This window comes from Gavia stellata, chromosome 10 (genome assembly GCF_030936135.1).
Source record: "Gavia stellata isolate bGavSte3 chromosome 10, bGavSte3.hap2, whole genome shotgun sequence".
NCBI lineage: Eukaryota > Metazoa > Chordata > Aves > Gaviiformes > Gaviidae > Gavia > Gavia stellata.
Genome location: NC_082603.1, coordinates 29216923 through 29429405, shown reverse-complemented (window position 1 = coordinate 29429405; position 212483 = coordinate 29216923). Strand labels below are relative to the sequence as shown.

At 39.8% G+C, this 212483-nt stretch overlaps 3 protein-coding genes across 6 annotated transcripts; 2 read left to right on the top strand and 1 right to left on the bottom strand.

Annotated features, from left to right (window-relative positions):
- The first annotated feature begins 1958 nt into the window (after positions 1–1958).
- On the top strand, positions 1959–58261 carry RAB3B (RAB3B, member RAS oncogene family). Of its 2 annotated transcripts, none has more exons than XM_059821608.1 (5): positions 1959–1982; positions 10062–10289; positions 45054–45172; positions 54261–54385; positions 58074–58261. In XM_059821608.1, exons 1-5 carry the CDS (start codon positions 1977–1979, stop codon positions 58259–58261), a joined length of 666 nt encoding a protein of 221 aa, XP_059677591.1. In that variant the 5' UTR covers positions 1959–1976. The 2 variants fall into 2 exon arrangements, with proteins under 2 accessions (XP_059677591.1, XP_059677592.1); XM_059821609.1 differs by lacking the exon at positions 1959–1982 and adding an exon at positions 4029–4049.
- A 4723-nt stretch (positions 58262–62984) lies between these two features.
- Positions 62985–92441, top strand: NRDC (nardilysin convertase). The gene is made up of 31 exons (XM_059821611.1): positions 62985–63196; positions 67914–68238; positions 68431–68512; positions 69157–69310; positions 71099–71172; positions 72376–72471; positions 73411–73533; positions 75049–75106; positions 75665–75738; positions 75928–75997; positions 76400–76477; positions 76903–77023; positions 77102–77160; positions 77770–77824; positions 80480–80584; positions 80859–80982; positions 81519–81605; positions 82209–82328; positions 83073–83124; positions 84236–84386; positions 85543–85670; positions 86033–86195; positions 87473–87504; positions 87808–87946; positions 88406–88453; positions 88823–88875; positions 89511–89594; positions 91149–91239; positions 91534–91650; positions 91891–91980; positions 92224–92441. The coding sequence occupies exons 1-31, from the start codon at positions 63000–63002 to the stop codon at positions 92419–92421; spliced, it is 3348 nt and encodes a 1115-aa protein (XP_059677594.1). The 5' UTR covers positions 62985–62999; the 3' UTR covers positions 92422–92441.
- Positions 92442–93230: 789 nt separating this feature from the next.
- On the bottom strand, positions 93231–159974 carry OSBPL9 (oxysterol binding protein like 9). 3 transcript variants are annotated; one of them, XM_059822323.1, is made up of 24 exons: positions 159807–159974; positions 149091–149141; positions 145080–145158; positions 132430–132506; positions 121363–121458; positions 119270–119317; positions 113143–113172; positions 112228–112278; positions 108204–108242; positions 105116–105209; positions 104461–104562; positions 102011–102170; positions 101160–101272; positions 100758–100876; positions 99213–99298; positions 98787–98965; positions 97191–97268; positions 96815–96925; positions 96376–96439; positions 96125–96265; positions 95120–95198; positions 94687–94778; positions 94115–94250; positions 93231–94011 (listed from the first exon to the last, which is right to left on the bottom strand). In XM_059822323.1, the coding sequence occupies exons 1-24, from the start codon at positions 159915–159917 to the stop codon at positions 93937–93939; spliced, it is 2211 nt and encodes a 736-aa protein (XP_059678306.1). In that variant the 5' UTR covers positions 159918–159974; the 3' UTR covers positions 93231–93936. The 3 variants fall into 3 exon arrangements, with proteins under 3 accessions (XP_059678306.1, XP_059678307.1, XP_059678304.1); XM_059822324.1 differs by lacking the exon at positions 108204–108242; XM_059822321.1 differs by lacking the exon at positions 149091–149141 and having other exon boundaries at positions 159807–159946.
- Positions 159975–212483: the final 52509 nt, after the last annotated feature.

Below are 212483 nucleotides of genomic sequence, written 5' to 3'. Positions count from 1 at the left end.
TTGATCTGACCTAAATTAAGACTAACCTGACCAAAAAAAAAAGGGGGTTAATTTTAACCTGGATTTTCCCTTGGCCAGAGATGATATAAGGCCGTGGCCTCAGAAGTTTAATTCATGTTTCTGTGCGCTTCCTTGGTGGCAAACCTGGTTTCAACCTCTCCTGCTTTGTTCCTCATTGCCCGCTCCGGACCCAGTGCTACACTCTTGGTTGTGCTAATAACAGTTTGTGGAGCTTCATAGTAGCCTGGATAAGCTCTGGGTTTTAACAAAGCTCCTCTTTTATGGGGAGTTTTTTCCTCCCTCTTCCTCCCAAAGTAAAAATGTCAGTGGAACTATAGTCTTCATTTGTGTATTTGAATCTGTACCCCGATCATGGGAGCGCTGGCATTGGATTATAGTGAGTACAAGGTTGAATCCATATGCTGCCATATGTAAGTGTATAACTAAAAGGCTTTTATTTTCTGTTATTTGTGCTTGCTATCCTGGAAGTGGTTGTATGTGCATGTACTGAGACCTTGGCGTGTTCACTGCTTTCAGGACTGTTTTATCAGGATAATTTGTAGTGTAAGTCAGAAGAAAGGCAAATAAACCAATCTGTAAATCAAACTTCCTTTGCAATTTTGACAAAACTGTGCTGCCCTCTTTGCAGATCTGGTATGTTTTCGGGTAACAAATTGAGAAGACTTACTAGCTTTAGGTTTTAATAGCAGCAGTTCTTGCTACACCTATGTGTAGCAAAGTAATGCATGTAGTATTCATTAGCATGCTAGTTGTCGTTGTCACGTAATAGTCATGTTAGTTGACTTGCATGTGTTTCAGATAGTTTTTCCTACTTTTATTTTCACACAATCTGATGCAGCCCCAGTCCAAAATGGGCAGGTCACAGATCACGTTTCAGGGTCTTGCCTCATGCTGACTGGTCTTAGTGCCACGGAAGGGCACTCACGTCCGCCTAACCCTCCCAGCAAGTCCATGTCTGTTCTCTGTTACTAGTTCGGCCTGAGGAAATATTTTTTTCTGAGGCGGTTCTTAATGGCTAACATTGAGAAATGTCCTGTACTGGTAATTTCAGATACGCTTCGTGCTGTAAAAAATGTATCTTGTGCTTAAAGTTCTGCAGTACTTAGTGAGCTCTTGTAAATGCTTAGCTTACTGCAGCTCAGTAGTATTTGATCTCTGACGTAAGCAATAAGACGTATGTTTGGAAGTATTAGCTAATTAAAACATGGGAATCGCAAGGGTGCTTAGCAGGTGGCTTACTTCACAGCACAGAGAACATAGCACAGAGAAACGAAATAACTTGTTCATCACAGATTTTCCGCTTAGAGGAGGAGGACAAGAGGCAGCAAATTAAACTTATCCTGCACTGCAGAGGCATCCTGAGCTAGCCCTGTGTCCGTGTGGTTTACAGGTGGTTACTACAAGACAATACCAGTCTCCAGTCACCTGATTTGGTCAGGACAGCAGCTTGCTTTTGCCTGTAAATGAAAGGTTTTAGACCTGGTGATGCAGAGAAATCTGTAACTCTCTTGCATGGCGGTGGAGGGGTGTCTACCCGAATCTGCACGTGGCCTGACTCTAGCTCCAGATAGTATGAGTTCCATCATGTACCTGAACTTGCCTTATCTTCCACCACCGTGGGAGGGCATGGTCACGGCTTCCTCCGTGGAGGGCTGTATCCTGACGCAGAACGTAGCTGCGTCCTGCCTTCCAGCTGGGGAAGGGCCAGCGGGGCGTTAAACGTGTCTTGTAGCAGAGTTGGTACAGATTCGTCTTGTGTGTTGCTCTGAGTGCTTTTACGTCACTCCTACTTCAATGTATTCAGCAGTGAGATACTCAGAAGTATTTCACTATTGCCAATTCATTCTCGGAGAAACCAAGGCAGAACTGCAATGCTGGAGAGCCGATGAGAAGGGGACTGAAGTCCGTAACCTCGGCCATCGCTGCGATGTTTGTAACAGGAAGCAAGGGCTTTAATGACGGTGAGTTTTGTACTAGCGATCAACCTCTCCAGCTTACACTGTTCTCTGGAGACAGGGCTGGATTCAGGGTCAGGCTCAGCTAGCAGTTCTGTAGGTCTAGAAATTGGCTGGCTCCTGGAGTTCCCAAACTCAATGGAATATTCAGGGAATTGCGGAAATCTTCTCTGTATCCGCACTTTCGGGCATAAAGAGGTTGTAAATCTCTTGTTCCATGCATCCTTTGGGACATAGCTGCGCTGAGCTTGGTCAGTGGCTCCTCTTTAGAAGGGGAGATCTTTGTACTGTTAAATATTTTTCTCTGTATCTTCTGGAGTAGCGTGTCTGCTAAGAGGCATGGAACTATGTGATGATAAAAGAGCCGCAAAGAAAACACTCATAGAAGAGAGTAAAAAATGTGGGAACTTTTACTTCTTTACATTTTTTGCCATTGTAAAATTAGAGTGACTAATTCCTCTTTCCTGAGAGTTTTGTTGTGGCTCTAAAATGGACTTGAAGGATGTTGAACATTATGCAGGAAATGGGAGAGGCATGGCTCCAGATACAGACGTTTGGCTCGAGGAAATCTTTCTAACGACAGTCCCAGCCTGCTGCCTAAGCAAATGTGGTTGCAAAGTTGGAGAGTTGATGGGAAAGGGGTGATATCCGCAGGTTCTTGGCATTTGTTCCACACCCAGCAAATTCTTACAAGACTCTTTAAAGCCTGTGTTCCCAAATCTGAACGGGTAATAATAATAATAAATAACCACCTGTGTTGTTTAAATGTTTTTATCCTTCATTTGTTATGCATATATTTGAACTCATTTGTAGCATACGAATTCCAGACCAAATCCACTACAACCATCTTCTTGCAAAGACTTCTGGACTCATTAATAAATCAATTTTAGGTTTTGCTGTCAAGGTGAGGGGCTCACATTTTTAAAGTAATAAACGTAGACTTAATTTTCTTTCTGTTTACACTGTTGAATTATTTTTGTTCTAGGTCTATCAATTAAGTTATTTGGATGACACCTCAAAATCAAGTTCTGGACAGTACTGAAGTGTGAGCCAGAGGCTGTCACAGGGCGCAACTGTTGCAGAGGGCAGGGGTGTGAGAACAGGAGGAAGTGTAACCGATGCTGAAAAATGTGCAATACTTTGGGCAAGAGCAAGGTGCTGTCTTGTTGCCAAGTGAGGTGATTGTCAATTGTGTGGATCGTGAGAAAGGATTTGTCCTTGTTCGATCCAAATTCTGACCTGGAATAGGTAGTTGCAGCTTGTTATTTACATAAGGTCTGAGTTTGTCCACGTGTTTTGGCAGTCTCCACAGGGCAAGATAATGTAAGTCAAGATGACAAATGGTGGTTTACCTTTGTTTACTGGAGAGGAAATGCACCAGAGACAAAGTGGGCCTTTAGATTATATTAGCCATGAAAAAAGAGGACTAAATGCTGTTACGTTTTTCTGCTCTAAATCTGGAATAACTATTACTTTAAGGCAGTTATTTTTGTATAGATGTGCTATAAGGGAGGTAGCAGACATTTCCACATCCTATTGTAGTTTGCCTTTGCAGCACAGTAGACTTTGACCCAGGTTTTGTGCAAAACACCAATGTATACAGATGTATTTCGGCTGCTCCTTGCTTCCATTTACTTTGCTGCTTTTCTGGAGGAAAGGTGTAACAATTCCTACCTAAGGTCTTGCATCCACTTGTAGGATTTATCTGGAACTTTTATTTTAGATTAATCTAGATGATGTCCCTTTAATAAATTTTAAACTGATGGCTCCAAATATCTGCTGTTGTCTTAATACCTGTTACTAACTCAAGCGCTGTTTCTCTTCTCTTTGTACTCTGCAGGGCTTTCCCCTTTACCTTCAGTGAAGGAAGCTCAGACCTTTACACAGCAGTGTGTTCACAGTCTAACCTGCCTACCCATTAGTCTCTTACATAATATTCTCATTATCCATCTTTACCGTAAACATTGTAATCCTTTTGCTTCTACATCACAGGTTCAACAGTGTGACCACTCTCTTGATTTATATACTCACAGCAAAGCCTCCATCTGTCTCATGGATTATAGATCTAAATTGGTAACTATCACTTGCTTGCAATATTTATTAGCAGTTATGTTAATTGCTCATGCTATCTTTTCTGCTTCTGATAAATCTCTCTTGTAGTACTAGCATTTGTATAAGACTCCTTAAGGTTATGGCCTTATTTCCTTTATGAGCTTTATTCTTAGGACAGCATACATTGGCTGTAAAAAAAATTCCATTCTTAAATTAAATCCTGAATCAGATTTCTATCAATTCCTGAAAAATAAAAACAAATTTTTTTTTCAGATGACAGAGCACATAAAGGAGTGAGTTTTTATAATAGAGAATTGACATAGATGTGTAATTTGTGAACTAGAGTATTTTTAATGTAGATGGACTTTTTAAGACTTTTTTTTTGGGGGAAAAAAAACCCACAAGGTATTAATTCTTTTGAAAAGAAGTTATGCTGCATGTCAGTAATGTCTCTCATGGATTGCTGCTAAGCTGTAAATATAAGAGATGAAGAAATCTTTTGGTTTAGCTACTTTTTGTTTTTTCCCTACCACATAACTTACAGAGTAGTTTCCACAGTCTTTTAGCATCTTCAGAGCTGTCTACAACGCTCCTGCCCTATGTTTCTGTAAGAGCCTTGGCAGGTGTGTGATCTATTTGACTTTAGCACAATGTATGGACTTTAGCACTATGTACGTGGGGTCTTTTTTAACGTCTACCTTTATTTAGCCTCATTATTTCTGCTTTTACTAAATGAGTGTATCTAGTAATCTCTTGCCTATGGATAGCCAGGAGTCTAACAGGTACAGCTGTGTTTGTGACTGTGCCCCTTCTCTTGTTGCCTGCTGTTACCACTTACTCCTTCTAGACTGATAGTCATTAACCTCTTTCTCGGTTTTTCTCTGTTGGCTGACCTTGAGCACTGGAACTCAGGAACAGTAAAACGGAAGTAAGAAAAAAGAAGTTTGGGCTCTGAAATAAAGGAATGGTTTAACACTGGTAGCTCTGTAAAGCAATAAAATAGCATGTCAGGAGGAACAGCAGAGGCTGGGTTGGTGAACACACACAAAATGAGCTGGACCCAGCCTGGAGTAGCGTGCTGTCTGTCATAAGATCTTTGACTCTTAGAAATATAGAGGGGCGGTTTCACCCCCATCTTCTCATCTGCCTAATAAAAGAAACGTGTGTGCTAGCGGATGATGGTGGAACAGTTGAACAGTCACATTTAAATTGCCACTGGTCCTATATAGCACAAAACATACGTAGTAAATTTCAGTTTTGGCTTTAAAAATAAAGCAGTGACAAATATTAAACAATGTTTTTACTGTTAGAAATGCACAGAATACACAGGTTCATGACAAGTTGAAATTGCAAATATGTCTTCATGCATAGTTTGAAGTCTTAAGTTCCATCAGTGTGACAGTGTGACCACGTTTCATGGTTAACTGAGGTGACTGACAGCAGGCAAGGAGACCCTTTTCCAAAGGTGATTCAGACTTCTTCCTCGCAATGTGGTGAAAGACAGTGGGATGTAGAAACGGCCATGTCTGTGAACAGAGCCACGTGATTGCTAATACAGAGGTGCCTAAACTTCCGAGGTAATGATTAGATTTCTTGTTTCTTGTCTGTGAGTGGATAGAAAAGAACAGCCCACCGTTAGTTTGTAGCCAAAATGATAAAGGCTGGAAACACTTGAATTCAACATTAGGTTTTTTCTGGAAATAAATGGATGGCAAGATATACCAGTTGATTTCTAGCCAACACCATCAGCTTTAGGCAATTCATGTACTGCTTTTCACTGAAATTGGCTGTAGGCAGGAAATACTGCAGAACTGGGGCAGCAGTGACCACTTCCAGTGATTTGTAAGAGCAGTAACACTTTGATGGTTCGTGTTGCACTACAAAACAGTTTGATTCTTCACCATGATGCTGGTCACAAATTAAAGAGCACAGCTGTGTGGAGCCATCTGTATGACACATTTCAGTGAGTACTGAAAGCAATGAAGACTGGTTTCCTATGGAGGTGTCTTATGGTGATAGGTTTCTTTTTTTTAAACTTCATTATACCAAAATAGAAAATAAAGGCAGGAGAGACACCTTGATTGAGGAACGTATTCTTTGGTGGCTAATAAGCTCTGATTAAGATTTTATTGCTTTAGAGCATTTGTAGCAGCATCCTCCTATGTGGTTTCTCTGTCTAATAAAAGACGAGCTCACACTGCTGGCTTTTTCCTCAACAGGGAAATAATAAAGTATCTCATAGCTACGTAACTGCGTATTCTCGCAAAACTAGCTGGAAGTTGGGTGTGTTTGAGACCTCGTTCCCTTTGCTAAAGCCTATGGGGAAAACAGGTTGTCAATATTAATATGCTCTTAACTACAAAGAATTGGGATACACAGGCAAAGAACTAAAAGATGCAAGTTCTCATACTGAAGTGTTCTCAAGGACAACCTGATTGGCAGCTTTTTCTTCTCCTGTGTAATAGGTTTTCTCTAACATAGCTAAATCTTTCCTGTATAGGTATTTTCTTGAGAATTATTCCAAGGCAGTCCAAATGGAAAGAGTCGTGAGCTTCTCTTTTTTACTGTGCGTGCCAGTCGTATTTGACTTGGTCTTCTGAAACAAAACCCTAGTTAGTCTGCACGTGCTTGTAAAACAGCAGAGATGCTGCTCTCTTCGGAGTCATCCTAAGCAAAGAGCGTACTTAGTTGTGTACCCAGAGAGCAGGGATGTACGCTGCCAACTAAACGTCCTTTCACCAAGAAGGGAATAAAATCCTCTGGGAGTGATGGCTGTGCGAGCTGTTCTGACGAGTAGGACAGGAGCTGCCCGACATGGGTGCGTCGTTGCCTTTTCCCTCCGCTGCTGATGCTGAATCTGTGCCGGGTGCGGAGGGCCTGCAGGAGATGTGATTTCCTGGACCTTTCTCTCGGTAGCATAGCAACTGCCATCGCTTCCCACCGCTCGGTCCCCTCCGCTTGGCTCCCTCAGCTGTGCTGGATCAGGAACTGAATCAACTTTAAAAACAGCCCTGAAAAACAGGAGAAGTTGTAGGAGGATTTATTTTTAACTGGGATCTCTCTGTTCTCTGAACCAGCTCCCTGCACGGTCCTCAGGACTGGCGTAACTAGGGAGCCCTTGGAGCAGGGGTGCGACAACAAGTGGGAAAGAGGAAGGGAGAGGTGGAGAATTGGGAGAAAGGTTTCCTGGTTCCTGGCTTCAGGCTTCAAGCACAAATTCAGGGGCAGCCCTGTGAGTGCTTTCAGCCCAAATGCTGGTGGAGTACATCTTCAGTAATGATCTGCTATCAGAGGAGTAATCAGTAATTAGTACTGAAGTACTTTCAGTTTCACTCTATTGACCAAAGGAGGGGAAAGGGAAAAGTCACATTTAAGCAAGGGGATGGATTTTTCCTTAGAAATTTTTGTGCTCTGATGCTGCCTCTAATGATTCAAGGAGCCGACCTGCAGCATCTTCGGTGTAGCGCAGTGGCACGCGCAGGCCAGCAAGTGTTGTGCTTCTATGACAACAGCCCCGCGTTCGGTGCAAGTATCGTTTGATCTTATTTTCTGCATTGTGGTTCTAACAAAGCTGCTCTAGCTGGCCGCATTCTGTAATTGCTTTTTTAACTGAGATATGAAAGTCGCATTTGTAGCCAGGTACACTTTTGATTATAGCAATCTAGGGGGGTTAATAGAAGCAGCAGTGTTTCATTTAAAAGATCAGCTTGGAGTGTGCAGATGGATTCTGCGAAGGCAGGGGCAGAAAGAAGATATTGATTCCTGTATGATTACTGGAATACTTCTTTGTTAAAGGTCAGCCTCTGAATCTTTAAATGACCAGGCTTCAAGTGATGAGGGCATCTGACTTTTTTCAAGCCTCTGTCAGTGGAATGGAGAAGTAGAGATTTTTAATTTTTTTTTTTTCTTCTTTAGTAAGTGCACGTGTGTTCTCAATGGCATTTGTGGAAGTTATGTATGTGTATGAGGAAGATAAATTAGTCAAATACAGAACTTCTTCCTGTCTTCCAGCTTGGTGATGGTACAAATAAACTAATCATCTGGATTCATAATTATTGCAGCTGAGATTTCTAACATTTGAATTGAGGCAGTGAATGCATTGGCCTGAGTGTGTGCATGGAATTCACTGATGTTGAATACTTAATTTTAGAAATTCCTGTTATAAACCATAAGACACGGGTAGAAGAGCCCTTTTCTGATACACTGGTGAGAAGAAAATTTGTAGTTGGGTTTTTTGGAGTGCTTGCAAAGGACTGTAGTCGTACTGAAGAGCAGCTGAAGTTCAGAAGAGTGTGTATCAGAACTGTGTTCCATCCCACAGAGAATCACTTGTGGGAAGGTTTTAGTGCATTCAGTGCAGCTGTTGACCATTGAGCTACTGATAAAGTTCTTCAGAAACTGTCCTCATTAATGCAGCCTGTGAATGAAATGTCTGCTGCACCAGCCCTTTTCTGTGTGTGAAAGTTGCATGTGTTTAATCAGAGATAAACCGTCATGCATATTTCACTGAAGTTTAAACTGGGTTGGTTTTGGTTTGTTTCCCCTCTGTTGGGAATTAAAGTTAAACTGACATCCCAATTTAAATTGCCTTTGGAAAGCATTTTGCTTTATAGCTGTTTAACTACAGTGAATTTTGAACTGTTTTTGTTTTTTTTTTCAGTGAGTGAGTGAAGTCCTGTGTGCAGGTGAGACTTGCTAAGAAGGAAAGTATTTGGGCACGTGGTGAGAGTAGACATTGGTGGGAGTTTTGTTCCCAAATATGCCCATGAATCAGAGTTGAGGGGGAAATTAACTTATTTCTTTGGATGCTGCGGGAAGAAGAGCACCACTCGGTGCCTTCTGACACTGCACACAAGTAGCACGTGTCATAGTTTGGTGGACGAGTAGCTGCTAATCAGACCCACGCTGTCATTGCCCCAGTTTGCACAACCCCCTGACTGGTTATAAGGAGCCGAGGTATGCTTGTTTGATGTGGAGTAGATTTTGAAAGAGCATTACAGATGAAAAGTGTGGTGTATCTGTTACAAGGTGAAGTTTCCTTTTTCTCCTCTCTGTAGTAATTTGGTCTGTGTAGCTGTCTTCTGCTCTGTACAAGCAGAGAAGAAAAGGCAGGGACCTGCCTTCTCCCATGGAGTGTCTGAGCTGTGTATGTTAAAGCAGCCAGGGCTGCTCAGAGAGTTCCACCCATCTTGGTATTTCAGACTCTGCAGTTGTTTTTTGTTTCCGAATCCAGTTCAGGGTCACAAGAGAAAGGAGGGATCTCTGAAGCTGCATCTTCCCCTCTCCCCACCCCACTAACATCCCCAGCTCTCACCTCCCCCATAATCAAAAGGGGTATTTCATCTCTTCCAAATGCCCCCTGCAGCCCCGCTGAGCCATCATGTTTTATGCAGGTGCTGTTTATTTTAATTGCAGTCTTGAGAGTAGATAGGTGTTGGATGGATTCAAAGTTTTCAGCTGAAATTCCTGGTGTTTCATCTTCTCCCATTGCTTTTTTTTTTCTGTAGATGTTGAGGACAGAACTTTTCTAAGGATAAAATGGTGGTGATGCATATGCTAGAAATGCAGATTTTCCATAGCAGTCATAAAAGGAATTATTTAGGTTTACCTGCCTTGGAGGCTGCTTAACGAATTGCATAGTTGGATGCACTGTCAAAGATTTTAATTCTTGGTTGCAGTACTCCAGTTTATTGGAGCAACAGAAGTGGCACCCTGCCACAGGAGTAAAGAATGCTGTTTCCCCACTAGTATTTGAACAAGCTGCAATAGCCATCTGTTATTCTTTTAAACACAAAGCGGTGCAACAGGTGTATTTCTTGGGTTTGGAAATCTTACCAGTACAAGTGGGTAATAGAAATTTAAAGCCAGGATTTAAAAGAGTATTTCAAGGTGTGTTCCTCTTTATTCAGCAGATATAGTGATTATGATATTAGAAAGAAGAGAGATAAGCTAAACATATGGTACATAGTTAAGGAAAACAAATGCTGAACTGCTCTTAAATCTGTTCTTTTTCAATGTTTGTCATTTTCTTAGATGGCTTCAGTAACAGATGCCAGATACAGACAGAAAGATACTTCAGATCAAAATTTTGATTACATGTTCAAACTCCTGATCATTGGCAACAGCAGTGTGGGCAAAACATCCTTCCTCTTCAGATACGCTGATGACACTTTCACACCAGCCTTCGTTAGCACGGTAGGAATTGACTTCAAGGTGAAAACAGTTTATAGGAATGACAAGCGGGTGAAACTGCAGATTTGGGTAAGTGCCAGTGTTTTTAAAAATGCTTTATATTAATCCCAGCAAAGATATGATGGTAAAAATAGCTTGTTTGGAAGAAGATTTTTGGATTAATACAGATTTTGATTGTTCGTAAGTTTTGTGTGGCTGTATCATTTGTATCCCTGCAGTATAGCTGAGTAAGTTCTCTTTGTATTGCTGTCTCACTCAAGTGGTGGGACTCCTGATATGGTCTTAAGCTGCGGCTCTACGTTCTCAGGAGTCAGTGTACTATTAAACTGCAACAAACCCAAAGCAGTCTTCAGGTTGGACTCGATGATCTTACAGGTCTTTTCCAACCGTACTGATTCTGTGATTCTGTGATTCAGTCTGGAGCCCGTTAGTAGCACTTTTTGAGTGACCACTAGTAGATGAAGAAATTCAGTCAGTGCTTAATGAGTGAACTGTAGGCATAGTTTCCACTATCAGCTTATGTCCTCCAAAGAAGATACTTGTCTCTTCTTGCAACTCATGTGCCTGCTCAGCAGCGCCAAGCCAGCTCACTTCATCCATCCTCCTTCCTCAGGCGGGAGACAGAGGTATGCTTCAAACCATCTCTGCTGACAGGACTTCTTGGTAAATCAAATGGGAAGAGAGCTTGTGCAGGTAAGCTGGAGGCTCTCTCTGCTCAAATACCCAGTTGTGGGACCTCTTCAGCCTTTTTGAATTACAGCATCCTAACCTAGTTTAAAAAAAAAAAAAAGAGTTTGTGAGCTTCAGAGTGGCAGACCAAGCCCAAGCAATTGTGTCAGTAGCTCATGACGTTCCTTTTTATGGAAAGTAAGTGTTTTCTTTTATTCTACTTGCTGGTAAATGACTTAAACCCTACGGTGCAAATGCAATTTATCCTGATGGTGCTTAAACCCTCTGTGTCCCAGTGAATTACTCGGCAATCTGAGCCTAGATTTTTTAAACATGCTGTGTTTTAAAGTACCACGGGGCTCCAGCTGGAATTCCAGTTAGCAAGATTCTTCTCGTCTGTTTTGCGTAAAAAGATCTCAAATAGATGATATGAGGCTAATATTCTCTTAAATAATTTCGAAGGAGTTAGCTCACTAACTCGAAGTAGCTGCCTACTTAGTGGTTTCTCCCACAAGTTAAGCTTCAAGTTCAGACTTGAAGATGAGTTGAAACTGTATAGCATTTCTGTGCAAATTCTGCCCCAGCTAAGAGCATAGTCTTCTAATTGATTTGTATACACTTGATTTATAATTAATCTTTAATTATTGCATTTAAATGTGATATAGTAGTAATCACATTTTTTATTTATTGTGATGATCTTGAATAGTCACAGTAAATCAGTGAGAATCTAAAATGAGGAATTTTTCTTTTTTACGGCTTTTTTTACTGTTGTCGGGTACAAGGTACAACAAATTATTTAATAAATGATCCTTTTCATGTTGTAGAATTCTGGCATTGAAACTAATGTAAATAACCTGACATGAAACTGTTTGATTTAATTTAGGGTTTAGGTAATAAGAATGTTGGTATTTCAGGCCCTGTAAGCAACTAAAGATGATTTCCATCCAGTTTGTCTGTCTTAATCTTGGAACATGAAATTCTCTAATAAGTTGTGTAAGAGCAAGACAGAAAGCACCATGAAATATTTGGGTTTGTTGCAAAGATACTGGGACTAAAATGAATTAAACAATAATCTTAATTAAATCTGTTTGAAGGCTTTGGGGGGGAAAAGGCTTAAATAACCTTAAACTTATGATAAGAGATGTCAGGTGGATTCCTCAGAGGGTGCTATCTATAGGACCTGTAATATTGGAGTTGTCAACAACACTGTTGATTTAGAATTTATTTTCAATAAAAGGTTCATGTAAGCGTTTTGACAGTTTCCAGAGTGACTCGTGTTCTTTTCTTCTATCTTTCTGTGCTCCTTGCATGGATCCCTGATATGAGTCATAATTTAAGGACCTTAACAAAAACATTAAGTGTGTACCTCTATAAAAACCACAGTATTTGAACTTGTTTACCTCCTGCCTGTCCTGAGACTAAACTTGTAATTTCAATGTATTCTTCAGGGTACATGTAGTAGTAGTGGGGGCCATTAGCATACCAAAACTATGCGTTCCTGTGTGTGGGAAGGAAGAGTTTTCTTACCAACCTGGCTTCCAATTACTTTTTTAAATGATTTACAGGTGCTATTGAGTTTCTGTGAGTGTGTGACCCTGCGGCTCCATTGAACACTTTGCTTTTACTTACAACTTTCCGGTTATGTTGACATTTTTTTAATTATGCTCCCCCTAAGCTTGATGTTAAGTCTTACCTGAATCAGGTTTAATGTGAAACTAAGTGAAGAAGGAGAAGGTACAAGTGTTTAAATTAACCACTTCAAATGTCTTTATCGAATCCAGAGAGGAGCACTTCTAGGAACCTGTAATGTTCTTGGCTCCGTGGAGCCAGGTCTCCTTCAGTTCATGGGTGCTTGTGGAGCTCTTAAGTGTATGCAGCTGTGGCGGACTGGAGGTGCTCAAAGGCTGTCCACAAATAACCTTGGTTTGTGTCCTACGAATCTCAAGGTGGGGGGGAGGTTACTACTGCTGCGCTGTGATCCAGTGAGATCAGTGATCAGTGGGACTTTCTACACTGACTTTTGCCTGTGTTGAACAGAAGAGCAGAATATTTGGGTGTAGGATCCCAGCTACAAAGAGCTCCTTGGGTTTTCTTAAAGCTAAGAAAAATTGGTATTGCTTCAAGTGCCAAGCAGCTGCACGTAAAGACTGACAGTACGTCACTGTGTCAGTAAATGTCTTTCTGGCCTGTCTCACGGTTAGTACCTCTGGTAGAACCTGATGAGCATTTTTAAGCTAGAGATCTAGCTTTTGTGTTTGTGCTGAGTTTGAGGAAGTCCGTATTTTGTGCATCGGGATTTGACAAGCTGTCAGATGTAATGATCAAAAAAGAGTGCTGCTCTGTTCAGTTTTGATGCCATTAGTGGGCCTCTTGCTTTGTTGACATTAACACCTCAATCACCCAGATTGATATTTTAATAAGAGTCCTATCAGTTGTGCTAGTTACCTAGCAGTCTGGGAAATGATCTGCTTGTTTGACAAGACTTAAAAGGAGTATCTCTTGTGTTTGGGAGGGATGGAACATGGTAAAGGTATCATGGTGGTTTTAAGGTAGAGTGATAGCTCTGCTGCTGGAGAACAAAACAGTAAAATGGTCTGGAGAGGGGTTATGTGAAATAAGGTTTTGTGGATTTTTTCTTCGTTAAAGAACTCCAAGATCGGTTGACTGTGTTTTAATTTCAAGTCTTTTCTGTCTTGTTTAGGAATGGTGTTTTTATGTAAATTGAATTTGAATTGAATTGAAATTGAATTGAATCAGTCCTTTACTGAGAAAGTTCATTCTGTGGTTGGATGAAGTTTGGTAATTTAAACATATTACTTACTAGAATACCTACATAATATATTTACATATATACATGAATGTAATTCTTGGATTCAGATTTTTTTATGCCACTGCCATCTGTAATAATACTTTCATATAAAGCATTTCCCTTACGATATATTTGTAAGGAGCCAATTTATAGTATCTTTCTGCACATGGGGTGTACATGTGGATTATTTCTTTCTTGACCAACAGTTTTGTATTCCCAGAGTTGCTAATTACTGATTACTGAAGGAAAGCTATTATATTTTCTGCTAGGTATGGTTTTTTATTATAAATAAATCTCAAAGGTAACATTGTTATGTTCTCAGGAAATGCATACAGTTAATACTCAATGCAGCGTTCAGGTTGCCTAGCAGCTAGAGAAGGCCACTTTGTCCAGATCCAGATGGAAGCAGGGTGAATGAATAAAAGTGATTCTGGTTTTAGGTGAGAACAATGTGAGATATTTTTTTTTTCCCTTCTTCTGTGCCTTTGTGTGTCTATTGGTGGTAAGTAATAATGGTGGTAAGTAGTAATAACGGCAGAACTCTTCAGCAACGCAGCATTGAGTTTAACTGCTGAGGAGCAAACTCCGGTCCTTCACGCTGGCCCAGTCTAGGTTAATTCCATGAGCTCTTTGGATAGTAGCACAAGTTTACTGATGGAAAATCATTGGCAGTGTTTAGCCGAAAACACTTGCACACTACAACACTTTGCACACCACACTATATGTGCTTTGTGTGAGGAATTTCATTACACTTTCATTATACTTTTGTACAGCACCCTGCACAGTGGAGCCTCATTTTTGTTGCGCATACTATAAGCACATATGTGATTAATAATAAACATAATTAAATACAGGGATTGGCAGCTGATATTACAGTTGACACTACTTTCAACCCCCTTTTTTAAAGGCACGTAGTGGTTAAATTTAACTTCAGGATAAAAGGCAAAAAGGGTGTGATGTTCAGATGGAGGCAGCATATTTAGACTGCAGTATGATTTTTCTTTTAAGGTGCTGCTTATCAGATTTAAACTGCTAGGATGAGTATAGCTTTTTCTTTCCCATTAACAAAAATGTTTCCATGGCTTAACTGTTGAAACCTGTAGGGGTCTGAGATTAGCTGTAGTGGATGTCTGAAACACGTATTACAGCTTTCAGGCACAGCTGGGAAGAGGGTGCAAAGGAACATCACTCTCTTTTTGTGGGAAGGATCTTTACAAACAGAAATATAACAACTTCTAATTATGCTGAGTGGCAGTTACCATTACAAAACAAAAAAAGTGTAAACCAAAATAAAACCCAGGCTGCGTAGCCATCCAGAAGGCAAATACATAGTGTTTTTAAAAGCTTTTTGTATCGGTTGTCACCTGGATGACAGGATGTTACTGTGCAGTTTGCCTCATAGGGAAGGGATTCAAAGTAGTAACACTGGTAACTAAGTTAATTCTTTCATTTAAAGGAGGTAAAATTAGAACACCGTCACACTTGATTGTAAATTTTAATGTTAATTGCACACTTAACCAAAAGCTAATTATGCATTTCAGATGAGACAATCATCTGTTCCCCTGGCATCTCATTCCCATCATGTTTTTGCTAAGTTCCTTATAAGCACTGAATTTAAACTTGAATGCTTGCACAAAACCTGTTTCTAAAAAAAGAGATAGTAAGAGTTCTGTAACTTAATATACAGATGCAAAAGCAATGGATATCTCTAAAGATCTAATGGGCTTGATTCTGCTCAGTAGATTCACAGCTCTTGCGAAATTCTCTGATTTGCTGTTTGTAGACAAAGGACTAAAATGGACAAAAGCATGATAGTGGAAAGAACAGGTCGATCCTTGTAAGAGAGGCAAGGATTACATCTTATTTGCAGCACTGAGGATTTACTGGGTCCCAGGAATGAAAATCATCAGGGTAAGTGGATGTAAAGCACCACTACTGATGTTAAAACACAATGCAGAATATTTGACTGGAGAAGATATACAATAATAGTGTCTGTAATTCAATTCCAAGGCCTTGGTTGTATCTCGAGTAATAATACTCTTGCTTTGGGAAGAACTTGCTGCTCATGCCACTCTGAATGGTCTTTAAGATTAGAGTTGCAAGAGTGATACAAGGGAGAGAAATAAGAACTTAACTAACCACTCAGGTTTTTATTTTTATCCCACTCGCTATTGAACTTATTTAACAGCCCAGGCTTGCTGAGCAGGGCATTCCTGCATTTGCAGTTAAACAGTTGACATGGAAGGTTTATTTCTGTTTATAGTTAATCGCCTCAATCCCATTGTTATCTCATTATAACTCTACGTTACAGTGAAGGCCAAATTCTATTTCCTTCTAAGCTCTGTTAGCACTGGAGTTATTCCTGCTTACAATACTGGATTTACTCTCACTGCAAGGTGTAGTATCTCTTTTCATGCTCCATCTTTGCAGAGTTACTAGGCATATGGAGCATTTGCCCTTGTTCGGTGCATTACAGTAAAATGAATAAAGTTACAGTATTGCATTCAGAGGTACCAGACTGTATCCAGGTGCAGGGTTGAGTGTATTTGTGTTAGTTAAGAGCTGCTGATAGTTCAAAGGTTTGGACCTTTTCTAGAGCAAACGGAACAATGTTAACTAGTTGCCCAATAGGGAAAAGCTGTACTTGGAAAACTTCACGGGGAATTCTTCAGCTGATGTAGTAAGGCAGTTGAGCTTTGAAAGGACAAATGGGTTGCTGACCTCCTGACATTTTCCATTTAATGCTTTTTACAGCAGAAATTCAGAACAGATATTTTGGTACTTTCCAGTAATCATTTTACATAAGGTCTTAGACTCATGTGCCTCAAAACATTTTCCGGTTGTCCTTCTCTTATCAGAATCACCCTTTCTATGATTTTCTTTCATAGTGTTATCTTCTACATAATGACTAGGTATATTCTATATTTAAATATGCTTGATTACACTGTGATCAGTTATGAGATAATACAGTGGGTAGAATTTATGAGTTCTCATAGTATTTGTCTCAGTGAGCATGTACTTAAAACTGTGTCATCAGTTTTTGGTCAAATAAGAAAATACAACTTTTTGTTGAGCTCATTCACATTTCTAACTTTCATGCATTGTGTTGTCTACTGCAGTGTCATGTTTATGCAACACTTATGAGCAGGCTGAATGGCTGGTTTTAGAGAGAAAAACAGGAACCCAAGACCACAAAAACTGTTTTTCAGATGTGAGAAATTGTAGCCTGTAGCACAGCTGGAGTACCCAGGAGTTTAGCAGTGGGGACTTTGTAATTTATTTTCTGTTATCTAGCTATTTAACGTCATCCTGATTCATTAAACAGCATGAACTAAGCTCCCAGATGTTGAGCACTGATTTTCTGTATGGGAAGGGCTATTTTAAGTCATGTGGAGGGAAGGTCGTATGAGGATGTCTGAAGCACCTTTTGATTTGTAAGAAAGGTGAATGAGTGATGATCCTTCCAGCACAGGGGAAATGGTGACTCTATTCCCTAGCCACAACATAAAATGGTCTGTGTTTTGGTTTTTTTCTTTTAATAAACAAAATGACCTCTTATCTGGTAATTGTAGTTACATTGTGCTGATGCTGCAGTGTAACCACAGTGTGCTCAGAGATTCACCTAACTGCTGTGTGTAGTTGTGTCAGAGGGCAGCAGCGCTGGACTCTGCAGACGCGTATGGTGCTGACAGAAGGAAACACTGGTGAGAAGCACCAGAAACAACAAAAATGCGGCACACTTCTGCAGTGTGGAGAACTGGGAGGCCTATGGCTTGCTGGTTAGGTTCTCCCATCTGCAGAACAACATAATGTTTACCAGGAGACACTCTGATCTCAACCTAGATTTCTGGTGAGCCGTTCTGGCTGCCCAGCAAATATTAATGAGTGGCAAAGTGGGAAACATATAAATCCTGTTTGGGGATAGATACATCTTTCAATAGCAGCTTAGCACCTTGCATTTTATAGTCAGGGGCCACTGTAGCCCGAAAGTGCATCCTGGGCATCCTAGTGTATCCTTCTGTGCTTCTGTCACAGTCCAGGCTTTGCTGTGTTGCTGAGGTGTTCCTCATTCCAAATGGAGCTGCTGGTCCCAAGGGTTTTGCCTAGCTCACACATGGCATCCTGTGCTTCTGTTGTGCACTTTCACCTTGTTTGAAAAGTCCTCTACTTTTGCTAAGTCTGCTTCACATCCATTTCTTTGCTAATCATATATCAGATGCTCACTGCTTTGCTACTAATTTATGTTAGAAACTGAAACAGAAGGTGGCAAGAGTGTTTGAAACTTGGGGGGAGCAGCTGTAAGTAGAGCAGATAAATGCTCTATGTTATGAGCTGCTGTGCTTTATTAACTGAAATAACTTCATGTGGTGTAAGACTCAAATGATTAGACTTTGTGTATTACTTAAAGAAGGCTCAATGATGGTATTTTCTCAGCCAGATTCTGGCTGGCTAGTCGCTCTGACAAACTGATACAGACATCTGTACCAGTGCTAGAGGGTAAAGTCATGGAGAGAGCGCAGTGGGTGTAGATATGTGTGTGTACATATGCTACTGATGTCTATCAGGTGTTACTGTCTCTCTGCTTTTCTTGTAGCCAGAGCGACAAAATAGAACATACAGGGGATCTGTGCAAAGGATCTTTACTAGGCAGGGTGTTCACCCTAATGCAGTTTTTGCTTTTGCATACGCTTATTCAAAGATCCACCTGCTGCTTCCTCTCCTTTGGTCCCCACACTGGTGATAACGCTGTGGCAGTTCTGAAGTTACCGAGTGTTCGAGTGCCATGGTAACTGCATCCTGCTCCGCTGACTGCCAGCGGGCACTGAGCCCTTCCCTGTTCTGAAAGGAGACAAGTGCTCCGAGTGCCAAATTGTGGTAGTCTGGTGTGAGTCAGCTTTGATAAGTCTATGCAAAGTCCTTTACCAAGTGGTCTGCAGGTCTCTCTTCTTTTTTTTTAAGGGAAGAAAGAGAAATAACTCCCATCAAATGTGTTTTGGATTTTTTTTTAAACTCTAAAACTGTCCTACATTATTGAAAGGCTAAAAAATTAATTCCCATTGGAATTACCACCAAATGCTAAATTGCTTCCTTGCTGTGCATTTTAGCCTCATGCTGTACACATTTCTGTAAGGCTATTCCACTTTTCCTATAGTTTTCTCTTGGCTCTGTGTTATGCACCCTGGCTTGCTCTTGGTGAAATCAAGTGTTTACCTTTGTAAACACTTTTGCATTAACTGTAAGGATAGCTCTCGCAGAGTACTGTTGTAACAGAATTTGAAATAATGGAGTTATGCATAAGAGTGAACAAGAGAGCTGGGGAAAAGAGAGGAAGTCAATTTACTTGTTTCCTTTTTAGAGAAGAAATATTCTGACTATAATATAGCACGCTGGTGCATCAATTGATTGCATGGAATAACAACACTGGAAATTTACAGCTGAGCAAGGCTAATTAATGAATGCATTTTTGAAGTCTCTCTTGCGTAAGAGCGGAATGATGATGGACCTTGACCTTTATGCTTCTTCTACCCTCTCTCAGCCCTTGCTGGGTTGTAGAACTACCAAAACTGTTAAGAAAATCAAACCTCACGATGTTCATGTGTATGTGTGTGCAGTTTCCGAAGAGACACTCAATAACTTCTGTTGTTGTTATCAGCTTCAGCTACAAGAATGGTGACAGCCCCACAGAGATTAACTGAGGCTAAGTGTGATTTGGGGTGTGTAGTCAAGTAATGGCTTGACAACTTGGTGGACATTACAGGTGGACAGAATCAACCCTCTCTGGATTTGTTTCCGCTGTCATCAGGTGTAAACACTTCTTGTTCCGTGTTGCTGTAAAACACAGTCGTCTTCAGCTGGAATTCTTTTATACCTGCTCTCTGCTCCCTTTGTAGAGGTATAGCTGACTAAATGGAGGGCAACAGAGGACAGGGAAACAAGAATAGTGCTACTCAGGGGTTGGAAGGGGTGATTAAACTTCCTTTCTGTTACCCTAATTACTACAAACTGCATGTCCACTGCAATGCAGCATGGCAGGGTTTGTTCCAGTTCCTAATGGGATGAACACAAAGTGCCAGTTTCAGTCCTGCTACGTGTCTAGTTTCTTCCCATCTTATTTCTGAGGTGCCCAAGGCTGAAGGCTTGTCACACATTGTTGGGAATGTTGTGCTATTTCAGAAATTGCTGCTTGCAATACTGTGGAAACTTGTTTATGATTGCCAGAGAGCAAGTTCTGAATGTGTGCAGCCATGAGAGAGAGAAGCTTAAATGACAATTTAAGGTATAGAAGTTGAAATGCCATTGAGCATTTGGATTTACAGTGTTTTTTCTCCCATCTCCAATCCCACAGACACAGTGCTAGCAGTTACCAGAAAAATAGGGAGGGTCTTTAGATGTGATTCTAATCTCTTACATTGGTGTAAACTTGGAGGATCTGCAGGACAGGCTTATATCACACATAGGGTTTAATGCTGCACTAACCTGGCCTGGTGCATCCAGCTGCTCAGCAGTATAGTAAAACACTGAGGGGAGATGCATTGTCTGAAAGCAAGAAGGTTGTGCTTAGTGCAGCATGGCAGGGGCTTGCAGCAAGCCTGATTTAGCTTAAGCACAGCTTTGTGCTGATGCAGCCGTGCCATCTCCACTTCTGGAGCTAGCTCTGTCTCTGGTAGGTGAGGGCCTGTGTAGACAACTCCACTGCGCAGCACTGATGTGCCCTAAAGCCAGCAAGTGAGCAGAGTGAAAACTGGCACAAAAGTAGAGTAGAACCAAAGCGGGACCATGAAATGAAAACCAAAAAAACCCCAGTGCCATTAATTACAGTGGAAAGCAACACCAAAGAAGCCGTGCTCATAAATGCTGGCTTGCAGGCAGCAAGGAGTGGCCCCGAGCAGCAAGCCCAGGAGCGCTGGGCTCTGCAGGGATGGAACTGCTGTCACAGAAGTGTCAGTCTGCACCAACACCATGTGGATTCCAGCCTTCCTGCAAGGTGGTTGATGTCTGGGCATTGCACTTCCCGAGACGAGGAATGTATGCATTTGGCAAAGCTCTTCAGCCTGTTTTTATACACCCTTCCTCACCAATGCTCCTTCCTAGGTTGTTTTCCTAAGTGTGAGACATGGTGTGAAGCAGGGACTTGAATAGGTTGGCTGATTATAGGAGCTCGGGGTTCCAGATGAACAGTATTTCTATACTGATGCTCATTCCAACTGTTGCGCTATAATTATGCGACAGCTGAAACTCCACACCTGTTTAAGGCTCCTTATCCTTTTTTATAAGAATGCCCTTCATCTTGAAAATAGCATGCAGGAAAAGTCACTACTGCAAAGATATTAAATGAGGTAAATTTGTGAGAACTGCTTAATACCTCCTGAGTCTTCAGGGATTGGAAATGTAAAATTAGTAATTTCCTTTCACTTCTCCTGGTTAATGATTTACTTAGGGAAAAGCAAACTCTTCCAAGGGAAGAATCTGCATCAAGTTCTGCCCCCGTGATGTAATTGCTACTGCTCTGCGCTGTGTATGCCCTGCTCCACAGTAGCGTGTTCAAAGCTGTGGCCGTCATTCTGAAGTCTTGGACATGTTTGAAATTATTTCAGATTTCCTGCTAAAATTCTGTAACTATGCATAGGGGCTACTTACTATTCTATCAAGAGACTGCAAGAAATCTAAAGGGAACAAATTCAGCAAAAATCATCCCCACCATTGTCATGGCAAAACTGTGATTTGAATAATCTCTCGCCTAAATCTGGAAATGGTCTTGGTTTTCCAGATACTTACTGTTTTAACGGGAAATTTTACCCGACTCAGTGGTACTTGCAGAATCTGGCTGTAACTTAGTCACAACAGCATCTTTGCATCACTGCGTTGTTGGCTTGAAGTCATGTGGCAGTTCTCCCATCTGCAGCATGGGCTGTGGAAATCCTCTCCACACAGCTGGGAGACCGGGAAGCACAATAGCTCCAGTTGCGAGTCAAAACCTGATGTTGCTAAGTGATGGCAAGGTAGTCACCTGCCATAGCATTTACAAAATCCAAGTGCTTAAACAGAAGGAAACTAATAGCTTTATTTTCCACTAACTGCATACAAGATGTTTATTTGCTTTGGTACTGAAAGCATCAAACCTATGCGTCCCTTTTACTCCAGATGGGATCTTCAGAATTTTCAAGTTCTTGCAATGGCAGCTGTTTATCCTGCCTGAGGATGTGCCCTCCAAACATATAATACTATGTTAGCCTACAACTGCGAGAGTCAGTGCTGTCAGTTTGATGATTTAAAAAAACCCCAGAGTTTAAAAAAAAAACCACAAAAAACAAAACCACCCCAAAACAACAAAAGACCCCCAAAAAACAAACTGCTTTTTATCACCTAATACAAGGGCAGAGAAGAGGTTGCATTTGTTTTGTTGGTTATAATGTCAGAATCCATGCAATGTGACCCTCTTTTTTGTTTTCTTTTTATTTTTTTAAACTATAGTCTGCATATCGGAGAATCATTGCAGCATTGATTTCTTTTCTTAATATTCTCACCTTCCTTCACAAAAAATGTAAATCCAGGCTATCATATTTGTTAACTACTCTGGAACTGTTACTAGGAAATATGAGAAGCAGATTTTAACTTCTACTTTGTCTACTTATTTTATGGATATAAAAAAAAATTAAAGATTTAATTGCCCTCATGCCACAGGTGAGTCATGTATGTTCTGCTAAAATCTGTCTGCTCAATAAAGTATTTGTTCAAAATAGTCTCTCAAAGGGAGACTTTTTCAGTCATGACTCATTGGATCTCCATTTTTTGAAGTGAAAAGATGCCCAAGACATGTTAATTTTAAATCTCATCTATTAAATTCTTGCTTAATAACAATAAGCGTGTTAATTTGACAGCGTGTCAAGGCTTGAGGGATTCGTATGACTGGTGTTCCCTTTCCAGAAAAGGAGAGATTGTTTTTTACCAGAGGTGGACTTGCACAGACCCAGGCTTGGAACTAGAGACCACCATCTGAGAGAGTGGAAGCACTGCAGTAGATTGTCTCCCTGTGAGGTGCAATCAGGGATGCACCTCCCCATCGGCATGGTCTTCCCTTCATCCAGAGGATGTAGAGCACCCGAGTATCTGCAGAGGAAGGGACAGGGGTTTGCAAGAATGAAATCTGTATTGGCAAATGTGATTACATCCTACTCCTCAGAAATGAGCTCTTTTCAAGTTTTGCACTTCTGCACAGTACAGATTGCACTTTGAATTGGGACTTGCAATTTGGAGCTGTTTCCAGCAGGGACTTCTGACTCTAGAGGAGCGTTCTCCCAGAGTTGGATATGTGTGTTCTGTGTAAAGAAGCGTTCTCTGTTGAGAGGCTTGATGCTTTGGTTCTTTGCTTTGATGGTCCCAAAGTTTTGCACAACTCTTGCAGATCGCTGCAAAATCATATACATTTAACATGGCTTATATAATTGACCTCCTCATTCACTATGAGTAATGAATGAAACAGAAAATTGTGTTTCTTTTGTTTTATGGAGTAATGAAAGAGAAAATTGCGCTGCTTTTACTGCACAACCCTTGCCAAAAATAGCACCTGCCTGTATTTTATCTGGCTCTTTTTCTTTACTATTATTTTACTATATTAAACACAGTCTTTTTTTCCCTTTGGATTTCTTTCCATCTTTGTGCCCTGAAGCTTCGAATATCAAATTTTGTGAGTCATATAAATGTTCTGAGACATCAAATTAAGTAGAAACTGGAGAATGAGTTCTCAAAAGGTTGTGAATGCTGCTGACGTCAATCTCAGATTGAAATAAGAAAGCAGATATAGCTGGTGGATCCTGTGAGCAAGACTCTAAGGGCGTTTATGCTAATTCTGTTGTTGGAGCAGAAATTGTGTTTTTATAAATGAAGGCAATAGTCCCAGATGAAGATTTAGCAGGCATTCATCTTAGTAACTAGATGATCTTGAGCTTTCATACTTTACATTGAAATTTGCCTTCAGCAGATTCAAACGAAATTACTTGGAAGTGACTAAAATGAATAGCAGCATGCTTTCTGCTTCTTCAACTTGTAATACAATTCAGTTTTCCAGCTCTACTTTTGCAGAATTCTTCCTTCGAAGTAGCATTGCAAAGTATGGGTTTTTTTAATGAACAGAAGGCTATGAACCTCTTGAGAGATTTTGCTTGATTGTCTATGGGAGAGAACCGAATTTTGAAAGTAGCAAGGAGTCATGAAAGTCAATATGCCTTAAGAATTATTTTGATAACATGAAACATTTACCTTTTAGAAAGCAGTTAGTAATACTGTTTTTGAAGCTAAATGCATGCAGATTGCATACCCATATTGATTTGATGTTGCTATTGGAACTTCCTATAGGTGCAGTGAGAAGAGTGCAAAAAGTAACTAAAGGAAAAGGATGTTTTCCTTGTGGAAACCACAAAGAAGGAATTTGTTATTAGCTTATCAGTGTAGAATGCTTTTATGTGTATGCATGTTTTGACTTTAACAAATCTGGCAGTTCAAAGTTGACAGATAACTGATACACTTGTTGACTACTTTATCCTACCTCCATTCAGACAGTTCACTGGAAGCCTGCATCTAATTGTTAATTTACAGTGCTGCAGCAATCACTCTGAGTCTAGATGTGTTTTGACTGAAGGTTATGTTTCCACTGGTGAAATAGGAGTTGAAGATGTTCAGCCCTTTGTAAAATCAAACTCTATTTTGGAGAGCATCTTGCAGCAGCAGATGCAATAGTCTCAAGTTCAGAGAGACCAAAGTGAACTGAAGTGAGCCCAGACGTATTGAAGGAGCAAGGTAATGTGATTGCTGGTTAAATAAATCAGGACAGCAAAGTGAATGCCTCCATCAGGTCATCTGTATTGCTGTGCTCAGGTGCCTTTCTGATGCTGTGAAGACGACCTTTCGGCAGATTTCTATGGGAACTCAATTTACAGATCAGTGGCATAGCATGTACCTGTGCATGAAATATTGCGGTCAAGGCCAGTATGAAAATAAACAAGAACTATGGCTATAAATTTAGACATTAAATACAGGCTGGATTTACCTGCAGGTAGCCAATAGGACCTCAATAGGAAGGTAATGAAGAGAGGCTGTCTAGCTGGCTACTCAGTGCAAAATGTACTTTTGCTTTGAAGCTGAGAAGAGTGCACGGGAAGACGTTCTGGCTCTTGAAGCCTGTCCACAGTGTTCTGTGAACAGAAATACCAAAGAAGAGCAGCCCCAGGAGCTGGCGCTGCTGCCACCTGCGGGGACACCAGGGCTCGCCCATCCCAGGGCTCAGTCTCCAGCCACAGGCTCCTTCTGGGAGGGGGACCAAACCCCATCAATTTGCAGTCCTCCTTCTGCCATAACTCCTTGGTTACCATTGAAAGGGAGAGGCAGGCAGTGACGATAGATAATTTGACTGAAAATTTATCAGCCAGTGGGGTATGAGATAACTTACCTGGTGTATGTGATGACAGTGGCTTTCTAAGGCTTACGACCAAGAATGATCAGGGAGCATCTTGTAGTCACGGTATAGAGTTTTACCGGTGAGGGAGGGACCTGTGAGAGGTGATGTCCTTTAAATTACGCCTATAGGGTTAAGAAAAAGTTTTGAATTGAGAGCATCATGGCATAAAAAGAGCTTGTAGAATTTGTCTGAATCTGCATGTTTGTCTGTACAGGCAAGGGAGGAAGAGAGGTTTCAGTTATACATGAAACAGTATTGAAAAGGATGTCCACCACAAGCTGGTTTATTGGTGATTGGCTTCTAAGTTAGGAAGGTGTGTTTCCCCTGTTGGTAAAGTTTTATACAATTGTACTTCACTGCAATTTTGTATCTACTCCAGAAACATCCATTTCTGATCGCTGTTTGGATCAGAAGCTTGTACTGTTCAGGACCAGGTGCTGAAACACTTCAGCTGCTGAGCTGAGATGGCATGGTGATTTCTCTACACCGGTGAATGAGCACAGTGACAGAGAAGCATTTCTCTTTTCTGAAGCTGCCTGTTTCTGGTTAACTAGCATAAAAATGAATATCTGCTGAATTGGTGCTTATCAGAATTCCTAAACAACTCTTCTGCCTTGGGCAGTGACACTCGATTATGTTTCTCATTCCTAAGCCTCTTAGAGGTTTAGCATTTATGAATCTCTTATAATACTGTTTGCTTGACACATTTAGTTAGACATATGACAGTGATCGGTCGTCTCATCGAGTACAAATTGGGGCTTCTAGTAAGGAGAGTGGAAAGGCAAGCAAAGGTTTCCTGCTGTTTGGAATCAAGTTAGAACGGGGCCATTAAAATAACTGAAATGAGTTTAATATAAAAACGGGCTATATGCCCGCTTTCCAGCCAACTTCAGACAGTCCACTACAGCTGGTTTTGTTAGCCATTGTAGAGAGGCTGAGGACTGACTGGACTATAGGGTGGCTCGGCTCTCACCTAGTCCCTCAGGATGCGCGAGCACACTGCTGGTGTGTAATCTTAAGCTTGATATTGATTCTGCAGCTAAATTGTGGGGTAAAAAACAAACGCGGATCTGCAAAGAGCTGTCTGCCCAGTGTCTTCCATGAATGGAAGGTAGACGGCCTAGTAGGGAGGAGGCAACTGTAGTGCTGATTGGGGTGGTGGTTCCTGCAGCCCCGTGGCTGTGAGCGCTCGCTGCTGGTCCTCCTGGCCAGATGTACCTCCAGCAGTGGCTGGAGGAGGTGCTGCTCGGCCAGCCTGTTACCGTTCTGCAGTGCCTTCATGATGAAGGGTCCTAAGCGTTCTCGTAATACAAATGATGTTAAGAAGTAGTTGGTATTGTAAGCAGGTGCATTCCAGCTTGGCACAACTTGAAAATTTGACAGCAGCCAGATGTTTAACTAGGTGGAGTAACTGATGACTCTAAATACCATCATATAAATCTTGCAAATGCTACTGAAGCTGAGCCTCCGGATACGCCTTGTGAATTGTGATTTCTCAAAGGTCCTATTTGATCAGAGAGTAAACTCTTGTGTTTAACCCCTGATTGGACCCAGCAGAGACAGCATGTATTGTGACGGGTCACTAATGACCAATTTCAGCAGGTCAGTTAATAGATCCTTTGGACCTACGCAAGGCTGATTGGAAATAGTTATTCAAAGATTTATTTTTTTTAGTATTTTAATGGAAGTTGACCCAATGTTGCTGTTAGATGTAGCTGCAGAAAGAAGCTTTCTACAGCAGCACAGTCTTGCTTTGGTATACATTTCAGCCAGCATATGGTATACATTTTAACTGAACGCGTGGAGAACTAATTTGATTTAAGTTGATTGATTTTGATTACTGACCTGAGGATATGCTAATGAGAAACAATCCATCATGTCTAAAAGACCGCTTCAATTTCCAGCACAGCTGATACATAATGTTTGTATGACATGCTTGAAAAGTACAGTAAAAATGTGTTGGACTATTTTGAAATTTATCTCAGTGGTTACTCCTTGATGAACAGGAGGAGACACATAATTGTGATAGCAGCTTGACAACATGTTCTTCTGTTAGTACAAATTAAGACATTGAATATATCTAGCTAGGATAGATATATTTCTTTGCCTCAGGAAATTGGTAATACTGGTAGTCATGTTAAAAAAAAAAAAAAAAACCACAAACCAAAAAAACAAAAAAACCCCAACAACCCACCCAAAAAAAGACAAACAAAAAGACAAACCACGTCACCAAAAAAAACCCCCAAAACCCAAAACCACACACACAAACCAACCAAAAAACCTGCTAACCTGGCAGTAGTATGGAGTCTGGGGACTCACAGCTTTGCATCCCCATGCTGAGGTGTGCGAAAACTTCCAGCTGCTGGATAGTAGCAGCCTTCAGCTGCCACGCTTTGTGGAGGAGGGTAACCCGGTGCCATTTTTCAGCAAAACTTCTGCCTGTGTGTCAAGAGGTTGCATTGCCTGGACAAAGTGCCAAAATAACCTCTTGTATCTAAAACGTTTCAGAAGGAGGTTGTTCAAATGCAATACTGAACTCCCACTAATGATGTATGAGGTCTAGGCACCCAGCTCAGACCGATGTCTTTTGAAATTGGTCCTTTAGTTTTTAATTTACTGGAGCCTGTTCATTTTAGATGTGTGTGTGTACATGGTGCATAGGGAGAAAAAGCGTAATATCACAGTGGAGAATTTTCAGAGAAAGCAGTTTGTTGGATGCAACGTCTCAAACCTGGGGCTAAAAACTTCTTGTGAGCATTCAGTTATGGGTAGGAAGCCTTCCTGTTGTATTGCGTGGGTATAAATCAGCCAAGGTATGAAGTGCTGTTCTTTGTAAAGTAACTAAAAGTGATAACTCCTTCCTTGATGTAGCTATTCCTCTTGTGCTCCCCAAAAGTCGCATCAACTTATCTAAGTTGTGATCCTGCAGATGCTTGATAAATAAGCTCTACTCTAAATACACAAGTTAGAACAACCAGCTCCACTGTTCTTACCTGTATGAAAATGGTATTGAAATAATTTACTGTCCATTTGGAAAGATTTTTAAGTTGTGTCTTAGCAAGTCAGCTGGTCTCCTTATGGGAGACCTGGCTGATGTCTAGGCCCTAAAACGTTTTCCACCTAGCCAAAAATACCCACTTCGTCAAGGAGGTAAAAACCTAATTTATATAAGAACATTAAGTGATAATCCACCATGTAGTCACTGATAGCAACTGATCTGAGTGACTTATGCAAATAATCCCTATAGCCACAGCTGCTGCAGGAGGAGAAGAGTGGGATGTTTTACAGCTATCTCTGCGCGATGTTTTTGATACAGCATCTGAGTAATCACACTGCCTGTGCTACCAAGGTGAGCCGTACAAATAACATTTATTTAAGTAGACAAGAGCCCCCTGTATTGAGCCTGAGCAGGAGGAGGAGAGCTCTGCTGCTTTTCCTCCCCCCCCCAAGTCCCTTGCGGGGGTGAAGCGTTGTGCTTGGGCAGGAAACTATCCCCCACGGAGAAGAAACTCACAGGTAAGGGGAGCTGGCAAGTGCCCGCAGATGGCAGAGCTGCAATTGTTTTCTCCCAGGACGGCTCCAAGGCGGGCACAGTGCTTGTTGCGCTGTTGGCAGCAGAGCTGGCAGTAGTGCCAGTGAGGCTGCTCTGGGGACTCTGGAGATGGAAAAACTCTGGAGTTCTCTCGCCTTTAGGCAATGTGATGTGTTGAGAGGAAGAGATGGCACTCCTGTGAAGAAGGAAGTCCCACTGATGTATGAAGGGTTGCTCTGTAGCTCAGCGTGGTGTTCTCCGTGGACACAGAACGACGCAACCTGACTTCTCTGCTTTCGCTGTATGTTTTGCAGGAGTCATTCATGTGACATGAGCACAGTTGCTAAGATCAGGAAGAGGTTTGGTGATATTTAATCTGCTCCTGTCAAGCGGCAGGGTGGCATCTCCTCCTAGACGTAACAGATGACAGCCTTGATATGTCCATGAGGCAGTTTGTATATGATATTTGGAAAGTATAGCTTGTCAGTTAACACCTGTATTCATTCAGCTGGGTAAGCAGACAGGCAGTAATGGCAAGTGAAGTATACTCTTACGGCGAACCTATGAAACCTAACGTTTCTCTGTGGCCAAAACAATCTGTATTTCCATATAAATGAATAGCTACCTCCAGGCTGGTGTTTCTTTTCTTTTTCTTTTTTTCTTTTTCTTTTATATATCAGCTCTTCATTCCTTGAAACTGAATTCCTGTTTTACTTTAGGAAGTACACAAAGTAGTCCTGGACATCACTTTGTCATACCTGTGTCTACAGATGTCTGTCTCTCACATGCCCCAAATTCAGCTCTTCTCTGCAAGGACAGTTTGGGATACAAATAGGTCTAGGGCACTGGAAGTGGCCAGAAGTAATCAGTAGATGCAGGAAGGTAATTGTATAGTTGGGAGGAAAACACTTGCTAGTAAAAGGTCAGTGAAGAGAGAAGGGTCCTTGCAAAGGCTCAGCAGGACTCCTAAAAGGTCCTGGCGATGGGCCCTTGTCTCCCTTGCTTTAATACCATATGACATGCTTTCTCTTCTCGTTTTCCATGCTGCCACTCTAGCGTTGTCACTCCAGATGGACAGGAGCATGCTTTGTAACTGGCAGTTTTTTGTCGCTGTTGAGCAAGTGAATAAACAGTAGATCAGCTGCTAATCTCAGCTGAGATCAGACAATCCCAGAAAACTGCAGCTTCTACAGCAGCACATGCGAGAGCAAAATCTGGTTCAGATGCTTTGTCTGAAGTTACCTTGGAAAACTGCGTTCAGAAATTATTTCACTTTCAGATTGTGGAAACTATAATGAATTATGAATAACAAGCTGGCGACTCCTGTGAACAAAGAAATTCTGAAAAAATCCTGTGCTGGTTATTGCAGCTTCCCACAGAAAAGGATGAATGAGTTTGCAGTGGAGAAAGTACAGCTCCATAGTGCCTTTAAAGTATTCAATTTTGTGTTGAAAACATGAAGCTGGAAGGAGCAATGGTACCATGGTAACTTGTGATCTTTTTAATCTTTCTTACAAGATTGTAAAACCGTTTACCATGGCAATATCAAGTTAATACAGCACATTCTTTCTGAATTTCTTGTTTTCCCTTTTATTATAAAGGTGCGTTTGAAAACTCTCTGGTGCTATACACTGCTATTGAAGTTTTGTGATACCTTCAGTAAAACAAAGATGCTAAGTATGAGCATTTTTGTTACTGCATTTTTTCCTTCACTTGTTCATTTTCTTTGTTTTAACAAACCTATTAACACCTAAGAATTCTGACCTAAGCACAGTCTAATTGAGACACAATGTGAAGCCTGTAATTGAGTTTCTGTTTTCATTAGATAATTTCATTAATTGTATTTCCATCATTTGCTCCTGAAATCTGAGAATGATGTCTGAGAAATGGCTTTTCAGTAACCATGTGGACATAGAGGTGGTGACAACACTGCTTCTCTGGAGTGTGGTTATACTTCTCAGTGCAGTCTGTGCACTAATCTGCATTACCGTGCTATGAAATTATTCAACGTTCAGACTATGTCACAAGCTGACAAAATGGAAAAGCTCCAAGAGGATGCTGCTGCATGCTACAAGCATATGTCACAAGGTATCAAATCCTGACCTGAGTCTCTTGGATGCAAACAGAGCATGAACAAAATGCATCTTCAACTTTGAATATCTTAAGCTTTACCAGATTTCTTCAGAACTCTGTGGGTACTGAGTTTGGCCAAACCCCTGAAAGTGACAGAAGAAACTCTACACAAAGATTTAAAAACCAACCAAACAAAAAACCCAACAACAAAAAAAAAAACAACCCACCAGCAGAAGCAGAGGTCTGTGGTTACGAAATAAAAAAACTGATTGAAGAGTTTTTCTCCTCCATTGAAAAGTTAAATAGTGAGATGGGCACAAGTCCTAGACCCAGCGAGATCAACAGCAGTTCTTTCATCTTATTGACTATGACAAGGATAATATCACTTTATCGTCTTTAGTTTCTAATGTTCCTTGGGAACTGCAGAAGCAGAGAGTCATTCAAGCTCGAAGGAGAGACTTCCTGAAGATCTGGTCCTGCCGATCTCTGGCACAGCTGAAAAAGCCTGTCCCCTGCCCAAGGAAACTGCATTGGTACTTAGTTCATCCAAACACAGCTCACCTTTCCGATGTTTTTTAATAACCCAGCTCTCCCATCATCTTTTTTGCTGTTCTTTTGGCTCATTTCAGTTTGTCCTTTTTTCCTCCACCACGAAGTGTCACGAGGTGTCTCCTTCCCAGTAGTGCAGTCTCTGCAGCAGATCCCATTCCCTCTGGAGAAGTTCCAGTGTATTTCTAGTATCATCCCTCCCATCTTCTTTCATGGGCACAGAGATGAACCTCTGTGTTTGCAAGATACACCTTTAATACCTGCTGTTTTTCTTCTTTCTGCACAAAAATGCAGCCTCTTCCATTTTCGAAGTGGCAGAGCAATGGACGTAGGACTGAAGCAAGTGTGGATGAGAGGTTGTTCTGGCAGCTCTCGTCAATAAGCTGTTTTGAAAGCTTGGGCATATGTGGAGGTCATTTATGTTTACATTTCATTTCACGAGATAGACTGCAACTAGTCTGTTCATTAATTAAAAGGAAGTAAACATGTGCCAGAATGTTGCCTGTTCTTATCTAAGAGATTTTATATAACATTTGCTGTCTGTTGATACAACTGTCCTAATGAATGCAAGGCTGATTTTATATGATATCATTAGTGATGTGGAAGGACACTTTGAGATTAGAACAGAGTGTATATTTTTTATCATCTAATACTTATTGTCTGACTGTTTGACTCCAGGAAGAGTACATACCGTAGATGAAACTTTGCAGCATATTTATTTATGCCCCACTTGATGAGGGTAACTAGAATCCAGGAAATTTTTAGTCACTAAGCATCAGGAAGGCTGGCACAAAGCACTGCTCAGCTGTGGCAAAGAGTCTTTATGGAGGATTAGATCTTGGGATTCCCTTCTCTCAGCTGCAGGTGTTGGCAGGAGATGAGCTCTGATGCTACCACATGGTCTGCCAGAAGGGCCTGGCTAAGGCCGTCTGAGATTTATGGGAGCTCTCAGTTTGTAAGACAGGATGCACTTGCCCTCACACATGTGCCTTGTCATTGTGCAGTGAGTGCTGGTAGGACAGGGATGAAGTCTTCTGCTTTCCCTTCAGGCTTCATGTGAAGAACTAGCAAAAGGAGACATCTAAGCAGAGAGATCTGGATATTATTGTGGCTTTCATAATTTTTCAACTGACTCAGAAGATGAAAAGAAAACCTTTGGTCAAGAGAAATTGCTTTCCCTTTGGTACACTGGATGGAGAACGAAGACCTGGGTGCTATGCGAGGAAAGAAGCTGTTTTTTTTTCCTTTCAGTTCTTTGTATTAATTTTATTAATGCTTTAAATGGGGATACATTTTGTTCTCTGGACTTTGTTCTTCCGAGGATGGTGACTGTGGTATGAGTATACCAGTGAAATGGAAACTGTTTCCTGCAAGGCCAGAAATCATTCTGTTCTGCAGAAAGGCCAGATACTGTCACTGCCTGAATCTTGGCGTAAAGCCTTAGGGTAAGGTCCAGACAGCCAAGACCAAAGCTTCCCCTGCTGCTCTAGAGCCTCCAAAATTGGTTGGAGTTATAATTTTTTGACATCAGAGTAAGGCAAAATAGCGGCAGGCAGGAAGTGCAGTTCATTTAAGTGTAGTTTCATCATGTTTTGAAGCAGTTATGCTGTTGCTGAAGTCATGTCCCCTTAGTGTTAAAATGTCTTTAGCTCATCGGCAGATCTAATTCTGCTCACTTATACCTTATGCTTTGTTCCAAAGTTTTCTTTGGCACCCTTTCGGTCAAGGGGAGTGATTTGGACTGGAGTGTGACCAAGAACAAGTCCCAAGAGACTTCTTTTGGTTTCTGTCATAGTAAATAACTTGTATTCCTCAAAACATCAGCTTGTTGCACCTTCTCCAAACAAATCGTGTAGCTACACGTGAAAGCAGAGGAGCTCAATCAGCCCGGAGGTTAGTTCTCACTAAGGAAGCTGGTTTCATTTGCTAAATATTTCAGTATGTGTTTTCCCCAATGTAATAGGACAAATTCATTCCTAAGCTGGGAAGTGTTTCTAAAGGTGCGATGGTAATGGAGTGTAGAGTTGCCCTTCGCTGAACTGAGCCGGTGGTGTGACGGAGAGAAAGACTTCACTGTGAGGTTCAAAAATACAGGTGGTCCAGAGAGTCTGTTCTCAATTTTCTGCTGGCTGACAGTCTGGGTGGTTTGGGAAGCAGCGTAATGCTTATGCGTGAACTTGTGCTTGTATTGTGCCTGATACTATGATTGCTTCAATTACAGATTTGTTGATAGACCTTTGCTTGCTTGGGGTGATGCTGTGCAGTTTCCCTATTTTATGAAGCTATATTAATGTAAAATTGATAGAATGTAATGGAGAATGATGCCACCACATTTTTCTTGATCTGTAAAGCATCACACACATTTAGTGTTCTGTACAAATATGATCTCATGCTGTCCTTGTTGCACATAGGATTTTAATTCACTTTAAGTAAGACAGTCTGGAGTTGTCATTAACACCTCTTCTTACAGCCTTCTTTCCTTGGGCTGAGGTCTGTGTTTTGAGAAACAGATCACATGGAAAATGGTGTGTCTTCTCTTCTTCTTATTGAGAAACTTAGTCTCATAGGAGAGAAATCAGGACCTCTCTGTATGCAGGATTCTTCACTGAGGTCACTGGATGCAGGCAGGACCTTACAATTCTTCAGGGCTTATTTTATATCAAAGTTCAATTGCCAAAAGGCATCTCCCCAAATCTGAGCTGAACTTGAGTGGTCCTGGTAAGCACAGGCAGTGGGCTGTGCTTGAGAGCCTGACCCAAGTCCCACTGGGGTGAATGGCTGGGGACAGATGAACCTGGAGGCATGCGGCAACAGAGCTGCTCTCCATCAGAAGAGCAGGTAAGTGCACCATGTGGGACACCGGCAGTCCCTGTAGCACAGTCTTATCTGCCCCCAATAAAAGTAATTCTGTTGCCTTCAGCAGAAGCTCACTCTAATCCTGCAAAAAGTGTAAAAAGTGCTGCTGTAGCAAACCTTCTCTGCAGCTAATATTTTTCCTGCTAGGGTGATAATTCTTTGACCCTTACCAATTGTGTACGTGTGCATATATTATCCTAGCAGCGAGTTGAGTTTGAAATGGTCTGTTGCTTTTGTGCCTCACATTGTGTACTAAATCATTAGAAATGTTAGAGTTCTCCACCAGTATTTTTCTTGTCAATATTCGTTCTTTATATTGGTTGACTTCAACTATGTGAGATTCACACTGATGCAAGCATCCATTAATGCTCGTTTTCCAGCTGATTATACTCAAAGGCAATGTAAGGTGGGCCCAGCAGCATCTGTCCGACCTCAATTTGGGCCAGGATTTCTCCCTGAAATCCTGATCGTCTGAAGTGCTGACATGATACTCTCATTACTATCAGAGTTGTGGACCTGCTGCAGAACATGCTGTGATTGACCCAGCTGTAGTCTGCTTGCTAAATCTGTTTGAAATGTATTCTGGCTTCTTGGGGTCTTTAAAGATTTTTTTTTTTTCTTTGGTTTTTTTCCCCTTTAGATAGGGCTTCCTTTCCTCTGTTTGCTGAGTTCCTTGGCAAAACCATTTGTCCTTGAAAAAAGGACTAGAGGAATGGATTTTGGCTTGGTTTGCTCCTAAATGAACTTAGATGCAGGATCTTTAATTTAGAAGAAACGCAAAGTGATTTCTGTCAAGAAGAGCTGCTAAAAGTCAGTTTTCTAAACAGCTGATGAAGGCAGTAATTGGGACATGTAAAGTAGGTAATGGTGCTAGAGAAAATCTGATTTTAGCCCCATTTGATCTTAAGAGCAGGGAGAAGTTCTTGATAAGTAGGGGTTGGCTAGGCAAGCATTGGAACTGGGTTAGAAGTTTCTTAGAATGTCAGATGAATTAGTTATATGTCCTTCCTTTTTTATGATGCCAACAACATGTTTTCTTCAGCTGGGAAATCTGCTGTGGTTTTCCTCTATGTTTCTAAAAAGGTAAATATGAAGATGTGCTTTTCATCAGTGAGATTTGGGCCACTCGGGCACTTAGTGTGTCCACTGGCCAAAGGCTAGGAAGCAGTACATGGCCTAGACAGAGCAGGGAGGTGTCATGGTGATGAAGTGATTAGTACACAGTTAAAATACCAAACAGCAAAACATCTCACATGTATGTCTAGAAGTATTTTATAGAAGAGCAACTTGGGGAAGAGTGGCTGGAAAGCTGCCCTGTAGAAAAGGACCTGGGGGTGCTGAACATGAGCCAGCAGTGTGCCCAGGTGGCCAAGAAGGCCAACGGCATCCTGGCCTGTATCAGAAATAGTGTGGCCAGCAGGAGTAGGGAGGTAATCGTGCCCCTGTACTCAGCGCTGGTGAGGCCGCACCTCGAATGCTGTGTTCAGTTTTGGGCCCCTCACGACAAGAAGGACATTGAGGTGCTGGAGAGTGTCCAGAGAAGGGTGACGAAGCTGGTGAGGGGTCTGGAGCACAAGTCTGATGAGGAGCGGCTGAGGGATCTGGGGTTGTTCAGTCTGGAGAAGAGGAGGCTGAGGGGAGACCTCATCGCTCTCTACAATTACCTGAAAGGGGGTTGCAGAGAGGTGGGTGCTGGTCTCTTCTCCCAAGTGACGAGTGACAGGACAAGAGGAAATGGCCTCAAGTTGCGCCAGGGGAGGTTTAGGCTGGATATTAGGAAAAATCTCTTTACTGCGGGAGTGGTGAAGCATTGGAACAGGCTGCCCAGGGAGGTGGTGGAGTCACCATCACTGGTGGTGTTCAAGGAACGTGTGGATGTGGCACTGTGGGACATGGTTTAATGGGCATGGTGGGGTTGGTTGATGGTTGGACTTGATGATCTTACAGGTCTTTTCCAACCTTAGTGATTCTGTGATTTGCTCATGACGCCCTTTCCAAATGGAAAGGAGGAGATGGCATCACCATAAAGGTGTGTGAACTTAAAATAGCGTGCAAAAGGACCTCACACCAAGAAACCCGTAGGCACTGTAACCACATGACAGCCCTGTAGGGACCTCACAGCTGCTTACTGAACTGCCTCAGGAGTGCGGCAGAGCCATCTGCCGCTGCTACACAACGAAATTTCTAATTTAATATCTGGACTGTGTGGTTATAATAGAAAATATTACGGTAAATAGTAGCAGATTGTTTTCTTTGTCTTGTGCTATTACTGAGCATTGTCATGTGTGTACTGTTGTGGTTGACAAAGAACTTAAATTCTAAGCCTCTATTTTGAGATGCTTGTGACTACTCCAAAATAGCTGTCCTTTAGCTGAAAGTCTTCCTTTCTATTCTCAGCAGAGATGTGGGTTTACTTGGAAAGTTTCAAATTCCATTTGATTGGTTTTTTTAATTTTTGTAAATTTAAACAAAACCCCTTTAATGTCACCAGTGAAGAAGTGTATCAGATATATTTATTGCATTGCTTTTCAAGGTATGTGCACATTTCTGTCAAATATAAGCTTATGACATAGAGGAATCTGTTATTGCTAATTCCAACATTTGTAAAATGTTTTTCAAACTCTACTGAAGTGAGATACATACCTTTTTCTTTTCCTTTTTATTTACCTTCTGATTTACAAGTTTCAGATTGTTCTTGGGGTTTGTTGTCTTTAAGCTTTTCTTCTACCTTCTTGAGTGCTAGAACCTTAAATGTCTTTATATTTTTGTTTAATGTTCACCTGAATTCAGCAGTGGGCCTTTTTTCCTAATTTGAGAGATAGTAAATTGGAAATTGCCTGATCAATTCTTAATTTTCACCAAATTTTGAAAAATTACACATTAGGGTTTTAAAGACCTTAAAAGATTATTATTTTTTTTTAATTGGTGTGTGGTTTTTCATATAAATTATGTTTGGTTATCTTCTTTTTGTCTTGCTGCTGCCCTTCAATTTAAAGCACATGTTCTTGCCTCATGGTTGTAATTTGATTCTGGTATTTTAGAAATATCATAAACACCATCCCAGAATTTCTGAGCACTTTGTCATGTATTATGTCAAGGGGGCCAGTTTTCTCTAGGGGGTTCTTCTGAAGTGTGAGGCTCAGATTTAGCCCTAACCCACTACTAAATAAGCTGAAATCTTCCCTTGATAAGAACAAGCCCAAGGAATGATGCTCATAGCAGAGCACTGTTTTCTTGCCATCAGGGGTACTAACAGGTCTTCCAGGCACAAAGTTATTGAGCTTCATAAACACCTTTGGACGTAAATATTGGCTTTGTAAATGAGTTAACTGGTGGTCTTGCCAAGACCAAGAGTGGTGCGGCCGGGGCTGGGTACCACCGCCATGCTGCCGGGGGACCAGCCTTGCCCAGAGCGGAGCAGCCCCTCTCGCTGCCTGGCTCTCTTGCTGGTTGCCATGACATTTGATCACCTAGAAATAGGCTCCGGGAAGTCTGGGTCTTGTTCTGCTGCTCTCGGAACTGGGATTTGCTCTGTTTTGCTTGCATGCGTTTGAGGGGGAGGAGGCCGATAGCACTGTAACGCTAATTCCCTCCACCTGTCCTTGTTCCTGTCCAGATCAAAGAACCAGGCTACCGAATTTAGACAGATTTGTACCGCAGATCATTTAACTTCCTCCTCACGGATTTTGCATTTGTTCTTTTGGCATCTGATTCCTAATGTATTGAGATTTTCCTTGCTGCTATACATCCCGATGGGTTAGCAGACTGCCGTTAGGACCCACACAGTGGTAGCTGGACCATAGCACATCTGTCCACAGGACCATTTAGGTTGTCCACACTTGCTCATTCACAGTAGTGTAGTGCTGCTTCTGAAGTACTCTGGCTGTGATTAATTTATCTGCTTCTCAACAACCCTAGCTAATTAATAATGCTTATAGTGGCTAACATTGCTCAGACATCTGTACAATGCACAGATGTTCTTACAGTGGTTGATAAACAGAATTAAAGGATATATGTGGGACGACCAAAAAGATCTAGCAAAACTCGCGCAATATTCTTATATAACAATGCATTCAGTACCTAAAATGCTTCTTATTCTAGGATCTCAGCCTCTTAAAATTTTCTTAAATATTTTTTTATCATAGCAGTGATGGTTTTATGACTTGCCCACAGTGGAGGGGCTTTCAAATACATTATACCTCTTGAACTTTGTTTGCTGTTTATTTGCAGCTAGAGAAGTGGAAGTTCGAAGTAGGCATGTGGTGTAGATGCTGCATGTTTTTATTACTGCTATTTCTTTATTTTTCTATGAAGGTAACTGGATCAGGAAGAATCAAAAAAATATCAGACTGATCTTCATATTAATTCTAAGTCATGAAAAATAAGACTTTTCCATTCTATAAGATTTAAGAAATGTGCACAATGAACTTAATCTTTGTGTGTACCTATTCATGTGATTTCTCTTTTGCAGCCACTGTCTTTTAAATACTCTAACAGAGAAACTCAACCTACAAAAAGATGAGAAGAGCAGATAATGTTCATAAGCAAGCAGCCCTATTTCAGTCCTCCTTACCGTTTGACAGATCAGGAAGGGCAACTGCTGCTAATCTTCACTACAATCTCAAGGCACCTGGGAAAATGGAAATAATTTTTTTAACATCTTAGTAGGTCATGAGGAGTAGTGTTAATCACAGTACCTTGGCCTGATTCCAGTTTGGAAATTGCATTCTGCTGAGGAAATGCACCCCGTTGCGTTTTCAGTGATTCACTTTTTGTCTTATATGGTGTGGAGCTGCTGAGCAAAGTTACACAGCTGGGGCTTCCCAACCACCCAAAATGTTTTAATGGTGGATGAGGTCAACCTACACTAATTTTTCCTCCTTGTCCATCAGCTTAGTTTACAAAACTACTTTAAAAAGAAAATAAGTGCAGTGCTTCACCTGAAGGGACCCTCAGCCACTGAGTTACGGGGGACAACTTCAAAAGTGTGTAGGGGAAGACTGAGGCCTCTGATGACTGAGCAGATGCTGGTGAGCTCTTGTAGGCTGTGCATGTATTAAAAGTCTCTTTTCATAAAATTTCCGTCTCCCTGGTGGGAGCAGTTAGTGTGGGAATGTTAGAGAAAACAGGGTGGTAGGAGCTTTTGTACAGGGTAAGCAAAATAGGATGGGAAAAGTGAAGCTTCTGCAACTGGCGGTACTGAAATTATCCAAGGATTCTGGTTTTACTACCTCTAAAGAGTTGAAGTGAAGATAGCCATAGTGGGGAAACATTTAAAAAACACTTTGCAAGGATAGAGCCTTTTGTCAAAGAAAACAGGGGTTTTGTGTTGGTTTTTTTTTCACAGTAGAAATGTTTTGCTGCATATTGCTAATATTGCTCAAATGAAACTGGGTCTGAAGGTATCTAAATGTGTCTGACTAGGTTCCAGTGACTCTTGGGCAATGGGAGCACTCAATAACAAGAGAGGAAAAGAACATGCTTAATATGATCTGTTGAACTGGAGCATTTTAATCAGAGCTGAGGTTTGAAGGAACCAGGTGTTATATTGCTCCTGGCAACAATTGAAACTTCACAGGCTTTTCGTGACATCACGTCTTTTCCATGTCTTAACCAGTGACTCATCATGCTTGCCTGTTTGTTCCTATTTCTAGCTGCCAGCAAGAACAATAAGCTCCATGTTAGCATTCTCTTATTAATGGCACGTACTAGTCTGCCCAAAGTCACGCTCTTCACTCACCCTTGTGCTTCTTGGTGGGTTGGTTTTTTTTCCCTCTTTCTCAAGGTCAATAATATTGACCAAAACAACTAGAATTGCTGGAGGTCATGAGAAATTTAACACTTCACATTGCAGCAGTCTGGAAAGGTAAGGAAACGCTGCTTTGAGCAGCTAGCTAGGTCCAGCGAGGAAGGCAGAAGAGGTTAGCAGCGGAGAAGGCTGCATGAACAGTTTGAGAGATCTGCCTGGAGGTGGGAAGAGAGCGGAGGTGTGACGGAGTTTATGGATGGCAGAATGGCACTCTCACTGTTCACAACAGACATACCAGCATAGCTCCATGCGAGCATGAATGTTTCCTCATCCATGCAGAAGGGAAAGTAAACTGGTCTTGGATGTAAAGGGGTTTGAGTATTACTGAGCCCCAGATTGGCCTGTAGCAGGACAAACAGCCCTCTGCCTTCAGGATGTGCCTTTATTTCTTGCTTATTCAGGTTATCTGTCATGTAGAGAACAGGAGCTGAGGTGGCCAGTCTTGCTGAGAACTGAGCTGTGTTTGCAGGGAGTCAGATGTTTCCTGACACTTTGATGTCTAACAACTTGCTGCCCCTATAACTATGGGGCCATGAAGTCGATTATCCTGTCTCCAGCGCTGATCAAACTCCAAACAAGGTGCAAAAAGCTATAGCGTAGCTGTCACAATGTGATTCTGAACAGCAAGGAAGAAGAGGTCTCTCCTTCACCACAGCTGATGAAGCCCCAAAATTGTGGTTGGTGCTGGTCATTGGGGTTGACGTAGTCTCTGTTCTGACTCTGAGCAGCCTAAGCAAGGACAATGCTAAGTACATGCATCTTATTTTCATGTATTATTCTTCTTTAAAAAAAAATAACAACATCAAACCATAAGCCTTTAAAAAGAATCGAAAGGTTTATTTCTTTAGCGGCTGTTTGTCACATACGCTGCTAGAACAGTCATGGTGCTAAGGGGATTAAATCCGGTACAGATAAGGAGTTTCAGTGACATTTTATTTGGAACAAAGAACTTGTGGCTGGAAATCTTCACTAGAAGACTGATGGTTCAGAATCAGGGATTCTGATTTTTCAGACCTGCAGCAAAGAGCATCTGTCGTGATTTAAAAACTCAAATGTGTTTCCTGTGTAAGTACCTTGCTGTTTCTGCTGAGACAGCCAAGTAAATTTAAGAAAAGCTGTTTGTGCTTCTATCGTGAATGTTTACGTGATGGATCTTGTGAGTAGAGGGCATCTGCATATAATGCAAATGCATTTAGGTCTTTTTCTTTTCTGATAAACACTGAATTTTGATTGCTTATTAATGCAAAACCTTCAAATTTTTATTTCAAGCTACCAACTAATGGTCTTGTGGGGGTTTCTAATTGTTTCTGTCAAGGACAGGCGCATGTGTGAGCTACAAAAGAACAGAGTTGTTAGCACATTAGTGTTAAGTATACCTCACAGAGACCCTTCTGTGCTTGGTTACAACCAAGCTTTCCGATTTCTCATCAGGGACAGCCAAGCAGGCTTCTGGATGCTGAAGACTCAGGCTATTCTTCCTAGGCATTTGCTAGACTGTTAATTGGAGCTGCTGATCCCTGCCTGTACCTCACCTACTTGTCTTCTAATGAGTTTGTGGTCTACCTGGAAGTCTTGCAAACACCTTGGGGGGAGCAATCCGCATCAATTATTTTCTCCTTCATTAGGTAAACGTCTTGCACATAAAAAACTGAAATGCCTAATTACCTAAGGTTTGTGGTGTTTTAAACTGAAGTAAGGGCAGCTACTGTAAATGCTGAAGAAACTGAGCTCAGATTTTGCAGTTTGTTTTATTTTATTTATGTTGAAGTATCAGGGCGGGTGGGGGGTGCTCACTGAAGCTAGCATAAAACATGGTGTAAGTCAAGAAAATTAAGCCAGTTTATAGCTGTCTAAGAAGCTAACATAACAGGAGGAAAAATTTCACTTCAGGGTGATATTACAAAGATTCAAATGTATTTGGAGAAATGCAACTAAAAACCTTTAAGGGGAGATGACATGCTTTGTACCTGTACAGTAAAACAGAGGGAGGAATCTGTCAGTGACTCACATAGAGATGAATCACATCTCTGCATTGTACCACATGGCTACCAGGGCAAGGTTATGAATAAACTTACTTACCATAAAATATAGGACGCCTTTCCTCCCCACATCACCCCTCTGATAACCTGAGAAGGCAAGCACCTAAGTATATACTAATGAATATGCAAATTACCTTCCTAATGAGGTAAGTGCATTGTCCACCAGAGAACAGGTTATGACTAAGCAAATGCCTGTAGCCCTTTGGGGTTCTCTACCTCCTGCAGCCACGTCCCTGTCTCTTGCTAACGTATAAATCGGGGACTACCCCCACACGCAGGGGGGTTGCAGGCAGAATACTGAAATCAACAAACCAGAATTACTAAATTTCAGACCTTTCAGGCAATAGCACAGTTTGCCTTTAACACAGACAAAATCTGTGGGCTGAGTCCAGTTTCTCATTGAGCCGAGGCACTGAGATGGTACCAGGGCAGGTTTTGGAAGATACCCTCAGAGTCTCTTGGGGCTGCTTCCCAGGACAGCCTGGGTGTACTTCCTCAGAACTAATTCCTTGCTCCAAGCTGTTGTAAAATTCAATTTCTTTCCAAATTTTTCTGTGTGTAGCTGGACAATGCAGTTGCTTACTGCCTGGTGACAGCCTCATGCCCTAAGCCAAAATGAGCGCTAGTTAAACACAGAGCAGAAAACAGAAGATGAGATTCGGGAGGTAGAAGAACCTGGGAATGCAGGTATAAAACAATAACGCTGTGAGCATGAGAACTGAAGAATCCCAACTTCCTATGGATTTGTTTCTTTTTGTCGGTTGCAGGATCTGAGAAGTCACTACTACTGATTTAGGTCTTTCTCCTAGTGAGGCACGAAGAAAGCCTCTCCCCAGTGGATCCTTTGGTGTCAGAAAAAGATAAGCATTGCACTTAAGCTTTTTTCCCCCCTGCTAAGGTATGCTTAAGGTCTCTCTTCTTCACCTTACCAACTATTTTTGTGACATTTGTAAGAACGTACCTTTGAGACCATTTCCCCTCAGTCAAATTTGATCAGAGTTATAATGAGAATGTGGGGACTGATGATTTAATAAGCCTCATGTCCTTAGGAAATCAGGCTAAAATAAAGCAACTATCATGTCTCTGAATAAACAGAACAATACTGTTGCTGCTGAGACCTTTTCCACTTGAAGAAGAATAGTTAGGATCTAGTTGGCACAGCTGGTTTAGCTGTTCAGCAGCTAAGTGAGGATGTGGTGTCAGTGAATACAACAGTGCTCTGTGATGGATTTATCAACATCAGGAGAAGAAATGGTCACTCAGGCTGCAAGGTGTAGTCCACCTCATTCTGGTACTGCTTGTCAGGAGGGAACAGGAGGGCTATTTCTCAGCCAGTGTGCAATGCCTTGCTGGGGTCAGCCAGTGGACTACCCTGTCTTGGTAGCGCAAGTTTCATGGAAAAATTCTTTCTTTTTCCAGAGGATTGGTGGAGAAACAGCAAGATTCCTGCTGCATAATCTCTCCACTGGGAAATTTGCAGTGTGTTACAGCTGTGGATAGTTTCATGGTAGTGCAATAGGCAGAGCCTTTTAAGCAAGCTGCAGGGAGCTTATTTACAAGCGCTTTCCTCCTACAGAGAGCCTCTGTGATATTCTGGTGTGGAACAACAGGTGATCATTGATGTTTTCCCCTTTCATAGACTGGTTAGCATGTGTTCGGGAAGGGTCAACACTGTCTCTTGCATGCGGCAAAAACAAAGCTGCATGTATGGGAATGATGGACAGGAGGATTTTAAAGCTAGGTAGTTTCCCACTCACTGCACCTTGTGTGTTTTCTGGGGTTGTGGTGATGTGCTGTGTCTGATCAGAAACTGGCTCTATACTCCTGCAAGAGTGCTCTGCATGGATTTATTTTACTCCTCCAACTAGCTATGTGATTGATAAGTCCTTTAGGGTGTTTTTCTCTAGAGAAGAGAAACTTTAATCACATTTTAAACGAGTGGCAGTAAATGCTTTCTTAAGTGTGGATTTTGGAGGACTAAAGGACCATTCATTTCAGAACTGCTGACCCGTAAGAGTAACTAGCAGTCATGCTTATGCTGAACATGTGCCTTGAAGGTAAGGCCTTTTGCCTCCCTGCAGCTGTTTCACAGAGTTGCCATTTGCCAAAAGACAGATGAAATGTGTTTGTTCAAATGATAGATACCTCCCAAATGACAGATACGTTAAGCACATGACTTGTCTCCTTGGTTCAGAAGGCAGGTCCAGAGGGAATGGATTGGCTGCAGGACTGCTGATCTGATGTAGAAATATTCCTCAGTTTAAAAGCAGGCAACCAAAATGTGAGGAATAAATGTTGTTGGCATCCGACAGATGGTAGCTGACCTGTTTTCCAGCTGTCACAAGTCTTTTGAAATTCTTCCGTTGTATACGGCAGAGTTTCACCTTTGTGCTGCCAGGCTGAACATAGAAATGACAACTGCAGGTAGAGATATTCTAAAGCACTCTATAGGTAAGGAGAATTAAGCTGAACCAACAGAAGAGTATTAGCAAATCTTGAATTAGTATGTGCACCTTAGACATCGTGATTGAGATATTCCACGTTAAATTCACTTTGTAGAATAATTTTCATTGCATCAAGTCTTTAATTGTTTTCTCTAGCCTCAGGTAAGAACCAAGTCACCCGCAGCATCTATCTCAAGGACATTTTCCTGACCGTGACACTAAATTGCAACACATAAATGTCTTTTGCCTCGTACAGTCCTGGACTGTTTTCTATTGCCTCTGCTTTCAAGTGTCAGCTTTTAGTGAACTCTGCTAACATTTTATTATTGCATTGAGGCTGAGGCAGAGAAGAGCAATTAAAGGGTTGACATCTTTGGTATTTTTTAATAGTACATGTGTCAAAATGCATTTAACAAGTCATAGTTGATGCAAAAGCCCAATTAATGCTAAAATGTAAGTAAAGTTCATTTCATTTGGGAGCAAATGAGAATTTGAAAATGTATAAGAACAAAAAGTGGTTGCCTTTAGATATAGGACCTAACTACAACTCCCGTTTCTGAGAATTGAAGTCTTAAAGCCCAAATATTCCTTTCTGTTCCAGGATACAGCTGGACAAGAAAGATACAGGACCATCACTACAGCCTACTACCGAGGAGCCATGGGCTTCATCCTCATGTATGATATCACCAGTGAAGACTCCTTCAATGCAGTGCAGGACTGGTATGAAATGTTGTTGTTGTTGGCTGTTTGTTTTTTGGCCAATTCTCTCCTCACAATTGTTTTTTCAGAACATTAGACACCCCACCCCCCACAGTGCTTTGCGTCAACATATTCTTTCCTCTTCGTCTAAACTCTGGGATAAATAATTTGTTTTTTAAACTCTCCTTAGAAAAAGTTCCACAGCTTCACTTTAATGAAAAAGTTAAATTTCAAATATAGTAGTTGTTGCTTTTAAAAGTTCTAATTTATTGTAAAGAAATTAATCCTTTAATGCATTATTTGGGCTTATGAGGTTTCTGGCTATGCTGCTAAAACAATCCAGTTTAACAGTGGTTGTTCGAGTCAAATCTCATTTAAAATCTAATAAGGCTAAATATTTTCAAACTGCCTTAAAAAGTGTTTGGGGGTTTTTTTTTTTTGGAACCTACAAGTGTACACACATGGAACAGTATTCACCTTGCCTAACTTGAGATAATTAAAAATCTGACTTTACCCATTTAAAAGTTGTGAAGTTTAAATTAGTTGTAGTTATAGTAAGAGGAGGAAGAGCAAGGTGTAGGACTGAAAGCAAGCATACCCCTTGGAAGGGGCCTGTCTCTTACCACTGACTACAGAAAGCATCTGAACAACTCTGTAAGGCAGTGCTCAGTGTGGCATGGTGGGATGGGGAGAAGAAGTTACCTATTAAATGGGAAGGGTGGGGACTTAGCCCTAAAACTAGGTATGAAACGGATTCTCAGCTGTTATAAACTCCTCTGGCTCCACTGAATTCAGTGCAAATGCGGAAACACCAGAAAATTATTTCTGGACTTTCTGATGACAAAAAGGCAGGAAATATTTTTGGCTTATAGTGAAAAAAGAAAGCACCAGGTCAGTCACTTTAAAAACGCCATGGCAGTATCAAAGCTGCATTGGTACCCAGGCTCATCTCCCCCGCATTTTGGCATCCCCTTCCCCACCTGGAGGGTCCCCTTGTAGCTCATACCACCCGTCTTCTTCCTCGGGAAGAAATGTCCCATCTCACCCCACACTGGGATCTGATTTTGCAAGCAGAGCTGTGGCCCAGACCTTCTTCCTGCTCTCCTGCCTTCCAGACAAGTACATGTACAGAGCAGGAAGACCAGAGGTCTTCCCAGAAGAGCCAGAGCACATGTCGTTTCTGTGGCCATGGGCAGTTCCTGCAGCCCCCTCAGAGGTAGCTGACGGGAGGTGTTTTCTCAGCAGGCACCCAGCACAGTGCCTGGGGTGAGAACATCTGAGCCGCTGCTGTGAGGTAGCAGCTGCAGGCACAGCACAGGTAAGCAGAAGGATAGACCCTATTGCTGAAACTCACGTTCTGACACGGCATCCTCTCAAAGGAAATACGAGGCATGGGGAGGCAGGGGAAAGGCTGTGTCTGTCCTCAGGAGTAGTAGTACCTCAGTGGCTCCCCTCAAATGTCTTTTCTGCTTGTTACCCTGTTGCTGTATACTGCAGATAGGTATGGTCAGCATGCAAAGAAAGGCAATGTAGTGGTTGATGTAATCTCCGAAGTCTGATAGATTGATTTGCAGTGATCTCAGTGACCTCCCAGGAGCATAAAACAGCAGCACGTAAGGTGACTTAAAAATTTTCTTACCTAACAGATCAGAAGAGCCTCCTTCTCCTGGAACATATGCTGACTATGGCACTGGCTCTTAGCATCCAGCTCAGTCTGGCATTTTGTTAAACACCTATTCTATATCCCCTAATCTAGGTCGTAACTCAAAAGCCGCAACAACGTGGTTTGTTGTTTCTAATAATTTGGCCTTCTTCCAAGGCTGCTCATTATTTGTTCTCGTTGTCCATTGCAGCAGTTGGTCATGATTATCACATCTAAAGATGTATCACAGAATCACAGAATCACTACGGTTGGAAAAGACCTGTAAGATCATCAAGTCCAACCTGAAGAAAAAAAAAACAAAAAAAACCAAAAACCAACCCACGCAAGCCAACCACCACACAACAAGGCACAACACACCAAAAACCAACCCACCCAACACCACACAGCACCATGTCCATCAAGCTACATCCCACAATGCCACATCCACACGCTCCTTGAATACCTCCAGGGAGGGTGACTCTACCACCTCCCTGGGCAGCCTATTCCAATGTTTCACTACTCTCTCAGTAAAGAACTTTTTCCTAATATCTAGCCTGAACCTCCCCTGGCGCAACTTGAGGCCATTTCCTCTAGTCCTGTCACTAGTCACTTGGGAGAAGAGACCAACACCCACCTCTCTGCAACCCCCTTTCAGGTAGTTGTAGAGAGTGATGAGATTTCCCCTCAGCCTCCTCTTCTCCAGGCTAAACAACCCCAGCTCCCTCAGCCGCTCCTCATAAGACTTGTGTTCCAGACCCCTCACCAGCTTCGTCGCCCTTCTCTGGACACGCTCCAGCACCTCCATGTCTTTCTTGTAGTGAGGGGCCCAGAACTGAACACAGTATTCAAGGTGCGGCCTCACCAGCGCCGAGTACAGAGGCATGATCACCTCCCTGCTCCTGCTGGCCACACCATTTCTGATACAGGCCAGGATGCCGTTGGCCTTCTTGGCCACCTGGGCACACTGCTGGCTCATATTCAGCCGGGTGTCGATCAACACCCCCAGGTCCTTTTCTGCGGGGGAGCTTTCCAGCCACTCATCCCCAAGCCTGTAGCGTTGCCTGGGGTTGTTGTGGCCAAAGTGTAGAACCCGGCACTTGGCCTTATTGAACTTCATCCGGTTGGTCTCAGCCCATCGATCCAGCCTGTCCAGATCCCTCTGCAGAGCCTTCCTACCCTCAAGCAGATCAACACTCCCTCCCAACTTGGTGTTGTCTTGCCAGTCTCAGTCTCCACTTTCACCCCATCTCCAGTATCATGACACCATGCTGCAGAAGGTGAACTGCAGCACCTTCCCTGAGGTGTCCTTCAGCAGCTAATGATAATTTTTTTCCTGGCTAGACACAGAAACCTGAAGGCTTTGCCAAAACCAGGTTCCTCCACGTGGCACACCCTCCACCAAGCTCAGATGAAGCTGTTTCTCTAAGTGTCTGCACAGGGATTTTTTCCATAGGGGTGCAGGCATGTCAGCTAGGGCAGTATCTTTCACTAAACTATAAACATTTTCAGCTTGCTTCCCTCTTGAAACAAGGTATATATGACCAGTTCATCTGTCTGTCTGTTGGTTCCTCTCTAATGTTTTACTTACCAGTCTTAACTTACCCAAAAAATACCAAACCTCAGTCTATGAGCCACCACTATGAGATACTATTTTAAAGTTTGCACAGGTGAAGTTTAACCTGGGGCTTTGTATTGGAAATGGTCTAACATCTGTTCCATCAAAGGCAATGGTGCAAGAGTGTAAGAATTGGGAAAGGTTGGCTTTGTGTATTTGACTTCATGTTTCCCTGTGCCATAGGAGCTGCATGAGTATCTTTGCTAAGAGCACCTTGTCAGTCAAAGGACAGAGGTGAACCATCACTGCTGGTTTTTACTTTATATGTCAGGAATCTTTTCAACCATCACTTTTAAGATTCTGAGCCCACGTGATGTCGTGGGGCAGATAAAATCGGCCTGTGGTAGCCCGTTTCCATCCTTTCTGAAGCTTGTCCACAGGAGAGGAGAGGAGGACTGTAGCAAAGCCAGCATCGCCGTGCCAGCAGAGTCCTCTAGCGGCGATGCACCTAAGAGGTGTTTTCCTTTCCCAGTCTGCAAAATTGCTTTCTAAACTTCCGAAGGGACAAGAAATGGAAACAAAAGCCTTTGTATGGTGTTGATGCTGCTGTATCAGCCTCTGCCATTTGCTAGCATAGTAAGTCGGTAGGATTTTTTTGGTTTTTTCACCATGCTTCAAAGAAACATTACACTGGATCTGGTGTTCAGTCAGGAGCTGTACTCTCCCTGGAAAATTAAGGTGTCTACTGCTTGAGCTCCTTTAGCTTAGAGCCTTTATCTCCATGAGCCTAGTCCCTTCTTCAGGTCAAGTGCGAGATAGCCGCAAGCCTAATGATAAAAACAGAGCACTAGCAGTCCTGCAGCGCTTCTGTTGGGTGCTGCGGAGAGCATGGAGTGGCAGCAATTGGGAAGCTGCACAGGCTGCAAAGTCAGTGGCATGCCCCTGATGCTCAGCCCTGCCTTGTCTTGTCCATCACGTGTGGATAGTACAGCCTTCCTGCTCTGCCTGCTGTGCCCAAGAGGGAGGACCTCCATACGAGTGAGAAAGCTGGAGCCAGAAGGTTTGGGACATGAGATGGTCTGACGAGAGGACAAGTGCCTGAACCACCTCTTTTCCCCTAATGAAGCTGTTACCCTCAGTAGTGTTGCTCCTAGATTCCTAGGAAGTGGCAAAGTTGCAAGCTGTTTTTTACCTTGCAAAGAAGGTGTATGGCCCGATACGTGAGTTGCCTGTGTTTGCAGAGGTTTAGGTGAGACTACCACAAACCACGCTAGTTCTAAGACCATACTTCAACCCTTGCTGAAATTAAATGGGGCATCCACCTGGAATATACGCAAAAGCTAACAGCAAAGCTCATCCCAGCTCTTCTTACATCCTGCAAATTTCCAGAAATTACAGCAATTAATCCTACACATCCTTTCTCTCTTTTAAGTATCTAGTTATGCGTTCTTCAGTGTCCAGCTACAGTAAATAAAGAATACTGTTAAGTTGAATGTTTTGTCATAAATGCAGTGTGATGCAGCAGATCGGCTGACCTTTTAGACATTGAGAATAAATCAGCAGTAGTCAGTTAATGTGAATTAAATCCAGTAAGGAACCTGTTAACCTTCCCAGTTATTTCCAAAATAGTGTTTGTGGATGGAATTTGAGTGTTTCTCTGGCATAAAAAGATAAGTAAGCCATCTGCCATGTGATCATGGGACTGGGTTCATAAAGCAAATGCAATCAAGCTTAGGAGGATACCTCAGGAAAATCATCGGTAGATAAAATATGGAGTGATGCCTCTTCCACTAACTTTTGGCTGCTTTCCATCCCAGTCCATTCTCATTGGCTGGTAAGAATTTCCCACCTGAACATAATTCCTGGATCCTAAAATTGTACCCATTCACAAAACCTTGGAATGGGTCAAGTTATGTACAGTAGTCATCTATGTGTTTTATAGTAGGACATTGTCTAGTCTAAAGCTTGTTCCTTCTTGCTGGTGCCCTGCCTATTGCTGTTTAGTGGTTCAGGTTTTTTAAGATGCTGTGTAAGCAAGCTGTCAACATGAGTCTCAGCCCATCTCACTGCTTTCTCTTGTACCGTCTCTTCCTGCAGAGTTCCCTACAGAAAACAAGCCAAAAGCATGAACAGCTGAACCAGAGACCTAGCACTCCAAGTAAGCTCTTGCCCATGGCAAACTCTTACCTTCTGTTGAGCTCATAGGGGTGTGCATAGATCTCAAAATTCATCTTCATAATTACACTGAAATTATGGGAAGGTAGCCTTGTGCAAAGTCAGCTCTCCATCAGAGAGGTCTTTTCCTTTCTAGACCTCTCCAGCATCTTAGAGCTTACATCCTCCCTCTAGCTGGGAAATTGCCACAGCAGGTTGTGCTCACTAGCCTTATTATTCTCCAAGCCTTTTCATCAAGCTCCAACATCTCCTCTAAAACTGCCTCCCATGTATGTATGGTGCAATTTACCTCTCATCTCTGGCTCATTGGCATATGACTGTTCTAACAGCCTCCTGACCTGGCCTCACCTGCCCACAAGGGAAATGAGAATATCTCTTCCAGTCTGCCATATGATTTCTTCCTTGGGTGATCTTCTTACTGCACCATTCTTATGGGTGGATGTCCTAAAGAGGATTCTGGTTTGCTTTGTGCCACTCCAGAAATACTTCTCCTAAACCAAGTAAAGGCACTCTTTCTGCTGAATGAGGAGGATCATGGCTGTGTATCAGGTATTTAGACAAGCTCTTGGGGTAGTATATGAATGTGAGGTACAGTCTTTCCTTCATTCACATGAATCACCGTAATTAATGATAATTATCTTAAAGCAGCTGAGAAAGAGTAAGATATACAATGTAAATGCATTTGGGAATATATAGGATATGACCTCTTCTTTTGTTCCTTCACTGGGAAAGGTACAGCAGATTGTATGAGAAGTCTTAAAAGATTAAGCCTGAGTGATTTTTCCTTACTGCAGTGTGGCAAGAGTGGAGTCAGGTTATTTTAGAAGAAAAAGCATAAATGGGCAAAAGCAAAGATGGATTTTACCTGATATTTGAAAATAATTATTTTGTTTGAATAATAAGATGTCTTTCCTGTAGGGTGAGTGAAAGGGTTAAATGAGCTTTCATGGCTTTCAGCTCAGTTTCTAGATATTTTTTTTTTAGTAGGTTCCTCTGACAGTTATTATTTGACATTGGCTTGATAGTTTCGTGTGTAGATAAATCAGTGGTTTATACCTCATTTGAAACTGTGTTGAAACTAGAATATACTCAGCATTTGATACTGTAAAATAAATAGAAAATATTATGGAAACTCTGCTTTGGACAATCTAGACAATTTCATAGAAGGGAAGAAATAATTGGTTAAAGTCAACTTAGATTTAAATGACAGCTGGGTTTGCAAATCATCAGCTTTATTTATCTTTAAGGCTGATCTCCAAATTAGGCTGTTGATATATCCATGAGCTGTGAACCTATTTTTCTTCTAAGCATGACGCATAAAACCCATGCTTTACTGTTAATTTGGGGAATTCAGCACAAATAAGGCACAGCATTGTTATTGTGTCACAGAAATATATTTTTCCCAGTGTGTGTATTGGACTGCCCTGATGGTTGTTGAAACATCTCAATTGCACAAGCCTTTTATTTATTTATTTATTTACCTTTCCCAAAGCTTCTGGAAATTTGCTGCCTTTCTTTTTGTATGGGGATCAGGATTTCTTTTAGGTGTTCTTCTTCATAACTTTTGTTTGTTTGTTTTTATTCCTGGTAAGTGTAAATGGCAGTGTTTTGCAAGAGAGGATTTTCACTAACTTGTACAAAACAAGGAGAAGGATGAGTTTCTGTGGGAGATCCTTCATGCTTTTTTCTTCTTTTTCATTTTCTAAGTAATTCTCTTTAAATAGCTAAGATTTGGCAGTGTGTCCCCATATAACCCCCCAGGGGCTGAAATGAATCCAGAGAGAGGAATTGGGGTCAGAAGAGAAGCCTGGTTATAGGTGCTTTAAATTGAACCTGGAAAGACTTTCCTTCTCTGTATTGCTTATAGAGGGAGACTGTGGAGATTTCATCTTCCTGGGCTTTGGTTGATTTCTGAGGTCATCCCTTTCTGTGATGAGCCTTGAGAAACGCCAGAGTACCGCATAAACTCATCGCAGACTCACATTAGCTTTCACGGGGCTTGTCTACATGGAGGCACTCAGAAGGGTGAAAGTGGAGTAGCCAAAATTGGGACTGGAGTGAGTGCCTTTCCGGGAGCACGCTAAGAAGAGTAAGAAGTTTCACTGCACAAAGTCCTTGATTATTTTTGCGTGTTGCAGTATGGGTCTGGGCTTGTGCAGTGGGCTTCGTTTAGGTTTATGTTTTCCAGTGCAATCCAAACAGGCTGCTGCTTAAAGGCAAGTTGCACAGTGAAATGACCCCCTTTTTCCTAGACACATGTGGAGTAACATGACTGTCTGCTTTCTATAGAAAAGGCAAGTAAACAACTCAAACTAATTAAAAAATATCATTAGTAGATCGGAGCTGGAGGCTGCTGCTAATTCAAAAGAGAAGGAATCAAGTGCTTTATTGTTAAGGAAGTTCAAGGAAACTAAACAGAAGTAAAAATCTGAGGGGAATCCTGGCTTTCCTGGGAAAATGGCAGGTTTGTCTGAAACTCGGTGTCCTGTATGGAAGGGGGGCGAGTAAGGACAAAGCACGGGAAAGTGAGTTAGGGAGTGGAGGAGGGAGTGTATCGCTTCTGGCAGAGCAGCCTAATTATCTTTGGGAAGAAGGGAGTCTTAAAAGATAGAGCTAGCTTGTGGAGATAGGATAGGTTGGGCCAGTCTGAAAAAATGGATGAAAATGAATGCTACCAAGCTAATGCTGTTCTGTTGCTGGCTCTGTGACACCTCACCAAGGATGGTGGGAAAGGACTGGCCCCTCAGGGTAAATATAAAAAAAAAAAAAAAAAAAAATCTCTGTTTTGTCATTGAAAAACTATAAAGAGGCCAAATGTAAGGTCAGACTCCTGGGATCCACAGCTAGCTCCACTCCAGTTTCGACACATGAGCCACAGAGAGCTTTAGAGACTTTATGTTCATCCCAGTGCTCGTACTTAAGCTCCCATGCACTTGATCCATCTGTCACTGAAGTTAGCATTTGTCTGATATTGCAGTCTGTCATTGCATCTGCTGTTTCCTGCCTTAGATATCACTTAATCCTGCTGGGTTCAAATATTAGCTCACAGAGTCTTACCTTGATCCCGTATCTTCCCAATTTGCTAACTTTATGTTTCTTTTTAGCAACTGTTTCCATGTTTCTATGCAATTTTCAGTCTCCATGAACCAGTTTTCCTGTTAAAGGTGACTTGATGCTTCGATTTGTTTGACTCTCAAAACACAATTTCTTACAGTGTTACTAAAACTCTGCAGCAAATGAGCATCTTTTTTGTCTGCTTTGAATTATTGTTGTTATGTGTTTTACAAGAAGTTGTAAATCTAGTGTGAAGTGTGTATCTATTGTATGGCTTTCTCTATAGGGACAATATCCTTAAGAGGTGTAATTGATTGTCGTTCCTCTGACAGATTACAGCTGAAGGAGAATAAGCTTTAGAAGAATGCTTTTTTGTCCCTCGACTTCAGAAATTATTCAGTTCAGCTTTTTGTCTGGATCTCATCATCTTTAAAACACTTGCAAAGCCTTAACAAGAAGATTTATTGTCACACAGAGTTAAGGAGTAGTAAAATAGAATGGTGCTATAAATTACATAGTCTGCATTCTTGCTGAAGGTGTAAGCTTGGTCATTTGTCTTTTAACCAACATTACAGTCTTGAGATGTTGATGCTGTCATTAATGGTACTTGTTTTCATACTTAATATACGATTGTATTTCGGCACGGCTGATGGAACGTAACAATCTTTTTTGACCTGCTGTAGGGCCACACAAATCAAGACTTACTCCTGGGACAATGCACAAGTGATCCTGGTCGGAAACAAATGTGACATGGAGGATGAAAGAATTGTTCCCGTGGAGAAGGGGAAACATCTGGCGGATCAGCTAGGTACATGTCAAAGCTTTTCTTTCTACTCTTTTTTCCTCTGCTTCTTTGTACTGTGTTCCTTTTAATTTCTACAATAAAAAGTCCTTCCAGCGGTAATACTTTAATAATGGTATCGCAATTAAGAAGCGTAATATATTCTAGGTCCATATTTTACTTGCTTAGCGCTGAATACTACCTTCTTGTCGTGTTGCTGTATCTGTAAAGTTAATATCTAAGGATGTAAGGAAGATAAAGTTTGTTTAGAGAGAACAGCTTTTATTAGCTCAGCAGAATGAAAAGAGAAAATGTTTTCATAAACACAATTCTGTCTCCAGGTCTCTAAGTACCATATAGTCATTTTCAGAATGCAAACATTGATTTTTGTAGAAGAATATCTTTTTTGGCAGCTAAACAATGAAAAAAAAAAAAGTTTATACATCAGAACTGTAGAGTTGGGTAAAATATATTTTTAAAATGTACCAGGCTTCTTTATCCAGGTAGGGAAATGGGATTATGTATTGATATGGGATAGAAAAAGCAAAACAGTTCCACTGAGAGGAAGCTGGGATTGCAATAAAAATTTTAGAATGAACAGCAAAATAAACTCATCCTAATTTCTCATTTATTTATCATTTTTCATTATATATTATAGCATATATAATCTTTTTAATATGGAATAATATGGAATCAGGGCTTCTGTGTTAATATTTAACTATACTGTTGTCTTCTTTCAAAGAATTCATAGTGGCAAGTAAATCCTGTTAAAATTTAATTTGCTTAACAGTGGAGACTCTTACAATGGGCATACTGTAAATATTTGTTTAGCTTGTAAGACTAGAGAGTCTTACCAGAATCACCACCATCCCCAATTTATAAAATCCTATGTTGTCTTCAATTCTTAAGCAGTAATTGGAGGGAGCATAATATATTGTTAAACTAGGGGTACTGGAGTTCCAGTACACACTGTATACATCGTTGTAGTTTAAAGTGTGACCTTGATCAAATTGCCAATTATGGTTAAAACTTAGATAATGAGGTTTTATTAGTTGGGGGTTTTGCTGTTGCTTGTTTTGTTCTTTTTTTTTTTTTTAAATGAAGAGAAGGTATAGAAACCCTGCTCATAGATGAGTATAAAGTATAGCTTTGTGATAGGGACCTGTGTGATATAAACAAAAAGATGGTCACTGTTCCAAAGAGTTAAGAGCAATCAGATTATCTTTTCATGTTTCACATGGGGGGAAAAAAAAAAAAGCATGTCTGCAAAGGCCTGTAGGTTTAGAGCCTTCAAGTGGAAATGCTACATATGGTAAGCACAAAGGGGTCCCATTCATGACTGGAGCCTTGAGTCACTTTCATGATAAACAAATAATGAGCAAATATCAAACTAAAACCTCTAATTTCCCGTCATTATTATTATTGTAATAATATTTCTTTACATGTAGGACTAGCAAAGCAAACACAGACATGGTTAGTTTGCAAAATCAGTTATGGGCTCTTTTTTTACACATCAGAATTTAATTTGCTTTTGAAAATATAAATGTGAATAAACTCGGTTCCTGGCTTGCCGACTTTCAAAACTGTTGTGAATGCATGTGTGCGCATGTATTTTGCAAGAGTAATTACACTGTTAGTAGTTGAAAATTTGTCCAGAATAATGTAACAGCAAATAGACTTTTACTGGAACTCCCACTCCTATTTGGATTTCTAATGTTTTTTCTCCCCCAAAATTAATCTGTTTGTTTAAATACAAACCTGTCATCTAGAATCTGTATCCTTTACTTATGGGACACTTCAAAACACACAGGTGCACAGAACTGCCATAGCAACTGACTCCATCAGTAGGAAACTCTTCTGCTGAAGAATCCCCAGTTCTGCCCCCACCCTGTCCTCGCGCTCGTCCAGCTCACCCGGGAGAAACCTACCCCAGTGCAGAGCAAAACAAAAGCTAACCATGCCTTTGGAAAGTGCTGCCCCCGTCCTCCTCTTCTGTAGCCTCCCAAAATACTAAATGCTCTTTTTAAAAAGGCTGGAAATATGTATCTGGTTTTATTAGTCAGTTTTTCCTTATATTAACTGTGCTAATGTGTATAGCATAACCTGAAATTACTTTGTGTGTTAGGTGGGAGGAATCTCTTTAATTGACTATCGACTGCTTAAACTGCTAGCTTTCTTCGTAATGATCCATGTAAAGGTTATCCTTCAGCATGTTTGTCTAAGTTTGTATAGTGACATTAACATCATTGAAATAATTTCCTAATCAGATTAAGAAACTGTTATTGGCCTGAATGTGAACTAAGCCAAAATAGATTCAGCCACAGCAGAAGCTAAACCAATGTTGGATGGACAGACGCCAGTTCAGTTCTCTGATTTCTTGTGCCTTTTATATACGTTTTTAATCATCATCAAAGACAGCAAATGGGGCAGCCAGAATGCTCCTCTGATGCAGGACAGCTGTCCTTATTTAGTAACGAGGCAGACAGCCCCACCACCACTTCACCCCTTGTCCCATGATTTTTAAAAAGGGTTACAATGGGGTAGATGCCTACTTGTTATCCCTCACATCAAGGTGACTCGGTCCACCAGCAGTGGCGGACTAATCAGTCAAGATGACTTACCTTTCTCTTCGTTTGTGGCAGAATCAAAGAAAACTGATGCAATGCAGAGTATCCCCAAAATGAAGCACAACAGAATGCAGCTTATTGCAAAATAAACGCTCTGTGGTGCTTGAGCTCTTGCTGTTGGCAATATAATAACCTGGCAGAACAGAAGCAACAGCCATTGTAAGTGCTGGTTGGCCTTTGAGGCCCCTGGGGTTAGAAAGATAAAGAAATGCTTCACAGTTCAGCACATTTCTGCTGGCTGAGGCAGGGTTCAGGCTCGTCTGTGAGAAGGCTGGTTCTTGTGTTGTGCAGGGTGTCAACGTGAGGCAGCAGGAATAGCTGTGTGCCATCCCCACCTTGGCGTAACGCCAGCCTTACTGAGTTTTTTCTTTTTTTAATCAGAAAGGGTCAGTGTTTGAGAATCTGTACTCATCACTGCAGCTAGGAGCTGGTGACTGGACACTGAAATTACTCTGTAGGAGGCACTCAACATTATTTGAAATTCAGCAGTGCTGAACAGCCCTTGTCAGGATGGGTGCTCTGTCGTGACATGTGCTGTACAAGTATTAATCACCCTGAAAAGCTTTCCATCTAATCAGACAAAGAACAGGAAAAACAGGACCAAAATTGTGGAGCATTTTGCTCACAAGTGCAGAAGTTTGTCAGCAGAAGGAATACAACCACGATCTTGCTTCTCTTTCTGGTCTCTGCTCTTGCCAGGGTGCAGTAGTGCTTGGTAGAGTAAGCCTGGCCCTGTCGCGCAGGGGCGCGTGGAGCCCAGGAAGGCCCCTCTGTACATTACCAGTTAGTGGCATTGGGAGAATCTGACTCCCTTGTCCTGAGTTTATTCAGATCTGTATCATCTGCAGATGTGTTTACCAGGGCTATGGTAGGAATCCATTTATGCCTTTGACTCTTAGTGATGCTTGATAAATTTTAGAAGTATTTATGCTCAGTATTCTGAGATTGTGGGAATCAACCGAGCTTAAGAATTGTCTGATACCTTGTTTTCTTAAGGTGAATTCTGAAAAAAATGGTTAGTATTTTAAAAACCATCTCCATTATCATCTGTCTCTATTGATTATTTTTTTTTTCACTTTTTCTCACAGGTTTTGACTATTTTGAAGCTAGTGCCAAAGAAAACATCAATGTAAGGCAGGTGTTTGAGCGTCTTGTGGATATAATCTGTGAAAAGATGTCGGAGAGTATAGAATCAGACCCTTCCAGGGGCACTTCAGGAAGGAGCATGCGACTCACAGACAACCCACCCCCTTCGCAGCAGAACTGCTCGTGCTAGTGACCTTTCTCGCTGAGAAATGTCCTTCTCCTTTCCTGACTACATTTTATCTTTTCATTTGTGGTGGTGTACTATCACGTAGTCCCAAAGGCAGAAGTCTTTGTTGTAGGAAACTGGTATGTTTGTTTAATGTGCTGGAGTGTTAATATTATATATTTCTTCATCCAATAATTTAAAAAACAAAAATCTGAATAAATATTGTAAGTGCACCTAGTGTTAATGTGAGTTACACTGAAGAAAAAGAATTGTACAGTGTTGCAAGTGTCATTTCCACAGAGAATGTTGCATTTTTAATTATAAATTCCTCTACTGCAGAAAGAGTTTTTATGTCAAGAACAGCAGGAAACATAAAAACCCATCAGAAGGGGACCAGGTCTAAAAGAAAATGGGGACAAAAATCTCTTATAAAGCAAGAATATGCGCTTTTTTTAACGTTAAAAAAAAAAAAAATTGTCCGCAGGTATTTTGCATCATTGTTGTTGTCCTCTAGACATGGACCTCAGTTTTTCTGTATGATGGAGCAGAAAGCCGTTTATTTCTGTCTGACAGTTTGAGGTCCTCCAGAAAGCCAAGAGCATGGGGGGTGGATTTTGTGTCAAGCCCCTAAATGGAGGAAGAACACATGGATGAGTCAAAGCTGCCAGGCAGGGGAGGAGGAGGAGAAGGCCTTGCAGCTGTACCTGCTCTTGGCTGGTGCAACCTTCTCCACAGCCACCAGTAATGGCTTGTGGAGTGCTGGGGGTGTTGCTGTGTTCGGCACCTTGCTGCCCCTAAGTTGTTTGTTTCTAGAAGTCCATGAGCTGACTGTCCTGCAGCTTTTCCCTGGTATCCTGTAGTTTTATCCTCCAGGTTTGGATCTGGTCTGTTGGTGGATTTGTTGCAGGACAAAGGAAAGGAGGAATTGGCTGCTGCATGCTTAGTTGGAGGCAAAATCTGACAAATAAGACTTGGAACACCACTGTCTCAGAAAGATTAAAATATCAGGAGCCAAAATGTGAGTGTTGGCAAGTATTAGTGCCAATATTATTAGATTTTTCTTTCTGCATTTTGTTATTTTTTTAATTTTGTGCTAGTTGGATGCCTGTGTGGGGATAGTTTTTCTGGTTTCAGATTCAATCACCAAGTATAATTTAAAAAAAGGAAGATTGATTAATAAAACATAACTGCAAATGAAAAATGGCAAAGACGACCTGTTAGAGTTATTCTATGGACGTTTGTTGCATCATCCTTTGAAGGGAGGAAAAATTTTTAATACTTAACAACTAAAATATACTCAGACTTCCAACACCTCTAAAATTACAAAACTTCTACATCTTTGTGTAGAACTCTGTGTGCATTTGCCACAGGCAGAGCTTGTATTTCTCTGAAATATATGGAAGAACTGCTTTTGCGAATCTGTGAAATTATATACACTGTATGCCTTTGTTTATGATCACGCCTTTGTGCATCCCAGCTCTAAACGGTGACTGCAAATTGTGTTGGTAAATGCAGATTAGGCGGATACGGAGAGTTTGCTGTCTTAAACTGAAAATTCTGAAGAGCTTCATGGCTTCACCTTAGGCCTATGAACTCCTCTGACCGAGGAGACTTTCTGATGTCAGAAACTGGAGTCGAGTATCTGCCCACTGCACTGTAATTTGCTGGATCATGACACTAGTGAATGCTTTGTAATTTTGTTCTATTGTGTCTCAAGAGTGTAATAGTTCTAAGAAAAAAGCACAATATTCTAGAGAAAAATGCAACTACATCGATGTAGTTTGAGCTCATTGTGCGAAAGGCTTGATCCCTTCATTTGTTTGTATGTTGCTTTCAGAAATCTTTACTGTGACATATTTTGGGTGTGTATGATCTAGTCCTGAATGTGTGATTTGTGCAGTGCTAGGTGTGTGGTTATTGTATCTAAACCCCTGAAACTGCAAAATAAAGAGAAATGTAGTCACTGGGTGTGGCCAGAGACCTTGTGTGAGCTGCATTACTAGCACATTAGGCAATCGTGTGCATGTGTAAAGAAAGGTATCTTTTTAACGCTTTTAAAATACATCAGACTACATTTATCTTTTTTGACAGGGTGATGACCCTTGAGCCCATCAATCTGGAATCTGTGCGGATTTAAAACACATTGAAGAGAAGGATTATTTGGCCAATAAACGTGCAGTGCAGTGTTTTAATTTTGTAGCAGAAGCAGGTTTTAGGCCAACTTGTGTACCTAGCAAAAAGAAACAAAAACTTCCACAGCAGGGAGCGATGATATTGAGCTGTGCAGGGATAATGGAGTACCTCAGTGCAAATAATGATTTGTTAGCTCAGCAGCTCAATGGTAAAAGAAAACTGATTCAACAGAAATGAAATTTCAGTTCTTTTGTTTTACTTACTACTTTTTTCCTAGCAAAAAAGACTTTTCCCTTTTCTACCCAATATATAATTGTGTTTCATTGTGTTCCAGTCATGTCAGATGTATTTTTTTTATTTTTTTTCAAAGAAGAATACAAGTACATTCCAGGCCCTTCAAGCTAGGATGGGCAGAATTGGTTTTTACAGCACAAGCCAGCAAGTAGCTACATGGCAGTACAGTCTGAAGAACTGGGACATGGCTTAATGGGTATGGTGGTGGGTTTTTTTGGTTGATGGTTGGACTTGATGATCTTACAGGTCTTTTCCAACCTTAGTGATTCTGTGAACTGGAAAAGACGGTTATGACTTCTACCCTGCCCTATATTGCACACAGGGAGAAACCTAGTATTTGGTGCAGAAATCCTGCAGAGTTTATTCCAAATAAGAAATCAAATCATCACAGGCAACTGATGCATAAATTAAATATTAATGGAGAGAGGTATCCCATCATCTCTTAGATTTCCATTAAAAGCAGTGAATGAATACAGAAAAAGCCTTTTGCTTTAAGTGGCACGCAGCTGTATCAACGGTGAGTCAATAGTAATTGTTACTTGTAATTGTTACTTGTAATAACTTGTAAGAGGTAATGGCAGAATGCAAGACAATAATTTGTCAGGGCAAGGGAAATAACAGACTTGCTTGCACCAAAGACAAACCCAAAATTCTTCATGCGGTTTTTGTATAGAACCTTTACTTTGACTGGCAGTGGCCTAGGACAGTAGTATTGATAAAATAGTATGATTACAAGATTAAAAAAAAGGGGTACTAGAATTTGAAAGGAAAGAGGTGACTGCTCTTCACAAGCTTCTCTGTGGCTTGTACAATACAGCACTGTGTGTGCAATTCTCCATTAAAAGCTGTACAGGAGGCTCTGGGTTAGACATGGGTCTTGGCTTCCATCTTGTGGAGAAATAAAGCAGTGAAACACTGGGTAGACATCCAGTCTAAATGATCTTACTTGTATTTCAGACAGCGCCCCTCATTTGTATTAGCCTCTGACCCTTTTACTTGACTTTCATCATTGACTTTTGCAGTCAATGTAGACTTACACAGGCGCACAAAATAACTACAGGAATAGCAGAAAACTGAACAGATGTGGAACAATGCAGAAGTGATGTTACAGGTGCAACAGCAAACAACAGCTCTCAAAGCATTACAAGAAAAAGGACGTTGGCAATATATGCCATTTGGAAACGCCAGCTTCGAAGAGATGCAAGACAAGAGGAAAAGCAGCATTCCTCTTGTCAAGACTTGAACTTGCTCCACTGACACTGCAGTTTCACAGGGAAAAAAAGTATATTCACAAATCGGAAAATGCTGAGACCTACTGAACTGCAAAGGCTGGGCCGGATCAAGAATAGAGACAGTCTTTTCTGTTAAATAGCCATGGCTGCAAACTTTAAGCTATTAAGGATACCATTAGGGGAACAACACAAACTCAAAAAATCAGCAGTCATCAGTCTCCGGTTCACCGCGTTTGGCTCGGCCCAACCGCCGGATTTCACCGCCGGTGCCGGAGCTGCTGCCGGCGATATCCGCTGGGGAGCTGGGCCGGCAGACGGAGCCTTGGCCCTGCACGTCACCGGCTCGGTCTCAAGCTGGGCCACGAACACCGGCTGGAACGACCGGCCCCGCCACCACCGCGAAGGGCCTCACCCTGCGCTGAGGGACTGCGCGTGACGCCCCTCCTCGGGCAGCCTGCGCGGGCTGATTGGTCTTGTCAGGAGTGAGCGACAGCCACTCGGACCAATAGTTGAATGAAATGAGAGGAGGCGGCCGGTCTTCACCAACCGGGGTTGGACTATTCCAACGGAAGAGCGGGGGGGGCAGCTAACACGGCAGGCGGGTATAAATGTCGGATCGCAACGGCATGGAGAGGAGTTCCCGGGATGTGGCTCTATATTCTGTCTTTCTCTCCTACCTCTGAGTTCTCTGTCCTCTCGGTCTGATTTCTGAAAGGGGCTGCCTTTCCTTCCGTCTCTCACCCCATCTATGGTTTCTCCCACCCCTCCCACGCCACCAGCTTTCTCTCCATCAATCAGAGAACCCCCCGACCAAGTGAGGGCTTGGGATTGGTCCGTTTTCCCCACCTGGCACCGCAGCGGGCGGTGACTGGTGCGGTCTCGAGCCGTCGCAACCGTCACCGCTACTTCCTCGTGCGGCGGAAGCTGGCCGGGTCGCGGGCGGCCGCCGCCGCTGGCGGCGCATGCGCAGTCTCGCGGCCGCCTTCGCACGGAGGGGCCGAGCAGTGTGGGTGGGGGCGGCGGCGGCGGCCCGCGGCCTGGCGGGAGGCGGCCGGTCGCTGCGTGCCGTTGCCCAGCCGCAGTGGTGTGGTGCGACCGCCGCCATGCCCGGTAGGAACAAGGCGACATCCAGCCACAGCTGCCCGGAGCTGACGGTGGGGCAGCAGGCCGGGGAGGGCAGCCGCGACTCCAGAGGCCGCTCGCCTCACGGGGAAGAGGAGGACCGCGGCGACATCGGTCCCGGCGCCAACCTCGGCGACCCCGACATCGTCAAGTCCCCCAGCGACCCCAAGCAGTACCGGTGAGGGCCGGCGGCGTCGAGCCTCCCCCCGGAGGCCGTTGGCCCGGGAAGGCTTAAGGAGGGCTGGGGGGAGGACGAGCCGCTGCCGTTGAGGCAGCCCCCGGTTGGTCTCTGGGGTAGGCTGGGGCCTCCCCTCCCCGCCTGCCCACGGAAAACCAGCCCCGGCCGGCGGGAGGAGGGGGGTGCGGGAGCGTGCGGGGCTGGGTGCCGGCCTGCCCCGAGCACAGCGGGCACTCCAGCACGGCTGTAGCCTCAGGTGCTTGAAATCGGGCTCACCTTGGTGACCGGCGGAGTTAGGGGCCTCTCTGTGAAAAATGGGGGTTCACGGGTGTGTTTCTTCTGAAGATGGGCTCTCTGGTTTGTATACAGTAATAGGCTTGGGGCTTGCATAGAGAGAAAAAAAAAATCAGTACTTGTTCAATGACTCTGCTGCGATGCTACGTTTTCGAGGCACAGCGACATCGAATTGTTAGTTTGCAGCCGTTGTCCAGGCAGCTCCATTCCAAAAGTGTTAAGCTGAGGTGTGAAATGTGGTTGAAGTATTACAGAGCAGATACCAATTTAAAAAAAGGCTGTTACTCTTCCCATTTTAGATGGGCTTCCAGATTTTAACACAAATGTTAGTGACTTTAGACAGAAATTACTTTCATGCTGCTGTCTTGCTTGTGTCTTCATTTGTATATTTCTGAGTAATACATCCGAAAGTCCCAAAAAAGATCACCTTCCCTGAGTGCAGCACACAGCATTTGTGGCCTTCTTGCAGTGAGAGATTCAGCTGAGAACAGCCAGCGGAGGTTGAGCTCCTGGGATGCTGTAAGGCAGTCATTCTTGAAGGGACACTATTGTAACTTATTTCTGTTAGGCAGAAGATTGTTCAGCCCTTGTTAGAGATGTGGGGGATTTTTTATCTTTACTCTTCATGATGTCTAATCTGTGCAGCCAGTGGAGAATCTGCCTAAGCCTGGAACTGAATTTTGGATTTGCAGTGACATTGGTTGACAGTGAAATTCCTTGCTGGCTGCGTGAAGAGGACTGTGCCCATTGGCTTAGGGAGAAACTTGCTCCCTCCCTTCTTGCCCTACTTCCTTGCTCATTCCTCTGGATCTCTGCTTGCCTCTCCTGCTGGCATTCTTACGCATGTTACTTTGCAGGAGGCTCATCTTCCTGGAGAGTTCACAGTCACAGAGACTGTCAGCTTAGGAAACGTGTGCCTTTACTACCTGAAGCAGCGCAGTTATGAAGCTTGGGAAATCCATTGAAAACTGTCACTGGCTATCTATTTAGAGGCTCAGGAACCTCCTCTGCATGTAGAGAATTGGACAGTGTGTTTGCTTGTAGCATAGAATAAACTAATACCAACATTCCCACAAATCCTACTCTCTGTGCTTAACAGATTTTTTTCACTTGGAAGCAGAGTGTCACATCTTTTCAAACTGACTTCCATTTGTGGGAAGTGAGCCTTGCACAGAACAGACACAAGGAAGGAGAACTTCAGTGTGGCTGAAAGTAAAACATACCTATGTCTGCTAACTATATACCAAACCTCCTAAGTAAACTTAATGGCAGGTGATTTGATGATGCATATACACCTTCTCCTCTGTTCATGCATTATTGATGATGTATACTGCAGATCAGTCACAGCGGGCTTAATGTGACCGTCTGGTGATGTCAGTCTTAACTTAGTGGAAAATGTTATATATTATCTTCTCAAATACAGTGATCATAAAAACAAAAGAGTTCTGACAGATTGCGGAACGTATTTTCAAAAGTGAGTTTGTTGGGACAAAAATTATTGTCATAATCAAAGTTGGTTTTGTTCATTAGAGCTATGAGTGGGTAGTTATCTTTACCGAAATGTATATTGTATTTAAATTCATCTATATGTGGAATTTCATGGGCTTGTATTGCTTGTTTTGGGTAATTTGGGAAATCAAAATGTTTCTCTAAGTGTTCACTGTGCATTGATATGTATTTAAATAGTTACTTAACTGCTAAACAATTATCATTGATGTAAGAAAAATCTTGGTGTGAGAACAATCCTGTTTAAACTTGTCCAGGGTGTTTAAACGGTAGCTTTAAGAACTTGAATTTTATTTTATATTTAAGCCTTATTTGTATCAATGCCGGTACAGTCCTTCAAAAAAGCCATTGGACTACGCTTGCTTTTGTTGCTACGTTGATTGCATTTTTTTGTCCCGTATTTTGCATGCTAATGGATACTTACGTATTGATTACACTTGTCCTTTTCCATTGGACTGAAACATGGAAAAAGTAAAGAACACCTGTGTCAGTTGGTGCCTCTGCTCAGTATAACCTAAACTGTTCTAGATTCTCCTGAAGTGGAATCTGATAGCCTTCAACAGCGGCTTAGTTCAATCGTTGCCTTGCTACTGGGTGCTTTCTGTCCTAGTATGTAACACCCACAAGCCTGAAGATGAGTAATGTAAAATTAGTATAATCTGCTCCATTAGTTTAATGGCGGTATGTGGAAAGGATCAACAAGAGCTACTGGATACACCTGGCTAAACAGCTTTATGGCAAATCATTCTTCTGGAAGAATAGTGCTATTCTGTTCTCTGCTTTCTGTGACTATCTGTTGATCACTGGGAAGCCATTATTCTTTATGGGCCGTGCAAACCTGAAGATGACAGTTGTATGCAAAGGTGAAGAAGATGATGGTTGTGCTGGAAGACACGTTGTAGCAAAGTTGACTTGTCACTGTCTGGGGTTCTTGCTCTGAGCTCTCCCACAGGCTGAAGTGCCTGAACGTACAGTGTATCTGTTTTTAGGACCCCTGTTGTGCATTCAGAAGTGCCGCAGCTACATAATGTGACCCAGGTGTATGATGCAGTTAGCAAACAGGCTTTCAGAACGTATGGATGATTAACTTTGTACCCAGACATTAGCATGGATCTAGTACTATTTGTACCTCCTGCAGTTAGTCATAGCATCTCTGCAAGATATACACTATGTGCTGTAGTTTGAGCAAAAATGCACTTGTGCTTTTGATTGGAATAAATTTGTACTGCTCAGCAGTCCTGTAGCAAGCAAAACGGGTGTGGTAATGATTATGAAACCCTGGCCCAGAGTAAGTCCTATCAATTCCTGTTGGATGAGTGTCATCATTCATAAACTTAACACAACTATTAAACATTTGTTCTTTAGCTTTTTTCATAGACTTGGTAGTCCAAGAAGTGTGGTGTTTTCTTTGTCTCAGAGCTGCTTAATTCTTGTCACAATACCCCCTTTCCTCCAAATACATCCCCATGAAATTCAGTTGGGAGAGAAGTACTCAGAGTAATTTGTTTCCAAGCTGGTCTGTGCTTTGCAGAGCTATAGCAGGTGGCCTGCAGCTCTAGTACAAAGCAAAACTTACACTGACTTCATGTTTTGAATTGGAATATTGATAATAACACATGCTTTTATTGCTGGGAAATATTGAAATTGTGTAATGATAACCATGAATGAAACATGTGAGAAACTTTGGGAACCATGGAGTTGGAAAACACACTCTGTGCCTTTCGTTTTTCTTTTGGGTACTTACCGTGTAGCTTGAGCTGCAAATCTGCTTTGAAGTTTCTGCTACCTAATTACAACAGTGGCCACATTGCAAAGCTCTGATCTGGTATAAACTTGGGGGTTGGACTAGATGACCTTTAAAGGTCCCTTCCAACCCAAGCAACTCTATTATTCTGTGCTCTGTAACTCAGATTTTGCTGGGAGTGTGGGATGTGACCATGGGTTTGTTTTATACTAGCTTTTTTTTTTCTTTTTTTTTTTGTTGGATCAGATACCACCTGGCTATATCACACTAGTTCTTAGGTTGGATCACATATTTTCTGGATCCAGCATTCCTTCCTTTCTGCAGCTGGCGTACTAGCCGGTGCAAGTTCCTGGGAGGGGTGCTCTGGCTAATTTGACGAACTGTGACTGTCTGTTCTGGATCTGATGGGAGAATACTGCTGAGAGATCTTGTGGTGCAGAGCATTGGTGCTTGCAGTCCTCAGTCTGAAAAGTTGTAGAATGGTGCTGGACAGAGGGCTTGTGGTTTTTTTTTAATATATATATACACACACACACACACATATATATATATAAAAATTCTCTGTGTGTATACACACACAGAGAACGCTGTGTATATTGCTTCTTGATAGTAACCCAACCAACCCACTGTGACTTATTTTATTAAGCCTGCAGAGGAGAGCTGTCCTTTCTAACACATACCTGCTACGTCTGTGGACCCCATTTAGTAAAAGCATTGATAAAATCTACTAAAATGGAGATTCTGGTGCCTATTTAGAGGCAAAGACTAAGATTCTGTCATATAATAGAGTTTCCAAGAGTGTGAGAAGCATAACAAGCTATTGAAGTTTGGATTTGCCTGTTCTGAGTACCTGAAGTTTTCTCTGAGTGGGTGCTAGTAGCTTAAATATTTCATAGAGAGAGAAGTAAAAGCCCTAATCAGTATCCCTGATGTTATGAGCAGAAGGGCTTCTGCCACTACCTTGAATTGCTTGTTATTCTTATAGCTGTTGAATAGCACAAGAGTGTTTTTACTTTCCCACTATAAAACTGCTCACCTTCTTAGCTACCATTAGATTTTCATTAGGAAATCTTGGTTGAAGAACACAGAACTATTAAATCCAGAAATTTTTGTGATTCTGAAAATTCAGATTTGGGAAATGAGTGTATTCATTGCAAATAATTCTTCTTTCAGGTATATCAAACTGCAGAATGGCTTATGTGCACTTTTGATTTCGGATTTGAATTACTTGGATGGTGCCCCAGCGGCTTTATCTTCGGAGGAGGAGGAGGAAGACAATGATGATGATGAATCTGAAGAGGAAAGTGATGAAGATGATGACTCTGGAGCTGAGATTGAAGATGGTAGAGAAGGTTTTGATGATGAGGACTGTGATGAGGGGGATGAGGGTGAGGACAATGATGGAGATAATGAGGATTTCAATGATCCTGATGACAGTGAATTAGAAGAGCTAGCTGAAAAGGAAGAGACAAGAAAGAGAGGCTGTACAGAAAAGCAGGTATGTACTTAAAGCTGTAGGGTGAAAAAAATATATAGTGAGCTTTCTTGTGCTCTGAAACCTTGTGATTAGGCATTCAGACTAGACCACCTTTTTATTGTGCCTGTCCTGATTGATTTATCTTATACTTCTGTCACTTTCCTGAAGTGTTTCTTGAAGCAGCTTTTACTGAGAGTGTTGTATTTTCTCTAGTCTGCAGCAGCCCTCTGCGTTGCTGTTGGCAGCTTCTCTGATCCCGAAGATCTGCCTGGATTAGCACACTTCCTGGAACATAGTATGTATCTGCTCCTATCTCATCTTCTCCAGCTTCAGTGTAAAATGAGTGCTATCTAGCTCTGTATTTCTGTAGTATTTTAGTATAATTTTCTGTTTCAGCTATCCCGGAATTTATTTTCATTAGTTAAATAAATTTGTGATTTTATAAAAATACTGACTCAGTAAGGAACTCTTAATATGGGAGAAGGTGTCTCATAGACCCTTTGGCAGGCTATGCATTAACATATATTAACATTCTTTGTTATCCATTAGATATGGGGGCAAGCATGTTACAGTTTTATAAACTAGACTGGAGCTACAGACCTTTATCTTTCTAGTAAAGGATGGTGAATTAGTAACACAGGTGCAGAAAGCACACGAAGTTTCTGACCAGATGTATCTTAAAATGCTACTCTTGAGTAATGGAGGCCAGTTGTGCCTAGAAAGGCACTGTTATTTCCAGTCTATCTGGGCTTTCTGCTAAAGGCAGATTACACTAGTTATTGGGCAGATTACATGGTCTGTTGCTACTTGGTAGTTAGCCTCTGCATGGGAACTGAGGGTCAGGTGTAGGTAACACTGTGCTGAAGAGGGGTTACTATACCTGAAATTAGGAGTAACAAATTAGTGTCATCTTGGTAATTTTGCTGATTTTTGTTCCAGTGGTTTTTATGGGCAGCTTGAAGTACCCAGATGAAAATGGGTTTGATGCGTTTCTGAAAAAACATGGGGGCAGCGACAATGCTTCGACTGACTGTGAGCGGACAGTCTTCCAGTTTGATGTGCAGAGGAAGTACTTCAAAGAAGCGCTTGATAGGTAACTTCATATAAATGGTGATTAGGTGTTAACAAATGTTTGTGTGTGCCTCAGGAGGTTGGTTGTAGCTGTTCAGTTCTTCATTTTGGGGTGATTAAGGCTGTTGCTGAACTTGTGCTATCACAGAGGATATTGACTATAAGGAAAATATTATTTCCCTTTGGATATCTTATTGATTTTTGAGATAGTGCCTGTGTAGCTGCTGTGTGATTACTTGGGATCCATGTGTAAGTCTTAATGCATGTAGCCTTTTGATTGTTTTACCACCCTTAAACTAGTAGCATTGATGACAGGAGAAATATTATGCAGTGTGACAGCTATTCAGAGGGGAAGTGCTCCTAGAATCCCAGTGAGTCATGCCTTGAAATATTTGTCCTGATAGAGTTAGTGTTTTTTTTTTTTTAATTATTGTTTTTTGGTTCCAAGTCCAATCCCTCAAAGTGAGTGGAGGGGCAGCCTTGAAAGTTATGGTACAATGTGTGCTTCAGAAGGATACATTTAACCCAGTCGAGGTTATTCAGTCAAGTATGTATCTTTTGCCAGAAAGTATTTAACTTACTCTTTTGTGCTGTGGGATATGTTAGGACAACAGAGCTCCACCTGTTGGCATAGTTTCCCTCAGTGAGAGGAAATTACTCAGTCATAGGGGCAGGCTATGAGCTATGACAGCTGAGTATTCTTGATGCTGTAAAATATCTCAGGAGGAGAGTGGACTCCACTGTGAAATTACTTTGATTAAAATACATTTCCGTGATGATGCCAAGAACAAGTGTTTGCACGTTTTACCAAGTATTGCCTAAATTTTACTTTACTGGGCCAAATTCAGCTTTCACTTGCAGATTAGTCCAGCTTTTAGATGTTTGGAAGTGCAAAGGAATCAAAAAATACAATTGCAATCTGTCCCAACAGCTCACTTAGTGAAGGGGAAACACAGAAATTATGAGTTCTGTAGAACAGCATCTCATACAAAGGAGATAAACGGATGCTGCTGATGATTTCTGCTCATTCAAGCACTTGGTGGATCTAAAGAAATTGAAAGACGTCACCTTTCAATAGTCTTTAGCTTAATGGGTCGGGTAGCTGTAAAACTCTTGTCAACAATGTGTTACTGTTAACCTTTTGCTTCAACAAGTTCAGTGCATCATTAAAAAACCTTAAAAAACAAAACAGAAACATTACATTCTCTGGCAGCCTTCTGCAGAGTTTCCATTCATTGCAGATTTGTCCCTTTCCATTGTTCTGCTCTCTTATGGGTACAGGAGAAGATATGTATCTGGATGACTTTTATAGTAGATAATAAAATTGTAATGGATATAAAAACTTATGTTTCAGGACATAAATCAACAATTTGTTGCCTGGAGTTAGGAAGAAACTTTCCCTATGGTCATGTTGTTCCTAATGAACAACCGAGGATTTCCTCTGAGGCATCTGATACTGGTCCCTGTTAGAGCCAGGAACGAGACTAGAAGGATCACTTGTCTGATCTGGTATGATCATTCTTAGGATGTAAAGGCAGATGCTCCTGCATCCATTAGTGTCATACCCTACTGTATCCAACCAATTCATTCCTACTCAATGGAGCATGGGAGCCCTGCCCTTTGGTTTTTGATGCTATTACAAAACTGGCTTTTATCTTTGCTTAAGACAGTACCATCAAGAATGTCATAATCTGTAGTAAGACAAGCAATGTTATAAACTGAAAATAGTGGATGTTGTTTTTAATTGTTGGGTTTTTTCCCTAGCTTGATAGACACTGAACAAAAGCATATGAATTTTTCTGTTTTGTAGGTGGGCACAATTCTTCATTCACCCGCTAATGATCAGGGATGCAATAGACCGAGAAGTTGAGGCTGTAGACAGTGGTAAGAATATCTTTTTCTGTGTTTAGCCCACCTTCTTGAAGAAATAAACAGTGAAAAACATGCCTATAGCTCCAGCATAGCCCCAGTGGTCTCTCCAGTCCTCTGTGGAGTAAATACAATAAGTCGAGGTCATTGTGCTTGTCTCCTTATTCTAACACCTTAATGACTACAAATTTGCTTCACAGAAGGAAATTGAACCTGGCATAGAAGTGAGTGGAGTGTTCACCTGATGTTCTAGTATGTTATGAATACTTGCAGGCTGCCTAGAAAAATTCACTGTTTTAGAAAAAAAAATGTTATTAGCAGATACACTAACTGGTTCAAATATGTATTCCAAGTCATCTTCATCTGTCCTCTGACAAGGAAAACTGAGCAATTTGATCTTTGAATTTAAGTAAGTGTCAATATAAACAAGGACCTGTCTTTGAGTTTTAGGTGTGGTTTCTTCAACAGCTTAAGCCAATTTATACCTTCACTTGCACTGCCTTCATCATGCAGATCCACTCCTTCCCTTGTACTGACACTGTAGTAATGAGCTGCCCAGTAAACTGTGTCAGCTTGATGAACTGGCTGCAGACTAACCCAGCCAAAATAATTATTTTACAGCTCTCCTGTGCATATTTCTTATTACCAGCAAAACCAGGAATAGGAAAATGCAATTCGAGAGGGTGAATTCTTGATTTTGGCAGAATCCCGTATTTAGATTAGTGTAAACTGATTGTAAAACTGCATTTCTGGAAACTATCTTGCTCAGTTTTCAATTTGTTACTTCATTATTAGGCTAAAAGTTGTTCTATGTGATATATAGAAGAAGCAGGTTTGTAATTGTTCTCTGGCCCTTTTCTGCAAGGCCTGACTGTGTAGAATATTGATGGCCTTGTGTTCCCATTAAATTTATCGTATTGAGAGCTTTCAGGCGGGGCAGGTTGTGGCTTTATATGCTTCCCCTCCTTATCCCTTTCTGTACTTCTCAGCAATAAGCTAGTTTTCCTCTTCTCTTGACTTATATTCATTACTGCTAGCAAGTCCTGTTTCTTTATCCTATTTCACTACTTCATCATACATTAAAACAAAACTATTTCAGTCTACCTCTGTGTGGTATGTCTCCTTTTCAGTTTGGTTGGGGTTTTTGCTTTGTTTCATTTTGTGGGAACAGGACCTCAAATTTTGATGCATGCCACTGCAAATTCTTTACATTAACAGAGTATCAGCTAGCAAGACCCTCTGATGCAAACAGAAAGGAGATGCTATTTGGGAGTCTTGCCAGGCCTGGACATCCTATGAAAAAATTTTTTTGGGGTAAGTTCTGAATTTGTGTTATAAAGTGGTGATAATACTTAAACTTTTAACCACTTAAAAGATGCACTAACATGAACTACCTTATCACAGCAAACACTAGCCTTGCCTAGAAGTATTAGAGCAGTTACTCCTTTTACAGTAAAATATTTGGGAATAAAAGCAGCTGTCTGGTCCTTAAGATACTTTTCGTTCTGGTACTGCTTTTTGCTGATGTTAAAGCTAGGTTGCCCTAGGTGTATAAATCATGTAACTTTCTGTTACTGTAAAGGTGGTGATCTCTGAGTCATCTCTGTCTTGCTTAAGCTTGTTTTTTGCTATTAAAATTTCCTGGAAAAAGAAAGTATTTCTGGATTTGTGTCTAAGGAGGCTTTTCAAAGTAAATAATTGACTGTTAAACTTGCAGAAGTAGACCTTCACACACAGCCATGTGAGCGGAGCAGAAGGGAAATTTGTCCTTCCTCTCCTGGACAATACAGAGTCCTAGCTCCCTCACCTTTGCGGTGCTGGTGAGCGTGTAAATTGCAGTGTGATGCGTAATAGAGTTAGCCAGCTTTGAAATGTAGATAACTTTTTTATAAAGTTCTGTAGTGACATTTACTGAACACCATATTTTCCTCCCCTGTTCTGCAAGTTCTCCTGGTGAGGGAGTAGCTGGCAACACACAGTGAGCTGTGCAGTACATGGTATGGGTGATCTGATAATGCAAGAGGACTCTGCCCTCCCTTGTTATAGAAATATCACCTGTCCTTATAATAGGAAGCAGAAATTGGAAGATACTAAATTTCAGTTAACGTTCCTTTAACTCCAAATTTCTATTAGGCATATTTAATGTGCTTACCATGACTAGACTCAGTGCCAGGGGAGGAAAAGAAATTCTCGGTATATCTGGTCTTGACTTAACCAGTGTCTAGATAACTAACCACCTTTTAATGTTTACAGGTAATGCAGATACACTCAAACATGAGCCTAAAATGAAGAATATTGATACCTACACCAGACTGAGGGACTTCTGGCAGCGCCATTACTCTGCTCACTATATGACTTTAGTTGTCCAATCTAAAGGTAACATCAGTTGTTCCTTAAAAACAGGCTCATTGCTGCTGATGGTGTAGTGCTTTTGGCACCAGTTCAGCTGTAGCCCAAGCCATTTTAGTGGATTGTCCAGTCCTGCAGGAGGTATTTATATGTAGATTTTAGCCTGGTTTCCAAATGAAACTTGAGCAATTGTGCTGTGTCATTGTCATCCTGCCACTTCTTGAGAAACTTTTTAACAGAAACTGTTGAATAGGTTCCAGATTAACACAGAATGTAAAATCTCAAAGATAAATTTGAAAAAGAATCTTGCAGGAATATAGAGTCAGACCACTTAAATGACTTAATGCTGCTGGTTTCTCTGCCATCAACAGTGAACCTGCACAAAAAATAATGAGGAGACTGAGACTGGGTTTCCCAGTTGTCTTGTTCTGTTTGGGGCTCTTTCGAAAGAGGTCTTAAAATAAAACACATTTCTCTGGGAAGAATAGAGATTCTAATTTTTTTCGCTATAGACTGAAAAAATCTATGCAAATGAAATTGAGTTTCATTTCAGCAAACAACTTCAGACCTATAAGTTGTTTCTGCTGAGAATAAAAGAAATAGATTTCTTAGAAGTGAAGCATGTAGTAGAGACCTGTGCTGAAAATAAATAGTTGTGTGCATTCAAATTAGGCTTGTGCTTAGGGGTTTTGTTGAGTGCTAAAACTGTTTGCAATTCCCATCTGTAAAATGGAGATGGTAATAATAGAGGTGGTAATTCTTTTCTTCTCCTATGCTTTTCTTTTCTGCCTAGACTAAAATTCTTAGGGCATTGAATGCCTCTTGAATAATCGTTTACGTAGCGATGGATTGTAATGTTGTTTCTTTTGGTGATTGGGAAGAAAAGCATGGGGACTGATAGTCAGCCAGCTCAACTTTGTCTTTCTATCTGTGTTAAAACAAAAGAAACTGTGAGTTCTGCCTTCTCCCCTATGCCCGCGCATTTTCGTTGTTGGTTAGCATATACCGCATCACTTTTGGAATACAGAATGCTCGCTTAAACAAGCAATCTCTGACTGGTCATTTAAAAAAAATTAAGCTTCTGGTTCTTGACACATTTCCTTTAGGAAAGAGGATGGGAATTCTTAGCACTGTAGGACTGTGTTTAGGTGTGAAAACTGCTGCGTATGTTCTGGACATAGAGGGATGGAATGAGTCTAGCAAGCACTGGTGATTTTGTAGATCCCTATGTTGGTAATTCCTTTTCACGGTCACACCAGATACTACTGAATTTTTAATCCCAGTTGATTAAAATCCCAGAATCCCAGCCTCCCATTTCAGCAGTATGTACAAAACCAGAGCTATGACCAAAGATGTAGTTCAGTGAATATTAAGAATTGGCTCAAACCAACAGCTTTGAAGCTTATAATTTAAACTTTGTAATTTTAAAATATACTGACTTGCAGCCTCATTAAAATACCTGAACTGGTGAGATAAGATAAAGAATTTGTCTTAGATCATCAGGAAATTACATTTCTGGCTTTTTTTTTCTCTCCTTATTAGAAACACTGGATACATTGGAAAAGTGGGTGACAGAAATCTTCTCGGAGATCCCAAATAAGTAAGATTCTTTTGATCCATAACGGCATTACAAATTATAAAATTATCTGTTCTTAAAATGACTTTTTAAAAAACATCCCTTACTGGAGAAGCTAAGGAAATTAACATTTCTTAATGAACATCCTTATACAGAAAGAAAAGGCCAACTTTGGAAATTAAAGACTGGCATTAATTGTTTCAGGAAGACTTTGTTTATGCTTCTCGCTCTTCCTTCCCCACAAGACAATCCATCAGGATTTTGTGAATCCAGGGCCAACTCAGGAAGTTGTTTACTGTGCTTGGCTTTCCTTTGTTATCGCCTTGGACAGAAAGAGAGGGAGGAGTTGACATGGTATCTAAATCTTGGGTAATTACTCTGTTGTGTGGGCAGAGTGGAAGTGAATCCCAGGTTGCCTTCCACTTTGGGCTGGGTGGATCCTGGGCTGCACCCTTTGTCAAGGGCCATTTTCTGGTTGTCTGGTGTACCGCCTCTGTCACGACAGAACTATGGATGCTAACATCTTGTGATTATCTCAGTGTAGCCTTGCCAGTAACATCACACTTTAATTTTGCTTTTAAGTGGTTTACCCAAACCCAGCTTTGGCCATCTGACTCAGCCTTTTGACACACCAGAATTTCATAAGCTTTACAGAGGTAAGTAAAATAGAATTGTTTAAATGTTTTGAATACATAACTTCATATTTCCTCTGTGTGATCTGGATATTTATAGAATAATTCTGTGTGGTTCTGAATAAATTTTAACCATTCTTTCTGCATTATCTAAAATTTCTTCTCTATGTGTAATCAAGTATATTTATATTCAGTAAATTTATTTGTGTTCAGTTGTTCCAATCAGGAAGGTTCATTCATTGAGTATCACTTGGGCGCTTCCCCCACAAGAACAGTATTACAGGTATGGTGGTGCTGCATTTTACTTCTGTCACGGTTATGTTCTGAATAATTTATTGACTTTCACAACAAACGAAAGAATCTCATTGATTTGTGTTACAGATTACTTTGGTCCAGCTAGGGGAACATTTTTTAAATGAATTAAACTGATGCAGTTACAGTTCCTTTTATAAATTGAGTGGAATTGGTACACAGCTGATTTAACATCATTCCTCACTGACTCAGATCAGTCATTATGTTCTGAACTCCAACATTTTTAGCTTATTACCCTAATGCTTCCTGAAAATGCAAAACTTGCCATGAAGAAACAGACACTGTATATTTTAGTCATTTGTCTAGTGATTTGAGTTCTTTCTGTGAAATGTATTATCTCCTGGCATTTAATGTCCTTCAAATTTTCTTTTAGGGTGAAGCCTCTTCATTATATTTCCTGGTTGGTGGGACATGAAGGCAAAGGCAGTGTTCTTTCTTTCCTTAGGAAAAAGTATGTATTTTTAAAGCATAGTTACTAAATGCTTTGCTATCGTTAAAATAAAGGCAAACTCTATTTTGTGTATATGTATTTTCTGTATATATAAAAGCAGACCAAGTCTGCCTTTTTGTATCAGCTTTTTGTAGTGATATTCTTGAAATTGATGATACACCCGAGTAAGAAATAAGTGGTTTCTGGTCTGTGATCAATGGATCAGCAGTATCTGTGACTGATCTTTAAGAGCTCTCCAAAATGTAACTTAGCTTTTTCACTGTTTTTCTTAAATTCTGTATCCTGAGGTTCTTATGATGGAAAAGCTTTGTGTAAACTGTGAATAGACTGAAAGCCATTGAAGTAAAGCTGTGATATGCTAATTGTAACTAAGCTCAAATAAAACTGAAATGAGTAATCAATAAGTACCTTTAACTCTTCCATAGATTTTGGGCTCTTGCATTATATGGAGGAAATGGCGAGACAGGATTTGAACAGAATTCCACTTACTCCATCTTCAGCATTTCTGTGACTTTGACTGATGAAGGTTACAAGCACTTCTATGAGGTATGGTTTACTGTAGCTTGGTTTTCTTAGTGTTTTCCTAATGTTTGGAAAAATTAATCTGTTCCTTTCTGTCTGCAGGTGGCCCATGTTGTATTTCAGTATGTGAAGATGCTGCAGAAAAGAGGGCCGGATAAAAGGCAAGTGTTTGCCACTACATCAGATATTTACAAGATTGTCCTTCTCCATTAGCCTTTTATTTCTAGTGTTTTGCACTTTTTGTGGAGTTACTAGAGCATAAACGGTGTGTCAGTAGTAAAGCTTGTCTGTGTGGGAAATGTATCAGTTTAAAAAAGTTTAAAAATGAATTTGCTAAATGTTTATGCTTGTTTCTTGGTGCTTTTAGTTTGATTTATTGTCATCCAATTTCTAATTTAATAAGCTGAACTAGTGTAGGTGTTAGGTGCGGTTTTGCGTTTATTTAAATAAAATTGTTGAGCCAAATCTGTGGAAGTCAGGACTGTGATGTTCTGGTGTTAGCCTTTATGTTAATTTGGTATCAGATTTTGACTCTCTGCAGTTAAGTCTCTTCCTCTTTGGAAAATAGCAGAACTGTCTGCCAATTGAGAAATGCCCTTTTGGCTGGAAGGGAAATGCATGTAATACTGGCGTCTATGTCTTGTACCTGAACGAATCACTGAACTCACCCTTGATGCCTTTCCTAGAAGACTGCTTTTTTTCAGATTCTCGATGAATGTTGTGGAATAATGGAGGAAATCCACTTTTATTCTCTTCTCCCTCCTTTACAGAATATGGGAAGAAATACAGAAGATTGAAGCTAATGAATTTCACTACCAGGAACAGGTATTCATCCACTGTTTTGTGTTGATATAGGTAAACTATAAAAAGGATTTCTTTTTAATTTTGAAACACATTTTCGAAGTTCTATTCAACCAGAAATAGATTATGCACCTAATGAGGCTGTATTTTGCTGAAAGAATTTGTATTCTAGGCAGAGAAATATTGTGACTTTTTGCTTAACAGAATTAAATGTTACTTTTTTCATTCTCTGCCTGCTAGGTAGGCTCTTGTTCAGTTTTAATCATTAGGCCCTTGTGTGTGAAGTTCTGTGCTCATTAATAGTGCTGTCCAAATTGTTTGGGGCTTTTCAGTATTTTTGTCTAATTTCACTTTTTTTTAAGCTGTTTTGGCACTGCTGATTTCTGGGAATAGAAAAGCAGCGTTGTATGAAAGGTGTGGCTTGCTGGTGACCTGGCCGCACAGAGGCTAGGGTGCTAATGACCTCCTTGCCTGCTGTTACAACATTACACTGTTAAATGTGGTTTTCTGTCAAGTCTTCCTTGGCTTACTGAAATAGCAATTAGCAAAAATCTTACTTGTTTTTATTAAAGATAAAGAAGGGAACATAATTTAGATAATTTGAGAAGCCTCACTTCATTGACTTCTTACTCTTACTACATTTAGCCATGTTCTGTTTCTTATTAGGTAACTTGGTTTTCTTCAATGGCACTAAAATTTCCTTTTGGGAGAACAGATCCATATACTACATATATGGCTTGAAAGCATCACTGAAGTTTGTTGGTTTCTTTAAGGTACACAGGTGCAGGAAGGAGGAAAAAAAAAAAAGAAAGTAGTAATACTGAAAGTGGAGTATTTTTCTTTCCAGATGCTAGCGACAGGACAAGACGAAAAGGCCTCAAGTTGCGCCAGGGGAGGTTTAGGCTGGATATTAGGAAAAATTTCTTTACGAAGAGAGTGGTGAAGCATTGGAACAGGCTGCCCAGGGAGGTGGTGGAGTCACCCTCACTGGAGTTGTTCAACGAACGTGTGGACGTGGCATTGCCAGACATGGTTTAGTGGGCATGGTGGGGTTGGGTTGATGGTTGGACTTGATGATCTAGCAGGTCTTTTCCAACCTTAGTGATTCTGTGAAGTATTTTCAGACACTGTTAAGACCTGCCAGTCTGCTGTGAGCATCATGATGTTGGAAATGTCATTTTTAGCAAACCCTTGCATCTGTAGCTCTGCCTTCAAAATAGCATATGGAGGATATTGAGTGTCTTGAGCGGCCTTTGAATACCAGAAGTGGTATTTGCAAGTGATACAGACAGCAAGGACTCCTGCCAACAACCCCAAGAAATAAATAACAGAGCAGTGGATTTCTTTGGTAGAAATCAGTTTAGACTGATTTACAAGTGCATATTTTTAAATGCCATGTTGTGGGTTTTTTTGTGGAATACAACTTTTATGAATTTGTTAGCAAAGTTCAACTATTACAAGATTACAACAGACTGTCTTCTCCTAACAAAAGCTTTCCCCAGAACAGTAGAGAAGAACTAAAAATCTGAGAAGACATCAAAGTGAAGCTATTTAGTCCTGAAAGGTTCTTATTAGTCGTCTTGGTTCTTTTTGGTACTCCCAGCTAGAATTTTATGTTCCCCAAAACTGTTACTGCTCTAATAAATTATGTACTTCCTAATAGCAAGCCAGGTGGGGATAGAAAACACCTGAATTTACACTAGGGAAATACCTACTGTTAAGAGTCCTGCCTTTTTGGCCAGTTGATTTTGAGTGGTCATTAGGAGATTACTGACAGTGCAGGGATTTAACTCGGAAAGCGAGGAACAGAGAAACATATGTGCTTTTGTGACAGGGTTGTACATCTTAGGGACAGATGAATGACTTTAGTCGTGGCACCCCACTCTTCTGGTTAATGGGAAGAGCTGGTACGTGGCCATCCTAAAGAATAATGGTAACAGAGGCAGGTTTTGGGATAAGCGGTTACGTGCCCCAAGAGAGGTTTAATGTTTCCTCAGGCGTACAGTATCCTAAGAAATTCTTGGTCACGTTTTTCACTACATTTGTAAGACACAGATATGTCAAACTCACCTCTTTTCAGGTGAACTGTGGTCTGTATCTGCACCCAGAATCTTTACAGTATGGTGCTGGCTGGTTCAAAAAAACCCAAAAGCACCCATCAAGAAGCTCTCTGCTAGGCGGTCTTACACCGTTAAAAGTCAATCTATACTTTCATGTCCAAATAGGAGAATCTCTTCCTCCTCATCGTAGCAGAGAACATAGGAAGTGAGCAGAATCGGAGATACTCGTGCAGCAGCAGCAGTAGTTCCTTGGCTTGCTCTTTCCAGGTTCCAGATCAGTTTAAATCTTGAATTGCAGGACTTTGCTTGGGTTCCCTGGAGGCAAGGAGTGCATTCTACTGGGTCTTTAACCTAGTAGGTTTAATGACTGTAAACTGCATGCTCAAGGTTTCTTCTACAAAGATGATGTGTCTGATATTTCAGGATTCTCAGAGGAGTCCTGAGCATTAGATACTGCTATGAAATATATTCAGTTTAATAACTGAAACTAAATGCTGTAACAAGCACAACATGCAACTCATGCTCAACATACCTGACCCGTCAGGCTCTTCTCAGAACAGAAAATTGATGTTTTAGTTTTCTGATTATGTGAAAAATAGCTTTATTTATTTGTTTACAGACAGATCCAGTTGACTATGTGGAAAGCCTTTGTGAGAACATGCAGTTGTTTCAGAAGGAGGATTTTCTGACAGGAGACCAGTTGTTGTTTGAATACAAGCCTGAGGTAAATATTCTTTGAACTCTAATTACATGTTTTGGTGTAAGGAAAATACAGGTATACTGTATAATGTAGGCACATATATAGGCATATAATTAGGCGTAATACAGGCACAGGTTTTGTGTTAATTGAATCACTCTTTCTACACTCAGAAAGCAAATCTCCTTTTTTGTAAGCTTGTTATGTCTTGTTCTTCGTATGTTCAGATTTTAAGAAGTCTTTGCTGGGTCAGGCAGAGCCAGAGTTGCATTTGAACTGAAATCTTGTCTTGAACTTGTAGATCATTGCTGATGCCCTTAACCAGCTCAGTCCTCAGAGAGCCAACCTCGTTTTGCTGTCTGCTGCCAACGAAGGCCAGTGTCATCTAAAAGAGAGGTGGTTTGGAACGCAATACAGCGTGGAAGGTAAAACAGCGGCAGGAACTTAGAGAATGGCCAATTCATGCAGTAGAGATACTAAAAGGGTGACAACACAAAATGGAAACACAGGGAAGTAGGGAAATGAATCCTATGCTAAACTGACCTCATCATTAGTCAAATATTCTGTCCTACTCAGTAATTGTTCCTCTTTGTTTGCTATCAGTTGATTCCCACTCCCTAGTTTACGATTGTTTTAGGAGGCCGGGATCCCAGCGAGCCCTCTGCTTGGCTGCAGTTCAAGTCCTGAACAGGGAAAAGAACACAAACAATGAAGGACAGGGCGTGTTGGTAGCTGGATTACTAATGCAGGCAGGCTTGATTTACTTCACTGCTTCGGTCCTGCTCCAGGGGAATTCGTAGGAAGGGATTTAGAAAGAGTCATGATGAACCAGGTGATGTTCAGAAACTCCTATCGTACTGCAAATCTTCATGGAGACAGCTAAGAGATGAGATGACTGGTCTATGAAATAGGCTAGCATTACCTTCCTGTTGAACTAAATGCATTTCCTGTTTTTTAATAGCTATTGACAAGTACTGGAGTGATTTATGGGCCAGTGACTTTGAGTTAAATCAGGATTTACACCTTCCAGAAGAAAACAAATACATAGGTAAGGCACCTGAGCATGAGTGAAGTCTTCCGCCAATAATTTATTTGAGAATTTTCTATGATTTAAAAACAATCTTAATTTCCATCTGAACATCAACCTGCTTTTGCAAATTAAAAAATATGGGAGCTCTGTTCACCTGAATTTTATTTAACGTTCTTTGATTTATAAGAACTGAGTTTTTCTAAGGTGTAAACTTACAGATCATATAGCCATAACAGAGCAGGCCTCGCATAGTCAGTGAGAGTTAACACAGAGCTCTGGACACCCTAGAAGAACGATTTTATTTGCTTAATCCTGCTGTGATTGAAAGCATCTAAATACTATCTGGCTTTGTCACCAAAACCAAATGAAAACAAACCCATAACTTGTATCCTGGATGGAATGCAATATCACCATTTCTGCACTGCTTCTGAGCCGCTATTCTGGTGTGGAACTAAAAAATAAATGTTCTTTGGGTCCAGGAAAGCATTATCACATATTTAGCAAACTGGGATGGTGAAAATGTATTTTGTTGATAATTTTGAAGTCTTTCATGCACGTAGCCTGGCTGTCTCTGTGAAACCCTCTAACTTCTGGTTTTGGTTTGTTTTTTCTTTTCATTAGCCACTGACTTTGCTTTGAAAGTTGCTGACTGCCCTGAGACAGAATACCCAGTCAAAACACTAAGCACACAACAAGGCTGTCTCTGGTACAGGAAGGATGATAAATTCAAAATCCCAAAAGGTAAATGCCTTAGGGCTTTCTGAAGAATGGGAAGTCCCTGTTTTTACCAGCTGGTATTTATTTGAACACGAATAACCTGCGATAGTGTTCACCATTTAAACTCCGTGTTTACTGTCAGCTCTTCCATGGTCCTTTTGATATGTTTATTAGCAACAAAGAAAGAGAAGCAGGTAAACTACCTTGCAACAAAGAAATCTTGCTGATACCTCAGGTTAAAAAGTGGAATCACTGAAACATACTGACTTCTGAACGTCTGACTATGGACAGAATTGGGCAGGCAGAATATGATACTGAGACAGGGCTTGAGAACAAAGGAACATATTAATTAGAAGAGACTATAGTCTTTTCTACAGAAAGAAGAAAATATAGCCTGGCTCTGAGACAAATATGGAAAATACATTGCTGCTTTCAAGCAGAATGTCACAATTTTTAGCGTCCATTAAACAGATGTTTTGTGGAGTTTTCATTTTGATTTATACTGGTCACATCATGTCAGTTAGTATTCTGCAAAGCACCGCTTTCTATTTTCTATTATTTGGTATTTTTAAGGGAAGTTTTTGGCATGAAAAAGAGAAGACATTTGATGATGACTTGATATAAGCAAAAATATATTCTTATAGCTGAATGACCTTTTTCATTAGACTTAAATTCTGACCAAAGAATAACCCAATGGAAATATACTTGACTTTCAAAAGCTGTCGCTTTTTATAGAATTGCTCATTTAAGTTTCTCTTTCCACACCAGGTTATGTTCGTTTCCATCTGATCTCTCCATTGATACAACAGTCTGCAGAGAAGTAAGGATTATATTCTTTTGTACTTATCTTGCAGAGTAACTAAATTCCCATACCTAGTGAAAAACGATGAAGAGAGATTAATTTTAAACTGGAATAGAATAAGGCTTCCTTTACTCATGTTCTTAGACTTTCCTCGTGGTTTTATCTGTAGTTCAGCGAGAGTGGTTCTGCAGCAGGCAGTTACTGTAGCAAACAGATGCATAGGAGTTTCATGGTGTGTTATTCCCTCAGTGCAAGTTTTGGAAAAATGAATATAACAGCAGCAGTGCAGATATCAGAAGGAAGTGTGTAGAGAAGGAGTCGGTCCTGAAAGGAGCAGTCCACAGTCATGCCCTGAGTCAGCAACTTGGGAGCCTGCAGCAGCAGGTGCAGAGACTATCCGCAGCATTTAGAAACCAACTGTTCATTAGACAGACCTTGATATTGTAGCGCTGCATGTGCCGCACTTCTGCTAGTCTTAGGCTAGCACTGCCATTTGTAACAAATTTCATAGTGCTTTTATCATAGGCCTGCTGAGACCTGCACAAGTAATGTTTTGGGAAAGGCTTTATAAATCTGTTTTCATCAGGGCTTTGAACTGGAGTCCAGGCAATAACAAAAATCTGAAAGCACGGACTGCAATTTCCACATTGTTTAGCCTGATTTGCTATAGCTTATTTTTTTTTTATCTGGATAGTTAAATAATCATCTCATTACTCAAGTCTTCAGCATAACTGTGTCCATCCATCCCCCATTCCTTTACACAAAGTGTAATAATCTCATTTTCTGTGATTATTCAATGTTTTGAGCATTGGCATGTTACAGTGTGCATTCCTACCTTGAAGAAATCTTAAATTATGTGAAGCTGGAATCTTATTCATTGCCAAGAATAGTTGAATGTTAAAGTAATTGTTAAGTGGTGTCATGTGCTTTCTAGACAAAGGGGAACTTGCATTCTGTATTTCCAGGTTTGTTGAAAATTTATTTTTGAATCTCATTTTCCTCAAGTATTCATTTCTGTTGAAGAACTTCTTGTGTGTACCATCAAACTCATTGGGCTTGATTTTTATCTTTCTTCCATTCCTTCCTTTTTTTTCTTTCTTTTTAACCCTCTGCCCTTTTCTCCATCCAGCATAGTTTTGTTTGATACATTTGTAAACATCCTTTCCCACAATCTTGGTGAACCAGCTTATGAAGCAGACGTCGCTCAGTTGGAATACAAGCTAGTAGCTGGAGAGCATGGCTTAGTCATTCGAGTGAAAGGATTCAATCATAAACTACCTGTGAGTACTGCTGATCTTCTCGATACTTTTACGCATGCTGCTTTTCAGTGCATGTGCTTTTTGTCCCAGCAGCTGGAGCCTAGCTGGCTGGAGCTTTGAATGTTTAGATGGGGTATTTTAAATTGGAAAATTTGTGTCTCTGTTCAGATCCAGGATAATGCACCAAATGCTTTTTCATGTGCTTACATGCATAAAAATGTAGTTTTATTTGCTTAGATAAGCTCAAATTTACTGACCTTAGGCTGACTTAAGAGAAATCTTCTGTTAATTAGTAACTGTATCTCCATTAAGACTTTAACAGCTTTTCCTTTAAAAAGAGCTATGAGTCTCCCATGTCACTTTGGAGTGTTAGAGCCTCTCCGTCTGTAAGCCAAGGCTATTTGCATGCTGTCTGGAGAAGTATGTCTGAAAATAGATTTTGTTTACAATTTGACTTTGGAGAAACTGCTTCTGAACACACTCATTTTGGGTGCAGTTTTTCTTTGTTGGGTTGCTAAGAGCTTACCTTAGGAGGGTTGGGGGATGCCTGTTCCCGTTCTCTAAACGCTGGCCGTGTAAGACATGACAAGCACAGACAGAGAAGATGCAGTGATCGGAGAGGAGACAACTGCTAGGCTTCCTTAGACTTTCATTGCAAGAGCTTGACTGGAGCTTTAACAAGACTGTCAATCATCTGTCAGGCTTATTAATGTCAGGTTTAACAGAAAAAGCCAGAGGTGCAAATAGCATGGTCTGAGTATTCTTTTTCAATCATGAATGTTGCTCTGTTGTGATGTCATTTGTGCTGGTCAGCTGTAAAAGGAAAAACTGGAATATCTAACACAGAAATGTTGGAGTTACAGGCTAGGTTTGTTTCAGTAGAATGTGGAAACTCCTATTGATTTGGAATATTGAGCTTATTTCATTCACTTTCTAAAAATGCTGTTCTTATAAAACTGACTGTAATTTGGTATAGAATTGTTTAGTGAAGAACATCTAACAGAATTGAGGAATGTGCTTTAGTAACCCTGTGTGTCTCTTACATTGAGCAAATAATGATGATTTTTTTTATTATTATATAGGATTAAGTTTAAATTGGTTCTTAAAAAAAACAAAAAAACCCCCAACAACAAAACCAACAGCCGCCGCCCCAGACTTAAAACTGTTCTCTTTACAGCTTCTATTTCAGCTCATCATTGATTACTTGTCTGACTTCAGCTTTACTCCAGCAGTTTTTGAAATGATAACAGAGCAGCTGAAGAAAACATACTTCAACATCCTCATCAAACCGGAGACTCTGGCCAAGTGAGTTCTGGGGGAGGGCAAAAAGTGGCTGCACAGTAAGTGTTGAGGTTGAGCCGAAGAGCTCGGGAGTCGCTGCTCTGTGCTCATGGAGGCTTGTTCCAGGGTTAGCTTGTGGCTTAGAGAGCTCAAGCAGCTCTGCAACCAGCGTATCAAACGTGTGTGTCAGATTGGACATCCAGGTAGTTGCTGTTCTGAAGCGACCTATACCCAACAGCAGGTGCTGAGGGAGGGCAGGATCAGCCCACAGCAGTGCTCCTGGGGTCCATCTTCTTGTCTCCAGTACGATCCAAGTCAGAAATGGGATCTTTTACATTAAACAGCTCTTGACGGCCTGTGGTTTTGTTTTCCTTCTTGCATTGCAGGGATGTGCGTCTCCTGATTTTAGAACACGGCAGGTGGTCCATGATAGATAAATACCAGACGCTGATGAACGGCCTTTCCATTGAGTCTCTCTCATCCTTTGTTAAGGCTTTCAAATCACAGCTCTTTGTGGAGGGTCTCGTACAGGGAAACTTCACGAGCAGAGTAAGTACAGCTTCAGCAGCTGACGTGCGCTCAAACTTGTTCTTAAAATGTGCTTTAACACGGTTGCCACAACTCCAGCACTGACTGCCTCTTCTGTACTGGCAATCTGGAGGCTCACTGGTACAGGGCAGCTTCAGCTCTAATAACTCAGGAGTGCTCATCTGGATAAGCCACTGGGGAGTCCGTAGTTGCCAATTTGAACAGAGGGGGTTTTTTCACGAATTTGGATTTAAACTGCAGAGAAGGGAAGATGTGGTGGAAATACGCCTGTAGCCTCTGCTGCCCCTGGTTTTTATATTGTTTGCTGTATTGGTATATTTGATACTGAGGAATTGCCGTGGTGGTGCCACAGGAGGTGGCTTCCCTCAAAGTACATTTATCCTGGAAATTTGATTGCCAGCATGGTTTGATCAAACCTGACGGAGGTCCGGTCATCTTCAGTCTTGTTAAATGCCTGCAGTATTCATCGAAGTCTTCTACCCTGGGACTACGTCACACAGAGTCCTGTCAGGCTTTTCAAAATGGGGTTGTAATGGGGCTTAGCTCCAGGTATCCGGCATCACTGAGTGCCTGGGTGTGGCACGGGAGAGGAACCTTCTGCAGTTATGATTTATGCCAAGGGGTTTGTCTTAGCTGGTGGTGTTTGTCCTCAAACTGTTTAAAGCCTCCTAAAGAAAACGTGCTGATGTCCTTTGGGAGGTCAGATTCTTGTAATGTCAGCTGTCCCCTCCTGAGCTGTGGGACAGAAGGAGGTCTGAGAATCTAATCATGATTTGGTAAGAACCTTCACTGAAAATGCTTGTATTGCTGCTGCCTCTGTGCGAGCTAAGCTCCTTTCACAGTGTGGCACGTGCAACCCTGTAACTCCTACATGAGTTTTACTGTTTCTCTTAATCCTCCTATTTCTTCCACTTAAGCCCAAGAGTCTCCTTCCCAGAGTTCCAACTTCATGCACAAGAGAGGGGCCTTATCTCCTCCTGTGTGCACCCTTTGCTGTTGTGATGGCTTATGCTATTTTTCTGGTTTCTGCATTCTCCTTCTGGAGGAGTTACAGTGCAAGGAACTGCCTGGAGACTGTTTGCTTTGCAGTTTGGCGCAGAGGTGTCTGGAGGGACTTGGGATAAGGCGAGGGGGCAGGGATGTAGATGGCATGACAGAGCTTGGCTGTTCTTTGCTTAGGGGTCACTTTTCTCAAGCGATGCACTGTGGTGTGTGGCTGTGAATTGGGGTAATAATTACCTTCTAAATAAAGCTTATGTTTATGCTTTCTTTCCTAGGAAGCGAAGGATTTTCTGAATTATGTTGTTCAGTGAGTATCTCTTGACTCTTGCACCACTCATGATGTGGAAACTATAATCAAGTTCAGATTCTTTTCTGGAGGAGGGGGCCAGGATGGGAGTGATGCAGAAATTCTCTTCTCCCCTCCTGGATACAGTGCTGCCAGTGTTTGCGGGATGTGACCGTTCATTGTGGCAGTTCAAGCAGAACATTGTTCTGGTTTGGGGAAGGGGAAAATAATGTCAGACCGAGTGTGTAAATGCCTGGGTGTCATATTTGTTTTGGCCAAGATGTGAGCGGGTGTTTGACGCTTTGCTGTCTGTACTCCCTTCAGAAAGCTCCAGTTCGCTCCTCTGGCCCATCCCTGCCCTGTTCAGTTCCGGGTGGTGGATTTGCCAAACACGCATCTGCTCTGTAAGGTGAAAACTCTCAACAAAGGTGATGCCAACTCTGAAGTGACAGTCTATTACCAGGTAATGCGTTAGCTTGGTGTATACTGGTCTATTCCCTCTGGTAGCTGCTGATGCTACGGTTGTACTTATGTCACAGCCTTGGGAACAGTCTCTGGACAGGGATGTTAGAGAGAGCGCACTGAAATCTCATCACACGCCCTGGGCCTAAAACCCAGGTGGGCTCTCGCACCGGCATCTTCCCCTCCTGGCTTGTGCTAGTGCCAGTAGCTGGGTTTGTGCCTTGGTGATTTCCTGGTGTCCTCCCCACTGGTGTCATGGTCCTGGGCTGAGCCCCTCCCCGCTCTTCTGAAGGCCATATTGAGGCCCCCGTGGAAAACAAGAACTTTCCAGCTGTCCCTGCTGAGAGTTGCAATTCAGTGCTGCAGTTCAGGCTGAGGTGTGTGCCACAACTGTCACCTTGGTCTGAACTATAGCATTTAGCTCCACAAAATCGCCCTAAATTGTTCATTTTCTTTCTAGTCAGGTGCCAGGAACCTAAGGGAATATACCCTTATGGAGCTGCTTGTGGTAAGTTAGTGTGTTTGTGTCTCCTAACTCCTCAAAGCGTCTTCCCTGAAAACAGTGCTTGGAACTACAATAAGGCCATGGGGCTAAATGGTACAAAGGGGACAGCATGTATCTATTGCTCACTCTGATTGAACTCCTGAGTGTTTGGGACAGGATCCCCAAACTGCTGCAGTGACGGACAGTACAGAAGACTGTTCTCTTAGTTACCGACCCAGAAGACCGAGACCTCTCTTATTCAGTGGGGGTGTGGTTGGAAAGGCAGCACTTCAGTTGTTTTCCCATGTGTTGTGATGATGTTTCTGCATGAGCCTGAGGGGTGGCTGCGGAGAAGCATCGCTTCTGCTGTAATGCATTTGTGCTCCGTTTCAGATGCACATGGAAGAGCCTTGCTTTGACTTCCTGAGGACCAAGCAGACCCTCGGGTGAGTTCACTGTAGGAGATAGCTCCTAGGCACCTACTTTTGCTGTTCCCTAGTATTTTTACTCAGGAAACCCTTCCAGCACAGTGGCTAATTCCTCAATTTTTGTAATGGAAACAAGAACATAAACACATCAAAACCAAGAGCAGCGATCAACACAAGCTGCAGCCAAGTTGCTTTTGAGTCCTATAAGAATTGGATCTGTTGCTAGTGTCTTAACTCAGAATTATTCAGCATCAAGTTGTTCTTTCCACTTCCTAAATCAGCTCCCCATTCCCCAGGGCTGTTTTCACAGCGTCTCTGTGGTGCGTAGCAGCCTCCCTCAGAGGCACCCTTCTACCTCAGGAAACTGGAACAAGCTTTTCACAGCTATAGGTCTGTCACTCTGATGAATTAGTTTGCAGGAACACAAACACAGATACTTTGCCAAGTTTAAAAGGATTTCCTAAAAATGAGAAAACACTGAAGTGCAGTGATGCAGGAAATAAAAACGACTATTGAGAATTTATAGCTGAGATTTTTCTTTCTAAAGTACCAACACTATTTTAACTTGTAGCATGTCCTGTAAATGAAAATTTAACTGTGCTTGTGGAATGACTTAATTGTCGCCCCCCCCCCCCCCCTTTTTTTTTTTTAAGCTACCATGTGTACCCTACCTGCAGGAATACTTCTGGGATTCTTGGCTTCTCGGTCACAGTAGCAACCCAGGCAACTAAATACAAGTAAGTGCGTGCTCCATGGTTAATGTTCGTCTCCACTTCCAGGCTTGTGCCATGGGAGTCACCCCTGAGCTGCCAGCGCCCATTTCTGGGGACCTTACCTCAGCGTCCTCCTGGCAGAGGCTCAGGCGGCAGGGCCTGGCTGATGCAGACCGTCTCTGCTCGAGGCGGCGTCTCGCAGGTCTGCCAGCCGGGGCCTCGAGGAACCAGCTGGCCGTTCCTCGCTGTATTTGGCTGTGCAAAGCATCTCTGGAAATGGCAGCTGTTGCTGCTGTCATCTGAATAAGGAGGCCTTCAGCACAGGAAACTTATGGCAGCTGGTTTTAGAAAAGTCAAGCTTAACAAGGTGGCCAGTGGACCTTGCATGCATTCAGGCACTGAACCTCCTGGGATATAGTGAGGTATCAAACTAACTATGTGACCACGCTTACATGTCGTATTTTCTGTAAGTAAGCGGTGTATTTACACAACCTCCAGCTGAAGAATTATTACTGAGTTTCACTTAATCTACTTGTTCTGTTACATCAGGTCACAGCTGATGTCAGTTTGCTTTTGCTTAAGCTTTTCTGTGTACCTGCTCTTATGTAAGGAGGGTTCACACCTGTTTCAGGCCATGGAGGTGTTTTGTTGTTTTTTGGGTTTTTTTTTATTCCATAAGGAGAGTTACTTAAAAGCCCAAAGGGTATGTCAAAAGAGTAGTCCTGGCCTCAGCTTGTGACACTGCTGACAGCTGTGGCAGTGACTGAAAAACACCACCTAAATAAAGCAATAGCCTTAAGCTGCTTAAAACTGCAGCAGTTCTGACTTGAATAGGGGAAAGTAATCCAAAGACTAAGTAAAATATCCCACTGCCCTTTTGAAGATATTCTGCCAGGAGAGCTAAATCCAGCATAGCTGTTCTTTCTGGGTCAGTTTCAGCAGACAGAACAGTATCAGGGTTTTACTCAAAGCTGGGGCTAATTACAGGTATTTGACCTGCCCAAGTTGAAGGAGTATAGGAAAAATATGCAACTTACTTACAAAAAATTATACCGTGTCAGTGAAAGTTTAATTAGCACAGAGCCTCTAATTTTTACATTTCGATGACACTTCATTACTGAGGTCAGTGTCATCTGTGATGGTTTTAATGTTTTGGAAACCTCACAATCTATCATGTCATATTATTTTTCTTTCTTTTTGTCTTAATCCAATAGAACACAACTATTTGTTCAACTATGTGCAGGGCTCAGGACTGCAGTTGGGGTTCCTGACACAGCACGCCCTAGCGCATGCTGCTGTTGGGCGTACCACAGCTTAGGTCCCTGACAGCATCACAGCAGCGACTCCTCTCCAATGTCCCTGTGTTTGAACAATACTTAATACAGCTGAAAATCAGAGCACCTAGCACTAGGGAAGATAGAAAAATGGTGTTCACAGATGTGTGAGCGTTTCAGGGGAAGAGGGAAGCGAGCCTGTCCCAAACATTGCCTCGTCAATTGGGGGCTCTTCTGCTACTTTACCCCTGAATATTGTTTTTTTCTTTTTCTTGCCTGATTTAATTATTCAACTCTTTTTTAGTTCTGAATTGGTTGACAAGAAAATAGAGGAGTTTCTTTCTTGCTTTGAAGAGAAAATCAAGCATTTAACTGAAGATGCTTTTAGCACCCAGGTAAAGTTTGATCTTGAAAAGCTCTTCCTTGAACTTCCTTAAATGACACCTTAACTGGAGAATTTGGTTACATCTGTATTCTGGCCGAAGGATTCACACTTAAATCCTGCCTTTTACTTTGTTCTGCAGTCATTCTCTAAACACTTGCTCTCTGGCCATTTTTACAGTTAAGTTTTAAAGCAATGAACTACTTTGTTAATGTAATGTGGGTTTTCTTTCATCTTCAGTGAATGTGATGATAAATTAAGGTTTTAAACCCTTTGAAACTAATTTTTTTGTCTTTTTCAAATGTAGGTTACAGCTTTGATAAAACTTAAAGAATGTGAAGACTCCCATCTTGGAGAAGAAGTAGACAGGAACTGGAATGAAGTTGTGACTCAGCAGTATCTCTTTGACAGGCTTGCCCGTGAGGTTGGTGGTCCCTTCTTGTTGTGACGTGATGCCAAATGGAACACTCACACATTGCTTTTTGCAGGGGCTTTAAATGCAAAGCATCAATAGGGGGATTTATGCTACTAGTAACACACTGATTCTAAAACTACATGCTATTTTAAAAAGGTTAAAAATGGGATATAGTTTTTAGAGAACCATTTTTATGTTTAAAATTACTTGAATCACCCCTGTGCTACTTAAACCTCATTCCTGTTTCAGATTGAAGCTCTGAAGTCTGTTACAAAATCAGACCTGGTCACCTGGTTCCAAGCTCACAGAAGCAACAAGAAGAAAGTGCTCAGCGTACACGTGAGTGTCAGCTCCATGTTGCCAACTTCTGAAATACCGAATTTTGGTAACCTCAGAGAACCCATAACTTTTAATGTGGTGGTTATCCACATTACTCTTCGTATTTTCTACATTTCTAATTATTATTGTCATTTGAATTGCATTTAAGTATCTGTATGTAATTGTCAAGGCAGATGAACATGGCATGAGATCCAAATTATAGAAGCTTTGAGCCAAATTTACTTTTTGGTAACTTTTTTCCAGGTGGTTGGATATGGAAAACATGAAGGGGACTCAGAGGTTACAGCTGTCTCAGAAGTACAGAATTCTTCATCTGGTGAAATACCTCATCTTATTTTCTTACCCCCATCTTCTTTGATGACTAATGTTACTTCCATCAAGGACATCAAAGCTTACACGTCAACTCTGAATGTTCTCCCTTACCATAAAATACTAAAATAAAATTGACATCTTGCCCTGCAGTGATGTGTAATACAGGTACTTTCTGCAACATAGACATTACAAACCTATTTTTATTAAAACGGGGCTGTAGTGTTAGCTGGGAAGAAGGTGGCCACTCACTTGAGGAAAGCTTCCTCCGTATCTAAGTTTCCAGCCAACTTTCCTCATTCCTCTCCCACGTTCATTAAGAACAGGCACAGCCCTGACTTCTAGCTGGAGCGAAGGGAGAGTTTCCCCCAGCACCAGAAAGATGCCCTGTTCTCCTCACCAGCCGGCTGAAGGGGTGGGCTGCACCTTTTTCTTCAGACTGTCTTGTGCATCGTTCCTGCAGTGCTGTAGCAGTCGCTTAATGGCAGTTACAGGTCCTCAAAGAAAGGACTGCGCAGTTCTCCTGGAGGAGTTAGTTACAGAGTGGGTGGGTGGGAAAAAAGCCTAAGGCTTCCATCTCACGCTGCTTTTTTTAGTTTTTCTGTATGTATGTGCAACACAGACAAAATTGAGATGAGATCAAATAAAAGCCAGATTTAATTGTGGAAAGAAAAATAGTCTGATCACCACATATAGCTACTTACTTACTCAGCCATTATTTAACTTCAAGCAAAAGCACAGAAATGCAAAAAGATTCCTGATGTGCTGGCGAGCTAGTAGAGACACAAGGCTGGATGTAGATTCCAGAAAAAATCTACTGTGGGTGCTGCAAATTCTGCTCCTTTCAGTAGTTCATTAACTACTTTAAGAAGTAGGTTTAGCTGCAAGGATTCCCATGGGGAAAAAAAAAGTAATACTAATACATTTCACATATAAAAAAATTGATCATCACTCAGCTGAAAAAACAGTCTTGGTGCAAAGGTTTATTATGAAATAAATAAAAAGTCCATAAGAGAAGTTTGAAAAAATCTATTTTATGAAGCTTTAAGATGCATTGAGTAGAATTATCTATGGTTACATTTTTTAACCTCAAAATAACAAAGTTATTTTGGGCAAGACACTGAAATGCCAAAAGATTTGATTATCATACAGGTGGAAGATAACATTTACGTAGCATTTTCTAACAAATTGTCCCATCAAAGGAATCCTCATATTTACACATTGCAAACATTAGCTAGATTTAAATGATGTCTTGCATTTTCTTTCTTGTTTTTTAAATATGTAGGACCCAGGAATATTATGCAACTGATACCAAATGCCACGGCCTTCACAGTGGTTATACAAAGCGTATATGCTTCACGGCCCAGATTCTCCATGCTTTAGAAGCATCAGTAAGCGGGCTCCAACAGCCTGCCTTTGAAGCCTGAATACACGTCCACTATAAGTTACTGCCCAGCCAAGGCATTTCTTGTTTCATTTAATTGCTTATCTGCATCAGTAAGTCCAGTATCCCTGAGATAGGAACCACTGTAGTTGGAGGGGTCGGGTTCTCCAAACGGTACGTACGTGATAACTGATGACTATCTTGGTATCAGATGTAAACTTTGCTAAGCCAAGGCTTGTATGTTTTCTGGTTTTATAACCCACTTAATGTTTACTGGCAGCAAGTCGTTTCAGCAGCGGCTCATCATAAACCCAGCATTCTCCGTCTTCATGGAATAACTAGAAAAAAGGGAATAAACAGATGTAAACTTTTTATGACTCAGCTGGAAAGGAACAAATGCTACAGGTTAGAGGGCATTTACACTGTTCGAATAAAGCTCACCCTTGTTTCCCATGAGGTCTCATTCTCCTTTCTGGCTCTGGCTTCAGCTCTTTGTCTTTCTTCAAGTGCGTGCTTTGCAGCTGTGGCTGCATCGATGTCTCTAATTTTTAAGTTGTAGGTTACATCTTTCCATAAGCTTAAAAAAGAAATTTGAATGGAGACTGCTTTATAGAAGCAAAGTGCTACGAGGCTGTAGAAACGTATTACTGGCTACTAGTCACCAATACTTGTTTGAATTAAGGTAGGTCTCACTTTATCAAAAGGGCAGAAACCCCCCGATATATTATTAAACCACAACTGCACTGTCTAGTGCGAGGAGTGGGGAGGCTGCAGTGAAACCCTCTGGACCTCCCTGGAACATTTGGTCCCAATGAGGATGTGACCAAGAGCTACAGGTCTCCTCTTCCCCATTAAAACCCCAACCTGCTTGTACCTTGGCTCTGTCCTGCAGCAAAGGCTAATGAGGAGCACAGTTCAGTACACTTGTACCATTAGCCAGACTATGCACTGCCAACTTGGGTCTAACTAAAAAAAAAAAAGTCTTAATTTGCCCATTTAATTAAAGTTCTTACCAGCGAGACTCAAAGTCGTCTTGGTCCTCCAATTTCCTTACCTTCTTCTTAATTGTAGGCATTTTCTTGGTATCTATAAAGACAACATTCTCCTAGAGAGTGAGATTTAAAAAAAAAAAAAAAAAAAATCAGTTCTATATCTAAAACTTAAAATTTATATACCCTCACACTCTAGTACACTGGTTGTCAGGAAATACATAAAAAACATCATCCTTTAGGTGCTGTTCTTGCCATAAAAATCAAGTTACCTTAAAAATAAATGAAACAAAGTAAATTCACAAGTTTTATCCTGAATTCAGCATTCATGTGATCATCTGGGCAGCTTCATAGAAGTTCCCAACTAATTGGAATTAATTTTTTGTTCAAAAAAAAGAAAAATTTTAAGCACAATCTTCCATTTCTGATGAAAAGGAAAAAAAAAAAGCTGCTTTACCCCTGTTGTGTATTTGGCATACATGACACCATTCCATTCTCCTTCAATTGAGCAGAAGGGTTTCTTGTCATTAGGAGAACTAAATAGAAAGAAACAGTCATTTCTCAGTTGTATTACAGTAACTGAAATACCCTAAAGGATCAAAACTTTATCCTAGATGCTGTACAGTGTTTTCTATCAGCCCTTAAAATGTCCATCACCAATACAGAAAAGATGAGGGTTCTGTTCACAAGTGAGAAATTTTGCATGAATTAGTTCAACTGGATAAACCTTAAAACGAAGTGCTGTTCCAGGGTAAGACAGGTCTTGCCTTAGGGCTGTATCTGCATTTAGAGTTTAGGAAACTAGTTACAGGCTTTCGAAACAGATTTAGAGGGGTAAGTTTAAGCTTAAAAAGGTTTCACAAACTCAAAAGCTTCTTCCCCAGACTACTGGGAAACACAAACACTAGTTCACAAATGACGTCTATCAATGTGTGTCAAGAAATGATTTAAAACCAAGTTGTGGACCTCATTTTGTCAGCATCACTTACTGACGTTCCAGCAGATCTCCAAATAAGATGAGAATCTCCACTGATTCTCTGCTCTGGGCATGTCCACAGGGTCTAACCATAATCCACCAAACCACAGGTATAAATAAGTATGTACAAGTCTGCAGCAGAGCTTTAATGACACGCTACAAACAGCATTATTACAAGGCTTGCTTCAGTATTTTAATTTTTAGGAGAAATAATGATGAAGACCTTTCGGATAATTCAGGAGTGAAAATTTAAATTCCTTTTGGTCAACAGCTGAGAATGTTTTCAAGCAGGACAGGGTAAGATGCAGGCCTATGCAGGTTTCCTCGCACAAATCTTGGCTATAAAATGGCATCCCGTGACAGGTAATCATGAGCTAAGTTATTGGGTGTAGCTGTTCCAATATTTTACACTCCTGACTGTCTTGAAAAAACACTGTCAGCATTTAAGTAGAGAAGAAGTGAGATTAACTGAAGAAAACTGCTTACAAAATCTCAGCTGTAATTCTGTGCTTCTTTCCTCCATAAAATGGTTTTGTGTGGAAGACGATGGAAGCATTATAACCTGTCTTTGAGCAATTAATACTGCATTCTCCACCAAGTTCTATCCACGGCACAGTGAGAATAGACCTGCAATTATAAATATATATATATATTTATAACCTTTTAACTGATAAATATTAAGCATGAACTATTACAAGGCACTAAAAATGAAAATACCAAATAGAGCATTTACTTGCCTTCCATAACCATTAGGAAAGGTCAAAATATAGTGTTCATCATAATCTAGGCATGTGACACATCCTATCAAAGAAAAATAAAAATATATTTAAAAAACCTCCAGCAAAACCTCTACATAACTTTTCATAATGATCTCCTGAAATAATTCACTAAAAACAGGTACCATAAAAAGGAAAGGTGAAGAGCTGTATTTAGATGCTGAGAATGCCTAGTTTCCAGAGAAGGCAGGGAGAGTTGTGTTTACGTGAAAAACTGGGCCCTACATGATTTCAGCACACCAGGTGTGCAGAAGGAATCACTGATTCCTAGATACATAAGCTCAAGTTACATAAAATCAAACATTCCTTATGTTTAATAGGATGCTTTAAATAATTTCTGCAAAAATTCTAGTTGCAGAATGTAAAGTTATCTTCTATTGTTAAATTTGCACACACATACCTTGCCCTATGTTATGAACCCCAATAGACATTCCTAAGAATTTTGACTTGGTCCATATGTGAGCATTGAACTGTATCCTCTTGCTAAAACACTCTGCGTAAAATGCTGAAACTGAAGAAAAAAGTATTAAAAATAGCAGCATGAGACATTAATACTATTGTTTCCAAATGCATTCATCAGGAAATATCTCAAAGTGCCTCACACTTACATGGCAACAGAGTTTGCAATTTGTTTCTCACAAAAACAGTTTATAGAGAAAACCTTCAGCTTTTAAATTTGGAAAGAAAACGTAAGTCCAAAATTTAAACCAAGAGCTGACTTCACTGTTGCTCCTATCCAGATGCTATCTCCCTTAGCAAAGTTATTGTCCACTTACTTGGAGGATGATGAGAGACCTGCTCTGCCACAAACGTTACACTGCCTTTACTGACCCAAGGAACTGGTCCTTCTGAAACTGGCTCCTGCATGACAGTAGAGAGGATTTTCGTCACTGACAGTGTTTACAAAACACTGGATGCTTCCAAAAGAAGTTGCTTCCATGTTTAAAGGCTTCTAAAAATGTATTGCAGTGATTTTAACGTATTTGTCAGTTTGCTAATTTGATGGGGAGTAACTCCTTACTCCTAAAATTATGATGCTTTCTAAATAACATGCAGCTTCTACACTCTTGTTTTTAAGTATAAACGTATTTGGGGAGATGCCCCCAAATACAACAGTTAAACTGAAAAGGTCAGGTATAAACCCAATTACAAAGTAATACTTAAATCCACTTAATTTCTTATTAACTAATAAGAAATGGGTGGCATGAATAGTTTTCATTTTTGCTTCTGATAAAGTCTGATATGCGTATTAATAATGACCAGATTATATGTATCACAAAGCCATAAAACAACATTCATTTCCCGTGGCAAATCACGAAAAGTCATCATTAGAAGCAAAGGAAGCACAAATACAATATGGTCTTTATGCCAGCAAACAGGAGTCCAAACATGCATCTCAGAAACAAGAAGAAGATTTGAGCAACTAACCAGGGGAGAGAAAAGCAAATTAAATGGGAAAAATACATGTTTTATACCTAAACTATTATGTTTAGATATACTACACTGAGGCTACACAAAGTATCTCACAACAGCACTTCCCACATCATCGTTTGCAACTTCCCAAGGTGAGAAGCCTAAATGAGATGTTAAAAAAAAAAAAAAGAAAAAAAAAAAAAAGAAAAAAGAAAACCAACAACACCCCCCCCACCACCAGGCTGCACTGCAAGCGCTAGAGCTTTTCTCTAGAATCGGCGAGGCACTGGGTTGACTATGGTTCATGTGCATAAGTCTGATTAATCCTCAAGTCTCATTGAAACTTGGGCAAATAAGAGAAAAGCTGATACACTGGGAGATGAATTCAGATTATGAGAGTGGCACTACTGTTACTGTGTCCTTCACTTCACCAGACATACTCCTACAAAGTACAAAAGGAAGAGTAGCGACCAGACACAGATGTACAACTAACACATTATCCAAGCTCAGAATCCAAACTTCAGAAGTATACAAAAAGATTTTAAAAGGATAATTAAATATACTGGAGAAATTGCATTGCTTTCTAGGTTGTAAGTGAGGAAAAGAAACCCCACTGTTAAAAACTCAAGTGTTTAGAGAAATTAAAAAAAAATAAAAATCGGAACTTTGGAAAGAAAGGAATTCATACTCAGTGCTGTGAAACAGTTCAGGAACAAGAGAACATTTTCAACATGTCAAATAGTTCTTAAAAAACTAATAGCTCAAATTCTGTTGTGCAAGGTATTTTAAACTTCTGCCCAAAGAAAAGGAGGAAGGATGAGGGGAAAAATCAGTTAAGAAATTGCCACAGTTTGTCGATTTTGCTACACAGCATAAGCCATTTCAGTCAGCAAATTAATAAAGCTTCGGGAATTACTTGCATGCATCCTAGGCACCAAAAAAACATACCACAAGAAAACTAACCATGTCATCTTCACCTTCAGTGCCTGGTAACACCCAATGACATCGGAAGATTTCGCCCAAAATGGGATTGTAAGGCTTTTTAGCAACTGACCCTTTTCTTCCTGCATGAAAAGCTGAGAGGTACCATTTAACCACTTGAACCATTCGTTCCTTTGGATCCTTCTGGTCACTAATGCTACATGGGCCAAAACAGAGAAAAGAAGGATAGGCAAGATGAAATACAAGCAGGTACCTCAAATACAGGAAAGCTTTTTGGATGTTTGGTTGTTTTACAAGTAGAAGTTTCACTACTTTGACTATTTTTCAAGTTTAGATTGAAACCCAAGTAATATTCTTCAAAACTACCAACTTACTTTTGGCAGCCCACATGGGCCATAAACAATATGAGAACCAGTTAATTCTCTACTTTAAAAATCAAATACCTGACAAATAAGTCCGGATGTGCAAAAAAGTCAGCATACATTTCCAACAGTGATCTTCTTTCCAGGATAAAAGTTGGAAGAACCACCTGGGTGACGAAAAACAACTCTTCTAAATCAAGATACTTTAACATCCTGCACAAAAGCATTCTACATACTAACTGTAAATAGCATACAGAGCACCCAAGACTTTGTGTGCCTGTAAGCTGATTGTGTTCCCAAACTCACCAATGAGTTCTGACACATGCGGGTCAGTTGGCATCTTCTACAAAACCAAAGGTTTAAGAGGAACTGTCTCTTGTCTTACGTATGTTCTAGTCCTACTTAGAGCATATGCAACTGCATGGCCAAACTTATCAAAAGCTGTTCTTAATTACAGTAGCACTGATTATTTAATTTCATCTATATGTAGACTGTCAGTTTTCAGTTATGGTTAAAATCTCATTCCATGTAGTCACATCCTCTTCTATGCCTCTCTATCAAGATAAAGGTTAATCTCTTCCCTACTGCTTTTCTTCCCAAACAGCATTTGCAGGTTCCATTCTTGTGGATCTGCTGTCTGCTTCAGTGTGGTATAGACCACTGTTGGAAGCGGTGTTGATTACTGTTGATGACTAAAGTGATGCAGACAAAGATGCACGCTCATGATGCTTCTTGGCAGCTTAAGTTGAGATCAGTAATTTTCAACTATTCCAGGAGTTCCCCAAACAGACACATTTTGGATCAATTCCTATTCAGAACTGCCAAAAACCTTCTGTAGTTTGCTTGTGAGCTGCTGGCTATTTCTCCAGAAAAGTTTTAAGTTTATCTTTTTATTGTCTATTGTGAGTTCCAGACTGGACAGTTAAAGTCATCCACTTAAAGAAACTAAAGATAGGATTGACATCTCCTACTCTTTTTCTATCTGGAATTACTTGTTTAAATTTAACCAAGCTGCCTAGAAAGATCAACACCTTCAGAATGCTGTTCATTCAACCTTAAGACAGACACCAACACGAATCACATTCACGAAAAATCCAACTCTCTACTTGCCAGACGTACATGTAGCATTTTAAAATACCAAAGCAACTTATTCAACAAGATCCCAATTAAGCAAAGCATTTCACTATATTCTTAATTCCCCCTTTTATTTTATTTATGTCTTATTGAATGTCACCATACACTGGGATCTTGTAGGTCCCTTTCTTCTAGGAAGCTAAAGACAGGAGGGACATTATTACTGCATGGAGAAACATTACTACTGTGTACAGCATTCCTCTTACCCCAACTTTACAGGCACTCCAAGGATCAGCTTCAAGGAGAACAAATAGCTACTTTCCATAGCAAACTATTTTCCCAAACAGATCTTAGCAGTTGGATATATTTATTCTGCATTCCTTTTTCCCCTCCCAGTAGCAACTCCAATTAAAAAAAAAGCTAACGAGATTATAGCTTAACTAGCCCTTAGAACAAATATACAGTTAAATTATTACTTTAACATCAAACTGATTTACACAGAATTAAGGGTTTACTCTCCCTCCCTTCCCCATGAACAACCAGCAAGTTTACCTTTGTTAGATCCATTCCTAATCTAACTTGTGACAATAGATGCATAATAACACTCTTATGTTCTTCCACTGATTCTCCTTCCCCATCATCATCTCGATCATCCGGAGGATCGAAGAGATCTAGAAAGACCAAATTGCTTTTCTTTTTCTCTAAACCTCCAAAAGACAGACTGTATTTAATTAGCATATATATTGGCTGCCAAAAAGGTCTTATTCTTAAAAGTCAGGTTTTTAAATCCTACAGTTCAACAATCTTCCCATAATAAAGAAACAGTAGATTTTCTATTTTCCAGAAGTACCCTGACATATATATATATATGATCATATATATATATTTAGACACAGTTTACACTCAGATTAACAATCAAGAACTCCTTACTGAAAGTTCACGCAGTCCACTTACCAGCATCATTTGTCCCATTAGACATGGAAGAATTGAGGGACTCTGTGGTATCTGGACGTTTCAGACTGCTTCCTGTGCTGCTCCGAGTTAGGACCGCAGCAGACCCTGAAGAACTGAGGAAGAGTCATACATTCTCACAATTCACAATGAACTAACTCAGACCACATTATTATAATTTGATATACATAGACATCAATTCCCTAAGGAGTTTACTAATAGACATTAATATATGCGCTGCATGCTAATTCACAGAAAACTTAAAATGGACTGTAGCTGAACAAATGGGAAAGCCTGCAGTCTAAGATAGTAACACCTGAAAGCATAAACCAGATGAAAATTCCTCTTTAAAATATGTTGCATCTCTTAAAATTAATTTTCCAATTAATAAAAAAGGAGAGTAAATAGAGATTTTGGGGAAAGGTAGTCAACTTCAAAAAATTTCTTTTAGTAAATGTGAGAGGGAATTGGTTATTTACCAAAAGCTGCAACAAACGTATGTGAAATAGACCATGGTCTCAGATTGTATCTCTGAGCTGGTGGCTTCCCAAGTTTGGTTTATGTTAGAGTTTTGTCAACATATATACCTGATGAAACGGGAAGGAGCAGAGGAGGAAACTGTATCCCTTACAGACGACTGTGCTGGGAGAGGGGGTAATCTTATTCTGTTACACAGAGTGGCTTTTTTGCCTCCCCCGCATTTTTTTTTGTTTGGGTTTGTTGTTTTGGTTTTTTTTTAATGCCAGTGTAGCTTATTCACTTATTTAGCTTAACTAACTTCTACAAGCAGACAAGCCATGCCCTTGTAGATAAAAATTGTATTCAGCATGCACTGCATAATTTCAGCTACTTACTCCATACATCGCTTTGGGGAAGAACTGCTCTGATAGAATTCATCAGCATCATAGAACTCATCCTCACTGCTTGAGTAAGAAAAATCTGGGACTGTATTTGGAGACAGGTTGACATGGCTTGGAGAGGTAAGACTGCTGCTCGGTGCTGATTGCCCACTTCCTATGGAGTATTAAAAATTACAGACTTAATAAAAACAAAGAAATCCTTTCAAAATCCACCAGTTCTAACTTATGAGTAGGATTGTTCAATAAAGTCAATAAAGACTAATGCAAACTCAGAAGGTACGATGTCTTACAAAATCAGAAGGAATTATTAGTCAGGTTCATACCGAGTTTCATTTAACAGATAACAAAAGAAAGGTCACAAGGAAAATTGAGAACACAGAACAACAGTAAAGTATAAGGACATGTTTTCCCCAAAGCTGTTGAATAAAGGCAAAACAACAATACTGAAAACTTGTATCAATTCATAGTATGATTTATCTTGGAAGGGATCTCTGGAAGTCATCTGGCCCAGACAAATTCAAAATTAGACCAGTTTGTTCAAGATCACGTCTAGTCAGGTTTTAAATATCTCTCAAGATGAAGATTCCGTAATCCTTCTGGGGAACCTATTCCAAAGTTTGAACCACCTCACTATAAAACTAAAACATTTTCTAGTATCTACTTGGAATTTCCCTTCTTACAACTTGTGTAGATTGCCTCATCCTTTTGCTGTGCATCTCCAAGAGGAGCCCAGTTCTACCTTCTTTATACCCTCGCAATAGTTGGCAGAAGACAGCAGTAACATCCCTCTTTAGCTTGATCTTCCTAAGGCTGAACAAACCCAGTTCTGACAGCCTCTAGGTACGTCATGGGCCTCCGCTTCCTAATCTTGGCAGCCCATGTCTTTGTACTGTGGAACCCAAAACTATACATAGTACTCAAGATGTGGTCTCACAGATCCCAAATAGAGAGGAACAATCACTTCTCTTAACCTGCTCTTTACACTCTCACTAATCCAGCCCAGTATGCAGCAAAACCTTCATCACCACAAGGGCACGCTGCTGACTCATGTTCTACTTGTTGCTCACCTGGACCCCTGGCTCCTCTTCTGCCAAGCTGCAGTTAATCCCATGCAACAGGGCAGGCTGAGGGCTATTCCCAATGTAGGCGGGTGGAGAACTTTGCGTTTGCCTTCACCAAACTTCATGAGGTTTCTGTCAGTCCACTTCCCCAGCCGGTCACAGCCCTTCTAAATGGCAGCCCTGTCCTACCCATTGCTCTCCCCAACTTGGCAAGGTCCGTGTCTAGGTTATGTGAGGTGTTAAGCAGTATTGGACAAAATATCAACCCCTGAGAAACACCATTAGTCACTTGGTTGCCATTCGGACCTCATACAGCTGATCACAAGCCTCGGGCCTAGCAGTCCAGCCAGTTTTCACTCAACTTGAATTCCACTTACCCAAAACATCTTTTTCCAATTTAGCTACAAACATATTTGCGACAAAATGTAATGAATACAGTTTCTAAATTGGATTACATGAATCCTGTCTCACCACTAACTTGCCATTTTTCAAAAGAGTCATAGCCATAAAGACAAACCAGGTTAATACTGACACAAACCTTTTGTGGAAGCCTAGAGACACAACAGAGGTTATTAAGCATGCGAAGGTATTTACGCAAACAACAATCATCAGAAACTAACTAGAAAATGAGATGCATAGAGTAAGACTAAAAAAAAGGAACTTCTTTTCTTGGCAGGAGAAAAAGCCAGCAGGGGTATCCTTCATTTTTCAGACTGGGGCAAATACTGTTTAACACCTGTATTAGTGTTATGGGAAGGAAGGGTAGTAATAAAGTAACAATAAATCATTTACATACAAGCATAGAAAAAAACTTGAGAGGGAACTGAGAGAGTTTTAGCATGATTGGACAATATAATCCATACAACTGATCAGGAAGTAACAGTCAACATAGACATAAAAAGTATGTTAAGTATGTAGTTACGGTTTAAGAAAAACCCAAAACTTTATTATAGGAATTGTAAACAGATAATTATAGCAACTTCATATATATATTATAGCACCTTTTGCTTGAAAGCATCTATTGTAGTTTTAAAAAGCCCAATGGATGCCATTATTTAAGACGGAGAGGAGGGAATCAACAGATTAAAAAACTCAAAGGCCACACACGATGTATTAACTGCAAAGTTTTTGTGCCAATTACTGCAAGATTGCAGTGATGGAGACAAGAAAGCAAGCTGGTAATACTCCTATGTATTATGTATACATGAGGGGGAGAAAGAGCAGAATAATTGATTTTAACACAACACTGAAATGTGTGTTGATTAAAAGCAAGATGTAAGCCAATAAAATGTTGTCTTAACAGCTAATAACATTAGGTTACAGACAGTATATATTCAGGTTTTGTTTCTTGTACTTCAGTAAGACAGTTACACAGAACTGTACCTGTACTATTTGGTGTTGGAGTCTGATTTCCAAGTGATGCTACTACAGGTCCCACTGGCAAAGATGAGGGTCGCTGCTCTGACTTGCACAACTGAGCAGGTTCTAGGGGATATTTTGATATGTTAAAACCAAAATTTACATTTAAATATGAGAATTATACTTTTATTGGGAAGGAGATTCCACATTATTTCACCTCACCTTCAAAAATTAAATCCTTTTCTATAAAAACCATTCAGACAGAAAAACATGTTTCCATCATTGTTATCTCTTTTTCATTATTAAGCAAAGATGGCATTTTTAAAAATGGCAGTTATTTAGCTAGAAAACATTCATCTTTTCTGAAAACTATAGTTTCATTTATTTTAAGAACGTATATTAGAAGTGTAAGCTAGTAACTTAGAGCAAGTAAAATATATAACCTTATCCCCAGAACTAGAGCAGATTTACCTGATGGCTGAGGAAGCTCCATGCCTCCTGCTCCTTTCCCTTCCTTTGCACCATGGTGGTGAGTGTGCACCACTAAGGGCAGTGTGCACCTGTACTGCATATGTGACACACAAGCTATCCACCATTACGCAGCCCCTCCATCTAGATTGCAGCTGCATCCTGCTCTGCTTATGAATATTTCTGCTGAGGTTCTGTCTGTACACCATACCTGGAGGTATAACCGCTTGGGAAGGCATTGTGCTGATCACTGACTGTTCCAAAGGACTCGGTTGATATACTGCGTCAACAGGGTTTATAGTGCTCTGAGACAAAAGAAACAAAAGCACATTTTTTTCTCAATTAAAAAAAATAATAAATAAAGCACAGATAGCAAGAACATTGTGAGCACAAGAAATGCCCAAATGCAAGATAGCAAATTCCTGAGAAAGAAAGTGAAACACAAATTGACAGTTGAGGACATAAGAAATACTTTCAAAGTGGTAATACTTTAATCCTTTACACAGATTTTACACTAAACTGAATTTGCTACAGATTTGATTTGTCCTAAAAAGAATGCTTATTTCAAGTTCTAGCTTCTGGTATTCCTTCCCATGCCCATTAATAAATATTGCATGCAAAGAGTAGAAAGTTAGATGCAAATTATCTGGATAGGAAATCTGTATTTTTAAAACCATTTTTTTCAAAAATTAATTTATCCAGACCATACTAAATCAACCTATAAATTAGAACAAGAATCATCAGCATGCTTACAGCTATGAAGTGGCTTCGTGGCCAAAACTCTTCGCAATGCAAGCTGACAGTTTTCAGTGCATCTCCAGTAGAGGACATTTCAATCTACTTATGAACGTGGGCACTTTGAAAAGGAAGCACCAATTCAACTCGACACTCGCAACAGTCACTGACTTCAGTATATGTTATTGGCTTTCGTACAACAAGCCTCTTGTAAATCTAAATTGCAATGTCTTTTAATCCAAACTAGAATGATTTTGCCTTGCTTCACTGGCCTGTAATTTTGTTATCACCTAAGCATTGTTTGTTAGATATGTTTACATACAACAACCAGTACTTCTACGTTGTTCTGGGTTGTTAGTTGGATAAAAGGCACATGAAACCCTTTTCCAAAACATGTGCAATTTAAAACCATTGATCTATGTCAGAACTGTGAAAATCTTTGCCTCAATATTGCTAGGAAATCTTGCTACTGTGCTTAAGTTGAAGAATATCAAGCACAAGAAGGTCATACAATGCCGAGTTCTACTTTAAAAAAAAAGTTCTGTTTTTTAAAAAGCTAGATGAGCTTTGCCTTCAAATTCAGTCAGTATGTTTATTCCTATCCTCTTTCTAGATCAATATTTAAAACATTAGAATAAGAAGAGAGTCTCCAACTGTTCTTCCCCCCCTTTAGTCTATTAATTTCTATTTGCATGCAGACTGAGTGAAACAGCGTCATTTTAACCTTCCTCCTCCTGTTTTCCTACAAAGGGAAGACTTCTTTCTTGCCTCCTTTCCTGGTTTACTGTTATTCTGAACTTTATCCTACATTTAAAATAATTTTTTATTATTTTTTATAGCACAAGATTTATTTAATTGAAAACAAAACTATTATTCCCCGGTTATTTTTATTAAATCGCCATTAAAAAAAAAAGGCATAAAAATTCCTTTCTACGTTTTCGTTGGTGTTACTAACTAGTATACAAATAAATAATCCAGTACATATACTGTTACTCCACTGTATTCTAGCATAAAATCAATGTCCCTTACAGATTACTTCAACTGCTTGTGCAATTATGCATGCAACACAGGTAGGTCCCTGTCCCACGTATTTCACAGTTTAAAATCATGATCCCATTTTCAGAGTTAAGAAACTTAAAAATCAAGGTGGTCCTATGATACACAGGATGCTATTGCTATCTCTAGTTCCCCTGGGCTTTAGGGAAAATAATAATATATATGATACAGAACACTGGTGGGATAAAGGGAAAAAACCCCAAATTACTTTGTATGCAGAATTGAAACCTTATCCTTTAACAATTCTCCACACTGCAACATGAACTGGAGTTTCTTGTTAGATATTTTGGGGTATGCCTTCATGGTTTAGAAACAGATGAAGGCAGACCTGAAAGTTTCCTACCCTGACTTTAATAACAAGTTAAAAACAACCACGCAGAAACAAGACCGTCATCCCACCATGGTATCACACATTGATCATATCCCTGCCTAAGTTTAAAGTGAAATCCTGACCTTTAGCCCAAGCTAACGTTGACCTCAATAGCATCAAAAATTCAGTCTTCACAATCACTGATGCATCAGTTAATATATTCTTACAGAAATATTTTTTTTCTCCCCAGCATAAGCCAGCCCACAATTAGAATAGTGGCTAATCAAATTCAGACTATAGTAAATTGTAGTATCTATATGAAATTTCTGAGTTGCAGATCTAACATGCATACCACCTCTGCCTGTGGTAGTGTCTAGCTGCATAACGTCTCCTTTCCAGGGCATGCAAGAGAACCTATTCCATTACACTAAGACCTGAATTACGTGACTCTCCACAGGGTAACTGTTTATCTTATTTACAATAAGCATGAAACCAAAATCTCTATGTGCATCTTTACTCCAAAGTTCATAACAGAAAATCATACTGCTAAAAGCTGTATATACTGGAAAGACAAATAAAGCTTGGGAATTATTGTCAGCTGTAATGAAAACAAACTATTATTTTTAGAGTTATGTTTTACTGAAACCAATCTCCTATTAAAAGAATCTGAAACGTACTTTAGTGACAAAAAGAGAACGAACAAAGAGAAGTCACATGTGACTGAAACCAAAGATGACAGAAGTTACATTAAAAATGCAGAAGTTATATTAAAGAAGAAACATTGCTTAAACAGACATAATACAACTTTGCACCAAATGAGCAGCACTGTGGAAAAGACAAACTACTTGAAGCACACGGATAGCTGGTCTATTTCACATATAAAGATACTTCAGATGGAACACAAAACTATTTCTATGCCACTATCACTTTCATCTGTTCACATGGCAGGTTTTTATCTAAGTGGTCAGTCATAACACTGCCTTTTAAGACATTCAGTATAAAACTGATCACTGTATTTTCTAAAGGCAATGGTGTTAGCTAACCTCAGAAGTTAATGACTCAACAGTAATTTTAACAAGACACTTGAAGCAGTAAATTAGAGAAAGGAAGAAGTATGCTGCAAAATGAGTGGAAATTCAGGTCTCTGTTCACATGTTCTGCAGAAATAAAGGGAGATAAAGATTAGATTTAAACTTACTATAAGTCCATCTGCGTGCTTCTCCTCATTATTTTGGTCCTTAAGGAAAAAATGTTAAAAATATCAACATAACAATCTTGTATGACTTATCAGTTCTGTGTTAAGCGAGAACAGCGAGTTTCTCTCAGGAATGTTTACATTTTCAGCCATAAAATGTTCCTCATCACGTGATACAGTAACTAAACTTAGAAGAAACAATTCTATACATAGTCACTGCACCTCTCAAGATTAGAGTTTTCCAAGGATCTGTCCGCAAAAGTTCGAACAATTTTAAAAATAAGCTTTCTGCACTGCAGAATACAATTATGCTTTACAATGTAGGTTCTTCCCAAATATGGAATAAAACTGTCATCAGGGGAAATTACACTAGCAACAGACAAATTAATGCCAATCTACAGTTAGCATAGTTTTAACACTCTACCAGCAACAGTACAAATTTTACTGAACACTAAGCCAAATATCTTCACTTCTGCTGCAAAGTTCATATTACCAGTATATCAATCCATAACTTTGTTCAGTGTAAGCATTAAGACTTGTGTGCGGAGTATTTCCCCAGATTTCCAGTTGTTAAAGTTAAGAGGAACAAGGGGGGGAAAAAAAAAAAGCTGTAAATAGTATTAAGTTGGCACATACTTATGTTTTGATACTTTATACATTCTTCCCTAGCTTATATAGTTGGCAATAGGCTGCTCAAATTTCATGCCTGCTAGCTGACATTTCTTAAGCAAGGCTTTCCATGACAAAAACGACACTAAGGACAATGAGTTCCATTGGGTTGCAAACTTTCAAACAAAGAAGAAAGAATAACACTGGCGTCCAAATATATTCTTTTTTCAACATACAAACTTTCCATGTTATGCTATCATCTCTAAGACCTAAGAAATAAAACAAAGATGCTGCATTCGTACTGAAGCTTGCTATCTTATCTCAGTAATGCACAATCAGCAATGTGGCATGTTGATGAGGTAAAGAAGGCAGAAATGTCACAAAACTAGGCAGGCAAGACTGACCAGATATGATGGAGTGAAAAAGGGAAGGCAAGGATTCAAAACTACATATCTAATATAAAAGCTACTTCATAAAACATATTATATCTACTTCTAAGTCTGTAGTTTACCAATGTGCTGACAGACCACTAGATATATTTTACAACATGCACATCAGCAAAACTGGACATCTTCAACTGTCATACATGTAAACGGGACAACGCAAGCCAAATGCTCCACCTATCCATCCCACTTAGTTTATTTTGATTGCTTTTTGATAATCAATGTATGTATTATAACAAACTCCTATTTAGCTGGTATTTACTTCATTATTTTGAAAATGCCTTGGGTCACCTCAAGTACAAATAGCATGATTACACACTTCATTTACCAGTAAGTTCAATGAAAATTTAACTGTCCAAGTCCTAAGGCAGATTGTTTTAAGAGTCCATGAAACCGCTCAACTTAACACACAATTAAAAAAAAAACCAAAACACTACCACAAAAAAAACCCCAAAATGCTAAAACCACCAAAATCCAAGGTCTCCCTCAATGTACCAAAATCATCCGAATAATAAACGGCTGTTGATTACAGAACAGAGAGATGTTCTGAGTATATAGAGATGTGGTAACGATTTTCAAGGTATGCAACCAGAAGGTAACTGCGAAGTCTGTCTCCTAATGAGAAAGGCACTGTAGAAATAAAAATAGGGGGCAGGGGTGGTGTTAATATGATTTATTTTTGGTAGTGTAAGTCAGCAACCATACTTGCCTTACAGCTTTGGGAAAAAAACTTGCAGAATCTTAAAAGGTTCTATACTGAAGAACAGAAAGCTATCAGTCAGATGCAATACATTTTTACATATATAATGCTTCATACACATGCAACTTACAGAACTGTAAAAACAAACCAAAACCCCCTGTATTCTTAATTTCCTACAGTAGTAAGAAGTCAGGATACCAACACAGTTTATGGAAAAGGGGGCAGGAGGTGGAGGGGAACAGAAGTGCCATGTAGTCAACAAGTACAGTTGCCTAAGATAGAGAGAGGAAGAAGATGAAGAGATGAAGCAGAATAAAGGTTATTAAAAAATCAGATTTATAGAGAGTATTTTTCACTATATGTGGATCAACTTCTTCCAATTAGCTGTGCATAAACCACTCATGTAAACCACCTTATCTTCAATAGCTCTACAAGAGCTTTAGATACGGTTTAGCAAAAAAACAAACAAAAAACCCCCACTCCCCAATGGATAAACCCATCTATATACACTGGTTAATATTTACTGGTACTGAAAGGAGGACTTCAAGGTCTGATTTAGTGCAACAGAAAGCAAGTCTTAGCATCTCTGGGCGACCCAAATTCCACCTACCTTTACACTTATATGGTAGTTGGAGCAGCAAAGCACTGAACCTGATCAAAAATGACTGTAACTGCCACTCAAGTTCAGTTTTGTCCATTATCAGCAAACCACCTAAGCAACTTCAAAATATGCTTCGCATCAGCGCAATAGAAACAAGAAAGCTAACTCAGCCACCTATTACCAGCTTTGATCAAGAACCTGAAAAGCAGATTATAATTCTGTTCTTTCAGATTTGCTAATTGCATAGCAGAGCTTTTTAAAAAAGAACAAGATTTCATAGGAATTAAACCTCTGTGAAAATAACAACTATTAAATACATTTATATAGTAATTAACAAAAAATGAGCAAGTTATTTCTTGCACAGTTTCTCCAACAGCTACCTTAATGCAGCAAGTCACACATTGCTGTGTAAGAAAACTAGCATACTGTCATCTAATCTATCTATAATTGACTCCACGAAATCCCCAAAGAATGACATGTAGTCTACTGGTTTCACTGTACTAGAACAATTCTAAATATACCCAGTACTAAATAACAGCAAATTATTAAGTGCTGACAAGGCTTTTCTTGCTCTCACTACAGTGAAGGATTCAAATAGTATCACTGTATGTTAAATAAAGACTGTTCTAGCTCTAGATTCATGTGGCACAAAACTATTTCAATGTACCCTACTACTTGTAAAATATTTTTGGTTTTGTATAAACCTGTTAACTAACAAACATTTTCTTCAGAATTTTTAAGCTACTGATAGGAAATTTGGATTTCACAAAATATGCACTGATCCTTTTAGTGAATGACTTCTGATCCTGCAAGGTTCTAAATACTTCAATTTTCACTGGCCTTAATGTATCTGGCATCTAGAATGAAGACAAACAGCAGTATTGCATTTGAAAGCTACAAAAAAAAAAGTTTTTCTAGACTACAGAAAAAAAATTAATAACCTACGTTTATTTCTAAATAAATCAGAAAGTGTTCTGATTAAATTCAGCCTTAAATTCTGAAAATACCATAATTTCTTTGCAAAACACCATCTTCCTTCACTTTGGTCACAAGATATATATCAGCAGCTCATAATTAACATATCCTAAATACAATATGTGAAGGCCTGTAAGAGCAGAACTTGACAAAAAAAGTAAATCCAAATCTCACTAAATTTTAAAAAGTAACAAAACATTTAAGTGAAAAGCATAAGTGCACTACCCATATTGCATTCTCAAATAATACAATTCTTACTTCAAGAAATTCCAACATCATCATGAACTTCAGACCCATGAAAAACCTTGCCAAACCAGTTTAGATTAACATCACAAATTTCCCTTTTTCTATTTGTTAGTCACATTCTTAAATGAAGCAGAAAGAAGAGTTTTGTTAAATTTCTATTCTGTCACCCTTATGTTTAAGTTCTTATTTAGTCTAATAGCGAACTCTGCAAAAGAAAGTTTCTCTCAAAAGAAAAGCTATGTCATCAGCATGACTGTTACCACAAACATTAACAGGACTGTCTGCTATGGCACTCAGTATTTCAGAAACGTCATTAAAATAGTAGCATAAATCAACTTATCCCAATTTATATATACATCCTGGATCATATAGAAGGCACTTTTAGATTTCAATTGTTTTCACACAGATTAATGCTGTATAATTAAAATTCAAAAGAGTTTACAGTGTACTTACTTTAGCAATCTGCAGCAACACAATGCAGTGTTTTATTGATTCTACCATGCTCTAGGAAAATAAAAATAACAGGGAAAAAAACCCCTTGTATTACTATCCTATAATATTTTGTATTTACAGGTATTTTTATTATTACACAGAATATTAACTGAAATATTGGGCAAGAACTAAATGAACACTCACTTCTGTAGAACCCCTACTTTCCCTTCCCCTTTTTTTTTTTCCAGAGACAAAAGCACAGCAGTAGAAAACTGAAGTTTCCAAAAGCCACATAAAACACAGGATGTCAGGGTGAAATGGAGGTCAGCTTCAAACTTTTAGAGCGCTGCAAGCAGGTAAACTGTCATGTGAAAAGAGGCTGAGAGAGCTGGGATTGTTTAATCTGGAGGAGAAAAAGCTCAGGGCAGACCTTATCAGTGGGCATCAATATCTGATAGGGATGGTAGGATGTAAAGAAGATGGAGCTAGACTCATCTCAGTGGTGCCCAGTAACAGGACAACAGTAATGGCCACAAATTGAAATGCAGGAAATTCACCTTAAACATAAGATAACACTTTTTCACTCTAGGGATGATCAAACACTGGAACAGGTTGCCCAGAGATGTTGTAGAGCCTCCATACTTGGAGTTAACTCCAAACTCAACTAGATTTGGTCCTGGGCAACCTGCTCTAGCTGACCGTGCTCTGAGCATGGGGTTGGACCACAGACCTTCAGGGGTCCCTTCCAACCTCAACTATTCTATGATTTTATGATTCTAAGGTGCTAGACATAAATCTGAATACAGCACCAGAACGACACGGTTGGACCTAATGTGGATTCCCACTCTTCTGTAAAAAGCTTTAAAAACTTTCCCAAGAAAATAAGGTAAATTTCAGAATCTATATATAATAGATAGAAAAATTGAAGAAACTTACACTGGTTGTTTCTTTGAGACTTTCAATTTTCTGTAAAAGAAAAATCAAAATAGTGTGGTTAAAGACAGAATTTCCAGCATCTAGTTTGACCTAAATACCGTACAAACACTATGTTCTAATCTTAAATTGGGGGAGGGAAAAAGCAACCAACATGTTAAAGACTATTTCTGTATATAGCCACAATTTTCATTTTGCAATTGACAAGAGAGAAGTCAAACTGATAATTAAAGCTTAAAGATGACAAGGTTAGGAATTTCTGAGCAATGACACCATACATATTTACCCATCGAAGTCTACACTTCAGTTTTGCATACCATCAACAAAAATGAAATGCAGTATGAAGATTCACCCTAAGTTCAATTTGTATCCTTATATAGTGAACTGAATGGTGGCACGTTCCAATGACCAATATTACTTGAAATTACCATCACTCAAGTATAATAAACGTATGCAGTTAAGCACAGTTTAAAAAAATCACAGAAAATAACAGAGCACACATATTCTTGCTCTTTCTAAGCCTCCCGTAAAAGTGCATCTGGAAATCTGTCTACTTAATTTTATCTAGAAACACTGGTTCATAAAGATTTCCTGTGTGGAATTGCACTTCAGGCATGCAAAAGGCATCTGCATGCCATTTTACACATAAGCATGACCTATCTAAGAAGCATATGCATCCTGTTGATGTTCTTGGGTCTGTCTGCAGAAGGCAAAATTATTAAATTGGACTCCGCACTGAACCTCTACTAATTCAATTACAGGACCTCTTTGTTTTAATTAATATGAGTGTCCCATGTGACTTGAGTCACAGTCTTTTTCATCCTTGACTAATCAAAGTGTGTAAAGGAACTTTTTTCCCCGCACAGCATTGCAAGCCAAATTCTACACCATAAGAGAGCAACATGTTTTGGTTTTGTTTGTTTTTCACATCTCTACTATATTTCCAGTCCAAACTTTACCAACACATATTGATAAAAGCATTTTAAATATGACAGCAGTGAAGTTTTGAGCCTTTTAGCACCAAAATACAATAGGCTATGTACTCAAACATACAGATCTTCTCAGATGAAGGATGATGCAGCTGAAATAAATCATTCCATCTCAAAGCTTTATAGCCAACCTTAGGCAGCCATCAGCAGTTTTGATTATTCTTTACCTGTTTTTTCCCCAGCATGTTATAGAGTATTTACACACCAAATAAACTGGTATCTCATTCCCTTCACTGATATCATCTTTGCTGAAAATCTGAAAGTGATGTCAGGCCATATAACATAATTCAGTCACACTGTTTTCCCCCTACCCATTTCATTTTCCAAACAATAGACTAACTAAGATATTGTTATTCTTACACATAGGTACAGACAAAAGGGTAATTTGTCCAAGATTGCACTGAAATTCTGAGATGGGAAAAACCTCAGGACACCTAGTTTCCAAATTATACAATCATAATTTTTCCTCTATGGAAATGAATTCTTTGAGAGCTGGCCAACTTAAGTAGTAACAGTACACATTAATTGAGTATTTTTCACATTTGTGCTGTATGGCTACCTTGCAAGAATACAGCACAAGGAACTAGAACATTGTCTTCTTCATATGTACACAAAATTATGAGAACAATGCAGGTAAGTCAGACAGGCTCAGTCCCTGGGAAGACCCTTCTAAAGAGCACCGGCCACGTTTTTTAGGGCTCAGCAAACATTGATATGGAAGTCTCTGGATTTTCATGAGCAATGTGTTATTCTAGAATGGTCATGTAAGCAGCCATAAAATAAAGTTTGTGAACTCTGCCCCGTAAGATCTTACACAAACATACTATAGAAATGACACTCGGGAGAGAAAAACAAGTGGATGATCATTAGCAACAAAAACACTCAAATTCAGCATGCTTACATGAGTGGTTGGTTTGGAGGAGAAGTTAGAAGAACGCTTGTATCTCATCTCATCAATTGTACAGAACTACACTGCTATGTATGCACACTGCTACAATCCTTGTAACCTTATTCTTACTGTCTTTTCTTTAAATTTAGAATAGACTTGCATTAAAGTAAATATTAGAGATAATTAAGAAAATACAAAATTGTAAGGAAAAAAATAAACAGGTAAGAAGCCTCTTCTTACGTTGAAGATAAAAATAATATAATTTCCTACTAAAAGTTATCAAAATTTTCTCTCTTCAAGATCCCTATGCTTTGAAAACTGATGAAGATAAAATTTGAGTATGACAGTTTCCTTCGTTTTAGGTAATGAATACACTATTTTTAAATGAAACATCAATTTCTTGCAGACTTAAATTTGCAGAATGCAGCCACGTGCTATATCTAATCTAACCAAATTGCAGGCTGCTGCTGAAACTACTCCATCCACTTGCTGCTTGTTGCACCTCCTTGACATCTGATTTTTTTATGAAGCCACTGGTGATCCAATAGAAAGCTAATTTTGTTCCATTGAACATGATTTTTGCCCCATTCAACAATCACGTGACTACAGAGGGATCAGCTCATCCAGCAAAGAGAGACAGCAGAGGCACGTAGGGGCAGCCAACTCGTGGTCAGAATCGGTAGGGTGCAACCCGAATCTGTGTGCTCAGTCTTGGATTTACGTCACAAAAAGTACTCATGAACCAAACAGCTTAAGGAGGCTACGCTTCCCTCCAAAATCTTTTTAGTGATGAGGGAAAAGCTGTCAATGTTGTCTACCTGGACTTACTAAAGCCTTCGACACTGTCTCCCATAGCATTCTCCTGGAGAAACTGGTGGCTCGTGGCTTAGACAGGTGCACTCTTCGTTGGGTAAAACTGGCTGGACGGCCGAGCCCAGAGAGTTGTGGTGAATGGAATCCAGTTGGCGTCTGGTCACAAGTGGAGTCCCCCAGGTCTCAGTTTTGGGACCAGTCTTGTTTAATATATTTATCAACGATCTGGATGAGGGGATTGAGTGCTCCCTCAGCAAGTTTGCAGATGACGCCAAGCTGGGCGGGAGTGTTGATCTGCTCGAGGGTCGGAAGGCTCTGCAGAGGAATCTGGACAGGCTGGATCGATGGGCCGAGGCCAATTGTATGAGGTTCAACAAGGCCAAGTGCCGGGTCCTGCACTTGGGTCACAACAACCCCGTACAACGCTACAGGCTTAGGGAAGAGTCGTTGGAAAGCTGCCCCGTAGAAAAGGACCTGGGGGTGTTGGTTGACAGCCAGCTGAATATGAGCCAGCAGTGTGCCCAGGTGGCCAAGAAGGCCAACGGCATCCTGGCCTGTGTCAGAAATAGTGTGGCCAGCAGGAGTAGGGAGGGGATCGTGCCCCTGTACTCGGCGCTGGTGAGGCCGCACCTCGAATGCTGTGTTCAGTTTTGGGCCCCTCACTACAAGAAGGGCATTGAGGTGCTGGAGTGTGTCCAGAGAAGGGCGATGAAGCTGGTGAGGGGTCTGGAGCACAAGTCTGATGAGGAGCGGCTGAGGGATCTGGGGTTGTTCAGTCTGGAGAAGAGGAGGCTGAGGGGAGACCTCATCACTCTCTACAATTACCTGAAAGGGGGTTGCAGAGAGGTGGGTGTTGGTCTCTTCTCCCAAGCGACTAGCGACAGGACAAGAGGAAATGGCCTCAAGTTGCGCCAAGGGAGGTTCAGGCTGGATATTAGGAAAAATTTCTTTATGGAGAGAGTGGTGAAGCATTGGAACAGGCTGCCCAGGGAGGTGGTGGAGTCACCATCACTGGAGGTGTTCAAAAAAACGTGTGGACATGGCATTGCGGGACATAGTTTAGTGGGCATAGTGGCGTTGGGTTGATGGTTGGACTTGATCTTACCGGTCTTTTCCAACCATAATGATTCTGTTAAGTGATATCAGAGCTTTGCTCCAGCCTGCCAAATATACACATCTTCGCTGTTCTGATACTTTTGAATGCTTACAGTTTTATTCTCCCTGATACTTGTGGTCAAGATAGTTTGACAAAACTGAACAGAAGTCTACTTCGAGTTCTCACCAATAATATTGCTAACACTGTAAGAAAGCAAGGTCCTATCTTGTCTTCACCTTGAAACGCCAGTACCCTCAGATCACACACCTTCCTTTACTTCCTACATAATCGGATATATACATTGTACTCCATCAGCAGATTCAGCAAAACTGGCAGCACTGCTAGTTACAGTATGTTTACAAGACAGTATGATACCACTATACAGTGCTAATTATAGCTCTGCCAGGGGTATCGATGTAACACAGGGAATTCATGATAATCACAATATTTCTCAGTCTTCAAAATTCATCAAGACTACATCTGCACTGTCTTCTCCCAAGTTCAACATATTACCATGTCTCAGAAAGAACATATCCAAGAGATCTTGAAAAATCTCAGAACACCTATACCATTATCTTCAAAAGACCAAATATTCTGTAACTAAAAACCAGCTCATCCAATGCTCTGTAGGCTTGCAAAAACAATAGCTCAGGTTTTAAATGCCTAGCCATAAATGGTTGCAGAAAACAGCACTCAGCTAATTGGGAAGCACATAACACTCAACCAAATCTCATTTCCTCAGAGGAAAAAACTATGAGTTGGATGGAAGTATCCTGCAGGTTACACTCAGCTCACAATCTGATAGCTGCACCATGCTTCCATAAACAAATGGGAAAACTGCTAAATACAGTATCAAAAAACCTCTTAGCTACTTTAGTACAGGAAGATACATGATCAAAAAAGTGCTTTGCCCAGTCTTTTCAATTTTTAATAGAGAATAAATGGAATCTATAGTAATAGCAACACTCATCAAGACTGAAAAACAGAGGAAGCTGACCTCTTCTAAACAAGCCTCCAGCTTTCTCTATAAAGTCAATCTGCCTGTTCCATAGACACCTTGCAGAGATAAAGAAAGAAATCAGCACAACATGCAGAAAGTCTCCAGGGATTAGAAGCACTGTGACAGGGAAAAAGAAAGTACTGCCTGATCTGCAAAGTAGCATCTGGAGAGAGGTCAAAATTGAAGGACAACTCTTCCCAGTAAGATGCACCGAAGGAGAAATACAAAATCTTTTGATCTTACTCTTTTGGTCAGTTGTCTACAGATTAAACACGCTTACACAGAGAACGCTTGTACTTCAAAATTATTTTAAAAGCCTGTACATGCAAAAGAACTGCAGGAAGACCATCACTTGTGAAGTCCCTAAGATGCCACGTAACACACATCAAACAAGATGGATAACACATGAAAGGTCACAACCATTACAAAGAAGTAAACCAATCACACAAAGCATCAAACTGTTTTCAAAACTAAAACCAAACACCAAGAGAACATCAGCTTGTTTTTCACAAGTGAGATTGGGGGGAGGGAGGGAACTGGGATGAAATACACCACTACTTTATGATTTGAAATTACTGCATTTGCTGAAGACAAAAGCAACTCCTCAGTAATAAGCCCTTCATAAGGAAATCTTAAATCCCTCCTCCACACCACACAAATTAACATACAAAACCAGCATGCTACTTAATGCCAAACCCATACCACCAAAAGGTTATGTGCTAGCCTTTCTTAAACATAGTGATTGAACTCCGACCTACAAACTTGACTTTGAAATGGAATAGGACAGGATGCAAAAAAATATGCAACACTTAAGTGAATTACAACCTCACTAAAAAAGTAGTCCTGCCCACATAGTAAGTTCCATTTTTGGCATCCTCACCTAAGGTGAATGAATTATGGTATTCTCAGACTTCCAACATGTGGCATGCTAGTCACAGAACTACACAGAATGCAGACTGATTATGTGAAATACATGATTCTTAGCATTTACTTTTTTCCTTCAGAATAGCTTTGCTATTCCTACAAATATTAAATACTCATCCTTGTTAAAGATGAAAAAATAGTAAATTTAAGTTTAAAATGCTTTTAACACAGGAGTCATCATTTCCTACAGACTGAAACCTTTAACATTATGACACCCAGTATTACTAAAAATTCTGTTTACCACCTATTCACAACAAAAATAATGGTATCAGTTATTCAAATTGCTTTAAGTGATTTTGACAGCTTGAGGAATACGAAACTAGACCAAGAACATTTAAATTTTTATAGACTATAGCAAATTGATGCACAAAAACATCTGATTAAGCAAAATAAGCAATATTTAAGCAAAATGTACTTGCTTTTCTCTGTTCATCATCTTTGCAGTTCTGGAGTTTTTCATCAAAGAACTAAAAGAAAGAGATACTTGTGAAAATACTGGAAGTGTTATTTTTCTAGACAAAATCAGCCAGAAACACTGAAATTTCAAAACCAAAAGCATTTAATAAAAGTACTTATGTTACACGATCCTGGTATTATGAACCAAAGCATTTTTTGCCTAATATTTCTTTACAGCATTTGTGATATAACAAGTTTGTAACTAATTTCTCACATTACCGCATCCTGCAAGAGACCAAATCTCACATCCTAGCTAGTTCCACAGCTCAGCCTGGCATTATTCTACCACGGTTTGAACAAAAAGGTGAGGTTAAGTAATAAAAGTGACACTCATCAGAACACCTCAAACTGCTTTTCTTTTATTTCAGCAAAGATCTTTGGGGCATACAGAGTGCTTACCAAAACAACCTCAACCCTTATCAACCCTTCCGGATACCTTTTTATTCAGGTACATGACTCAAATCATGTAAGATTTGTAAGCACTTCTTTTGGGAAGTTATATAGTGATTTCCCAGTATTAGCTTCTATTTATTTTCTTAAAAGTGGAATACGAGATGCAGCTAAGCAAAGTGAAACAAATTCTTACTGAAAAGCTTGCAAGTGTATTTATCACAAGCTGAGCTGAAACAGTTAAAATTTGCCTCCAAGAGCACTCTAAGGTGCACAAATAACCATGAAGTACAAGCTGTTCAAGGAAGAAAACAGATTAAGGGTAATGCTCAAAAGTTCATCACATCCACCCTCGCTCAGAAAAGAGGCTGTAATTTTTAGTAGGTGAGCTACAGTTCTTCACTCAGCTGCCTGCCTAAAACTTACTCATGTGTTCCCTTTCCCATGAGGGCTGACTTCTGATTCTAAAGACGACTGTAGTCTTGGTCTCTGCCCATCCTCAAATTCACTCTTCTTTCATTATTAATTCCTATACCTCTTCTCCCCATTTGGCCTGAAATAACGATTAGAAGGTGTAAAGATTTAAATACCTTCCTTCAGTGAAGCATGCTAGATGGCTCCGGAGCAGGAGACAAAGCTAACTCCTGATCAAGACTTCGCAGTTTAGCTTTGAATTTTGTTTGCGTCTCTTTTGCCTACCTACATTTTTGTTGGTATGCTCTTCCTCCTCTCCGCCCTCCTCTGCGACTGAATTTTTGCTGAATATCCCACATGCAATACTTGCCCATTGTAGCAGGAAAAAAAAATCCAAACCAGCAGAACCAAAGCAATCTTAACAGCAATTTTAACCTGCTGAGTCATGGGGAAAAGTGTCCTAACCAGCAGCAAAAACTGTTTTTCTCAATAAGGTGAGTACTGAGAGACATGACCTCATCATTCCTCACCTTCCCACCTACTCTTAAAATACACGTACAAAGTGTAAAAGAACTGTATTTGCACAAAATTTCTACAGAATGTTTTCACTCAAGGACAAAAAACAGATTATCTATCACTAGTGCAACAAAGTCTGAAACTATCTTCAACTGTAGTTACAAATTACTTAGCATTTTAGAACTTATCCTGAGAAAATTTTGTTATGAGCAATACAATGACTTAACTATGTTTTAAAATTAAAATTAAGTCATCTCTGCTAGTTCCATGAAGCTATATATACACAAAAGAATGTTTCAGCCATTGTAAACCATTCTATAAAATCTGCTCGAGTTATTCTCATTTTCTAACTATATTTTAACAATCCCAAGATCCATTCTAAGAGAAAACCATTTTCAGCTTATTTCAGCCCATAGCTTATAACTTCTAATATTTATGCTTCTAGTAAAAACCTCTCTATTTCAGAAGTAGTTAGAACTTATGTAACATCCTAAGCTAGGGGGAAAGAGAAGATCAAATCCTATCATCAACAGACTTCATATATAAAAAAAGGTATGTTTTCTCCAGTTCACAGTCAGCTCAGCCAGATGAGCTCTCTCTGCCTCCCACATTGACCAGAACATGTGCCAAGCATAAAACATGACTCTCTCTGCTGAGCTTCCTTTCAACCACACCTTGAAAACCATGCTGACAAGCAGACTCCCAATACAGTAAATACACCAGTTAGTTACCATACCTTCAATTGGTCTATCAAGATCTGTAAGTAAGCGTCAGCCTCGGTAAGTTTCTTGTCAAAATCATGAACGCTGGGAACAAATCCTGAATCCACGCCCTAGACATAAATAAATTAAAAAACAAATCAAATATATAATTAAGAGTTTCAGAGGAAGAAAAAACAAAAATATGGTTTTGCCTGCCAGCTGACTGATGAAATGTTGCCTTGCCTCTCATCCTGCCATGTGCAAACACAGGCATACAGCTGAACACATCTGTCTTCTATTTGCAGCTAAATCAGTAACAGTAAATTGCTACACATTTTCAGTGGGGGTATAATCATCACACGCCAGAGTCATTACTTATGACTGAACAAACCCCCTTACATTATGCTAATTAAAGTTTCTTTGGAAAATATAAAGGAGAAGTCAACTTCTTCTGAAGACAGTCTTGTGATTCCATAGTCTTACATTTCAGTTAAGGACGACAAAACCATATCAAATTGGATGACTGCACTTTTTACATTTCAGACAATATTGCTCAACTCACAGCTTCTTAGCTAAGAAATGAATTAATGAATGCTAAATATCTACTTAAATATGGAGCCACCTTTAAGTTGAAAAATTCAAAATTATTATTCCTGTTGCCCTTTACAGCTATAGTGATTTGCATCCTTGTCGCTACATTCGATTTCTTACATTTTATTGCACATATGCCAACAAGGACAAAGTATCAGTGCCATGAAAATGACTACTTTTATATTCTCTTGCTTGCAAATTCATTTCGCTTAATAATGTAAGACTCAAAGCACACTTCTGCATATAACATAATCCCTACCTTTAAACTGATAAACCATGTATTTAAAGATCTGAACAAAATCCCACTGGGTTACCACATCTTTAATTACAGGAAAGAAAAGAGAGAGGATTCTTGAAATTGATTACATCTGACTTCATGCACTTATGCTACATAAACACATTTATTTATATAATACCTTTAATGCAAATGGAACTGCAAAACAAATACTGAAGCACTCCCAGCTTAAAAAAATTGTACAATGCAAGTTAAATATATAGGAGGAAAAAACACAGGAAGGATAAAGAAGGATCAGTTGTAACAGAAACATAATCCTGAGAACATCACAGCAGTGACAAGACTTTTCTACTAGCCTAAATACTTTCACCCTTATTCACATTGATCTAAAATATGACATCTTCACTTCAAACTCTTATGAAACCATCAACTGTGCTGTTTTGATTGCTGAGAATCTCAAGAGTCTGTATGTGTGAAGATCAGCCAGTGGGGAAAAAACATTTCGTATGGGGGAAGACGGGCAATCCATATTTGTAAAATTCCATATTAGCATAACGTTTTCTTTGACATTGTTTGCTCTGTCAATACACAGTTTCTTTTATTTTTGTACAATAATGGGCCATCATATTATGAGCTTTATTGATGGCTTTTTAGAGGCGTGAACACTTGCACACAATAGAGCAATGACTTGCTCTTACGTCTGTCAAGCAGCATGCACAGTATCATGCACACCCTAAAACATAAAGCCATCTACTGACTGCAGAAGATACTATTCTTTATTCATTTGCCAAATTTTAAACTGTGCTACAAACACCCAGATCTTGACAAGAGTTCTACATGAGTAAATCTATCCATACAGATTAGTTTGTAAACCAGCATAAAAAAAAACTTCACCCTGTGCTAGACAGTCCACACTGGACAAATTTAGAAATAGTGTTTTGAAACAAGAAGGGAGGAGAAGAGAAGAGAAGAGAAGAAAAGAAAGCAACCATTTTGGCTATGCCAAGAAATTAAGAAAAGAAAAAACACCCAGCGTAACAAGTTACCAAAAAGAAACTAATAGGCAGAAGGAAAACTCCTCTCAACCAAGAAACTTTTGACACTCCCTCAAACTAGTCAAGTTTAAATTACACTGAAACTAGATCTGAAACTATATGAAATTAGTGTTCTATTTCCTTGTTGAAAATGGAATTGTCTGTACAGCTAGCAGCCAACACCATCATTTCAGCAAATGGTCTAGCATGCTCAATTAGAAAATTCTGAAGGTCAGATTTCACATACCAGAACCGCACAAACTATACAGAAAATTTCTGCTGAAGATACTACACACAGAAATAAGTTTATGGTCCAAGTTATCTGTATGCTGCATCAAAACGCTGATTTTTATTTCAGTCATCAGTCTATGACTACTGATATGTAATAATCTGGTCTTTTCAGTGGTGGCTTAAAGATAAAATGTCATTCTTAAATTTCAGCCTCTTAGCACTAAGGGAAAAGCTGATTAAAACATTTAATGTTACAACTGAGCAGACATCCACATCAAACACAGTGAAAATTGTGACCTAAAATGTTGTATTAGAAAGTTAAAACTTCAATCAACATAAAGAGAAAGCCATTAAAACCAAGTATAGTGTCAAGCTGACATAGCACAGAGATGAAACATGAAAATAATTTTTAAAAGAAGCACAGGTGCTTAAAGCTGTAGCACTTCACTGGTTTGCTCTTGGTTTGTATAAAGACAGTTTAGATGAAATTTGATAACCTACTGAGCAAATTTACTAGTCTGTGTTATATGAGATCAGGTTAATAATTGTAAGTTCTCACGTAGTTTTAAAATTGAAAACCGTAAGATAATTGGAAAGTTAAAAATATGAAGATTGGCAATAGCACAGAAGAAAACACTGTATAAAGAGAAAACAAAATCAATCAGTATTTCAAACCCAGCAATCATTTAGAAAGAGCAGCTATACAAAGTGCAGATTTGCATAACAAATCCTTATTTCTTCATTATCTGGTCACCCAAAGACACAGTAGAGGAAAAGGGCATCCTTTCTCTTTCTTCCCCTTTCTTCCCTTCCCTGCCATGTAGGAGAGGTGACTTCAAAAGAAACAGGTAAGCAGAGTCAACAGAATGGCATTTAACAGCTTGTTAAACGTGTAAAATAGGAAACTGCACATCTGAACTAGCAATCAAATTTTTATGAGAAACTTGCATTATATGCTGCTCACCTATTCATAAACTGACAGAAGAGGTTGCCTGCAGATATTGTTGAACCTCCATCCTTTGAGGGCAGAGTTCAAAACTCAACTGGATTTGACCCTAGACAACCTGATCTAACATAGGAGTTCTCATCGGTCTCACAGTGAGAAGGGGCTTGGACCAGGTGACTTCCAGAGGTCTCCTCCAGCTGAAGTTATGCCATGATTCTAAAGTAAGTATCTTCAAATTATGAAAAAGAATAGGAACCCAGAGTATTTTAGATCTTCAGAAATACACTGATTCTTTCCTACTGTCAGTACCAATCCAAAGAAATATAACCTGGTTTTCCCTTGAATAACTAGATCTATCGGTGAGTACACTTTATTTCCCTCAAATAACAACTATTCTGTGTTCATGTAGGTCTTAAGGAATTAACAGTTATATTACCAGATGAAATAGCTGCAGAAGCAAGTAATTCTAGTCTGCCCACCACCTCCCAAAACAATGCATTTGGTATCTGACTCCTCCCACAAAGAAACCCATATTGATAACAACTCTAGAAAAAAGAGAAAAAGGTAACATAGCATTCTTTCCCTCATCCCTCCCTCCCTCCTACAACTTCTGGGATGTCCCCTTCAGGGGACATCTTTAAGCTTTTTTGATAAAAACTTAAAGACTAGACTCTATAAGGCACATGTCGATCCTAATGTTTGTAGGTAGAAAGGAGAAAGCGAGGCCCAGCAGCACACTTATCTACCCAATTAGCAGTCTCCCAGTCTGATCTGCACTAAACTGGAGTAAGCAGACAGGATGGTTATCCTAGGAAAGGGTTTACATGCTGGTCTGGGGCTGGGTAAAGAACTCTCATGCTAGGAGTCCTCCAAAAGTATTCCCTTCATACACGACCCTTTTTTGGAGGGGGTAAACAGGAAGGCGACAACAAAAAATAAACCAATTAAAAATACATATTATGAGCCTTATTTCCATTACAGAAGTGCTAGCACTAAGAGAGTTTATAGGTTGTTTCCTTGTCCTTCAAATTACAAGTCACGTGTATCACTAATGCATTTGTATTCGAAACTTGTCCATGCTGAGAAGTAATTCCAGCCTAATTTAAGCTAGTTCTTTCAAACTAGGATGGGATGAAAAGATTGCATCACCCTTAGAAGGAGCATACCAGAAAAATTCTAACGTATCTCTCAAATAAAAGCATTACAATAATGACCTCTGTGGAAAATGAATGACGGCAGGGTAATGAAGGCAGGGAAACGAAGAAAAATGATAGAGGCAACAGCAAAGACTTGACAAGAGCTGTCCTTGTAGAATAGCTTTACTGGGGGAGGAAAAGAGAACGCTGTACAGAGCAGACTTTCTTATCTTTTTGAAGATACTTATGCTATATTCTTCATCTAATTAGGATTCCAAATCCAACAAAAAAAAAAAAAAAACAAACCCTTGTGGAAGTTAGTTTAAAGAAGTGAGTAAGAGTGTTTTCCCTCCATCTGCAACACCTCATCAGAAACATATCCCCTGCCTACAACATGTTTGATTTTGTGGAGTAGGACATTGCGTCTAAGAACCACCGACAGGAAACTGAAGAAAAATGACAAATCAACTAGTAAGCCGCTAAACAATGGCACCTTCTTGTCTTTTTCTTTGTGGCATAGACAAACATATTTCTTCCTCTGCTAGATTTTTAAACAATATTTAAAGCTCAGAATGTAAATGTCTCAAAATAAGTTTAAAAACAAACTTATGAGTTCTGGAAGGTATACAAGCCTTCCAAACAGTCAGGATATTGCAAAAAAAAAAAAAAGTATTTCTGCTTTGTAAAACACAAAATGCTTAGCAAAGACCGTGTAGCTATAGATATTATCAGGTCTTCTAGGAAAATAGAAAGAGTTCAAAAAACAGAAGTAGTTACATACTGATGTAAAATTCTGTCTTTAAAGCATAGGTTACAATTCTGAAACTTCACAAACATTAAGTATACACTACAGTCCCATTCATTTACCTACATAATTTATTATGGATGTAAATAATGCACATGCACTAAGGTGCATATTCACTATCATAGTTACTTTGTTAGCAAAATTTGAAAAAGGGCAGCATGCCTGTTAACTCTACACCCTTCCATCAGCACTTGATATACACCTATGCTGTATATACTCTTGATGTAAAAGAACCTGTTCTTAGTTTTATGCAAGCATTCTTGACTCACACTAGAAGCAGCATTGGAAAGCCAGTGAGTAACAATATAATAAACTTAAGAGAAACATGAGAAAGTTTTACTCTACCTTTTATTCTTCTTTGCTGCTTTAGAAAGTTCATCAAAAATCCTGGTTAATGTGATACTAAGTGAACCGCTACTAGCAACACAGTTTCACAAACACTTTACACCAGCATAAGCAAACCAGAAACAAATCAGTTTCCCTGTTGTTTATTCTCACCCTTACTCCCCTCTTTCTTTTGAGTCAGCATAAATATTTACCTTGCCACATAGTCAACTCAATGTGGAAACTAATCCAGGTTAAAACTAAACTTGGAAAGGGAGGGCAGCGGGAAAAGTAGTTTTAATTTGGCCCAGCTCTAAATCCAGTTCCAAATCCACCTATTCTTCCCACACCGCCTCTTCCCTTTTGCTAGAAGCAGCAAGACAGGACTGCTTCCAGCAACAGTACCGACTCTTCAGTATTGGTGAAGCCATGGTGCAACTCTTAATATTTAAGCCATTTTATCACTCTTCACAGCAACCATCCCAGATCCACTTCTTAGAATATAGTTTTCTTATCCTACTAGTTGCTACTTATGAAGTAAACATCTTGTTTAAATTATGGAGGTATCAAGCTACAGTGCAATTTGTTTTAATGCCTTTCACTTTAATGGTGGTAAGAGATGGTCCACCTTTGTACTGACAGTAATCTCAGTTCCTTTGTCTCTACAGTGTGTCCACTTGGAAGCTGAAATAGATTGGGGCATTACCTGAAGGGTTTTCATAAGTTTGGGAAGGAAACCTTTTTTAGCCTGCAAGTATTTAAAGACCCTCTAATGTGGATTATCACTGTCATTATCTACTTAGAAAGCATGAAAGACATCTTATTTGGAGAATATGCAAGTTTCAGCTTTGTATTTTTATTTATTTTTTAAATCAAGTTGGTAGTTAGTTGTCTTCTACGCAATTCTCAATAGCCTCTTTAGTTACCACTTCAAGACACTTACCAAGATGCTCTAGCAGCACTAGAACAGCAGAGCGAAAAAGTACATTTCAAGACATGGGATTTAAGGCAAGAATGAGTGTGAAAGCTTCAGCTAACAGGAGGAAGGAGGATAGGGAGGGGAGAAGAAAAAAAAAAGCAAAGCTCCTCCCTCCAGCTCAGGGTGAGCATGGCTCCTACAGACAGGATCCTAACACTACCAGAACACAGGCACACATTCAACCATTTAGAATTTTAAAATTTATTCCATTTTTTACTTAATTCCCTTAAGGCAGGAGAAGAGTATAGTTACTGCTGTTTTTTAGATAGATTCATATTTTAACAGTGGTCTTGCACTTTTCAGATCAAACAAGAAAGTTACTGTGCTACTGTGCTCCTAAAAGACATGAGTTATCTTCAAGGGGTTTTCACACGGAGGAATTCCAGAGCCAAAAAGTACAGGTAGCACTAGGGTGCCACTTGAAAGACAGACGAGGAAAGCAGGACATTTACACTAGACAAGAAGTCTAGAAGCACTTCCTGTCTGAATAAGATTGCTGGTTGACATAAGACGCTGGTGAGGAACAAAAGAAAATTTGAGATAACTTATCACCCTGCTACCTCTACCCAGACAAACTAGAAACCCAAGTCACAATATACCTTCACTCCACGCACACCCTTCCCCTTATCTCTTGTGGGTATGAGGCAACTGATGTGCTGCCACTGCAAAGCCACTGACCTGGTACTGCCACAACAATAACATCTTGGGAGGGCTAAGGGGAAAAACACTGGTGGATTCAGATGGTACTTCCAATACTATCACACCATCTACTGTTCAAGGACTTTTCAACAGACAAAGCTAACAGTAGAAGAACTATGCATATTTTTAGTAATGCCTTTATTATAAGAACATACAAAAGCACAGCAAGCAGAACAACAGACTTCAGTTTCAAAATTCAGAGAAATTAGATTATAAGCATATCTGAAATGTTTCCTCCCTATTCTTGTTCCATCTGGATACAACATTACTAATTGTCAGCCCTCTGGACAGCTAGGATCCCTTTACTCATTCTATATATTTATGATTCAGTTCTTCCTCAGTTCCTTGACTATAGCTCATTCTTGCAAGCTTAGGTTTGTTGCCGGGGGAGGGAGGGGGGTGTGTGCGGACGGGACGTGGACAGGACGGACACGGACGGACGACAGGCGGGGAGCATGTTTAATTATTTTTAAGTGTTTCAAAAACACTTCCATTATAAAGACTGAAGAACAACACAGTAGGACGTTTAGGCAAAAATAAAACTAGCAAGACTAATCAGACTACAGAACACCCAGACACCACTTCACCTCTCCACGTCACATTAACTCCTTATCATTTCTGATTTGGTTCACACAACACACGAACTACCTAGGTTTCAGTACATTTTCTCACGTCTAACAGATGTGTGTTTGACGCTATGAAGAAAACTTTATCAAAGTCTGACTTTCCAAACTTGAACACTCCGGTACCAGAACAGGCAGGCTGAAAGCGGCATGAAAGTCTGAAAAAAGACTCAGAAAAGAGATATCATTTTGGACAAAAACAGATGCATAAAGGTTTTATATGACAGATAACCACGTTTCTGTTTGCGACAGAAACTAAGAACCTAAGAAAATACCCTTACAGAAAATAATCTCTGCCACAGCACTCAAACCCCCATCCATACCCGTTGAGCCAATAATCCTCCTAAAGAACTTTATTGTCTAAAAAAAACAGGAAAGCAAAAGAACATCAAGTGCATGAAGTGGCGTTTTGTTCTAAATGTTAATTGAAGCCAAGGCGTATTTGTGTACAACGGGCTCTTGTAACCGGTGAGAGCATCCCTCCCGGCACGCAGGACGCACAAACTCGGCGGCACTCCGGTGAGAAACCAAAGCCATTCCCGGAGACCCCGCGAATCCCCCTGCGCAGGAAGCCCGCGCCCGCCCTCCCTGCAGAGCCCCGCTCCCCGGGGGGCTGCCTAACGCCGATCTCTGCCGCCTGTTCCCCGGGGCTGCCCCGAGCGCCCGCCCGGGCGGGGCAGGGCAGCGGCCAGAGCCGCTCGGCCGCCGCGGGGAGGAGGCAGCGCCCGGCTTCCCGTCAGGGAGGGCCGCGGCGGGGAGGGGACCTGCCCCAGAGGGGGCACCGGGCAGCCCTGACACCTGCCCCCGCGTCCTTCCCTCCCCCGTACTCACACCGGCCATTCCTCCGCGCGGCGAGGCGAGGCGTGCGGAGCGGCGGGGCTGGCTGGCCGCCCGCCGGGCCCCGGCAGCGCCGCCTGCGGCGGGGCGAGCAGCGGCGGCGGGGCGGGGAAGGGGGCCCCGCCGCTCGCATCACGAATAAGGCGGCCGCCGATTGGCGGGCGGCCGGGGGGCGCCCCTCCCTCCGGAGAATGGCGGTCACCGGGAGGGGGGACAGCCCGGGAGCGGCGGCCGCGCCGTGAAGGGAGGCGGGCTCAGCGCCGCGCTGAGGCGGCGTGAAGGGAGGCGAGGGCGGGAGAGCGGGCTCAGCGCCGCGCGTCCTGTCACTGAAAGGAAAGCCGCTGTGCGTGAGCGGCCGAGGCCCCGAGGCCCCTCGGCCAACGGGCGGGGCGGCGCTGCGCTCCGAGGCGGCCCGGGGTGCCCGGAAGGCGGCTTCGGGGTCACCCCGTCAAAGGCACCGCTGGCTTCAGCAGCGGCCGAGTGGAGAGCACGCTCCTGAAGCCCAGCCGGACCTGGCCGGCGATCAGAACCGAGGGGTTTCTGCTTGGCGAGCCAGCCAGTGCTCGGCCCCGCGCGCAGCCTCCCTAACTTCAGCCCAGCCTCAGCAGAGCGTGTTCATTCCGCCGGCACATCCCAGTAGCGAGGCACGACCACCCTGCAGGTGAACAGGAACTGAGACCGCTCTTCCTAACTCATGAAAGAAAGATATTTTGCACGGAGGTGTAGTCTTGTTCCATTGTTAAATCGGTATCTGCTCAGCAGCTCGTGTCAACGAAGATGGCGAGCCTCGACAGCTCCTGGATTGGGGTGTGAGTGAACGGTGTTGCAGCTAGTCTAAAAATAAGGGCCTCAGAAACAAAAAGCTTGTACGACCAGCACATTGAAGAAGGTTCTTTAAAATGAACGGTGAGCACATCGCAGTGGCCCACGAGTATTACAATCAATGCTGACCATATTTAAGAGGGATGAGGATATGTTTCTTTAGTAATCCGTTCTGGATTTTTAATTGTTACCTCAAACGTTACTGGATGAAATACTAACTTAGGGGTTTTTTAATCTAAATATGCCTTCCTTACTTGAAAAACTCCTGGAATGTGAACAGGTTATGTAACAGGAAACAGTTCTGTTATTAGCTGCAATCATGAAATCTACGTCTGCCAATAAAACTACAATCACGATTTCTAGAGAGCTTGGAAGTGTACATTTTGATAAAACTGCAGTATATTCTGGTGTTTCATTTCTGTAGTCTGTATCTCCAAGCCATAAAAAGTCTTCCGGATGGAGAAAACTGCACAGATCCCTTTTACTTCACTTCAGACCCTAAATAGGATGGCTCATGTTAACCTATTCACTTTCCCTCTCCAAGCTGAGGATGGGGAAAGAGGCCCTTGGGAGGCAGCTCGGCCCTTCTAAGTCCACATGTTGTTCTCTAGATAAACTCTGTCTCCTCACACCCACCGCAGAGCGGAGTTCTTCAGTCTGTGGTCAGCTACTGTGTCCAGATGGAAAGATTACTTCTAAAATATCCATGACGTGTTACTAGGGATACAAAGCTGATTGACATGAATTGAACTTTTATCCAGGAATCTGCTATCCACTAGAAAATTTGCAGTGGCCTTTAATAAGTCGAAAAAGGTTGAAAACCACTGTTTAGCAAGAAATTAAGGCAAATTGACTGAGATAGCACAAGTGTCTAAAGCTGGATAGAATAAATTCAGGCTTGTTCTAACTCTTTAGACTGGGCAAATGTTATCTAAAGCAGTCTTTATAAACTTACCTTTCTGTGATATTAGGGATTTTAATGTATCTTTCTTCACACAACATCAATTGTTAAGAGACCTAATTCTCTTGCCATACTCCAAAAGCATACCAATCCTTTACTCAACACAGACAATGAATACCTGTTTTAAGATTTTTACACTGTCATCAGACACCTTTGTAGTACAAATCAAGTTATGAGAAAATCCCTTTCATGAAGAGTTTGTGTTTCTCTCCAGGGCAAAAATAAAGGTTTAGCAAGTCTTGTAGACATGTCCAAATCTGGAACATCACCAGAAACTGCTCTTAGATAACTAGTGCTAAGAACCATCCACAGTCCAAGCACCTGTTTTTAGAACCAGAAAACTACCAATATCCAGCTTACACAGTGGATTCAAACATAAGCTATTTACCATTTTTGTCATCCAGAAAGAGGTTCAACGCTGCCATCTCATTTTAATTTCAAAATTAGGTGGTATACAAGCACACAACAGGCTTCTGAATGTCTCATTCTGCTTGACCCAAAAAGGACTAACTCCCAGTTTAACAACAAAACAAACAAACAAACAAACAAACAAACAAAACAAAAAAAAAAAAAAAGAGAGAGAAAGAAAAAAAGAACTAAATGTGCAACAATCAGTCTGGAACCACCAATTAAAAATATGAGTTAATAAAAAGAAGTCATACACTGACTTTTCATGATGGTAAGACAAGAAAATAGTAACAGAAAGACTCAAACCTAACCGCAGGTACCTATACTGATGTCATACTGTATCTAACTGCATAGGCCATAGAGCAGTCAGATGTTATACAAGATATGTTTGGTACTAGCAGTCATGCCATTGTCTTTCATTGCTTTGAAAAAAAGAAAGTAAAACAAGTTGAAAGTGAAAGTGAAACTTGCCTGAAGCTGGAGGGTATGGCGGAGAATGGTGTCCTCTAAAGCATGAATCCACTTCTCTCTCTCATCAGCATCTCGAGCTGAAAAAGTATTCAAAAGACATTGTTAAATTATATGCAGCATACTAAAAGCCATACGCAAACAGATCTGATGTCCTCACTAAATATGGAAATTAAATCATACTATCTTTGTTAAGTTACCAAGGACATAGTTCCATAGTTGCCTTAATATCCTGTTTATTTTTCCGTGGTTACAGCTCTGTAACATTATCGTGTTAATCTACTCTATCGTACTGGAGAGATGTTTTAAATAATCAGGCATGCAAAAAGCTTTTATGCTTTCATAGAAATTTTATTCTACTAATGACTCTGTACCATATGTCAAATGAAAAAAAATTTAAATATAAGAATATGATAGATGTAAGAAAGTTCTGCATTATTGCTGTTTGTGATTATCTGTCCCTTGTCCGTCTTTAGGGGCATACATGAGAAGAGCGTTTGCACAGACATTCCTCACTTAATTAATTAAGTAATTTTTAAATTTTCTTAGTTACGAGAAGCCGTTCAACCTGTAATAAATTATCCAGTAATTCTACTTCAGTGTGGACATAGTAACTTCGAGTAAGTTAGCCTTTCAGGTATGGATTCATAAGACAGGACAAACACCAATCTAACAGGTCACCAGTGTGAATAATGAAACACAAAGAATAATCTGAAATACATACTAAACATTTTTTAAACTCAAGACAATCCTACTTTAAACCTGAATAGAACCTGAATCATATGTTAACGACAACACACACAATAATATTTTCACACTTCTGCAACAGACCACCATACAGTTTTAGTCAAGGATCCAAGTCAGGAAGGAATGACAAAAGATGATTATGCGTCTCAGTTGCAGATGGTGATAGTTAAGAAAGCAATATATTAAGTGATGATTAAAGGAGGCAGTGGATGGCTGTCAGGACTGGGGGGCCAAGGAAGAGAAGAGGAGCTGGAGAAGAAGGATGAAGAACAGATCAGAACAGACTAAGGACTATCATAGCCTTTTTTTTTTTTCTTTTTTTTCTTTTTTTCCCCCCTGATACTGCTTTTCTTCCCCCCTATTCCCAGCAGAGACATGGCACCTTTACTTTGCTAGTTTGAGAGAGTTCCTTGCTGTGCTTTAAGAGTGTTTAAAAAACACAGCAGCAGAGTCAGTGGACTCCAGGTGAAGAAAGAAGAGAAAAATCCAAAGTCATTAAATAGACTGTAAACAAACTGGCCTATACACAGATTTAGAATAGTTATTGACAATTGTTCCTAGTTCCTCATTCAAGTGGAAGGTATTTAAAAGAAACAGGAAGCCTGCTAAAAGCAAGGAAAGGTTAAGTGAGCTAGTACCTATTATGAATCAGAGAACTAAGATTCCTATCTGACTTACCTGTTATGGAGTTCAGAGGAAATATCTGTCAGTTATTACACTGAAATGTACTCTCCAGCCTCAAAATGCTTTGTTTGCAATGTTCCCTTTCTCATCCTTATGTTTCCATTGCTTTTATTCTTTGGAATTCTGCAGCTCAAACCCATCCATACTCAAAACGAGCACAGGTCTTCCAAATATGTTAAATAAACCCTCCTTTAGGAAATTATTTATTACTTTTTCACATATCCATTCCTATAAAGGGTATTTCATTGGCCAGAGGAACGGATGAAGGAAGGAGAATCAGAAATCCACAGAAGAATCTCCCTCTTATGCCCCCCTGCCTTTAGGAGGAAGCTGTAGATTTTTCTAGACTCCCCAAAGAAAACCCTATCAATATCAAGATAAACATACTGCATTGTTTACTTCAGTATATGTACAGTAATTATGTCAAATTAACAAAACCATCAGGAAAGAATTGACAATTTATGTGATTGGGAGAAATACATAACAATGTCTTTTAAATATAGAAACTTGCTCCAAGTCTAACTGATAAGGTGGCCTCATAAAGTAGTGGGGCAAAACTTCCATTACACACAAGGTAAAAGTAAAAGCCTAGTTTGAAATCTAGCTACTTTTTTAAATGTACATATTTTCCTAGATACTACAAATCAATCCCTATTCATTGTTTTCTTAAAAATAGTAAAGTGTGATCAATTGCCACAGGTATTCTGGTAATGATACCATTAACCTGCACAAATAAAAACTAGACATAAGGGAAAGTCACTACCCAAAGTGCTCTCACATGCACAAAGGAAGTCTGTAGGAAGAAGTTAAAGTAATTAAATGTTACTTGGAACAGCAGGCAAATAACTTTTCTTGAGGAACTGCAGCAAGTATTAAAAAGCTGGATTTTGCCATCTGTAATACTCTCAAAAACTCATTAGAAAGAACTTCTAATTTACAGGGGTTCTTCCTACTAGTTCTCTATATTTTAGTTAAAAGCTGAAGTAGGTGCTAAGGACAAGTTTATAATGTAGTGAAACTAGACAGGATGAAGGGACAGAAATCCTATGGACTCTGCCCAGATGACTGCATTAAGCCAAATATATTTTGCAATGTGCAAATTATAATTTTTCTTTTCACATTACGTACACACATACACACAAACACCCTGTTCTTTTTTCACAGCATAGCTTACACTTTAACACTAATTTCAACTATGGAATTAGTCAATTAGAATCAGGTATATTTTTCTCTGACAGTAATTTTAATGATTATTAGCTTCCTTGGTCCTGCTTACCAAGAACAGGCCCCTTTGCCTAGTCCTGACAGACAAATTAATCAAGCTTATGCATCTTACACCAGTCACCACTGAACAGTAAACATGTAAAGTTACCTGTGTCATTAATCTATCGGTATTTCAAATCTATCAATGCTTCAGCTTTTCAAAGGTGTGTTCAAAGTGGTGGTGGTGGTTAACATATTTCAATGTGTGTAAGGTTTCTTGGGTTTGTTTTCTGTTTTTCTGTGTTTTTTTTAATCAACCATCTCCCAGTCCCAAAGAACATCTTACAGGGGAACTGGGGTACAAGTAGCTGAGGAGCTACTAAGTAATTCATGGGATACAAAAATGCCATGTTCAAGTTTTTTGCCCACTATTATTTAAACTAAAAAAGGAAAATTAAGCTACAGACCAGTGAATTAATCCTTGTATTGCAACAGACTTCCTGTGATCTTCCATACTGCCAGCAAAAAGAGGTCACTGTATTAGTTAAATACTGATCTCAATATACAGTAGCCCATTAATAAAGGTTATCACATTAAGACTTGTATATGAAGCACTAAGAGAACAGAGAAGGCTTACAGCAACAGGGAAGACCTAGAAACTAACCAATCAGTGCAGTTCAAAAACTGAACTGACTTTCCCATGCTCATAAATAAACTAAACTTTTGAAGCTTCTATTCCTCCAGTTGCCCTTTTTAAAGCTCATTCTACCAGGGTTCAGTAGAAGGAAAAAAAGCTGTATTTTTTCCTCACATATTAGACATTGCAAACTTATGGCGTAGCATGATCAATCCTTAGGTAGAACACATGAATCTCATCAACCCTGCTACTAAGACAAAGTCTCAGCCATGATAAATCCAGTAACGCTGCCATGAGAAGACTGCTTACTGCATGGAAACACACAGCATTGTAACCTTTTAAGCACTCTGTTCAGGACATTGGTTTAACTTTCAGACCATCTATCATCAACAGTAGATCCTCCTGGCTCTCCTCCATACACTCTTTTAAGAAAACCATGAAGAAAACAGTAGGATGCAGTTTTCAGTAAAGCAAGCTGTGAGAAGTTATATTAAATCTAATCAAAATGGCTGCTGTGAGATTAGGTGCAAGTAAAAGCTCCCTAATGGTAAAAACAATTTAGAACTGAACCGCTGCCAAAAGATCACTGATGAAAAAAAATCAATGGGAACATTCAAAAAACAGATTAGCCAACACACTCAGAAACAATTTATGGGAAAAATCTACACACAATGGTCAGAGATCATTATCCACCCATCTGTAGGGAAAGCCAGATATCCAAGCCATTTTTCATTTAAAGAGGGCAACTGTGGCCAAAGAAAAAGTTCTAATATCTTTTCAGCTAAAAAGTTGGTGATGCATGCTACATAATATCCACTCTGCATCAGCAAATGCGGGAGCCTTTCTTCACCAGACAGGGGACAAGAATGCCTTGCTCATTAGTCCTGTGTTCCTGTCTCAAGTACCCTGGAATCACTCCAACCTTTTTCATTATTTGATCAGGCCCCATTTTAAAGTTAACTTCCCCCCCACCCCTCATTCCTATGCGAAAGCTACTCTAGAATTTCTTTCTGCCAACATATTTGGGATAAGGCAATTATTATCAAGACCAAGGAATTTCACTAGTATCTGTGCTTATATAAAAATGGAGGAATGATATCCAATCCCTCCTGACACAAAACTCTAGAAAGAGAAGAAGGGCAGGGGGCAAGAGAGAGAAACAACTTACATTTTCCTAGGCTGACTCCAGAATAACAGTATTACAAAAGACAAATAAGAAACACTGAGACATCTACATGAGAAATACCTAACACTTAAAAAACAGAAAGGTGTTACTTTAGCCGTTTATTAAGTTACTCAAATTTTTTTATACTAATTAGAAAAAGAAATTAAATAGAGGAGCCCACTACACTACATGAATATTCGTTGTGGTTCTTAGTCTGAAGGGTTAATGCGATAGTCACCTTGTCAGCCAAAATTCAAATGGTACTAGGGCATCAACTATCCACAAAAATAATGCCTTCTGCAGTTGAGAGAACACTAACTGTCCCTGTGCTTTTCTTTATTTTAAATGCCAGAATCATTAACTCAGTTTTTACTGCAATTTAACAGTGACCATTTGCACATGGAATCAGCTAAATCCACACAGACCTACATATTCACTGCTGTATGCAAGAGGCTGGAATTGTTAATGGCTGAAAAACTGCAAATTTACCATGATTATGTCAGTTAAGCAACTGTTACATTTTTCTAGCAGAACTAGTATTTATGAGCTAGATTACAATTCGTTCCCATATCCTTAACCGTTCACTGCTGTGTCTATAGCGCATCCTTCGAAAGGTACCTGTATCAGTTATTGTAATAACTCAGGCATGTCTGAGACAACCATGGGGTACTTAACACAATCACAGTCCTATTTATGACTAGATCAGAGAAGCAGACTTGAAAAGTATGTAACTGTATTACAGTGAGATTTAATACGATAATATTTTTTAAGACGTGCATTTTTTGCTATCTGTCTGGTTGAGCTTATTCATAAGATATTTTAACATCCATTTTATATGGAAAAAAAAAAAATCTGAACTCTTTCCTAGAGGAGGTACAAAGAAAGAAAAGCCATTAGTTTGCCAAGGAGAAAATTATAGAATGAAAAAAGTACTAAAGACTCACTGCTTATACTGAGGAATTTCTGTAATTCAGAAAAATGATGTTTTACAACTCCTAAAATAGTCCCTTATCTCTGAATTTCCCAAACTGCCAAGGCAGATATGGCAGGGATTTTAAGAAGTTCTATTCTATGGGGATAAGAAGGCAAATGAAATGCAACTACATTAAATGCTCTCAGCCTCTATTCATTTCCCAAATAGAGAATAAATTTTGTAATTTAGAGTTTTATAATATTTACTTTGTTGTGAAGAGATTATATGTTTATATAACGTATACCAAATGTTAAAGTACAGCATAAAACAGATTACTTTTTCTAGCCTAAGCTTGATAGCATCTAGAGATTAGATATGAACAAGTTTAACAATGCTGCTCCACGATACAGCATTTACCACTAGCATTTCTAGGTCATGCACAGCACTACTTGGAAGATGGAATATACAAAACATACCACCTCAGAATTAGCATACTGGTGCTTTTTTTTTCCTCCTGTGTGCATCTACATGGGCATCAGGATGAAAGAAAAACCTCAAGAATTAGTTAAAAAAAATCACTAGATTACTTATAAATATACCATACTGTCACAAAGTGAAATGCATATTTTATTTTCATTCACTGTGACCTACTTACAGGCAGAACTCAGTAAAAAAAGTCTATTACACCCACAGAGTCAATAGAGTCAATTATGCAGACTTCACTCTGACAAAACTTCCACTGATTTTTATGCAAAATTCCTGTATTTTCTCAGCCAAGTGCAGAACTAATGTAGTATCTTTACACACAAATAACCAGATGACAGAGGTGAAATTCTGACTATATTGAGATCCATAGGATTTTTGCCACCAATCTCAATGGAGAGAGATTTTATCAGTAGTGTCCAATAAGGTTGAAAAGTCACACATCAATGGGCTATTCTGTGGCTAAATAAATGTCTTTTTAAAGTCACTGAAGGCCTTTCAAACCATAGAAAAACATGCAAGATTAATCAGGGTTTCATACAAGCCTATCAAAATACTATAGTTTCATTGCTTACAAATACCCTTCTACCACATGCAGCTCCCACCTCTGTCAGTAGGTTGAACATAATTTCAGTACTTTATTTCCTCTGTATCATAATTTTGGAGTTGTCACAATCATTATTCTCCCTTCTACTAATCTTCTTCCTGATGCCATTCTCCACCCACACATATAAATCATTTTGTTCTCAAGGTGTTTGACCAGCCTGCTCTCCCTGTACCTACTGAAGACTCCAGCGCAGTCACAAGACAGAAAGTCTACTCTTGTCCAAAGAAAAAGCATCAAATGGTCTCCTGTGTACAATGTATTAATAAGATTAATCTGTGATCTTGAGAAACCAACGAAACTGCTGTTCACTGTTACCTGAGCTCAAAACCTTTTTTAGCATAAACATACCTTCAGGTGGAAACTTGTGTGACAAAGGAAATACACAAACAAGAAGCTATTAGATCTCTCTGGGAATTCATACACAATGTGTAATTTAGTAATTAAACATTTTTGAATGCGGGACAACCTGCAAGTATCTGGTTTTCACTAGAGAATGTCAATATTTAAATATTAATACTAGTAGTAACACTAAATAATACTTTATATAGTATATTCTGTGGAAATGGCTTTCAAGGTATGTTTGCATCTAAAAGCCTTTGCAGACCACACTGAACTAGCTCAGAAACTACTAGTTTAAAGTAGAAACCATATTTTGGCTTGAACTAAAAAAAAATAGAAACAGAAGAACAAAAATACAACCTTTTCCCTTAGCTAATAATATACTTCTCAATTTACCAGGTCAAAGTCAAGTTTATTGCTACTTGGAATTCCTTGTTACAACAGAAGGAAAACAGTGTTGAACTTCTCAGTATCCCTCCCCTCCTTATAATGAGACCTTTTCTGACCATCCCTCCCCTTTCATTATGCCTTTTTCTCAGACACTGACAAAGCTCATCTTTCCAAAATAGTTGCCATGTATCATACATACAGTTGAGATAATAGATTCATATTGATGCTAGAAGTAACAAGCAATAAATATGCTGTTTCTTCCAGAGGAAGGAAAAAAGAAAATAACTGGATACATCACACAGATACTGTTTCAAGGTATTATTTTCTTTGCTAATCTCAAGTTTAACATACATTTCAAAATCTGCTATTTCAACCCCAAGAAAAGGAAAACCAAGAGGTGTTTATATGTGCATAAAAATTGAGCGCAGATAGCCCCATTAAAAATGGCATACTCATGGTACGATTAGAAAATAGACACTTGTAATACAGGACACTTTGGATGCAAGGACACTTTGGATGCAAGAAGGAACTGTGTGAAACCGTAAAAGCACAACCACGTACCGTTCCCTGAGCTCTGGTCACAAGTTCCAACTGCTCAAAACATTAGTATAATACATTAGTAGCAAAAAGCAGGTAGACAGAAGAGAGAGGAAGACAGAAAAATCATACTGCAAAAGCTAAACCTAGCTCTGGCTTCCAGAGAAATTTTTGCAGTTTTGCCAATCGGGAGAGGACGAGATGCTGCCCAGAACTTCGTGCAGCACAGATCTGACTGGAATCAAAAAGCAGAAGTTACATTTGTATTATGAAAAGGGAGGAGGACAGGTAGTGCAGCTGTGATGGAAATGCATGAAGAGACAAGGCTGGAAGTTTTACATAGCTGCTCATGCTCCTCTGCAATATAAAAGCATCATTGAGCATAGCATAGAGGAATTCACTGTTTCAGCATTACCAGAACCCCAAAAAGCCCTGAAAAATGCTGGCTTAGGGCAAACGATGTGGTCACAGCAGTTATAAACATCACTGAGGAAACCAGCACAGACCAAGATTTCACACCAAAATATCTTTCTAGGCATTTTTCAATATCAAATTTAAAAAGCTCTCAAAACTTTTGGGGAGAAAGGCTACAATTTATGAATCGTTATTTAATAAGTCGGTAATCTGATAGACTAAAGTGCCTGTTTATAACGCAAGGGCAATCAGCTTCCTGTCAGCTATTTGGTGGACAATGCTAAGGTTTTATAAAAGACCATAAATATTGACTATTTCCCCAAGTAGTGGTGAAATGCAAGTCTAAATCCATTATACTTAATTTTGGTACTTAATACAAATAATTAAAATCTCAAATTCTGATACTGCTCAACAACTAAGGCCTTTGTGGACCCCAGTATATCCTTAGTAACAGCTGTGTCCCACATTAACAAAAATTCCCTGCTTTTATAACATAAAGGCAACTTCTTGCTGTGTGTATCTCCTTCTTTTCTCAGCTGGGATGGTAGGCAGTCACAAATCAATCCAGAAACTGGGGCAGGATGGGGAAGAAGGAGAAATCTACCTTTACCAGCTGACAGCTTTCATGTGATAGAATAAGTTGCACGACAACATTCATGCTTCATTTCTCAGATATTTTTGTGGCAGGATAAGGAAAGGAAAGACAAAAGCTAAAGCAAAATCATCTCAGATCAATGCACTGGACTGCTTCCAATCTCTCAATCCTTTATTACACGAAACAGTGGAGACAAGACTGATCTGCCTTCCAAGGAACTGTGCTGCAGGCTGTAAAAATAAGAGCTGAGTTTTCAGGTAGGAGTTTAAAAATCTGAATTCTTGTTTCTGCATACAATGTGTGTTTAGTGAAGTATTTCAGTCCAAATAAAAGCCATTATTGCTTCAGGTTAGACAGCAATTCAAATATCAAGAAGGCAACAATACCCTTGACAGACTATCTAGAACATCACGTTCCCACTCTTGAATTTATGCCACGAGCATCCTAGTGAGCAGAAAGAGCAGCTAAGTGATATGAAGGATAGAAGAACTGACTTTCCAAATGGAAAGAGTTTATAGCTGATAAGATATGATTCGTATCATAGGTGATCACATGAAGATGTTAAAAGAAGAAAAAAAAACCCACAGTGTTTGAGGGTTATGGAACATTTAGAACAGGGACATTTATTACAGCAAGAAAAAATATTTTACCAAGAAAGAGCTTCCTGACAGGAAGGTACATTAGACTAAGAGTATTATCCCAAATGCCTTGCAGCAACTTGAATGGATTTTTGCATCTAATCTGAACAAACACATCCGGGAATGCTTTGAGATCTACCTAATTCAGAAGCCTTAGAATCAAGCCGTGAAACTGGATATACAGTATGACTAAACAAGGACCAATCGGGAGATTAAATGCATTACTTTAAAATATATTTTAAAATTTCTGTGGACATTCTACCCCTCCCTTCGCCCTCCAGTGTGAACACAGTCATACATAACAATAAAATAAAGGGAAAAAAATCTGCTGGTCACTCTGGCAGAGCTAAAGCTAAGCTGACAGTAAAACCAAAACATGCTGTTTGTTTTGTTGCCCATATTTATTCAATTCACTTCTTTCCTTTATACCCAGGTATTAAGTATATAGATACCATTTGATATTTATGCAGTCATCATTCAAAGCTTACATTTTCTATGTAATAAAAACCTTTTAACTTTTACTAATGTTCAATACAAAGATGGCAACTAGGAAGCACAGTTGCAAACAGAATAGAGGGAGACTGTCACACGCAGCAACAACATATGAACTACACATTGGAAAGACTCAGAATTTCCCAAGATCCAGTGACAGGCAAATCTTAGTGGAAGATGCTGGAGGTTTAGCACTTCAGAAATTCAGTTACACACATACATGGAAACAACATCCCTGTGAGAAGTTGATCAGACATCTTTAAATGACTTATTTGTCCTTCATCTCATTACTTATGTCTCTAGAGTGTTAGGCCGATGTGCAATTTTGAGCAACTGACATTAAGAAATAATTATTGAATCCAGTATGAAGTTTTTCCTTCTTTTCCCAAATTCAAATTCTATCACTGCCTGTCCGCAAAATTTCACTGAGGCCAACGAAGATTCAAGGCTTCACCAATCAGTACTTAAAGTCTGAGTACAAGAAAACATTTTTCTTCTGGCGCCTGAAAGAGAAACTGTTCCACTGCAGATGGGACCCTGACTTACACACAGGTCAGCAGATCTTTGAAATCTTGGTATTTTTAAAGTTCTGTCATTTTCCCAACTAGGCTCCAGGTTGTTTGGATCCCTGGCTGTCTTTGAGAACGAAGGAAGGCAGTAGGAAGGAAGGAAGAGACAATCTCTTTTAAAAAGTTGCCATTTCTGAAGCAGTCTTCTCTTGTACAAGACTTCTTTTATAAAGGGTGAATGTATTTATAGCTATGACTATCTCGCAGAACAAAAGCTCTATCTGGATCATGTATAAAAAAATCTTAGAAAGAAATTGTTAGGAATACTGTATGTTTTCTTAGATTATCCCCAGAATCTGTTCTACATATCCTATGTAGTCTCAGAATACATACGGTAGTATTTACATTGTTACTCATTCACCATTCATGACTGATAGTGACCTGTATTTCACATAAATTAAAGCCTGTGTAATACTGAATTAATTTAATACAATGAACAAACATTTTTTATATATATGACATGAGGGTTGCATGAGGTGAGAACACATTTACAGTGACCATAAGAACTACAGATACAGTTCCACAGAGCTGTTTTATACTGAAATATTTCAGCACTAGTATCTTACCTGTCTTTTTACATTTTCCCTTTACATCCACATATACTAATACTGTGCTTGTATCATTACAATTTGCTGGATATCAGGGATGTTATCTTCATAATATGCTAATAGAAAAAGCATAATACAGAAAACAGTGTACAAGATCTTAGTTCTACACTAAAGGAGCATATATGAATCCTGACCTGATATGAAATGTACACAAATTGAGATTATAAAGCATGAGATGTTATGTGACAAAACTAGTGTTCAAAAATTGTCAATATTACTTAGAGCAGAACATTACTTGTATCAAATACTATCAGTCTTCTTTCAAGACATCTGACTACCCAAAAGAAAATATAGCATATAAGAAATCAGTGCAAATAAGACATATTAAAAAAGGTATATGTTAGCAACTAAAGATGAGAGATTTCTGGATTTACCTGTATCAAGTTCTCAAATATTCAGCAGTATTTAGCTTCGTAGTACTGAAAGACTACCACAGTACGGCATTCCATTACTGCATTAGCAATTAGCTTGCATTTTATCAGTTACCCTTGGGAACAGTAGATTTAAGTATTACTGTGAGCTCAGCATTATGAAGGTATGTTTATGAGGCTTAATGCAGTGAAAAGCCAGAGTACAGCAGCAGCATTTAGGAAGAACTGTAGCACAAGGAATACAGATACCACTGACAATATGGTGTACAATTAGCATTTATCATTAGAAATATTCTCACAAACACAGCAGTATGAATGGTAACTCCCATTTCCAAATCACTGATTTTAAAATATGTACAGCACAATATAGGTTATAGAATTATTCCAGTTTATATAAATTAATATGACTGCTTACATGCAAATGTGCCTCTTGGATATTTACAGTTCCCAGCTCTATGCAAAGCAATCAAATGATTTAGTCACTACATTTTAGAGGAAAAGCAAAAGGACTAACAAATGTTAGTTGAAAAATATTTTCATCACACTTCCCTAGGATTTTAATATTCAGAAAAGAGAAGTTCTCTAGTCAATATTATCACAGTATTTTATCCTACTGCTGCAGATAAAATAATTTAAGGAGTACATAACAAGTATATAGCACCTTACCCTTTCTACCGGTGAACCATAGCATGCAATGACGAAACATAGCAGTGGCAGATGGCATTGGTGTTAGTAAATGTGAATAAAAGGATAATAGCAGAGAAATGGTGACTGGCAGACAAGACACAGAAATGTAGATGAAATGAATGCAAGCTGGTAAATCTTGAAGCAAAGCTCCACCTTTAAGCCAAATGTTGCCTCTAGTCTCCTCATAATTGAGCATTAAGTTCTATTCGGGTACAAATTGCAACCTTCAGACCAGTCTTGATTCTCTTCATACAGAAATGCATAATTGTATCTTGATAACGAAGATCAGAAACGTTTTGTAAGCGAAACCCGTAATCAGAAGCCCATTACTTTCTCCCCTTGAGTGACTTATTCTTTACATTTTTAATCTCCAAATCCTGCCAGAGCTACAGTCTCTTTCTAGCACATATGTATGCACTGCAGATGTAAATCCCTGCCTAACCTGCAGCACCACTGGATCCAGAATGTTCTCAGTGTGCTCATTCATGCTGTTCTGTTGCCAAACATTTAAAATCATCCATCAAATACAAGTGGAATCTATTATAAGAAAAAACAATCTCTTCTTTCAGCTCACCCTGAAAATGGAAGGTTTTCTGATCAACAGTTATTGTGAAGGTGCTGTCGTCCTCATCGTCTATACCAATCACAGCTCCCTGTGAAACAAAGAACAAAATCCTGATAAGGCAAGCAGTGACATCAGCAGCATACACTCTATCACTACACCACTGGAATTTAAAAAGCATTGACAAATTAGAAGCAAACTGAATACAGTAAAGAGCAGAAATAGTCTCAGTTTAGTCATAGGACACAAGTCAGTTCTTTAAAATAATAAATTTTTAGTTGCAGAAAAAACAGTAATTATTTCTAAAACTGTGATTTTCTGGATAATGATATGCATCTTTTATTTTTGTAATTGAGGTGGCTTTACGCTACAGCATCATTATAGTAAACAGTTTTCTACTACATTCCAACTTATATTTTAAAGAATAGTTGGGAGCAATATTTTATAAGTACTTTCCATGTATAAAAATAATAATTCATAGATACTCTACAAAAAGAAGCTCTTGACCTGATTTTATCTACCAGCTTATAAAAAAAAAAAAAAAAACATTCCAGCAAAATGAACTTGGCCTATCATGTCATGCCACTGCTACACTGCATGATCTAATTTTCAGTCCCTAAGTAAACATTATCAGTAAGTCAACAGGATCTGTCAAAAGCAGCTAGCCTTGCAGTCTCATTCCTCATGAATTATTAGAAGGAAATGCAAATAAATTATAGAGTTAAAGGCCATCCGTGCTCAGCTATTTACAAATCCATGCACATCCTCTTCACTCCTGCCCCCCCCCAACCACTTAACAAATAACACAGTTTTTCACCCAGGATAAGACGACACTGAAAAAGAACCATTCCAGGCTTCTACCAACTCCAACAAATTATAACATTTAGTTAAAAATACTTCAAAAATCACCAGCAGATTTACTCAGTTTCTCTTCTCCGTCTCCAGAAGACACAGCATCAGTATCTGTTTTATCCTTCCCCCGCCCACAAAACAGACAGACATCACTGGAAGGTGCACATATTTAAAGGGTAAATTCTGCCCTTACTGTCCAAGTAAACAGCAAGCAACAGTAGCACGAGCACCCGTGAGTGAATTCCAACAACTGCTTCATTTCATTCAGCCAAGTATCATTCAGCAACTGCGGAGTAGGGGGTTAGGTAAACAGCAGGCTGGCCAAAACATAAGAATTGTTTTGGTACAGACTTAGGGGCAGGGACATCTGAATCAATCTTAGTCACACACATTCTTCATAGCCCCTATATGAGGTTTCTGGCCAATGGCACCAGCTCATATATGGCTGGGACTATCACAGGGACCACAAGGCTGAGTGGAAGGAACAGGTCCAATTTAATAGCACCAACCATATGTAATTCAAGGCTATATAGCAGGAAAGGATAGCTCAAACAGGTTCTTTTCCCCTCCACTGCCAAAAATGTACCACTTAACTTCTCCAAAGGAGTATCTTCCATACAGGCTTTTCAAGGACACCTCTGTGATCACTATGAAAGAGGCACCTAAGAAGTGTACCCAAGCCAGTATAACTCTGAAAACTTTCAGTGCCAGGACATAACAACAAACAGATGACTAGTCATTACATTTGGAGACTATCTGGTAATCATGCAGTGTGCCAGTGACATGACATGATGGGCCAGATTCATTTTGCCAGAATGATTTTTTTTTTTTTTTTTAAATAGACCAATAGATAAAAAATGTCTAGCACTTTACATGTTTTGCTACGCAATAAATCAGAAGATCACTGCAAGTTGTACAATACCATCCTCCTCACCAGCTATATCAAAAATCTGTAAGTCAGAAACCAAGAACATGACCAAGATATTCTCCCCAGAGAATATAGGTAAAACTAATGTAAGGCTAAAAAGGTCAGACTAGGACAGCCAAATCCTGCCTCCATCCTAAGCAGTGGGAGGAAACTGAGGAGGAGGAAGAGCACACCGTTGTGTCTGATCTCAGCACAAAGCTGCATGAAGTGCATGCACTCTAATCGCAATGCTGAGGCAAAGGGTCTGGGCATAAGCATAGAAAATGCTTCTGTTGTCATGTAGGTAATACATATGGACAAGTAAAAGAAAAACTAAAGTCTTAAAGTTTGAGTGTATATTCCAGAAAACTTAAGCAGGACCTAAGCATAGTAGAGATGACAATAGATTCCTCTACGAACACACCTTCCTAAATACACTACGACAGTCAACGAAAGAATTTGAAGATGAAACTTCAGGCCTATGAAACATGTATCAAGAGCAAAAAGGTGAGGAACAAGCTTTTAAAAATCCATTCAAGCAAAAAGGAAGCATTTTAGCCAAATTGCTTAAATTACATGTTTGTTTACATTCGCACCTACCGTTACAAATCAACAATTACTCTAAACAGAAAACCTCTTTGATAGAATTTCAGACTGCAGAAACCCATCTGTTCAGCTATCAGTATCACTGTCATCTGCCAGAACTGCTTTACAAAAGTAGAAAAAAAGAAAGATTCCTTCCTCCCTCACAAAAAAAAAAAACCAAACCCCACGCACATTCAGAGAAAGGGTGGAGGAGTCAGCAAATCTTCAGAAAACTCCAAAGAGTAATTTGGGGTGGGAGAGTGGCAGATGAGGGAAGGGAAAGGGATTGTTTTATGTTAAATACATATAAAAATGAATCATGCAATATTGAACAGATTGTTCACTTTTAATATTTCCTAAACTGACAGGCTGAGACCAACCTCCACATTAACAGGCTTACAACACTATTAAAGCAGGCATGGTTTTTCACACTAAATTTTTCTACACAATGCAAAAAAACATCCTCATGAATCTTTGGGAATGTAATATTCTAGATAGCGGTTTGAGTTTACATTACCCTTAAAGAAATTCTAAATTAAGATACCAAAATATTAAACAGGGGAAAGTGCAAAAAAGTCATCTGGAATCCAGATGAATGGAGATTCTCTGTAGGAATCTCAAAAGGTTATCGGTACCCGTTTAATAGGCCCACAGGAAGACTAGAAAAGAGTAACAACAGAAGGAAGGAATAACCAGAAGAAGCAGAGTTCTGCTGCAACACTCATCATATTGTGTGTCAGACCACAGATCACCTTCCCTATACTTCTCTTACTTCAAGACTCAAAATGCTCCCATGCACACCCATTATCCTCCTGACTCCTTCCCCCTATTTACATCAGCTCTTCACACGACCGCTGCATACTGGCACCAGAGATTCTACAAGGAATGGGAAAAAATACAGAAAAAGGACTTGTGCAAGAAATATTTTTGGTAAGTGCATGACCACAAGGTAGAAACTGGGCATGTGCAAATACATCACAGCATTCCCAGCTCACTTCAGTACTGTCACGTCAAGCTACAACAGCAGCATTCAAGGTTAAATGTCCCAAGCCAGAATGCCTCAAACAGGTAACACTCAGCCTTCCGACTCTGCATCTTCTTACCTCTGTTTCCCCAATTTGTAACCCCCTTAGCTGATATTTCAAAAACTTTGCCTGCTGTGTTCTTCCTTCCCTTTCCAGTCCTGCCTTGTTTTACTTAGCTCAAGCACAGTCAAGTGGCAGGCCTAAAGAGTGTCCAAACCAGCAGAATGGAGGACACAATAAGAGAATAAAAGTAAATCAGAAGGAAACAGTTTTGCAATGACTTCTGTAGCTACAGAACATACATATACATACATATGTATCTCCACACACAAAGAAATGAGAACTGCAAACAGCAACTTTTTCATAGTGTGCTACTACTAACCCATCTTACTCTATCATATAATGTTTTTCATACAATGTAGAAAATAGATAATGTTTTTATACAATATATAAAATTATAGAATGTAATCTATACATGTCATGCCCTGCATGTCACTTGACCTCTAATGTTTTCTTTCTTTAAATACTTTCACTACTTCATTATTTTGCTGAGTCAGGAATAGAGCCCAAACCTCAAAAGTCTCCTTGCAGTTCTCTCCATTAGGCCATACTATACACAATAAGTCACTAAGTACTGAATAAAACAACACTTACCCTGAGTCTAACACACCCTCGGCGTGATCCTCTCATCATTTTGTCTTTTGACTGAAACAGAAAAAAACAGATCACTGGGTTAAAAAATACAGTAAGAATTGCAAGGAGAAAGCAACTGAGTAAAGAATAAAGCATTTTTGTATAATGTTTTATTGACTGATTAAACGAGATGCAACTTCTGTTACAAAATAGGTTAGCTCTCACACAAATGAAAATAGACCACCATGGTATCAAAAAAGTAATCCTGTAAAAAATAAGAATACAATATCCCACTTAAAATAGTTTTGTAGATACTTTGAAGAAATACTTAGAAGATGCAGTCCACACCTTTACAGAAAGTAAGAAGTGAAGAAAAAAGGAATTAAGAATATTAAAAAGTGGCAGTACACTGATTTACATCTTCCTCCTTTCTCTCCCACTCTCAGAGAAGTATCTGTATAACAAAATCCAGCTGTGCAGGCAGAATTGTACAAATGAAATTATATCTCTGCCAGAAAGTTTCACAGATTCATACTCCTTTTCATACAGATAAAAATTTCATGTTCAGACAGGTTTCTATGTCTACTTCCTAGATAGTACAGCCTGCTTTCATTACAACAGTTCGAAAAGTTATGTTTATAACCATTTAAGTGGTAAGAGCCCAGATCAGAAAACAGGATTCTTATGTTCATAACCAGTGTTCAAACCTGTAGACTAGCCCACCTTGCAGCTAAATTACTGAATCTCTTCTTTAGTATCTGTTTGAAGCACTGACAAGGGAATTCCAGGGGAAAAACCTCAACCCCCCAAACAGGCAATTCTAGACAGCCAACTCACTTCTAGCTTGAAATTGTGATACCTTGAACTTTCAGCTATTCCCAGCACTGACTCAGGTAGATTTGTCAGTAACTTTCTGCCAATGTCGTAAGTGTTATTGGGCAATATTTGCAAGCCCAAGTGGCACACATACAAACTCTTTAGGATAAAGAAAAAAAAAACATTCTGGACACCCTAAATACTCAGTTTTCTGATAGATGCAAAACTACTTCTGTTTTTTAACTACACACACACGTTCTGGTTTTTAAATGATAAATTACACGCCATTGTAGCCTTATCTGCAAAGGTAGTCTTGTCTAATACAACCCCTTCACTCTTACCACCCAAATATTCAAGCTACATTCTTTGAGGTCATGAAAACACAGCTATCACTGGTGTCTCATGAACAGGTATTCTTGTTGTCATCTTCTGAAATATCCACTTCTTTCCAACAGTACCTTAACAATTCCATCTAGACAATATATTGATGTGATTATGACCAGCCCTATTTTCCCTGAAGCCATTAGACAATGAAATCTTATTGATATTAGTGAGAAAAAAGACAGGAACCAGAACTATCGGTCTTAACAGCAACAAATTATTTTTCATCTGCTACGTTTCTGAGATATAGCTACGTATCTGAGATATAGCTACAAGGAAAGCATGAAGCAGTCACAGCAAGTCCTATTCACTAATTTAAAAATAAAGCAGTCAGAGCTTCAAATAAAGTTATGTTTTTTCCGATCCCTCACTCAATTCAGTCTCTAATTTGACAGAGTTGACTTCTGAATGTTAGAAAACATCAGTATTAATCTATTTGTTTTCACATCAATACATGTTAGCTGGTCAAAATGAAATGGATGTAAAGACCAGCAGTCCATCCATAATGTATTCCACAGATAGACAATTTCTTTGTAGATTTCCTGAATGAAAACTTCTACATAGGGAAGGTGGTTTTTTTAAAGCTCAAAACCAGGAAAGGATCTAGAAACAAAGTTACTCCAATAATTTTCTATCAGAAATGGTATATACTTGGGACACACCTCCCTAGAGTATACTTTTATTTTTTATATTCACTGTCTTGAGCGTTCTCCTAAAATGGGAGGACACTACTGAGAGCTTATTACTCCCTCTGGTGGTTTCAAGAAGAAATACTGGTATTGTCTTAGCAGGAAAGAAAATATCTGGACTGAGGATGCAACTCTGCAGCAGCTGACAGAAACCTATCAGGTCTGACTGTCCGGATCACACACTCCAGGCTCTCCAGTGTGAAAGGCAAAGCGCTCCCAGCTCGCTGTACTGAGCACAGGCAGGGAACCAAAGCAGACAAAAAGCAAAGGTAGCAGAAGAGACATTTGGTTTGGTTTACACCCCTCAACCAGCTAAGTGCAGGGAAGATGAGAGCTAGTCCTAGTGCAAGGGAGGGCAGAATCCCAACAACACTGATTTCCACTGTGCAGATTGGCTATCAACTCAACTGCAAAAGATACTGTAAAAGCCTTCCTTTTCCTTGCACACCACATTTTAATGGAATGGAAATTAAGTTTAAACATTATAATGTTCTTAGTCTGCAAAAAGATTCACAAGATAAATCACAGGTTCAGAGTGTGGTCCTATGTACTTAAAATTTTCTCATCTTCAGACAGAGCTTTAATTGGTTAATACCAATTATAATGAAGCAGTAAATCTAATTCATTCTACCGAAGTGGAATAAAGTACCTATAATTCTACTATCTGAACTCCCTGTGCACTAAAGCATGCAGCTATCATCGCACATAGTGCTGTATTCTCTCATCAGAATACAGCAAATTTTTTACTGATTGCTGCAGGACAGTATTTTAAAACATAACTCAGCTGATGTTTTAGATTTGCCTCCCTCCAAAAGTAAAATTTTATAAAAAATACAATTCAGACAGCTTCAGCTTCCCCTTAGAGCATTATGTTTTACCCTGTGATTGAAAGCAGGCATGGGTATCCAATATGCCCTATACTTGGTCAAGTATTCTTGGATAAATAAAGCCATCCCGTAACTGTTTTGAGGAATGGTTCCATTTCACTGAACAAAATCTCAGACAGCAGAAAGACATCTCTGAATATCTAATTAAAAAGTCACATTTTACTTTCTTTTTATATTTAAAGTTTTAATACGCAGCTATCTTTTTTCAGTGATCAGTTTTCTAATCAGACAAAATGACATTTTCAATAATCTTTCAGTACAGAGTGTACTGATTTTTATTATAATGGACTTGCATAGGTTACAAGCAGACAGCCACACGAGATAAATTTCAGCTGAAACTGAAATAAAAATTTGTAAAAATTAACAAAGCTATGCAGTATTACTGCAGGGGAATGTAGGCATCTCCCAAAGAAATATGGCCTTTATTGGTTTCTTTTTTACATCCATACAGTGAAGCTGATCAAATATAGAGCTGACCTAACATAAGGGTAACCTACAACTTCTTCGAGAAATTAAAATAATGCCTGGGTCTATTTAAAAAAACAAAACAAAACAGAACTAAAATCCTAACCCCCCACAAAGGCCCCCAGCCCAGCTTCACCTTTAGAACTACTACTATTCATTTGAGTTTTAGCTGTTGCATGGGAAGTTTAAGATTTCAGTATAAAACCCAGATGCTGTCTGCCTCCAAAACTTCTCAGGCACAAGTTCTGCTTGTGCAGAAGTGCACAGAACTTTAAGAGGTACATTTTTGACTCCTACAGTGCTGTCAAGGAAATCTCTAACATAAGTACACAGATGAGCAAAACCATTTATGACAATTATTTCCCATCAGGGATGAAGAACCTGGAACAAGCTCTATTTATAAACAGTGATTTCTGCAGTTTAACTACATCTACAGGAGAAGATTTAGTTTGGACCACTTTCCATAATATTGTCCTCATCAACTGCTAAGCCAATCCTCATTTTTCAAGCAGAAATAAAACTCAACAATTTAAAAACTTCACATGCTGTTCCCAGCCCACCATTCCTCCAGCTCCCTTGCAAAGCACACCCCACTCTCAGAGGAGGGCCTCCTCAAGGTCACAGTCACCATCTAACAGCCATATTGTTGCTGCAGCTAAAGCTTTGACTTTTGTGGATGCAGTCATAAAGCAGGAACCAAACCACTGCAGCAGTAACTGAGGATGCCACAGGGGCACCAGCAATTCCTAAAGCATGATCCAGGATTGTAAGAAAAGTGCGTTTTTTCCTCATATTTTGAGAGCATAAGATATGGAAGAAACTCATGTTCAGTGGAAAGATACTATGTTCAGAAAAAGCACACAGTATAAACCCAAGCCACCATTAAAAAGACAGTAGAATCAAAATCTTTTAAAAATCATTCTATTTTTTAAGTGTTTAGAGACTTAGTTACATCAAATCAACACATTTCTTGTCTGATAGTGCATATATATATATATAAAAAAAAATAAATTTGCACTGAAATAAAGGCTGCAACAGCTGGCTTCCTAGAAATTGTGCACTGATTTGGGTTTTGTTTTTTAAAGGAAAGTGTATGCAGCTAAAGTTAACAGCAAACACTACAGGGAAATTTGCTTCATCGGGGCTGTAAAACTCTCCTCCCAGAATAAAAACACTCTCTAAACTTTGCCTTCCCAAAATTAAAATTTCTAATGTTTAGATTATGCATCTGTTCCCAAACGATGCACATTACTCTTCAGCCTACATATCAATGGTGGGAGACGAAGCTTGTATTTCTAGGGGTTCAACGTGTGTAAACAGCACTTACTAGTCAACTGTTTTTCTAGAAACAAAACAAACCAAAAAACCCAGATAAACTGCAGTACATTGAGTGATTTCTAATTACTCCTTTATAGCAAGCAAGCAACTATATGTTGGTGCTTATAGATGTCTTGAAACAATAGTTATGCAAGTCCGAGAAAAGTTCCTGTGTAGTTTAAAAGTTAAGAGCAAAAACTGGCGAAGCTTATCCACATATAAAGCAGCAGTTGCTCTTACTGGGGCCCATTTAACCCCAACAGATGCCATGTATATCTGAAAAGAGTAATGCAGCAATTTATGGCTCCTGACATAGAAAAGCATTACCCTGCTTATAGAATCCTACAAGAAATGAATACATGAGAGGCCTTAACTGGATCAAGGTGTAAAAGATACAGCGCTATCATAGGACCCTCCCTTCAGCCTCCTCCCCAAGAAGCACAGCTACAGACCAAACAGCCTGTATCTGCAACAGGACTGGGTATCTGATCACCATGTTGATCTTTTCAAATTTCTAAATACTGTAATTGCTATTAAAAGTTCATACTGTATAATTCTAATTTTTTTAAAGAAAGCTCATTCATTAATTGTCTCTCTCGCCTGACAATTCACTAGCTCATTAGGCTCAGCCTAACTGCTCCATTCCCAACCTGCATTGGGGAAAGACTTCTAAATAGCTAGAAACCTTAAACTAAGTTGTAATCCAACAACAACAAAAATCGATCCTCTAGATTGCCACTGGTTTTATTTTACACGCCTAATAAAGAAAATATAAAAAACATGCAATAGATGAGATTTTGCAGGTAAGTGAACAGATTTAGTACTGAACTGGTTTTCTTTGCATCCACAGTTAGAGTGTGAGCTGTACTCTACTGATTCGCCAAACTGCACCCATCTCAATAGAGATCCTACATGAGCACCCAACTACACTTCATCAAGTTAGTGGAGCAGACAACACGGCCGACTTTGGGAGGACAGGTCACATACAGTTCAGAGTGCCAGTACAAAAGTAACCCATCAAATATTTTTGAACAAATCTGAACAGGCACAATATGTTTATATCAGATGAGAAATGCCAATAACATGCACTGCAAAGTGATGATCAAGTATTGGGAGACCTAAAACCAGACCCATGGCCTAACTACTAAAGATGAGTCAACTACTTAAATTATAATCCTATAACAATTTAATCAGTGCATCAAAACCTGTGATACAAAGCTTAAACTATGTACAAAATTCAATTTAGTGTTGCGTAATAGCCATCAATATTTTTTATCCTGTGTCCATAAATTCAGAATTCTTTTTATTATTATACCTAGTTTGCTTATAGTTTTGTCTGGTTTTATTAGACTTACTGAGCTGTTTGCAGTGCATGTGACAGGTCAAGTTATTACAGGAAAAAGTGTCACCTCAGCTGAGAATGGAAAGCAGAGACCTCAAAGGGAATGTTTTCGCAAAAGCAGATGGGTTTTTTTCCTGTTTTCTTGGGATTTTTGCACACAGCTGTTGATTGAGAAACTGTATTTGGAAAAAGCAGGAAAACGCATTCAACTGAAAGTCGCTACCATAGGGGCACCGAGCCATGACTCCAGCTTCACAGGCATCATTTGAAATCAAGTTAACAAGATTTGTTTTCAGTTCATCACCAAAGGTTCATGAAACTGCTGAAAAATTTGAGTCCCCCTCCTCAATATCTGGATTGTACAATCCACAAGCAATTCTTCAATACGGTACAACCAGTATTAAAGTTGCCAACCAGCAGCAATCTTTAAAAAGCACGAGGGGAAAAATATTTTTACCCCTCCACAACTACTTCCTCCTAACGACTAATCCTAACACAGATTTTGCTCCTGAAAGCATTCAACCAGCATATGTTTTTAAAAGCAGTTTGATGGAATGACCAACAAAACAACAACAGAATAGCTAAGCATTTAAATCTATTCTATAGGCATTTACTGGTACAAGAATCTTTAAGATGATGGGAGGCTACCCAGTTTTGTTTCAAGAATATACACTATGGAGTTGTCATACACAACAGTTTTTTCTTGCAACCCTCATTCACTATACAAGGCAGCTGTTTAAGTCTACAACATTTTGAACAGTTCTCCTTTCAATACCACCATACGTCAAATATCCAGTTTTAAAATATTTTAAGGAACTGACCTTCCTATCTACTGGCCCTGGTTTTAGCATTGTTTGCACAGCTATGCCAGTTCTGCTTTCCATTTATTATACAATTAAAATATTTATTTAAAGAGTACACTTAAAACAGAATTTAAAGCAGATTTTCGATCTTGAGGGGTTCTCTGGATTATTTCTACAGGATTCCCAAGGGTTATCAAGGCTATAGCTGATGTGTATTTAAGACAACACTTCTGCCAGAAAACACAAACAAAAAGCAAATTGCCTTCAACTCCCTCTTCCTCCCTAGCCATTTCTTTGTCTTTGTGCTATTTTCCAGTATAATGCCAACACACATTTTTATACTGCAGAAAACAAATAACAGAACAAATTCAGCTGAAAAAATAAATCAGCAGTAAGTTATTTTTCAGCTGGAATCCCGCTCAGGGAACAACTTTACAGCTCCTGTGCCAGCAGAAGGCAGAAATGAGCCACTTCAAGACTTTTCTGTTTAATATTGTCAGTGCAGCCAACTACACATCATAAAAATCACAATGCTTCAGTAGACTTACATTTGCTACATTTCCAAGAGAAAACATTGGTGGATTCACAAATCAAAGAATATTGTGGGGGGAGAAATTTGTCAAACCATTGGTCAAACTGATCCAAAATGGCACACAATCATTTATTTCATATTTTGCTCTTCCAAAAAAAAAGAAAAAAAGTAACCATTTACTGCTACTAAACAATCATTTACTCGAGCAAAACTCTGTAAAGACAATATTTGGATGACAAGTCCAGATCATACTCTCTGAAATGTATATTCATAAACTCATTGAAAGAAATGTAATTATAAGCAAATTTGAGGATTTTTTTTCTTTCAGAATAGAAATGTACAAACACAAACTACAGAAAAAGTAAGTGGAAAAAAAGCAAAGAATTTGGCATTGTAAAAAAACTTCCGTAAACCAATTTGGGAATGTGTGTGAGAAACATCTGCATTCATGCTTGCAAGTAGTACTACTAGTATTCACTGCAATACAACTAAGTAGAGAAGAATAAACAAATTAAAACAGAAATAAGTGTGAACATTAAATTCTCATTTTTTCTGACTCAGACTTGATGTAAAATCTTTTGCCTTGCTCCTTGAAGTTCTGATCATGTCAGAAATGTAAATTTAATTGAATTAATTTGCTTCTGATGTATGTCTCCAAAATATATTTAGGTTAACATCTACTCATTTTACCAAAAGACAAAGGATACTAATTTAGGTGAGGGGGGTTTTTTCACAAGTGCAATCCTATTGCACGCTAACTCTGTCTGAATGTTTATTCCACATCAAGGGTACTTTTCTGCAGTCTATTTTAAGTTACTACCAAAGAAGACTAAATACAACAGTGCAAGGACACACCTATAGAGAGACATATGTTTCTGGATCTAGCTCTGATGGGAAGTTTAGCTGCATCAAAAGTTACTACCCTGCAGTCTTCCACAGCTCCTCTGCCAAAGGTTAACTGGCTATTGGATCTACTGGAGAAAGTGTTTCCTGCATGCATAACTTTCTGGATTGAAATGGGCTGAGTCTGCAGAGGTGATGAACAGGTAAAAGCTGATCAGTTAACTGTAATCTCTCCTATCAGCAAAACTGCTTCCAGATTGCATGTCTACACAGCCAGGTTGAAACAATCTCAGCCTCCCCCACCCATGCAATAGGCTCATAGGGAAGGGCCAGTTTCAGGCTCAAAAAATCATTCAGTTACACTTCCACAAGCAAAGCAAGGCAACTATATTGCTTCAGACTGAAACTGGCTCAGAGGGAACGGAGTACACAACCATATGTACCTGATCACATAGATAAGCCTTTAATGCAAAATACAAGTCTGCATATACAGAATGACAACTGGACATTTCCCCACATAAATAAAGCCCCCAAACCCACTAGCATTCCAAATTAAAGTTGCTTATGTACCACAGCCTTATAAACTACCATTCAGGAGTTATTACTCTAAAACTAAAGGTAGAGCTGAAAGAAACAGTATCCCACTACCTTCTGAGTGCTAATATTAGTACTTGTGAGGCATGCAGTCAACTGGGACTTGCTCTGAATTATCTTTCAAACCCATGCTCCAGCTGACCCTACAGCCCTATGAGTAATCACGCCAGCACACATGAAGAAGCATGCATGCTGAAGGACCAGTTCTTTTGGCAGCCAGTCGTTCAACACGATACACACCCAATGAAGAATACAAGAATGAATTCAGATGTCTAGAGAATGGCATACACGTACTTTACAGACATATGCGCAGAAAAGATAGTACATGGATAAGGAAAGCATTCTACAGTAAATTTTAACTGCAGGCATTTCTTAGCGGTAAAGGCACACAAAGCAGAGAACATGATTTGACTTCTTGAACCCAACTTGAATTTTTTAGGACAGGTAGTTAAAAAAAAGGATTTTTAAATTTGCAAACTGAAAGTCATTATAATAACAGAGAACATAATAAATTATACAAAATAAAAGTGTAATGCATATGTAGAGATACCTAATCATAGGAAATAATGAAATATAAGAACTGATTTTTATTAAACAGGTGAAGACCACAGACTGAAAGTCAGTGCAATAACCAGATTTATTATTACATGCAATAGTCATTAGCAAATGTTTCCATTCTGTAGCTGAGCATTAAATGACTTTGCACCTTGGACCTGTACTTAGACTACACTCGCTAATTCATCTCAGTCAAACAGCTGACATTTGAACAGCCATTAAAAAGCAACTATAAAAGCACTTTTATTTCTCCATCCATATTCCAGGTTGAGGGATTTTGAACCTGCATGAACCAGAATTGTTTGAGAGTCTGTAGCTGTTTTATGCCGAGAGCCTTATAAACTCCTAGGTCTGGAGAGATAAGCTGTTTCCTAGCAGGGCTGGAAATCCAGTTTCGGGGGAAAAAAAAGTTTTATATGCAATGCTTCTGTATGAATATACCTTCACAGACAGCATGATATACCAAGTTATTTGCTGTAAATGTATTACAATTGACTACAGGCTAAATTTCTGTTTTATTCAGACTGACACACTAATAGTAATTGCTCCATGCTAAGGAAACTTAGCTATGCATGAGGTTCAGCCAGTTACCCTTCTCATTTAAGGGCATATCCTTGAAAAAATTAATTTGTGCTGTTAAAATATTTGTAACTTAATTCACATTTTTATACAAGAAGCTGAACAAGCTAGCAAGTCAGGATCCATCAGCAGTTATGCAAAAACAGAGTCAAGGAAAACATCCCTGTTTCTTAATACACTGCACTTTAAAAGTTCATGCTAGAAAGTAGGAAGTCCTCAACAGAAGCAAGGCAGTCAGTCTCAAACTGGGAAGCAACCTGCCGCTGAGGCGGCGAACTCAGCATGTGCAGCGGCAACGCCTCCGTGGCCCTCGGGCACGAAGGGCCGGAGAAGACCGCAGCTCCTCGCAGACGTTTCTGAGGCGAGCCGCCCGGGAAGGCGACACCCTCACGGGCCCGTCGCCCGGGCAGAGCGGCCAGATCAGGGCGAGAGCAAGTTCCCGCCGGACAGAGAGCGGGGCGCTGAGGCAGCGCGACCCAGCAGCCCGAGCCCACCCCCGAGCAAGGCTCCGGGCCACCCGGAGCGACCGGGCCGGCGCCGCTCCCCCGGGGCAGCGGAGTCGCCACCCGCCCGGGGCGGGGTGCGAGGCCCCGGGGGGCGGCGGGAGCCACCTACGGCTCCCGAGACTTCGGTGGCGACGCCGGCTCCGGAGCCACCAGGGAGCTCCCCGCGAGGGGGCACCGGCCGCTCCCGCCCAGCGACCCCGCCCCGGAGCCGCCCCCTCCCCCCGCGCTGGCCGCCAACAATAACAACGCCGCTCGCCCCCACCGATAAATCTCCCCGCATGGCCACCCCATTGGCTGCTCCCGCCGCCTCCTCCTTCCCCATTGGCCACCCCAACACTCACACCGCCCCGAGTCCCCTCCCCACCCCCACCCTGCGCCTCACCCGGTCTCCCGGCTCCTCACCCGCCCGGCCCGCCGCTGCCCCTCACCGTGTAGTAGGAGAGGAGCCCGGCGTTATAGTCCAGCACGAACCAGCGGTACTGCCAGCCCTTCATGACATTGGTCCATTTGCTCAGCGGGCCCTCCATGATAGACGCCATCTTAGGCACCGAACCGGCACCACCACCACACACACCGCCCGTTCGGTGAGGGGAGCAGGGGAGAGACACGGCGGCCGCCAGGAGGGAAGGGGGCGGGGCACGCAGCGAGGGGGCGGGGCCAGGAGCCACACTTCCCCGGGGGGCGGGCGGGGAAGGGGTGTGGTTTGCGCGCGCAGCGGGGACGCGCGTCAGCGGGGGGGAGGGGCGGGCAGCCCAACGGCTGGCGGGGAGGCCGCGGGAAGGCGGGCGGGGGCGGGGTGGTGTGGTGTGGTGTGGTGTGTGGCGGGGGGAGCCGGAGGGAGCCGGGGGACTTGGGTTTGTGGGTGTCAGCTGAGGGATCCGGTCCCTGAAGTGGCGGGGCTTCCCCTCACGGCTCAGGGGAGGCCGAGGGCGAGGCGTGAGGGAGGGCTGCGTGGCGGCGGCGGTGTGGCGAGGGCGCGGCACGACGTCCTGGTGCTTCAGTTGTGTGAGGGCGGGAGGGCGTTATCCTGTCCCCTGAAACACTTGGCACCACGGCACCTTCTAATTTCTCTCGCTGTGGTGCTTGTCCCTTTGCCTCTCTTCTTGTTTGCCTGTCCAAAGTGCGTGTTGGACTTACCAATGGAGTCCAAGGGCCCAGGTCTTCTCCTGAAGGGGCTACATGGCCAGACTCTGTGAAAAAACAGTCATGACTTGAGATAACCTTTTAAGGGTAAGGCTTATTTAAATGGGACACAGCTTTCCTGTGGACTGATCCAAGAATGTGGAATGAATTCCCCAGGAGCTATGGACAATTGTAAATCTCTTGTTCCGTGCAAGGCATGTTCTTTGGCACTGATCTTCTCTGACATAAGTACATAACTTCAGTTGTACTTCAACATAAAAACTACAAAGGACCCATAAAGATACTCATGTTCCTTCCTAGGCATTGACAATATAGTAGCAGAAATAGTGCTTTTACCATGAGGTCTGTGTTTGTTGTGCAATCTTTCAAGTGTTCATTGAATAACTTTTTTTCCTTTTTTTTCCCCACCAAATACAAACCTTTCTTTTTTCTTTTTATGATTTTAATATAAAAAATCCATTTATAGTAAGGCTGAAGTTGGTCTAGTGTCTTACAACACTGCAACTTTATACTAAGGTAAACTAATTTTAACAGAAAAATCGCCCCAGTTACCCCTTTTGTGAAAAAGAATCACTCAAAGGCAGAGCTTCTGTGTTTGATTTTAGAAAATAAGAAATACTTCCATATTTCTAATTCATCCTCCCATTTCACACGTCACATTGCTTACTAGTTTGTTACCAAATTGAATTTATAGCGTTGACTTTATAATACTCCTCGGAGTCACCTGGTGGTGTGTTTATGCGTGGTGCTACCAGTTTAATCCAGCTAACGCACAATTCAGTCTTGAAACCCAGCTTGGTCATTTTGATAACATTCATTTTCAAGCTGCATATGACCTTAGTAGTCTGTTTTCTTCTTCAGTTTCACTGACTAAACAAAGCGTGGCTGCCTAGAGATTATACCCAGGCAAGCAAAACAAAAAACATCAGATGGTGCCAGAACATTACTAGTACTACCATTTAAAGCTGTAGTTGGACTGGAGCTTTATTATGTCAGATCACTACTTTGACTGTATTATACCACAAGAGTTGAAACTATGCGAAGAGCTTGTGCAGAAAAACTCTTGGCTTAACTGTGAAAGGGCTGTCTGTAGGTAGAGCATTCTCAGTGAGAAATTCTCAACAGAAGAACTTTCTATTTGGTTTGCCATAGGCTGAATTTGCTGAACTTCGGCATACGCTGAATATCTTACTAGTTCTTTGTTCTCTTTGACTTTTTTGAGGGGAAGTGTGCCAAAGACTTGTCTCCACTAGAAAAAGCATGTATTTTAGCTAGGTCAATTTAGCTAAACCTTAAAAGCCCTAGAGTAGATAGAATTAACAGGTGTTAAAGGGGAATTCCTCTCGAGGTTTGTTTTAGAAGTATAGTGTGGATATTCTCTTTAGGTAATTTGGCAGAGATCAGAGAATCATTCTTTTTCAAAAAAACCCACACAAATTGAAATAAATACATCGGAAATTATGGTCTGTTACCAGCATTCAGGATACAGTGTCATATGGTTTTATGTACTTTCTTGACATGCCAGGATGATGTGTATTCTGTGTATATCAGATTACTCCAGTATATATTGAACATGGTTCATGAGGGCATTGTTGAAGGGATTAGGCTTAATTAGCTAGAATCTTCTGATAAAGATTCTAGGTGCCCATTCAAATTGTTTTGAAAGATCAGTGCAAACATTTTAGTTCAACAAACTGAAATCAGCCACAACTGTGAAATAACCTGCCTTTATGCACTTTGTATATTGCACCATAAGCATCAATGATTTTGAATTAAAAAATTACTTGAACTAGAAGTTAGTAAGTGACTTCCTTAATAGAAGAATTTAGTTTGCTTTAACATGTTCCGTCTGTATTCAATTTGGAACAGTTACAAAGAGCTGTTATTTTCTGTAATTATAGACAGTTTTATTGTGATGTTCTCCATATTTTACAAAACTTAAACTAGACTAGTATGTCACCCTCTTTAACATTAAGCAGAGTACTTACTGTCATTTGAGAGAATTACACATTACAGAGATCAACAGAACTGGGCGGAAAGCAGCAGCTGTTACCTTGTGCTGCCTTTGTTTTATACGCTGCTCCATCAGCTGAAAATCTTGTCATCATTCTCTTGCCATGTAGAGGCCTTGACTAAATTATCTTGCTGTACTGTCCCAGCCACACACAAATTTCCTGACCAGCCACAATTTTTAGCACATAAAGTGGCCTCTGGAGTACTCGGACTGTCCCAGCAGGAATGTAGAGGGAAACCTCAGATATGCCCAATCCTTACTGTGTTTTCCAGGACATCCCAACTTGTGCCCTACTTTTAAAAATTCCTTCTGTATTCTTTTCCTTTGTCCAAGCTTGTCCAATAAATTACATCTGGGTTTTTTTGGCCATTACAGTTTAAATCTGTATGGTTTCTAGCCAAGAGGAAGGTACTGCCTATTTAGAGTAAATACCAGTGAAGGACCAGGGTAGAGGGAGTGAGAAGCAGGAGTATACTGAAAGTCTGATTCTTTAAGAGGGAAATGCTTTTCTATTGTAATTTTTCCTGAAGTTACAGCTGAGCTAACTTTGAAGAACCTCAGTGATGAAGTTGTGTGGCTTGTGGGTTTCCTTAAGGGTGTCTGGGAGTGTGACTGGCAGCAGTGAAAGTAGCTTTAGCTTCTCCCAACAGCTGCAATTTCTTGGGATTCTGTAGAACATAAGGAAGCCATTTGAGAAGAGAACAAATGACATTTTGTTTCTTTTTCCCACTTCAGGAATGGGCTGGTAGTTTCATTTTGTATTTCTTCTCCTATCAGGTCACTGTGTCAACTATTGACAACATAATCATCGTAATTAAGAAATTATGTTTTAGCCTGATGGTGGATAATTCTTTTTCTACTTGTTGGTAGCAAGTAATGTCTTTTATTTGTACCTTCAGGAAAAAATTTCCTCCACTCAATTTTTTTATGGGTAGCAAATGCACTAATAAACTACAATCAAGTAGAAGATGAAGCCTTCTGTGTCATCTTCAGCCTCCTGCTACTGTCCTTTAAAGGTATTTTCTAGTCCCTCTGTGCATATGCTGACTACACTAAGAATAGGAACAATGTCAGAGCCTAAACATTTTTATTTTATTTCTTCAGAATTATGTTTGGTTTAGGGGGTTATGGAGAGGAAGATAGATGGGAGAGAATCACCTTTACCCTACAAGCAGTCATTCTTAAAAGAGGATAGTTAAATCACGTATGCTAATAAGTGCCATCATAAGTAGATTTTCTGAGTAGATTTATTATACTGTCACTGGTTTTAATACAAATGTTTATGAAAAGAAATATCAGCATTACAGTGGAACGAAGACAGTAGTTGGTTCTCTGTCTTTCTGAGGCAAACAAATAATTCTATCTTGGGCCTTTCTTGCGAATTCCTGTATGATCCCAGCAAATAAAACCAATTAGCGATAAATTTTCCCAATCCTGTCCATTTTAATCTACTTTTTTTTTTTTTAATCTTAATGAAATGTCATAAATTCCTCTAGGTCAGGGATGAGGAACCTTGTTGAGGGCTAAGCAGACCTTTCTGAATCTTCTAAATTACTCCATATTAGCGTACACCAGAAGAAATCGAATTCACAGAGTCCCTGTTCTGTTATATATATATATATATAAAATACTTACAGATTATGGCTATGTTTGGACCAGGTTTCACAAGAGAAGGGACTTTTCTGAAGCTAGTGAGGGGTCTGGAGTACAAGTCTGATGAGGAGCGGCTGAGGGAGCTGGGGTTGTTCAGTCTGGAGAAGAGGAGGCTGAGGGGAGACCTCATCGCTCTCTGCAATTACCTGAAAGGGGGTTGCAGAGAGGTGGGTGTTGGCCTCTTCTCCCAAGTGATGAGTGACAGGACAAGAGGAAATGGCCTCAAGTTGCGCCAGGGGAGGTTTAGGCTGGATATCAGGAAAAATTTCTTTACTGAGAGAGTGGTGAAGCATTGGAATAGACTCCACCACCTCCCTGGGCAGCCACCGTCACTGGAGGTGTTCAAGGAATGTGTGGACGTGGCATTGTGGGACATGGTTTAATGGGCATGGTGGGGTTGGTTGATGGTTGGACTTGATGATCTTACAGGTCTTTTCCAACCGTAGTGATTCTGTGTGAAGGCAGATTTTTATAATGTTCAGAAAGAATCACAGAATCTGTGTATAATGTACTCCTGCTGGCCACACTATTTCTGATACAGGCCAGGATGCCATTGGCCTTCTTGGCCACCTGGGCACACTGCTGGCTCATCTTCAGCCGGCTGTCAACCAACACCCCCAGGTCCTTTTCTGCAGGGCAGCTTTCCAGCCACTCTTCCCCAAACCTGTAGCACTGCATGGGGTTGTTGTGACCCAAGTGCAGGACCCGGCACTTGGCCTTGTTGAACCTCATACAATTGGCCTGGGCCCACCGATCCAGCCTGTCCAGATCCCTCTGCAGAACCTTCCTACCCTCGAGCAGCTCAACACTCCCGCCCAGCTTGGTGCCGTCTGCAAACTTACTGAGGGTGCACTCGATCCCTTCATCCAGATCATCAATATATGTATTAAACAAGACCAGCCCCAAAACTGAGCCCTGGGGGACTCCACTTGTGACCGGCCTTATTATGGTCCAGATTCTCATCCTTTCATGGCATGTTTAGAGCTGCACTGGAGAGTACTATGATATTGGAGCCATTTCCCCAAAACACATGGAATGTGTTCAGGCAAAATGTGGTACCATTATAGAAAGGGCAGAAGAATCTCTCTTGCATTTAAAACAGGTAGAGATGGTTCTGCAACTAAGATTTATTTTATCTGTAGTTATTTAATCTTCTCTAGTAGTGCTGTATGTCTGGAGGATGATGCAGCAAAGATGCAGCTGACTCACCTAACTGGCACCAATACTTTACAGGACTAGGAAAAGTTTGTCAGATGTTGCAGTATGTGTTAAAAACAGAGTATGATGGTATTCAGTTAAGCAATTCATGTGACTCACTTGCTGACCAAATCCTGTTACAAAGTCTACAGAGAAACACATTTTAAGGGCATTATAAATTTGAGTAGCTTTATAACAATAACATAAGTTTTGTTACAGGTTGCAGTTTTGCAGGACAGTTTGACATAACAACCTTATCTGAGAGTTGCAAGAGATGCAGTAAACTGCCATTTTAGTACTCAGCATTTCTTCAAGAAGTACGTTTCTGAACTTGCTGAGGGGCTTTGCCATTTAGAAATGCGGGTATCTTCTGTACTCCCTTTACACAGAGGAGGGCGGAAAATTCCTCCCACATGCCCCTGTCACACTTGAGATCTTTCAGTGTTCAGAGATGAAGGCATTAAGAGCAATACAAATTTAATAGGGAAAGCACCTTCTAACAACATCTGTAACTATAAATCTAGTCCAAAATAATTAAAGTATTTGCCTAGCCTTTATACTGAAGAAACAGTTATATGAGCTATTTTCCATCTGCACACAGACTGAGATCTGGTAATCTGGAAATCAATCTAGCAACTAGAAAAATGCTGGAATGGATTTTGCAAGGTGAACGACTCACTGTAATCTTAGTATAATTTTATTATAAAACTTAAATCATAATTTAGTCTTGAGAACAATAGGCCTGATGTCTTTGCTGTGTACAAGAGTTTAGAGTTCACAGCATGCTGAATCACATTTTATACTCCTAATGCATTGCTTAGATGGATAATGTCTCATCATTTGATTTAAGTATTGTACCATCCTGTGGGCAGAATTTATTTAAAATTTAATGCAGAAGTCCATGCTATTTTCTCAACCGCAAATAAGTGATTTCTACTTCAGTCTCCACAGAGACTTTGAAAAGATATAGAGGAATGCTGCTCAACTGGAATGTTTACTTTGCTGCTGCCGCAGTACAAAAAGGCAAATAAACATAATCTCTTTTCCCAAAGCTTTCCCACCATCACCTCTTTTCGTAGTGTTTGGCCTATTAATATGTTTCAAATAAGGTTACTTGCTCTTTGTAGTCAATTTGTTTTGCAAGAATGCAATAGATACATTGTCTTCTCACAAAATTGAGACTGTTTACAAGAGAGTTTGATGTGTAGCAAATTTAGCAAGGGAAAAGGTAAGGACTGATTTATTAAAGAGTATTGTCCCTAATCATAAGGATTATATGCTATATTACTTTTCAGCAAGGAGTGTTTATTTTTTCTTTATACACTATGTTTATTTGTTATTAATAGATACAGCAATATCAAAGCTAGTATTTAAAGCTAGTGTATAGTGTATACACATACACAAGTAGGTTCCAACATACGTGCATATTTTTAGGCTGTTATGAACAGTATCCATGCTGTCTGGTACAAATCTTATTAAAATCTGGGGGAAAAATATCTTTTTCCTTCTCTCTTTTTTTTTTTTTTTTTTTTTTGTCCAGGTAAATAGCAGAAATAATGCACTAGACTTAAGCAGAAATCTGACTATGGTAATTTTTAGGGTACTAGGTGGGAAATCTAAGGAGATAAAAGGGAGGATAAAAATAAAGTCAAGGAGACCTACAGCTGAGCAATCAATCATAAAACACAAGTATATAGAATGAGCACTATCCCATGAATGCTTCTATTACTCATGTTATTTCTATAGCTAGAAGTATTAAAGGGGTGGGTATCTGTTAAAACTAAGTTTCAGTTGCGTCAAGTTAGAATCAGTTTCCAGCTCCTTCTGCATTTCATTCTGGAATTTAAGGCCAAATAATTTTACTTTAGATCTAGAATCATTCCCAGTGATTTGTACATAGGAGGAGCCTTGTATACAGTATAATCCCTCACCTAATACTGCCCTGATTTTGAGATGCCAAAACAATCTTTTTTTTAGGGTTACTGTTTCTTATATAAGAATAGGAGACAAAGGTAGCAAGGTTTATCCTACCAAAAGTTGGAGAAGTCTTTTTCTAAGAATTAAAATAATCTGAGAATTAAAATAATCCTTTTTGGTGCCTGCTTAAATGATTTGCTTCCTCCTTGTTCTGATGGAAGTGAAAATGCAGAAATTATTTTTTCATCCTACTCAACTCTCTCTCATCTACGAGAAATGGAGAAAGAAGTGGATAATTGATTTAGTAGAAGAAAAATAAGTAGCGACCAGAACTGGCAGAGTAAACTCAAATTGCTCCCCGAAAATCATGATCTGCACTTGGACCTCAGTTTAGAGAGCAGATGGGTGTTCTGCTACTTTGACAGCTCTCAGGAGCTGTCAGGAGACTATTCTGGCTATGTGTGAACTAGCAGACTCATGTGCAGGATGCAGCCACATCTGTTTTCCAGATGAAGTGAGACTTCGATTCACCACAGCACCTCCTGCAGCTTCATCAGCTTGGTATCAGCAGGATGAAAACCCAGGTTCAAAGATCAGGGGAAAGCTCTAACCCACCCTGTCTAGGTTTCCAACCTTAGCGGTATGAAGACAAAAGCATGGGACATATTATAGGGCACATGCATCAGCTGTCTAGACTAAAACAACTCACACCAATTAAACAACTCCAGCTCAGGTGACTTCTGAGCTGTAAATTATTGGAGGTTTGGGAAGGACGCCAGGGCAGTTTCACTACATGCCTATCTACTCCTACCATCTTCCATAGCTACTAGCTATTGCCACTGCTGGAGACAGGACACTGGGCTATTTCAACCTTTGTTCTGAGCCACTACCTCTATTCTTATATTATGTTCTTATTTTCACAGATTTAGCTAAGGGACTCTACAGGTACCCTTTCAAGGAGGGCTTTGGGGTTTTTTTCCCAGTAAAAGAGTGGAATTTCTGTGGGGACCTTTAGTAATATTGTAGGCTAATTTTACGTTTTATTTTGCTCATTTTTTAACATTAGCAGTTTCACTGACTTTCGCTGAAGCTAAAGTTGCTCAGAAATAAGCCCAGATGTCATGGACTGAAACAAAGGGAATCCTACTCAGCTTGTAGGCAGCAGCACACACAGGGTGACTCTGTTACTCGGTTTGTAAGCCAAGAACTTGATGAAAATCCAAGCCTTGTTGCATCTGTTTGCTTCCAAGTTTCAAAAGTTCAGTCTGTTTTATTCATACTTCCCAGTGCCCTGATAAACTACTGAATTTGAACAATGACTGCAACATAACTTCTAAGCAAATGCTCCAATAACATTAATATTGAAACCTGTAAACGCTACTGGAGTTAACCGAATTCTCTGGACAATTGTCAGAAAGTAGAGAGTTAAATTATTCGCTTTCCATTGCCCAAGAGTATTAATTTTTGAAAATAAACTTGTGAGTATACTAACAAGCAAGTCTAACTATAAAAATAGTCTGCAGTATACAGTGAGACTTTGATTTCCATGGCATAAGCTGAAGTTGGTAACATTTAGGACCAAACAGACCAAAAGTTGTTCATACTTGCGTGTTCCATTGGTGTTGATGTGGTGACATGTACATAATCAAGAGCAAAATTTATCCCATTGACTTAAAGATTGAAGTATGTAAATAGCCAAAGTTAAGGTCTGCTATTCATATTGCATAAGAAAAGTGGAGCTTTTCATTAGTGTTACACTCTCCGCTTTATGCTGACTAGTTCTAATTATGCTGTTTCTAGTACGCCAACTAGAGAATAGATGCAGCTCTTCTGAACCCAGCAAAATCAGTAGCAACTGAACTGTTGTCGTACCAGCCTTTCAGATTTTGTTTTACATATCTGATAATTTTAGACAAAACAAAATCCTAACCACAGTTTTCCCTGATGCGATTATCATTTACGTATTGATAACATTAACCCATTCTGTCTGTAAAATGTTATGTCTACTTGGCTTTACACTTTTGGATGGGAATTTAATCTGTTAAATATTAGGGTGGTGTCACACACATTTAATCACTATGGAGTCACTGCATTAGATTTACTCATTTCACTGAATTTCTAAAACACAAGGAGGACAATGTTCTTTTTCTTATAGGTAGTGGACCAGTCTTATACCCTGAGTATTTGTCTTGGCTGTAGAGTTAACTCAACTTACAATTTCTTTGTGGTTTTTAGCTTGAATCCTGTATACCCACAAATCCTTAATTGTAGCATTGTAGTACTTTAAAGATTTCTGGGGATAATCAGTGCAGTGTCAGCTGATGCAGTGACTGTGTGAATCACAGGTAACACTGCAGTGTAACCGATTTCAGGAGTGCTTGACTGACTCAAGCGATGGCTGTCATTTCTGTTCCCAGTAGCAACATAGGCATATTCTGTACAGTGAATGCTCAGACAGTGTAATTACTTCTTGGAAATGTTCAATTTTTTTCACGCACAGAGAAGCTCTGCAGTATGTGATCTGCCATTCTCTGGGTTTTTTGAATGTACTGTGTCAGGATTCCTCATGTTAAGAAATTCAGACAACTAGATACAGAGTTTGGGGAGACGGACAGAATAATAGACAGATAGATGTGTGCATTTCCTCAGGAAAAAAATCCAGATGGAAAAAACTGGCATATCTGGGAAAATCGAGACATATGGTAGCTTTAAATCAGGTTTACTTTACAGTGAAGGCATTGCCTAAGGCATAATAATGCCAGCAGGAACAGTGCCTCCACTTAGGCAAGTCATGGACCAAGTGTTTGGCAGAGGGTCCTGTGGAAAGGCTAGGAAGTATTACAAGCTGGGGAGAACTTTCTGGTAGCTGTTCCTATATCAGATTGATTAAATGGGAGATCAGTAGAATTCATATTCCAGGCATTTTAAATTATTTATTTGTGCCTAAGCCCTGCCAACCAAAGCATAAGTTAAAAAGGAATTTTCGTCTCTGAACCTTCAGGGTTCACATTTTCAAGTTTTTCTTGGCAACCTTGAAGGCCAGAAAGGTCCTGTATTTTGCTGCTTTCTTGTTTGCTTTTTTTAATTAAAGCTCAAATAACCCATTCAAGCTCTTAACTCCAGAGGCTGGAAAATATATGATAAAATCTTGGTAGCTGGTAAAACTGAATTTGTTTTCTAGAGCATGCCATATTTGAAAAGAATAAGTAGAAAGGCAGAAAATAAGAAAAGAACATCTTCCAAGCAGATAGATCATGTTTATCTAAAGTGGGACAAGGAAAACTTTTATCCCACTTAACTTTTACTTTTGGATGGCATTTGAATTGGCCTTGTGTGTTTGGCGGCTCATCTGTTGAGCCATCTGTTTCAAATTATGCATGCTCAGAGGGCACATTGCATCCAGGGATACAGTTCCCCCAAACACGAGAAATTTGAATTGGATTTGCAGTTTAGCAATCTGTAAACATGAATGTGCAATCATACATCTAAATAAACTCTGTTTATTTTGGAGAAATTGAAGCGTTCATACACCTGGAGAAACCTGAGGAAGGTTGTCAGTGGAAAGCCTTAGGCCATATGCACTGTCCTGTGTCCCTTATACAGTGCTCAGGCAGTGCAAAATAAGAGAAAACCACCCAAGGTCCCCAGCTAGGCAATTTCTCTTTTAAACTGAAAAGTACTTAATGGACTAACAGCTAATATAGTAACCAGTTTTACAGCCCACTTAAACAGTGTCCTAAAGGGACTGTAGGGTAGAGAAACTGCAATCTGGCTCCCTCCGTTAATGAATCATCTCCAGTACCATCACAGTGCTAGAGGTGAACTGGGTAGTGAATCAGAAAGCTATAAGCAACTCTCTGAGAGCCTTTGTTATACAAGTACATCTTGGCCAGGAAAGAGGGATTGATCCATAAACTTTAATGGTGCATTAGGTAAATTTTATATTATTTATGGCATGCTAGTAGCACTTATCTTTTTCATATGTTATCTGCTTTGAACATACTGGTTTTTTGGAAGAATATACTGCTTGTTCCACCCCTCCCTATTCCTTCCTTTCCCCAGAACGCTGACTCAATTCCTTTTACTCTTTCAGTCAGCTTGCAGTTTTAGGCATTTCCTTGTCCGGTTTTCAGTGGAACACGTTACTTCCCTCTCATCAGCATCGTGCAGCTCTGTTGCAGCTGTTGAATAACATGCTGGCTGGAGATGGAAGAGATTGCTTTACAAGCAGTAGATACTGACATAAGGCCATCTTCATGAAATACACTGAAACTATGGACTTGGGTAGCAGTTGTGCAGTTGTGTATGAGAGAAGGAAATTTGGCTCTCATAATGCAGTGGTGGAAGTAACAGTAAATCTAGAACCAGCCAGGAAAGTTGAGGGATAAATGTAATTTTGTCACAGATTCTCTTTCTATTGTATTTCCTTTTTACAGGTTTTGACATTAGCCAAAACCCCAGATTGTTTGCATTATCAGCAAAGTTTGAGTCCTCTGGTGATGAGGATCAGACTTAAGTAATGTAGTTTATAATTAATTGTGAACAGAGCGTTGACCAAATGTAGATGTATTATATTGTTTGGGCAGATCTTATTCAACGTGCATGAAGGGTCTAATTATAACATTATGTTGAGTGAGGTGCTTGGAAGTATTTCTTCTTGCTAGAAGTAGCACACATAGTTCATTTAATCAAATAATTGTATATGTGCAATTTGCACATCTAAAATTTTAGGAATTTTACTTGTAATATATTTAATCTGCTCATCTGATCAAAAATAGATCTTTATATTACATTGCTTACTCAAGTATTAAGTTGTATTACTTTTTAAATTAGCAAAACCAAAAGAGCTACAGGAATTGATGAGCATTATTTCAGCAATGTTAAAAAATTAGGGTACCTGAAAGCAAAAAAGTCTGATTAAAATTTTGCCTTTTTGAATCTTGTTAGTAGAATAAATGCTTTTCTCATATGAACAATTTGTTAAGTTATTACGCTACAAGGGCAGGGGACAGAACTGCAGATATGTAAAAAAGTCAGCTTATGATAATGGCAAAGGGGGGAGAGAGAGAGAGAGAGAGATTCTCTGCTGTTTTTAGAATGTGCCAAGGACGTAGACACTATGTTTTGGGCAAGAGAACTCTTAGACTAATGCCATCTGGCTGGCTTTCGTCTGTGCCAGTTGTTACATAGGCCAAGCCCCCCGTCCTGCCTCTACTACATTTCTTGAAGTAGGAATTAAATTAAAAATACAGTTATTCCCAGTTACGTGACTGGAAACATACCTATTAAGTGATTTAGAAATGCAAGGAAGTGATCCAACCTTCTGTGCTTCTGTCAGAGACTTTGATCAAAAGCTTCCTCATCCATGTCCTGAAGCAATTTTTGGATACTTTTCCCCTTTCAAGCCTCACTGGCAGCAAAAAAGTCTGGCTGTAGGATCTGCTCCAATTTGCTGCCCAATGCACATGATAAATGCAGTTAAAAAAACCAAAAAAATTCCACCACCACCACCCCCAGGTCTTCTATCTCATTCTTTTAATTAGTAACTACTCCTTCTGAGATGCCATGCATATCAGCTTTGTTTCCTGTGCTTTATTTTTGCAAAAGACAGAGATATATCACGCCAAGCTTTTTCAAAGCCTGTGTCTGTGTGACAATATTGGTAACTCACTTAATCTTTTAAATTATTCTGTAAATGCAAATCTCAGTCCTGTATTGAGATAACTGTAGATTATTTTTAAGATACTGGAAGAAGGGATTTGAAATTATGAGAATTAGGTATTATGCTGACTTTTATTTGAATACAATAAACTTTGTGATATCATCCAGGCCTGTCACAAACTTTTGTTGTTTAGAGTTAACAGACATCTTGCATACCTGAGAATCCCAACTACAAAAATGAGGATACTGAAAAGCAAGAATAAATAGCAGATACCCGTATTTATAAATACGATACAGGTTTTCTTGACCTTTATCTCTACAAGGTACCTGTATGGTTTGTATTTTTGGGCCGACAGTTGTGCCATCTAGCTAATGGATTTGTTCTGTAGTCCCATGTAGGAGACCCACAGCTAATTTTTAGCCTTGGATTTATTCCCTACGTAGGAGAATTGGAGTTAAATTAAGTAACTCATCTATATATTCATTTTACAGTTAACTAAATAGCTCTACTGATGATTTTGATGTATTTTTTTCTCATGTTCATCTGTATATATGTAATTTGCCACCATCTAGTGCTATCACAAGGAAAGGAGGATGAAATTAATTAGATAATTTTTTACAGATATTTCTCTAAGGCAAATATAAACTTGATTTGAACAGGAACAAATTACATCTCTTCAGTAAACAAGAAGAGACTGACAATCAAGAATGTTTCAGATTTGGATGTAATTTGAATGCCTTTTGAATAATGGCGATTCTTTTAGGAAGAACACATCCTCTGTTTCTGCAGAACTCATCTAGCTATCTGATCTTATCTAGCTTATATGGCTTCTTCCTCTGTCTTATACCTAAAACCTCAATACTCCCCTGTTTTGGACCTCAGTCGTCTTTGTGTCATTTTTATACATCATATCTATTTGTCTTGTGAGCACCTTGGCAGGTTTGTCCTTCTAAAGAAGGACAAATTTGTTTGTCATGTTTACACAAATTAAACTGATATGGGAATCTGAAAAATCTGGCTGGTTTGATACTTGTGCATCATCATCAGTAATTTTCGTAATCTGATACAGATATTTATGTATAAATATACCGATACGTTCTTCAATTGCTTCTCAGCTTTTGTGCATCTCATTTAAATTAATATTACCAATAACAGCGGGAGTTAACTCAGCTTGTCTTTCAAATTCTGGGGTGCATTTTTAAGGCCAGAATATATTTAAATCTAATTTTATTTGTAAAATGAGCAAGTTTGATTAAAAAGCTGTTGTGAAACTACTGAAATCCTTGATGTAGTTTTCACAGTCACAGTGATTATTACACTGGAAGTCTTTTCCATGGCTGCTTTAATTGCTACTAAAACTCAGCTAAAGAAACTTTTTTTATGAATGGTCACCAGACTTTTGTAGCTACATCTGTTGAACACAACAGGTGAAGCTGATAAAATAACCTTTATTACAGATAATAGGAAAGACAATAAGGTGACACAGAGGTAAGCAAGTCCTTGTCAGCTGATGGAGTTCAAATTCAATTAATGTTCTTTTGCACCTTATGAGTCACGTGCACACCTTAAACAGTTCCATCAAGGCTGAATCAGTGCTGCATTACTTCTGCAACTTAATCTTAAAAAAAAAAAACAAAACCAAAAACCCCCCAGAAAACAAGTCATTAAGCAAATAATTTGGCCATCTTTAAGGATATTTAATGTTTCAATTTCATTGTGTGTGCAACCAAACAAGAACATATGTTAAATGGTGAACTATTCACTGCATCCATACTTTACAGCAATGAGATAATACTCTGTCTTTGATATTTAACAGTGATATTTATTGTATGTGTTTAAAACATTTTTCATAAAGCAAAATATTTTAGGTGCTATCTCATCAGTCAAGTTACATTACTGTTATTGATAGTACCAAACTGATTTAGAAGAATGTAAAAATTTAATTGCACGTCAATATTTCAGGAATCCAGAAAACAAAGAGAGGTTTCAAGGCACCATTCCTCATTCTTACATGTTGACACCAGTGGGATTATGTGTTTTGCACTTAAAGGAACGTTCTGCCTGCTGGTGTTGTGCAATAGTTGGCCAAGTTAACAGAACGGAATCCTCTCCCTGCTGCAGAGCTGTAAATCAAAAATAATCCCACATGGTGGTTTCTCATGTGTGGACATACAGCAGGATTGTGGTTCTGAGAAGGGGGAGTGCAGCAGAAAGCGTATCTGTAGAGATTCCTGCAGACTCACACCAAATTCTTTCTGTCTGCAGAAAGAACGCTGCAATATGGTATCTGATAGCTTTCACAAAGTGCAGCCTGTGGTCTCCTTTACAGCACACAGGACTGATACAGATGTAGGCAAGTAATGCTTTGCTCTTGCTTCTCACTTTAATTGTCAATAATTTGTGATCTTTTCCATAGCAACAGAGGCATCAAAACACATATTTTAGTTAGCACAGTTTTAAATGTGGCTTAATCGTGGTTAACTAACATGGTCGAATCATCTCTGTCCTTGTCTACTCTGAGGGCAAAATCATTAACACCTTTTCAAATTCAGTTGATTTTCCACTATTGTTAAGACTTTTGACTCATTTCCTCACTGTACCTTTGGCAGTCAGTACCATAACCCAGCTGAGACCTCTGTTCTGTCACCAGTGGTCTTGTCACTGTAGTTCACATACATGAGAGAGGTTATTGCTGAAACCAAGCAGAATATTATTTAAATTTAGGAAAATTTTTAACTACTAGTGTAAAATTAAACATGACTATTGTGTTGTTCTGAATAAGGATGAATTTAAACATGTGCTTTAAGTGTTTTGCTGTGTTAGTGCCTGAATCGTTGCTCAGCTTGAAGACTGGGTTGCAGGTAGTAGGTTACTGTGATTCGGGAAGGTTAGGGGTTTTGTCTTATGACCAACATTATTGCATCAGTGTTATTTTATTTTCATAATTTCCAAACCATTTTGACATTGTTGTGATTGTAATTAAGACTAGATGAAAATGAAAGAAAACTGAGAAGGTGGTAAGAATATATAAGAAGATAAAAAGAATGAGGACAAAAAAGGAAAGTCTCAAGAAGAAGCACTTGTTAGTATCAAGATTTACAGTAATGCCATAAAAATAGCATCATGCCATAAACAGTCATGAGTTTGTCTTAAAGACAAACCAGTTCATGAGAAGAAAAAAATTAAACAGTCAATAACATGCTCTTTTACCTAATTACTTCATGTATCTTACAATTCTGAAGTGAATTAATAATCTTTGTGAAGTGCAGAGTGAATTAGTTCTAGATTAGGAGAATGCTGGGAATTCAGTGTGTAGATTTTTTTTTTAATATTTTCTATTTACTTAAAATGTAATAGACTTGTAATTGTTTCAGAAAGGCAAGCCATGCATTCCCTGGATTTATAGTATAGACAACATGCCTAAGGAAAAAGGGAACCAAAGAAACTGTTGGTAGAAGCCTTTCTGCCTGCCTCTTTGTAAACACACTAGTTTTCAACCCTCATTTTGGTCAAATATACAATACACATTACAATATTGATGTGTTTAATTTATAATGAAGACTGTTGCTGTTTCAGCAGTGGTATCGCTTGTTCTATTTCTGTCAGAGCATATATTAAGCCGTACAAGGAACAGCTAAATCTCCAACTGCTCTATTAGCTGGACATCATGTCAAATTAGTGCCTATTGAAGATTTTTCTGGGTTTCAAATATGATCTTGAATTAAAAATTAAATCCTATGTGAAAAATATCACTCTGCTGTGTGTCATCTGTCTAGTTTATAAAGAGGTCAAATCGACCTTTTGTATATATCCACATTCTCTCTAATTCTTTTGGAGCATGAGGTATAGCCCCATGAAGTTGGCTCATACAAATTAGTTGGAGAAAATACGCTTACAGTCTTAATGAAAAGATAAATTGTGTATGTTTTTAAATGGTATAGATGGTTTGTAGTGCTGCATTTTAAATTTGTCAACTCCCATCAAACATAATTGGTTTGAAGAGATTCACTCAAGCCTTATTCAGGTTATTATCAACTGTAACATTCCAATCTCTGCATAAAAATTCAAGATTGTTCTTTCTAATTCTCACAGTTCAAAAATAGGTTTGCCCTTTGGGATTCTGAATATTTGCAATATAGATGACATAATTTTACAGAAACAAAGAGGTACAATTATTCCATACTGTACTCTGTTTCTATGTGACATAATACTGCCAGATGAAGAAATTAAATTCAGATATATTCAAGTATTTCTGAAAATCTGAACAGAAAACACTGTTCAGATGAAGAAATATGCAAAGATACCTTAATATGCTAGTTTGTGCTTCTTTAATACTGCTACAGTTTTGTATAAATTTGGTCATCGCATAACTCACTTTAAAACACTTTCAAGGCAGCTATAACTTTGAAAGTCTGCAAACCACCATGAGGAGCCAAGAGCACAGCACAAGAGGAATTAGCAGATTATTCCTATGCAGTTTTCATAATGATAAGCGTACATACTCTAGTAACTACACATCCTCCTGGAAGATACACGGTAGGACTCACGTATTACAGGTTTTATGCAAAAAATTAACAGATCGCTGTGGAAGATCTGATGAAGAAGGTCGGGCTAGATTATTGTAATGGTCTCTTGTGGCCTTCAAACATATCAGCCTATCAGTAACCCTACGTCTAGAAAACGTACAGCTGCATAAACCGTAAAGAGCACATATAGCATATCCTGGGGTGTAATTCTAGTTAAAGGCACGCCTGCACTTGTGACTTCCTAAAACAACTTGCGTCACTAGCCCTGGAAAGTATTCTGAGATTTCTGATAAAAGGTACCTTCAGTCCAAAAGGTCATCAAAGTTTTGTATTATGATCTTCCTCTTTTCTCAGGAGGGATCTCTCAATAATCTAAGTGTGGAAAAATGCTGTTTTGTATCAGGAGCACGGCTGTTGCTTGGCTTTCTGTGCAACATAAGACAGTCTCTGTTTACCTGTGAGCCGGGTCCCTTGCATTTCATTCTTTGATCATAGAATAGTAATTCTTTTTTTGCCAGGATTTTGTGTGTTCATGCATATTGTTCCTTTTGTTCTGTAAAACTCAAAATGGTTTAATCCTTCTGACATTTAGATCCTTAATTCTGTATATGTAATACTGGAGCTACTAATCTGCTTTGCACTGAAGTTGCAGAAAGCTGGGTACGTCATTTCACGTTCAGGTATGCAGGAGGCAGGAGTGAGTCATTCCTCTAGTCAGCTTCCCGATTGTTCATGCATTGTAATAATACTTTTCCTAGAACGAGCAGAACAAGTCATACTAAATGCCTACATGTTGTTTTGGAAAAAAAAAAAAAAAGGGCTTCCTGTGTCCTGATCCATAATGTAAATGAAGCTATAATAAAGGAAGGGATGGACACTAAAGATGTTACTTCCAGGGAGACCAGTGGATATGATTAAGATGCTTGGTGATCATAAGAGATTTATAAAACACAGAGGTCATTAATGTCTGATTCTGACTTGTGTAAGGCCTTTCTATGCTGTCTTGCTGCAGCACAGGCTTCAAACTCAAGTCAACTGTACTAGAACAAGTCACTTCACACACTTCCACAGTATCTTACAATGGGGTTTTGCACCAAAACGGTTATGCCATTGCTATTGTAGCTGCACATTCTTCAGAAGCCATTTGGCTGGTTTTGATTTATTAGTAGTCACTTGTTTGTCCAGTGTAACCTTGTGCATTGTACTTTTAAAGAAACAATAAAGAACATGGAGATCTGGTACCCATTTGCCAAAACGTCAGTACTTAGAATCCTAGAAAATCCTATTATACTTTGAAATAATGGCATGCTAATACTGTTCTCCATTTCCTTTTGGTATCAAAAGTGTCCTGTACTGGAGGATCTTATGACAAACAGATCGACATACAGCAGTGATTACAGAGCAGATTACAGATAAACACATTTCCTGCAGGAGAATTCATGTTGATTGTGAGAAGATACAAAATGCAACTGTTAATTTTAGTTTTTACCTAAAGTTTTACCAAAAGGTCATTGACCTTTTGACATTCTTATGTTCTTAACAAGCTTTCCCAAAACGCCAGCACACAATCCCACCATCCCTTCAACAGCTACACAATTCTTAGCGCAGGAGATACTGCAAAAGGCCAAGACTTACGGAGTTGGCAAAGGGAGAGACAGAAAAACAGGGTTTCCACTGAGGAGCAAATAAGGGAAGAGGTACACTTAGTAAGTCCCCCAGTTCCAGATTCCAGGAGCTCTCCCACCCTAGCCAAGCCCTAGTGAGCTGCTCGTGGCTAAGCCAAGAAAGTAGTTGGAGGGCATTGTTTTGCAAAAGTGCCAACGGTTTCAGGTAAATTTTAGTAGCCCTCATTTTTCTCTTGACAGAAAATAAGTATGAAGTCCACTTTTATGACCCTATGTCAGGAGATGACATTTCGATTCCAGCTTAGAAGCAGACAGCTATTTCCTTCTGGGAGCTGTCATTCTAGACTCATACAAATCTGCAGTACAACAATTCATTGTCAGCAGGCTGACAAGTGCTGTTGTAATTATTACAGAGATGTCTGAGGCTGTGAGCTAGTTGTTTTAACTCAGGTGTTTGGAGGCATCCAGGACAATATTTGTCTGTGGGAGGCACAGAACGCTCAACAACAGCAAAGATCCATGTGACGACACCAATCCAGCGTTGATTGAACGGAACTCATTATTATTTTAATTTGCAGAGGCCCCAGTGGTTACTTTGAGCAATTCTTGCACTCTGACTGTGGACAGTGTGGTCATGCATGATGACCATGTGTTTTGAAAGTCTGTCCACCTCTCAGAGGAGCCAAGCATGCTATATGCATGGCCAGGGCATGAAGGTACGTATCCACGTACCTGGCGCTGCCTGCTAGTTCCTAAGCAGCAAGTATAACTCGTCGTCTGCTGCTGCTGCTTAGGAGAGCTCAACAGCAGTATGAAAAGGCTCTCCAGGGCAGCAGATTGCTGTGAGCTTCACAGTTTGAGGGAGCAAAATGGTGGGTTTTGTTGTGTTTATTTTCTAAGCCAGAGGCTTCAGGAAGGTCAGGCCCTCCGGGGCAGTCATTCGGCCACAGCAGACATACCTGCACATTCTACTCAGAGGGGACATGGGACATTTAATCATGCTCTGGGTGAGGCTGTCCCGCATGAAGGGCTCTGTTGTGGGAGGCGAGTACCGGTACGAGTCCCTGGTGTTCCTTGGCTCAACACCCTTATTTCAGTAGCCTCACTGCAGCTGTGGGTCTAGTCCTGGACCAGATGGGAAACACTTGATGCAACACCCAGCAGAGAGAAAGGGAACAGCAGCAAGAACGCATCTGCTGCGTCAGATAGCCTGCCCACAAAATCCTGCTCGCAACAGCTCTCCAAATCAAGCCTCTCACTGCAGAGCCAGGTCCCATTGCCCTGTTTTGCATTTTCCTTCTATTTGCAATGAGAAGATAGCCTGGGTGTAACCTCTCTCCTGAGAGGCCACCAGTCTGCTGCCAAGCTGTAGCTGTTCTCCTCACCCGGGGAGAGGAGACTGAGAGAAGAGGAAAACAACTGACAGAGCAAAGGGCATCCGTGTGAGATCACGGCAGCTAATAGAAACCCAGGCCCTCCAAATCTCTACCGAGGGGCCCACTCCCAAATACTAACAGGCTCAAATACTGCTGTCCCCAGGAGACACAGCTGTAGTTTTACAATCTTCTGGTTTAATTTCCAGGTATTAATTATTGTGGGGTAGTGTTCCAATTTTAATCAAAGAAGAAAAAATCAACCTAGAAATATAGTAGCCTGTGCTATTTTCTAGGGATTTTACTTAGGAGGAAATGAATGTGAGGTGGAGTAGAGGTGTGACAGTGAGTATTTGAATGGCGTGAATGTTTTTATATCTATTCTGCTTGCTTTTTATGGTCTTCCCCTCTGTATCTTCTTTTTCGTGCTGAACAATGACTGAAAAACAGGTCGGTAAAGCAGAGCTTCTCTAAAACCTTTATCAGAGAATAGGTGGGAAGGAGGGATCCCACATGTTTCATGACAGATGATGAGAAATAGCAGCTCTGAATGACTGCCAGCTGAGGAATGACAGGATGCAGAGGTGGGGCATGAGCATGAGCACAAGCATGAAATTGAGCTGAAGCACACAAAAAAATGCAGAGTGATAGAGATCTAAGAACAGAGAAGGAAAACAAAGCTCATTGTGAAACCTTTCCAATAATCACGTGTGACTCCAGGTAATTTCCTCTTATTGGTCTGAATGTGTATTTCAAGTTTAAATTTGTGCCTAATCCATCTTGGGGTAGAGTTAAAAAAACCAGGATTGTTTTCCCTCCACCCTCGGTGACTGATGCACGATGAGGTAGCGCGAGGAGCTCAGAAGAGTAGCTGGACTAGCCAGTGTGCGTGCTCGCCTGTTCCTGGCCCTGTTGCGGCAGAGGGAGATTTGCCAGGGTGAAGCTGGAGCCCTGAGTGGGAGAACGAGCGGGAGAGTAAGGGGTGACCCCAATACCGCTTTCAGCCATTTGTACACAGCTGTTTCTCACGGGTTAGGAGAACGTGGTGCAGTTGGCTTCCTGCTCCAGCTTGCTCCTCTTTCTCTTGCTGCCTGTGTTGTCTCACGGTTTCTCCCGTCATAAGGGTTGCTCGTCCCCTTCCTTCTGCTTTCCCCCCCAGAGACCCACTGTTCCCCGTGCTGTCCCACTCAGCGCAGTCTGTATACAACCAGCAGTTGCCTGGGCAGGCATATCCTCTCCTGTGAGCGGAGAGAGAGGCAGGAGGCCGAGGCCAGGGCTGCCCCTGACTGCTGCTGAGCCGGGAGAGGACGTGTCGGGTCAGCACATCCTGCCGGGCTCAGGCGCCGCTTCCTCCGGGGCCCTGTGCCCAGTTCTGTTGCAACCGAGCCCAGACCTGATGCACCTCCTGTTTTGGGACTTCCCCCACCTGTGTCATGACTAAACTAGGGGACTGGAAGCGTTCAAAACGCCTGAAGCGCCTACAGCAGGAGCAGGGCTAACAGAGAAGGTAAGGGGAAGGCCAGGAACGGGGAGCAGGATGCTGTCCACCATATCAGGCCAATAACTCCGGCTCCGGGTTTTTGTTGCAGCTGCCTCGAGTGGGCTCCGGCTCCGGCGAGTAGGCTCCGGCGCCCGGTTTTGCTTGTGGCTCCCGCTGCTGTGTGCTGGCGGAGGAGGCTCCGGCTCCGGCCGTCGGACGGGCGGGGATCCGGTGCCGGGTTTTGGCCGGGGAAGTTGCTGAAGTTGGGCCGTGAGTGCCGGGGCCGCGGCGCGTCCTTCCTGCGGCCCGGCCGGTGCATGATGGAAGCAGCATGGCCGCCCACCTCTCCCTGACACAGGTACCTCCCGCCGGCCTCCGCGCGGGGAGGGGGCTCCCCGCCCGCCGCTCGCCTCCCTCTGCCGGCGGGCTCCCAGGCCAGGCGCCTCCCGGGGGTGGGGGCGGTCGGGACGGGAGCGGGGCCTGGGGCTGACCCGCTGCCGCAGCGCTGAGGCGGGTGGCGGGGCCGCCTCGACGCCGCTGGGGAGTGGCGCGGTGCTCCCCGGAGGGCCCCTTGGCGACGCGGCTTTGTGTGCCCGCCGCCGCCTCTCAGCCCTGCCCGGCCGCGCTAACGGCCGCCGGCGCTGTCAGGTGGCGGCCGAGGCGCGGCGGGGGGTAGGGCTGTGCCTGAGGGAGGGGGCGGCCGGGCGGGCAGCCCCGAGCCGCGACCCGGGGGCGCCGCGACCCGGGGGCGCCGCGGGCGTGATCCCGCCCGCTTGCAGGTGTCTCTGCCCGGGGCCGGGCTCAGGCGTCCCCCCCGGCCGGGGAGCGGCCCTCCGGGCGGGCAGCGCCGCGGTCGCGCCCGGCAGCCCGCAGAGGTCTGGGCTGCTGCGGCTGTAATCGCGGTTGGTCTTTTGTTTTCTATAAAGACACAGGGCGCCTGGTTTGTACAACAAAACACCCCGCCCCGTAGATTTGGAAGGCAGGTGGCGAACTCGGAGGCAAGGGGAGTGTTCGCTGAGGGTTTGAAACGCGATAGCCCTGGGTTAGGTAACTGCCCCGGTGCCTGTGCGGGCAGCCGCCGGCCCAGCCTCCCTGCTCGCTTCCCCGGAGCTCTGCAGCTGACAGCGTGGGGAGAAACAGGATCCAGTGATTCCCTGGAGGTAACAGTGTCAGCGCGTTAATGGGTAGTGTGCAAGAAGATTAGCTTGGGAGGGAGAGCTTAATCTCTTGTTTCAACAGAAACTTAGCTCCAAAGATACTCTTGGAAGTCATTTTACCTTTTCTGTGGGCCCCGTGCTGGGCGGACGCCGTTTTTCCTCACTGCCTGTACAGGTGCCAAATAGTGAAGAGCTTTGCGGGTGATGGTCTTGATTCTTGGAGAACCTTGGCACCATTTTGTGCTCAGGTGATCTCACTTTGCCTAAATCTTCATTGCTTGCTTTTTTTCCTGATGGTAGTAGAATCGCTTCATACAAGTTATTCTCTGCTGTTAGGACTACATCTTACTCCCTAGAGATTTGAGAGCTAATAAACTGCACCTTCTGGTACTTTTTGGTTTCATTTAGCAGTGACATGAGAAGTTTGCTTTCCTACCTGACATGAGTCTGAGGCAGGCCTGTTGGTGTACGCGCTCCTAGCTTGGGATGCTTCAATCTGATAGTCAATTGTCATGTTTACAGAAAGTAAAGCTGGTAAATGAGTGTGAATCACTTAAGCACCCAGAAGTAAACATAAGAAGTTGGCAGCAAGGCTACTCAATTTGCGGTTACTCACTTATGTAGTTGACTTTTTAGAAAATCATCAACTAATTCAAGGAAAGAAAGGAGGATAGTTCAGTGAAAAGATGAACTTCAAATATGTGGAAAAAATAAATGTGTCTTTAAAGATCTAAAAATACATAATTATGAAGTGTAGTACCTTCTGTGAAATCTTGCTTTGAGATTAAAAATTGTTAGGTTAGCCTTTTCTGTGTCTCTTTCAACAGTCTTCAAGCAAAAGAAGAAAGTTGAAAACATCTCCTTACTGAAGAGAAAAAAAAAAAAATTATAGACCTGCAGCCTTAATTCTGTGTGTTTAAAGGCATGGGCTATTCTGGCCCTTTATTTGGGGAGAGGGGAGGAGTGTCTGCTCTGGTGAGTTCTACAGCAAGACTTTATTGCTTACAGGCTGTGTAATCCTTTCATTGTAGAATTTATTTACTTTTTTGGTCACGTGGAAGGGGGACTAAATACAAATGTGATAATGTTGACAGAAGCAGAAAAATCGCCAGTATCCTTAAAACCATTGTGACCATGGCTTACATCAGTGGTTAAATTGAGGAAGCTATTCCTGTTGTTGTTGACCATTGGTGTGGGGATTTCTTTTTTGTTGTTTGTTTTAGCTTCTTGCATTGCATAAGAATCATCTTAGAACGTCAAGCAAGCCTAAAGATAATTTCTTCTAATCTTCAGTGTACGTTCTAACTTCTGGAATTTCAAGGTTATGAAAAGTCGTAACAAATCGTTAAGTGTTCTAAATCTGTTTAGATGAGCCTGAGGAAGTGAAAATGACAGTACGGGGGCAGGGGGTACAGTTGCTTGCTGCAGTTAGCTCAGTTGCTAATGCCAGCAATAAAAAGTATGCAGATCGGTACTTTCTGCTGTAGAGCATGTGCAGAGAATAAGGGGCAAATTAACCTGCAGTCAAGCTCACAATTGTGTCAAATTTTCTTTTCCCCTTCCTTGTTTGGTTTGACTGTGATCTAACGTGGCTAGGAAGTTGGGTATTTCCAAATGAGGCTAGGGTATTTTCAGATGACTTTGCAGCTGCAGTGTCTGAGGGGGCTGGGCATCCTTTATTTGAGTATCAAAGCTCTGTTTAAGTAATTTGAAACACTTTGGTGCTAATTGTATTCTGTTGGGTGATTAGTAAAAATATTTCAGGACTGTGTAGCTGAGGTGAAATTTATTACACCAAGTATGCTTGGAAGAGTGTTGCAAAATGAAGGTGATTATCTCCCCCTCCTCCCCCCAATAATCTGAAGTGTCTTTTATCTCCCCGTTTTGAACCCATTCTGTAACATCTTGTTGCCACTTGAATTTGCTCACTAAGTGTTACGGTCTGAGCATAACCGTGAATTTAATATGGAACTTCTAAGGAAACTTCTACCAAGTGAATGTTTTGTTGTGGTTGCCTTTAGTGTGGAAACAAGCTAGCAACATCAATGAGAAGGAACTGTTCCTATCTCACAAATTGTCATCTGCTATTGGAAAACTCAAATTAAGCTATAGCCAATATGAGGAGTTGTATTTTTGACCTTCCAAGGATGGTTGCCTATCTGACCTGTTTAACTTAGGGAGGAAGAAAGAACAGAGCACTGAAGATGCAGAAAATCCATGTTAAGAGTGGGGGAGATATGTTTGTTGAAAGCTGGTGTAATACGGACATTCAAAAACTTCTTGTTGCTCTTGAAAATTGAACTTGTGGTTTATTCTGAAAAAACTGTCTATGTGTGATTGAGGAAGAAACTCACAGTTTGGTGTAGGACTATAAAGAAATATTCAGGCAGAATGGGAAGATAACTTTTTGTGTTTATTTTCCTGACATCGTGAAATACTTTTTGTGAAAAATGTGGTAGTCATCTTCAAAAGCAGTTGTGGGCTGCTTTGGTAAACAAGGCAAAGTCATGCAATACCCATTTGTATCCTAATTAGCTGCAAGTCTTAGTCACAGAGTCCAGAACGCTGTGCTTTGTTGTCGAATATTACAACTGGGGCTAAGCTAGACAGATACCTGCCTAATGCATGCATTGCCAGGATTCACATCTTGTTACTAGAATGCATCGGCTGTAAATACTTACAGTATGAATGAAACTCTCATGGTAATATATACATTATCTATAATGTAGAGCTGAAGCTTTTGAGGTCTTTGGCAAGCTTCTGTTTTTTGGTTTGTTTTTTTAAGGATCAACAAAATGATAAAATTAAGATCTTAGTTTGGTTTTTTTACTGAAGTGAGAGGTCTGTTGTTCCACTTTCTTTCCTCCATGAAAGATGGGGAAATCTGAGTGTCTCTGTGTGTGTGTTTAAACTTGTATGTATTGGAGGCTGGCTGCTTCTAAAGCAGATCGAACTTAATTTTTTTTCATTGATAGTGCATCAACCATATTGGAGAGTAGCTGCATCTAAAAAGGCAGTGGAGCTACTCTTTCATGTTATACAGGCTTTGTTCAGCACTGATTAGAAGATGGTGGTGATTTCCTGTAGTGGTTTAAAAATTAAATCGAACCATTCTTAATTATGCAGTGACAGACATCTATGCAGAGAGAAGACAGCAGTTTCTGTGCATGCTTCAGCTGTTCAATGGGAATAAAAGTGCTGAATTTTGAAGTACTTGGTAATATTTGTATACAAATTTATAGTAAATATTTTCTTATCTTTATGTTTGTTATTGCTGTAGGACATGTGCTTGGTTATAGAATGGAAGGTGGTAGAAAGCTTTACTATGAAACACTTCAGATCAGACAGTAAAGCAATAGTGGGAGAAGAGACAAGTTGATTATTGTTTGGAAAGGGCATTGTAAGAAAACCAGCTTGCCTTAAACTTACCTGGTTTTTGGCTGGCTGGCTTTTTTTTTTTTTTTAACTGGTTTATCTCTTGCTTGTAATTCTAGCAGGACTGTCTCCAGGCTACCCACTGCTGTAGAAGGGGTCTGAAGTAGGATAGTCCCTGGTAGTTATGATTGTCTCTTTAGATTAATTTCATACTGTTCTCAAACTTTAGGAGGGAGCTGCATCTAATGGTGGAAAAGGACTGAGAGGAACTGCTCACACTTTATTCTTCCATCTCTTCCCTTCTTATTGTCTTGGAAATAGAGAGCTGGGATCCTTGCAGTGTTTTAGAGAAACAGCTCTTTTCCATACTGAGTCCTTTTGGGAACCAGGAAACAGCAAGGGGATGACTACACGAAGAATGTTTACAGCCAGATTGTGTCGTTTGGCCTGGAAACTTTTAAAATTAATCCTTTGCATCATGATAGAATACAGTATTTTGGATTTTAATCAAGATAGAAGGGGAGAAACAAGCTATTCTATCTCATCTGGGTTGGGGGGGGAAAGCTATTTTTGTTTTTCTCAATGGACAGCTTTTTTTTGTTTGTTTGTTTTTTAAACCTTTTTGTGCAAAGGTGGATGGATGGGTGGACAGACTGGTAGTAGTATCTTATTACACCTAAATGCAAGTGTGCCAGAGGGATGAAAACATGGGGATATAAAGGCTTGATTGGCACCAGGAGATGAAAAAGACGAGTGTCCCTGAAGGTGTTTTTTATTTCCCGAGTTAGTATTCTAAAGTTCATAGGTTTGTAACAAAGGTTGTAATTACTAGAACAGACGTTACTCTTAAAGTGATAAACTCTCAAATGAAATCATAATAATGTATTTCTATTTTTGTACGCTGTGGAATCTGACCTTTTCACCCTCCCTCCTTTTTGCATTGAAAACAAGTTGAATTGACTCTCTGCAACTGGTTGTTATAAATCCCATAAAAAGAATTTTGCCAGGTAAATTCTACAGCAGCACTTGGAAAGATGTTGAGCTGTATTTTTCTTTTTATCCCAGAAGATCAAGAATATCTTACACGATATTTGTATCTGTTGTTTTATTGTGCAGTACGCTTTGAAGGAAAAACAAGTCTGTTACTAGTAAAATAGCCTGGGAATTTTTTTTTTACTACTATTATTCTATTTGGTGTCACAGGACATTCCAGTTATTGCAGTGATACTGACGTTAAAATGAATATTGGAAACACTAATGAAATAAATTAGAATTACTGGCTTGTACTCCAAGTACTGAATGAAAGATTGTTTTGCACTTAAGTGTTTTCATTGCAGGACTTCAACACGATGTTTCCTGTCCAGGAGTGACAATGATCGGTTTGGCTGTAATAATGAAACATTTGGCTGAACAACGGGTGATATTGGGCAAGAGGGATGATGCATGAGAATTGATACTTCTAGCATATGTGCTGGCCAACTCAGTTCTAGTTTTCTACTCATAGCTTTGATTTGATTCTGTGCCTATACTTTTACATTATAATGAGGTAATACTTATTAAGTAAAATACTTGAATGTTTAGGAGAACTACCCCTGTAGATTGCTAGTCAAAGTGTAGCTGAGTTGGTCAGTACAGCATTTGAGGTTTACTTAAGAAAATATAGCATGCTTTGGAGCATGCCGGAAAGTGATTGAAAGTGTTGTTTGTTTTATTGGTGTTATGGTAGTCAGAGGTCTGGCAAAACTTGAATATATTTCATCAGGCTATTTTAAGGGATGTGTAAATGCCTGCTTAGTTGGTGGCTGAAATAATAAAAGTCTTTGGGTACCAGAGCAAAGTCAGAGCAAGGTTAAGGTATATAAATGGAGGTATTGCAGTGAACACCAATGATGGTTTGCCAGCATATGTAATTTTTGCTATGTGAGAGGTATTTCCCACCCACCCCCCAACAAACAAACAAAAACTCACCAGCCTCCCACCCAAAAAAACCCTAGAGAATCAGAAATGCCATGTGGCTCGTGGAAGACACTAAGTGTCTCTGGGACAGTGTACTTGCTGAATAAGCAGATGTCAAGATCTGAATGAAAGTTCTTCTGTTATTTCCAGCTGTTCTCTGTAATTTGTCTTTCAGGATGTTCTGGTGATACTGCACGCTTTCTGTAGTTGAACAGGATCACACTAAACCCCCGATTTCTACCAAATTTCCCCTCTTAATATTCTTTGATAATTGGCACCTGTGAACATCTAACTGCTTAGCCGAAAGAGGAACTGTATTAGCTGTTCCTATAGGAAAATGTATGTGGTTTTATTTAAGCTATCACCATTTATACACACTGTAGTAAAGTGTTTTCCACAACCATATGATGACAACATCTAGAATACTGTTGGTTTCCATATTTCAATGCAAACTTCTAAATTTTAAAGCCGAAGAAGCTACCTTGTTTGGATTCAGTTTGTGCAAAGGTCTGTAAATCCTGGGTTTTAAGATCATATTCCTCTTAAGGGGAAGAATTCTATTTTTGGATGACATTCGAAGTTGTGTGTTTTGGGGTGTTTTTTAGTATGTATTGTGTAATTAACTTGTATTATGCTCAGTTGTTCTAGCTGGGTTTGTGAGGGCAACACATTGCGGTAATTCTAGGGTTATCCTCTGCATAACTGCACCCAGTCATACACACAGTCTTAGGTTTAGGCAATGTGCACTTCATGAAAATAGTATCTGATTTTTGTGCCTGTTTTTATGTTGAGGAAGAGAGGTAAGCCTAACAGTATGTCGTTCGGGAATCTCTTGGGCAAGGGTATTTGGTGTAGGTCAAGATACTAGGTTTTGCATGGTTTCAGGCGTTGGGCTTTTTTAGACTTTATAAGAATGGTTTAAAAATAAATTCATAAAGAAAGAGCCTTTTCCAAAGAAGCTGTTTTGTCCTTGTCTACCTCAGTTTAGGTGAGCACTGAATGTCTGGTAGATGGCAGTGGAATTAAGGCATAAGTTATCTGGCAAGGATTCAAGTTACAAAAAACTAAGTTAAAATATTACTTTTTTATTTTTTGTGTTGCACCAGTGCTGTGGATTTAGTTGTGAATCCAGGAATTAATTTGGATATCGGAAAATTTTACAAACTTGTTGCATATGACACTAAATCCTAAAGAATGAGGCAGTGGATAACAAAATAAAATTGTATTGCTTTGTGTTAATTAAAAAGCATATATATTCCTAGCCTATATTGTTTCAGGTTTTTTCTTTAAGATGACCTTGCTTAAGAATTCTTGTTTCACACTGCCTAACCTGGTGACCTGTCTGATAGTAATCCGATAGAGGTTAGTATTACTGACTTCAAAACAAGAATTTAGTCTTCTAAAAGTTACAGCATGAAGAGCTGTCATACTGCTCATCATTTTACAGAATAAATAGAATTACATAAATGCTTAATGCTTCTTTTGAAGACCAGTAAAAAGTGTTTTCTATCTTTATTTACCCAGGGAGAAAGCAATTGAAATATGGATCTTTAGGGTTAACTTTATCTCTCTCTCTCTTTTACAGCTATCGAGTGCAAATCCTGTGTATGAGAAATTCTATCGACAGGTATGTAAGTTCTTGGTGAGAGAACAAACTTTATTTTGTATTTAAAAGAAAGAATATTCTTTTGCTATAGACTTCAGCATGGCCAACTGTGTAAACAATAAAAGTTCAAGGAAAATTATCCTGCTTTAAAATGTTTTTGTAGTAACTAACACTTAGGTCTGAGCTATATCAGTATAAATTTAATATTGCTTGTAAGAGGACTTATTTAATTTGCTAGGGAACTGCCAGATATGTATGACATACATCACTTTACAGTTATAACAGACTGTTAGCTCTTGGAATGGAGTAAATTCTTGCAAAATATTGTATCGGTATGTTCTTTGTTCCTTTTTACAAGTGAAGCTGAATTTCTTGTGCTTGTAGCGCAGTTAGCATTATGTAAGCCTTGCATCCCTGAGTATCCCCAAAGCTTCTTGCAGGATGCTGTAAGGAGGGACATTTGGATGAAAGGCCACTGAATGCCAAAAGAATGCATGTAGTTCTTGCAGCATCACTCAACAGATACAAATCTTTTGCCTTCAAAATGTTAAAAATAAAATATAATATATATAAAATATAATAATATAAATTTATCTGTCTTATATTTAGGCCCAGGAAAAATAAGGTGTATTAATTCCTATAAATACAGCTTTTATTGAAAAATAGCTGTTTCAACTACCCTATACTAGCTTAATATATTTTATTGTACAAACATGGATATATGAAAACTTGTAAGGAAATGTAAACTAAATGAATGACTGTATAAAACAACTAGGGTTTTCTTTTTAATAGAAAGACCTGATGAGTAATTGATGATCCCTGTAAAAAAATAACCTTACAGGAAGTTTTTTTCATTTGTGCAACTAGTAATGTTCCTGTCTGTTTGTCCTAAGACGGGATATAGTTTATATGACCTATGTATTTAGGAACTTCTTTTGGGCGTCGACATTAAAATGTAAGCTTATCTGCTGGGGAAGGGAGAAGACCATGATTTCTATCCACACTGTTTTTTTGGATTGTGCTTAAAGGAGTAGTCCCATTATCAAGCGCATAAAACAGTAGTTCAAGTGTGCTAGCCTATGATGCCTGAAAAGTTTCAGCTTTCTATTTTACTTTAACAAGGGTTTTTCTCCACTGCAGGAGAGTAGCAGTTTTGAAATTGCTAAACAAGAGGAGAGAGTTTACCTTGATCTAAGATCAGATGGCTCCTGAAGGTTGAAGGAGATAGTATCAACCTCACAAAGTTTTCCTTCAGTCTGATGGACAAATCCACTGTGTGTCTATCTCTAGGCATTGGATTAGAAGCCTTAGGAGAATTCCATATTATGGTGATCGTTATAAGATCACAAGAAAAGGCAAGGAACTGATTTTTTTTGCACGTTAGGTTTCCTAGCTCAATACTATCATCACTGTCATGTATCATCTTTGCCATATGCCTGTCTGTCTCTTCCTCCTGACTGCAATTGCTTAACCACTGAAGTGTGAAGCAAAAAGTTGGATAAAGAAACTGAATTTAAGGACAGATGTGATACTGGCTCCTAAGCCACTTAGGATCTTGCATTCATCGGAATATATAGCCTAGTGAAATTGGAGCACTATTTGTTGTCCAGTGGTCTCAGTGGTATACAGGAACAGGGATTCCTGAAATGTGATGTTACTGTTGTTAGTGAAGTTGTGCCAATGGATTTGTTTTCCAGAGGATTAATTTTCTGACTTGCTCAGCCAAACTCTTTTCTGGAAGTGTTTGTCCTAAAGAGTAGCTTTTGAATGTACTATGTCTAAAGACTTTCAGTTGCACTGGATAACTTTTTCCTTCCCTCCCTTAGGTAAGGAGATGACAACTTTTGGAATAGAAATGTTAGAAAGACATTTCCCACTTTGTCCTATGGTGCTGGTAGAGTTTGTTTTCATTCTTTCATACCAGAAGCACTTCAGAGCATTCCATGCAACTTGAGAATAAATTCATCACCTGCAATAGCTCTGATGCTTAATACACTTCCAGTTCTATCACAAACCTAAAGTAATTCATCTTGCATAATGTGTGTTGTGAAATGGGTATAAATCCCAGGCTTTGTACTTAGAATGCGATTGAATTCTTAACCTTTCAATAGGGACACTTTACTTTCAAATAAAAGTTTTTCTGTTTAACCTTTTCTAGACTGACTCTCAAAACAGGGTGAGGTTAAAGGATAAATTAGCAGTGTGATAAAGTAGCAGGAAATTACTTAATCATGTGATGCAGTGTAGCAGGAAAGCAGTATGCCTGAGCTGCTGATGAATTCTTGATGAATCCTCAGTTGAAGTACTTCTCACTGTTACCTTGTGACCTAATGGCATCAGATGTACATTTTAAACTTTTAATTATTTCTGGCCCTACAAAAAACAACTTGCAACAAGAGAGTTGTTGGCCGATATAGCTGTGAAAACTGCTTTTTGCACATCAGAGAAAAAGCTCTACCAAGTTGGTGTATAACTGACAAATACCAGTGATCTCAGTGTGATAGTCAAACACTAGCCAATTTTCTGCAATATTTTAATGCTTAGTAAGTACCCCCATCCCAGCGTGCCAAAACTCAGTAATTCCTAAAGAAGTTTAAATCTGCCCTTTAAGAAAAATAGTTACTAAAATATAGGAAATTAGTTGCACAAAAAGAAGCTGTATCCATATCAGGTTAAATAAGAATCCTGCTTAAATCCCTTAAAGTCACTTTCCTCAGGATTGGAGGTGAGGAAATAAAAAATAAACACAGATGATACTGTGTTGCTTTGTGACTTTCCTGAAACAGTAGACAAGTCCCAGGCTGGAGGCTTTCTGAGTGGATGCCAAGATTACTGTGCTTACAGGCAAGGTCAACTCCACTAACTGAAAGGGGATTTGATGCAGTATCTTGGTGACTTTTGCCTATAATATGAACAGGGGTTTCATACAGATTGAATTAGATATTTTAAAAATCGAAGGAGCAGGCTAACTAAAGGGCTGTAGCATTTGTAATTTTATTGCCCTGATTAGGGAATCCTCAATTATAGGAAACAACCCCTCCTAATTAAAATCATATTACTTATGTTGAAAACAAAAGATGTTTTCACTTTCCTATTAAATGATGTTTTCAGAGGTTTTTTGTTCACTTTTAGAAGCAGAAGTGTCTACAGACAACCTTCATCTGCTGCAGCGTGCTTTCCAAATGATAAATCTCTGTAGTCTTGCTAGCTAGTTCTAAGCCCATCTTTGGGAATTGTTTGCTTTGAGCACCTTGTGTGTGCTGTACCTGTGAGCCTGGAAGGTTGGTCTTATGTTCCAAACAAAATACTGAATATAGTCTTTGTTTAAACACAAAGCTGTGAGACTGTAAATGATACAATGCATCATCATCATCAAGTGTTTTGCTGTATATTCCCAAATGTGCTGTTCTACCTGAAGCACCAGTTTTCACGAGGCATTCTCAGGCTGTTTCAAAGACGACCATGATGACTCTGTGTTCAGCAAGTGCTCAAAAAGCATTGACCTTCAAAAGGGACTACTGGGAAATCGAATGCTAGCATCAAGTTATTTCTGTGCACATACTTCAGTTTTCCACGAATGCTCATTTATTTGTACGATTTCAGTTTTGGTTCTCTTCTCTTTCCACACTCCAGGAAGTGTGGAAAGTAAGTGACCTCTGTTGCCTCTTTCCTGTCCGTTGAAATGTTTTTTTCATGTTGCAAATTCTTCAGAGTTTCAGGGCTTCTCAGCTGATCATGGATGGGAAGAGTTTGGGTTTGAAGATAATATTATAGAATTTTTATCTATAAAATGTAAGATATTATTTGATCTCTAGATCTTGTAGGATCTGTACAGCTACCTGTCTGATGCAGTCAGCCTGACAGTTTGAATTTGATGAAGATACCCTTAGTCCTCTTCTCCATGCTGTGCCCTCTCTAGGCATCCTTTTGCTTTAGGCTCTCAAAGACTCACAGCTTTTCCTTTATTTCCCTTGTCCTCATGTAGGTGATGTAAGTTTTACTGCTCGCTTCTTCCACTTGGAGGTGTAGCTGAGGTTCTGTTTTCATTTAGGAACTTAAATAACAATCTATTGATGCAGGGAGAAATGCATGCTGGTTGATGTTCTGCCAAAACTATCACCAGCTTTCTCATTGTGTAAATAAGTTTCACTTTAGGGAGCATTTACCTCTTCTAGGGTGGTAAAGGTATCTTCAAACAGAGCCACCTTTTTTCAGACCATAATAGTAATGAATTCAGAGCTGGCCAATTAAATGTAATCAAACTCTGGGATTTCTCTGTCCTTACAAATTGTCCTGGTTTCGTTTGGGACAGAGTTAATTTTCTTCCTAGTAGCTGGTATAGTACTGTGGTTTAGATTTAGGATGAGAATAATGTTGATAACACACTGATGTTTTAGTTGTTGCTGAGCAGTGCTTACACTAAGTCAAGGACTCTTCAGCTTCTCATACTACCCTGCCAGGTGCACAAGAGGCTGGGAGGGGATACAGCCAGGACAGCTGACCCGAACTGGCCAAAGGGATATTCCAAACCATATGGCATCATGCTGCTGAATAAAAGGGAAAAAAGAAAAATGGGGAGAAGTTGGCAGGGTGGAGCGTGGCCGCTGCTCCGGAATTGTCTGGGCATTAGTCAGTGGGTGGTGAGCGATTTGCATTGTTCATCCCTTGTTCCATATATTCTTTTATTATTATTATTTTCTTCCTTTTCTGTCCTATTAAATTGTTCTTCTCTCAACCCACGAGGTTTACCTTCTCTCTAATTCCCTCCCCCATCCCCCTGTGGGCGAGTGAGCAAGTGGCTGTGTGGTGTTTAGTTGCTGGCTAGGGTTAAACCACAACACAAATCAAATGTTTTGCAGGCATCAAGAAGAAAATTCTGTGATTACAAAGGGCTAATTAGATAGGTTCAGATGATGGCTTTATGTGAACAAGCTTCCCTATCTACTGCATAACTTGAGAAATTCTTGAGTCTTTGTCTGTACTTGAAACTTAACTACTGGAGACCTTGAAATCCAGGCATAATCAATGGTTAGAAACTTACAGCCGTGGACATTTGATTGTTTGCATATGTATTAGTGGTTTTTGCTCAGTTTTTAAGTGGAATGAATCTAAATCGTCATTGATGACCTGTACGAGTAAGCTTGTGTTGGGAGACCTGGGTTACCTTCCTTGCTTCTGCCCCGAACTGGGTCATCTAGGCAAAATTCTTATTCCTTCTGTGTCTTTGTAGCCTACTGACAGATGGGGATAATAGCATGTGTTTCTGGAATACTGTAAAACATATCAGAGTGTGAAAGGTGCTTAGGTATACATGCATAATATATGTTAAATTTGGCAGTGTTAATTTAAGATGCCAACTTCCAAAGCCTGCGTGTTAATATTAAATCTGGAGCAGCTAATTCAAAATGTCTAATATAACATGACTTTTAATGAAAGGGAGTTGTTCTTTTTTTTTTTTTTTAAAAAAAAGTCTGAAGATTGTTCCCAAAGTGACTGTGTTAACTTGAGCATTCTTCTTTGCTAGCTTTTTGAGAGCCTATGTAAAGAGATTCCATCAGTTCAAAAGCTAGTTTGTCATGTGAGGTTTTTTCTCCCCCCAGGTTGATTCTGCGAATGCTGGAAGAGTGTTAGCTTCCGATGCAGCTGTTTTCTTGAAAAAGTCTGGATTGACAGATTTGGTACTTGGAAAGGTATTTAATGACAATTATTTAATTACCCTGTCTCTTGTGTCAGTTAGTATCCTGTGTAAATTAAAATACCTAGTGATACTACAGGAAACGTGATCCTCCCTAATGTGTTTCAGTTGTGCTTTCCAATAGTTTCCAACTTCAGTATCTTTGCTTATTCTATTATGTAGGTAGCTTGTAATGGAAATTACAACAATATTTAAATTTGTCACCACAAGTAAGTGCTATCATGAAAGTTAAGACCTGAACTTTTATCCAAGAATGCATTGTTAAATGGAGTGAGAACTCGCCAGCTTCCTCTCAGTGCTGTGGAACATTTTCTGTCTTATTATTTTTATGTTTTAGATTTGGGACTTAGCTGATGCTGATGGCAAAGGTATCCTGAACAAACAGGTACGATTATTTCTATGATGTATGAGGTTACTCTAACCATTAGCAAGCCTTGAAATAAGATAAAAGTTAAGTTTCTGGTTCAGGAAGGCAGTTTTTCTAACTTTTTTTTCAGATTTTTCTAATTGAACTAGATATCTACTTCCCACTTCAGTGTAAGCTACAATAAATTAAGCAGCCTTCAGCTACCTCATCAGATTTTCTTCAAGTCGTTAAATGAGCTGCTGCGTAGCTGTGCAATACAATATACTGAGAAGTAATTTAAAGGTGAATGTACTGTTTTTACTTCAAAGGTGACTTTTCCTCTTAATCTTGGAGGAAACAATGCAGGAATTAAAATTTTACTAAAAATCTTCAAATTTCTTATCTAATTTTGGTGGATGTGACATTAGTACATTCTGTTTGGAGTTGTTCTTCCAAAGTTGTAGTGATGAGCAGTATGGCAGTCAGACTTGCTATCAGTGGTGCTGCTGAAAAGCTTGTAGTTACTGTTTGGTTTGAAGTATAGTTACTTAATGGCCTGTGGAGCGCTAGCTACTTCATCCCATGGTAGGAAAAGGAGGAGCTTGTAGCATCTACAAAACAAATTTTTTTCCAGGCTTCTCTTTTTGGTTCATTTTTCTTATGTGCTGTACCTTTCTTTCCTCCCCCTTCATCAACTGCCACCTTTTGGAATCAACTCAATTCCTCCAAGATAAACAGCTGTAGTTGCTACTTTAAATTTTCACTGCTCTGCCGTAGAAGAACTGAGTGCTGAGAACTGACGACACTAGCCAGGAAGTTACTGAATGCTTGGAGCTAGTACTTACAAACTTTGCCTCACTGAAGGAATTCAGTGGTTGCTGTCTGCTGCTTTCTGTCACTTTGTGACACCCCTTGAAGCTATTTGCAACCCTTTGTATATATAGCAATACTAGAAAAACTCTTAATTCTTCTGAAACTTGAGTATTTTCATAAAATACAACCTTTAAAATTTCATTTTTCCTGTAGGAATTTTTTGTGGCTTTACGACTTGTAGCATGTGCGCAGAATGGATTGGATGTTTCGCTGACTAGTCTTAATTTGCCTGTTCCTCCACCAAGATTTGTAAGATTTCTTTTTTAATTGAACGTATCAACTCATTAATAAGAAGTGCTTTTAAGTGAACAGTTAGCAAGGTTTGGTGTAAATACCAAACGCTTCTGAAAGTGATGTTGTAGGGCAATAGGGGCCTACAATAGGGGAAAATAAGGCAATGTGGAATAATAATACTAAGGTGCTACATGTTCTAGTGGGGAGATTTGAATATAAAATTGTGTGTAGTTTGAATATATATGTTATTTGTTCTGTTAGTGTTGTCCTTAATGGAAGAAACATTGTAAATTTCTTACCATAAATTTTGGTATCCTTAACTAAGGTGTGAGTGACTAAATTAGTTCTGGCTTTGAGAAGGAGCGCCTTCTAAGGGAGTGGTTCTGCAAGGTCAGAACCATGCCCTTTTTAATGTGGGGTTTTCTTTCCTGTTTTTCTTTAGACTGATACTGGTAGTCCTTTGCTACTCAGTGGAACAGCATCAAGTGATGTACCATGGGCTGTTAAGGTAAACTAAAGATCAGGCTGTTACCTAGAACTGTGATGTGGTTTGCAAGAAAACATAAATCTGTTTGAGAAAAATATAATGCTACTGTTAGCTACAGTTTATAAAGTATGATAAATTACCATTCATGTCAAATCTGTAATTGGGCTAGTAGACCTAATTTGGTAAAAATGCTTAACCTTTGGGAAATCTCTTCATGTTTAGAAATTTTGGAAAAGAAAAAAAAAAAGGCAGGGGGGGATGGTTACCTCAAGCCATGAAAATAATTGAAGAATAAATCTCACTGGGTTTTGGATGAGTCTCTAGCTGACTTAGAAATAATATCTTTTTCATATTTTCTTTTAAGCATCAGGAACTGCAATGTGTGTGTATCCAACTGTAACTTAAAAAAAGTTAATACTTTTGATATAACTACTGCTTCTTAGGCTATGAGTGTGACTGTTTACATAATTAATGTTTCCTCTGCAGCTGGAAGACAAGGCCAAGTATGATGCTATTTTTGACAGTCTAAATCCTGTGAATGGACTCTTGTCAGGTGATAAGGTGAAACCTGTACTCCTTAACTCGAAACTGCCAGTGGACATCTTAGGACGAGTAAGAATATCTTTCTACTTAATTTTTATTTCACAAATAATAACTCAGCAATAGCTGGTTTTCCAATTGAAGGTTTGTAGTAATAAGCCTAACTATTAAATACTATCTTATGGCGTGGCCACATATGTGTAACTATTAAACTGGAAAAAAAATAGATCTTTTGATATTTTGATAGATCACCTCTTCCCACAGCGTATCAGATACGTGTACTCTTTAACACTTCCTTGGTTTAGGGTAGGGTGCCATTAGTGCACTCTGTCTCCAACTTAAGAATCTCTCTTCTTTTGCATGGTTTGTATGAAGGTACGTTGCTCCCTGAAAACAAATGCTCTTAATAGAACTTAGGATATGGTGGAGGGAGGCTGTTCTCACATTTGTTTTTAATGAAGTTTAAATAGGAAACTGCTGCAGTTTTGGCAATCGTCCCTATATTTTGCTTTTTATTGGTAGGTATGGGAATTGAGTGATATTGACCGTGATGGAATGTTGGATCGAGATGAGTTTGCAGTTGTAAGTATCTTCTGCCTCTTGGGATTTTGAAAGCCTAATGGCAGTGGTTTAAAATAGATGCATTGTGTATTAATTTTTGACTGTTTATGTTGTTCATTTATTGCCTTTATTCAGAGACCTTAATCAAGTTTTAGTACTAGCTACTGTTTCTGCCAGTTTATTGAATGTCTCTCATTACACAGCAGTAACTTTCTTTGTGGGCTAAATAAGCCATTAAAAACTTATACCTGTGATCTGCTGTCCCATGAGAGACCGAGTGTTTTCACTGAATAAGTTTAACATTCAGTGTTTATAGTACTTGAATGCCTCAAGATACTTTTGAGGAAAATTTCAAAGAAATGTATAAATTCTTCATAAGTTTGTAGTGAGTTAGAATTTTAACGTTATTAATGCCATGGCTGATGAAATAATATAAGAAGTGGTAAATAAGTTTCACTTCCCCCAAGAGACGGCAAGTGAGTAGAGAGTGGGAGGCTCTTGCTTTTGAAGACTCTGCAAGTCTTGAATGCGATAGTAACCATACATCAACTTTTTTCTCAAAAATTTCAGCTTGTTTTTGCATGTAAGTGACTTGAAGAGGAAGGAATTATACATTCACTCTGGAGAAGAGGGTTTCATTTTATGCAGAGAAATACCAAACCTAAGTTTAAACGTTTGGAAAAGTTAACAAAATACCTTAACTGCATTCTGCGTTGCAAGAATCTTGAAAAAGTAATGTGACCTTTCTGCCTTCAGGGGGGACTAAAGCCAGCCTTTCACTTTAATTTCTACAAACTAAACTATTGATCATCCTTTCAGAGTCAAAATTTAAAAAATAAAATAAAATAAAAAGAAAGTTAAAAATATGTGTTTAGTTGCCAAGAATTGATGTTACGGACAACGTCAAAACCTTTCTTTGTTTTTTCATAATGTAAATGTGATGAATTTACTGTCTTCTGCTGTCACGTATATTTTTGAGAAAGGATAAAAGTGTAAAAATTGCTTTCTTGAATATTGTTCTAGTCATCTTCAGTCACTTGCTTCAGTTTCTTCTGAAACCAATTCCTTTAAGACCCTAGTAGTTAACTGTTACTATACTTGATTTCCTGTGTTTATGCTGTAATTAGACAGACTTTTAGCTTTGAGATCAGAGGATTGATATGCTCTAGGCAAACATTGGAGATAAATTGATTATCTGTAAAGTATTATAACATTTATTTAAGATGCAGTTCTGTATCTTGAACAGCAGTCATAAAATTATTAAAATGTACAACCACAATGAAAGAATACTCATTAAGTGGAGTGACCTCTGCAAAAACAGTGAATACATTAAAATTTGCTGTTTAAAGTGTTCTCTCAAATAAAATTGCCCAAGTGGTGGTACAAGCTTGGTAATATTTAGGCGGATCATTTTAATGTTCTAAAAGATACTAAACTTCATTTGCTAAGCACTAAACCTCAAAAGAAAGTAGTACTGATAACCACAGGTCAGAGGGCAATATGCTGTAATTCAGTTGAGGGGGCTTCTAAAGGAGAAACATAATCAAAACATGCTACAAAGTTATCTTGCAACTAATTCTTTATATATATATTTATTTCTTATATATTTAAATCCACACACCTTGTTTTCTTGTTCAGGCCATGTTTTTGGTGTACTGTGCTTTGGAGAAAGAACCAGTGCCAATGTCCTTGCCTGCAGCTTTGGTGCCACCATCCAAGAGAAAACCTATTAGTGTTCCAGGAGCAATGCCATTAATTCCATCTTCAACATCTACCAAAGAGTCTCATCAGTCCTTGCCACCTGTAGGCATTTTAGCTGCCAAAACACCATTAACACAGGTACAATTCTGTAGTTACTTAGGGTTAGAAGATTTCTGCTCTTTAATGCTATGCTTTGGAGACTGCCTGTATGAAGAGTCTTGATGCAGGCTTTTAGTTTCCTTCTTGCCCTGTTGACTGGTTGATGAATTTGAGGAGACTGATGGGAAGACCAGGTGGAGAGGTATGAAATGTATCTTGTTCTGCTTTTTCTAGAAGTTTTCAGATATAAACAGTTGGATAAAAGAATATTATTTAGTAAAGATTTTGAAGGTATTTTTAAAATAAATTATTTCAAGGCATCAGGCTCAACCCAAAGGTCAGAATATTAGGAAAACAGTTTAAAAATGTAGTCCAGGTACACATCTGCAGAACATAAGTCTTGAATATGGCTAAGTTCTTAAAACAAATTGTGGCAGGCAGTTGTATGTGCGTGTATGCCTGCAATTTGAAGAAAACATTAATGAAAATGGAATAGGTAAGTGCAAGCAGTGGGAAAAGGAGACAAAAGGTCTAGCCTATCCACCTCAACACACGAGATTTGGTGTTTGTTCCAAATGTGATTTTGAAGAAGCTTGATGCCTCGCATCCCACCATGCATCTTACTTAATCCTGGTCATTTTAGAATCCAGAATTCAGAAATTCAGAATTCAGAAAAATGTCTTTCCAAGCAGATTACAACTTGTTTTATTCAAAATAAGAAAAAAAAATAAGGGAAGGGGATCAAAGATAAGAACTATAGTACTTAATGCATAAGATGCTGCTTGGACACTTGGGTACCCATATTTGAGTAATCAGTAAGAAACTGGCATTTTAATTCTGGAGGTGCCAAGGTTTTATCTGGCAATTTACTTGATTGATGGTAAGTCTTGCTGTGTGTATTACAAAGCACTGCCATTCTGGATGAGTGTTTCAAGTGTATGTTTTGTGTATGGCACGATTTGGGATTCATCTGTTAAGTGTCCTTGTATGCTGAAATTAATTAGTGTTCATAAGCATGCACCTGAAGCCATTTTCACTCAAAAAAACCCCCCTACATCTTTATAGTAGCTTAGTATTTGGAAAAATGGCTGAAGTAAGAGAAGTGGCTCTAATTCCTGTCTTTACTTTAATCGGAGGTAAATTCTACAGTTTAGAATGTGACAACTACTAACAGTCTGGGCTTGAGGAGTTCTTCAGTCCCTCCAGCTAAAGATCTCCAGCTGTGTGAAAAGGGATAAAATTGATGGAGCCAGACAGTAAGCAGGACTGTGACTGAGGACAGTGGTGAGGGCACAACCCCATGCTGGGAGGAGATCTGGGCTCCAGGGAATGCTTCTAATGCACAGGCAAAGAAGCAAAGCAGTACCAACCAGCCTTGGTGCTTCACTGATGTAAATACTTTGCTCCTGCTTTTGGAGTTGCTTGTGGATCTCTGTGCATCTCTATTTTGGAGGATAAAACTGGTTCATGAACTAGGCACCTATATCACTTTTTAAATCTGTGCTGTAGTCTTTGAATTATATGACTCTGAAAGTAACTACCTGAAATCAGAACTGCCTGTATCTGAGTATTGTGATTTTGTTTGTGTTTTGTTTTGGGGTTTTTTTTGCCTTCCATCCCCACCCCCCTTCAGTGGGTTGTATCGCCTGCAGACAAAATTAAGTATGATGAGATCTTTGTGAAAACTGACAAGGACATGGATGGATTTGTGTCAGGTGTGGAAGCCAGAGAACTATTCTTGAAGACAGGACTGCCTTCTGCTCTTCTTGCACATATCTGGTAGGGATTTTTTTTCCATGACAGCTGTTTAGATGGTGGCATGGTTCTTGCTCCTTCCTAGCACTTTTCATGAAAAGTGCAATGTTGATATTTCTGGAAAGTGAAAGTTGTTTTTTGTATATAATGGCATGGCCTCTGTATAAGCAGTGGTAACTTACTTGCTTCTACTTTTTGACAGAAATGGGGGGAAAACAGGTTTGTGCTATGTGTCATCTCCTAGGGGAGGAAGTAAAGTGCCTGAACACAGATTGTTACAAACAAATACTGCACTTCAGCTAAATCCCTGTATTTAAGACATCTTAGTGTTGCGGTGTATCTAAACACAGATACTGTCCATATACTGGTAATGAGAATTATCTGTATAAAACTCTTAGCATGCGAGACTTATGGCCCATGTAATTCTGCAACTTGTTTGTCTTTCATTACAGCTATAGTGACACCCACGCTTTTTTCTTTCCCCACTATAACTTACAGGCACTCTAGGGCACTCTGATAGGAAAAACTTTTTTTCAAGGTGTGATTAACGTAACCTCTAATTTAGGAAACTTAGTAAAATCAGATAAACTTCTGTTGGCTGTGAAAAGTTCTTTAACGTAGAAGGAACTTCCGTTACAGATACTCAGGTGGTGACTTGTAGCCCTGATTCTGCCTTTCACCAGATCAGAACTTACTGTAACAGAGCTGTGGATCTTAGCATGCAAAGAGAAAGTGATTGTGTATGTTTGAGTAATGTTTCCTATTTATTACCATGCCTTACTTCTATATGGCATTTTTTTAGAAGAGGAGATATACACTAGCAAATTTGACATTTTTAAATGACAGCAAGTACAATAAACAGGGCTATACTTGCAGAAATGAGGATCTGATTTATTTCATGTGCATCTCTGTACAGGGCTCTCTGTGACACAAAGGACTGTGGAAAGCTTTCAAAGGAACAGTTTGCTTTGGCTTTCTATTTAATTAATCAGAAGTTAACAAAGGGCATTGATCCACCTCAGGCTCTGACTCCAGAGATGATTCCACCTTCAGACAGGGGTGTCAGTTTACAGAAGGTAAGGATGGGTTTGGCATTTTTGATAAAAATCTCAAACAAACAATGTTAGTTTAAAGGCTACGCAAGAAACACCTCAAGTACTGGGATATCTTAAACTTACCATAATATCAGGACGAAAACAAGTCTTAAGTGCAAAGAATTGACAAAACACTGTTCCATTCATGTCTCAAAATGAAGCTGTCATTTATTATGCCTGCCAACCAAGCGGAGAGATCTTATGTTGAGAAAGCATTATTTTCTATTTTGAAAGAATAGTCTTTCTACTACTTGTCTAAAGAAATGTTAGTTTGCGTTTGAAATAACATGCACGAGTTCAATGTTTTTCTCCTAATCTGCTCATAATTAACTTTTTTTACATTTCTTTAAGAAGTCTGGAAACAATGTGAACTAAATACGGTTTAGAATTACATATTTTAAGTTTTAAAAGTAAACGGTCCTCCATTTTACACTTCGCAGATAGTTTAAATGTTTTCATAGTCTGTTGATTGCCATCTATCTTAATCCAGTAGTAGACTATACATCAGCAGTTCAAGTTGTATTTATCAGAATGGTAGATGTCATCACAAATTCCTACTTGTTTTACGCATCATAAAGTCTGATGTGGGTTACCTTTTCTTGGTTGTGCAAAACATTGACCTAATTCTACAACTTTCTTAAGCAGAATGAAAAATTGGCACCTGAAAAGCTGAAACTCAAAATTTGGCACTACTTTTGAGTTTCTGTAACTGGTATCTAATTTCTTTTTACATTCTGTTTTTAAAAAGTAATTGCTTTATTTGCAACTCTACTAATCTTTTTTTGTATGTTTGCTTTCCTTTCTATGTCTCTTTTCTAGTTTGGACTGTTTTTTCCATTCTGCACCACTCTGCTTTTCATCCTTATTATTCTGTCAGTTTGTTAACTCTGCTTTCTCAAGGTTAGAGAATCTTTGCTTTTCTAATATTTACTGTCTGTTGGTTTAATAATGAACATCCTTCTAAGACTCTTACATAATCATTGAAATAGCACAGCACTTTTCTGAAGTGTCACAGTATGTTGTGATCTCAGATTATTCTTGATTTCCATTGTTGTTCATCTGGAAGAACCCCAAGGTTCTTCCTTGAAGCCAGACCTCTGTGGCTGTTACCTGTTGGTAATGTGTGCTGCTTAAACTTAAAAGAAAAAGTCTTATCCTGTTGAAATTGCTGGGGAAGTGGTGACAGAGTAGTAACCCAACGTGACAGATATCATTACGACTAATACCCATGGTTTTGCTGATTACCTGCAGGAAATGTAGTGATCAGAACACATTAGATTAGATCAGTGTTGGTTACTGCTATTCTGTGTGTGTAAATTCTTTTTATAGAACTCTCAAAGACAGTGTGAATTTTTTTTTTTGCATTACTAGCATAAATGATAAGAGAAGAATATTATGGAAGAAGATAGGAGTTCTTTTAGTTAGCTCTGTAAATCCTTACCAAGAACATTTTACTAGATTGAGCTTGAACCTTCAGCTCATTTTGAGCTTTTGAAAAAGAGATGTTGTCTTGTTGATATGAAAGAATCTGTTTGTCTAAGACTTGCTCAAGAATTGAACCCAAGGGATAAAAGCAGTAGGCAGAAATAAGCTTTTTGCTGATTTTCTTGAAGTGAAGAGGCTTACACTGTAAAAAAAAAAAAAACCTTAGGCTTCATCTTCTGACTTGACCAATATAAAGGTAGTAACAGAAATACCAGTAAGTATAATGGTAATCCATTATGTTTTTAAAGCAGGGAAAGTTAACTTGTGATCCTTCTTCGTGGATGTTCAGAATGCATATGTATGTATATTGATGTTATCTAATGTTTGGTTTCCTTACAGAATTTTATTATCACAGTAGTGTAACTTTTATTTCAATTTTGAGGTCTGAATGCAGATCCCATGAATGGGATGCAGCAGCAGTCTAGTACTTGTTGCTGTGTTTCTTTACCTACAACTGTTTGTAGTCACCAAATTGCACTTACATTACCAGCCATAAAACTTAAACTTGCATGCAAGTTTCTCTTAAAGAATTTTGACAGAAATTGACTTTCATTACTATTTTGAGTTAAAAACCTAGTGTTGTTCGCATGCATGTGGCAGTGTAGCCAATGGCTGCGGGTAGTTCTATATTTTGTCTTTCTTAACTTGTGCATTGAAGCTAAAAATGTTGGCTTGTATGTTCCTCCCCCACACCAGTTCTCCTGAACAATTGAAAATAAGATTGAACTACACTTTGTTCAAGTTTGATGGTGGTATTAGTGTGCAGAATATCTTTAAATGATGAGAGGAGGCCTAGAAAGAATCATACTTGTAGCCAATAGCTCCATGTTTTCCTTCTGTCGCCTTCCCAAGAAAACCTTTCTTGTTGGAACACCATGAGCAACTCAGCAAAACTCCTGTGTAATTCCTTTAGCTATGAAGTTCAATTCTATTCTATTTTGCCCATTTGAGAATCTGTACACTAACCAGTTTAAGAATAGCTGTATGGTTTTTTTCATTTTCAATTCATGCCATTTGCTCTAGTAAAATATGCATGAATAATCTATAGTTCTACTGAATAATATTTGCTGTCAGTGTGCTCAGATTTACTGTTTAGGTCTTTTCATGGCTGCTGTTGTGTTGTTTTGTTTTGTTTTCCCCAGAGTATAAGCTTGAATAAACACATAGTTAAAAGCATCTTGATTTATCTTTAGAGAAACTTCACCATTTAAAGACTTCTTTGTTACTTTGTGGGAGTCACTTGCCTTTTGTAATTACATATATATACTTTTCCTCTGAACTTTATATTTGTCCTGGATGACTTTATTCAAGGTTTGAAGGGACTGATGTATTTATAGAAGGTAGTTACTGTGACTATGGCTTCCTAAACATGTTCATGTTGTGATAAGGCACAGCAGAACAATTACAGCATTTGCTAATTTGTGTCTTCAGCACTTGTTCTCTAGTCATTTTTGGAAACAAACAATTTGTCTTACAGTGGTTGTCTTTATAAAAAGACATTAATTAAGTAAATGGGAACTCATGGGCGTAACTTACCTATGACTTCGTATTATCAAAGTTTAATTCAGTATTCTGGAGGTTCATGTTAAGCTGGCTTGATACCAATTAAAGCATTGCAAATAAGTGTCTACCCTGCAACAGGAGGATCACCAAGGTGAAGAAATAAAAACATAAAAGTAGTAAACAAACCAAACCACTCTTAGCTGGCTTCCCAGCATTCATTTAAACGTTACCTGTAAGATAAATATCAGTTTTGAACTAGATTTTTTTTTTTTGTATGATCAGGTAGTCCTGTGTTTTTGTGGAAGATGTCTTCAAGAGTTTACAGGAGACAAACTCTGTTTGAATTACTAGATGCATTGGATGTATGTTGTGTTTTATGAATATAGCATCTGGACTGTTTTTGGTTTTTTGAGATTGAAGATTTGAAATACAATGCTACCAACAGTTGTTACAAGAGGATAGCTCATGCTGTCACAAAGAGTAAAGTGAATATAGTTGTTGGACAGCATAAACTATAAACTAACAGTATCTATTTTTTATCTTTTAGAGTACTCAAGGACCGAATTCTGTAGCAGACTTTTCTGCAATTAAAGAACTTGATACATTAAACAACGAAATAGTAGACCTGCAGAGGTAGGTAAAGGAGGAATAGTCATAGTTGCCTTAGATTCAGTTGTGCTACTTACTGTTTTTAAAAAACAATTCAATGCATAAGAGAAAACCAGGTGGTAATATTCTGCTTTGCTGTTAGCATATCTGTAAATGTCTGTAATGCTGTTTAACACTTCTACTCCTTGTTCACTCAGATAAGTGCGTTTAATAATAGCAAGACTGTGAAAGGTCTGTACATCATGCCTTCTAGGTATCTTTCAGAGAGCTGAATATGTTAGCATCCTGAAATGGAAGTAGTCTCTCTTGTTCGTCTTTATTGGCAGATGAGAATGGAGCAGATCTTTAGGATGCTGGAAGCATCCTAAATATAGGATGGAAGCATCCTAAATATATAAATTTGTATTAGATGTCTTTGATTCGTAGAGGGAATTCTAAGGACTTTTTTTCTACTGGCAGTAAGGAAGTGAGATGGGAAAGATCAAGAAGTATGTAGGGGAGTGGGAAGAGTGGGAAGATGACAGTTTGTAGATGGACCTCTGCTAGGGTTTTGATGCTGTTGAAGATGGACATGCTTCTCTTCTGTTTAGTAAAATAAACTGTTGCACTGAGAAAAATTGTTTTAATTTGAGGTTTGCAGACTCTTGGGTTCCATTAATTATTTCTAAGGTAATTAAGAAGATGACTTCAAGTGACTAAGAAAATGAGGTTCATATATGTTGTATAGTCTTTGCATACTCTCAAGACATAGCAGATACTTTTCTTCAGTGATTTTTTTTTTTTGGTACTATCATAAATCTACTGAAAATTCTACTAAGAACAGTTAATTCTATTTTATAAGTGACGATGCTCTGTCATGATGAAATCTGCCTGTTTTATTCATGTCATTTGCAGGAATGATTTAATTTGGCAATGTGTCAAAGCACAGTCTGTTTCCTGAATACATAAATGTTTTTTCACTTCAACTGCTTATTCTCTCTCTTATTACTCCCACTGCCTCCTCACTTCTCCCTGCTCTGCCTTCCTCAGTCATTCTTTAGGTTGTATTAATTCCGGTTTTGGACTCTCACATTTATTAACCTGAAATATGATTTACAACCATGTGTATTTGTTGTTATATCTTAGAGGGAAATCAATTGTTTACTAGCATGAATTTTTCTATGAAGTTGGTTTTCAGTAGGTGGGCTTGCAGCCTAACATGCAAGCCAGTCTGTTTATGTCTTGTTTTCTTTTCTTACTGTGAAGTATAAAGGAACTGTGGCTTTTGGGAAGTCATTGCTTCCATTTCTTCAGTGGCAAATACACCTGGACAATTACTTAAGACACATTTGAATTATATTAGATTGTTGAAGATATGGTAGGGGATCTATTAGTATGTAAAAGGGGAGATTTACTTTGGTATGACTTAGAGGTTCAGGACAGAACCGGATTAACAATCAGAGGCTTAAGCCTGTATCGTCAAACTGAAGTATAATAGTAAGAGGTTTCTGTGGTTTCGTTGAGAATGACTAGCAAACTCTCAATGTCATAAACTGAGTTGTGGCTCAAGAAAATTTTTTTCATTTTTATTTTTTTCAAGGAAATTAATTTTTTGGTTACTTGGAAATCCTTTAGCCACTGTAGAAGAGTTATCTTGGTAGAGGAGTAAGCGTTACTTTTCTGTACCTTCCCTAAGCACAGGTGGCAATGCTAGGCAACAGATTAATCTTTGTGGTAAATGTAGGAAACTTTTTTTCATCTTTGGCAAATCCACATTTCTGTTGTAACTGGTGAATTACGCTTTCAGTCTTGATAGTTATCATATAAAAAAGTAATTTAAGCTTAAGTTATTTTTGTTCATTATTAAACAAGATACATTGTTCAGCTGTTAAACTCAATATGTAATAATTATCGTCATGATTCCATTGAGAAGTATCCATGAGAGCTGCATTTCTGAGACCTAGTAATAGAAATAAAATCTATTTTTGAAGTGCACTTAAAAAAAACCACACACACAAAAAAACCCAGCAGCAGCAAAGGAAATGCCCAAAAGAATGACAATGTGTGGAAAACACAGCTTTTTGAGAGACTGAGCAAAGAATACAGAGGTGATGTGTTCGTAGCTCAACAGTTTATGTGGGAAAGATTTCTGGTAGTCAATAGCTTTTTAATTCAATAAAAACAATGTCAGGAAGGTGGAGGTTGAGGATCCGATGAAGAATAAAATGCAGAACACTTATTAGTGAGGATAATTCCCCCCTGGTAGAGGGAATGATTTGCCTAGGGACATAGTGGAATCTGCATCGTTTTGAGCCTGTCAGCACTGCTGCCTGTAAGTTCTGTTTTAGTTGCACTATATTTTTAGAAAGCCATTTGAAGCTTTTTTGATCAGCATTGTGGGAGGCTAGACCAGATGTTCTTAATATTCTTTTTTGAGCCGTAAAACCTTTTTCTTCCCCAGCAAACCCTGCTTTACTTTCGTGCATTCAAAGCTAGCCATGGCCCACATACTAGTGGAATTTCTTCAAGCTTTACCAATACTACATTCCTCTCTAAGCGTGTTAAGTGGTTCAGCTTAACTTAGTATATCTCACCAGAGGTGCCATCTTTCACATATGTTGGACAGCAACAGTTACATTGTCTTGAATATAAATCTGGTTAAAATGACCATAAAGCTGGTAGGTTGGCCTCTCAAAAGTAAGGTCTCTCAACAGCAAAATGTCCCCAGAAAAACAGGGCAACGTCTCCCTGCCATACACTTGCATCAAGCCTTTGTTTCAAAGTTCAGAGATTTACAGCTTCTTAGCAAAGCAATGGTAAGAATTTTAATGTAGGCTAGATTATGTCTTCTAACCTCTGGTTTGGAAGTAACTGAGCTGTTGCAGCTGAAGAGGGTGGGGGGAACAAAGGGGAGAAGAAACAAGGTGAACCCTAGCATTTTTTCTAGCATTGCCAAACTGAAGTACTACTACACTAGGAATTCCTAAAATTGCAAATGTTTGTGAAAATAAATGTTGGGCATCTGTGAGCGTAGATAATGCTACCAGCTCTGTGAGTAGTCATCTATCACTTATTATGGGAAAGAACTATGATTTTTTTTTTTTGCTTTTGTAACTAAGGTGGTTCTAAGGGTTGGCCATCAAGAAGCCTGGCCAGGGTTGTTTCATGTTTGGCTTGAATGCCTTCACTGACTTGGGGACTCTGCAGTTGTCAACTATAACAAATATTTGCAATGTGCTGGCTCCCATTTATAAATTACTCCGTTCACAAATCAGTATAAAACTTAAGGATTTAGTAAGATTATTTGATTGTAAATCATGAAGTATCTGTATTGGAGAACCATCTGTTAGTTTTGCTTTTTTCAATCATTGCTTTTAGTTTCTTTGATATGAGGTTCTCCTGACCTGACTACTATTAAAATACATAGGGAAATTGTATTACTTCCAGAAATTGACTTGAATTGGTTACAAGTGTCCTTTATTGGCAAGACCACAGTTCTTTTGGGTCGTGTGGTTGTGGGTTGGTTTTTTGTTTTGTTCCCCCCTCCCAAGTGCTGATGTGGTAAGGGACTTTATGATCCAGGAAATCTGTCATACCCAATAAATCAATTTTGATACTTGTTTTTGGTTCTTTCAGTTGCTGAACATTCCTACAGGGGCATGCCAGATAGTTTGTAAAAGAAATGGAGGCATTCAGAAGAATTAGTGAATTAAGTAGGTCTGTGTTGTCTCTTTTTTTGGAAACAAAGGCGCATTACTGGGGGGAGGAGGGGATGTGTTATGTGTAGACTATATACACTCAGCTTGTTTTCCTTTGCCTGAGACTGCTGCCTAAGCTTTTCTTGTTCTGCCTGACAATACCTCTTTCACTTGATTTTTTCCAATTCATTGTTTGTGTTGTGATTTGGCCAGTGTAAGCTGCCTGTGGGTGGGTATTGTATCCTGTTGCTTGCTTAGCACAGTCCAGATTGCAAGGTTTAGATACCTGGTTTCTGTTGAAATAAAAGGGAAGTGATCTTCATCTCTGACAGTCTCTTAGCATATCAGTGACATCAGTGTGGAAAGGCTGTATATTAAAGCATATGTACCTGCTTGCAGTTCTATTTCCTGCTCAGTTTTTGTACCTGAGCGGTAAAAATAACAAATATTTGTTTATTTAGTCAATTATTCTCTTTTATCTTCAATCAGGAATAATATGCCTGAATTTTTGCTGTGCTTGATGCATGTCTGAGGGCTTAAAGGTATTTTTCAGCCTGACTTGTGTTTAGATCTGTGGAAGTGCTTTATTGAGATTGAGACCCTTTGTTCATGGACAGTTACAAAAGACAAGAACAACAGAACTTGTTTCAACCCTGTGTTGCAATGTTTTAAATATCTAAGTACGCCTATGCTACCAATACTAGTTTATTGAGCTAGAGGAGTGTGCTGTAGCTTTGATGGAAATGGTAAAGATTTGCTTAGAATTTCCATGATGCATTTTCTGATGAATGGAGAGTGAGGAATTTTATGAAACTTGAAGGTTCACACTTAATAAAATAGCTAGCATTGTTCTTCACAGTCCCTCTTTCCACATCTTTCCCTTTCCTTCCGTATAAACCTTCCCTTTGGGCACATTCAGCAAGTTGCTCTTTAATCAGATACTGAGGTAAATAATAGCAGAACATAATCTATAGTAATTATTTTTCAGAGCAAATGTTCCTTTAAAATCTGTGAAAACTGGATTTTTTTTTTTATTTTCCATTGTACATGGTTTAGCAGTAAACAAGTATTCCTCAGCTTGAGGGAAGAACTTGGAGTAGATCTGCTTTACTTTGGAGACAGAAATGCTTTCTTCTGTATTAGATAAGAGTAAACAGTAAGATTAATAGTTTTAGATTGATTACCAATCTGCTGCTATTAAAATATGAAGTTATCTTTATTGTACTAGTAATATGATAGCTTTTCACTCTGGTATTTCATTTAGAAATGTTAGGTTTATCATTGTTCAAATACTAACTTTAAATATGTGTGCTAATTTATTAACAAAATCTTTATGAAAGTAAATATATGCATACAGAAGATAGTGTTAAAACTGTAAAGCTTAATGCTTTTCTGCATCTGTGAAAGGAGAAAAGATTCCATATACTGTCTAGAGATAAATGCTCTTATGATTTTTTTAAAACAGTAACAGTTCTGAGGTGTATGTTGGTTTTTTCCCCCTTTCTTAAAGCTATTATTATGTCTGACTGCCAAGAATTTATTGGTAATTCCCCTGTCATCAGTAGTCACTTTTAAAGTCAAATAAATGTCCACAGAGACAGACTTGATATGACACAGCAAATAAGTACGTATGGTGTCTCTAAGCAGACAGTGATTGCAGCAAGCTAACCTTTCTTCTGACTGAGCTTACCAACAGATATATCTAAAATCTGATAGGCAAAGTTCGTTAATCAGCTAGATTGGCTTGCTGGAAATGTTTTCT

Coding starts and splice junctions, on each gene's coding strand:
- RAB3B (XM_059821609.1), top strand. CDS start 4,029: ATGGATTATAGATCTAAATTG. Junction 4,050..10,061: donor TGGATTATAGATCTAAATTG/GTAACTATCACT, acceptor TCATTTTCTTAG/ATGGCTTCAGTAACAGATGC. Junction 45,173..54,260: donor TTCAATGCAGTGCAGGACTG/GTATGAAATGTT, acceptor GACCTGCTGTAG/GGCCACACAAATCAAGACTT.
- NRDC (XM_059821611.1), top strand. CDS start 63,000: ATGCCCGGTAGGAACAAGGCGACATCCAGCCACAGCTGCCCGGAGCTG. Junction 77,024..77,101: donor GTTACAAGCACTTCTATGAG/GTATGGTTTACT, acceptor TTCTGTCTGCAG/GTGGCCCATGTTGTATTTCA. Junction 88,876..89,510: donor AGGACCAAGCAGACCCTCGG/GTGAGTTCACTG, acceptor TTTTTTTTTAAG/CTACCATGTGTACCCTACCT.
- OSBPL9 (XM_059822323.1), bottom strand. CDS start 159,917: ATGGCGTCTATCATGGAGGGCCCGCTGAGCAAATGGACCAATGTCATG. Junction 119,318..121,362: donor TCTTGATAGACCAATTGAAG/GTATGGTAACTA, acceptor TCTTTCTTTTAG/TTCTTTGATGAAAAACTCCA. Junction 102,171..104,460: donor TCCAACACCAAATAGTACAG/GTACAGTTCTGT, acceptor AATACTCCATAG/GAAGTGGGCAATCAGCACCG.